This window comes from Clinocottus analis, unplaced genomic scaffold, assembly GCF_023055335.1.
Source record: "Clinocottus analis isolate CAN_PGR_092001 unplaced genomic scaffold, fCliAna1.0.p SCAF_8, whole genome shotgun sequence".
Classification (NCBI taxonomy): domain Eukaryota; kingdom Metazoa; phylum Chordata; class Actinopteri; order Perciformes; family Cottidae; genus Clinocottus; species Clinocottus analis.
Window position 1 is genome coordinate 8,539,296 of NW_027176240.1, and position 238,299 is coordinate 8,777,594.

The following is a 238,299-nucleotide window of genomic DNA, read 5'->3' on the forward strand; positions in this document are numbered from 1 at the left end:
TTTTACTGCACGGTTTAAGGCAAACATCAAATGTTTTTTTCTTCAGTTTTGCTTGTTTCTAGTTTTTTTTCTGGTTTTACTCTGATACTATATAATCTAATGTCATGTAAGGATCTTCAAGAGAAGCAAAGGCAATTGAAACACAAGTGGATCCTTCACAGTGTTCCTGCTGCTGACCCTGGCGGGCTGAAAAAAATATAAAGTAGATGATATGATGAAAGGCCTGCATAGGAACAACTTGTAAGAAGTGATTTAGTGCAAGCACTGTGTTCTTTAAAAAAATGATGTCTCGCTCATGACGTTCTTGTGGGCATTTATCATTTCTCTGGATGTCTCTGTGTGGGATTCACTGTTTCTGATGCTTCCAAAGGGTCATGCAGGGATTCCCAAAGTTGTTCCCGGTTGGCCTATCCCGCTATCTCTCCGATCAGAGTTTCGCCTCTGCTGCACTCCAGAGGAAATCTAATTAGCAGGCAGTGATGTGCTGAAATGTGGGTTGAATGTAATCGTAACAGGTGGCTGAGCTGCAGGGCAAAACTGAAAAAGTGAACGCCAAATAGATTACCAGTGAAATAAGTGGCTTCAGAATCCCCCGAAGAGAATTCACAGAATGTTTATGAATTGGACTTGAGTGCAGTTAATCAAGTGATAGCCGATGGGGAAGCTTTGATGCATTTAGCATTGATCAGTAAAGGCCAAAGCGCCGACAATACTATCACTTGTCAGCAGGATTAATAAACTATCAAGAGTTGCACAAACATCAAACTCAGCAGTGTAAGCACTAAGGCGCAACAATAACTTCATCTGACACTTGAGGAAAAGACCACACAGATCCACGTCTCTGCTCAGCTTGAAAGTAAGATAACGGATCAATCTTATTGCATCTTGTTTAAGGTATCCATAGAGTGTAGACCACCAGGTCAGGTGGCACTCAGGTTCTATCTATTTCACAACATATATATATATATATATATATATATATATATATATATATATATATATATATATATATATATATATATATATATATATATTAAAGATTAAAGAAAGCTTTTGACTTCAATTGTTAACTCTGTTTTTGTTGATGGATATTTTTTTTTAATCTAGGAGGGCAGAGAGCAGGTTAATATAATACCATAATAATGTATAAGAGATCATTTATATAACCCATCTGCAAACCATTATACTTACATTAATTATAAAACAAGGATATTAGATACAGCAAACATACTATTAGCTATATTACTTACTTGTCATGCCTAACTACTAAACTGCAAACACATATTTGGCCTCAATTGAGATTATGCAGTTGGAAGAAATGGTAAAGTTTCACACTTTCACTCACAGTGGACACACAGTTTTGTGCATTTTAATGTCATGAGAGATCCAGATAAAGCAACAGTAAACTATAGTCTTGACGATTACATTAACAGGCAGCGAAAGTAATCAGTTTTTGGCAGATGATCACTTTTGGCACAACACCTGTCCTTCATGAACTGTCCTTTTCATAAAGAGCATTTATTCATTTGATTGCCTTTTTGTGGTACATTTTTTTGTACACTAGGTGGCAGTCACATATAATAGGACTGTCCTTAAACAGGAAGGGTAATGCAGGTGTGTTGCATGCCGGGTAAAAGGTACATGTTTTGACCATGGCCATGGCGCCTACAGATAAATTAACATAGCAGTGGTTTAAACTTAGTTTTAAGCTAACGTTACCAAACTGTATGTCATAAATGATGCTCAACAACAAGACAAAGTACGTACAAATTCCTAACCAATGCATAAAGCAACAAAGTTTGTGTAAATGTTTGTACACTACAAAGCTAATGCTTACGGCGCAGTTAACCAACAGAGCATCGGCACAGTAACACACTGGGAACCCACGAACAACATGAGCAACGCAAACAGCACTAAAACATGGTCGCTGCTTCCGTTGCTAGCTAGCTAGCTCAAGGCAAATTTATGCTAACGTCTATGGCTGTTTGGTGCCAATAAACAAAGCAGGCAGAGGTTAAATTCACCAGAATTATACAATGCGAAAATGTAAGATTATTCTTAGAAAGAACATGGCTTTTAATATCTCTTTTGGTGTAAATTACGTTACCTTTCCTGCTGTTATCAGAGACAATTAACGCCACCTGTGAAGAAAGCAAAAAAAGATATTAAAAAAAAGTTGGTGACTGGCAGAATGGCAACAGCTGATAACAAACATAATACTTACAGTGTGACTGTAAAGTTTAAATAACAACTTTATTTAAGCTGATTGGAGTCAAATGACTGATGCGTGTTGCTAATGCTCCTGGCTTGTTTCCCTTGCTGTGTGATAATGTAAGTGACTGTACAGACTTCAAACAATATTCTGTTGATATATGTATTTTTGCTTGAAAAATGGTTTGTTGAGGAAATTCATCTCTGCTAAGTACATCTTCAGCATCAGTTATATTATTTTTGCCCGATATAATTATAACACATGATTCTCCTCATTTTGTCATTGGCTCCAACCAACTGCTTCAATAATGTACTTTACTAGAGATCATTTACTGCTTCTAAAAACACACTTTTATAAGCTTGATTGTTTTTATATGACCAAATAATTAATTACTAGAATATTTTAAATTAAGAATAAGGACGTTTGTTGTCGTCGTAAAAAGATGCAGACTGATCAGTCAGTTCAACAGCAAATGTAATGAATGTCATTTTATCGGTGGTAATATCCACTTTTTTCATGAACCAATGTTGCTTTAAACATCGTTCAACTTGAAATAAATGCAACTCAGTAAAATAAAGTATTGTTGAAGGATTTTTACTTTTAGCTGTCTGTTGTGGAGCAAGTTGAGAAAAGTGCTTTTATTTTTTTTACGCACTTGCACATATGGAGCCTCAATGGATGACATTTGGGAAGAAGAGGACAGTTATACATACAAACAGGATTTGTTTTTCATAGCTGCAGTGTTTAAGCTTTTTGAATATTGAGAGAACATATTTTACATTTGGCACCCTCTTTAGCTTTTCTATGAACTTCTTAAAAACATTGTAGGATATGGGCTAGACATGATGATTCAGACATCATTTAGTGTGATTGACACTTCCGAAGAATATCACAGTCTCGGATGTCCAGATCTTCAGAATATCCAAAGCTGACATTGCGACATGTGGCAGGGTCGACCTTCAATCAGAGAACGGCAGTTTGATCTCTGGGTCCTCTAGTGACGTCCATGTAGATGTGCCCTTGTGCGAGTCACTTCACCCCAAATTGCTCCCACAGGCTGTTCCAACAGTGTATGAATGGGTGAATGATGACAAGTAGTGTTAATGCACTTTGAGTGGTCAAAAGAACCGAAAAGTGTGATACAAGTACAGTCTATTTACATTGCAGCCCATTTTAGCAGCTCATTTGTCTTCAATGTTGGTTCTCAGAGAAAATACATATTTTGTTTGGGGTAGGAGCAGCTGACTGGATGGAGACGGGGACATCAAGGAGAGGTGGACCTAAAAAACACTACCGTCTGCACACAGCTGGAAACTGGAAGAGTCAAATGACATGATTTTTGTATTTGAATGCTTGTGTGTTTGAAATGTGTCTTTCTCTGCCCTCCAGTTTATCCTGGAGGAGCAGCTGGAGAAGCACAGGGAGGATCATCAGAAGCAGTTCAGCCACTTCCGACGCAAGATCAATGTTGGGCTAAACTCACAAAGTAAGAAAGAGGCAGTGAATCAAAATATTCTCTCAGTAATTTGCTTTTTTCAGATTATTCTATTACATTTTGTGTATTTTATAATAGTAGATGGTATAGATTGAAATCAGCGTCGAAACCACTTAAAACTACCTGTACATGTTGGTCCTAATACTTTTTTGATTGGCATTTGATTGCATTGTTTACCGTTTGGACTGGCTGACAGCAAATTAATCATTGAGAGTCATTTTGTGATTTAAAGAGCCTTACATTTACTTACATTTGAGTCACTTTTAAATCATCATTAAGCAGGGCACACTGTGATTAAATGTTTAGATTATCAATGTATGTCTAAAAATACCTACGAGGGAGTTTACTGCAACTCGGATATATAACTTCAAGGTTTCATCAGCGTAAGAATTGCAGAAGCTACAATATCGATGGTGGTCTGACTTTTTGTCATTGTAAACACGAGAGACACATTGAGAGAAGTAAATATTGACGGAAAAATTGTTGGAGGAAACAGAATTTCCAGCCTTATATCTGTAAAAAAAATTAACAATTACCTTTGATCACTATAGTGACGAGGCAACTTGCATATAGAAAATGAGCAGGGAGTGACTCGTAGATTATTTACACAGTTTTACCATCATGGTGTGAAAAAAAGTAAATTTAGTATACCAACACTGGATCACAACAGGAGGGTCACAGCATGAAATCATAGGAACCGGTACACTCAACAAAGACACATATTTCAGTCAGTTCTGTGGACAAAATAGGTTTATAGACATTAGGTGTCTGTAAAGACATTTTCAACACTTGGATGAATATAAAAACTTACAAAAAAAAGATCAGACATTTTGTGCATTAAAAAGTTGAATAAATGTAAGAGTCATCTGTGCTGAAAGAAACTATCCAAGCTTTACATATAAAGTAATGGTTTAATTATAATTTGAGTTTTGTTGAGCCTGCTCAATATTTTCACAAGTTTGACTCACTGAATCCGGTTTTGTTGCAGTGACAACTACAAACCGACATGCACCGGCCAACGCACTTGTGAATGAGAAGTACTTAATTCTCCTTCACCTTGATGTCAAGTGGTGTGAACCAGTAGCTCAGAGATGAGAAAGTTCAGAATCTCACCCTAAAAACATGACATGGATGAGAAACTAAGGGATCAAATCCTGCCATCCTACTCTTCAATAAATCTGACGTCTAATTTATGACCGGAAAAGTGTCTCAGCAAGACCTCAGAATTTCTACCGTAGAAGATTTTGGTGAAGCAACTTTGTCATACGCAATTGTGATCAAGACTTCTGCACTCATCTTGGAAGAAAAAAAAGGGTAGGACGATGAATAATTTTACCACATTCAAATTTATATGTGAATAATTATGACTAGTACAACAGTGGATATAAAAGATTCAATAACTGAGTGTAATAACATTTTTTTTAACTGTCATTTTACTTCCCTTTTTTTATTGCAGACTGTACTATGAAACCTATGTATTGCATTATATATACTATAATGGATTTAAGACAATTTAATGGCATACCACACAATATAATATACTTTGATTTCAGAGCATAGTACTCTAATATCAGAGGACCTTCAGGTCAGAGTAAAGAACCTTGAGGTCAAAGAATATAACCTTGAGATCAGAGCATAGAACCCTGAGGCCACAGCATAGTTTGCAGGTTGAAATGTCCTTGAGCAAGACACTGAACCCCCCCAGTTCCATCTCTATGTTTATTTTGTTATTTGTGTTGAGAGGAGCTGTTATGGTCGTTAGCTGGTTAGTCTAACCGTTAGCTGGTTAGTCTCCCATGATACATTGGTCTGGTTCTGTCCACCGTATGTAGGCCGCAAGGTGAACCCCGTTATCGTTTCATCCCGTCCACAGTCGCGCATCTAATGCTGTCAACAGGTCTTCTTCATCTACATTTTCGTTTTGGTTAATGGCGGGTGGCAACTATTGTTACAACTGCATTACTGCCACTTACCATGCTGGAGTGCAAGCCAGAGTTCCCTACTCCCTTAGAACTAGTAAAAAAAACAAACGAAAAGAAAACATCCTCTTTACTACCTTATCCTATAAAAATTGAAACAAGGCATTACATTTTCCTTTTTTTAAGCTAAATACATCCTTAATATCCAATACTCCCACACACCAATTATTTAATTATTCTTGAGCTTTTCTCTGTGACAGATAATGTTCAATCATTTTTTTCTTCTATGCCACATTCACTCAAGCCTTATGGATGTTTCCCCATTAATTGAATTTGTGCCATAACCTCAATCTTGAAATGATCATTTGCTCACTGCGTTTTTATCCCACCGATCGTTTGCTTTATTTTATTTAATCATGCCCTTTGTTTCCTTCATCCCACCACCGTCAATGAACAAGAGGATGTGTTGTTAAATGGCCAGGCACAATGGAATTACATGCTATTCACATCGTAAGTATCATGTCTGAGTCGTTTCAGAAAGCAGGTTTTGTAAAACTACATTTAAGTTTAAAATACCATCATCAGCTCATTGTTGTATACCGGTAAATTAATCTAGGCCACTGGGAACAGCCCAGAATTTAAAAGTTAATTTCAAAAGTAATCACAAAATCCTGTAGTGTACCTGGGTGCTGAAGAAAACCCCCAGAATCAAGAAAACTATCAACGTGCAACCTGTTTGAATTCAAAGATAATCATAAAAAATCCTGCTTGTTCAAAAAAAAAGAAGAGACTTTCACCTCACAGCTTCATGTATCAAAGAAATGACCCTTATTCGGATGGTGTGTTTGGAATAAACAGAATTGCACAGCACCCTCGTTGTGGCTCCATTGTAATAACCAACCTGTGACCAGCCTCAGTTTTCTCTGCAGAAACAAACTATTCCCATCAGTCCCTGTGCCGGCTGCAGGGCAGATCTGATCTAGTTTAATGAGTAAAAAGGCAGAGTTCAGTGCATAACGAAAATAATGACACACCCGGATGCATGAGCTGTAATTTTACCAGCAGCTGTGGCATGTGCTCACAAAACACACACAACTCTCTGCCTCTGTATTTGGGCTGAGGAATAGGAAATGTATATTTGTATTTTTTGCAGTTGCATTCCTTTCCTCAACTAATTTTGCAAACGTGAATACATGTGTGACCTCCAAGACAGAAGTAATGAAATGGATCATTTTATTTTGGAGGAATGGAAGAGTCCTGCCCTCCAGGTATGGGCATGCAATACGCAATGGGGAGGGATAGGTATTATGAGGAGATTCTCCTGCCTCCGTTGGGGATTTGTGATAATCTCCTTTAGAATGAGTCATGGGTAGATTATCATATTGCCGGTTGTAGGCCAGGATATCCTCCATAGGCTATGCTAATAGGTGAAACTCGGGAGGCTTGCCGGTGGACTTCCAATGAGAACCGCGCTTACCTGTATCTGGGAATCACATTCCTGAGCAAATGCAAAGGGCTTTAGTGTATTAGCCACTCTTCCTGTGTACACAGAACATCCAATCTGCATGCTTATGTTTTGGCTTCAGTTTAAGCATCTCTACACATTTATGACATGTAGTATTTACATGTGACCAAAGTGGTTCCTGTATTGGCTTTTTTCACACACACTCTGGGGAAAGATCAACAAATGTGGGCTACCAAATCAAACAGTAATCTAAATGCTGTGACTACGTGATAATGCAAACAACGTGGAGTCTTTATCAGGACGGTTGTTTCATTCTAGGCAATTATCAATGAAGCAGTTCTGTGAATGCAATGGTTGTGACATTTTCATAGCTTTCGAATCATCAAGTGTTTCAAAAGTGGTCAGTTTGCCAGTGTAGCTGCAGACAGTTATTCATAACCCTGAAAGCAAAGCGTTCCTGAAACGTGAATTGTGTTTTTAAACATGAATGATTATCATAAGAGTCATGATCTTTGCAATAGCATCAAAAGTAAGTAAGATAACTTTTTTATCCTTAGATCGGGCACACTCTTCGGAATACAATTATTGTTACATCAAATGCAAGACGTTGGCATGAAAAATATGCCATATATTGTCAGCTGTGAATCATTATTCCATAGAGGTGATACATAAGAGACTACCGACTCTTCTGTATCTAAAAAAAGAAAAAAAAGAAAAAGAAATCTGAAGTTTCTATTCAGCTTATGTTTCTATTTTACATTCACTATGAATTTTTGATTACAACTTGATTTAATATTGATATATTTCTGTGAAGTTGCTCCCACTTCTTCTTCCTGTCAAATTGAATGTTCACGTATCAGGAGCCATGTGGCTCCATCAGCTACAGTGATACTACATCCTCAGCAAGCCAATGAATGTATTCACTTGCTCAAGAGGCGTGAGGCAGATCTGAATGCATGCACGGGCTCGCTGCACTGATTAAACCAAAGGGCCGGGAACTGGGCCTCAAAAGACTATTTAGAATAAACAAACTGTCACAAACTGGCATAGAGGCAGAGCAAGCCTCTGCTCCATTGTTTGGTGCATGCATTGCATTACTTATGTTGCAGACTCCCCGGTGGATGAATAATAACCCTACATAAAACATTTCTAGATTTATGAATCTCTGTGAAGCACAACAGTATTTCTGTGTCATGATTTACATCCACAGGTCTATTACAGAATTACTGCTTCAGAAAATTGCTTCACCTAAACAAAAACTGTGGCAGAACCTCTTTTGCAGGACGTATAAATACATTTAAATGAACCCTGAGGTGACGATTATATGATACAGGGGGAGAGATATACTGCCTGCCACAACTGTGATCAGTTCATAAAACTGAATTTCTACACATCTGATTTTGAAACTCAGATTACTGTCATAACAGTAGACAAAGAAACTGAGATTATATAACAGCAGTCACCCATTCATACAGAGTGTCATGACCTCAACTATTCATGATGGGATTAACTAGAAGTACAGCTGGATATCTACATTAATGTTACATCCATACTTTCAAACAAGCCTAAAAGTGTACAGTCATATTTGCTTATGTAGGTATTTAGTCATACATTGTATAAAAGGTACTTGACACATTACAAATGTTGAACATTTTCCAAAGTTGTTACAATCCAGTGTGGGTCAAAGTCAGGGGATCGCCAGCCAATATTCATCCCTGAGAAAAGGTGCTGGACAGACAGATTGCCATTCACAGAGACACGCACGGCTAAAAACCTATGATGGACTTTTTGAAGTTATATTACAACTATTGCATATCTGTATTAATGTTCTATCTATTCCCAATGAAACATAATTTAAAGGAAGGTAATGAGAAGACATATAGACAATAAAGGATATACAGGACACCTTGCCGCTGCAAAGCTGAAATGTAATGCAACGAGTGAGGTCATAAATATTGATAACTTGACTAAAGATGCAGTGAGTGAGAGTTTTTGTCTTTATGTTGACACGATAAAGACAAACTGAGATATGGAAATTATATTTGAGCCTTATAAATGTCAACTATTAAATTAAGACTTGTTTATTAAAGCAATAAGCGTCAGTGGCCTACTTTCCACAGGAACTTACTTTTGCCATATTTATTCAAGGGGAGTAATGAAATGAAACTATTTTAAACATCAATTTTATTAAATGGTCTTGTCTTGCTCAGGGACTCGAACATTTTGTGTTTAAAAGTTTGTTTTTAATTTAAATGTATTGTCCATTATTTCCTCTAATTTTATCCAATTTTATTAGATTCTTTAATTTGATCTCATTTAACGTGAATGTAGCTCTTCAAGACTTTGTGATTACTGAGGTTTTCTGTGCATCAGAGCAAGTCATTATTTGCTAAAGATTATCAAAGTTTTTTCTTGTCTCTTACTTACACAAGCCAGCCTCTGCTATGACAGAAAACCAGTGTTGTGACAGTGAGCAGTAATGAAACTTCAGCTCTGCTAAGAAATATTCAGTAAATGTGCAACATTTCATCATCTTTTGACAGTCTTGTTTTATAAATAATTAAATGCAAATTACAAGAAAATCCTATTTGAAGAGACATTGGATTGTGGGTTCTCTCGAGCCAAAACATAATTAATGCAGGGATATTTCCATTCTTAATGCGGTAATTTAATCTACTAAGTGAAATGATCAGGGCGAAGAGTCAAAAAAAAAATACTTGGGACATAATCCCGTGACAGAAGGACCAGCTTTAATCCAATTCAAAGGAGAGATTGGTGAAGTGTGCCCTTGTGTTTACGAAGACGAAGGCACAGATGCAGTGTAATTCATTTAACCGTTTTGAAAACTAGAACATACAAGTTTTATCAGAAAACTGACAAGAAAATATTGAGCTCTATCTGCAGTGCTGCTCTCCTGTCAGGAGTGGCAGTTCCTGTGAGGGAGCATGCAGAGCGGAGCGGGTGGCTCTTGATCGACAGGGAACACTAGAGAGACTCCGTTCGTCTCTGTGCACATCCAAAAATGTATCCACACAAAGCTGGCACCCATTACACAGTTGCAAAAGACACAACTGACAATTAAAACGGACTGATCTTTACGCTTTTTTTTCTAGGTCTTGTTTCCATCCTTTGTTCTTCTTCTATCAGCATAGTGCAGAGGTTTCTTTTGATCCTGGAGGACAGCGGGCTTGTTGTGGTGGAACCAGCTTCCCTCCTGACCTATTTTTCTGAGCAGCTTTTCAAGCTACTTCACTCTGGCATTCAGCTCCTTCTCCTTTCTGAACTTCATCCTCCAAAGAACTCTGTGAACTTGATTGGCATTCTCACAGTTTGATTGACTGCAGGACACTTTTTGTAAATGTAATTCTAGATTTGTTAGATGTGTCAATCTCAAGAAACACATAAAGAGAATGTGCTTGAGATTTCCGTCATATTTTGCCTTTTTGGTTGCAATCACTGCCATCTTTTTTTTTTTTTTTTAAGTTTCTTTTGACAGGTGAGAGAGTGGGCTCAAGAAGGCTGTCAGTTTTCAGTGTTCCCTGCATACTTCCCACTGCTTTTCAGAAATATAGTAACTATCCATATCCCCATGCTTGGTGACCTGTCATTGCTCTTCTTTAGAAAGAAAGCCCACTGCACAGACAAGGCCTCATTCTGGCTCTCTCGGCAGAAATCATATTTTTTATGAGTTTACTGCTGAGTCGTACTGCTGTGTGCTACCTTATTTTCAACTTTCATCCCCATTATAAAATCCAAGGACTGTATTTATATAACCCCAAGCACTCTTCACATTGTTATAAAGGCACACGAGAATGCATTTCAATATTTAAAAAATGTGGGCTGCAATTTAAGAACCACAATGTCCTCATTGCTAAATCACCTTGACATTGAGGATAGGAGGAAGTAGAAGAAATAATCAAATCCTGCAGTTATAGGTCACAATACACAAAGAAATAGATTAGAACATTAATGTTGAATTTGGTAAATGTTTTGGTATACAGACTCCTGATGTGTCAGTTAAAAAAAGATCATGAGCAGAGTGAATCTGCAGTTAAAAATATCACCTTCTGTATTTACAAATGTCCTTTTAAAACACTACAATCACACGGTCACATCTCACTGTTCAAATACAGCGATAACAGTTATGTGGGTAGTTTGTCTTTAATGTCGTATGTTAGATTCTCCATTTCTGTTAGATACAAAATAGACAAAAATAATTTCATATAATTTCAGAAATTTCCAAAAACATTGTCAAGGGATCACAACATTAAGTAATCATGACAATCTTAAATATTTGCAAGTAAACTGCTATTAGCAAAATATGTTTCTTTTACTTTATCATAGACTATATAATCACATTTTTTTCATATGATTACCGTGATTCCTCTGTAAATATCTTTAGTGAAATGAATTACAATCTCTTTGTGATCTGTTTAATAAAAAATAAAGAAAATCAAACCGAGAAAACTTAATAAAAGAGGCCCATCTTCTGTCTTGAATAAAGACTGAAAATTACAGTCAACGGTTCACATACAATTTCATATTTCTTTGAGGCACTCATTGCCTTGCAGCTCAATGTTCCCATCTGTAATAGCCCTGTCTTTGATAAACGCTTGGTACAAGAACGCTTTAATGTATTATGGTTAAATTAAATTGATTTGACCTTAAGTGCAATCGCCTGTCGTAGACAGTGATCGGAGCTTATCCAGTTGAGGCACACAATCATTTTTTTATGATCATTTTCTTCACAAAGACAACATGGTAAAGATAGGAAAATAACAAACAGGAGATGCATTTTCTGCATGGTAAGTCAGAGTTTTGTCATTGGTATGTGCAGGCTGTTCCAGGGTCCCATCCATAACTCCTCCTCGTCTGATAACGTGTGGTCACTGTGAGACTCCAGTGTCTCCCTACTTGCCTTGTGGTTGTCAACAGAAGTCTCCTGCTCCTCGTTGACACAAGTGCCACTGCTGTTTCTGTCAATCAAGACCTTGGCAATACTGGTTTTGGACCCAAAACTTTTAAGATCTGTGATGGTGGATCCAAGGGAGACACGGGAGTGCCGACTGTTGAGGTTGATGTCCACGTGAGAGGGAACACATGTACCTGCTTCATTTTCTGTGTCGTTCTCTGTGCCATCCATGCCAGGAATGGGTGGAGGTTCTTCATGAGTCACCCCCAACTTCTCTAGTTTTTTAAAATGCTTACCGAGCCGGCACGGAGAGCCAAGCTTCAAGTTGTTTGGGTGGGGTGGCCGCCAAGTTCGGACAATAGTGCCGTTTTGTGCAAGGTAGACATTCCCATTGATGTTGCTGTGGCTGTTGGGGAGTCTGTTTCGCTGAGTCTCTGTGGTGCTCTCTTCTCCTGTGGAGCTGGTCTCATTCTCCCGATCCACCACCAGCTTAATCCTCTTCTTTTTCCCAGGCTGAGGAGGAGAGAAGTGGTCAAAGTCAATGGAGTTTACACATAATTTCTTTGGGGGAAAAAGCAAACATAAACGCCAGCTAGGTCGTATACTAGGTATCAAGATCACGGTAATTACAAGGGAATCTCGCCACAATTTTCTCCCTTGACCCAAAAAAAAATAATACCCATGTTTTAAGAAGAAGTTATGCTGCTATATATTTGAGGACTATCATATACTGAAACAAATATACCTTCCACAAACCAAATTAAAGCTACCAATCAAATACAGACATGCATGTGTTTTCACAGTGATATTACTGTCCATTTTTAAGATGAATTGTTCACCTGCAAAACAAATCATAGTTCAATAAATGTGAAAGAATATCCTCTGAAAAAGATCTGCAGTTCTGGGTCGGAACTGAATTTATGGCGAGAATACTGTGTAGTCCGAGAAAAGCAATAATTTAAAAATGACAGAAAACGACAGTAAAACCAGATAGAACAGCAACTTGAAAAATCTCACAGCAGAAACAAGAGTATAATGGTATACAAAAAAGTAGAAGCATTAAAAGACTCTCAGGAAACATCAAAGAGAGGACAAAGTGAGCGGTGCAAGAAAGAGAGCAAAACTCTGATGTTTTGCAGCAGGAAACCAAAGTTTTTTGCTTAAGGGAAATGAGGAAAAAGTGGACGTTTGAAACACTCCGTAGTGGCAAGCAAGATTTCTTCACTTCCATGCAAGGGTAATTGATTGTATTCACTCTTACTTCACAGTGGACAATATATCTCCTTAGAAGGCAGTTGAGTTTCCTTCAGACTCAGAATCATCATCCGACGTAGCTTCAGTTTCTTCCGAGTCCTTCGAAGCGCTGCCAGTCTCTGAGGTGGAGCCACTGGCTGAGGACTTATCAGAGGAGATGGCGTCCTCGTCCACCTCCGTGATAGGGGACAGTCCTCCGTATGTTTCTACAGAGGTGTCACCGACGCTCCGGATCTCGGAGCTGTATGGTGGACCAGTATAGGAACCAGAGGGCTCAGGGTCTCTGGATGCTACACTGGAAGTCGAGGGCGATGCGTCATCACTGAGCTCACTGGCTGACTCTTTGCTCTCGTCAGCAGTCTCAGCTTCCTCCTCTTGCTCTTCTTCACTCTCCTCTGTGATTGTGTCCTCAGATTTGTGGCTCCGAAGGGATTTTTGGGAACGACGGCTGCCACTGGTGGACCGGGATCCAGCTGAACTCTCCCCACTTACCCGACTGCCGGATGAGGAGCCTTCACCGGACTCTGACCCAGACATTTTCCTCTGGCTGGATCCTCTAGACATAGAGCCTTCACTTCCTGACCCTGACTCTGACTCTGCCTCACTGGCTGTCCCTGTCCCCGACTCGGCCTCACTGAGTTCTTCCCTGGACTTCTCTGAGGCCACTGCGCTTCTTGATGATCTGGTCCTTTGTGACGACCGAACACTTGAGCCAGATGAAGATGCTGCACCACTGCCGCTAGCACTGCCGCTAGCACTGCCGCTAGCACTGCCGCTACCACTGCCGCTACCACTGCCGCTACCACTGCCGCTACCACTTGTACCTTCACTTACCCCTGTACCAGTCCCGCTGCCACTACCACTCTCAGTTCCACTCCCACTGATACCTGAAGCACTGCTCCTCTTGCTGGCTTCAGTAGCTGATGATCTCATAGAAGAGCGGGCAGAAGACCCACTTTCTTTAGTGCTACCTGAAGCCTCTCCTTCTTCAGACTCTTCATCGGAGTCTTTTTCTGTCCCTGAATCCTTTTCTGTGCTTGTTTCCTTCTCTGTTGCTGTGCCTGTTCCTGATTCTGTTTCTTTATCAGAATCTGACTCTTTCTCAGACTCTGAGTCTTTCTCAGTTTCTGATTCTTTCTCTGTAGCTGATGACTTCTCTGACTCTGACTCTTTCTCAGACTCTGACTCTCTTTCAGTCCCAGACTCTTTCTCACTGACAGATTCCTTTTCCGTTTCTTCTCCTTCAGATTTGGACTTGCTTTCCTCATCGGAATCCCCCGGCTCCTCATCAGGCTCTTCCTCTGAGTCCACAGTGCTTTCATTGGCATCATCCCGGTCCAAATCTACTTTGAGATAATCTCTGTCAACACTGCTTTTCTCCGAGGATTCATCATCAGAGTCTTTCTCCCTACTGCCTCCACTTCCACTTGCACCTGCTTCTGGCTCACTTTCAGAAACACTGATGGACACTTTAGACTTCTTGTCATCTTCGCTGGTTACTTGTGATGCGTCCTCATCTTTCTCGCTGCCTGTGGCCGAGCCACGACTCACACTACTTTGAGACTTCCTCCGAAACTGCAACTTGTTGCCTAAGTTGATTTTCCTTAAAACTTTGCCAAGCCGGCTGCGGGTATCTGACTTGCTATCAATCGGTCCCAAAACGGCAGGTACGCCACTCAAACTCTCCTGGCTGTCAATGCGGCGGGCTGACATCAGTTTGGCGTAATCCTGATCCTTCTTTCCAGCACCAAGCATCTTGAGCATCTTGGCTTTCTTCCACGGAGATGTGCCAGAAGGACCAGCATTAGACGGCTGCTTGCTGGCTCCCAGGAATTTGCTGAGTTTCATGACAGATTTCAGTCTCTTGGCAGCCTTAGAAGGCTCTGCTGGCTCAGCTTGTTCGATTTCATCCCCTGGCGGCATGTCCCTAAATGCAACCCTCTTGGGTCCACCTCGACCACGTCCTCTGCCCCGGCCCTAAAACAGTCATGTTTAATTCAACAACTCTTTGGGATGATAAATCACGGTTGACTCTTTGCTTTCAATAATACATTGGACAAACAACCAATTAAGACAATTAACAATCTTGACATTATCAATGCAAGTATGGCATTCACATCTAAGGAAAGCTAATACCTCAGCGCCAGGAGGACCGTAGAAGTACCCATCATCTTCCATGATCACCTCTCCATATTCATCGTACATGGGAGATATCAGCTTCCTCCGACTGCCATACTGAGGAATGTCATACCTGAGAAAAAGAGTCACACAAAATATGAACACAGGGTTTTAAATTACTGCAGACTACCATGACACTTTACTTATGGTTTTAATACTTTCCTAAGATAAACAAGAAGACACAGCATAGGCAGTAATTGTTGTGGTGATTTGCTGTAAGTTTTGCGGGATATAATAGACAGAAAGAAAGTTGCAGAGGCTGACAGAGCGTTTCCCAAAATAAACATAGTGGAGTATATATTTGCTTATGTTTGTCAAAGGTGATTAAATAACTTGCAAGAATGCTTGGATGGGGACTTGTAAAGAAATAATTATTGCCCATTAAAACTTGAACTTGAATAATATCAGATTGCATAACTCTTCCCCAATGTGCTGTTTTTTTTTTTTATTCCAGAGCATGTGTTCATTAAAGATCCAATACTGCCCACCAAAGATAGCCGAATGCAGTTATATTTTTTTGCCAATTGATATAAAAATGGAAGACAAGAAAGACTACACATTTAATATGGTCTGCATTGGTGTGATTGATGACCTCAATAAGCTTGGATCATTGATCTTGAACATGTGAATTACTCCGCTTACTTCACAATACCAAATTACGGAAGACCCAAAAGAAAAGACACTGATGGTAATTTGTGCCATCGCCACCTTCTGAATATGTGAAGCATGGTCTGGTGATTGCCAGATTAAAAACTTTACTGCTATTATAGTGTGCTTAATGCATTGACAAACACCTCCAAGGCATCCAGTCACAGTGAAGACGGAACACTCACTGGTAATAGCAGCTTTTACAATGAACTCTGTGGCATACTATTCAAATATAATTGCAGCTTGTCGCAAACGAAAGCAAGAATGAACAGCTGAGGAAATTAGAGTTCGTAAAGATTACATACAGCAAGTTGTTCAGCAACTACAAAGGCAATTACACTTCTTAATTTCAATATGGCAGGTTTGAAGCATTTTAGCATTTTAAGCCTGTAAAGTGCAAAGTCTTCTCCCTGTTTGGATAAACTTGTGTGTTGCAAGTCACCTGCCACAGAGCGGGAGCGTTTAATGAATAACAATTTCCGAGCAGCTGTTACAGCTTTGAGTTCCATGTTTTCCCTTTTTAGACCATATGGGCTACGCAACAGGCAAGCCAAAACACCCTCTGTCTAATAAACCTTCGGAAAGCACTATCACACTCTCAGGTGCCCGACTCAAGGCAGTATAATTGATCTCATTTGATAGGAGTAGAAAGGTAAACGCTCGGCTGTTATGTACAGCTGAGGGGGACGCACAAGTTATGCTCATAATTTTATTCTGAAATTTAAAAAAAATACTTGCCTATCCCCAAGGACTGAACACATGGGAGGTGGAAGGCAAGGCCCCAACAAAGACGTCCCAATAAGTCCCAATGACGTTATATATATATTTGTAGCTGTAAATCAGGGGTGCACCACTCAATAGGCCGCACGACCTTCGCAATTGACTGTGAAGGTAGTGCGAGTAGATCGCATGCCATTATAAAATATATAATAAATATATATATATTTTTAAACTTTATTGACAAAACGCAGCTACCGGTGTGCAAACAAATTAACAGGCTCATTAGAAAGAGCTAGCGGCCGCACAGGCGGGGAAGGAGGGGGGATTCCCATCATGCACTGGGCCACGCTGTCGATGGAGAGCTGCTGCACCCGCGTTGACCATGTGTGCATGACATCAGAGCAAGTCGGGATCAAATCAAACCAGCATGCATTGCACACGGCGATCGATTCTGCACAGAACTGGCTCATCTCGAAGACTATTGTCAATCGGCTCATATATATATATATATATGTCACGACACCTGCTGAACTGCTCCAATCTGTAGCTGCCTATATATATATATCTCTCTCTCTCTCTCTCTCTCTATATATATATATAGATATATATATATATATATATATATATATATATATATATATATATATATATATATATATATATATATATATATATATATATATATATAGATATATATATATATTATTAGACCTTTTTGATGTGGTCATTTTAAAAGTAGCTTGCGAGCCACAAAAGTGTGGGCTCCCCTGCTTTAAATGAACCGAAAGAGATCAGTTCCATGGACCAGAGTATGAATGATGAGAGGTGAGGCGGTGGGTCAGTGGGCTGCATGCTCACCCTTGGTCGTAATTATAGTAGTCTTGTGTGTAGTAATCCTGGCCTGGGTCGATACCTGACTCCATGGAGAGTTCCTTTATTTCAGAGAGGCAGAGAAAAAAATGTATCAGCACTGCTTGGAAAAAGACAGAAGAAGAAGAGCAGCGGCAGCATACAAGGCGAGTATACAGCAGAATGACTACAATCCCTGTGAATTAGGAAAAGCAGGAGGGTTTCTACCTCAGGTCTCAGAAGAGATGGCCTCAGCAGTTGCTGTTGCTGCCAAAGATTAGTACAGAAGAAGGAAAGGGCAATGGAAGGAAGGGATGGTCAGGAGAGACACAAACATAAGGAAGAGTTCACTCGGCACATTTCAGATTTAAATCCAGTCACTGCAGGCATGTCTTATTTGTCTTGCTAGGTCTATGTTAGACATGATGGAGGAGCAAGATGAAAAGATTGATAACATATTGATGGAAATGAAGCAAGGAAAATTGGGAAGATGTTAATCAAGCAGGAGAGGAAGTAAGAAATTGCAACATCCTGCGTGTGTCAGATGCTGACAATTCATAGATTATTTGATGGTGACAAAAAAGAAAGAATTTAATGTCAAACAGAATCACTTTGTTTGGTCTCTGATTAGTTGTTTTCCAACACAGGAGAAAAAGTCCTCCAAATGCTTATCTGCTTTTTGACAGGAACATTGAGGAATACAACAGACTTTCAAATCAAACCTGAACTGTAATGTCAGAGTCAGAAGTCCTATCAGCGAGATCTTCTCGTAGTCTCATTCAGAGTCAGTTGTAGATAAGAATAATAGGATATAAGCTGCCTCAACCTGCTTTGAGAGTGACAAAATGTCCTGGCGCAACAATAAGATAAGAACACATCACAACAGGAATGCTTACCTGTCTGCCGTAGCCTCCTCGCCTGCTGTGTGTCGCAGAAAGAAGGAAACAAGACAAGTAATGAATATGGATTGACAGCAGCGATTCAAGTGCTTTTTGATAAATGAAATGTTAAGTCTACAGGACTACATTCTGCTGACCAGTGTGGAAATTGCAGATTTACTTACTGTGCATTTTCATATGTTAAATTACAGAGTTGCAGTATTGTTCAGTTTAAAAAAAAAAAAAAAAAGCATGCCTGAGGCAACAATGTTATCGTGCTGGTGTGGGCTGTTTTCCCCCACAGTTATCTCGTCCAAACAGGGAAAGAAAAAAGATACAATAAATGCAAATATCAAAGAGGCTGGAAAGATTGGAGTTTAAAAAAAGTCAGAATTCATACAGACGGCATCTCTTCACATATATGAAAAGGACATTGTGATTTAAGAATTACTAACTCTAAGTTAATAAAAAGGTTGTTTTTTTTCCTCCCAAAATTGAATAAGTAAATCTTTGGAATTCCACCGGATCAAAGACATAAACAACAACGGAGAGCGGCTCCTGAGGACAACAATGCATCTGCAGTGCATTCAGTACAAGTCAATGAGAAATGGCGAGTAATGGAGCAGCCCGACTGAACCCTCCAGTTTCACAAGCGTACAACTGTAACCTGTCTGGGCCCATAAATAATGACGACTATCGCACTCAGATATATGGCCAAGCAATGATGTGAGCTTCCTCAGGAGAGCTGTAATCTGTTATTATGGGCAGGGACCAGGGGACAGGACAGAGCCATATGGCCACGCCTCCGAGGCACAGTGGATGATGGGAGTGGGATCTGATGGATGACCTGTTGGCTTGGCTGCTGGCTATTGCTGATTCATGAAACATCAAGAAAAATGGCCCAGTGGAGAGCAGCCATAGGAGGTTTGCACAAGAGGGGAGTTGGGGGAATATGGGTGATAATGTAATGTTGTAGAAAATGAGGTGAGAGAGTTGAGCTCAGAATTACAGCAAGACTTGAATACTGAAGAACCCAGTGTATTATAACAACAATAGCAAGGAGAGCTTCACTAATGGACTAGCGTTACATTTTTTTCACTACACATTTCTATGTAGAAACAATACAATATCTATGTATATTACTATTATGTCACAAATACCTTAACCAATAACACAAATTTACCCAACCCATTGTAACAGAAATTAAAGTGAAATGACTAGTTCAACATTTTGGGAAATATGCGTATTCTTGCTGATAGTGAGACGAGAAGAAAATCTCTTTCAAGTGTGAGTATTAATCTTCTCATCAAACTCTCGGTACAAAAGTGACGTATTAAGCAAAATGTTGAACGACAATGACAATATGACACACGATAAGGTGTAAGAGCAGGTGGATGTTTTCATGCAACAATAACCCCTCTAAAATGTTTGTGTGTACATAGAAACTGATTAAAGCCAAATATGTTGTATACCATAAAGTCTTCTTTGGTTTGTATTTTCTTAAACATGCTATGAGGAGATCTGGTCGAGACAGTACCATTTCTACTCAAAACCTAATTTTATTGGTAAATTTGTCTTGATTTTTTATCTTTTATTTTCAAACATTTCCTGAGAAAAGTTATTTAAATTTTTCAAACTGGTAAAAACTTTGAATTCGGTCTTCCACGTGATCGTTTTTTTTTTTTTTTTTTTTTTACATTACTGCATTGAATTATTAAAAAGGGCACAGAAAGAAAGTTGTAAAATGGAATATAAAGAATACCATTGAACACCTGCTGCTCTTCGGGTGGAAAAAAACCCAGCATGTGAGCTGCTTGCCTTTTTACAAAAGAGATTACCCCATGTCGTGAACATGGAATACAGAATTAGAAGGCCTTCGATCTGCGCATCAGGGGAACGTTTGATGAATCAAACATTACATTGCTCTGGAAAGGAGGTATGCTAAGACCATTTGCCTTAGGGCACGGAGAGAGGGAAACAAACACATGAAGGGTATGTGGGAGAAAGACAGAGAGGAGTGGAAAAAAAGAGGGGGGGACAGAGGCCGCATTGCAATGAGTGTAAAGGAGGTAATAGAATCTCCTGAGAACCACAAGGAAAGATTAACAAGAAGAGGCCAAGGATCGGAGAGTATTAGAACCAACTACAGGGGGACAAGAAGTGAGAGAGAAACACAGACAAATGGGACAGGCAGAAGGTCAGAGAGATGGAAAAAAGAAGAGGGTAACAATAGTTGACAGTCCCACAGGCAGCGGCCCTAGTTAACGATTGATTGGTTCTCTAATTAGCCTTTTCCAGTGTGCTAACGAACATCACAGTGACTACTTTATCATGCTGGGAGGATCTCTGCAGACATGTGACTAGACAGGTCCCCCCGAGGTTGGCTTTCTTCATTCAACATGAGCCTGCCGGGGAACCAAGTCGATGTATTTTTGTAGCCGATTTAAGAAGATGTTTCCCCTAAGGAGTGCCTGGCCCTGTCTATCTGCATCCAATAGTATTACATTTAAATAACAGGATTTACTGTAGCCTGCCTTAGTGTAAAATCAAATTTAATTTAATGTTGTGTTCTATATATGTTTCTAGATTAGTTTTTTCTGTGTATATTGTTCCCTTGCTCAAGGGTGGATATGACAATTAGTTGCATCTATTTTCGCTGCATCATACATCTGAAACATGTATATCTCACATTCAATCAACAAGTAAGTAGTTTAGTAAAATGTAATATGATGTCATAGTATTTACCTTTGGAAAACTTAACATTTCTGGTATTTTTTTTTACCTTGTTTGAAAAAACAAACAAAAACATTTTACATTATTTTTTGCTTAATTAGAATTCTGCAGGAAGAAAAGACATTCTAAATGTTCTGGTCTTAGGTGAAGAAGTCAAACAACAATTAAAAATCAGCAATATGCAGCCAGAAAAAGCCTTTGAGATTTATAAATGTTGGTGTTTAGTATAATCGAATTACAGTAGCTTTGGTTACGACATGTTAAGTTTATCACCTGAAATATGACACTAACTACAATTTATAATATGAACTCTGGGGTATGCTTAACACTATCATACAATATATCTTATAGCAGTTCAGATAATTAAAACATGCAAAACTAGGCCAAACTGACTATGTACGCAAGCCTCTTTTATGTTCTACTGCAAGCCTGTGAGCATATTGTACAGTCAGTGTGGCAGAGTTGAGTACATTTCTTGGCAGCTGCCTCTAATATTTGATTTACACACAAAACGTCAAGTAAAAAAGCATTCTGTCTGAACGACCTCACAGACAAACTCCTCAGACTTGGCTAAAGTTTAAACAAAATACTACCAACTGTGCAGAAGATAAAACATGGTTAGAAACCAGAAAAAAACAGGCATGGATATGTAGGAATGGAAATAACAAGAGTGCGGAGACAGAGGAGAAAAAGTCATAACATTGTGGATTGAGAGAAAGAGTGCTCGGCAGTGTTTGGGCTGTTGGAGTTGAATTGATTTGTCTGCTGAACGTCTGTTGCCGTGTTCACATCACTCCTTCCTTTTTCAGCATGGTTCACACTTGTTGCAGAGTTGATTTGGACTGCAGAGCTGGAGTTGGTTGTTTTTGGCGTGCTCTGCTCATCCCAGGGATCAGAGCATTGCAGTTTGTGAGCACCTTCTGATTCTTCAGTCACTTGTGGTTTCTTGTTAAACTTGGGCGCCTTGCAAGTTTTGTCTACTTGGCTGTACAGATTGGCAACAGATCTCTCGATGTCGGCTAGATTCTGGATGTTTTTCAGGATCCCTTTGAGTTCTCTCTTCCCGACGTCAGTTTGTGACGTGTCAAGAGGAGACGGGTGCTTTCGTTCCGAAACGGGGCGTAGCGAGGAGACGGACGGCAGAAAGGTTGGGACAAACTGGACGACTGGGCGTGAATGATCACTGATAGCGGGAGAGGGTGGGGGAGGGGGAGGGGGAGGGAGAGGCGGGGCAGGGAGAAGCGGGGCAGGGAGAGGCGGAGGAGGAGGGGGAGGAGGAGGAGGAGGAGGCAGCGGAGGTGGGGGTGCAACATATTTATTGACAGGAGGAGGAGAGGAGGGAGGCGGAGGTTTATGAACACAGGGGGGTGAAGGCGGAGAAGAGGGTGGACTAGAAGAGGGGGGAGATGTAGGTGGGGAAGGGGGATGTTCCTGTGGAGGAGGAGGAGGAGGCGCAGGACTTGCTGGTGGGTCTGGTATCATCTCCACAGTGATCTGACATGGCTGAACTGCCACGTAGCTGGAGATGCTGGAGCTGAACCTCCTGAGGAGGGGTTGCGTCGGTCTCTGGCTAGCAAGGGGCCACGAGTCATCTCCCTGATTAATGATAATGCTGGGGGGCACATCCCTGCCCACAGCAGTGGTGCTGTAGGGGAAATCCATGATGGAGAGCAGAGCTTCTGAGGTCAGCTCCAGCATGTCATCGCCGTCTCTATCCCTGACAAGGATGGAGGAGAGGGAGCCTTGGGAGCCATTCCTCTGCTTGAGGGTCTGTTCCGGGTAGACCTGTTGCTCAAACTGCTTGGCCTGCTCACGGACTGACAACTTGGTCTCTGCACTGCTACTCAGGCGAAGCGTTTCCAAACTCTCCGGCCTTTGCCTGCCACTCATGGCTGCTTTGAGTATCTGGAGCTCCCAGTCGTCCGGGTCCATAAGAGCTTGTCTCTTTGGCACCTCGTAATCGTGCAGCCCTCCGTGAATGCGAACAGGCATTGACCAGACGCAGTCTGGCCCTGCTGAGTGGGGAGGAGAAAAGAAGAAGCGCTTCTCAGATGGACTCTCCCCCCGTGCAGAGACCTCAGGACTGCTGTCATCGTACACAGGGTTGTGAGTGGTGAGTGGGTTGCGGTCAGAGAGGAAGGTCACGTTGCTCTCTGACTTGGGCAGGTTGACGTGCAACGCTCCGTTGCCGCGGGCTGCAATGGCGCGACAGGCAAAGGTGCTAAGAATCCTCTGATGGTCGGCCTCCTCAATGACAGACTTTTTAACCCTGCCCCAGCAAAAAGTGAAGGTGAAGAAGAAAAAAACAGAAGGCTTGAAACAAGTGAGAATTGATGATTGATGGTCTAAGGGTGAGCGAAGCAAAGTAAAAAGAGTGAGGCAAAAGCAAGAGCTTAACTGATCATGACTCTAAGTATTGTGACTGTTACTGAGAACGTCTATATTTTAAGGCAACTCAAAACTTTCTAAGCTTATGCTAAAGAATTCAACAGATTTGTTGGGCTTTGGTCCAAAGATACAGTGGTAGTCTCAACCCTTATTGGATGCATTACTACAATCAGTCACAACACTAAGAGACGTGAAGTTCAAAGGGCAACAAAGCACACAAGGAGACAATGTTTAATTGGTTGGGAGAGAGGAGACAGATATAGTGACAACTACTGACATTCAGGGAATCTAAACAAGGGTGCTTCACGTTTCCTGACGACATGGAACTTAAAGTCTTTATCTAAGCCTAAAAAAAACGTTCAACCGTGACAACTTCACTGAGGTCAATTAACAAAAGATATTCATGCTCAAGGGGTGTTAATGGTGAAACATCTTCCCAAATGACTAAAGGTTAAGTACAAACCAAAATCTAATTCATACTGTATATAGTATATGCATATGCTCAGCAAAAGCTATAAGCAAGGGGGGAAACTTGGGTGCTTCTCCTGTGTGAGATCATACAAATTTATTGATCAAATGCCTCAGACGTCATATATTTTTGGATTACTTACTGCAGTCTGAATCCAGAGAGACAGGGGAATAGAAATGATGGAGAAGACAGATAGACATACAGATGGTAAGAAGACTAAAGCAGAACTGTCAGAGGTGTGGATGAAACGCAAGCTGAAGAGAAAGTCAATACTGAACTGATATATTTGCTGTGTCTATCTGCAGAGTATGCTAGACTGTTGTGTGACTGACACACACACACACACACACACACACACACACACACAGTTGGTCAACATCTGTTGTAAACATTACACAAGCTTTTTACAGCTTGCCGTTGAGATTTCATTTTCTTTTGTATAAAAGCCAATGTAATCTTAATATCAGTATTTCTTTAAATGCTGTTAATCAAAATGATTAAACACAGCGAGGCAGCAGTTTGAATTCAATTTAGTCTCATTTAAAATTAATTTATTCATGTATTTCACGTTCAAGGTATTATTTTAAATGAAAGGTGATAATAGATGGCAAAACATTGGACATAAAGGCACACATTTAATGTAGGTTTTAATAAATAAAGGAAGGTTTAATTTATGAAAAGCAATTATGAAGCACAGGCCAGACTGTATTTGTTTCTATTCCCAGTAAACTATACGTTATTATAAACACAACACACTCTTCTTACCTTAAAAGAGCATCTTGCAAAAATGCATACACAGTCAAAGTAGGAAGACATCTATTAGCTTAAGTCTCATCAGCAGCTGAGCTGCAGTGTACAATGTGGTCTGCGGATATTTAAAGTGGATAATGGCGAGGAAGAAAAATAGCAGGGAGATCCATTGATGCAAGTACAAATACATCTAAAGCAGTGGGTGGACGTCTGAGGTCAACATGCAGAGCTGCCAGTAGTAACTTTAGAAAAGCAGAGGGAAATGATTTTGAATACTAGACAACAGTCGGTGTCAAATGCGGGAGGAAACTAAGGCAGAGGTACTGACATTCAACATAAAGAAGAGAGAAGAAACTCAAAGAAGGGAACCTGCAGAGCAAGAGTACCTGCTTGTCAAGGGAACAGGTGCGATGAGAGGTAGATAAAGAAAGGGTCCGAGTTGACTCACATGCTGCTGTCGCCCAGCTCCTCGTACAGGTTGGCACTTGGAGCCCCCGCCGGAGCTGCTTTCCCTCCTGGTGGCAAAGCCATCTGAATCCTGGCAGTTTTGGCACACTCTGCCTGTCGCCTGTGCAAGGTGTCAACATGTACAGTCACCGAGATATGTTTCTAGTCCCCAGATACACAAGCCCGTGCACGAACACGCAAAGGAAAATCAACCCCAAATGCTTGTTTCACACTTAATGTAGGTAAGAAGGAACTCCTCCTTTCTAGAACCGTGTGGTTCAAAAGGGAGCAGAGGCCAGAGACGCATCACTTATGCATGAAGACTGCCAAAGATCAGCAAAGTGTTTTCACAAGTTTTCTTTTTCAAAAAGGAGGCACATGCAGTAACTTTAAACATAAATTTAAACATAAAAGTTTATCGTGGTAAATTAGTTTGTGAAGAAAGAACACTTGCCATTTGTTGTATTTATATTAATACCAATAATGGCCCATTTATGAAGTGGCCCCTTCTGATTTACCATCATTTGATTTAAGATTTTTTTTTTCATGACAAACATTCTTCGAGGAGATCATTTCCATCTGTGATGCAATACATATATTTTGTTCATGCTGAGATGAGGTTTAGGTAACATCTTTTCTTATCTTATTAAAACTGCAGTAAGTTTTTTTTATTTTTTATTTTATTGTTACGACCAGAAGAGATTCTAAAAGAAATTAGAAGCTATTTTTTTCTTGCAATAAGAGGTATTTTCTTATGGACTCTATGCTCTCTACTGGAAGTCACTGGCATGTTGGTCCTGGTTTGGATACAGCTCTCATTTGCATGTTCTGTTCTCTTCCTCAGCTACTTGTTTACTCTGAAAGCTGCACAGAGCTGCAACTGTTGATTCTAAAAGGGATGGACCGTACTAGCAATCGTTTCCCCGTCAGGGAGGTATTTCTTTTCTGTATTAATAGAACATAAATGTCTTAATGGAGCTATAGGAATGAGAACAACACACACAACACATGATTGTTTTAGATTGCACAGGAGCAGCACAGTGACGACAATATAGTGTTGTAAGTCCTGCAGGAGATTGAAGATTTCTATTGAGGATCGATACCTCAATGTCTTCAAGGCAGTCTTAGAAAATGACTGATTTATAGCTAACAATAACAAATGTATTGTGGATTTGAGCATTTTATGTGTTTTCATTGACACGTTTATGAGCTACACTCTGCAGCAATATACTTTTATTAACTGAAAGGTCTAACAATAATGCAGCCGCAGGACTGACGGGTAACAAGTTTTCAACAGAGCGACGAGTGCAATGTTAGAGATGAGTGAGGATGAGACGATTTTAGTACAGAACTATGTGTCTTGTTGGCATTGGGTTGATTTTCCTTTTGAATTTCATTAGATTTTTCACTCGAATCTAAACTGCCAAAATAAAACTTAGTTATGTATCCTACAAGATTCATCACTGTTGCTTTTATGTCTTAATACTTGCAGACATTTCCAAAGACTGGCATTACCGAGCATGCATTTCTTTACCTTTACCAATATCTTCAAAACATTTAACTTATCTTTCAAAAAAACAAATGAATATGAGAGAGAAACTGTAAAACTTAAAGAAAGAATGATTACTTACTCTTTGAACCTGTTTTTAGGGTTTGATTCCAAAGAAAGGAGAGGAGACAGGAGAGAGAGAGAGAGAGAGAGAGAGAGAGAGAGAGAGAAATAGGAGACAAAAAAAGATGAGTAACTGCATAATTTCTCAAGAGTGTAACCTCCATACAGTTTTCATGCAATGAGGTATTTAAAGTTGGGAGGTGACACAACACAGACATGTTGGAGAAAATAATGAACATTATTCATGGAATTATTTCACTGACAACCCCATATGTTTGTATAACATACATATCACATATACATCATCTATTCAACCGCAAAAACAGTAGAAAACTTTCTGTACTTTCTCTTCAATTTCTATCCAAAGTAGAAAGCACTCCAGCCTCCAGCAGTGACTGCAGGGCTACAAGCAAAAGTAGCCGTTGCTTTCTCTTTAAGTGAATCTCCTGTGCTTTATATCAACATGACTTATTCACAACAAAATTCAATTTTTCCACATGAATAATCAAAATCATGTTTTAAACATTACGCTCATTCTCAAATTGAGGCAACACAGAATTATGTTGACATACAGAAAGTGATTTTTTTTAAATCCTTTAATTTGACCAAAGTAATGACGCAAACAACATAGTGCCATCTGCTGTGACAGTTTGTGTGTTAGGTCTAATGTCACCATCAACAGCTTTCCGCTGTGTGTTTGTTCTGCGCATTTGCGTCGTAACAACCACTCCGTCCATCTGCCGTGAATAAACATTTCCCCAAATGTCACTGTTTAAGGAACATTTGCAGAATACTAACAATTAAAGGGGATAAGACCCGTCCTCCAGCCAGCCTTTTGTTCAAAGGTGAGTTCAACTACCTCAGCTTTAAACAAAAAAGCTTAAACTCCAGTGTGCATGTGTGAGAAGCAGAGTTTGAACAAGCCAGACACTGTTTATTGTGTGTGCGTCAGGCAGAGATGATTAAGTAGCGTGAAGACGCACTGTGACGGTCACAATTGGCTGTAGATATTTGTCACAAATGAGTGTTAATTAATCTGCTTTCACAGAGCATGAGCAAGGAGATTAGCCCAGTAGAGAGCGCAGTCAGCATGTCTGATGAGAGAGAGAGAGACAGAGAGGGAAAGGGAGAGAGACACACACACACACACAGGCAGCAAACAAGCAAGACCGGCCCTCAATTTATCTTAAAAACCTGACAAAACCCCTTTTCAACAATGCTGTTTGTGGTTTTGTGGGCCAGAGGGTACAGTGAACAATACAATTTGAACTAGAGGAAATTACATGTCTGATTAGTCTGTGAGGAGCAAACGTTTCCTCTAAAACCAAATGAAACGCAATATCTCCTAAGACAACGGTCTGCTTAATTAAAATGCATTTCCCTCTTAACTTCGTGACAACAGTTTAAACATGATTAATCGATTACAGAAGCCGGTGATGATTACCGATTGTTTTTCTTAATTGTTTTTAGATCTCGTCTTCTTCCGCATTATGTTTTGAGGCTGTTAACGCTTTTATGTGAAGCACTTTGAATCGTCTTGTTGTTGAAATGTGCTATGCAAGTATGCCAGCATGAGGCGAGGGTACTCACTGTTTGTAGGTGACCATGACGATGAGGATGGCAGGGATGCAGCACAGGATGATGATGATGGCCAGGGCCAGGAGAGCTCCCTCCGTGTAGCCCACAGCTTGGGCCGCCTTCTTCACACTTGCCACAATGTCTGGGGAGCGGATCTCCAGAACGCGGCCGCCCTCGCCCAGATATGGCTGGAACTCCTTGTTGATTTCCAGCACATTCCCATCGAGAAATCTGTGATGTGTGACACAAAACAACAACAGGAGAACAATCGTAATCTTAAAGCAGTCATAATCAATATTTTTGTAAAAACAATGTACCAAATGATGATTTAGTGAAGCCAATGCAGACATGCCTTAACCTTACAGTCTATCTGATAGCCAGCAGGAGTCGACACCTGTGGTTGCAAAAATAAGTCTGTTTCTATCAAAGTTGATAGTTTATTGTCTCAATCGCTAGTTTCAAATATTCTTCAATACAGAATGTTCATTAGTTAGTTATTTAATGTCCCATTTAGAACATAATAGACAATAAAGCAGTGTATGCTTTAGGGCGTGGCTACCTTGTGACTGACAGGCCGCTCCCCCAGTGTTGTCTGGTCTGGAAATTATGAACGTGTCAACTTTAACCCTTTCATATTGTGCTTTCAGTTTGTGAAAGTTAAGTTGAATACTTTTGGAGGCCTAATAAGTCTTATTTAGAGTTCTAAACGTAAGGCTTCAAAACAGCAGCTCACTTTGTATTTACTGTCTACGGTAGAGAACCAACTCCACCAAGATAGAGCTGACTGATTTATGGCGATCTATAACTGATGGTTTGTTAAATTCAGTAAGTAACTGTTTGATAAAAATAAACTCAAAAGATAATATGAGACTGTTGTGCTCTCAATTAGTTTCCTGCTGCCTCAAATGGCAAAAAAAACAAGAATGACTTTAAGTGTGTCATTCGCCGAGAGACAATTATTTCAAGGTCAGTAGCATCTGGTAAATTACATTATCACATTATTATTTTCTACATACCACTCACAGAACTTTAAGTGCAAATGATTTGTCAAAATAAGATAATGATAAAAATTGCGTGATCTTCACACCAAACATGTTTTCACTCTTGTGACAGAATTTGCATCAATATTGTAGTAAAATGAACATGAATAAAAGCATTGCTCCCATTGTTATATTGTTACATTGTTATACCTAGAGTGGTTTTCAAACAATCTGTTTCATAAAGGATTGAGCATCAAATCACTGTCATTTGTGTTCTCCATAGGTGAATAAATGAGCGGAGATGTCAAACGTTTTCTCTGGCAATCCATCCTCTCGAGAGGTTAAATGGTAGCGAGTGCTGTGCTCAAGGTGGCGTAAGGACACTTTATAATGCAAGAATTTGTCTCCCTATGTTGTCTCTCTCTTTCTCTCTCTGTGTAATCTGACAGGCAAGTCACATATTTATTACATGCAATTACCTCAGAACATTGTCAGCCATCCATTGCATACATAAAAAAACCTTTCCCCTCTCATTAAAATGATTTTCCAGAATCATATTGAAGCACGGATGTAGCCAGCCTCTTCTGAAAGGAGCTTGGCGCTCTTTATAGCTGCTACTTGTAATAATGGCGATGGTCACTAATTTGGGTTAAAAAAAGAGCTGTTTTTATGACACAAGTGCCACCCTTCCAATGGAACCGGTCTCAATCCTCCACTTAAAAAACAGTTGAGGCACGCTTCTGATCGTCAAGGACACGAAGATAATGTCTATAGATTAATTCAATACATACTGAAAGCACCTCTAAAGGTCATTTGAGTGGAGCATTTTAAAAGGAACTGAAATGGACTTTCAAACACAGGGAGCAAGGTTTCTCAGAAGCCACACACAACACAGAATAGGCAGCAAGCATATATAGAGAAAAAAAAGTGAAAATAGTATCATAAAGCTCAATGTGAGTCAAGCAGGGGAGCATAAAGGGATAACTCAGAGAGCGGGTGTTTCCTATTGATTGGCAACTCTCATGCTCTGATGGAGTTGCCTTTTTAAGATAGGTGTCTGATCGGTTTGACAGAGGGGCTGAAAAACCTAAGAAAGGTGAGCTTGCTCTCAGGTGCCAGCTCACTTTTTTTCTTCTTAAGGGATGAAATAGTATAATGTAAGCACTTTTCTAAGTTGCTTTAATAGCATGTGAACATGGTCTCTCAGTGGTCAAACAGTAACATACATCTCTCCATCTCCATGGCCCAGAACAAAAGGAAATAAATGTGTCCGTGGCATTTTTGCAGGCACTTTGAGGCTCTGGAATGACGGGTTAAATGGTTGAAATACTCCCAGCTTCACTCTCACTTTGTCCGTTCCTAACCTCCCCCTATCCTTTTTCCTCTGTTACATTTTTCCAAATTCTGTGACATATGGACGATTGCTGCAATTGCAGGATAAACAAGGTCTTATAAAGAGAGTAATGGCAGACTCTGTAGAGGAGGAAGCCATGGCAGCCTGCTAGACTGCAGAGAAGAAAGATATGCAGCAGGGACATAAACCAAATGGTGGAATATACTTCTTGTAATAAAATACACCCACTCACTTGAAAAGTTCCTTGGGGGAAATGGCCCTGTTGGTGAGCGGGTCAATGGCGTACACCATCAGGTCCGACTTACTGTAGTCCTCTAGTTCAAAGCCATCGCCATGACGACGTGGCCCAATTGACTCAACAATTACTTTGGCACCTGGAATCTGGTCCTGGACGTGGCGCTCCAAAATACTGAAATGAAAAGAGAAAAAAAACACCGGTCAAACTTTTATGAGGAAAGCAGTAACAGTGTATATACACACACACACACACACACAAAGGTTTGCATTACTTCAAATCATTTCAGGAACCTCTGTGTCTTGAAGCCACCGATCTTAAGCACTTCATTCTAGGAATGATTGTCCCGTTGGGCTGCTTTTTGCTTCACAATTGGACTCTTGGCAAAAGAAGGCTTTGATAATCCTGTTCAGGCAGGGGGAAATCCACACCTCAAATTACAGCCAATAGAGAAAAGCCTTGCCGTCTGCCTTTGCCAAGGTGGGTAAACAGTTTGAGCACTGAGGTAAAATGGCCCGGGATCATCAAAAGCACCGTGCAAAATCGTAGACCTCTCAAATGTCATCACTGCAAAGAGCTTAACATGACTAATGTGTGTGTTTTTCAGCCTAAAAAGCAGTGCCATTTATTTGGGAGAGACACAGGAAGCTCTTGAAAACAACTATTAACACCAATTTGCCTTTCAGATTGACTAATTAGATTAAACACGGTGCCCCAAGAGATGCTAAAAGCTGTTTCATGAATCTCTATCATTAATTCATTTGGACCAGGAAAATAGACTCGAGAGGATAGACTCGACCGTCTCATTGTCTAATCTATGATCCTAATTGATTGGTCAATGGTTATTGAAGAACAACAGACATCACAAATTGGACGTAACATTTTTTCTTCTTGGTTCCTGTTTATTTCTGTTGTTTAGGAGATCTGAATCATTAATGTCACTCCAGGCCTTATAAAATAATTGTATAGGCAAATTACGGTGCCACCTTGAATCAAGTTCACCCCTTGTCATAGTCCCGCACACAAAGATTCATCTTCCAGTGTCAATTAAAAAAAGAATATTAGATGGTGAGGAAATGTATTGAAAAAAATAAGTTGTATGGATGAGGTGACTGTCAAACGTGTACTCCTTCCATTATGCAACCACTGTTGGTTAGTTTTTTCTTTCATATGTCAATAACAGTAAATGCTGTCTTACCTAATGAGTTGCTCTTTATGCTCTTCCACTAAAGTGGGTGGGACAGTGGACACAACCACTTGCATGTCCAACGCGTTGACCACGGAAACCTGAGATAGTAGAATGGAAGGAAAGAGAGAAATAACAACCAAGCGGTAAAACAGACAGCAAAGAAAATAGAAATAAAGTGCCATTAAGCCAGTGTGTCACTGCGAGTTTGGTCGCCACATTCAAACGCTTCTGTCAAATGAAATGGGACCCTCTAGTTGGTTGCTTGCAATGCAGCAAACTTAACAGGCTTTAATTGTGATGCTGTATATGAGTGCATAGGCAACAGCTTATGTGCTCTGAAGCCAAATCTCCCATGTGACTCCTGTGAAATTAGGTTTCCCCTTGAAAATTAACGAGCACGCTCTCGCTGCTCTCCCATACCCAGGCAATGTCCCAGACCCTTCTTCTGTCTCGTTAGAAGCTTGTTAGCCAGACATATTTCACTGAAACGAAAAATAATCCTTCCCACAGTCAGGAAAGATAAGCATTGAATTGGGAACAAAGCTGAGCCCAATCACAGCGTGTGCGTGGGGGAAATTATTCGGAAAAAGAAAGGCACACAAAGGCGAGAGACACCCATTTAGTCAAACACACGCACAGACACACAAATGTACGTAATATGTACAAAGTTAATACACATTGATTGAAAGAAGCAGTCTAATGGGATCATCAGCCAGTGGCAGAGGCCACATGTTGTGTGTCCTGTACCTACTGTGAATAATTCAATGGACTGCAACCAAAACATTTGGCACTGAGCAAACACAAACAAAAAAGCCCCATCGAGGCTTATAATGAACACGTTAGTCTGAAAAGAAGAAAAAAAGAGAGCAGAGGTTTCAAAATTAATAAACCAAAAATAATTGGTGGTGGTACTTAATGGGAGACATCTTTGATATACGAACAGCAGATGCCATGCAGCGTTGTTGCTGGTAACATATTTAATAAATAATGAAATAAAGATGTATAACGATTTTAACTAATTTAATTATGACTTTTAAATACATTAGTATATCTCAATGGTGGCACTCAGCCTAAATCATAAGCCACCATTAGTTCAACTAACATAATTTAACAGGAGATTCAATTTTGGATGCCATCCAATTTTGGAAAAATAGGAAAAACTTCAAGATTTGATAATACCTAATTAAATCTTAATCTTGGGGTTGCTATGGAGTCCTTCTCCATGTGTACAGGGACCTGTTTTTTCATATGGACACAAATCAAATGATCAAGTTCTTTAAAAATGAATGATTCATTTGACAAACTACGTAACTAAACTATTAAACAGAAAAATGAATAAACAATAAAATAAACAAAGTGAATGGAATGAATAAAGGATGAAGAATACATTTGGTCGGGTTAGAATCGTTTTTCCTCGTCCTCATCTCTCTCAGCAGGATGTTGAGTCATTTTATCCCCCACCCCCTTTGTAGCAGCAGGGCTCATCATGGCACCTTTTGTCAGTTTAAAACATGTTTCATCTTCAGAGTCTTTTATTTTGTAGTCTCTTGTTCTCAATAGTTAGAATACATTTTCAGCTGGTTGGTGCATCACAGGTCAGAGCTGCATAGCACATTAGACGACACAGGTTTGCTAATGTGGACGCTTCAGAAACCCAAACCAGAGAAGAAACAGGTGAAGGAAGGTACTTCTTCTTCAGGTTCTTGTTTCTCAGGTCAGCTGGAGGAGCAAAATCACACCCATCTCAAATATCTTTATTATTTAATTAAACCTTATTTTCCTAAATTAATCGTAGTATCTAGTCTTTTTAATTTGTACAAATTTGAAATGTGTGCTGTCTCAGCTGCAAAAAGGTACCAACAAGTTGATATAAATCATCATACAACCTGATTAATTAAAGACAAGATGAAAATAACAATAGATAGACAGAGTTATCATGACAGACATACCTATCTATGTAAATAGCTATGTGTGGGTACCTATATGCAGAATAAATAATTAGAAGTACTATTCACAACATTACAGCACAACTACTGTATGTGTACAGTGGCGGGCCGTGGTTTTAGACCGAGGCCTTCAATGCCACATCACGGGAGGACTGGGAGAAAAAAGTGTTCGTGGAGTTACTGTCACAGACCGACACACTCAATACACGGCACGTTCATACAGTCCACCACCACCTGCTCCGCCACGAGCATCCAGGGCGAGGGGACTGATCTGCGGAGCCGCTACACATGACGAGAAAAAAAAACAAAAAACTGACGAGGTCCGGGCACGGGGCCGCTCTAAAGCACGCGACTGGAGCCGGCATGCCAAATTGGCCCGAGCATTTCCAAGCCAACCTAGAGCCGGTCGCGGCGCCCGACGAGGGCCAGCACAGCAAAAGGAGAGCCCAACCCCGTCGGGTCAACAAAACTGCATGTTGTGCAAATCTATCCAACGAAACCAAGACACTGACCCTGCACAGTGCAGACATGACTGTGCAGGGTCATGTCTGCGCCGGCGACAACCTCTCTGCAGGTAGAAGCACCAGCAGCCCCAGGTGCTGCAGCTAACTTATCAGGCTTTAACCAATCACAGCGCATGTTAATGGTCACACAGGCCCTCTGACCAATCACACGTCTATGTTCTCCAGAAGGCCCTTCCATGTATTTTAACCAGGTTGATCTTACATAGATGAAGAGAAGTGGAATGTGATTGGATAAAAATGCTGTTAAACAAGTCCCAAGAAGCCATACGAGAGGCCTGAAGGAGCAGAGGAACAGATGAAGGCAGCTGATGCAATGAGAAAATAAGCTAAAAATGATTTTAAAAAAAAGCTATAACTTTTAATTATAACAAATAAAAAAATAAAATACATATATATATTTTTTTTAAATGATGAAATAGCTATAACTTTGTGATTCTGTTCTGGCCATCAGAGAAGGCTTAGAAGGCCCTGACGGCCCAGCACAGATATGTAGATATATCTCTACATGTGCTGTATTTACAGTAGACAAGGTACTTACTACGACTAGGCCTAGAATAGTAAGTAAAAGATTATTTAGGTTGTTTAACAATTGGATGCTTCACTATGCCCTCACGAATGTGACATATTGCAAATATGGGGTCATAAAACATGGTAGGGTCAGTAGTAGTTTGAGTGTCGAGTTTTATCTGCTCTCTATGTCTAGAAGCATGGTAAATTGAGAGTCTGACCACTTATTGCCTTTGGGTCGAGAAAGCGGTTCCTGAAATAAGTTTATTAGTTCAGATTGTGTCATAGACATAGTTTTATAAACTCTCGGTGGACGTTCGATTACACCAAGTTACGCTGACTTTTATAAACTAAAGATAGAAAACACTGGAGCTTACACTTCGCATATTGCTATCTGAAATGTATTTCTTTAGACCCTACTAACCTGGTTAAACGCCATAGACTCATCTGTCTGTTTAATATAAGGTTAGCTCTTGGTTAGCTTAGCTTAATACAAAGATTGGGAAAAGATACCAGAAAGACATGACAAAACATGTACAATGCCGCCAGAGCTCCAGGAAACCTTACGCCACAGTTTCCCGATGACTATGACATTGACTTCGACGTGTAAAATTGCCGGGATGCCTCTTTTCATAAGGCTCCTCTATCAATGAATATAGACAGATGACATCGGAAACCAATTCCATATTTCAAAGGGATATTCTCTGCATTCATATCACGCTGTGGAAGCCACATGCAATCAAAATGCCACTGGTGTACAGATGACCAGTGTGCGCACAGCCCAATCCAAGTGGTGCAGTATATATATTGATCAGCATACATATGCGCTATTAAAGACACAACACTGGATACTCACCACCACTTCAGCACTGCTGCTGAGACCTTTTCCATAGTCGTCTGTGGCAATAACTTCAAACCTGAAGTAGGACCTGCGCATATTTCGAAACATGATGGCCGACTTGATGACACCTGTGTATGTCTCGATGACAAAGCTGTCCTGGCCCTCCGGTGCCGGTGGGATAATCAGGCGGTATGCCATCTCACTGTAATTCCCAGTGTCCTTATCATTGGCCTGTAACACAAATGTAGCATACACACACAGAAAGTTAGACAGGATAAAAACTGAGTTATACTCAAAACAATAAGAAAAAGAGAAAGCAATGTGTTATGGAAAGAAAAGTACTGATTTGAGATTGTAATACAGCCTGAGCTAGAATCCACCAATCATTGCTTGAGCTCTTGAAGATAAGATGGTGGCTGTTTGGTTCCAGTGCTATTGTCACCTCCCAACCAGTAATATCACAGGAGATATTTGGTCTATGACATCCCTTGGTAAACACCTGATGTGACATCAGTGGTTCGGGCCGGACGAACAATGGGCTTCAAGGTCTGAGAAGAAAACACCGAAGGTGGGATTTTCTTGTTCGACCCTCCTGTGATGCGTCAATCTTGCAGTAATTTATCACACAAACCTTTAGCAGCTATGTGACAAATGTAAATGATTCACTTATCTCGTGACAAGCTGTTTGGTTAAAGTGCTTCTTCTCTTAAAGAGCAGTGTTGCCTTTAGTGCATCCATGATTTTTGCCATTGTGTTAAGACGTGTTATCTATTAACGTCAGAGCCATTGAGAGATAACCATTAGAACATTGTGTTAAGATACAGCTGGCTGGATTGGGAACCACCGACACAGCACACTCAAACAAGAGGTGAAAGAGAAGCGCTTTAAGTGATGCCCTCCCACTATTAGAAATTTTTCTATAAAAATATAAATGATAGCAGTTTTACATTTGGTAAATCCATTAGAAGTTAGCCAAGACTTTTATATTATTAGAAAACAGCATTCTTCAGAACAAGAAAATGCCCAGGGTTAAATATAAATAAATAATGAAATCCACAAGAACAACATATCATTTATGAGCATCATAATATCCATGTCATTGATGGCAAAACCGCAGAATTCGCCCATCAACCTCCGAGGCACACATTATTCTGACTGGCCACCGAGCTCACATACAGGCATCAATTTTCAGAGTGCTTGTCTGTAGTAAGTGACACTGATAAATAGTAGCAATCTCTTTTGTTTCTTCAGCTATTGGAAGAGGAAGGGCAGGGGGGCGGTCCCACGACAAGGGCAGCATACATCAACAGAGTGAGACATCCTCATTGGGTGAAGACAAATTCACAAAATATATGTACCAGCATCATGTACGTGACGCAGACATTTTAAAAGTTGTTGTGAACACTGAGAGTGAGGTTGTTTTTTTTTACAAGCTGCCATAAAACAACAAAGTGAAAACCTCTCCATGTGGATGGTTTATGTTAAAATTATAAACATTAAGGCATTTGCTTGTTGTTCAAAAAGCCTTTTCCCTTTCTTTTTTTTTAAACAGCAAAGAGCCAGCGAGGGCAATGAAAACAAAAGTGACTGTCATTTGCCGACTCAAGCATCCAATTACTGACTGATTAAAGGGTCATGGAAGTGCCACAAGAACCAGGGTGTAATTATACAATCAAATAGTTTTTCTAAACAGCGCACTTTGACGTTGTTAATGAAATTTCTTCCACTTAACTTTCCCAATCCACTGAAACTTGTCGAGCACTGCAAAGAGCATTTGCTGACACACAAATGGCTGCCAGTTACTCCTTGTGACTGTATAATGTGACGATACTATTTTTGACTAAGTGTCAGAATATTCCAAATGTTGACGGCATTTCTCCAGAGAAAGCGGCGCTCAGCCTTATTACTAATGAAGTCAAGTACAAACACTTCACACTCGCCGTACTCCAAAGAAGCCTCGGCCCAGGGGAAATTATAGATAGCTCTTGACCCATAATTCTACATGTTGGAGTCTATTCCAAGTTAAAGGAAAGACAGGAAAAGGATTCTGAGCTGCTCGAGGGGCCGAGGCCACTGCACAGTGTTTAGTCGATGAGGATGTACTGTACATCTGAGCCTCCACGAGACGTGCTTTTACATATTAAGAGGTCTTGGCCATATTATTAAATCAACTTTATTAATATTCATCTTAAAGCTCTCATGACTTCAATTCATGTTTTTAAAGTTTCAGTTTATACATTATCATTTAAAAAATGTTCTCTCATACACAAAACATCTGACATCAAATTGCTATTGGAAAAAAAAAGACTTCATAAAAAGATTTTCAGTTAAAAAAATTCTAACAAATTACATTTAATGCAATACATGCCAAATTATTTATTATTGTCTACATTCCTTTTTTATTTGCCAGTCACAGGGTCCTAGGATGTCCTGATGTGAAGCATCCTGGGGCACTAACAGTAGACCTGATCCATTGCTAATGTTACTAGTTACACCTTTTGTTACTAGTTACAGCTTCTCCTGCGAGGGAAAGGAAAGATGTCAAACCCCTTGACATTTCCATTTCTAAAATAGTTGTATTGTCCAATAAATGGTGGACTTAATTAAATCAATCTCTAGTCTATTGGTAAGGAACAACGTCCTGATGAGATTATTAACCAGCAGATTCATGACAATGTAGGATAATGTGAGAAAACGTAATGATGAGGTATTGAGTTAATGTTCAGAAAATTCCTGGACCATTTGGACATTTTCTGCGTGTGTACATGTCGAAATAATTGTATGACTTTGGAAGGTATCTCATATAATGTCTGCCTTTCTTCACATGCAACTTTCTGTAGGTATATTCTAACCTCACGTTTGGCGTTGTCAAATGCAGTAAAGAACGAGTCACACAGCTTAAATAAACACTGTAGAAATGCTTCTGTCCTTTGAGAGCTTTTTTTCTTTTTAAAGTTATAACATAAAGATTAAGGATAAGCTTATTTCCTGCAGAAAAAGCAAACCATGACATTTATTTCAGACCATCAATAAAATGAATTTAATCCCTGGCTGCCCTGGCTACTTTAATACAGCAAAAACATTTTTTTTGTGCATTTAAAGGTTGAGTGACAGATCCCTTCACTGTATCCTTCGATGATTTGGGCTGATTTTCACAGCTGCTAGAAGGTCTTTAATACTTTGTATGAATCTCCCTTCATGACCATTGTATTACACCTTCTTCTTCCTTCCTTAACCATTCCATAACCGTGGCACTGCTTTTGTCATTTAGGTAGTTTATGTAATACCTATTCTATAACTGTATATACTTTATATACACTGTATATGCTTTGCATTGTTCTTTATTATTTAAATTAAATTTACATTTGTCTATGTTCTACTCTGCCATTTGTATTAAATATAGAAAATACTCATATAAATATTGAGTATTTTTTAATATTTGTATGCTTACTTTGTAAATTTGCCTGCTGCTGCTACAAATAGATCCATCGTTCTTTCCATCCATCCAGGTCCCAGTTTAATTTTAAATATGGTTACAGGCTACAGTTCCTTACAGTTCCATTCAGTTTCCTTTTAACTTCTTAATATTCAAAAAGGTGTTCCATAATGCACTGTAACTATGTTGTTGGTCTGTGCCGTGTTGACCACAACACAGTGACATGCAGTTCAAAAGATGTTGCAGCATTCTCATGCAGCGAAACCATCTCGAACCAAACAGGCAAAGGACCCAGAGTTTGTTTAAATTGTACCAATTGAAGAAACACCTATTTATATTTCTCCACTTTTTATTGTTAAGTGGATTACAATCAGCTGAAAGTCAGTTTTCAAGGAACCGTTTAGTTGTGGTCCATCAATTTCCCTCAGCTAAATTGCAACAACAAAGTCCTGATTATAGTCACTGATAGAGTAGCATCACATCAAAAACAATCCTTAGCCTTGGTCAGGCTACACTAAGTCGTGTTCTTTGAGTAAAAAATAGGGAAAAACACTGTGGCCATGAAACATTGAAAATCTACACATAACTGCACAACTGTTTTTCAGCTGTAGTGCTGACATTCAAGCTGACACCGGTATCTCAAAGATTTTGAACACAAATACAAGCCTGAGGACCCACCAACACACACACCCACACATTACAGAAAATAGACACGCAGTGTCGTGTACGGGATGACAAAGTGAAACCTCCTTGGCAGAGCAGGCTGATAATCAGACAGGATGTCCAGCCATGCTTCTGTGAACATAGTGGGATTACACCGTTCAACTCATTCTGATGAAGAGATGTAGCGCGTGATAGTGGGAGGAGATGAAACTTTGCTGCAGAGAGAGCAGATCGGATGAATTCTCCGACCGTGGCTGCCGGGTGTGTGTTGAAGATGTGGGATCAGAGCCAGGCACAAACCGTCACAAAGGAAGACGAGAGCTGATGTTTTCTTACCACTATCTTGAGCACAGAGCTGAAGATCTTGCTGTCCTCCGTCACGCCGCCTATGTAGAGCCTCCTGGAGAAGACGGGAGGGTGGTCATTCTCATCCTGCACCTCAATGAACACTTTGGCCGTGTTGGCTGCAAATAACAAATGGAAACAGCATGCATTCAAGTCCTTTGGGGTGATACAGATCTAGTATATAGCTAATTAAAAGCCATAACACCACTTCAATTCATGTGAAACAAATAACTCCAGTCTGTGTACTTCAATGTTAAAACAATGTAAGCATCCGATAACCCAAGTTTGCTGCATCCTCACAGAATACGAATTGGGACACACATGACCAGAAAGTGTATATCGTCTCGGCCGCTAGCTGTTGAACAAACACGTCTCTGAAGGCGGTGATCAAATGTTGCATAATTTAGCCTTAAAATTGTCATGTCAATATAATTTTTCATGGTCAACAGCTGGTCCACAACTTCAAAAGACAGCTTGAAATCACTTCCTAGAATATTTTGAAAGTTAATCTTCGCTTAAAACATCACAGTATGACTTCCAATAAGATCCTGTGGCGGGCCATTGGCATTTTGTCAGACCTATTTGGATGGCTGGTTTTCACCAATTTGGAAATAAATGTGATGTATTTTGAAATTGAGGAGACACCTAGATTCTTAAATTCGACTGAAAATGTGTGAATATTGATGCCATTTGCTTGGTTTTATTCTGACCAAAAAGGAACCGAGTGAATTTGGTAATACCTATCTACATTTACTAGCTAATTTCACTTGTATCAACTTTTTGAAGAAGTGTATTTGTAATTGCATGTTTTAAAGAGACACAAGTTCCCTTAGTCCTATCTCGACCCTTTCTAATGAAACAGTGTGAGCAGCTATGTTGGGGAAGCATACAACTTTGAGTCAATAATTACAAGGTTCATTTTGTTATGATTACAGCAAATATTTTGAATCGAGAGAAACAAGGTCTAAAGTGTGTTGATGACTGCACTCACATCCGCATGATAAGTGGATGAGAAAAAACACTGAGCAAGTTTGCATTTTGTTTACCAACTAATTACTGAAAACATTCAGACTTTGAGTAAAATATGGCTCTGTGAAATAATAGAAATGAGGAAACCTTGCCTTTCAAGCCATTCGTTTTAGGTGAGGTCTACCTGGCATCCTTTTGTGTCGAAGAGTTTGTTTCCCGGACAACTTGCTGCACTAAATAAAAGACTCTGAACGTTAAACTAGCGAGCAATTTGCACATGGGGGAATAATAATTTAAAAAGGCAGCCAATAATCAAGCAGGCAGAGGAGTTAGAGGAAAAAAAAATGGGAGAAGGAGGCAGAGAATTTGGGATCGTAGTAATACATTTCCTGGTTAAAGGGTCTCTTTGTGAGGCTTGTAAAACACAAAGCCCGCAACTATAAACGAAAAACACACATTCTGCAAATTGGGTATAAAAATGTGTGCCCCTTAATTTGTCAGAGTTACACCTGTGCAATGAACAGCAGAAATATATACGGCATCCTTCCAACAATGCAGCTTAGGTCAAAAATATGCAGTGTCAAGGACCATTTTCTTCTGGCGGCATACACACACGTAAAGCCATGTGACATTGGCGCTAAGGATGCGCCAGGGGAATTGGACAAACAAAAACACGGCACATCAAATTACAGGCACAGAAGCTGGAGTGTGAGGCACAGAGGGAGGACTCCAGGGGATGGAAAAGAGGTCTGAAGAGTTTCTCTCTCTTCCCTCCCCTTTGTAGAAAGTGGCTATATTTCATCCTCGGAGTATGAGGGTATGAAAACATAAATACAGCCTCCTCCTTCTTCTCTCACACACTTCTAAAGATGCATGAAAGAAACCAGTCCATTAAGAGGAGAGACTGTTGCTACGGCAGAGTGAGCATGACCGTGCCAAAGAGTTTATCATTTTGAAAATCTGTTTAATTAAACCAAGTTGTACTCTGGATTATGACATGTGTTCATGTACATATACTATCAGAGTATGCAGACTTGTGCGTACAAATACAGTTGACTAGTATCAACAGGGCTAACAGAAAAATAAATCTCTGACAAATCAGTCCAGTAATGCTCTGATAATTTAAACTCAATACAGAGAAGAGTCACGCAGTCCTGATCTTCGGTACAGGAGAATAAGTGAGAAAAGAAACACTCTGCCAAGAGAGGATGTCAAACGGTAGAAGCCAGGGAAGTTCAATCCCCTGTCAGAGAGAGAGAGAGAGAGAGAGAGAGAGAGAGAGAGAGAGAGAGAGAGAGAGAGAGAGAGAGAGAGAGTGTGTGCGCATGCATATTGTGTACTTCTGACTGCTGTCATTTTTTGTATGGGTCAGATGGTAAAGTAGGCCATTGATTATTCTGTTCAAATGGCTCGAGGATGAGGTATGAACCAAACTTGTTGTGAGCATTTTAGAAAACTTATGTGAGTTAAGTGTCCACAAACAAGCCGAATGGTATTCCAGCTGAAGCATGGCGAAAAAAAGAGCGTCGTCTGAGAGACTCACTATGCAGATTATCAACCAGGGTCTAAAACCTCCTTTCCCACTGCGTGTGCCTGACTATTAATGCTTGCTTCACACAGAAATCGGCCAGGTGTGATACAAAGTAAGTGTGAACTTGTCTCTCCAACTCTCCTCTAGTACTTCCATAGCTTTCTTGGGTTGTACAACCGAGTGCATCATCATAAATGGCTTTGAGGGGGAGAACATATGCGCCACTATCCCCCCTCGTGCTCAGAATACAAAGATACGCCAAAGACACTGCAGTCTTGGACAGAGATCGGGGAAGCAGTTGGACGCCGCCAGAAAGAGGCGGTGACAGCAGGCTTTTAGCTTCGCCTTTGGATGTGGTCCTTGTGTAGTTTGCCTTCAGAATGGGAACACATGGAGGGAGCACTAACTGAGAATTTGCAATGATTAATGTTTTGTCACACGCCCTCGTTTTGTGGGAGGTTTTTTTACTTAATTAAAATGAATGGGCTATTTCTGATCATTAGACCTTTGTAAGGAATTTGGACAGGTCTGTAGTGATTTATGATATACTGCTTTTTAAGCAGATAGAAATAAATCATATCGTAAGGTTATTTTTAACAATCACCATCACTGATGCATTTATCATATAGTACTCAACTTTTCACATCACTCGCTGTCTAGCTGTGACGGCTTGACACAGAGTTAGCGCTCTGCGGGTAGAACGGGGGGCGGTCAAATATTAACCACGTGCTTAAAGCGCTGAATAACAAAGGAATTATAAATAACTACTCTTACTGCAGCATAGCTACTCCAATAACATGACAATTCATCTTAGTCTGAACGTATGCAAATGCGGTCGTGGTCAAATAGAGTCTGACAAAGAAGCAGACTGAAGTGTGAAACTGAACTACCAATTACAGGCTGCAGTAAACGTGCCAACAAGTTTACAAATGGATCAGTGCAATGAAAAAAGGCAACAGTGCATAAAGCATAAAGTGCAGCTATACACACTGTAACACAATGTATTTACGGTTTTTGTCCAAATCTGAAGTTTCAATAGCAGACAGATTGAATGTGTAATGGGGCAGAATTAAGCATGTAATAACCGACCCGTATATGCAAACATATAATGCAGGTCTTAAGTAATACGAGGGTAAGAAAAGGGCTGTAATACCTATTTTAAAACGGCATTTAACTATAATCTGCCACAGTGAGGGATATTATGATTAAATATAAATGAAGCATCTGGAATTATAAGAAACAGAATTTCCTTCCTTATTTCCTACAATGCAACTCACCCTCCTTATTCACCCATTCATTGGATGCTATTTCTTACTTTTAGAAGGCACCCGCAGATTGGACATGACAACCAGCATAGAGTCTGCCTGGACCCGGAGGACATAGCTGGTCACATTTTCATAATCCAAAGGTTTAGCTGTGGAGATGACGCCGGTCCTGTTGTTCACCCGAAAATGACCTAAAAACAAACAAAATCAGAGCACACGAAGTGAGTGGACATCGGACAAAACTAGGAGATACGTAACATAATGGATGAACGCACTAGTTACTGGACATACAGTAGTGTTCGGCTTTGTTTGCACTCTTAGCACGACGCATCTCTGGGTCAATATTGTTAAAGCGTGACTCTCCATATATTACAAGTGAATGCATTTGTCCTCCCTCACTGGCTAATCTTGGTCTTTCAGTGTGGAGCTAAATGGAGACATTTTTTTATCAAGCTTCAAACAAGGAACCTACAACAATGTTGAGTTTAATAATCCAGATGCTAACAAAGTTGTACACCTTTACACAAGTGCTATAGGATAGCAGGAGTTTGCAGTGGCAGGCTTGATTAAACAGGCAGTTGTCGGACAATATAGAAATCACAAAAAAGGCGGCCTTAATGGTCTATGATCTTCTTCCACCGCTATGGGCTGATCCTTACTGCACTGTTGCGATGTAAAAAGACCTTGCTTCAAAATGTTTAGATTTTCCTGAGATTATTACTGCAAGCGGTCTCTCGTGAGGTCTGGAGACTGTGATTTCCAGGAGCATCTCAGAAAAAGTGATTCTAGGTCGTGGGTCCATGAGAGGTGCACGGTGGGAAGGGGTTACTGACTGACAGCTTCTTACTGCACTGTTCACGCTTTCCAGCTGAAAGACACGTCTCCTCCATGTTTCCTAAACACCTGAGATAACCTTACACCTGTCCGGTGTTCTCTCTCTCTTCCAGGGCGTAATTATGCTCTTCAGACTTCATTTCACTGTGAAAAGCAGTGGCAAGGATGTCAAAACATTTTACTACCAGACAAAGACAGGACAAACCCTATGGTTATGACGTGCATCTTGTAATTTTCTGAATTGGTATTTGAAAATAGTTTTTTGCACCTTTTGATTCACATATTATATTGCAATTTGTGTTACAAAATATGGTTTGGGGACATTTGAAGTTGTCAGATGAAATACTTAAAAGTTGAACTGCAAAAATGTGTTTGCTTTATGGAGAAAAATAAATGAAAAACAGGAACAAAAGGGCTTTGTTCCAGAAACTCATAGCCTGCTGTTCCATTTGAGTGAGTGTGTGTTTGTATGAGTGTTGTTAACAACCTTTAGTATCGTGAAAAAAGGCTGTATTGACTTCATGGTATATGATCGATACCACATACTGTACCTCGTTCATTTCCCGCCACAATGGAGTAGAATATGGTTTGATTGACAGCAGCAGCTAGAATAGTCCCCACCGGTGTGCCAAGAGGAGCCAGCTCACTAACCAAAGCAAACCTGGAAAACATACAACACAAATCATAAAGCAGTGATCAACTAAGATGTATATTTCACAGATACAGTATACAAATGGTTAAGATCAATAAAACGGGCAACTTTGGCTCAGTAGTTAGCGTGCCCGTCTTTCAATCAGAGGATTGGTGGTTCGATCCCCGGCTCTGCTAGTCCATGCCGTTGTGTCCTTGTGCAAGACATTTAACCCCAAATTGTTCCTCGTTGCTGTGTCTACGGTGTACAGTGCAAAAAAGTAATTGCTTTGGATAAAAGCGTCAGCTTAAGTGAAGTGTAATGTAAAAGGGCATGGCATTGAAGGTACTGTACATCTATGTGCATTATAATAAACAACACAATGTTTGGAATAAACTCAAACTAATTAATCAGGATTGACTTCAATTAATTCTCATTTTCTACGAAATCTTTTTCATTCACTGAGTACATAATAGGTATTAATAACTGTGATTGTGTAAATGATTGGCAATTAATTTAACTATCTTTAATAATAATTTGTAATATTTTGTAAAGAACTATTTTTCAAAAGCATTTGTTTTGCCTCAGAGTGTGTTTTGTGGCTTCTATATATATACACATATATATTTATTAGCAAATAAATGTCTTATTTAGATTTTTCCCATTTATTGTCCCTGTGTATTTTTCAAATCTGCCTGATATTTTTTTTTAAATCCCACTATAATATCTCAAGTGTTAAAAAAGAGCCAGTTATTGTTCCAATGATTTAGTTGTTTCTTTATTTTTCCATTTCTTTCAGTTGTTTTATTCTTCACTTTAACTTCCCTCAGGTCTCCTGATAACATTACGTCACACTATGTTTTTCCTTTTTGGTAGATGAATAAGTAAACTATTTTTCTCTAAGGGAGCACATTGTAGGTTCAGGAAGGAAAAAAAAAACTGACTCATAAATAAATAATTCACAACTGCTTTGACTGATGCCATATCTTCCCACATATTCATTTAAGAATAACTACATCGTGAGGCGGATAAGCACACTCAAAAGACAAATTCCGGCTTTGTGTCTGAGTGTGGAGGCAAGGAGAGCTGAGCTGTGAAGCACAGCTCTCATTTTTCAGCTCAGCCTTTGCCTCGATTGTCAATATGGTCAAGAGCTTTGGGTAGTGACCGCAAGAATGAGATTGAAGATTAAAGCAGCTGAGATGAGATGTCTCTGCAGGGTGGCTGGTCTCCCTCCACTTGATAATGCGAGTAGTTCAGCGGTTCAAAAAAACCTTTGTATTGAGCCGCTGCTCCATTGTGTCGAAGGGAACCAGCTGAGTTTGTTTGAGCTCTTAGTACGGCGCCCCCTGACAGCTTTCTTACGGCCGGGTTTTCGGAAACAACCCAGTGGGAAGTGACACCAGGACGGACCCTACATATCATGGAAGGATAAGATCTTTCAGCTCTCCCGGAGAGCGCTGTTTTACCAGGAGGGAGCTGGATGCTCATCAACTATTGGGAATAGGATGAGCAAAGATCTTCCGCATGGACTATTTTATAATCAAACTAATAACTAATATCCAAACAACAGATTTGATAGTGAATGCAGCACAAATTATTATGTGAAACGATTCCAGTGTTTTTTTTTTTTTTCACTGATAAGTGATACTTTGTATCAGCTAATGACTGTACTTGACTATTAGGCGTACAAGTGGGTAATCATCTCGGGCATGATTGTCACCACTCTCCACAGGAATAACTGCTGTCGTAAATGGCAGGGAACCCTGTCTTGGCGGTGTGTCAGCATGGGCTGATTTAAGATGATAATGTCATCTTGCTGTGACACCCCTCTTGTAATACTGTGACTGCTTTCTCGCTTACACTCTCGTCTCCGCACAGGAGGTGTGCACACGTTTTTGCATGCATGGTGGTACGGTTTCTTTTGCAGTTTTCATTTAAAGTTTGACTATTATTCATAGCAGCAGTCAGAAATCTGTGACAATGTTGTGGGAGTAACATTCAAAGCATAATCTGTGACAGTCACATTCTATTAAACAGTCAATGTCAGTGTTATGGGGTATTTTTGGGAGAAGACACTATCTTGGCAGTTTGTGTTAATAACACAGACCGGAAGGCGATTAGATGCATCCAGTCCATATTTATACTGTAACATGTTATTTAGTGCTTTGACTACTCTCATCTATGCTGACCCCACAGTTGTGACACATTTTACTTCTCTACAAAACACAGTCAGGCAAATTTTCTCCCTCAGGGTTAATGGTTATTTTAATATATATATATATATATATATATATATATATATATATATATATATATATATATATATATATATATATACATATATATACATATACATATATATACATATATACATACATATATATACATACATATATATACATACATATATATATATATATACATACATATATATACATATATACATATATATATATACATACATATATATACATATATATACATATATACATATATATATATACATACATATATATATATACATACATATATATACATACATATATATACATACATATATATACATACATATATATACATATATATACATATATATACATATATACACATATATACATATATATACATATATACATATATATATACACATATATATATACATATATATACATACATATATACATATATATACATACATATATACATATATACATATATATATATACATACATATATATACATATATACATATACATATATACATACATATATATACATACATATATATACATACATATATATACATATATATATATATACATACATATATACATATATACATATACACATATATACATATACACATATATACATATACACATATATATATATATATATATATATATATATATATATATATATATATATATACACACACATATAGAAACACACACACACACACACACACACACACACACACACACACACACACACACACACACACACACACACTTCTGGGAGGTTTCGCAACGGAGATTGAACCAATCCCCAAAGGGATGAGATGAGTGGGACGAGCTTAATTCACACAGAAGCAGAGCATTTGGAGAAAGAAATGCCACCGCAGACAATGCAGTAATTTTGTAGACAGTTGGTAGGTAAAATGTCACTATTGAATGTGTGTTTACCTCGCCTACAAGGGCGCCAACAGAAGTTCTTGAAGGACATTGGAGTGAAGAACAGATATGTCTATCCATTCAGAGAGAAACGCTTACTCTCTCTGGAGACAAACATTCCCCAAGGACATTTTGGGTTGAGAAAGATTTGAGCCATTCTCATCGACAGACCATAACATACCATCCTAGGAGGTATTATTGTTAAGTATGTGCTGCAGTCAACCTAACTTGATGTGCTCACAAAGCATTTCACGAAACATACAGGATAAAACTAAATTTCTTCTGATCAATTTCCCTCTAGGTCTACTGTTGGCCTGTAACCAAATAATTGCTCTCTGTGGCATCCAGGAACAATAATCTCAGCAGTGACGGAACCAATTCATTAAGGTTGCCTTACAGAAAGTAGACTAACTATACAGCATGGTATATAGGCCGAGCACAACAAAGTGCATCACAGCTCAACATGCAACTCTAAATCAGTCACATACTGATTTAGCACTGACCTAACCCTAACACACAACACAGACTGAACGAGTGTGTGACTATTCAAGTACCTGCTGTGATTGGATTTTACTTCAAGTGGTTGCTTGCAATACAATAAATAGAAATATCAGGGTGGATGATGTGAACAATGAGGAATCATTTTATTGAATTGCTTGTCTGTATTTAGTGAAGGTATGAAACGCAGTGTGAGTAAAACAGAGGTGGAGGCAATCAACAGCCACTCCAGCTGAGTTTTATCGGTTGAAAGACTCTCCAAACAAGGACAAAAATGCCCCCAACATACTTATTTTTCAGCCTTGTTGTTATATTAATAGACAGTATCGAAATCACCACCAGATATGACAAACCACATTTAGAATGTGACATCAAGTTCCTAAAAAACCCAAATGCATCGAATAAATCGGCCTCATATCAAAAGATATTGTGAATCGACACGTCTCCGATTGCTCGCAGCTCAATTCATCAAACTCAGAAATTCAAATTGCTCTTTTTAATCTGATTAACACCACCTGTTCATGTGGACGTTTGCATTCATGAGATTAGATTAGCATACTCAATCCCTCCAAATTGCTATATAGGGTGAGGGGAGCAGATTGAGGCGGCCATTCATAAAAGTGTCACTCCAAAAAGATTAAAACTTTACGTATGTGAAGTGAATAGATTGACACGAAGTTATATACTTCTGTGGCTCTCTAAGGCAAATCAGTACATGATGAAAGGAAGTCAATGGGATGTGACAATCATAGACAGAGAGATGACAGAATATTATACAATAGGTGATGTCACACTGTCAGGGGCAAAAGAGAGTTTGCTTTCCTCGCAGCTACTGACTGCTGTTGCCAAACTATGACAATAAAAGCATTGAATCCAAAAGCAAAGCAAAAAAGAGAACATCAAATACAAGTTGTGGTAAATGGGCAAGCCATGGAGCACATCACCAGGATTATCTGATTTCACATCATCTCAATTTTAAGTTATTTGCTTTTATCCAAGTTGATTTCCATTAATTTCCCAAGACTCTATTACGGTGTTATAAATCAAATCAGTGTTTTATTTTCCCTTGTGGAGAAAGGTAGACTGCACTGACTACTGCTACTTCTGACTCGTACGAAAGTAACGAGTCTGACTCACTCGTCACTTTCATAATTCCTTGAGAATATTCAATACACGAACATTGGTGAAATTGGTGAATGTTACAAATTCTCAGGTTTGGACAAGTCGCCCTCATGACTTACGACAGAGATTCTGGCCCTTTTCCAAAACATTTCAAAACATAACGTTTTCTTGGTCGTTTTGGTAAAACCAGTGTGTAGGAAGACTGTGCAACCTGTGCTGACCCATTCATAGGTTTGTTTTCATATTGTCCTCTGAGTGAGTCGGCGATGAACTTCTGTGTGACGCTGGGACTGGGCTGCACAATGTGATTGCCAGAAAGAGCCATAACTGACATGTTATCACTTCCCTACAAAGTAGCTCTGCCTGAGGGTTGTACGCTGCTGAGAAATGCCAAGGGAGGTGTAACAGTGTATGAAGAGTGCAGATTAGTATTACGGTCTATTCACATGTACACAGAAAGGATGACAGAAAAGTTACATACAGTAGATACTGATAGGTAAATAGACAGATAGAAGAGTAGACTATAGGGAACATAGACATATATGTAGTATATGTATGTTTGCAAATATCAAAGAGAAACAACAATCTACTTAAAACCTCTACTTGAGCAAAAGTACTCCAATAATATCTCATAATTAAATGGAGGGCAATGTGAGCTGGCTGATTTACAGAGACTTGCAGAAACCAAAGAAGATAAATAAGTTGTGTATTCAAGCGTCAAGTGGTGGGCGAATTCAAAGAGTGAATTATGCAAAATGCAATACTATGTACTAGTGAGCAGGGCCAACCCCACATTTCATTCCTTTAATATTCAGATGAGGAAAAAGCCCATTCAGAGCGAGAGAGAGAGGGGAGAGAGAGGGGAGAGAGAGAGAGAGAGAGAGAGAGAGAGAGAGAGAGAGAGAGAGAGAGAGAGAGAGAGAGAGAGCGAAGATGCTGACATGTCTACATGCGGCAGCAGAGAGTCCTGGTGTCAACATGAGAGAGGGTGAATGACACGCCACTGAGAAGCGCGGGCGGCACACAGGTGTCAGCGAGCACTCTGCCCCAGGGCCAATGGCTGAGTGATGCTTACGAGACAAGGCAGCGGCGTAGGAACCTTGTCGTGCGCCATGGGGGCCTCCGTTACCATGTTGACTTTCTTTCTACCTTGCCTTCCCTCTCTATGCATAGATTGCATCACAGAGTGAACAAGCGGCGATGGACACGCCGGGAGATACGGGGAGGGACCTCGCTCTGTGCAAGTCTCTGCTTCAGCCAGTGTTCTTCTGCTGCATGTGTGGATGCAGTGTTGAATAAAGGTCTTGAACAAACATCATAACCATTGTGCGGATGCATACCCATATAAAGTATATGACCTTGCAAATGTGTTGCAGCACATTTCTGCCTGACTACTGATGGTGGTGTTGCATGGCACAGTTCGTTCAGCAATTATGAATCAGCCTAATTCAATGACTGTTAAATTGGAATGTGTGCTTGAGAGTTGTTAGCTCATTGTTATGTCACCCTGGTGTTAACTTGTTTGTTCCTGCCTGCAAGCATATTGGGAGAGTGACAAACAGACTCCTCTGACTTGAAACTAATTACACATAGTAAATGCATTTCAGCTCCTTCTCGATCATAAGCGCACACAAATTAAAAACATTGCTTAGTCCAGAACTCATGTTCTCTATAAAATCACATTTCTAAATGATTTTGACAGCAAAGGCAAAGTCAGCTTAGTCACACTTACGATTTACATATGAAACAGCCTTTTAACCTGAATCTTATTATGGGTTTCCAAAAGCATTTGCTCATCTAATACACAATAAATAACTTAAATACTTAAGTATTGCGTTCAACACCCTAGTTCCAGATGTTGGAAACTGTAATGTATTGTGCAGTGGGCGGGCCGTGCGTTTCAGACCTAGGCCTTCTGTTAGTGCCGTAAAGTCCACATGACGGGCGGACTGGGGGAAATAAAGTCCTGGGAGTTACTGTCACAGACTGACCCACTCAATACGCGGCGCGTTCATACAGTCCACCACCCACTTTGCCACGAGCATACGGGGCGAGGGGACTGACCCGCGGAGCCGCACTTTGGCACAGGGAGAGGCCGCAGGGAAAGACCGCGAAAGAGGCACCAGCAGCCCCAGGTGCAGCAGCAACAACAGCACTGTGGCTTGTTAATGATCAAATCCAACCGCAAATGTAAAAAAACAGTAACATAATTAGCATTTTACTCACCAGACGCACATAATACTTTGTGGGAAAGGCTTCATCAGTAAGCTACTGACCAATCACAGTGCATGTTAATCACACGTCCAGACCTTCTAGAAGACTGTTTCATGTATTTTAACCTGGGTGCTCTTACATAGAGGAAGACAAGTGAAATGTGATTGGATAAAAATGCTGTTAACCAGGTCCAAAGAAGTCAAAAAGAGGCCTGAAGGAGCAGAGGAACAGATGAAGCCAGCTGTGCAATGAGAAAATAAACAATTATAATACATCTAGTGTATTTGTAAAAAAACAATCACATTATAAAATAAATATAAAATCAATTAAAAAAAAACATAACTGCTCTTTGACAAAATTACAAATATTGGTTTTATACCGTGCAACTAAGTCCTTAACATATGTACGTGCTAAATGTCAATCCTTGCACAATGCATTTCCTTTTTCCCCCGATGTTGCAGTCCATTGAAATCAAAGTTCATGCTGAGATAAAGAGTGCACCATCACTTATTTCATGTAATGTTATGGTCGTGTTTGAGCAGTGGAGTTTTATTGACTGAACAGTGAACTTTAAAGATTATAGGTTATGTTTGACAGGAGGAGAAAGGTAAACGGGAAACAGATAAAAATAGTTATTACAATATTCTGAAACCACTCAAGATATTCGAAAGGTTTTGGATGATAATGCAGAGTCTAACAGCCAGCTATTTCCTTTGTCAATCCTCGGACTAGAATATTCAATTCACTCTTGCCATAGTGGATGAAAAACACCCAACTGTGAAGGCAATGTCCCCAATGGCCCAGCGGGGTAAAGGTTACTGCATCAGTGTTGCCTGTTAGAGAGTACAGATTAAATTGCATTAATACTTCATAAAGGATGCATGAGCACACCTCCTCCTCAAGAGCTCTGGGCCCACTAAAATACAAAACTTCTATTGAATAAAAAAAAAACAACTAAATCCTTGTACAATATAATGTAGTATGTGGGATGGTGGATGGAGGTCCTACTGCGTTCTGACACGTTGTATAAGAAGCTCTTTACATGACGCATATGGGTTTGTATACATCATCATAGGGCATGGGCAAGGTTACACACAGTATATACTAATAGATGTGTGAGGCGGTTTTCAACCCAACAACAGATGTAGTCCGTGAAGGCAGATATCTCAACTCAAAACTGTGGCACATAAAACCAAACACACCTGCAGGAAAAGACACAAATAGGGTAGAGTGGAAATATTTGTGTTCTGCTTCAGGTAGACTTCACAAAAGAATACTCAAAAAGCAAAAACAAGGTTGGTGGTGAAGATTTTATGAATTATAATTTGTTTTGTTGTTTTCAACAACAATGAATGAGATTTTTTTTCCTGGATCCAATCCTTGATGGTAAATCTTTTTCAGTAGCTAACCTCGCTGCTGACTTCACTGCTCTTCTTTTGATTTTTGTCTAATTATATTTGACCTTCAGCATTGATTGTGGTTACCGTCTCTATTGTGTGGACTGATTAAGCAAACACAATAAATGTGTTGCTGTAGCTACCAGGGAGTCATTTGATTTAGTGTTAATATTCAAAGTATTGCTTTCCCTATCATTACCATGTCTTGTCCAGTGACATTGATATAGGTTTATCGCTAGATGTTTTATGTTTAGCTTCTGGTAAAAAATGATTGCACGCTGATTGCCTATTTAAAACATATTCTAAGGTAAATTTGCAGTACACTAGTAAAAGTCATTTCCTCAATGTCAGTTTCTGATGATCACACTGCCGTCTATGTCATTAACCTATTTCACAAATTCATTTTTGACATGAAAGCTATGTCTACATATCTTAATTCATAACTGTTGTAGCAATGTTTTCCTATTATACATAAATATAAATTGGCATGTTAGATTATTTATATCCGTTGTGACACAAATACAAGGCAATGGCCCTGTTAATAATGGATATGGGGGCAATTTTAAAATCATTCTGCATCAAATACTCATAAAAAAAATGTATGTTTTGTTATGCAATAAGTAGAAATGTGTCCTTCGAGCTCCGTAGCATTGAACAGCTTATGCTAAGTATAAAATCCCTGCAGCTTTCAAACACAACATTATCCCTCGCTACTTCAATTCCAAACTATTATTACACGTTTTATCAAGGCAATCGAGGCTCCTTCAAATTCTTAAAATTGAGTACAAATGAACAATTCATCACCTCCTCCAGCAAATGCTCTCTCAGTTGTAAATCAAAACCAACACTAGCAGATATTAGCACCTAATGTTTATGAGCTGCTGACTCACTTACTAAGAGGATTTTGCAAACAAAAAAACTGCTCTGGTGCTCACAAACATCTCAGAAATCCAACACCTCTGACATGAAGCAATGCAAGTCTTCACATTAAACCACTGTGTTCTATAAAACAAGAAAAAAAGGAATGTTTACAACCCTTCGTCTGATCATGTTCCTCCTTGAGCTATTCCTCAGATCACTTATCTTGCCACACCAGACCCACAGTTTCTTTTGTATTCACACTGAGCCATTTTTCTGAGTTTCAGGAGAAATAAAGGGGGCTTCAATCAAAAATATCTTCCGTAGGGCAAGATGGAACACATAAGCAAAGCTGGAGAAACAACATTCACGGTGCAGCCAGAAAGCGGTACCACCTGGTGCCAGCTTAGCAATGTAGGCCCACAGGACATTACTTCACATAACATCCACTGGGTCATTTAGTACACAAGAGGAAACCTGGCCGTCAAATGTCTGGACACTGGTGAATGATTGTGTCGTCCAAACTGGTCCGTCCATTGAGGCTTGCAAAGTGGCGGACACGGTGCCATAATAGGTACTGATGCCATCCTGCATGTTTTACTGTCAAATTACTGCTGCTGCACAGATTATCTATTCCACTCTACCAACACCAGGAGGCCTGGCCCACATAAAGACACAAGTACTTTTATCACAAAAGTATGAGGATCCAAAAATTGTGTGTTGGATTGGCTACCACAATTACCTACATTTTTTTTTTTTAAATTTTAACATGTTTTGTCTTCAAGATTACAGAGAAGTTTTTGTTACTCGATTAAAATACTGTGTATTGACAATACAATACCAAATCCATTACATGTAGGTGTACTTACATTAAGCTTCAAAATGATCAGATCCAAAGTCGGATAGAGCTTTCAGAAAATATTGAGCGCCCCTGTCGTAATTAGAACTGGTATGTTGGAAATTACATTATTCCAATACGTCATGTATGTGGCATGATGTGAATGGGTTGAGTTGTACTTTCCCAAATGGTTTCATTTTTTCTTTACTTGTTCATAAGTTGATGTCCATAGAGATAAAAAATATTTGTTATATAATTTCAAATATAAATTCTGTTCTTAAATCACTCAGAGCTGAAAAATATTCATGTTATCTATTTTCTTTGAAAGTAACTTCTCCCCCTTTTGTGTTCAGCCAGCCAGGTGTAAATGTTCTCTCAGTGTGTTCATTATTCATGCCTAAAGTTAAATTTGTTATTCGGATGTTAGTTCATACGAGGCGAGAAAGAGCTGCCTTATTTTGACATGTTAACTGTTAAATGTGTTTGAAGAAAGTGATACGTTTGTCAGGAGCATTGAAATTTGTGTAAATAAAACTATTCGATTGCATTCGTCTGTCATATTTTCTGTATTACTTTTATCCTTTGTTCTGTTTAAATAAGCACAAATAACTTGCGTTTTGCAAAAATGTAAGCACCAGTGATGAAAGGAAGGGCAGATTCAAGCGTAACACTTGCATTTATACCAAAGCTTACACAACATCTAATGCAGTAACAACTTCACCATTAGTCTCGGTCATATGTAGCTGCTGACCCTTCTGGCTGGACATAGCTATTTCAGACCAAATACCACAGAATTATTCAGCAGCATGCACTGGATTAGATAGTTTGCATCCACACATACTGTTTAAAGTTACTGATACTTACCTGCAAAGTTAGCCTTTAATAATAGGTCATACTGCTTTTCTTCCCTGGCATTCTGCACCGACCTTTAGCTGACATGTGGGATGTGCTCTATGAGTGTGACTTGGCGGCTGTTAGACAGCAAAGTGATGCTTGCCTACTTAGCAGAGACAAGTGAAAGGTCAGCGCGGCCCTGATGCTTAGAGGTTCAAGACTTAGGGCAGCAGATTCAAACCCGCGGCTGAAAATCAATCATGCCCTTCAGAAGTATGAGAGTACTTCACAACACATAGCTGTGATTCAGAGGAGGAAGGATGCAATGATAGATGGATGGATGAATAGAAAGAAATAGAGAGGGCTGAGGTTGCTTTTTTTAATGTATGTTTGCAGTGAGGCATGACGACAGTGTGTGGGAGAGCACACTGTAGGGTTTACAGCTAACCCTTTAAATGCCTAGCTATGAGCATAAGTGAGTAGGCTGTAAGCACCTCCATCACTTGTGTACACGTCTGGCAAGACAACAGTTGCAAGAAGGCAGCCAATAAAAGAGCTGTATGCTATGAAAGCATGTCATCTGCCTAATTACGTGCGAATTGTGGCCATGTCTGAATTAGAAATGAGATATGGATGGATTTGTTTTCGCTCAAAATGATAAATGCTATTTTCCTCCACATGTCGGGGAGAGTTGATGGAGGGGCCAGCGTTAAGTTCTTTTTTCTAACTTAAATTTGGCAATTAATTGCTTTTTGACGAGACGACGACGGTTGTGTATTCCAGTAAGGCTGGTATTTCAAGCGACAGGATGTGTCTACTTCAAGTACCTGAGGTACAGCCAGCCATTTGTGAGGCGGACCGCTGAGAACATTAAATCAATGGTCACACTGTGGTCATAAAATGTCCACTGGCAGTCTCCATGGTCTGTAAACATCAAGAAACTGCAGGAAAGAGACGTGTTGTATAATTTTCCACAGTTTGAGCTATTACCACTGATGTTCAGAATAATGGCCAGAGTAACAATTGCTAATGGAGAAATACAAAAAGTCATGGCTCAATACTGAGAAAAGTGTCTCTATTTCAGACAAAATGCACATTTAAGAGGGGAGGCTGCAACCAAGAACATTTTTGATGGATGTGCTTGCAGATGCATGTATGTATGAAGGAGCAAACTAAATGCCTACACAGTAGTATTAGCACACTGTCACTAATTGAGTCATTAGTGGGACTACGAGCATATAGTGACAGCGTGTTGTTGTTTGTATTAATACTCCCTGTTGACACTGTTTACCATGCAGTATAACTTAAGCGTCACTCAATAATGGGTTGTGGTGCCCTTCTCAGATATGACAGACTGCACACTAATGTGACAGGTATGGCATAACATCTGCTGTCTGCCACGACGCTGAGCTAAATAATGCCGTGACATTTCACTCCGAAATGGTATCCTCTTCAATCACTAAAAAGACCAGCTTTGGAATTTCTTTACGGAGGTAACGTACAAACAACTACACTAGTATATCATGTGTAACATATTATAAAAAACACAGATTTACTGTTAAAATATCAATATGGTCATACATGAAAAAACTGTTTACCCCAAAGCAGAGATTCCTTGTGTCCAAAATAGGTTAATCGACAGTAAAATACCAATCAAGTGAGGACTTTATATGAAGAAATGAACTCATCCACGTGTGAGCAAATCACACGATAGAAATTTACCCCCTTGCTGAGAGGAAAATGAAGGGCTACTGACGGTGCAGTGAGGAGAGAACAAAAGGAAAGACAAAGTGAAAAAGAAACTGACAGGGAGCGATATAAGCTAAGAGGAGGCTCTGGGAGGTGAAAAGAGGAGGTGAGCAAAATGACACACTCAGGAGCGGTGAAGCAGAAGTCTCATGTGATTTAAAGTAGATTTAGAAGGGGAAGTGCTGCGGGCGAGATAAGCAGCACGGAAAACTGCTCAGACCACAGGTTTGTAACATCGGGCCAGAGAAGTGGCCTCAGTACAAAAAAGGGGAATTCACATAGTGGGCTCATGTTAGATAGCAGCTTAGCCCTCCTCATCTCCAGCCACGCACACAGGGCAAAATACATATGCATTCCCTTCCCATGTGCCCAGTGCTAAATACTTCCCCAAAGGGTTGTGTCCGTGAGCTACACCACCTTAACGTTTTTGGAGGTGGTCGGGCTGATTAATACAAATTGATTCATACATCCATGCAGCTTATTCATGACCATAGTCCTGACTCCATAGTCACTTAAAGAGACAGTTTACCTGAAAATCAAGAGTACATATTTTTATGAGGTTAAAAATGGCGTTAAAGAAGTTGTAAAACTCAAAACATATCATTTGTATTTCCACAGAAACAACACACGGTGTTTTGCTCAAAACCTTTTGATAAGTGGCAACATGCTGCTACAGTAGCAACTACGGTCTCAGCCATTTATTTTAGCCAACAACGACGAGGAGCCCCTCATTTCCCTCTGACAGATGGACGGGACCGACCATAAAACAGGAGCAGAAATCATTAAGTCAGCCAAAGCCCTGCAGAGTTGTTTTAATTGTGTGCTCTGGAGCTGTAGGCATAGCTTACCTGATTGCTGCCATAACTAACTGCCTTTACAGAGACAGACGAGATCTTCTGTGGACGTTTAGAGAGTGATTTGTGCTCAGAAGGTTCCTCGGGGAGAGGACTATGGGGAGAGATAGAGAGGCGAGGAATGTGGAGACGGTTCATCGCAGAGCGAGCAGATTGGACGCTCACCGCTGGAGAGAAGCTTGTCCAGCAGGAGAGGCTCGAGCACCTGGTTAATGCTTTCAAGGCTCACAATTTACAGCAGGCCTGCCACTGCATGTGGTTGCCACTGTCAATGTGACACCTTGCAAAGGTCTGTGCCTATGGTCCCGACCCTCTGTGTGCGTGTCAGACAGAGCACTCATTCAAAGTGTTAATCAATGGCCTTTCAGCGGCTGTGCTGCTGCGCCTGTGTATCAATCACTGAATAAAGCTGAGCAACGGGAGAACGTGCGCACACACACAAAGTGCTGGATTACAAAAGGATGTATGCGTTGCACACACACTCATCCGTAGTAGGAAATACACAAGCACTGACACAAACAGGCACACAGTCGATGGGCAGGAAGGCATGCGAGTGCACAATCAAAGACCTACACACCTCGCTTGAAGTGTCGACAGGTTGGGCAGAACATCCCCTGTCTTATGCATAAAGGCATATCAAATTCTGTTAGAGAGTCTGCCAAGACTTTGACTGACATGCAAGTTAGTAAAACAATCCACTTAAAGCGAGCTTTACTTTAAGCTCCCGAGGACTGCATTGTGCCAGGCAACTTTGCCATCAGACCTTAAAGCTTCTCAGTCCGGCTAGAATCTCCTGAACACTGCTGACAGGTACCTTTACCGCAGCGATCCAAAATAGACAGCGCTGTTAATGCTTATATTCGCTAGTAATCATGGAGGAGTTTTCAAAGCAGCTTCAGCTGGGAAGTGTTAATAATCCATGTTTGTATTTAATTATGAATGACTTCTTGGCCTCTTCCTGAGTCACAATACCATCAGCACAGAAAAACTCCACCGAGCCCTCGCCCAGTTCAGCCGTATATCGCATGCGTAGCAGCCAGTCGTCTCAGAGCGCTGTAGATTATGTCCCCTCATCCTGCATCTCTCGCTGCCAGTTTAACAGTCTAAACACTTAATCTTGTCAAAAGAGACTCTTAATAAACTCAGAGGGAAACCCGGCTCTACCCTCGTAGAGAAACAAATGTGGTTTACAGCAGTGATGATCTGCAGCATCTACCCCGAAGCTCTTATGCATATTTATATATTCAAAAACTCATTAATCAGTCATGCACGGAAAAGACAGCGTGATAAAGACGGAGACACTGAATCAAAACCGGGGCCTCTTTATTGGGGAAGTGCAACAATGGCCAGATAGCTGTCGTTATCACAGCATAATAAATGTATGAAGAATTGTGACTTTACGGCAATTTGCGGCAGTTCAAGTGAAAATATGTAATTTACCTTGTGATAAAATTATAATCTCGAAGTATTAATTAAGTTAATTGAGTATATACCAGAAGCTTAATAGAAGATATGAAGTAAATGTGTGTTTAAAAAAAAAAGAGATTCTTTGTCCACAACTTACTTTGGCCATTTTCGCAATCTCTCCCTGTCTGGCGCTCCAGCCTTAGCTGCTCTTTGATGTGTGAATTTACAGGCAGAGGCAGCTGCATCAACAGCGTGTCAAGGTGACGTACCTGTACTCCTCCTGGGTGAAGATCGGGATGCGGGAAGGCTGAAGAACCGTGATCTCCACCAACGAGCTGTTTGACTTCACAGGCTCCCCATCATCATAGGCTATCACAAACAACTGCAGTGGGCAGGAGAGCACACATAAACAACACACACACGCACACAATTATCTTCTTTTTTTTTAACCATACTCACTACACAAATAATAAGCTTTTTTGAGGTTGCCAGGCATTTTTGCTAGACATGTTTGGAATCCTAATAAAAACAGACTGGCAAAATATGATCTGGCGAGCAGCCTGCGAAGCTCCCAGAGAGCGAGTGTGAATGTATTGATCTACATTCATAGACTGTGGAGAATGGAGCCTGGGGGAAGCAGAGGGAGCAAGGCGGCACAGAGGCAGAGATAGGCGGAAAGAAAATAAACACAGTTAAATGTTTAAAAGAAAAACAACAGGAGGAAAAAAAGAATATAGAGGTGGCCAGACAACATGGGAGTGTAAGCTGCACATCCGATAACATCCCAAAGCACCTGGTCCACAACTCACAACAACGTATGCCTGTGTACCCTGTATGTCAGCACTTTGGAGGGAGCTTGTTTAATCGATTCAATACTGTAATATTACTGGTCGCAGGCACACTAGAAGCAATCACATGACCACTGGGCCAATTCAGTAATAATGCCCTAAAACTGTACTTCGATTTTTACAAAGTCAATGTGCACATTTCTGACTCGCTGATCTCAGTGCGACTTATAATACACTAAAACAGAAGAACACGAAAGCAGTAAATAACTGCTTGTGAAATAATATTTATGATGATATTTTAATGATGACTATCATTATTATAGGGTTTCTCAATTATACTTCCCAGTGCCCGCATAAGAAAGCTCATACATACATTTTGTATAGACTCTTAAACAATTTTCTTGAAAAAAGTTGAACATTTTCCTTTCTTAAAATTCAAATTAGGAAGATGACTTCAGTGCAATAGGTGACTGTCTTTAGCTGATTCATTCATGCTTAATAATCACTGCAATTATTGTTGCTATAGTTGATTTAATTGTTAATTGATATTGAGGATTTCATGTTCATGCACATGCTTATTTAGGATAATTGGCTTGGATTCCCTGACACCTCTCTCAAAAAGCAGCTCCTTTTCTGCCAAATAACATTCACATCTTGGCAGCAACACACCGACGTCACAACGGACAGCAGATAATCGTCACTATTGCGAACATAATCACCGCCACTCACCTTAAAGGTGACACTGGGCTCTTCATTGAGGTTGACCTTCGTGATGACTCTTCCAGTTTCCTCTTCCACATCAAAGATGCTCCCACTGTACGGGGACCTGTCTAGGTCCACTGTGTAGCGGACAAAACTAGCCGGAGTACCCTAGAGGAAGGAGAAAGAAGAACATGAACCACTTATCAATCTTATCAATCCACTTATCTGGAGATTACCAATCACATTTTCAAATGAAGCTGTCAAGAGGGAAAGAAGGTGAGTCAAAGTAATTAGGTTCTGAAAAATGTATTAAAGCCAAACGGGTGTAGCAATACTCACATGCATAATCTCATCACACAAATTCCATTTATGTATGCATCTAGCTGACAATTTAAAACATAGTAATGATAAAGAGCTGAAATGGTTGCTCTTCTCTATGTGACCTGAAGAATGACCCGAACGTCTCACTCGTCTCTTTCCACATCAGACCGTCTAATGTATTCTCCCTGTTATTCATTGATTCAGACCTCTTCCCTTTCAGTTGGAATAAAAACTGTCTCTATTAAACCCACCCCTCTTGTCTCGGGAGTGACACACTTACATTCATTAGCCAGAGCCTGGACTTAAATATGACCCTTTGATTAAGAATAATTACAGTTCCTGATTAGTAATCACGTCTGTAACTTGTGTTATTCCAGTTCATGTCTCTGGACCCCTTCGTTTTGAAACTCTGCTCCCTTCCCTAAACTGATTTGGCTCCAGTGGGGCGGGGTAAGAACCTGGGGCAAGAGAGAGGAAGGTAAATCCTGGAGTAGAAGTGGGTCCCTCGGGAGGCTTACTCACACAAATGCGTCTCTAAGAGGTTAAAAAACTATCTGAGTGAATTCACTAAGGGGATTCTCTGAAAAAAAAGAGGCCTCGTCTCTAAAAGCTCTTCAACTTGTTTTCCAACATTTCATGGAAAGGATGTCAGGACAGGGCCATTAATACAAAAATACCTACCACAGAAGAGTTGAATACCGTAACCTCAGTAGCAAAGACTTTGCTCAAGGGTTTCACACATTATAGTAGCAACCTTTAATTTTTCTTCCTTCCATTTGTATTGTTAGTTTGCATCTCACTAAGCTTTAGAACAAAATGTAATCCGGTAAATAAACAAAAATGAGACAATTTCCTTCACTAAAAATACAACACCATCCACAACTGAATCTTGTTGTTGCACAGACATTTCCGTCCGTCTCTGTCGACAGACATTTCCTGCTGCACAACACCTTCCTTGTCTGCGTTTTGCTTTGCTTGCTATGAAAGTTTTATGTCCACCGCTGAGTGACCCCATTGCTTCATTAACAATACAGATGAGCAACAAAACATTTAGACATACTGTTCTTAGTACGTTGGCATCAAAAGGATTCTTCCTTGTTGCAACATAGAGCATTTTTTATTTGTTTTGTCTGTATTTCTTTTTTATAAGAACCCAATTCTCTTCAGTGTAGAATCGCGAGTTCATGAATTAAAGAACAAGCTCAGAAGCACGAAGACGCACCGAATGATGCGTCAGAGCTAAACAACGTAAAGACAAGTTTTGAGCATCTGAGTGTAAAACACAAAAGTCAACAAATTTATACAACTTAATATGGTAGGGTTGTGAAAAAGTTAATGCCAAGTGACAAATGAAAAGGGATAAAGCGATATATGAAACATGTTTGATATGCAATGTACTAGACCAGTGAAAAAATGTGAATCTCTTAAACAGTAAACATTCTCTGGTGTAATGTATAATGCCATAGAAAAACCTACAACTATACATTTCAGTCACAAATAAGAAATAATGTTGAAGAATCAAGCTTCTTTCTGGCACATTTGTCTCAATGGTGGTGCTCTCCTTCCTCATTCGGAGTGATATGTGGGATATTGTGGGTCTTTTTAAAAACCATTAGAAGAACTTCTACCAAGGCGCAGGAGGATATATATATTGTGCCCTCTTCCCAAAATGGGAGAAGCAATGGTCTACTACATCATTATAACCTCCAGACAAAACATGCATGGCTCATTTTTGTATCGTCAAGACTAAAAGCCAGAGTGAGTCACTTTCTCTCTTTCTTTGTGTGCAGGTTTTCATGAGCCTGTGTAATAGAGAGGATGTGTGTGTGAGTGTGTGTGTGTGTGTGTGTGTGTGTGTACTTAGCAAGCACTCAACTAAGCCCTGTTCAACCATGAGGTGTCTATGGCAGGCATCCTGTCAATAAAATGCTTTGAGCTCCCAAATCCAGGTCAATAAGAGACTGGGTTAGTCAGCTCCTGTTAGAAAATCTAATCCCTCTGTCTGTCAAGTCATTGTACAGAGTCATTCCTACGTCTCACTCGCTGCCACTGTGCTCATAATAACACGGTAATATTACTTTTTTTTATTTTCTCACATAGCTTTTATTTCCCACAAGCGTGCATATTGTACACTTGTCATAGGCTAGATTTTGAAAAATTGTGATTTTAATTGTGATTGTCACATGATCCCCAGATAAGTTTCTACATTTGAACACAGGTTCTTTTTGCACTTCATGGCTGGATGAAGACTTGAGTCAAAATGTATTCTCCATTTGTCAATGAAAACTGACAATCAGAGATCCTCATGTACTTTCAGATTACCTACCAATACCATTGACTTCATTTAAAGTGAGCTGGACAGCCATAGTTTTTTATTTCTAGTCGACCATTATCCTTGAAGAGAAACCCGACTTTTGCCTCAACATAACCAACACCAAGTTTCTTGATCCAATGCAGCACCACCTATTCTTTCTTCATTGTGAATCGGGGCTTTGTCTGGCGAGTTGCTCCGTTCTCCTGCTCCAGAACATATACTGGGCCTTTTTATACTCAGGATGTCACAGAAATTGAGTAATACATTTTTTCTTCACAAACGAACATGGCAATGATATCATTGTCAAATACCCTTTGTTCAACATGGATTAATTATAAACCACTGAGGCACAGGCCTCTCACCTAGATCTAAGAAAACTCCTGGAAAAGGACAAGAAATTGGAATGTCACGCTATCACACTTTTTGACTACTCGAGAGAGGAAATCATGCCCAGAGGTTTAATAATCAGTTTCCCTTCTTTGGCAGGGACAATCTGAACTTCAAAAACAGATGAGAGACAATCCTTAACCTCACTGGATTTTAAGTGTTTAATCAAGGTAGCTGAAAAGACTAAGGATGGAATGACATCATCACGGATAGGAAACGCCGCGAGGACATGGACAAACTTTCCAAATCTCTGGCAAAGACTACGACAAGCATTATCACAAGGAGAGGACAATATATTCCTGGTCACACACGTCTACTTGTTCATGTTATAGAAACAGTCAAGATCACTCTGTATCAGTATAGCCTACAATACTTGCGAGCATGAAGACGCACTTACATCCACCTCAGGTTCGTCTTTTTAAACAATACAACAGACACGGGCCACAGTAAAGGAACACATGAAAAGGCAAACTGAGAAAGAAGACACCCTCAGGACTATAACCTATGAGTTTCACTGGACCGAAACCAGGAGAAGGCAATAAATATTTCAATGACATTGCTTTCTAATGACTGAATATAAGTCCTTTCAAAATGTCTTTTCTTTGCCCCTACAATACAAACATCTTTCTACAGGTCATAATGTAATCTAAATTTGGAGCCATAGTACAACAATAGGTTTGCTAATGTTGTAGCCACACCATCTGGTAACTACATGAATGTGCCATATGGTTCATTCAGACACAAATCAAAGGTCTTCCCAATTAACAACCAGTGGACAAGGGATGAGGATCTCAGAAAACTCCGGGAGCCACAACATTATGTCCCTTTAACCTCCTTATTTTGTAATTTTTACGTCTTGTAAGAGGTCTATTTAAGTGGGCAGCAATGACATGCCATGCAACACACATCAAATGACCTCTTACTAAATTTAATTTTAAACATCTCTCCTCATTGCGATTTACACTCTGATGACGAGCCGCATCAATAAAGGATTTTGGACTGACAATCCTTGTGCCTTGGAATCTTTTGAGACTGACAACCAGACAACTGACTTCTCACAAAATGAACTAGACGATCATTTTCTTTCATTCTTACTTTTCCTTCATAATATTCGGGCCTCAGCACAGTTGAATATTTGATACTACACAAGATTTCTCTATAAGAATAGTTCAGTGAATGAAATGCAATGAAAGGGGAAGTTCACATTAAAAAGAATGATTTCCTAGCTGCATAGATGGCAACGTGGAGAGGAGGTGACTGGGAAAGTAGAAGGAGGGTCAGGCTCTCTCTGAGAGGAGGAGTGAGATGAACGCCGATCATTCTGGGATGCTTTACTACCCACAGCTAGGACTGACAGGCACCCATATTCTTCAGCGTTTAAGTGCTGCAGAGAGTACATAAGCTCACTCAGACTCTGGTGAGATTCCATCAGCAGGAGGGACACTCATAACAAGCATCGAGTCCCACCGTACAAGTCGTCATTATAAAAAACACATTGAGAGCAGGAGGCTATTATGGCAAGGCATGGAAGTCAATGGACTATTTATATTCCTTTTGTTGAGCTACGCTAAATACACACAGTATGCTAACAAAATATACGAAGCAACGCAACATTTTTTGGTAATTCTCAACACTCCAAAAAAGTTCTTCATTGCGCCCGTGTTACCTCCTGTTAGTCATATCATTTCTAGTCTCAACATTGTGGCATGCTTGCTCTCCTGCATTGTGTTGCTCGGTTTGCAGATTCCATAAAAAAAATAAAAAATACAAAAGGGCTCTTCATAGCTCCAGTCCTATGAGAACCTGCTTTAGATGAAGGAGTCTGAAGAAACATGAAGCTGTCTGAGGCAACCGACAGAAACCTCATACAAGTGAAGACCCCTTACAATATAGCACCAGCTCTAATGAGAGCATTGAAAACAACTTTAAAATGGCTGAGCACAACATGTCCTGTACTTTATTAACATTGCATGTTTTAAAAGTTGAAGTTGAAGTGTGACTTGTGTTTTTTTATACTCACTGGTGGGTCTTGGTCCTCAGCAAAAACCGTTGTGATGACAGTTCCTTTCTCTGCATTGGGCGCCACCAAGCCCTTATACAGATCTTGGGTAAAGATGGGGGAGAAGTCATTCATGTCCTAAAAAAAAAAAAAAAAGATTGCACAAAAAGTAGCTGTATCAGTGTTGGTGGTATTCATAACCTTGGCTACATTGCAGGTATATGCCATTATTGAGTCAGCAAAGAACTACATGTTCAGCGACACTACAGATTAACAAGTTGTAGAGAACGTGCAGGACATATATTCCTTCAGTGCCGAATCAGATTTGATATTTAAAAGGTACAAACATATTTATCAATGTATTTTTCTACTTCTTTTGCTGATGTTGTCTGCATGCGGAAAAAGTAATATTGTAGCAGTGCAGACTTTGCAGCAGTTTGATTTCAGCTAACATTTCAAGCAGGTTATTGTGGATTCAGGCAAAATGGCACTGCAGTAATTCACCATGCCCCAGGCTTTGTCCTTGCACTTTAAGAACTGTACATCTGAGCTGAATGTGATGATATACTATTGACTGTAATCACACCAATACAGATGAAATAAACCCATCCATATTCTACATTTAAATTAAATACAAAATATATAATACAAATATAATCCATTATGGTTGGCTGATTAAAACTAAAACATATATTGTGCAAATTGAACCAATCAGGCCTGTGCTAATTAAAGTATTGGTTTACTGATCTATAATTTCACGACACATTGCCTCAAGAGAAATAAAAGCTGTTAATTGTGTTTAACAGTGTGTAGGGTTTCTGAGGATGTATAAGCAGAAATGGAATATAGTATTCACAACCATTTTTATTGGTGTATAATCAACTGAAACTAAAACTATTTAAGTTTCTATTAGCATATCTACCTTTATATCGACCTAGAGAGCTGGTCCCTTTCACAGAGTCTTTAGTGTTGCGCCTCCATTTTTCTACAGCAGCCCAGAATGAAAAAAACAAACAAACACTGGCCCAAGGGAGAGCCTTTCATATTTTAATGTAACCAGAAGGCTACCAACAATCTCTGTGACAACTGCTTTTAATCACCTCCTCCACGTAAATAATGCTCAGCAGAAATCTACCACGGTATGAGCCTGCAAATAGATGCAATCTTCTTAACTGTGCAACCCTTTGCTGTGCTTTGTGAGAATTAAACCTAATTTGTCAGGAACAGATTAGTAACGTGGTGAAATGGCCGGAGCCTCATCATCGTTTGTGACCTTTCTCTTTACTTTCTACTGTTTAGAGTAATGGGCAACCAAAATAAACTCATTGATAGAGGACTCACTTTGATCTAGACACATGTTTAGTGTTTCCTTACAGAAAATCTATGATCCAGCCCTGACTTTGAACAACAAAGCTTGATCAGTGTGCTCCAAGTGTTCACAGGATGTAAGCGCAGAAACACTCGTCATGGATGTGCTCCATACAGTATCTCCATCCATGCATGCACACGCACACGGCGTCTATCTTCCATTCCAGTACAAGAATAGAAGAAAGAGTTTGGGAGACTCATTCGGAACAAAAAGACAGACAGGACACTCAATCCATCACTGCAAGGCATCCAACAAAAGAGACAACAACAAAACAATACAAGGGGAAATCAAACAGAAACAACTTCAAAAAAACCCTCTGGAGGTGTTATATGAGGAAGGAAATGGAATCAGTTGAATCAGCTCCAACTCCAGTCCCCGAGAAGCCTGTGTGAATCCATTAAGCTCATTCGGATTCATGTCTACCGTTTCAAATAGCAGACATGGATTTGATATCACTGGCTGCAATGCCTTATCCTATCAAACACAGCGCCTGGGTGACAGCACAAACACTGCAGCACAGCTTGTCCTTATCAGAGGACAAACTGAGTCTACAGGTTGGCAGTTCACGGAGCGAGAATGCTTAAACAAGCATACAATAAAGAAAGCTTATTCTGCAGACTTTGAGACGGTCACTAGGGCTGTATTTGTACACAGCGATGCATGTGAATTTACACGTTTTGAAGCGTGGAATTACTCACAGAGCAAAAACACACACCCATTAACACACACAAATGAGTATGAGTACACACATGAATAGTAGCACACCATAAGGCGTATAATCCCTTTGTTGGGATTCAGCTGTTAATCTCTTGAAAGGTTGTAAAAGGAATACAAGCTTCTGAACAACCCGACATAATTGCTGTCACAAAGCTAATGAGTCGTTCCAATCGGACTAGCAATGTGTGCGAGGCGGAAACACCTATCCAAAAAATTATCTTTGTCCCAGTGATGTTACCGGGGCAAGCAGGTTGGGAGGCCAAAATATGTTTGACAAAGGAAATGCATTCAGCGTTCACACTGAATGCAGTAAAACTGAATTTCAAATGGAGCACAGGTGCAGCTTTGTACAATATGTCTCCAATCCCCTTCCGGACTATGGCTACTATTACTGTAAAACTCTGCTAATGAGTCACCACATATTCACTGCCAGTTCTGCTGCGCCTCAGGGACAATGAGGATAGATGGAAGGAGAATAGATCACTGAGAGGTTGCGGTGGACTGACTATCCGGGGGCTCTTACCGTGATGCGGACCGTGACGGTGGCCTGCCCTGGGGGCACGACCCCGCCTTGGTCGACAGCTTCCACCTGGAAAGTGAAAGAGGCCCCCATGCCCATAGCAGCGAGGTCCTCGAAGTCCAGGGTCTGCAGAACCGCTAACTCCCCGGTGACAGGGTTCAGAGAAAACAGCTGCCTGGCCGACTCAGTCTTGATCCGATACGTGACATTGGAGAAGAGGTCTGAGTCAACCGCCTGCGAGAAGGAAGAAGAGATGGGGGAGACCAGTTATACTACACTGAAGAAAACTTGGTTGTGTGTGGAGAGAAACAGTGACGATAGAAAGAGGGAGCAGACATATACTTTCAAACTATATAGAAGTAATGTGGCTGAATGAATATCCAATAAATATTAATGTTTCAATTTTAATTCTGCATTTTTATGCCGCAGTGGTTACTTAGTGGTCCTCATTGCATAACATCATGACCCTCAAAGATCTCATTGTAAAGGCTACCGTAAGGTTAAAAGATGGATGCTGGAAAACAGGTTGTCGATTGGATACGCCCCCACACGCCCCCACACGCCCCCACACTCAAACTTTATTTATTGACACACAAAAACAGATTAAATGAATTCAGGTACAAGCAGGAGGTTTCAAGCTCCCGAACTTAACCACTTTCTTTTTGTATCTATCTCACTTTAGCTCTAGGCGTCTTGCCAGCCACCCCGTCCGTTTAGAGTTGAGGTGACGTTGCCTAGGAGATTAATGGTGTCACAGTGCCAGTGCATTCACACCCCTCGCCCTCACCCCCTGCTTCTTAACCTCCCCTCTTGCTTTAGCCCTCTCTGCGAAATGTCACTCACAATATGCCTGCAATTACTCGTAACTCTACTCTGCTTTCCTCATACTTCAGTGCGAACACATGAGCAAGTTTCTCCAAAATGGGTGTAGTATACAAAGACAAAGGGCAAAGGCTAGTTATGACTCGAAAATTGTCATGTTATTCTGTTTGAAATAGTCAAAACGCCGTAATGGCAGGAGAAACAAATTGTTTGTTTCTCTGCATATGTAAGGCCATGTACGGCATGTTTCTGGTAATGTTTGCGCCTGGAAACAATTTACCTCTCAAATGCCTAAAAGATGCTAAAAGCCACTTCAGCTGCAATTTGAAGCACTTTGGCTACATTATATAGAGGGAGAGACAGGACATTTAAGGATGAGAGAGAAAAACAACCTTTGAAATAAACAGATGCACAGAAGTACGTACGCTTAGCTTCAGGACCACAGTTCCCACTGGGCTGTTCTCAGGTACGTTAGCCACATACGTTTGCTGGGAGAAGACTGGGCTGTTGTCATCGATATCCGTGACCTGGATTGAGAGGGTCAAGGTGGTCCGCCGTGGATCCACTGCCCCATCTGAGGCCTCTACAACCAGGTCATACTGGCTACGAAGCTCTCGGTCAAGAGGTACTCCTGTGTAGATGCTACCATTAGCGCTGATTATAAATAAGTCTGGTAGATTCACGATCCGGTAGCGCACCATGCCATTAACCCCTGCATCTGGATCTGTGGCCTGGTGAGAAAGACAAATATTGAATCATATTAATTTAATTATTGTTGTTAACTCTTTGTAAGCCTATAGAAAGACATGCCAAGTGTGTTGTTCGACTTCAGTTTAGGTGATCTGGTAGCTGACATTTGTGTTTTTTTGCAAATAGATTTTTCAACCAATTGCCATTTAATTCTGCCAAGCGCCAAAAGCAGGTAAGTGAACTAGAATAAGTGTAATTCATTAGTCTGAGCCAAAGCAAACTGAACCAAGACACAGCCTGAAATATAGCTTGAGTAATTAGATGGAAGCATAATAGTCGGCTAATGTTGCAATGGCCACTATTTCACAGTGGATTTAGAGATTGTTTGTGTTGGAAGAAATGAGCTTGTGGGCTTGCTGAATGAAACGTCAATACAAAGTCATCAATAAACCCCTTTTATACCTCCAGACGCCGCGGAAGTAAACTCACATGTGGGAAACACTGAGAAACCATTTACATTCATCAATAATAGCTTTGTGTTATTCCCACAGGAAAAACACATTTCAAAAACTCAAATGAAGAGCTTTTTAATCAAATAGCTAGTGTGAGTTTGATGTGATCCATTAGAACCAGGCTTCATCTTTACACCTTATGTCTTTACATTAGCTTCAAGCACATAGCCATGTAAGCTAGAGTTCTGCAACACAGTGGAAAGACACTGCCATTCAGTTTCCCATTCATTGTTCTTTATATTGAGATTAGAGTCACAGATTAGTAAGAGTTTTTGATTTCATTTCTTTTATGATAAAACAAATGGTCAAAAAATGATCTTCGGAAAAGCTAAGAAAAGCGATCCTGTGTGTTCTGTGTGGATGTGACAAGCAATCATTATGTCTCGTGTTTACACGTGTGTGTGTGTGTGTGTGTGTGTGTGTGTGTGTGTGTTTATTATACAACTGTCCCCTGTGTGGTGGTAATTCTTTGTTGTAATTGAAGGGAGACAGAGGAGACAGAGAGAGGAAGGGGGAGGGAGAAAAAAAAGACAGTGAGATGAAGCCTCATTTCATCTCTCTGTTTGGCAATATTTTATCAACCTTAGTGCAAGTAAGGACAAGGCAGAACAAAGAGGGGAAAAAAGAGGAACAGTTGAGGAGGGGGGAGGATAGGCATGTGATTGCTGAAAGCTAACCCCAATTTGTTGTACATGGAGTGCCTGACAAAGATTCAAAGCCAAGGCTAAAAATTGAACCTCAGCATTAAGCCTTTGCAAAACAGACCAAAGCACATCGTGTCAATATGTGCACATGGAACCCTTCGTCGCTGAAGTGATTACATAACAAACATTCACACTTCTAGTTGCTTTGTAAGGGATGTAATCCAATTAATTTTACAGGAAATAAAATCCAAAAGCAAATCTTCATATTTTCAAAGCCTCCAAATGTACTGCATGTATTATAGAGGTCTGTGCAGGCCAGGTCGGGTCCTACACCACCCGCAGCAGGTGTTGGAAGACATTACCAACATGGGTGGTCGTGTTATAATACATGGCTTTAGTGGGGACCGTACAGCCTTTGTTTGTTTGCCCAAATTATTATCACAAAATGATTTGGAATTTTTCTGACTATTTGGCACTAATTATTTTGCTTATCATCTTCTTCACACTGTGAGAACACTTTAGTACCTGGTAAATACTTTGGATCGTGAGCTGGTTAGAGGACTCGCTAAATCTATTGTGGGAGTGGAGGCATCTCCTTCAGTTGCGGGCAATGCTGCACAAGAAGCAGCTTCAACAGTTGGCAGCAGTCTTTAAAAAAAAGAAGATAAAAAGACCAAGCAGCTCTCTAATATATAGTATAGTTTAGTTTGTCTTTTCACTCGTGGCATTTAGAAAACCACCATATTAATCTTGCTTTGGAAGATTGATGCTGAAACCTAATTTTTATTTTTCCCACTAATACTGGAGGCAGAACGATGTCTTGCTAAACCCCGGGCACAGTATTTTGGAACATAAAATTAAGCTGTCAGCCTCACGAAACCAAAGCAAAAGGCGTGACTGTATGTGCTTTAACCAGGTGAAATGCATCATATCAAAGCTTGCAAAAACTCACTCAATCAGGGAACCTGCTTGCATAATAAATAAATGGCATTATTTTTAACAAACTCTCCATTAGCAACAATTCCACGTGATGCTCCCATGTTGTGTCGGACACAAATGCTAATCGATTTGTCCTCCGGTCATCTGCATGGCCAGATTATGGCTCCCCGCTGTGAGCAAACAGAATGGGCTTGCGCGGTGTAGGATTTGTCAGTCACAGAACAAATGACTCTATTAGCACAAGCAGCAATGCTGTCAATTGTGATAACCTCGTTAATCGTCTCCAGTCACTGTGAGTGTGTGTAAAATAAGAACAGGTGGGATCCAGTTCCATTTACTGTAGCGATAATCCACAACGCTTCAGGGCTAGCATTAAGCTACTTAATGGCATTATGCATTTGCGCTGCAGTCATCTTCACTGTCGGCAAGAGCCTGAAGCTTCGTGGTTGACTGCATTTGTGTTATTATTATAAGGTGCTACAGGAATAAGTGAAGTGATTTTACAGTAACACATCTCATTTACATGTGGAATAACTGGCAAGACACATATACTATTTTAATTCAAGCAGTCGACATCTAATCCATTTTTTCATCCGCCACTTGACTTTTACCTGGCTTGCATATGACAGTCAGCCGCTGGCTACCGTCCTGATGGGGACAAATCTCCACAAGACAAATGCTATTCAGACACACAGAGCGCTCGCAGTTACAACGGTGTCAGCCTAACTGGCAGAATGATGAAACAGCAAAATACACAAGTGTTGTGCTTCAAGGGACGATCCTATGGCGCCACAAATGTTTGCTTTCCGCACTTTGTCTTTCATTATGACAAATCACAGTGTGCGAGTGTGTGTTTTCCAGTGTATGAACTTGACAGATCTGAAATTCAACAACTGGTCAACCGTAAATTGTAGAGTTTGTTAAAATAAAAAGACTGCCTTTCTAGATTGTATCCCTCTTGACTGCCTGTGCACCTCGTGGAATAGAGTGTGGATACCCGACTCAGACAATTTTTACAAATGATGTTCGGATCAGGTTCAGTCTACTTCAATATGGTGCTTGAAGTTCTTTTTAGTAAAAAATATAGTTTGAACATATATGATCTAGTTGTCCTATTGTGTGTGTGTGATCGTGTGAGTTCAGTTGTTCATCACACGTTTAGTGCGCAACCGGTCCCGTTTGTGCAGAGTGCGCTCCAGCACCCAGAGTCTCTATTTAAAAACGCATCCGGGTAAAACAAACTCAGTGCTTTAGCTTACATTAAGTGCGACTGGCTCTGTTCGGTCAAGTTAGCCTCGGCAACTTCTCTCTTGGACTCTTGTTGGGTCTGGACAGAAATATGTGAGGTGTGTTCTGTTGTGGGTGACTTAATAAGGCTAAATGAGAAAAAAAAATTGAAATTGTGATTTAGGGACATTTTTTGAAACATTATACAGGGCTTTTGGCACTTTGAATCTTAAGGCCACATGCTTTTGATGCTGATATGGGGTAATTTATTGAACCGAGAGCCTTTGTTTGGTAAATTAGCTTGCACCTTGCCTGCAACTACATATACACACATACACTAACACTTGCCAAGCTATTACAAAAACACCTAAAACGGTGTTACCTATTTTACAGCCAAATTGTCCTGAAAGGCATGGTCTCCTCAAATACTGCATAATGAGCATGATCTCTTAAAGTATGTCCTCCTGCCATGACAAATTAGGAAAATGTCTTTCCACATGGAAGGATTAAGTGAAGGGGACAAACCCCCAAAGGGGTATACAGGATCTACAAGAAACAGGCAAGAGCAGTAGGTTGTAATTATTTGGCACAGATTAATTTTGCCTTCAACCTTGATGATTGAGTTCAGCTTTGCGTGTGGAATGAAATCTAAAGTTTTTACATTTCAGCATTTCTCATGAAATTAAAGACATTTCCTTTTCTATTGCAAACTTTTGGACCAAGGCAACTCAACGTGGCATAAGAATCTTTTTCATCAACGAGAATGGGATATGAAAAAGAAAATAATTCAAAACAGAATAAAAGAAATAAAGATTAAATTAATCATAGACAAATGGATTGTATAGTTTTTGAAGAGTTTTAAAGTAGTGATAATAATTTTGAAGAAGAGGAAAGCAAACTTTACCAAGAGCTCAAGATTCTACTCGATTGTACTGGATCCAGGCAGAAGTCCGAAGTCATAAAGTGATTTTAAAATATACCAATAGGAGATGAAGGTATGAATAAGTTGGTGGGACCTCTAATTATTGATATGTGTTGGAGATAACAAAATGAATTTTTGGCTGTTGCATTAATATGCTGCAGAAATGTTTCTAAATTGGTGTTCTGTCTTCATTGCCCAAATAATTAAAGTGAGCAGTCCACAGTCAACAATTAGCAAAATGTCAAATGACAAAAAGTCCAACTTATGGTAGTGTTGTATTATCTAATCTAATGATTGATCATTATATTCACTGTTTGTCTACAATATGTTAGCTTTTGTTTGAGACATTGTGCTTGTTCCTTGAAATTTTATGAAAATGATGTGTCGCATCAAAAAAAAAAAAAGCCTAGATCCCTTCTTGATCATCTTCAACGGGCTAAATTGTAGCCTCTTTATGTGCATGCGCATGGAGAGTAGGATTGTGTTGCTCTAAGTACTTTAATGTACTTTTCGTTCAGTCAGAAAAGCACCGTCTCAGCTCAAGTTGGCCATGTAACAGCTGAGAAAACCTTCCAAAGCAGGAGAGGGGGAGGCGGGGGGGGGGGGGGGGGGGGAAGAGAGAGAGAGAGAGAGAGAGAGAGAGAGAGAGAGAGAGAGAGAGAGAGAGAGAGAGAGACTAAGCTCTAATCTCGCTGCTGGCTGCATTTGTGAGGAAAAGACTTGGGGGCTTTACCTCATTCAAACACCAAGCTTCCTTCACATTTCCTTTTGTCTTATTTCACAGTTCATGAACACGCAATGTTTTCTAGTTGTCTATTTTATTACCTCCTGAAAAATGTAATGGGAATGTTTAATGTTAAAAGTTAAAAACAAGTGTTTCTCATATGATAGTGCCTGTTTACCCTTGGCTGATGTATTGCTTGAATACCCAATTACAAGAAGATGACAAAGAATCGAAAGAGCATACAAATCTTATAAAAATGTGACTTTGTGAAGTGATCACACGCATACCTGAACTTTTCAAAGGCTAAACGTTTAAAACACTTTGTGTATCTCTCTATCTCCAAATGATCTACCAAAGTGCTGTGAAATGACATCAAATGTGCAGCGCTACCATCTTGTCCAAAATGTAATGACATGCAAACAGTGTAAATCACTCAATAAAAAGACATTTAACTGCACATTATCAAACACATTCCATCATTATTAAACTAATTCATTAATCTTGTTGTGGACAACAATTATTTTTGGTTTCTGATATTGTGAACTTACACCAAAAATAAAAGTGGTCAATACAACTTCCAAACTTCGAACAATCTCTTTAACAACATAAAGATTATTGAAAGCAACATGTCTCTTCGTTCACTGTTTTGAAACTTTACTCCGAGCTGCATTTAGTTAAAAAATAATGACTTGGGAAGAAAATTGGGTTAGGGTTAGGGTTAGGGTTAGGGTAGGGTTAGGGTTAGGGTTAGGGTTAGGGTTAGGGTTAGGGGTTAGGGTCGCTATTATCTTTGAAATAAAAGAGAAATACATGCAATAAAAAAACAAGACCCCTGGTCTCTACTGCGTTACCGGCCACTTTGTAAGCGTGTACTGCATGTTCAGATGATGTCGCCTGTCATCTTTTCATGATTAATCCACTCACAAACATCCGGCCAATTAATCTTCAACAGTAATTACAAGAGTCTGGCAGCTCAGTGGTGCTGAACCAAGCCAGTCAACAGGGATGCAGCTCTGGGTGACAAATCTGTCCAACAAAATTGGCCATGTTGGGAAGTGTCAGGTAATTTTTTAATGGACAACAACAATGAGAACTGTGGCACATTTGTGAAACAGTACAATTTGTGGACCTGTTGCACCTAGTGGGGATGGCAGAAAATAAATGGTATGTGGACATTGGAGAGACAGCAGCTAATGTGTTTTAAAACATCAAACTTACCGTGACTTGTCCAACAAACAAATTGGCCTTTTCTTCTTCCACTGTAAAATTAGTGGGTGTGGTCGGGTCAAAATCAGGGTCATTATCGTTGACATCAGTGACGACTATGTTCACCGTAGTCGTGGACGTCTAAAGAAAAAATAAAGAAAGAAAGAGCACAATAAAGACCAGGGTAATTCAGTGTTCCTTTGTAAAGTATTATTGTTGAATAGGGTATATACTGCTTATTTATCATTTACATTTACAGTATGGGCAGATTTACACAGCACTGGTTTATGCAATTATTTACTCAGATCCCCATCAGCTGTCACTATTGCGGCAGCTTTTCTCCACAGGAAGGAGCAATGACTAAATCAACAATAAGTTGTGGCAGCAACGGTATATTATAACGGTTCAAACACTAGCGACCACTATGCTATCAACAGGGATAAGGCCATTCATGCTGTTGACACTTTCTGGCAATGGCTTTGTCAGCCATGATAAAGCTTTCGTTGGCATTTCACCTGAAGGGTGACAATTATTAGAGGGATTGCCGTGACATTTTGTACAGACAATCCAAGTTCAAGAGGATGAGTACAACAACTTTGGTGATCCCCCGACTTTTTAATTACAGCAGCATCTTCTCAACATTTTGAATTTGCACAAAGCCCATCCAGTGCACAGAGCTGCTCAGAGGCTTGTGGTCTTCATGACAAATACAACACAAATTAAAGTTACTAACATCAACATAGACTGTGTCACAACCCCTGTAAAAGTAACCAATATAACTATGTAATGTGTTGAAGGATACACATACAAGCACTTAAATACTATCAGGGATATGGAGTGAAATTTGAACGCTGACACTAATGGTTTGTTTGCAGAAAGATGTGGTGTACTGATCATGGGTGCTTTGACCTTCTACATTCCTGTTGGAACATATGCTTTAGTTACAAAAACTGTAAAAGGTTGTACGATTGGTGGAACCAGAATCTGGGGCATAGAAACATCAAATTAGATCCATCACATCTTCCTTTCTCTCGAGAATGGAGACTGTTGCTTTCTTTTTTTTTTTTTTTTTTACAAGATTGGAGGATGTCACATAATATATTTTACTCATGTTTACAGGGAATTAAATCATGCTTGTGTTTGTCATGTATAATGCGCTGTGTTTGTTTGATCTCAAAGCTCTTTGGCTCTCAAAGCAAATTCCCCCCGGCATCTGCTGGTAACCTTCAAACACTGACACAGTACACACACACTGATAGCACTTTTATAAATCAACGTAGAAAAATGTCTAAATCTTTTAAATTTAGAAACGCTCAACGCACCGACAAGAAGCTGCATCCAAACAATGGAATAAATGGTGGTCTCCATTGGGGGGGGGAGGAAGGATGGAAGGAGGAGTCGGCCAGAGCAAGAGATAAACACTCCGTAAGACAGCTGTTTGAAGTTAGCCTTGCGGTTGAGACACTGCGCTGCAATGTCACAAATCAAATTACCTTGTTAATTTCACCTTCATCAAACTGTCTGTAGGGAATTCCTCCACCATTGTTGTTTTCTTTGTTCTAGCTTCTGAGGCGTACATAAATCGGTCCTTCCATGAACCACTTGACATGGCAACCCATGCTGAAAACCATCGCTCTGCATGCCTCAGATACCAGAGGACGCAGCTCACCATCAGCGTGGTGATGGGATCTACTTATTTTCAATTGCGCAGAGGACCCGAAGCCAATTAGCATCTCCTTCCTGGCGTGGGTGTTGTTATCAAAGCCCCCCAAAAAAAGACTACCTCTATGACCAGGAGTGTGATTAATGAGCTGCTATTATTTATTTAACATAAATTAGATGGCGCTCTGTGATGTCTCGTCTTCTGTCCTCACTGTCTGAAAGATCAAGAGGTGGCTGATGGTGTTTTTGCCTTTCAAGTGACAAACCTGGCCAGGAGCCATGTTGCAGGAACTGATACGATCAGGCTGTTACGTAGTCCCTTCTTTGAGGGTAAGAGAGACGGCTTCATCCATCTTCCCTTTTGGGATCTGAGTCTCCTTGATGGTAATGATTACATCTTGCACTGTTGAGAATACATGTTTTAAATTGGCCATGCAGATTAGTTTGTATAGGATATTTGAGGCTTTAGATTGACCTAACAAGGGGAACATTGAAACCTTCATGGAATAAGGCACTTTAATGCACTAAATGGGTTTAGTTTTGACAGATAACATCATTGCATCATTGCATGATTAAAATGATACCAATCAATAGTTCTGTCTTGTATTCTCTTTTATGTATTTGCTATTGCGCCCTAATGAAGCAAAAGTTGTATTATACGATTACTCAAATAATCAATGAAATAATGGGTAGCATAATCCATTACTACAACAATTGACAGCGGCAGCCTTTGTGCAGATTTGAAGATACTCAAAGAGGACTGGAGGAAAGACGCCTTGCCTCTCCCTTTTGTGTCAGGTTCCCGTGGTTACCAAAGTTCTGCGCTAATTACACAACCGAATCTCTGGTGTCTCTCTCCTTGTCTCTGTCGCGCCCTCCTCTTTGTGTGATCCTCCTGCGCTTATTTGGATAATTTTATTGTCTCCTGCCTTCCTTGCAGCACTTTGTCTTGCTGAATGAGCCCCTCACCTCCCACAGCCATTTACCCATCTCAGTCCCTCCACTTGCTTCCTGTTGTGACAGCATTACTCAGAGAAGTTTTGCACACACAGACTATACAGGTAAAGGGTGTTGCTTGTATAATCTGTCCATGAATATTAGGAGGAAGAGCAGCAGCTTAAGGTTCATTCTGCGAGGTGACTCCAGCAGCACAGAAGGCTTCTCATATCGCTCCATTTGACTGACAGATGTAGTCTGCCGACAGATGAAAAGAAGCTGCATTTCTGAGTGTTTGTGCATGCCCAGGTGAGGGGGTACGGGGGCAATCAACATCACTCCTGTGACAGCTCATCAGCTAATGTTCATTACCTATCACACTGCATCTTAAGAAGGAAACCACGCTTCACCTCTGCCTGGAAGAGAGCTGCGAAAACTGAGCCAACTGAGGTGAAGTCTAATTAAATTAGGAGTGTTTATATGATTATCTGCTCTCGGTGGGAGATGGAGCAGCCAGCATTGCATTCACTTTTAGTTATAGTGTCTGCTGTTTCCCCAGGCGAGGTGAAGTGACAGCTCTGTGAATGTAAACACTCAAAGCTACTCGTGATGACACTGTACGGGCAGCAGTTTAATCAAAGGAGTAAGTAGGAACTACGCTTTTAGAATTAAAGCTTAGTTCACGGTTATGGGTAATTGTACTAAAATACAATATATAGCCTTTATGTTAGTGCTACATTTCCACTAGTTTGCATTCATCCATTATTCTTAAACAATTTCAGTGAGCACTATCCACCATTTTGCTGAAAAAATTGTGATCTGATGTAGAAAAAATGCTAAAAAATAATTTATGTTACAATCCTTTGGCCGATCAATAAAACTGTTTAACATCTGTGGAACACAACTGCTTTGATTGCGCGACCGAGCTGCAGTTAAGAAACACACCAACCCATTTTTTGTGAGATGTAAACTTTTAACTGTAGATGTAAGAACAGATCAACCTTCTAATGTACAACATACGTTTAAGGTCCCAGTAGTTGTATCTTAGCCTTTGACAGTGAAAATCATTAACATTAGTCTTTCCCATTGCTTTAGTGACGGCAAAGCTGAATACTTAGGGAATGAGAATCACTGGAGTTTGAACGAAAAAGGAAAAAAAGGGAAATTAATAATAGGCTGTATGTCAGTCCTGATTAACACATCTGTGCTCAGGGAAAAACATAACTTGAACTCCTCCAAAATGATATTCAGCGGCGGCTTTTATCAATCAATGATGAAATTCCACAAAGGAACTCAACGGATTACCAAATCACAAAATTCAAATTTGAGCATGGACTTAAATTAACAGGCAGCCCTCATTATTCTGGTATTGCATTGGTTTTGCACCTGACCCTTTTTTTAATGAATCTGTGCCAAAATCCCAAGATATTATAATACGTTAGATCATACGCACTACTAGATTTTCCAAGCTAATGAAGCACTTGGGTTCGACAAGCCACATTTCAGTTATAGAGGGTTATTAAGAGGGTTGTGCCTCACCCCTCCAGGGTTCCCATCGGAGGCTGTGACAATCAGACGGTACTGATCTGTGGTCTCTCTGTCCAGAGGCTCTCCCAGAAGCAGGAGGCCAATCCTGTGAGGGGTCAGAGAGACACATGTATTATTAGTATTATTACACACTGGAGACATTAATACAATGACCTCACGAAAATAAACGCAATATAAGGCTCCGTGTCGACATGATCCTGCATCACATAGTGCCATAAGAAGAAGAAGCGTTAACTTAAAGAGATTTGTACAAATGTTAATTCTTTACTTCTGATCCAAAAGAGGGATGGAGGAGGCAGCACAGAGTTCATTTACTTCCAGATTAGACAGATTTATAAAACACGGTCGCTGAAAGAGAAGGGTACGTTTTTGGCTTTGAGCAGGTTGGCTTTTAAAAGCTCCCACTCTGTCTTTCTCTCTCTGTTGCCTGCCTCTTGCTCCCAAAGCACATGGACTACAGACAGAAAGATTCATGTTTCCTTTCCACAGACTGCAGCAGACACAGCAACCATCCTGCTCGTTCACAAGGTATAATTTGGCACACGCCGAACACAAAGTGTGGTTGCACTCCCAAGCAGAACGCTGAATTATCTTTGTTTGCACACACGGGCACACATACACACACACACACACACACAGACACACACACACGGCTCTGCCAGAACCACAAATAGAAGGAAAGACGAATGCATCTAAACACACTGCTAGATTAATGCCTGTTGCAATTCCCTGCCGTCCCCTTGCTCCTTCACAGTTTTAATTTAAAGCTTCTTTGGCTAAGCGGAACCTGACCGCTGCCCCCTTCTTACCTCTCCGGCTCATAACCATTAAACTGTAGAGCCTCATCTTAAAATACATTGATCAACACCGTCTATTTTTCAAAACACTCGTCCCAAGTTAAGGTGAACACTTTGGTTTAAATCAATTGCATATGATGATCGGTGGTTCAAGAGGGCAGATGCGGCTTTCTAAAAACACCTTAAATATGCAGCACACCATCCTTCACTGGCCGCTGTGCTCATGTTTATTTATACATAAAAGCATGCTGGTAGAAAATAGGCCACTGTGTGCTCAATGAAGCTAAAGGTATAGGGAGCATTGATGTGTGTAAAATAATGAACATATACAGAAATAACTGTCATAATTAGAGTGATAACGATGATGATCTCGATGCTGATGATATCAAAGACTATAATGATTAATGTCACTTAGTCAGCTTGGGGAGTTTGTTCTTTCCTGCAGCTGGAGTGCTGAACTACACTCGAGCGGCTGGGTTTGAGAGGTTCACTGATCATGTGTGATAGCGCCCTGCCTCCTCTCCACAGCCACCGCAAATGAAAAGATGTTGTCAGACTGACAGGGTGCTGTTAACAGCACTGTCTGGAGCGACAATGGTGCAGGTTACAGGCAATCTATTCGAGTCGCACCTGAATGGTAACTTGATGTTCAGGACGGTAGTGCCAGATGGTGTGACCTCAGACACCTCGGATACGTTAACAATCACTTAAAGGGATACTTTGCCAATTTTCAACCAGCTTTCTATCATAATGTGGGAGGTATATGTATTTTTGATGTTACCCCTCTCCCCAACCCCCCCCCCCCCCCCCTACACCCTGAGGCGCAATCTCCAGAGATGTTTGTTTGAACAACAGATTGCACATTTTATTTTCATGCCCGCTACCACTGAAAGACCATGGTAGAAGGGAAATGTTTTTGTTGATATGGGAGATTGCGATTTTAATATTGTAATGACCTTCTGAGCTACTTCGGCTGTATTTGGAGGAGGAAGTGTCCCCCACAGCAAAGAGTCTCGCACTTTCTTTGTCTTCTCAGTGGCAGCAACAAGCTCAGTGCATTTTGGATGTGACAGATTTTCTCCCTTTTCAGAGAAAGGGAATAACACAGATACTTTTCTCCAGTCTCTGTAGCGCCAATAAAAACAAAACAATTTGCACCTTCGATTTTATCCATGAAAAGACTATATTTCCAGCAGTGAAATACTTCTTTATGATAAGATACACTTCAGCTATTCCACTAGGGGAAATCAAAGACATATCTGTGACATACTGTATATTTGTACATAAATTGTGTACTTACATTCAAAACCCTTGTTTTGAGTCAATAGAATTAGAACTGTGCAGTGTTTGGTTTCACAGGACTGTAAAAGGTGGACCTTCTTCTGAAGTCTTTTTCAATTTCAGTTTCAATTTATCTGTGAAGCAAGAAAACCGGCTGCCAACTGAGCAATCAGCTGCCAACTGGATACCTGAGCACGGGAAATTTGAAGTTTCCGTGGCCTCTAGGTTTTTGTGACTTTGAGGTGTGACAAAAAAGGCTTTGGCTTCAAAGGGGATGCTTTCATCAACAATAAAGAATTGCAGCAACGTCTGCTGATTATAGCCCAACCGACATTGGGTTTTTGAAGTGTAAAAAATCAATGCATTCCCAGATAGCATTAAAAAAACAAAAACATCAACACATTGCGTTATCAACCTTGATACAGACCCCTTAGATGTATTAACTTACTTCAAGAATTGTGACAAATATATATATTTTTAGTGTTGATAAAGTTAATAAACTTTTAATGTGCTTTATGTAGTTATTTTACTGTTTCTAAATGATCTCAAACTAATACATTGGCATTTCAATATTGAACTATTTTCATAATGGATGCTGTTTAAAAAAATATAAAACATATAACAAAAAATTATTTTTTTTCGAATTTTTAATAAAATTCTTTATTAATCCCACAGTGGAGAAATTATGCTCCGCATTTTGCCCATTCTGGGGCAATGTGCTGCTGTGGGGCTTCAGTGTCTTGCTCAAGGACACTTGAAACTATGGGAGAACAGGGATGAACCGGCTACCTTGTGGGTTTCAGGACGAACACTCTCCCCATAAACACAATAACTCTATATAGTGAAAAAGCATAAAGTACACATCTCAGCTCAACATTTAACATGAATTGAGAGGCCGTAACAAATCTACAACCCCGTTTTAAAAATATTTGTAGAGGAAAGCAGCTCAGTGGAGCCACTAATACTGACACAACGTGGTAGCTCACATGTCTGCACTCATTTTGTTTTGCACAGGTTGAACGTTATTGGTTTAAACAAATATATATTCAGTGCAAAACAGGTTATTTGCAGCCACACTAAGTAATTTGTTTGCCACATATTAGTTATTTGTTGCACAGATATAACTTTATTTGCAAAGTTCTAACAAAGTGATCACACTAGTTATTAGTTTCTGTCTGATGGCGCAACCTGGTTTCCTTGAAAGGGATTGCAATTTTCTTTATTCTATTATTTGAAAAAGCACAGATGGTGGAGTCACAAAGAGTTGTTGAAACATTTTGTTACAATTGTGTTGGGGTGGTGGGGCCCAAACCTTTTTCTTCCTACAAAGTGGGGCATGACAGAAAATGTTTGAGAACCACTGATGCATAGACATTCTGTACTTATCAGCCGACAACAATGTCAATATATTTGCGAAAAGCTCCAATCAGGTCAGGTTATGTATTGATGCAGCTGATATATATATATATATATATATATAGTTTCAATGTTAGTGTAAGTGCTGTGTACTGAATATGTGACATGTCTGAAGGGGACCATCAGACTTGGGGCTTTATTATAAATACTTTAAACTTGTTTATGATGTGTGAACCAGATCTGGCCTCTGCCTGTTTGTCATTCCTGCATGTTCTCTGTATAGCGCCTGGTGGCTGACTGAAGGGTGAGCCCTGCTCTCTCCCATAATGGAGAGTGAATTAGAAGCCATCCCACCTCTTCCCTCAAAAGAACCTGCCACATTTTTAGGAAGTTATAGACTTGAGAGCTCATTATTCACGATAGCTGGATTGAGCCAGCACCAAATGTAGCCTGAACCAGAACATGCAGCAAATGCGAAAATCTCTTGACTGAATCATATTGGGAGTTCTGAAGGGTTGAAAAATGAAAGCAATGACAAAGGGCTCTGTATACTGCACACTCATCAAGTGCACCAGCTAATCATTCTTTGATTCATCATGTGTGAAATCAGCACCTGCTTGACGTTATTATATTGCTCGGTTGATCAGAGCTTGTGACGGGGTTTTCTAGCATTTCTGCCAGACAGAGCATGTACTGAAGGAGGTTTATCCACTCAACACGATTTCTGTTGTTTCTGGTTGAAGAGATTACAGTGATAATGGCATCATAGTTTCCCATTATTTGATCATATCACAGTTCCCACTTGCTGTTAAAAACTACAAAGCCGTAAAATAAACATGCCTCCAAAAAACAAACATTTTAACACTGGGGCAGATTAAGAGTAAGCAAAAGGCAGAGACACACTGCTGCAACACAGCTTGTCCTTGCACAGTTGGGAGACTGAGGAAGCAGAGAAAAGCAGCTTTAATCAATTAGTGAGAAACGTGGCTGGCAGGGTCCTGCTTTTCAGTCGCTCCATGTCCCTTCCCTCTATATTAGCTTGCTTATTTCAGAGTGAAAAGCACAGACCACTTCAATATTTCATGCATTATCTTGCTCCCGACTAATGGCTTAGTGGGGTGTTTTATTTTTTGGTATTATATATATATATATATATATATATATATATATATATATATATATATATATATATATATATATATGTGTGTGTGTGTATATATATATATATTAATTTTGATTACAACACGTGAGGTAAGATATTTGGCGTACATTTCCTTTCCAGACATATTTGGTGTTTCATGCCCCATCTTCTATGAGAGGAACCGAGCTGCTGAGAAAGAGGAAAGAAGACTTTGATAGAACTATTAAATCAAGTTTTATCCTGCCCCCCCCCCAGAGTTCTTCTGAGTTGCAAGTCAGCTCTGCTTTTTAGCTTCTGGTAGCTCTGACCTAATCGCCCACAGTTGGGACAAAAACAATTTCTCTTGTTTTTTCTCAGCTTACATACATAATAATTGCACTCAGATGACCCATGAAATAATCCTTTTCACCTCATCATTCCACTGAGCTGTATTTTGCAAATATTAACCAACAATAAACCTCTGATCTAAGATGCATACTTATGTAGTAAATGTGACACTTACTTAATAAAAAGAGAGATTGATTTTGTATAATTAGAATATTTCTTGATTTGTATTTTTCATTTGTCTGCTCCCTATTAACCTGATGTTATGTTTGTGTCCATATGTTATTGTTACTATTGTTTTTAATGTCTAGATTTTCTATTCCATGTCTCTCTATCTGTCCTGGGAGAGGTACTCCTCTGTTTGGTTTCTGATGTTTCTTTCATTTTCTCTTTCTGCAATACAGACTGTAAATCCCTTTGAGGCAAATTTGTGATTTGCTTTTCAACTTGGTTCATTGGTATTCTTGATGGTGCCAGCAGCCAGCGCCAGTGTTCATAAAACAAAGTCATGTATTGGCTAATAAATCAGCCAAAACCAATAATAGGCAAGTCAGCATCTACTCCCTACCATCACAATCCCTTATCCTCTCATTCCCACCACCATCACTCGCCCTGGCAGTCTATATCAGAGAGATGCTAATGATGATGGTCAGGCGCCGCCTCTCTTCTGTTTCAAGGGCCTCTTCTAGTGCCAACACAGTCAACATTGTGGGACAACATATCATTACGGTTTGTCACAAGTGTAGCTTTTGCACCTTATGAAACACAGAAGCTTATCAGAGACTTTCAGCTGAGTTGTCCTTGTCCGTGTGATAAAGCAGCCACTGTATACAATGGCTGTGATCTCAAAAACCTAGAAAGAACTCTCAAACTGATGTCAGCATTTGAAGTGTGCCCTTGCAGACGTTTTCTATAATAATAACACGTTTTCCAGGGGTTTGTTATGTGAGCTAAAGCATTTTGCAATCCATTCTCCGTACAACGATCCTATTCAACATGCATTGGGCGAGAGGTAGGGAATACCACAACACATTCACACAAACAATCTACACAGTCTCCAGTTCACATGCAGACTCCTTTTGTCTATCCTTATTTTCACGTTATTAATTTACAAGCCTTTCCATCCATCAATATAAATACTCAACCGCCTCTCCATTTTAAGTAGGCCTTGGTGAGAATACCTTCTGGGGCTCGTCTGTACTTGAAAAACATCTGGACTTACGTTTCAGAGAGGTTAAAGACCTTCTGGGAATCCCCACTCAAAATGCGGTATGTGATCGGGTCGTTTTCTCTGTCTGTGGCCTGGGGAAGGAAAGAGAAAGCAGGATCTTGAAGATATAATAGTGCCATTAAAGTTGAAGGCTACGAGATATGACAGCTGCGCAACAAAGATGCTCGACTGGGGTGAAGGTGAGCATTTTGTATGCTGGAGAATGAAACGTGAAATGTGTGAAAAATGTGTTGCTGCTTGAAACTACACTATACTTTAATCTATTAAATATGCCACTTAACTGTATCATTGTACTGAATGCCTTATTAAATTCCATATTTTCTTATCTGTGTGTGTGTGGGTGTTTGCCTGGGTGGGTGTTGGTTAGAGACTCACCTGCAGGTTTTGCAGAATAGCTCCTATCCTCATGGCCTCGCTGACTTCCAGGTTGTAGGCGAGCAGAGGGAAGCGTGGGGGGCTCTGGTTGTTGGGAGGCAAAACCTCAATGTACACTGTAGTGATGGAGCTCCTGGTGTAGAAAACAGCACACATCAGCCCACGGACTGCACCTTTACAAGTACTGAAGTACTTTGCCCACAAGGTAGTAAAAAAAAGTTAAATATATACTTATGCAGAAAAGAGAAAAAAACTCAACAGGTTTTGGCTGCATTCATTTTAAGTGAGATCAAACGCAAAACCGGCCTTTCATTCGGGACTGACTGTGTTCATTGTTGACTCAATTTGTTGTGCAAGACATCTTTTGTGAAACTGCTTTGAAGTTAAATTCATTGAAGATGATCAGACAAGTGGAGTAACCATTTTGTAAAGTACACATCACAAGTCAACAGTGAACAACGTATGAAACACCTTGAACCAGAATCAGTGTTAGATGGATCAAGACCATCTGTTTAGTTTGATTCACAACAGCTTGTCGGAATAATAACTCTTGATAATTTCTCCCAGAGAAAATCTACATGTCACCCAGAATCTTGGGCATTACTATAAACACATATTGAATTAAAAAATACTTGTAAAGAACACATGCTCGTCGCTCCTCTGCAACCCTGAGAATGTGAGTTCTGAAACACTAGAACAAATCAGATTTTTGTATTTTAAAAAGAAATAAACAGCACATCAAATAACTTCATTCAATTGATGGAGACATTTTGAGGGGTTTTCAAAGACATCACACAAAGCAGAGAAATGCTGTAAAATACCTTCTCTGGGTCTCTGGTGCATTGTCAGCGGCTTTGACAGTGAGTGCGTAAGACCGGCCCACTGTTAAAGTGACACCAGGCGCCACAGTGATGCGTCCAGTGCGATTACTAATGATGAAATCTCCCTGCGCACCAGCCAGTATCTCATAGGTCACCAGACCATTCAGTCCCTCATCAGCATCTTTTGCCGTTAACTGGAGAAATGGAGGGAGAGAAAGAGAGACATACACATTACAGTATGTTGGTACTTCTATCTGTACTGCGTAGTTTAGCAGGTGGAGTTCTGCACAGCTGACAGGAGCGTGCTTACTGATCCAGTCAAGCAGTAAATATTTCCCAGTAGGGGGTTGCGACTGACTTCCGTCAAGTTGCCAGCTCATAGTAGAAAACATGTTGGTGCTTTATTGTCCAGTAATACAGTGTTCTGCAACCACCGGTCCGTGGGTCCCTTGGTACTGGGCCGCACAGAGCAAATGAGTGAAAAAAAAAGTTGAATAATTATCAAGGTCGGAAAGATCTTTTTATTTTTCATTTTGAAATGACTGGATACATCCGTCTGTGTTTCTGAGCCTCTTGAAACAAGAGGTCACCTGATAAGTAAACACACAAATGTACCTTGAAATCCTGTTTTAAACAACAACTCTGTCGATGTTCTGGATTAAAATCAAGGCAGAATATCCTCAAGACCCTGCTTCCATTTTCAACATCCTGCCTTTGTTACGGAGTAGACGACATACAGGTTTAAATTACGGAGTAGACTGGACATAAAGGTTTACGTTACAGAGTAGACTGGACACAAAGGTTTATGTTACAGAGTAGACTGGACATAAAGGTTTATGTTATAGAGTAGACTGGACATAAAGGTTTATGTTACAGAGTAGACTGGACATAAAGGTTTATGTTACGGAGTAGACTGGACATAAAGGTTTACGTTACAGAGTAGACTGGACATAAAAGGTTTACATTACGAAGTAGACTGGACATAAAGGTTTAGGTTACAGAGTAGACTGGACATAAAGGTTTAGGTTACAGAGTAGACTGGACATAAAGGTTTATGTTACAGAGTAGACTGGACATAAAGGTTTACGTTACAGAGTAGACTGGACATAAAGGTTTATGTTACAGAGTAGACTGGACATAAAGGTTTACGTTACAGAGTAGACTGGACATAAAGGTTTATGTTACGGAGTAGACTGGACATAAAGGTTTACGTTACAGAGTAGACTGGACATAAAGGTTTATGTTACGGAGTAGACTGGACATAAAGGTTTACGTTACAGAGTAGACTGGACATAAAGGTTTATGTTACGGAGTAGACTGGACATAAAGGTTTATGTTACAGAGTAGACTGGACATAAAGGTTTATGTTACGGAGTAGACTGGACATAAAGGTTTACGTTACAGAGTAGACTTTACATAAAGGTTTAGGTTACAGAGTAGACTGGACATAAAGGTTTATGTTACGGAGTAGACTGGACATAAAGGTTTATGTTACGGAGTAGACTGGACATAAAGGTTTATGTTACGGAGTAGACTGGACATAAAGGTTTATGTTACGGAGTAGACTGGACATAAAGAACACACGTGGGGTGTCATTGTCTCCCATCCCCCTCCTGAGATGGAACCGGGTCAAAGCAGGGAAACAAGCGCAGGGCTTCCACTAATTCGGCGTAATGGTGAGTTGTATTTTTATGCACCTTATTTATTTTTATGGCGGTCATATCATTTTATTAGGTAATATTTATGACGCCAACACCGTGAAGGCCGGTACGTGAAAATATTGTCTTTCACGAAACCGGTCTGTGGCGGAAAAAAGGATGGGGACCGCAGAATTAATAGAAACATGACCTTTGTTCCATGTAAAGATAGGAACAATTGGTTGGCATTTAGCTGAAGGTATACACACTGCTGACAATTTATTTATGCTGGTTGCAATATCCTCATTCTTTGTAAATACAGTTTTGAAGTTTATATTGAATGTGAGTAATCTACCTTTCATATAAAATGGGTTATAAAGATTTAAAGATACATATTCTAAAAGATGAAAGCATAATATAAATACATGTCATTTTTTAATTAAATGAATTAAGCAGCCACCATTTCATTCAAACCGATTATATAGGGCATCCCGCTGCTTGTAATTATAAACTCTGGTGTTGTTGGCTTCTTATCTTTAAGGCCTTTAAACTTTAATCCAAGCTGCCCAGACCTCCTTTTTCCTGCTCCTGACATTGGAGTAAAAGCTTTCGCATCAAATAAGCAGCGGCATCCTCCAGGGCCCTACAGCTCTCATAAACTGCTTATAAACATCGGTTAAGCGGTCATACCAGACACTCGGAGACCCCTGGCCTTATTTCAGGGAGGGCAAGACGACTGATTTTGAAGACAGATCAAATTTGACCTTCTCAGGCTCTGACATTTTTTTTGGAGAGGCTGTGCTGAGAGGGCAGATCGACTGAACTAAGAAAAGATCATGCTCCAACTACTAAATGAGAGACAATGAAATTAAGGGAGCGCCACATTAAAAGATAAAGCAGAAGGGGGTTATGGATTTACATTTGGACGACTGTCTGTGTATATGCGTGCATATGTGCCTTCACACAGCCTTACACACATCCTGTGCATGTGCATGAAAGCTTGCTTTAGTTGGTTTTTAGAACGTGTATAAGCGCATTTATGAAAAAGGAAGGTCTGACCGTTAAAGCCGGTGAACTAATGAAATCAAGCGAACAACGTTACATGCATCACAACGTAGAAAATCCTGCTTTCATTTTAACGCAAAGGGAAATATTGATAGATGGTCCTTATTGATGCCTACCAAAATGACAAGTCAGTCATGACAGCAGCTGTTCCACAGGGTAAAAGGTGTCCCATGCCTGTGCATTGTGGATAGAGAGAAACACGCTCCCTGACTTGCCTGTCACGACTGCAGATGAGATGAAAGGAACTGTAATTGGACGCTGGATCGTTGTGGTTATTTACTTTGAGAGTGAATGAGAATAAGAGATTATATACCGGGACTGGGACAAAGACGGAGGCATGGAGCAGAAAGGCCGCGCAAGAGAAGAAAGGCGAGAGAACGATCGTTGGATTGATTACCTGTAGGACCGTTTCCCCCGGCTGCATGTCTGTGAAGACCTCAACGCTGTAGGAGACCTCGGCAAACGTGGGCGTATTGTCGTTGGCATCAATGACCAGGATGTTGACAGTTACCGGGATGCTCAGCTGGACGCCATCTGATGCCACCATCTGTATACACGAAGAAAGAGAGATACATGGTGTCGCTTCAGAAACTGGAGACAAGTAAACAAAGTCCGTCCCTTGAAATAAATCACAGAGCTGATTCTTTTAGGCAGGCTTACGCTTACAGGACTGTTCTGCTTTGATAAGACAACGAGTCAGACTGCAACTTGTTCCTGCCACCACCATTAAGTCCTTCACACTTTGCCTTTGCATGTGTTTATTTTTCATACCCTTAACTGGAAGTGCCTTTTCAAGAGATGAGAAGACAGAGCTTGTACAGTATAAAGCCTGCCTAAAGGACAGTTTGCAAACTGAACGTTCATCTGTCCTCGCCAGCTCTGATCTCCTGGACTTGGCAGAGAGAAAGAAAATGGAACCACAAAGAAATACTGTACATGTTTCTGTTGGGGAAAATTGCTTTACCAGAAACATTTGCACTCATCGGTGACATTGAAATGACGTAACGCTGTATATCAGGAGGGCGCCTTCAGTATAGCAGCCACACATTCAAAGTGAGGTTGTTGTACAGAAACACGCGATAACATACACGACAGCAGCTACTTTCTCTGCCATCAAACAGAGTCTCTGTTCTCCAGCCAGCCCCGGGAGAGAGATGCCAGACATTTTTTGGGAGCCAAGAGAGAAAACAGATTTGGATTCCCAGAGTCATCACAACTGTATGCATAGACACTCTGTGCTAACACACGTGCTGACGCATCTCTGCACAAGCACTCACACACAGAAGGAATGACAAATGTCAAGCCTGCCTCCTTACATAAACAGTACAACATGACACAAAACATAAACATAACAATCTTTGAAGGCTGATATTTATCTTAATTGGATCTGTGTGCTCTTTCTCCACATTCAGTACAGGATACACAGAGTAATTATACAATTGAGTTGATGCTAGCATTCATGCCGAATTTCTCTCAATGCCAATCTCGGAAATGACATCGCCTTCAGAAACCAAAGCGCAACTTTCAGCGCCTCTATGCCGGTATCTTATAAACACTGTATTATCAAGCTTTTAATAAGAACTGACAAAGCATTGCATTCACTGGTCATTATTATGATAATAATATAGCCAATTAAGATCCTTAACTCAAAATGCCATGCCATAATTCAGCTCCAACCCATGCTGAGTCGGCAACAAGTTAATGGTATTAGCCTGTGTAACATCTGCTCTATACAAATATGATTGATGAATCGAGCGTGGAAGCTGCATCAAACTCTGCCACAAGTATACGCTATGTATGGAACCATATAATATCTAAATGATTATTGTGAGCAAAGTTGAGTTGTCATAATTATAATCATCGAATTTTCCAGAAAAAAAACTGCCATTAGTGCAAAAATACAGAAACATGACTTCACACCAGGACTGCCTTAAGATTTGTTGGAATTGTATATTGCATATTTGTTGGACTTTGCAAAAGAACATCAAACAGTTACAGCACCATGAATCAACCCTGGTTGGTTGTTAAAAGTTCTTAAAAGACAATTTGACTGGGAATTACTTTGAATGCAGCACGTTTCAAAATTCATGAATTTTTGATTAAATTCAGTTCATGTTCCTTAAGACAATCTGTAAGTGTAAGGCCTTTGAAGTTTAGTGCGTAATAGTTCAAATCTTTTTTCTTCTAAAAAAAGCACCCAGAACATAACAGCGATAGACAGCGGCACAGCTGTAGTGGGCTCTAGCATCGACTACTCCCCTTCACACCATCTCTGTATTATTACTAACAGGTGGCAAAGCAGGTCAAGGCCTCAGCAGCTAGAGCCGGTTTTACTGATCAAAGGTGGAGAAACTGCTTTTTAAATCAGGAGGGTGTTGCTGTGTTCACAGTGCCCGATGAAACTAGAGGCACACTGTCAGCTGTTGTGTAGTAAAAATGTATCCTGAACGTAAAAGAAACAAAACCAGCATTTGAGATCCTCATACCTCAAATAGGAGAAAAGCACAATACAATAAACATGAACTTTCCACACAAATAGTAAACATACCACCTGCATAAGTGCTGATGTCCAAATCTACCCGTCCAAACTTAACATTACATCTGAATGTGCAGTGATCCGAATCCTCCCTGTTCAGACATTCCTGCACACTCCGGGGAACCATTCCCACAGTGCTGGCTGTTGGTTTGCTGATGCTCTCTAAACCAGAAGAAAACCCCTGGATGTAAGGAGCTCCTGTATTTCACAAGATGCTGAGCAGCAGCGCAGCAACACGTCACTTTGGTAAACCAGGCTGTTGACTTCAATGTAACAGCAGTGAAAAAGAAACTTAAACAAGCCCACTAAAAACACCATACAGCGAGAAGATTAATAAAACATTATAAAGATTAAGTATCCCACAACAGAATCCTAATGGAACATGAAGGTAGTTGCAGAGTTCAGTGAGATTGAACCATCTCACGTATCAAAGGATTAGAGAGTTCGCACAAAATACACTCTTGATATGTTGCTTTAAACAAATAGTTTGACATGTTGGGAAACCGCCTATTTGCCTTCTTGCCAAGAGTTAGTCGAGATGTTTTTTATGTCAGTGTTTGAAATATTTGTAACCGAGTTGTATTTTTACTGTAGAATGCATAGATACAGTGTGACTTACATTTGCAACACAAGCAAAAGCCAGTTTTCATTCACATTCATCACTTTGACAGGGCAAACAGGAATGTGCTGCAAATACAGAAGTCACAAGTAAATGGAGAATGAAGTTATAACAAAATGTAAGTTGTTCCTGGGGACATTAGAAAACTGATGAGAAAGCCAGTAATCATGTACCTCGCTAAAGAAGTTAGTATGTCCAGTGATATCTGAATTATAAAGTCAAAATGTTGGAACTAAAATGAACATGTTAGCTAATATGCTACATTTGCTGTCAAACTTGAGAATATGTTTCTTAACTTGCTTGAGATTTATTTGCAGTTTATTTTCTCTCTGCGATGTCAAACTGGTGAAGATGTGTTCATTTGCTTGCGCTATATTTGAAAAAAATACGTTTTCATAAACTACAGTATACAGCTCTACATGGTATAACCTAAGATTAACAAGATAAAAGGTTGCTTTTTTCAATAACGGAAAGTATAAAACTATAGGAGTCTGATGTGCCTTTGGTTTACCTTTTGATGGAAATTTGTAAATTCAAGTGAACAGACCGTTTAACTTCCCTGCTATTTGACTCCTGATAAAGGTCATATTGTTCTAAAAGTGTCAGGTCAGCTTTGTATCTGCAAGTGCCTCTTGGTATAGCGCTAACCTGTGCCTTCTATTAATATAGACAGAATGGGAGATGTAGGTCGAAGGGCTGTAGTGGCGTCCTGCAGATAACTTCCCCTGAGACCGAGGCCTACCGTGAAGGTATAGACCATCTGCTCCTCCCGGTCCACAGGCTTGATGAGCTTCAGGTAGCGGATTATCCCAGTCGGGGTCAGGCTGAAGATTGTGGTGTAGTCATCCAGGGTAATCTTCACCATAGGGTCTTTCGCCTTCCAACAGAAAGATATACAAAAAGAAAGACATTACCATAGTGACATGAGCGTTTCATCATTGTTCCAAGGACGCAGCTGTGGGGCTGAGAAAACCTATCAAACAGTACATTTTGATCTACCACAAAGGTGAAAAAGTAATCCTGCTGGCAGGTTTCTCATCAGTCTTCAGAAGACAAGGAGAAAGAGTTGAGGACGGAATCAGAAACCAGTGTATTTTTAACACGATAATTTCAATAAAGAAAAGACAGGAGGAAATTACTTCTGCTAAAACAAGCCAAACCCATCATGGCCTCTGCTCCTCTTTAGGGAATGTATTGTCCACATTAAGCAGTCGATAAAAGGTTGGATTTCTACAGCGTTAGTAACATTTTCATATAAGACTTTTTAAAAAGAGACATTTGCTTAAGGTGTGTCATAACTGCTGTGGTTATATTGTGTTAACAAATAAACCTTGGCTCCACTGTGGTCCATTGCTGCGAGTCGGCTTCGATTCACATCGATCACTGAGTCCTCTTAAGAGAGTTTGGTAAACATCAGGACTGGGTGGCTTATTGATTTTTGCTATCACTGTTTCCACTCCACTTTGATTCGTTAATCTTCTCCAAAGACAGAGTAAAGGGATATTTTGAAAGCTGTACTAGAGGTAGTAGTCATTTGTTTTGACTGTGTGTGTGTCAGAGAGACTGTTTGCTTCCACCCGTTCAAATATAAATATGTCAGTGCAGTCAGGGTGTTAGCTGCGACACACACAAACATGCACCCACACACACGTTTGATAAACATGTCAAACACTCACTTCATCCAACTACACTCTATTCATAAAATAAAAATATAATTCTTTTGAAAGAGCAAAGTTGGTATTTAAAGAGAATCATTGAATAACTTTTTACTGAGGAAACTGCAGAAACCACAGCAAAACATCTGGATATGAAAATCAACAACACAGCAAACCACTCCAAACACACACTCCCGTTAGGATGTAAAAGTCAGTGCATCAGCTTGATGAATCGACACACCCATCATTACCGGAGAGCTGTAGAGCATTTAATACATTGTTTATGAAATTTCGAAACAGCAGAAAGCATATAATTTCTGCTGTTGCGAACACACTGCAAAGCTCACAAATTGTGGATTAGAATGTCTCCAGCAGTGATGAGTGCTCTGTTTGTTTTTACTTTTTGCAAAGTGATGCATGAATTAAATGTAGTGATGTCCCAAGTCAATGTTCAAAGTGTGAATGAACCTGATCAAGGTTTTTTTTAATACTGGACCAGTATTGGAAAAGTAAAGCCTATCCACTTCTGATTCTTTGTTTAGCAACGTATTGTGCAGCCTTTTTCCAATGTTCCATTACTGCTGCTGACTTCAGTTTTATTATTACACTTTTTTTTTTGTATATCGCCACTTTTATCTCATTTGTTTTCTTTATTTAAGTAGTTTTGGACTTCGTAGAAAGAGAAATAATACAATAATAGTGGTATTTTTATCCATCCACTTCCATATCCACGCCCGCCTTTGCAGGTCAAGAGAACTCTGAGCTGTTCAGCTTTCTGCACGCTTGTTACCTCCCATGGCTCCAATCGGCTCCTCTCCCTACGTTTGAGGCAACCTGCTGCTCATCGCTAACATGTCTTATGGCTTTACAAAGTCCCGTCGTTCTCCTTAATGAACTGAAGCTTAACTTAGAAAAAATATTTGGGAAATCAAATCGTAGTAGTAATATCTTAACGGAAAATCTCAATAACATAATTTCCTAAAATCACTCAGCCCAAGTTTATCGGGGAAATGCAACAGGATACATCAGATTCAATTAATGATATGCACACTGACAGTTTGCCAAAGCGTGTAAAGAAAGTACTTTTCAGGTACATCAAACAAAACAAAAGCACTTGACCTTCAGTAAGTGGAGCTGAAGAGAACTTTGCTGAATCCTGTCCAAACCTTCCCCGCACTGACACTTCTTCCTTTCTGCAAAGATATTACTCAAAACATCGTAGGACGCTTTACATTAAAAATTGTAAAAAGCCAATCAACGCTGTGGTGCAGATTTAATGGAGAGCTATTAAGCAGTTACATTACTTAATTAAATTGCTTTTATGGTTTAAACCGAGGCCCACGTTAAGCTAGCAAGTACCGCTCTATTATGCAGGAAAACATAAATATTGGATTTATCACTCAAAAGGACTAACATTTTGAATTAGGAGCAAGATAAAATAATTTGATCGGGACAACCCTAAATTGCAATCTGTATATGTGTGTGTGTGTGTGTGTGTGTGTGTGTGTGTGTGTGTGTGTGTGTGTGTGTGTGTACATGCCATTGCACCTAAAAGCAACCCCTTTACCTACAGGTGTATCACCAGGAGCCAGCTACAACAAGGAGAAAAGTACAGCAGGAGAATGACTTGTGAATTTCTTGTTTGTTACTTTTTGTGAGTGCACAACAAAAAAAAAAAGAATAAATGCGGGTACATATTTAATCGATGCACTACAAGTGCTTTGCGTTTGTATGCACATATGCATGGGTGGACATGTGTAAAGTGTAGGCAACAGTGATCATAGCTGGATGAAGGCTCTTTCTTTCTACCTCCTCAATGTCATTATCCAGAGCGATGATTCCCAGTGGGGCAGTGAGGTTGGCACTGGCTGAGATAGTCGTACCCACTGGGGAGGACTCGCTCACATAGCCCTGATAGGTGGCAAACTGGAAATATGGTGCCTGGTTGTTCTCATCCAGGATTTCGATAATGAGGTCAGCATATGCTGGGAGCGGGTGACCGTTGTCCTGTTCAGCCTGAAATGAAAAGAGCAAAGACAGCATGAAAGTCAAATACCATCAAGCCAAGAGAGTCTTTATTTACTGCTGGAGATGTATTAGGAAGTACTAATAAGGAGTTGGATGATGAAAGTTATGCGGTCCCAACTGTTAAGTCGGGACATAAAGCCATAATTTCTCTGAGTGTCATATTAATTAAAAAAAGCTAAATTGACTAAATTTAAATCGGGCGTCCACTTTGGATTAGGCCTCAGTAATTACCAGAGCACTTAACGCAAATACCATCATTTGTTGGGCAGAGGCAGTAATTAGTAGCTCTTGTTACACCGTTGAGTGTGTGACCAGTGATGGAAGGAGGCTCGATGGAAATATTACTCACTAAGTCAGTGCCAGAATTGACTACCGTAATAAACGAGGGTACGAGCATTTCCAGGGCGGTCTGTCTCGGTTAACTCAACTGAGCTGAATCCGGTGTTTCCTTATAGAGTCTCTTCTTTGCCTGAAAGCTTGAGCGAACCATGGAGCAGTCTGATAGGACACAATCCCAACTGACACCTCTTCATCTCTTCGGCAAGGTAATATCTTTCTCCAAAAACTGACATGCGGCACCCAGCCGTGGAACACGTCATTTAAATGTCACATTGCAAGTTGATATAAATAGTAAGATTGAAATTACTCAATCTGTTCATGACAAAACCAGTAATGTTCTCCAAGATAAACTACATACAATCAAAATACTTTCTAAGAATGTATTACAAAATACTAGAACATGTCGGTTCACTGTAAATACTAAATGTTCCAAAACAGTTTCATACATTCCCAGAGCTGTACACTACCCAAAAAATGCATGAATGAAATGTTGACTCACCCGTATCCAGAACCCGTTTATATGCATGTCACGTTCAGTGGAACGCGAATCAAACTGTATTGCACAATCGCCAAAATGTAAACAGTCCTATCCCCTCTTTTTCCTGCACAGTTGGTGACATGACTGCTTAAGCAGCTCAGTATATTACCGCGGATAAAAGTGTGTCGTCCCAGCTTTTCAAACTGTAAAAAAAAAAACACCTGAAGATGCTGCACTTAAACCCGAGTCGTGTCTTAAACCAGCCCAGTGAGAGCAGAGCACATGAAGGTGGTCTGGCCAGACTGTCACTGCAATCTTTCCCCTCTGCACATATGTCACTATTGGCTTCCACACTGGGATGCTTCATAAACATTACGGCTTTGAAAATGCAGATGAAGAGGGGGAGTGAGGCGACATCAGTTTAAGCCATGACCTGGAACTGATTATGCACATTAGCTCGATTTTACTGGGCTTGTGTTGCAGAGAACTGATTGCAACAGGAGAATATAGTTCAACAGCTAAACAGTGAAGTCCTGGGGGGGAAAACAACCTCTGTATTTTCTTGTCTTGTGTGTTTATCATGTGATTGCAGAGCCCTGCTACACTTCTTTGCAGTTTTGGCACATCGAGTTGAGTTTCACTCCATTTCATATTTGGATTTGTATCGCCATGTTACGCCAGCCTCTCTTTTCCAAACATCTTCTCCCCTTTTCCCTTATCTGAGGGATAATAAAGAACACCCACACTGCACTGACCCAGAGATCCAATCTGCTCACACAAACACCGAAGGGAGAAGCGGTGTCATTGACAGACAAAGTGTGTGCACCTTGCTGTTCTTGGCTCATTTCCTCGACATTGACACACACACACATTTTTTCGTCCGAGAGAAAAAAGACGTGATGGAGGTTTACAGTGTTCCCTGGTGATTTGGCTCTTTAGCAGTGTCCCTATTTATGGAAGGCAGTGCTAAATGACCTGCGCTCCACCGATTCAACACAGGAACCTGCAGGAGAGTCGCTGCTCCCAAAAGTCATTGTTTATTAGTCTTGATTCCTGTCAGGACTCCACTGCCTTTGTTACTTCATTTCATCCCAGTCATTCAGACTCTATCAGGATCAATCATGGCTTTTCAACAACAACAGATGTGTTTGCTTAAATATTCTTGAGATGCTGCAGCTCATTCCATCACTGTTATATCTCCGAAAGCGTTAGCTATGTGCACCACACACTTGGCTGCGTCAGAGCACTCTCAAGATACTGAAGTCTAATTCTTGCCTGCCCCTTGGAGTCCTTGAGCAACGCTTCCTCCCCATCTTTACGACCGAGGTAGATAAGGCTCCTCCAATGCGTCCTCCATGCACATCTCTCCATCTATCTTGGTGTTCTTCTGCTGCCCCTTTGAACTGTCTCCATTCCTCTAGCGATGCACAATCCTCCCGAAGACATGCTAAATGCTTCTCATATGATCAATCGCCCTTCGCCTTCTTCCTCTTGTGGAAATCATCTCTCCCTCTCATCTCTTTGCTCTCCAGCTACTCTGGTAAACAGCAGGTTACACAGCGCTGAGAGGTGTCTAGAGGTTAGTGATGGCTGGATGGAAAGTTCATCTGCACCGCTGCTCTGCACCAGCGGTAACGAGGCAATCCCTGATTCTGCTCGAAATTAGGATTCAAGAAAGTGCGGCAGCCTATCCTCCTGCTGAGTCCATACATCATAACATCTTTTTCAAGCAGCTAAAGATAAGGCTGATGGCCTTCAGGACTGAGGCTATCTAGGTGGAGTGGGTGCATGCTTAGATTTTTGATCAGGTCATTCATATTTTGGACCAATGGATTTCCATTCCTTTAACCTTTTGAGTTTAGCTATTTCTATCTATGCTTGAAAAATAATACAACAAATGAAACACAATACATTCCCATGTAGATTTACACTTGATCTTTTGTGGTTGGTTCAGTCCCAATCAAAAGTCACACAATACACATTGACCCAGTAAAGGTGATGTCCTGTGACTTTTGACAAAATAAAACTAGCACAGATTCAGAATTGTATCAGTTACCTTGATGATGAGAGTGAACCTTTGATACAAATCCCTGCTGATAGGCTGCAGGACACGCAGCTCCGCAGTGCTTCTATTTAGTGAGAAATACTCTGGATATGCAACAGGATGACCTGCAATGAACAATATAATTATTCACAGATTTGGATTCACTGCACTTTCAACAAAAACAGCCAAATTAACATCCCAAAGTCAAGGCATGGCTCCCGACCAAGCCACATAGCATCAGATGGGTAAAATCAGTCAAGATACATGATGAACCTACCAACCAAGATGTAGTAAATTATTCTAGGTCTGTCTGATGGAGGTTGTATGTTTCTGTCCATGTCCACGGCCCGGATTGCAGGGGTCACATTCAGTGGGTTCAGCTTGCTCTGCAACAAGAGAAGGAGTCAGTCAACAACACAGCAAGACAATCAGATGCAAGCCTGTTTATTTTCTGCTGACTGGGGAAGTTGTAGCCCACAGTTGCATAGACAGCGTCTCCTATGAGAGCATGATTATGCAGAGACAAACATTTCCGTGTTTTATGAATCGGAAAATTCCACTTGGATGGGATATCATCAGCCCTGGAAAACAAATTGTGTGCCGTATATATATATCAATATTTTGGTGTTGAATATCGCTTGCAACTGATCTATGTGTAAAACAGCTCTTTATAGAAACTTCCCTGGATCCTCTTCCTGGACCATTAAACTGTTTCCTGCTTTTGAAGAGGACGAGAGGAGCTGCTGCAATTGGACATCTCTGAAGTCTGAATATTAAGACTTTTAAAAGAAACAAATACAATATTTCTGATAGAGACACACTGATACCGATATTGATTTCCTTATCAGTTGGATCAGGTTGTATATTCATTGAATAAATAACTTTCCAGCAAAATTTATACCAATGCATTTACTCGTTGTATTTTGTTTTACAAAGTTAGAAAAGCAATGTTTAATCAAACCTGATGTTGCCTTAAACATCACTTCTACCACAGTGTGGTATATACAGCTTATGAATTAAACGCTGGTATCCGATTGGTACTCATTACCGGCTGATACTCAAAACCCAGGCATTAGTATGAAATCAGTGCATCCCTTCTTTCTTATATTAAATTAATGAACACAATTCCTTCTGTCGGCCAGTAATAATCATTAGCACACTAGACAATTGTTAGGTGTTTTGATTATTAAGCCAGTGATACAAGATATATTTCTCATATGCACACTTTTAAAGTGCCTAATAGAGTTGCACATTGAGGATAATCTGTTGTGGTGCTGTAGGCTACTTCTCTTCTCATGCATACTCAGACGACATCAACACTAATTGCCCAGATCTGCCTCTACACTTTTGCACCAACATATGGCTAAGTGGGAATATGTTGAGCACATCACATCATGCCAAATGCCTCAATATGGCGGATACACAACGCGTGAGTATGCTAAGAGGCCTGCGCTAAACTTCCCTAGCATAGACAGGCACATGGCTAACAGCTCTTTGGCAGGAAGCAGCCATCCCTGAGGGGCACATTTATATCCCTCAGCTCTGGAGTAATCCTTACACCCCTCCCTAACCAGCCCTCTCGCTTTTACAATGTCTGGAGGTGCGCTAAATCAAATCCCTCTAGCTCTGCACAATGATGATTAGCTATAATACCCTCCTCCAGCAGTCATTATCAAGGGGACTCCAGAGCCCACATTATATCCCCCAGGGCAAAAAAATAAATACAGTTCAACTTAATAATGCCTGTCTAGCCATTGTGATTAATTACAATACACTCATCAATTATGAGAAGACAAATCTCCCGTGGACAGAAATGTTAGCATAATGGTTACACTGCAGAATGGCGAAAAATGAAAAACCAGCAAAAAAACTGACTGAAAACTGCAAAGTTATGAAATAAATCACTGTTTAAAGAAAGTAAATGTAGACTCATGATCTGAAACAGACTTAATACACAAAGAATACTTTGGAAACACTCTAAATGTAAGAATAATGTGAGAATAATTGAAATGTATACATAGATTAAAGGGATGTAATATCAACGTAACATCAGACTGTATTGGCATGATGCTTTGACAGGATGAAACCATGCAGTGTTTCCAGGGGAAAAGCAGGAAGACAGGAAAAAAGGGCAATATTTTCTCACACTAATGAAAAAGCTTTGGTTTGTGCACCCGGCGCTCCCAGGTCTTGCATACTTAGCAGTCTGCAAACCTTTTATCATAAATTATACATTACATGGGCAAACTCTGAATGGAAAGTCCGGACAAACAACTGTGACACACTACGGCAGCTCCCCTTCTCTCTCTGTAGGCCTCAATCTACAACCTTTGATTTTCCAGACTAATTCAAATAGCTCCCATTGTGTCATTATTGCAGGCTTCTGTGTTAGTTGATTTCGTTCTGTCTCAGTTAAATTCAATTTAGTTCTACATATTCAAATTATGTCAACTCATACATCTAGTCCATGCTCGATGCAGTGTTTTTCCAATAGATTCTGCTTCAGACAGAATTCTCAGCTATGTGTCTCCTATAGTTTCACAATTCAGTTTGTGGAGCTCCAAATAACAAAAAGGGAAAAAAATAATTTATAAATCAAGCATTTCTACATATTAGTAAAATGCTCTGACATCACAATGCTACTTTCACATTACCGGCATATACTTGTTTGTTATTATGTAAATGTATCATTTTATAAATGTAGTAAATATTTCTGTTTCAAGCACTATAATACTGCAACGACTGCAACCCTTCCTGCTTTGAAGACACTGCAATGCCAACCTCAATCCAGTCCAGTAAAGCCAATGAAATCCAATCCAGACTTCTCCAGTCCAATCCAATTCAATCCAGTCCACTTTAGCCTTGTGTAGTCGAGACTGCTGATGAGGAATGGTTTATACAGTTGAAACCCCCAGAACAAGCGAGTAAGTCGACTTTTAGTTGAGATTGTTTGTTAACTGCTGTTCCCAGATGTCAGCTGAGCGATATGGAGAAAATTAACTATCACATTATATTAAACCAAATAACTGTATTACAATATTGGGGTGATATTGTAGGGTTGACCATTGGTGCCTTCCCAAAATATCTACACAATGAGATCTCTGATGAATAATTATCAGTGACTGTAAATACACAATAGAGTACACAACACATATGCCATTGTACGAAATCCAAACTCTATGACGGTATCTTGAATAGTATATGTACAATATGGATGTATTGCCCAGCCTTATTTCAAGGTCATGAATAAATTGTCGAACTCTGAACTTATAAGAAGTCCCTTAGGTGCTCTGAATAATGGAAGGTTTACACATCTCCAGTCCCCTGGCAGCGGATCAGACTCAATCTTCTGATGAATACGATGTGATATGATAGAAACCTCCAGAACAGCTCTCGGATGACCTTGATGTGAGATTGTTTTAAGTCTGGTCAAGTCAAATACAATAATTAAGCAGTCAAGTTCAGTTAATATCAGTTCAGATATTGTCAAACATATAAATACAAAGTAAATCATTGATAAACTGTTTATAGATATATATATCATTCTATTGGTGCACCTCCTCAGACTCTTTATCTCATCTCCCTCTATTTTTTTCTTGCTTCTGTGAATTTCAGTAGTGTTTGGCTGTCATCCCAGGTCAACTCAGCCTTCAGCTCTAATTGCTGGTTCAACAGACCAGAAAATGCCTCTGGAAAAGCCATGCTGAGACACAACAGCAAAGCTTTCTCTGCCTACACGTGTGGAGGCAAAAACAAGGTGGAAGCGAACAATTAGGCTTTTTTTACATGCTGGAATTGTTTAAACATTTGTAGTACAAATGTGTAACAAATCTGAATGATGTGGCCCACGAGCTCACATGAGATGATTGGAGATGAAAAAAAGGGAACCTTCGTGCGTGAAATAACAAATATGCACATACTATTAACAGGAGGAACTCTGTTAAAATGACCTTGTGGAAGAGCAGCGTGCTCACAGTTGCCTGTCTGCCTGGTTCTTACCGGTTCAGTGAATTCAGGGATAGCAACACGGTAGGTGAGTGGGTTGCAGTCACGGGTGTTGTTCACCAAAATGCAAGGCAGGAACATGGGGCCCAGATCGTCTCCGTCCAGAACATCCACGGTCAGAGTTGTGGTGGCAGTTTGCCTGTTGGGGGGGTATGGAGCGCGGTCCTGGGAGATGAAGAAACATTTTCAATTTTAACCTTCAAAACTTTGTGCACAATAATACTACACACTACACACTGCTCAAGCTGAAGTCAGTATGACATTTTAGAACCGTGACAGATCTCTGCAGCTATTCTCGAGCATATATTGCAGTGTTTTGCCATTATGGAAGCGCACAGTCATGTATTTATTATTTTTAGTCCTCATTTTTCTGCTTCAGGAGAGAGTAGTTGAACATGTTTTCTTATCCTTTAAGTAGAACATGATTGAAATATTTTAATATAAGATAATAATCTGGTTTTTATGTGTCGTTATGACTGCAGACCATCATCACTTCTAAATAACCAATTTGTTATATCAATTCAATAAGGAATAAGGAAAAATATGGAATTTGAAAAACATGTTGTAAGAGTGTTTTGACATAAAACATCCAAAAAATGGCCTTTTACTACAGTATAATGTATGTACTAAAGGATCATGTTTTGCGACATAGTAAATTAGTATGTATTTAAAATGTAAGAGACGGTACGATGCAAACATTTAACTTCACACCAAACCGAACAGTATGACTATGTTCTACTTAAACATGAATTTGTATGGCATCAGTTTTTACGTTAAAACACATCTTTTCCGCAGTTGTCCTTAACTATCTCCCCCTGTGTTCTTGCTGCTCCCCAGAGTTGTACCCTGAGAAGTGAGCAGCTCAGCTCTTCAAAGATTTGCACTGCTAGTGTAATTGAACTCTTGACACAAGCAGCACAGAGTTCTAGTAAATACCATGTCTTTCTTTCTCTACTCTGACGTCCTCCCGCAAGAGAAAATAAAAATGTCCCTGGAGGACCTCTTGCCAGAGTAAAGGGTTGAGTCTTTTGCTCCCTCATGCAGGAAATGGAGAGAATAAGAGAGGGGTTAACTGTTAGATGCTCATCTGTTCTGCAGTGCTTTCTTTCTTAATATCTGACCACTGCTTCATAAGGTAAATTATTATGTTATCAGTGACTGGGAAGTGATTACAATGCTGTGAATTATGATAATCGTTGCTTTTGTCTTTTTGTGAAGAAAGGTTCTGCGTATTGACACTCACAGCTTTGATCCATAAGGTTCTGAAACAGTTTGTACACTATAATATAACACTGTTTATATAGGAACGGCGAACTCTTCCCTGCCTGGGTGTTTGTCTAACTGAAGTCAGATTCTTGGCCACAGGGCTTAGCGGTAGCTCTTGGTCAACAGACATTTACTGCCTAGTGGATTAGGGTAAGAACTGAAAAAGAGAATAAAAAATAAAAAACTCATACTGACAGGATTACTTGTTTTATATTATTTTAAACACATACTAATTTACTATGTAGCAAAACATGAAGCAAATCATGCAGCTGACGTCTAACATCTAACATGATGCTTTAATACATAATTTATACTATGTTTTATGTCAAAACACTCTTACATGTTTTTCAAATTGCATATTTTTCCTTATTCCTTATTGCATTGATATAACATATTCATTATTTATAAGTGATGATGGTCTTCAGTCATAACAGCACATAAAAACAGGAGTATTATTCTTATTATATATTATAATATTTCAATCAAGTTCTACTTAAAGGATAAAAAAACATGCTCAACTACTCTTTCATGAAGCAGAAAAATGAGGACTAAAAATAATAAATACATGACAAGTTACCCCGTCAGATTAAAATCCATAATTTTGCATCCGTAAATAATTCTGATTTGCTAAATTGCTCTCGTAAATTAAAGACTACAGACAGTTATCACAGAATGTCTCAAAGACATCCTCAAACACTTTTAATGAACAAAAAGAAATAAGTAGCAATGAAAGCCTGGAGGGTTCAATTACCTCTGCTTGATATTGCTGACCATGAGCGATCTCTGAATTAGTATGAGTTAAATGGGAGGTGAAACGCTTGTTTGTGTGATTTCCTCACACTGACTGTCAACGGAGGAATCTCTAATTACTTCTTGTTAATATGTGTAAAAGCAACATGAATCCAAGTCATGACAGGTAAAACTAATAGAAAACCAAAAGGATGATTTGCTAAATGATGACCACATTTCTGTAAAAAAAAAAAAAAGAAAATCTGTGTCAGGTCTGGCTTTAAAAGTAGATTTAGGAATAGAAATTATGCAGCGTATTGACTTGAATTCATTGAAGCAGCAAACTATTGACCTCATGGTAATAACATCCGCCCAGTAAAAGAACTGAAAGATCTAAAATATGCTAAAAAAAAAAAAGACCATAAGTGATTCAATTTCTTAATCGAACCAAAGATGTGTGAATTCAGCCTCTGCTGGTGATGAAAATGAAATCTTTAGATATCGGCTTATCAGCATTGTAATTTCTTTACATTATACAAAATGTATGAAATCAGAGTTTGCTTATAATTTGTTGGCACTAAGCTCATACTAGTATATCAAAAGTCACTTACATTGGCCTGGACCAAAACCAGGTAGCGCGTTCTCTCCTCGTAGTTTAGCCTCTCTGCCAGAATAATGTGTCCTGAAAGGGTGTTTGCAACACTCACTGTCCTGTTCGATGCCTGAACGAAAAAGAGAGTTGATATGATAAGACAACAGGAAAGGTGGATGTGAGCAATAAGTCATGACTCCTGAATAAATTTACAACGGTGTAGAGGGTGTTTATAACGGCGTGACTTGTCCATATACCGGATCATTGGGGTTGTAAAGGATGCCGTATTCTATATGTCCATTGGGCCCATCGTCAATGTCCGTAGCGCCATTATTTCCTGTGAAGCCAGTGAAAATGGTCGTTCCGACTGGTGTGAGCTACAGGGAAATATGAGAGTGTGGAGAAAGAAAAGTCAATGGCTCAAACAGCCCCCTGTGAGTACACCATTTACTTACAACAGAGAGCCTGCCATGCATTTAACTATTACTGTTGCCACACAAGCCCATTAGTACACAAAAAGAAGAAAAAAAATCTAAAAGAGGAAATGTTGCAGTCAGCAGCGGTCTGAAGACTTATGTGCTGACAGAATAACAAAAAAGTAAGTATGAGACCCACTGCTTTCCCCCAGAGCCTTCAGCTCTGGCCCACAGGACCAGGCAGAGCAAGGGGCTTGTTCGGGGGGGAAGCTGACAGAAATGTAGAATGACTCACTATACTGCTGGGGCAGCTGCTATGGCTAGGATAACACACTGTGACAGGAGCTTCAAACATGCAAATTACACAAAGTGTAAACAACAAAGACAAAGTCGTGGTTGTTGAGAACTCAGCAGGGAATTATCTCCTGACCCCCCCCCCCCCTCTTAACTCCCTCCCCCACGCCAAAAAAAAAAGAAAATGCAGAAGATTTGATGAATTGCAGGTTTATTCTGGAGGCAAACGATTGTCCCACCTGGTGCCAACAAAAAGTATGTAAATGAATGCAGAGCGGGCTGCAAGTAAATTATTTGAACGCTCTCCTGACCTGTCAGTTTGCATGAATACAAACTGGAAAAAGAACAACGACTGTTATGTCAGACAGAGAAGTAGCACTTGTTTTGCACAGACACATTGTCCATGATGAAAATATCATTTAAATTACCCGAAATGAAACATAATAATTTGCATAACTTAGAACTAATAGCTGTAGGCAGTCACATTCTTCAATAACTTCCTTTTACTCTTCAGGATCATGTTGACAATCAACGATTACAAGTGTGATTTAAATAATTTAGACTTTGGTGACCACATTGGTAGCGTAAATATATAGATTTGTATTAGTGTATTATATATATATTTTTTAAAGATTCTGTAGCAAACAGTAATGCATTCCACTTTGCCCTCATTTGTGCATCTGACTCTGGGACACTGAGATGAATGGGCTATAACTAATACATAGGCTGGACCAATATTTACTGGAATTAGCTCATTTTCCACAGTAAACTAAACTAGTCCAATCACCATGAAAAGTCTGCACACAGTGTCTGGATGTACAGGAGTCGCTCCCTTACCTCGTTGACGGCCACATAGTAGCGTGGCTGCTGAAAGTGCGGGGTGTTGTCATTCATGTCCCTCACAACAATCCGTACCTCGTGGAAAATGACAGTGCCGACCAGCTCATTGGTGCACTGGACCTGAACCACGATGGTGGTGATGTAGTTGGGTGGCTGAGAGAGCGACAGAGAGAGGGATGGAGATAGAGAGAAAGAGAGAGAGAGAATATTAACGTTGCATATGTTGGAATTCCCGCTGCATTGACCGTCACTGGCGCCCAATACTCCAAGTAAACAAGCTACATAACTAGTACAGCAAACAAACAGGACATGCACATGATGATCAAAGCAATAAGGCGGAGGGGAGAGAGGTTTTGGAAAAACAAATATTTTTTAATTGGTGTAGTAATATTGGTGTATACAAATCCCAGCCATTGTTTTGTTTTAAGCTGGATTGTGCGGCCTGATTTCGCTTTGTAAATATTTAATGCAATAGATTAATCAGACGTCTGATCAAACAGGGCGGCCGCCCTCGTGCCATCTTCTGTTTAAAATGTATTATGAACAGCAACAGCTGGTCTCGCTGCCGCCACTGCTTGTCAGACGTCAGCTGCATTTAGAAACAGTCACGGTGCGATGCGGCCTCCTCAGCTTCTCTCTGCTCGTCTCTCCTTCTCAGTAGCAAAGGTTTGATTCCCGTGTGCTCCTCCCCTGTTGTCATTTCTCCTGTTAATTGGCCGTATTTCGAAGTTATTCCCATTAGCAGCGTTAAATATAGCTCCTTCCCCATAGTCCATATAACCTAAGCACGCACTTCAAAAACAGCTTCTTTCCCACGGCAGTCACAGCACTTAACACCCAGTGAACTCTACACCTCACAGCCTATAATGTACCATTCAAACTGATCTGTATTCAGTGCAGCTTTACTGAGACCCTGGAGTCAAGTGAACATATTACATACAGACAGTGTCTGCATTTATACGTTCACTTACTATATTTAGCACTCTGGGTTACCGCAATTAACAATCTAGAAAGCAATGCCAATGTAGTGCTGCATTACATCAAAAATATGTTCTCTTTGTATGAAACAGTAAAAAAAAAAAAAAAAAACATCATGAACTATTACAATTAAAGTAATTGTAAATCAATTGTTCTTATTGTATTGATCACTGTCAAGATTGCCAATATCGGTCACATTAACAAAAAGTGTATTTAGGCCTTCTCACATGACATTTATGATGATGTATTACCTTTAATTATCTGTCAGCATGACAGATGACAAAGAACTACAAACAGGAAGCAACATAACAAAACAAAAGGATGTGGATGTGCGAGCTGGAGCACTCTGAGATTTTATGTAATGATAGAAAATGATAATAAAAATGACAGTAATGTTGACTCGTTAGTAGATTTAAATGGCCCTGACAAAAATGTGTGTGAAAAAAACGACTTACCTTTGATTAACATGAAAAGGACAGTGTGCATACAACACTTGATCATTACCATGAGACCAATGACCACAGGACATTATTAACCCCGAACACTATTCTCCATCCGCAAAACAAGCTCTCATGTATTCATACATTATGTTAATTAGATTTACTTAACAACACAGGTGTGACTTTCTTTTCTCTGATTTGCATCACCGTCCTCAGTCCTGTACTCACGTCTCTGTCCAGAATGCGCCCGGTGCTGTTGAGGAAGAGCCTCTGTCGTGCTGGTTCCAGTATCACCCAGTAGTCGTAGTTGTCAAGCAACGTCAGTGAGATGGTTCTGCCTGGGTCTTGGGCGCGGCCATTTATCTGCATGTTTTCCACCAAAACTGTACCTGTGAATACAACGTAGTCTTTAATTAATAAAAGGACCTCCGGACATCTGTTTTTAAAAAACCCATATAAAAAGGCACTGACGACATGTTTTACTGTTAAAAAGAGAATACTGCAAAGCAAATGCCCTGGATGATGACGGTCAATCAGCTGAAATTAAAATAAATTAAAAACAAGCAGCACAGCTTTGTTAAATAATGCCCCATGACGCAAACTTGAATAAAGGGTTTAAAATATTGAAAACAGTACAAGAGTGTTTTTCTTGTTGTGGTATTCATCTTGTGCAGCGTTTCTGGGAAGAAGAAAAAAAACAACATGACTATTTTGATTTACTCCTACGTTGACCATCAACAGCCCTGAAAGAAAAGAGGAAATAATGCCTCAGATATCTGGAGACTATTCCACACCTTATGACAGCAAATCTCTTAAATTGATAACTATCATCCTTGAGGGCACCGGCACTTTCTGGTTCATACTCCACAGCTTTCAATCAGTGACTGATTAAACTTTTTTTTTTTTTTTTGTTAAACAGCAGCCCTCTGGGATAAGTCTCCCAAAGCCTGTTAAATCAGAGGATTGTTTTATTCATTAGTGGCCAAATTGGTTGATCTACAAAATAACTGGAGGTTCATTAAAAAATGAAAAGCAGTAATGAGTAGCTTCAATTGAGATCAGCGACGCAAAAAAATAATTAAAATCCATACTTCAGTAAAAGTACACCAAGCTGGAAAAGTGAAAAGCAAAAAATACTAATCTTTCTTGTTCTTCCTCTCCAGATCCATTTAAAATTACCTCACAGTCATGAAGCACAGTCATATTCTGGCTTAAACAATTATCTGATGGCAACAACAGAAAAATAAATTCAGTAACCAGACAGAGTAACATGGTATTTCCAAACACAAGTATATTTGGATAAGACATGTTCAGCGCAGACATACTGTAAACGGAATAGGTTTTTATATTTCACTGTCTAATTGAATAAAAAGTTTATAGCCATTGAGAGTTATAGCACCATGAGAGGCTGAACCATGTGAGGAAATACCCACTGCGGTTAAAAACACGAGTTATACCAAGTTATTATTATTTTTTAATTTTCTAAATTCACTGCGTAGACACACTAATATATATATATATATATATATATATATATATATATATATATATATATATATATATATATATATATATATTTTAGTGGAAACCAACGCTCTTGATAGCCGTAAAACATAAGTGGGTGGTTGTGTTTTAATGTGATTTTTTAATTACTGTGATTTTTTAATTACTGCCCCCATAACATCTTGAATTTCATCCTTTCATAAAGCGGATTCAACCATTTTGCAGAGTCACTCAGCCTCTCTGGAAGGAGCACAGATGGAAGTGTGATAGAAGCTTTTGCCTTGTAATTATAATACCCACTGCATTTGTATGCAACTATTATTAATGAGCGTGCTCCACGTCTGCAGCAGTCAGGGTTTGATGCATTTGTGTGTTGTAATCACAAAGACCTATAATTATCTGTCTTACTTGTGCTAAACTCTGTCTGAAAAATGGATCTCCTAAGAATTTAATTTAAAAGTCAAAAGACCCCCCTGTTGCTTGTTCATTAATTTAAAACACAGCTTTTCATAAATATATTTGCCTCAGTACCTTGAGTGGTGAGCTACATCTTTTTGAAAAACTCGGGTCGTAAATTACATCATTAATAATATTATAAAGAAGGGCAGAGAAAGCTTCAAGTTAATTGAATTTCAGCTCTTTTTTTTTGCGTTGACAGTCGATACTCCCACTGTTTCCTCTCTCAATCTCACACAGCAAAGTTGTTGTCCTCATCAGTCAAAAGGATGTCGGAGTCCGACAGATTTAACAAACAAGTGCTACCCTGAGTTCCACCGTGCTGAATATGTACTTCATTTCTGAATAAATGAAACCCCTCTCTCTTTAGCAGCCTGTGATTCAGTCCGGCTCATCTCCAGTCAGAGGAGCCTCTGATCTGGCCTTCACAGTGGCCCAACCCCACAGAGACAACACAGAGGCCTTACTTTTATCCCAAATATCAATAAAGTTGGCATCCGGAGATGATGGCACCAGATAAGTGTGGAGGCCCGTTTCTGATAGGGCTCCAGGTTTAGTAGGAAAAAAATAAAAAGAATTGTTGCATTAAGCTGCATTGGTTTTAGCATGAAGTCCTGTTTGAAATATGCGTTGAGTTTAATCCAAGATCTTCATTTCTAAAAGGTTGACAGTGCCACAAGGAAGCAAACCAAAATAAATAATAGAGCGCCTTGTTAGCCAAATGTTAACGGCGCACATCATATACAACGTCCAGGTTTGATTCTGGCCATGAGCTTTGACTCATCCAATCTATACTGTTATTCATCTGACGAAGAAAAAAAATAAATAAGTGGGCAATAACAAACAGTTAACACATAACTACATAAGTAAAGGTTAATGGTACTATTATGGTTTTAAAAAGGCAAGATAACAGTGAGTAAAACTATCTTTCTCTAGCATCCTTAACCGGTGTTTGATAGTTCTCTGACTCTTCCCATCATCTTTTTTTAATTTTTTTAAATGCAGCACTTGAACCTCTCCTGCAAAGGTTTGCACTTGGTCCGACTGACTTGTGTACCCATCTCAGAGATCTGTTTGTGTGGGAAAAGGTTCTGGAGGAAAGTATAGATCAATGGGTGGCATTCACAAGTAATAACCATGTGTGAAAGTTTCAGTCTGGTTTTTAAAACTTATCACAGAGCTCTATCTGCCTTGATAGAATTAATGATTATAAAACAAGAAGAAAAACATCAGTTTCACGTGTTCTACTACTTAAAACTACTTGACTCAGTAGATATCGTTTAGCAGACTGTGCTAGCACGGTGTGGCCATAATCAACACAGCGCTTTCACTCCGTCAAACTTTAGTGAAGGTAATTTCAGAACATCTCTGAGGGGACCCTCATTTCTTTCTGGCACATTTTCAAACTGCCTTCACACTCATAATATCTATTAAGTGGATTCCTCCCCAAAACAAGTCTGGTGACTTTCTTTGTAATGTCCCATTAGGATTATTGTAATTCCCCTTCATCTGGATATGGTAAAAAGTTTCTTTCTGGCACCAACATGAGACTATTTCCCTATCCTGGCATCCCTTCACCGGCTACTTAATTTTAGAAGTGATTTTACCATCTTACTGATTACTTTTAAAGCACCGGGGAGGACTCCATATGCGACAGCTTGCTGACTGAGAGCCTGTGAAGTTCGTGTTTTGGATGTTCAAAAGTCTAAAGCCCAAACGAGATCAGCCTTTGCAATTCAGGTACATTGAGTCTGGAAAGAGATAAATTAGGAGCTCATGGCCCAGTTTCCTGATAATGAACAATCTTAAGAGTGCAATAACATTTCTACTGACGACCATAATGTTTATCAGGTGTTTGATCAAACAACACTAGCGAGTGCATCCACATTGAGAGCGTACAACTTTTTGCATTGCACGCATGTTAATGAAATACTTCTGTGTTCATTAGCATTCACATCGTAAGATAAAAGTTAATTGGATATGTAAATGGCAACAAAATGCAGCAATAAAGATTCTCAAGGGTTGAGAAAACAGTATGTGGGTTCTGCTCCCTCTACAACTTCAGGTGTGTAAAGTGTTCTTTAAATATGTGTATCCTACCACCTTCACACACAAAAAGTACAACATCTAGGGTGCATTACTCAATAAATATGAAAATAATATCAAGTATCCTACACCCCTTTCCATCAGTCTTGTGCTGCCGTGAATGTGGGGCCTCTGCAGTACATAATTGCTGCCTGAGCGATGATGTCTGACATGACTAAGAGGAGGAAGAGGAGGAGGAGCTAACTTCTACACCTGAGACATCTCACACCTGAACATGTCTGTGTGTTCACAACGTGGTGAACGAGCACCTATGGAGCAATTATGGAAATCCCACTTACTATGCATGGTATTGGTTTCAGAGAACTCGCACAGAAGTGTTTAACATTCTCACTCAGGCACAAACTCATGCAAATGCAATACAAACAGGAGCACAGCTGTCAAGGAGCCGCATGCACTGCGAAGACAAAAATAAGTGCATCACCAAATGAGGGGGGATGTAATATCAGTGCCATCTTAGCACTCCAAATGCTTAATTACTTTTGATATAATTTGACATGAAAAACATCTGTCTGTTTATGCATGTCTGCCAAAGTAAACTAGAGTCAAGAAGACAAAGGAGGAAAAAAAGCTGCAGCTGTTTTATTCAGTAATTGGGGATCCCAAATGGTGTTGCAGCAATCTCTTCCTCCGGGGAATTTTAAAGATGGATATGAATGCTTTTTAATTGCCTCCCATATTGGGTGAGTTGCATGTCATACGTACGTGCATACTGAGCTGATATTGGGCCTTGAGCATCATTTTGTCAATACAGGGCATAAAATTAACACTCTGCCATTCCTGAAAATTTTGTAAATTTCCGCCTGATTGAAACTATCAACTTTTTCTCATTACTTTGCCAGACAGCTAATTTGCCCATAACAGCCCAACTTTACTGAAGCAACTTTCTCCCCAAACTCAGTTTTAAACTACACAGAATATGCATTGTATACATGTATCTTAAACCGCTTCACAAATACAAGATAGAAAACCAGATGCTAATCATATAATGTGTACACATTTGCTCATGAGCACATAGGACAGATGAGGTTGGGTCCGTGAGGTATTTGGTCATAAACAACAGTATCGGACACATTGTAACTTTGACCTGATGATGGTGCTCCATGAAAAGTCAGGGAATCATAAATGTAACAAAAGGCCTTTATCCACAGCAGCTGTTTTGAGATGTCATCGCAGGGTAAAAACATGTGTAATTAACATGAAGTATTGCCCTGTTCCATTTAGGAAACATAGCTGCTGTGAAAAGGGTTTTTGACACATATAGTGCCACATAACTATATGGCCATGAATGGATGTTCAAACATTTCATACAAAAAACTAGTTAATCATCGTCAGACTTTGTATTCCAGGCTGGAGCATTTTATAGAGGCTGTAAACATGCGTCTCCTGCTACCTGTCCAACACACACCAACGTCCCTTTGCTTGCTTGATTAGGCTGGAATAGTTGGTTCTGCGATATGTTTAACCAGTAGGTACAGGTATGTTTGTTACAGCTCGTTAGTTTGTTTTAACAATGGCTGCCTACATCAACTGCTTAAATGAAGACTGATACATGGTTAAACAATTTCACACACCTGCTAATGAATAAATTATTCAATTTCAAAGCCTAAAATGAAATGCTTGACAATAATGAGGATGTTTTAATCACCAGCCTCAACTTTCATTAGACTCAAAATAGATCTTTTGCTGTGTGGTAACAGATGCCACACTGCAGTCAAAATAAACTAATGCGCAAACAAATGTGACACATTATTGTTTAATTCAGTCTGACCCACATGTGCCATATAGTCAGGATGATTTCATATCTCTTGCATAATCATGATATTCCTTTTGAACGGAAGCCAAAGAAGCAAACTGGTCCAGCAAATTAGTTTTGACAGCGCAACTTGCATACATTCATAATAATGAACGATTTTGTTTTGTTAGCCAGATTACAATGTGGTGAGGATGTCGAGGCAGCCAATCATATGAGTAAATGGATCAACAATTGATCTTTGTATTCATCGTTGTAAAATCTTATTGTAAGGTGATTATGTTTTATTTACATAAGAATCAAGTGATGTGGAAGGCTTTTCGAGAGATAAACATGGTTGCTTTTGTTGCTCTTGTTATTGTGTGGAGAAAGGTAAGATGGACCACACAGTCTTAATAATGATGATGCTGAAAAGTGCATTAAGCCATCAGCGCTGTTTCAAAATAGACAGCATTAAAATAAAAGGCTGTTGTTGCTGCAGAACAACATGAGATGTATAGCCTATTTTGCCTCCATTATTCTGAGGAAGGGAATTAGGCTTTTGGTGCGTTTTAGGACAACAACAATAAACATGTGTCATTTTGAGAATGCAGCCTTTTTATTGGACTGTTTTTTAAATGCTTACTGCACACTCGTCACTTTGCTGCGGCGGTGTTTTCCTAAGAAGCTTGTCTAATGAGGGTCTCCCCTGTCTGTGTTTTACTCATGAATTATTTTGCAACTATTTGCTGAACACTGAAGACAACATTCTACTCGGCAGGGAAACAACTTCTCGGCGAAGCGTGCGCTCACACACATCCTGAAAGAGCACGTGGGGGCGGGACGCACATCCTCTCTTATCATACTCGCGGTGTCTTGTGGCTGAGGCTAGTGGTCGTACAGTGTATAGTACATGCACAGCGAATGGCAACTTGTTTATCAACACTATTGCATTATTTATCAAAGATAATATAATAACGCTGCTGTCCGGACTGCTATAAGCAGTCAGCTGTTTGGCCGGCAGCCGGTGCTTATTGAATGCCGTGACTGTTGCAAAGCATTGTACTCAAAACCTTGAGCAAGTCATTAATATTGGGTGTTTTGTTGGCTGGAACAATCCATAAGCTCGCTGAAATGTTATATTACTAAATTAAATCACTTTTACATATTACATAATTTCTACAAACTGCTGTCTTGTGCTATTCCTAAAAACTCGCTTTCTGCGACTTTTGCACAAGACGGTTACATTTTCTGACTTGCAGCGGCTGCATTGGCACATGATGTCCCTTGATCAGGTCATTGGCATCACATGCAATCGTGTAAATGTTTATGGATTGTACATCATCGCTATCCAGGGTTAAGAACAGTGAGTATGCCAGGCATTGCAAGACCTTCATAAACCCTCCAAGCCCCCTAAAACAGACCAAACCCTTCAAACAAGAGCCCTGTGAACAGAGAATTCATTACGAGGAACATGAAGGGGTATGTGAGACAAGCTTTGATGAAAAGAGAATAGACCGCTTCATCTATGACGAAAGTCCCATCAATGCTTTAATATTAGAAAGTTTTGTGTCTGTGATTACATGGACATGAACATATTGTAGGGCACAAAAATAGAACGGCACGTCTTGAACAGTTGAGTTAAAGAGGGAGGGAGCTCAACTGATTTGAATAATGTTGTGATTGTTCAGGATTAGCAGATTCATATGACGGGTAATAATCGTTCAGATGTGCTATTTTACATAAAGAGTAATAGCTAGCAGGAGACAGTGCTGATAACATTTGGAGTTGATTTAATATTAAAATGTGCACCACACTAGTCATAATAGGACACTGGACAACCTATGAGTCATATACTGTTTACCAGTAGAGGTGTGTGCAAAGTAAAAAGATTGGGGTGTCGAATAAACCGCCACAGCATGACGCTGAAGTGCCAATAACAATCTCAGTTAGAATCTGAAGCTCACATAAATGTGAGCTGTCCAAAACTCTGATTTCAAGATCCAAGCTTTTCGTCTGTGATGTCATTCTGATTTACGGCTTGGAGCTGCTCCATTGATAGTGAATGGGAGACTGACTTTACGCATTCCAAGAACGTTAGCCTGAAAGATACTCTGGGTATTGGAACTGACTCTCGTCCAATGACTGCCATCATTTTTAAGCCGTTCTCCATGCAACTGTGCATTGAAATGACATCAGCGATGGGGGCAAACTCATCTTTCTTATTTCTAGCGTTGGGAGCGAGTGATGAATATCCCCCAATATACCCCCAAACTGTTACAGGGCATAGGAGAGACTGATTTATTTTTAGAGTGTGACAGCTAGATTTAACCGCAGCGGTATTTCCTCATCCCGTTAAACAACGTGTATCCATATTTGGCATTTGCGATGCAGACATTTATGATTCAAAAATGTCCACATTCTTTCTGAAAAGACATTTCACTCCCTAAAACAGATACACTACCTGAAAGATCGAGTTGTCCCATGTGAACAGAAATAGCTATGTGTGACACATTTTGCAAGAGCTCCAGTGTAGTAGGCTATGCAACAGCCACATTTAAAGCTAAGAACAAGGTTTGCTTCTCCACATGAGTGAATACTTTGCAGTCGCTTCATACTTTTTCCCAATGTCTCACTTGAGGTGAGTGAAAATATTCTAAATATCTTAAAGTTCCACCACAGTTTCTGTTTGTCAGATGCCAGGCAATGCAAGCCCATTAAAAATAAAACTATTTACTCCCAAGTAACAAATTAATTGTCAACTTTCTGCATTAAAATAAGTTCACAAACATGTGACTGAGAAACAAGGTTTCTGTAATTGGGATATGGTATTCAGAGGGACTTGCTACAGCTAGATGTCTGATTTCTTGGCCATTAGCTGTGTTCTGTGTGAAGACTGCTCTTGCACTACAAAGTGTGTCCTCCCACTGTGCTGGCTGACTCCAAATACTCCGAAATCCATGAGCTGAGGTGTCACATACGGTATCAACGCTGCACTTCAAATATTGCAGTCGTCACTCAAAAACATGGCAAAGCACCACGGGGGAGAAATCTCATTACTGACCAAACATGGGTTTTATACTAACCAAGTTTACTGCAGTGCATGTAAACTCCAAAGTGCCGCTTTAACCCTATTCCTCAGAAGGCATCACTATATTCGCCAGCCTGTCTTCTAATTTCACTTTAGTCTTTGACGCATATTTCATCCCTAGCCTCATTTGTAAATTACCAAGCAGACTATGATAACCTTTTTTTTGCACATTTGACAAAACGCTCTGGCTTTTATCTATGCAGATCTTAACCTCGGCTCCGTGTAGGCGCACGGTCCAGGAGAGCAGCCGCAGTCAGCAGTGTGTGTGCAATACAGCTGGTTTCCGTCTTTGACCTGCCGGTGCCTCCAGATGAAAAGCCAGGGGATCCCCATTTTTCCTCTTGGGACGAGAAATGCTTTCATGAAATGCTACGGCAATTCCGATGGTTGTTAAGATATAAGTTTGGAAAGAAGAAAACACTTTGTCATCCCTCGAACAAACAGCATGTCAACAGCAGTCAGCAAACTGCTACAGCCTTTCCACATTAACTTAAAGGTCAAGTAGGCGAGGCAGATGTGGATGCTGTGTTGTCGCCGAGCAAAAAATTGACCAAAAGGAGCCAGCTGTAGCTCAAGAGGTAAAGCGGCTTGTCGGATAAAAACAGGGTTTGTAGGTTAATCCCTGAATAACTGAAGGAACATCAAATTACTCCCAGTGTCAATGGATGAATCGGAAACAAACTGTAAAGCACTTCTTCCCACAAAGACGAAAAAAATAAGTGCAGTCCATTTTCCATCACCATTTTACAACCATGATGAACCAATCTTCACAGCAGCATATACAGCGTTGAACAGCACATATTTCAATTTGCTATGCTTGAAAATGAGATCCAAACATGAAATCTGAATGACCAATCATTTTAATGTCTGTTCAGCCTAATGTGAGGATTAAACTAATCCACGATCTCATTACAATATGTTGGGAATTAATTAAAGAATGCTCCATTTTTTTTTTTAACTGCAAATTACCAGCAGAACTAACACAAATAAATCCAACACAGAGAGCTTTCTGATGTTTTACTTTAAAAAGTGACACAAATAGTTCCAATTATTTGGTGTTTTGCTAGCACCCACTCAAACCTATGTACAGTGCACGGGCTTTCCGACAATGCAAAGTCAATAAATACTTTCCTTCAATACCGCAGAGGCAAATAGCCGCTGATAGGACCAACAAGCTGTGGAATAATGTAGAATATACTACTTTGGTGTAGCTTTTTGACGAGCTGTGTGCAACTCTTCAAGACTCGTGGAGGTTTTGATTCACCTTAATTACATTGCAATGTTAACAGGTATGAGCCCAAACATTAACAGTGTTATTGAAAATGCCCTTAACATTTTCATGGCGTACACAAACGTGGCATCATTGTTTTACGGGAGCAGCTCTACAGATGATACCATCAGTACAGTGTTGGCTCTGACTACCAGACTAACCGTGTGCTTTGAGGTTAACACAGTAGACTGTATGTACTGCAGTGATCTTTCTTGTCTGTGTCACAGTACAGTGTGGAAAACTAGCAACATCATTCTACTCAATAGTCTCTTCACGTACATACAGTAAGGGGATGAGGGTGGAGGATGCTGCAGAGTAAGAACACAGGGATTGCTTTAGGGATGTGAATAAAAAGAAATGATTTGATGACACTATTAATCTATGATGACAATCCTGCCATATTATGGGGGGAAATAATGCTGTGAGGGTTGTGTGCTCACACCAGGAGGCATTTTATTCTATCTGCTTAAAAAAGAAAAATCTGGTGGTAAGAAATAAATAATTTGGCTGATTTTAGAAATTATTTGCATCTCAGATACTGAGCATTTTACATTGATATTCAAACCAGCGAGTATGTTGATGCAAATAATATCACAGTGCAGCGAAACACATGAAAGCTCTGTTTTATAGCGTAATCAGGATAAGCACAAAGTGATTTACAACAGGAACAGAAGCAATTATGCTGACCGTTTATCTCCACAATATGCTATAATTGCTCTCTTTATTTGCACATCAAAATATGTTTTCCACTTCTAAAGAAAAACAATAGCATTAACACACTTGTGGTCTAATTAAGAGCAAGTAGATGAGAAAGTACAGGCTATTGCGACCCACTTTAAATCTGATTAACAAAGACCTTCAACATCTGTAAACCAGACAGAGTTTACCATAAATTAAGAGATAAAAAATTATAGCTTGTAAGGTGCATAAACCATACCAAAATAGTGACATGCTGGCAATCGCAATGTACTAAATTATGTTGTGTATAATTGAGCCTCTGTGCATGTCCCGCCCCTTCTCTGCTCTCTAATCCACAAGGAGCAGGTGTTGTGCACTAATCCCGCATTTCAGCTATGCTTTAATTACATATTGATGACCTAGCAATCATCACAACTGGACATGATCATATTGAGACCGGTGTGTGTGAGGGGGAAAAAAAGTAGATACATTGTGCACACACAAAGTAATTTGGCATGAACAGAAACAAGCACAAACACACACTTTTCATATACTTGATTGTGTGTGCACGCAAAACAGCAGTGCTCGCTTTGTGTAAGTAACAGATTCACAGCTCAACAACATCAAATCGGTAACTTGGTTCACTCCAGTCAGATGTACCCAGATGTTTCCGTTCCTGCTAAAGTGCAACCACCATGGAAGAGCAGGAATGTCCAAAGTCCAAATAGGGAACAAAAAGACAGCCTCGTAAGAAAAACAAGTGTTTTTTGCTTTTGTTTTATCCACTAGAAGTGATTTAAAATCTACCTGTTCACCAAACAGAAACACTTAATTCTGACTTAACACTGAAAACTATTTTGAGGTGAGGAAAAGCCCACGCAGCTCTGAGACACAACAACCCCAGACTCTGGAGTCAAGCGTAGAGGTCAAGTGCTACACGTGGGGTTAGAGCAGGAGTTAAGAGTTTGTACACAACTGTTTGCACACTGGCACTGGCAAGGGCACCAATTTGTTTAATTAGACGTTTTGTTTTGGCATAATGTGAAAAATTCCTGTATCATACAAATCAAGTGATTACCATGTGCACAAAAGGTTATTTTCCCTTAAAAAGATAGCTTGTATTTATTATAGCTCACACCACTGGCTGTCACAACAAAGGTGAAGTAAATAGTTACACGACATGAGAACCAGCTATTTTGTTTCCTCTATTCCCACTATGCAGCCAGATGACAATGCTAGCTAACCTGTCTGCAGTTTTTAAGCTAATGTCAAGAAAAAGTAAAAAGAACAGATTCATTGGTGACTTTTAATTGGGTATGGCCAGGCCTAAATTTAACACAGATCATGTACTGCAGAACGTGTTCATAACGTCTCATCATTTTGTCACCAATTATAACCAAAGTAGGATTGCACACAGCGTTAGAACAGAAACGTGCATATAGCCATTCATAATGAACAGACAGGAGTTATGTAAGGACTTTCACGCCACAAAATGAGTATGTAATATAATGTGCATCTACAAGTCTGCAGAAAATGACCTCAACAAGATGCTGCGCATAACATATACCAATAAAGCAGTTATTTGTATATTCATGATATCTTCACACCTGTCAATTATATTCCCTGGGCATCTTCTTAAAGGCAGCTATGTGGCCAGCAGGTTAACTGTGTTCACTTGAATTGTCACTTGAAGACGGAGCAATATGCCGTACAGGGACCAAGACTTTCTTCACCCAACTTGGCAAAGAGGTTACAAATTATTTCCTTGCTATCTGTACAGGGCCTCACTGAAAACACCATACATCAATTTGCTCCGCTGCTGACAACTACTATTGTTTGAAAAGCGTTGAATTCAGGAGTCAGGGTGTTACAAGATTCATCATCGTAAGGCCTCGCGCTACATGTTTAGTGGTGTCTAACAGCAGTGCGAGCCCACTGTTGGGCTTGAAGGAAATGTTACTTCCAGGTGAACTGCTGGAAGAACACTCGCAGACTTCTCATGCAGGTTCAGTTTTAATGAGGAAATCACTTTCTATATTTCAAGGGTTGTGGGTTTCTTATTTAACTTTCTGGTATGTGTATTCTTCCCTGGCCAATAAAGCTGATTCTACATGGTGTGCATGAACAGACAACCTTAAGCTCCAACTAAAAGATGGTGGACTATTGGACTGTGGCATCCACTGATCTGATATGATCTGAAAGCGTCTTCTGTGATCCGTTGCACTCCTAACAAGCCAAAAGTTGTGCCTGAGAATATAGAAAGAAGAAGAGAGAAGTAAGTAGACACAAAGAGAGAGAAATGCTACAAACAGAGACATTGAAATGTAAGGAATGAAGCAACAGAGAGTATGGTCGAGCTAATGACACGCTCTGTGCAGAGAAACAGCGTGAGGGATTGAATTAACTTTTAGGAGAGACGCTAATGAGTCCACGGTGTCTGAGAAAAACACTCACGCAGCCCGGCTCAGCTCATTAATTGTTTAAACCTGTTAACACATTTAACACTTTCTTGACCTGCCTCGAAGCCCTTCAATACTGGAGACAAACCAGTAGACACAGGACCTGTTATTGTGCTCAGGAAGAAAGCCCACACAACTCCATGAGAGCTGCAGAGGTGAGACCTTTACAGGCTGCATGGTATTTAGCATCCGCACTCTCCATTTTCTCAGTTTGCCCTCATTTCAACTCCATCACATCTTTTAATGCCGTGTCAAGGCTGTTCTGTGGCCAGTTGTCTTGGGTCTAAAAACAGAAGCACGGAGTCTCAACACAACATGCGAATAAGATAGAGGGAAAGTGAGGAGATGACAATAGACCAGAGAAAACAGCTGAAGCAGAAGATTTAAGCTGATCTCTTTGTTCGTCTTCATACAAACTCTGGCACAGTTGTCACTTCACTTTCTATCAGACGAGCTTTGTGCAGTTGACTTTGGTGCAAGTTCAGAGATGAGCGTGAAGAGGCAGAGACGAGACAAGGATATTGTTTTCTTCCAAAAAGAGTATACTTTTCATCACATGAGTGATTGGTCTGAGTACTTGTAACACAAAAAGGGTATAAAGTGATGGAAATGTAAGGAGAGCCGCCCTCAGATGAAGTTTTAGTTTTCATCACTATCTTATTTAAAGAAAGTTCATATTTACTTTATAGAACCTAACTTAACTGGACTTAAATAACCATTATATACTTTCCACACCTTTAATATGGAGACCTGCATGCAAGCTGATTACGAGCCTCATTCAGCTCATCAACGTGGCATAATATCAACAACCTGCCTCACTGTTATCTTTCTTTTGCACGGCTTAAAGACGGATGATGACTGTAGCCATAATGGGAGGCTTATAATTAATTACTCAAATCTCTTGACAGCACAATTACTGTAAGTCTACTGTAGTCACATTACAGAAGCTATAGGTGGAAGCTGGACCACTGGCATGTTCACCTTGTAATGGACTACCACTTCACCAGAAGAAGAAAAAAATACATTTTTACAAAATAATTTGATCCCCAAATGGATGAAAATATATAATATGAGGCTCATTTTAGGAGAACATAAACCTCACACAGCATTTAGAGTGGCAGATACATTACATAAAAGAATGCTAAACCGTCTTCTTTTTAATAACGCCCTTCAGCAACACTTGTTTCAGACTTCCTATAAGCTGTTGCTCTATATGCAGAAGGTTGAGAGGATCCTCACACGCTTCAGGCAACAGTTGATACAAATCATGAATTTGTAGAGACAGGATAAAAGCCAGGAGACGGCACGCTCATTTATGGACACACTGATTTCCCATTGCAGTTGTAGGAAGCTTCATGTCAATGAGAAAACACCCTGCTCTCTTTCCTCTCTCCTTATATCCAGCTGTCCCTATTCAAGAGATAGAAATCTCTTCAATCTGATTAACTGCTTTTGGATTTATCTCATAGGCTGAATAAGCAAAGGAGCCTATAGAAATAAAAGCTTTGCCTTCCCAATAGAGATCTACTCTGCAAGCGAGTTAGACTTTATGTGTTGTGTCTGGCACCTGTCAGTGGGTCTGCAGAAGCAGCAGCTTGGATAAATTAAACATGCACCGCTTCATTTGAGCAACTGGGTTGCTATCCCCTTGTGACTATCTCCTTCTCTAAAGTGAAAACCTCCAAGAATAAAACACAGCACGCTAACATAAAGAATAAAGAAAATGAAATGAAATGAAACTAGGACCAAGAAAATTGGCTTATTTCCCAATCTCTTAGCCATGGTCTATTGTCTTAACAGAGTCATATATGAATCCAACCTCGACAATCAATGAACAAACAACTGTTGATAAAATACAGAGCTTTGAAAATGTTACCAAGTTGTCTGAGCAACACACCCGCTCCATAGGGAACCCAATATCTTCTTTGCTCTTCTGACTGAATGTGTTCTTCTGAAGAGCCAAGGAAAGCAGGATTTTAAATGCATTTGTTTGTCTCTCTTTTTTGACCTAGACCAAACAAAGCCAGACAGACAAGTGATTATGGTGTTTGCGTTCCCATTCACTGACATGAATGCATATAAAAGACAAATGCGCAGAAAAGATGGAATCGTATTACGTATCATTTGTATGGTTTCTGTGTGACAGAAGAAAAGAGATGAAACACACTTAGGAGGATAATTGCTTTGGTCAATAACGGCCGGTTGCCTGTTTTACATTTCATTACGGGGAGGATGGGCCCTGGGCCGTTTCATCACGGTGAGATAAATAAAAAGGACGGTGGAGCCAGAAGAGACCCGTATCCCAGGTAAATGAGTGCTTTATGAGGAAGATTAGCGCAAATCCCTCACACACAGAGCATCGGCGCATGTGGGGCGAGGGAGGCTTTCGGATGCAGGCTTGGCTAGCTCCATCTCACACATTCCCCCGGCAATCGATCAAAGCCCCAAATCACAGCTGCACACACAGAGAGGAAGGAGTAGGTGAGACCGCATGACAGTCTGAATTGGAGGCTATTGCATTGACGAATGGCAGCCTCATCTGACACAGAGCCACCCAATCGTGCTCTTGGGATACAAATATGCACATAAGGTGCATGCATTATGTGCACGCAGAGCACATTTTCCTCACAACCATCTACAAAGCAAGTGCTCAGAGCACATATTGCTGGGAAGTTGGGTATCTCTGGAATAGTGTTCTGATTGCATACACAAGCCCTGGATTTTATCTTCAGTCAGTGCTGCTCATTAAACTCTATTAACCTGCAGTACTAATATCTGCTGGGAGAACTGACTGAGACAAACACACACCTGCTCCTTTTAGGGTAATGCATTTTTCATTCCCACAATGAACATATAGCTCCTCCCCAAGCAGCAGGCAGCACTTCCCATCACACACACACACACACACACACACACACACACACACACACACACACACACACACACACACACACACACAAGATCTTCAGCAATGACTACAGATGGCAAATGCTCGACACTTGTTATGAAGAGGAAGGTGAGAGAGAAAAGAGAAGAAAACTAGAATGAGATGAGAAGTGGGTGCAGATGATGAAGAGGCCAGAGGAAGATGAAGGAAGAAAGAGATAAGAGTAGAATAGTTTCACCTGATCAAGTGCTGCATGACAATGGAAAGCCCTTCTACACTTAATCAGTGCGGCTGATTGATAAAAATCTTCATTTCCACAACTAGAAATTACATTTTAACATGTAAAAATGGAATTTTGACTGATTCAAATTTCAATTGAAGATATCTGTAAAATGTTTTTTTTTTGTGTTTTTTATTTCAATTTGACAAATATGAATCAAATAATTTAATCATAGATATTGGTCAATCCTTTTCCATAAAAGGTACTGAATATCTAAAAATATCAACAATTGCATTTCATAAAGTTTGGACATATCAACAAATTATTTTGTATTTTGTGCATCATTAGGGCTGGTGAAGTTGCATAACAGGATATGCAATATGTTGTAATGTTAGGACATTTTTAGGCATATTGCTGCTTTTTAAATGAAAAAAATGTAAATATAAAATAGTTTAAACCATCTTCAATATGGTTTGTTGTTCAAGGGCGAAGATACGATATTTGGAGCATTTCGTTTTGCCTCTTAACGGATGACAACATGTCGACGGCGAGCCGGCGGCTCATAGCTAACTGTGCTAACCGCTCTCACAGTGCAAACAACTGCGATAGTGCTGACAGAGCAGTATCTGCCAGAGGGGGAACCAGAAGGAGGGTGCTACGCTTCCACAGCGATGCTGTCGGTTGGGACGACGTTATCAGCTGTAACTGCCGTTGAGAGCAGTGCAGAGCAGCAGCTGTGAGCTAGCCAGTGGGACGAGCTCACATGCACTAACAAGCACTAACAAACACTAAAAGCACACACAGCCGGCCCAGTTCATCAGGCTGCTGGTTTTTCTCCCGTAGCATAAATAAAGAAATAATAATAAACAATAAAAAATACACAGCGCTCAATCGCAAAGAATTATATCTACAACGAACATTTCCATTCATGTTGAATGCATAGTTAATGTCAATAACTGACAATTTGAAGTGTGTGTGTGTGTGTGTGTGTGTGTGTGTGTGTGTGTGTGTGTGTGTGTGTGTGTGTGTGTGCTGTATGCATAAACAATCCCTGTACTGCTGTAGCACAGGTATACCCAAGTAAAGAGAACCTGAGAGAACTCATTAATGGAGCCGCACATCTGTATGCCAAACACCATCTGTATTCATTCAATCAGACACGCACACAGACGCACACCACTGGGATAGCAGAACAAATGCACAAACCCAGAACAACTAAAATGTATTTATATTTAATTCCAAAATACGACCAGACTGACATCCCAAAATGTCTGACAAAACATCTCCCATAACCAACCTGCCCCGAGAGATCATCCGCTGTGTGACTGTACAACACCGAGCGGTCCCGACAGGGGAAGCATTAATATGCATCGCATTACCAAAGCAGCAGAAACAATCCCAACAGTGTAATCCAAGCCACTTGAGTGAATACGCTTCCACCATACAGGAGCACAGGAGGGAGTGGAGCAAACATAAGTGAGGAGCGTAGGTGGGCGACTGATACATACCGTTGGGGCTCTCCTCATCAATGGTCACGATGGTTGCCGGGGGGCCTGGCCGGGACAGCTTACATTCTGCATATGAATAAAGGAAAAGCAAATTGACATCAAAAGAAGCTCAACTCCTCTGTGCTTGATTTAAATAATTTACTTTGCTATCCCAACAGTGCTTCATGGCAGCTTATGAAAATGATGGCATATTGTGTAGCGCAAGGGCTTTAAAAGTCTGAGACTGAGCAAAGCTTGGTTTATCCCTAGTTTACTTGCTTGGTTTCACTCCTTGATGCCTATGGGATCATGGTTATGCTATTTGATCCCACAGACACTCAACAATAGAGCCATGATAGCCTCATTTTGCTGTGTGACATAAAGTCATACTATACCAAAAGAGAGGTCTGCCTAGGGGCGTTTAGTTATGTTTCTGATGAAGATTGGCATTTAAAATTTCAAACAAAGCAAATAAATATTTTCTAAATAAAAGCTTGTTAGGATGATATTGGAAGAATAACTAAGAATGTAATCACTGACATTGTAAATATTTAATTGGTCTGAGGAAAACAAACTTCAAATATTGTCTCAGTGACTTCCCGTCATGCCAAACATAAACTGTCACGTTAAAACATGTTTTTATAGCAGGTGGCATCTACAACTCCGACAGCAGCAACATCAACAGGAACGGACTGCACGATGCTGACAGCAGACAAACAGAGTGGTCAAGGCATGTGGCAACATCAGAAGCAATGCACTGACGAGAGCGGCGTCACAGATAGAGGTCACAGCAGCTAGATGGTGCAAGCACATGGGACACAGGTAATTGCAGCTTGACAGACAGCAACAGCACCAGATGGGGCAGCAGAAGAGGTGGAGAGGAGCAGACAGGAGGAAGGGAGGTGTCTAGTGTACGATGTAGGCGCTGCGAGGTGAGGCGCTCTGCAGCTGATGTGAGGAAGGTTCAGGATTAAATGTCTCTCAACATAGATGAGAGATGTGGAGACAGACAAAAGGAAAACAGACAACGGATAGTTGCCCTCTTACCCTCATACTGCCAGTCTGAAGAGGTTCAAGGGTTAGTGGAGCCAGAGAGAAGCAGAGCAGAAGCATGGAAGAAAAGAAAAGTATGAAACCGTTGGTTGAGTAACAGCTCTTATGTTAGGAGAGGAGAAAGAAAGGATCATTAAAAGACCACGTATTAGAAAATAGGAGGAAAGAGAGACAGTTTAAGGGAAGCATCTGCTAGAGAAATGGTTTATGTGAGTGAACCACACAGTCTTCACAGACGTGGCCAGCTGATCTCTTTTCGCTGCCAGCTGACATTATTCCACAAGAGTCAGTGGGGTGCATTATAAATATGAATCAACTCAAAACCTAAAACACTTTATCTGTGTAAGTGAAGTAGTACCATGTGTTCTGAAAAAAGGAACAACTAAATGTGCATGAAAGAGCACAGACCTCTTTCTCAAAACGCTGCCTGCATCTTGACAGATATTGGATCTCAAGCAGCTTGCTGTTAGTCGGTGTTCACTTACGTTAGATGTAATCAGAGATGGACTGAAAAGAAGACACATGGTCAATGACACCACGCCAACAGTCAGCGCTCTAAGGTTTCACACCTGCCTTCTGTTGCCCGACGTCACTTGTGCAACAGGTGCATAACAATGGATAGTTTTCTTATTATATATGCATGACCATGAGCCTTCACTAATGTGGGGGTTTTAAACAGCATTTTAATCAGAGATAAAACCTTAGGTTGTGATGTTGCTGCTTTTTTAAAACAAGGCTGCTCCTAAAGTGTAGATATACACAATGATTAGCAACGGAATGACCCAGAAAACCTGCGTCAACAGCGTGGAACATTTCATGCAAATCATAAACATTTTCCTCCTCTTGTTTGAAATGCAAGTCAGTGTCACGATCTGGAAATTGTTTTATTAAGAGTTTTAAAGAGCAAAGATTCATATCCATGCACGGAATCTCATCTTGCTCCGTATGAGATTGGCTCATCTCGGTGCGCACAAACAACCTTCTCTAATCTAAAATCCCTGGGGAATAATTATCAACACATACTCGCCCTGCACCGCGTATTCCTAAAGTGTACTCATTGTTCGTTTTAGGACTTCTATGATTCCATAGCAATTAGTAAACCTGTAACCCTCATCTGCTGAAGAAACAGCAGAATGAGAGTTTCCTTTAAGAGCGTCAAAACAGAACAGAGCAAGTGGGTCACATCTCGCAATTGGAGACATAAACAACAAACAACATCAAAATAAGTAGGCAAACCTGCTCTGAGAGAATATACTCTTTGTGAAGTAGAAAGAGTGCGCACATGTGCGTGCGTGTGAGCGTGTGGAATAAAAGTTACTTGCACTCATTTTGAGAAGCTTTTTTAAAGGGATCACAGTCTGTTTTGTTAGTTTTGCATATGTGTGTTCAGGCCCGGATATATGGGTGTGTTTGTGCGGGTGCACAGGTGTGTGCGTGTGTGTAGCTTAAAGTGGAAGTCGTGGCACTAGAGGAGAAAGATGTGAAGAGTCTGCTTTGAAGACAAAAGGCAGAACCAAGCAGAGAAAAATAATAGTGCCTCCTTTCGCAGCGCTAACAGGCCTATATTGCGATCAGAGCACAAGCATGTAGCACTGATGAAGTGAAGTATACACATGCATGTGGATACAAAGACGAACTGGAAACATCAAGTTCCAATGATCCCAACCCCTTGCCAAAGCTACATCTTTAAGCAGCGGGTGATATTTCCCAACAACATTCGACATCAAGCTGTCCTCCATTACGAAGCCTTCTTGAATAATACTTCCCCATGGCTCTCAGGTTACACAAGGGTACACAGAAAATAAGCCAAATAGTCCTACAAAATCTGCTGTCGCCCCCTTCTGCAGCACTCAAGATAATAATGTTGGATGAAACCTGCAGATCCCATACATATACTGAAACATACATGATTGGAAAACTACTTAGATTAATCCACTTATCTAGAAGACCATGGCCAATTCCTAAAAAGCTACATCCTTGCTTTAGGAATAAAGAAAAGCAGCAGCAAGGTCAAACTGCAAAGCAGAACCATGGAAATATTAAGTATGTACACATGGAGTGCAGAGAATTATTGAAAGAAGGCATAACAAGCAAAGTGTAAATATTAAATGAGTTGTGCAGTTCTCAATCTGCATCAGTGAATGCTGTGTTTATCTCAGGAAATGTTATGCAGTTGTTTAGTCAAAAACAATACAGAGCAGAAGGGTGGGAGCTAGATGAAAGACACAGTCGATCACACAGCTCAGGGAGAGGGGTATGAAACAGCATGGGGAGCTCAGTTACTTAAACAACAACAAAAGAAATCTGCTCATCAGGCTTTGGGTTGTTTGTGCTTTTAAGCAGATATATAGTAAATAGATTCATATGCCTCTTATCAACTTCATTTTGTGGGGGAAATGTAATGGTGGTAGGGAATTATTGAGGTATTATGTCAGTATTGTATTGGAGAGATGTTAGAATATGCAGTTTGCCTGGTTGCAAAACACTGTATGAGTATTGTTACCAACAGAGGCTGAAAGAGTGGAGATGGGCATGTGAACTACTTTAGATGGACCCTTCAAAACAGGACCAGCCACTTATATTATAATGGGCATGTTTGTAAGGCAAGCAGAAGCCACCAGTGACTGGACAAAGTTGGGTTTAGCTAACTGCCACACAAACTATGAGGGAAAAAAAGGTTATTCATGGCCATGATACTTATTCACCTGTAAGATTTCATCAGGTGTTCAGAACATTCACAAGCCAAATAGTTGAGACAAAAGTAATAAGAAAGCCTCTATAATTAAGTCTTGATAGATAAGTGTAAGGCGCACTGTTTGATGTTCATTCTATATCATTTCTTAATTTTCAAGGGAACATAACTTCAAAGCCAATCATCCGATTCAACTTTGTTGTTTTATCTCACACAGCTGGATCATTGCAGACTAACTTTGGTTTGTTGCCATACTGCATCAAGTTATCTTCAAATGGAGCCACTAAGAGTCGATGTCCTTTGCTTATTCTCAACAAAGAAAGCAGCCTCAATATTACATTGTGTACTTCTATTTCTGGCTTTTATGGATGTACTGGCTCCCTCCTAGTCTTCAACAGATGCTCAAAAGGCTTCGGTTCAATAAATCTCAGGAAACATTTCTTTTAACGACCTGATCTCTTCGTTCCAAATTAAATAAGCATTGGTTGGGGTCAGGGTCGAGTCAGGGATCTAAAAAGACGAGAATCTTAGAAAAGGCAACAAGCAGCCTTCAATCACTAATCAGGGCACTGTACCTAATCCAAAGACAATCACAATCTTCTAATTTAGACCTCGGGGTAATTTACTCTCACCTAAAGAGGTCTTCTTAATCAACCGAATGATGTTGACTGGAAGCCGTGAAGCTTCAATTACAAAATGATTATTGCTTTGTGATTGAACAAATCTGCATTTTTCCTGGCAAAACCATGACATTTCTCTCAGACTGCAAATGAAACAACAAAATATGGCTTGTGTAACATGTTCCCTTTTTAAATAAGCAACTATTTAACAATAGGGGACTATTAACGTCTTGGATCAACTCCTTATATACAATATTACGAGGAAATAGTGATGATTCAGTTTAATGTTGAGAAAAAATGTTTTGGGCTATAAGCAGTGACAGGGACAATAATATAGTCAGAGAAAACTAAAGCTTTGATATCCATTTCTAACGCATATATGTTTCTGTTCGACACCCTACTTGGTAAATAACGCGGTCTGAGATGCAGACAACCTCCTCAGAAATTCAGGTCTTTACAAAGCAGCTCATCGACCGCTGTATTACTGAAGCAACAAGGCAATGGCGAGATGAATTCTGCTCACTGACATTTACTTTCAAAAGACATTTTTACCTGACACTCAATTCAATAGCCTGTGCTTTCCTGTGGCTTCATCTGCAAAAGGCACCTTTTTAACAACCGATAAATCAAACTGCTTTAAAGGACAAGCAACCTAACAAGCAACATAGTCCATGAGGCAGCACTGTCTCAATCAATCTGGGACACCTTCACAATACACCTCAAAAAGGATCTGAGGCTTCGCATTTAGATAACTAAAGGGTATGTCATTTAGAAACACCAAAACATGCTTGCCCTCTGGATGTGGGCAGATCCTAATCAGTTGTCCACAATTGTCAAAGAGGGAGATGGACAGAAAAAAGACAGAGACACAGAGGGATTCTTGAGAAAGTGCAGAAGGAACAAAGAGGAAAGTAGAAGCTAATGTATCATACTTTAGATGGATGGCAAACTGCCAACTCAACACAAGGTTCCTTTTATCATAAAATGGCTCATACTAAATGTCCATATGCACCATGAACGCTTATGCCCTTTCATATAAATATCACGCCCTATGTAATGATAAGGACATGTCTACCGCAGGCTATGGAAGCCTCGTCTAGCAAGGACAGGAATATCTGCATGAGGCGTTTTTCTTCTTTTAGCTTTTAACACCAGTGGTCCACCCGATGGTGCGACGCCTGCTGACTGGGGATGCACTGATCCAACGTTTATAGTTCTGATAACAATACTTATACCTTTGGATATCGACCGATACTGAGTACCAATACCAGTGTTTACTCAATAGGCTGTGTGCCTCACTGTGTGGATGGGATTGGGATCATCCTCAAATTTGTGAGACTTGACCTAATCCAGTGGCTTTTAAACTGTGGGGCACGACCCTCTAGTGGGGCACGGAGGTATTACAGGTGGGGCGTGGGGAGATGCATATTTTTATTTTTTTTTAAGAATCCTTTATTAATCCCACAGTGGGGAAATTATGATCTGCATTTTACACATCCTTAGTAATTAAGGAGCTTTGTGCTGCTGTGAAGCACTGGGGCTTCAGTGTCTTGCTCAAGGACACATCAACATGAAACTATGGGGAGAAAACAGGGATCCAATCGGCTTCCTTGGTGATCTTTTTGCCAAATACTAGTTATCTTTTTGCACATATATAACTTGATTTGCACTGTTTTAGTTTTTAGTACAAAGTAATGCATAAATTATACCAATTAGTAACCACTTTTAATTGTAAGTAAAGTGCTAAGTAATGTGTTTCAAGCAGCAGCAATGCTGCGGATGATCGATACCTGATCCAGCGATTCAAGTAAAATCTCTGACCCGGTATCGGTCATCTCTACTGCCGACTTCTGGTTTGACAAGCATCTACTTTAAAAACGTGAAGGTTGGAGGTTAGAATTATCACTAATCCAAGCAGTGGCAGGCAGCCCAGGACAGGGATGAGTGAAAACAGAGCAAACAGGGACACTGTTTTAATTTCCCAGTCAGATTGATAGTTTATTTTGCATGGATTCATGTCCAGAGGGAAGTTCTGGGACAGGTCCAGGAGGCCATGGCAAAGGAAAGAGAGCCCCACAAAAGGGGGCTGTCCAGTCATACACATTGCCAGCTAATGGTTGCTCATGGGCAGACAGAAGGTCAAAACAGATGAGCAGTCTTTGTCATAGAGAGTGGAGCTGGGGCCAGTTGTCCACTGGGGTTGGCTGTGAAAGCTGTGCATACAGTTCACATCCTAAAGGTCTCTTCTTGTTCCAAGTTGTTGGAAGAAAAACTTATTTACTCTTAATCAGTTACTGTTCTACTGTTAGATTTAGAATTGGATCTTAAGTTTTATTATTAGAAGGCCAATGACTTTTCATTGAACTCTCTCTCCCATGTTAATATCTACACACCAACTCGGTGTTGGCAGTGAGTGCCAATATGTCTCTGTTTTCGGAACACAGACTGTTCCCTTATGATTTTGGCCATGGCAGGCCAGACTACCAGATGATGGGGAAGAGCTAGTGATACAGCTATAAAAATGCCATGTGTGCCTTTGTGTATTGAAAAACATATGTATTTAAGATGGGAGTGTTTTGCTCATTCTTTGAGCAGACTTGGATATGCACTTAGTAAAGTAACACGTATCTCTGTCTCTGCTCCTTCCTTGCAACAAATAAATGTCCTGATGATTTTACCACCAGGTGTCGAGTGAATGTTTCTATCACCAGTATACTGCACTGGTTATTTATTTGCCAGGTCAAAAAGCCAATAAATGTTTATATGAGTGATTTTTGGACAGTTCATATTGTAGATCTGTATTTGTTAAAAACTTTATAAAGTTTCTGTAATATGATAGCCATATTTATTCTATATGTGACATTCTTATGAAACGCTATAATATAATGTAAAAGAAACAGTCTCAACAACTTCACAAAGTATTTGACTGCATTAACATAAGTGTTTATTTCAGTTTAGCTACTTTTTAATACATTTAAATATTAACGATTGTACTCTCTCTACAATTGTATAAATTTATATACACACACACACACACACACACACACACACAGACACACACGCACACACACAGTGGTCCCTCGTTTATCGCGGGGGATACGTTCCAAAAACAACTCGCCATAGACGAAATCTGCGAAGTAGTGAGCTTTATTTTTTGTACCATTATTATACATGTTTTAAGGCCGTAAAACCCCTAATCACACACTTGTATACACTTCTCGGACAGGCATGAACATTTTCTCACATTTCTTTCTTATTTAAACACTCTCAAAGTTTCGCGGATTTAAAAAATAAGTCCGAACATGTTTAACAAATTTTATTTTAATGATCAATCTACGAGGTCCTCTGACCGTGCCTCTTTGTCCGGGAGCCGCTCCGCTGACTTTTTATCCGGACGTATTCTGTACTGTACAGGAGACCCTGCACGGAGGAGACTGATTGACGATGTGTGCAGTACAGTCCCTTAGCTTAATGAGGGCGCAGAACACAACGCGCGTTCATACTGTAGCTGTAAAAAATAAAATAAAAAAGCAACAAAAACAAATCTGCGAAACAGCGAGTCCGTGAAAGGTGAACCGCGACATAGCGAGGGACGACTGTATATATATTTTATATTTATATTTTATTCTTTTTTTTTGCTTTATAATTAAAAGTTATAGCTTTTTATAATGTATTTGTCGTTCACAAATATACTACATGTATGATAATTATTTGTACCTGTTAGCTTATTCTCTCACAGCTGCCTTCATCAAGCTTCTCGTATGACTTCTTGGGACCTGTTTAACACCGTTTTTTATCCAATCATATTTCACCTGTCATCCTCATTGAAGCGCAGCCTGGTCAATACATGGAAGTGCCTTCTGGAGTGGTGGATTTACTGGCAATGCCTTTCTAATGGAGGACGTTTCAGGAAAGGTTAGAAACTTCTAGCTGGTAGATTATGACTTTATCGTGTAGTGATGGTGCCTTTCACATAGAGGATTATGTTAATGTGGTCAGTGAAATGCTGGCTTTGTAACTTATTTTTTACATGTGCAGTCGTATTTAATCATATACAGCGCTGCTGTGTATATTATTTGGCGCATAATGCGATTAATCCTGCGATTAATCAGTTGATTTTTTTCAACTTTGCCCAGCCATATATATATATATATATATATATATATATATATATATATATATATATATATATATATATATATATACAGACACACATATTATTTATATTAAATTTGCCATATTATATTTAATTCCCCGAGACACCAGAAGTGTGGAGTTTGACAGAGCTCCAATGAGGATGACAGCAGCGAACAATCCGAGAACTCCAACCCAACTTAATGCAAAACAATATTTGTGGATGTGAGAGAAAGTTCTGTTTCGAGAACAACCAAAACTCTTGCAGCACAAGCCCTTTGCATGTAGACATTACACCAGTCACCACTTCCTCCTTAGAGGAAAGAAACCAGCTGATTCAATGTGCAGACAGACAGTGGTTTCTTCTGTCTATGTTTGGCACAAGAAATGCAATCACTGCCTCTGTCTCTCGCCATCTCTTTCTCTCAAAATCTCTCTCTCTCTCCGAGCAAATCACTGGAAGTGTGGGTCTCTCTGCGGGGCGCCTCGCTGTAATTGTGTGTATGTACTTTGATGTGGGGTAGAAAATGTCGCGGCAAAATGGGAGGAAAAAAAAGAGAAAACAGACAGTAAAGAAAGAAAAAGTGTGTTAGTGAAGAAGCATGTCAGAGACAGAGGTGGGAATGAATTCCTGCAGCATCATGTAAATCATTAGTGGCTGATAATGGAGGCGAGAGAGAAGGGGATTACTTTACTGATGTATAATCCAGAGAGCAGAGCTCACATTCCTTCTCTCATCCAGACTTCCTCCGCCAGGTTAACCACACAGGCAGGAGGGCAAAGGTTGCAATCACATTCCCTCACTACAACCGCTCAGCACACACATGCTGACGTGCCGAGCCTGTTGGTACACACTGCAGGCAGCACGGGGCCCAGTCTTACCAAGAGTGACCCCCGGCTCCCATCCCTTATTGTGCTGCTCAGGGCCTGATTACAGCCTGCTGGCGGGCAGATTAAACCCCCTTCCCCCTGTCACTCCGCGACTCCCCCACTCCACAGGCTTCTGCTACAGCCAGACACAGTCTGCACATCTGGCCCCTAATCAGACAATCCCAAAAATAGACAAACAATTGTGGGTCAGAATGGATGTGCAGATGGGAAGACAGGGAGACCGCCAGAGAGATGGAAGTAGTGTGAGAGGGAAAGGTAGGCTGATGTCACATGGCAGAAGCATCCGCAGGCATATTAACTAATCCTTACCTCACAACACACACACACACATACACAAATACAAGTGAGCATGTTTGTGCGTGGGTGTGTGTACATGCATTTGTCCTAGATCTGGATTTAGCGATGGAGGGATTTAGAGGTATGGATAGCGTGCATCTGTCAGCACTGCTTTGGATTTAAGTTTGTCTTTACTATATGTTGAACTGTACTAGTCTCCACCCACACAAGGATCTATGGACATGCACACACTGCATGGGTTGACATGCAAATGTCCAATCAAAGATGAATCTCTGCTGAGAGAAACTACAGTATAGTGGAGTCGCAGTCAGATGATTTAATGTAAGGAGGAGAAGAACAAAGGATGGCAAATGGAAGGGATGATTATTCATAAAAAATGTAAACTGCAAATATGTTAAGAAAAAGTATTAAGATGCAGAATGTTGAGGAAAGTGGAAAGTGATATATACCACAAGGCAACAGGAAGAGGACGGTGCTTGAATGTTCCTAATGGCTTTCCCCTATTATTAGAGACAATTATGTCATTATTGTAGAGTTTAATACTTATTTTTAGATCTTCTTTTTCATTCATTCCTGGAAACTGACACACAGTGGTATTCATAAAAACACTTTTGTCTGTAATAGAGAATCTATTTCAGATCCCTGCATGAATGCATTCATTAGATGAGGAACAATAACACATTTTCCGCATTTTTTTCAATAAAGTTCACTAATTGATGAGTTGAAGAAACCCTCAGTATCAACGTCGGCCCTTTTCTCTCTCAGTGTCTACATTCATGTTAATTAGAAGCCTGGCATTCATATCGTCTCGCTGCTAATTAATTAAGGGCTTTGAAGACACTGTGACGTCCAGTGGAAATTGATGGATTCATCCCTAGTCAGATGAGTGGCATCAAAAAAAAAATATTCTCGTTGCTATTTTCATTTGATAGACAGAGAACAAACAAGTTGTCACAAGCTAAACTCCAAGAGCACCTTGAGGAGGGCAAAGTCGGGAGATTTATGGATGGGAAGAGGCAGGTTGTGTTGAAGGAGGAAATGATCCTCGCTGAAACCAAGTTTATCCCTGACACTGACCCGCGCAGGGACTCGCCGTCCACATTCGCCCACACCACTCACTCCGATGTACTCCGTCTAACCCTCTGCTCCCTCATTACAACCACGACACTGTGGGTCATTCGTTGGCAGACTCTGAGCCCAGCAGAGCTCATTTGCATGCAAGCATCACTAATACTTAGCTGCCCACCTTCTAATTATTTCTGTCTGCAACCTGTTAAATTACAGGCTGCAGCCACATCTTCAATCAGCAGAAGGAAACCAACGCTTTACAGTCGCAGACAATATCAGACAGTTTGGGATTATATATCAATACGGGAACCATTTGCTGATTGCAGATGCAAATTAAAGCCTTATCCTTCCTACATTTGCATAATTTAAGCATGCACTTTTAGAAAAAAAGGAAACCAAAAATCTGTGAATAGCAGTTGTAGAATGGATGCGAATGAGTTTATTGTTTCTTAGATTTTGCCAAACAGCCTGAGGTTGAGGTTAAAAAGCCAAACTGGTCCCAAATATTTACAGTGATTCCCTACGAACAAATATATTTTGTAAGAAGTGTAATGCCATCCAGATTAAATGTCCTATAAACACAGCGGGAGACACATTGCCAGAAAACAGAATCCAGGCAGCGATTATATTTCCCCTTAAAATGCAATTGGCAAAGCAAATTAGCTTGAGTTGGATTTATTTATAAGTAAGAAGGCAATGTGGCAAAAAGAGTTTTTGTTAAACTGATCTAGTATTAAAGCATAAGTGACAAATTAAACATATGGTATTAGTTTCCCTATATGTCAAGCAACACCATATGAAGCGTTGATGAATAAAATAAATAATACTATACATATATATGTATTATGTAGTATGTATATTAACGCCCTCACAAGTTGTAAAATAAATTACCCATAAAGCCATATTCCACAGGGCCGATCTTGAGTTCCACAGCTGCCATGCTTTGGGGAAATGGCTTCCTCACTTCTCACAAGAACACACGTCTATTAACGCGGTCAGAGCCTGGGAGGGTTACTTCATTAAAGGAAACCGCAAGGCACTCATTCACCTTCAAAAGATCAGTCAGTCAGGAAGTCATGTCTCTACTCAAATGATATCAAACCCATGAAGCAAACCTCTCAGAATAAAATCTGGATTCAAAAAACAGAAAACAGATTATCTAAAAATGCCTTTACATTGGTGGGCTTGTCAAGGAAGGCTGGGAAGCGGGAACGGGATGGGAAAAAGAAGGAATCAGGGTTGAGAACTTAAATTTGACCTGAATCATGTGCAATATTTCCACACGGGAGAATTGAGCATGTCTCTGTGCATGTGCAGCCTCCTCTCAGCACCGTCTTTAAAGACCTGCCAATCTCATGCAGCTGAAATTCACTTTTAACTGGCATCTGCTGCAAAGTCAGTGAGATGAGACAATAAATGCTAAGATCCCCTCAGTAATGTGAGCTCTTATTCTGGAAAGTACAACAAAAATCCCTTCAGCATTATCAGTGAACTGTGTAGGAAGTAAGCTGGATTCATGCCCTCTATTTAACTAATTCCTTTTGAAAAACATTATGTAAATTTGAAAGGGAAAATATTAAGAATATTGTGAGAGCAAACGAGTAGTTGCACTGAGGCATCACTGTATGGACGTCATTGAAAGCGGCTCTGTGGTCGTCCTCCACTTCAATGAAGTCAAACTTGTGAAAACTATATGGTGACTTTTAGAAAAGCCACATATTGGATTTGGCATGAGAAACAAGAATCCTTATTATTCATAACATGGCATTATTTGTAAGATCGATGAAGCTAAGTGGGTGGCAGGGTTACATATTCATATGTATGACTTTTCAGATGGCATTCATGTCAAACTCTTCAACAGATGGAAACTCTTGACAGACCTTCGACATACAATGTGCTGTGGAAAGAAATACAAAATGTACAACCATATTTTGCAGGTAGTGCTAGAAAACCTTTTTCAAATATTTCAAAATGAGCTTCACTTTCGGTCCATTTACCAAGAGTTCTTAAAATTGTTCAAGTGGGCAACACCTCAGTTTGGCACATTAATCAGTTACAATTTATCAGATGTGCTGTTGTTCACCACACTGCTGCTCTGACAGTGAAAAGAAACATGGACTTTTCTATATTACAACTTTGCTCTCGTGGCAGTGCAGCTACAGTTAACTGAAAATGGGAGGAGGGTGTTGGTTGCTCATACCTTCTGTGTCCTGGCCCCAGCTGTGGGTTAGCAAAGAGAGGATTGCCATTCCTGTCCCCAGCCATCTGACGAGCCACCACCCCCGTCGCATCTTCTGTCAAGCCTTATTGCCTGCCCACCTGGACGAAAAAAAACGAGAGGAGATTTTTTTCACTCATGTCTCTAGAAGCCCTGCAGCCCTAACGCACACACAGTAACCGACACACAGTGACCAGCACACAGTGACCTACAGTGACCAGCACACAGTGACCTACAGTGACCAGCACACAGTGACCTACACACAGTGACCAGCACACAGTGACTTACACACAGTGACTAGCACAGTGACCTACACACAGTGACCAGCACACAGTGACTTACACACAGTGACCTACACATAGTGACCAACACACAGTGACCTACACACAGTGACCAGCACACAGTGACTTACACACAGTGACCTACACATAGTGACCAACACACAGTGACCAGCACACAGTGACCTACACACAATGACCTACACACAATGACCTACACACAGTGACCTACACACAGTGACCACACAAGCAGAGACAAACATTATCTTCAGGAGAACATTTTGAAAGAACATCATAATCTGACAATCCAATTTTGTTTACAGAAAATAAAATAATGCACTGTACTATCTAGATCAATCCAAATATGCACATGTTACTTCTGGATTACTCAAAAACAACTGGAATATTTTGATTTATCATACATGCAGATTTAATCGGAATAACTGACATTATTGCATTTGTATTGAGCCACGTGGCTGAGCGGTATACAGTGTAGGATGGATAAAAAATGTATAAAATTTCTGTCATTTAATTTGCTTAATCATTTATTTCAGGCGATACCTTTTCATTGCTTTTGTTTAGCGGATTCAGAACAAGTAGCATTTATTTCTACCTTCCCTGACAGGCAATGGATGGATCAGTGTGTCACCAGTGAGAGCATGAAGGCATGAGAGCACTGAGCACTTTTCACAGTCAGACTGTCTTGTTCGTCACTACAGACATGAACCCATCCAACGGTTTAGTTTTGCAATTCCAGACAGACTGCTAATTAATAAATCAGCCAATAGACGCATCGGCTGGCAAGCTCGACTGGAACGGACGAATAAAGACTGAAACGAAACCAGTGTGCTCAAGTGAAAGCCCCATGGGGTCCATTGTGATTTGCAATATTGGACTATATCAATAACACTTTGGTGGAATATAACTAAATATGAACATGTTTTAGAATTGTGTTGAAAGTAATGCTTGAGAAGCTTCTTCTGACTAATATAATCCAAACACAGCCTCCATTCTCAAATTTCAGCATCACTAACTTAAAAAAAAAAAAAAAAAAAAAAAAAAGAGTACTATATGACTTTAGAGGGGGAACTTTTTACACATGAAGAAATAGATTTCTTGTGTAATTTAATGGCATACCACAGAATGTCCTCGTCAGAAGTTATAACCTTGTATTAAAAAAGATTGCAAGCAGCCAGCGCCTCAGAATCAAAGCAAACTCCATCAACTCCAAACATTAGGATGGCGCCTGAATCAAACTGGCTCTAATGAAACGAGCAAAGCAGCGTTAGTTTGTATATTGAGCCTTGCCGTGCACCGCGCACGCACACACGCACACACACACACACACACACACACACACACACGCGCACAGCCTCCACTCTGAGCTTGAGGAAACCAAGGTGTCAGGAGGAGGAATAGAGGGGGGTTCTGTCTGTCTGAGCTATTGATGTCACACCTTCCTCACAAAGCTTATGCTCAGAGCAGGCGATAAGCTGTGAAATCAGCTTTCATAGCATATGCTAAAGGGACGGGAGAAGACTCACAAGTATCAACACTATCATATCAGAGCATGTTGAACAAAATCTAAATCTCTGACTCACATCAGCACTTGGTGATTCCTCTCTCTCTCTTCCCCCCTCTCACTTTCTCTTTACCACACATTGTAAAGTATGTATTTACTTGCTTTCTTACAAATCTGTGCAGATGTCCACCCAAACAAATGTTACCCCGCTGCACCCGGAGCTCCCAAACTACAGACATCTTGCGTGAACAGTCTGTGGACGACAGGAGACAGCTGTGTTCTCTTCTCTGACAGTGCAACAAGAGCGATTTCACACTGGTTTCCTATTTTCTCACTGCCTTCTCATCTCTTTGGCTCCCAGTGGTGTTCCCTTTTGAAGCAGATTTGATTCCCCACGTTCGTACATCTATCTTTCTTAACAGGGCTGAATAAGATTGCTTTGATCCTTTTCACATGAGAAAACGCAGACCTGCACAGACAGCCACCCTGAAGAGGGACGTCGTTTCCTTCCACAGCTCCCTCCAAGTCTTCTCTTGGTTGACATGGGAACGCTGCGTGTAATTTACATAGGCTAACACCGATGTTCCTTCAAACTTAATGAACAGGGGACACTGGAGAGATTGTTGACTGGGTGCTGAAAGAAAAATGGCTGGACTGACCCTGTGTCTGACGCAGGGCTCTCATGCCTATATCTTCCATCATATCTCTTTGGTGAAGAGTGATTAAACTTATGATGCAAGAGGTAAACAAAAGCAGACGGTGTTTAGGGTTGGGTATGAAGCAATCACAGTTATGGATTACTCGAAAAATCAAGATGCTGTTCTTTTTTCCTAAATTGCAGGACTTTTGCGCTCTCCGGAAGTAAAAAAAAAGAAGCAGTTTGTCTCTTTCTTTCTTGCGCTGTCTGTGTTCCTTTGATCGCCTCTCCCCTGGCATTAAATTCTGTTTCCACCTTTTCTTGTTCGGGCGCTCTGGTGGTGACAGCCTGCCAGAGAGGTCTCGAGTAACAGAAATCACCAACTTTTAACTCTTAAAAATCAACAGCAGGATACATAATATTAATAATATATTAATGCAATATAACAAATGCTTAAGATAAAAAAGTAGAGGTGCTTACGCACTTTTATTTAATAGAACGGTCACAATGAAGACTAAACAGATGCACTGGAACATCACTGAAGGTTTGTTTATAAGTTTGGTGAAAAGTGACAAAAAAAGTAACTGTAGTTGACATTAATTGCTAAAAGCAACTTTGTGATTTTGCAATCACATAAATATCTAATCCAGAAGTGAATTTTGTTCTCTCTGTTGTTTTCTTAAAATATTAAATTTTTTGCTGTTTATTGTAAATTCAGTGTTTGGAGCCATTGGGATAAGTCAAGCACTGAGCCCTAACATTATATACATTGAGAATTAAAATAGTAAATCAAATACTTTCTGAATGTATTAAATAGCAATTCATCAAACAAGTGTTGAATGAACAGAACATGAAGGTCTTTGAATTCCAGAAGTCGTACTCCGCTCATCCACAGCCTGGTGCTGGATAAGCCAGCTAAACTGAATTGTTTGTACTGGGCCTGAAGCTCGCACTTATGGGATCTCGGTTTTAGTGTCCAGAGTGAGGCTGCACCAGACACGCCCAGTGGTTTTAATGGTAGAATGTAATCTTTAATCTTCTGGCTGTTAAGCCGCCTCACCCTCCAGCATCTCCACATATTTTCATGCACCTTCAATGTTGATTTGTAGTCTTGCTCCGAGACAACCTCTGCATTTTTTTAAATTGTTTACCAGTTTTGTTAATTGACGTTTCATTTCCTCAAGCATAGGTATAGGTAATAATAGTTTGTTATAAAATCATCAGAAATAACCAAAAAATGCATACATGTCTGTCGTATAAGGACAAACCGATACTATACTGTACAATAGGGGCGGACTGGGGAAAAAGAAAAGTGTCACAGACCGACACACTTATACAGTCCGCTCCACCACACGGCTCCACCACAAGCATACCGGGCGAGGGGACTGACCGACGGAGCCACTCCACATGACGAGAAAAAGAAGCAAAAAAGAGACCCTCTGACTCGCACATTAGTTAGACTCGTTGGTTCGTGTTACGAGACGGGTCGGGTGGGTTGACGACATTGCCGCAGACCCATGACGCCCTTTACGTGGGCCGATCCCCGCCCTGGCGACGAGGCACTGAGAACAGTGCACACCGGTGGACAGTCGTGCCGGGAGCAGGGGGCACGTCCCTCCCCGGCGGGGAGAGAAGTCACAGCAAGCACATAATCCACGGCCCCGGGAAGCTGCGAGGTCCGGGCACGAGCGCTCTTAAGCACGCGACCCCAGCTGGCGTGCCACCTTCGGCCCGAGTCTTTCCAAGACGATCTAGATATTGTGGCGCACTACAGTGGAGGAAATGCGCCCGGTGAGGGCCAGCACAGGATGGGGAGAGCACAACCCGTTGCGTCAACAAAAATGCATGTTGTCCAAATCTATCAACAAAACCGCCACACTGACCCTGCACAGTGCACAGACATGACATTGCAGCACAGCTGCGCCGGTGACAACCTTTCCCAACGGCAAGGAGAGGCCTTGGCTAGAAGCACCAGCAGCCCCAGGTGCAGCAGCAACAACAGCGCTGTGACCAATCACACGTCTAGGGTCTCCAGAAGGCCTTTTTATGTATTTTAACCAGGCTAATCTTACATAGATAAAGAGAAGTGAAATGTGATTGGATAAAAAATGTTGTTAAACAAGTCCCAAGAAGCCATGCAAGAGGCCTGAAGGAGCAGAGGAACAGATGAAGGCAGCTGTGACATGAGAAAGTAAGTAGTGTATTTGTGAAAAACAATTATATTATTAACAAAAGCTACAACTTTTAATTATAAAAAATAAAAATATATACTTTTTAATTTATTTATTTTTTTACATTTTAAAATAGCTATAACTTTGTGATTCTGTTTGGGCCTTCAGAGAAGGCTTAGAAGGCCCTGACGACCGGCCACTGCTGTACACAGACTGATCCTGCTTACTGTCGTGTGTAGTCGTCCTCTAAAGGCTCATTATGAGCCAGAAAAACTTAAGAGTGGAAACTTGTCATCCAATTCACAAGTCAGTGAATGAGTCTGTAGATTAATAAGAGGAAGTGTTGTTAGTTCTGGTGCTGCTGAGGTGCCTCACCATGTGTCATCGCACCTGTGGATGCCATATGAACAGCACACCCACATAACAAGTTCAATTACATCCCCTTTCCCACTTCCCTGTCATTATAGTCTCAGGTATAAAAATAAATTGGCTTTGACCCAACTCGCTGACCAAAAAAAGAGTGAAGCAATTATGCTCGCCTTCAAAAATCTTTTTTTTTCTTTTACTGGTTTCTAATTTTGAAGTCAATTTCAAGTAGTTTTTCAATTTACAAAGCTTTTGAATTAATATTGACAACTTCATTAAGTGAAACCTAGTTTGCACCAAAAAATAAAACAGGAAAATGTTTGAATATGATAAAGACTAAAGGCGGCAAAATCATCCTTTTGCGTTACTGTATGGCTCCTATTGCTGCTTTGTCCTCATCAATCGTATTGTCTGTTTTATGGCAAAATGAACCCATTCAGTTCCAGGAAATGTGAAACCCATCTGGTGACAGTGGAGTAATGACACCTCGCTGTTGTTTTCTAGCTGTTAAGGTGGAGGTGTGGAAGCTGCTCGTCTTTGATAACTGACTGTGGAGGATTTTTGAATGGATCACAACATGGTCTCTTAAATCTAGAACAGTGCAGTTAACCACTGTAACAGAAGAAAAATGGCAGAAAACAAAATTCACTGACATAATCAGACAACTGTACCACTCAGACAATCTCTTATCTAAACCGTATTTCACGACAGTCTACATGAGAGTGTTGGGCAAAATTATGCCACAAATGTTTAAATAAAATAGCCTTTAATAATCAAACTGATTATTAAAGCAAATAACTGTATTCCATTGTTGTGCATTACATTAGAAAAAACTCTTCCAACAACTTTACTTACTTTTGTAATCAGTGTGCTCTAATTCACTGCTTTGAAAATCACTAATTTGTAGATTAATATCAGGATCAGATTGCAACAACACAATATGAATCTGCTGAAAGTCGATAAAAGATCATACTGAATTACTGTCTAATCTTATGATACCCAATAACAGGATTTGATGAATTACATTTTGAAGGTTACGGTGCATACCACAAATGCAACATCAACACGTCACCGTGTTGCTAGTGGTACCCGTCTGTCTCCTTCTCCTCGTTTCCTGTATAACTCTGTTATGTTGTTCATTCTGTACACATGATATATCTGGGGAGAGGGATCCTCTGTTGCTCACCCCCAGGTTCCTTTCCTCCTCCCCGTTTAAATAGGATTTATGGGGGGAGTTTTTCTTGTGCTGATGTGAGGTCCTGGGACAGAGGATGTCAAAGATATGTCAATTGTGGCTGTACAAAAAAAAATGAACTATATGCTTCTATACTGGGCATCCAATAAATCTGAAACATCCAAGTCAAGCTTCTGCAATGTGAGAATTTTGGCGTTTTGGATTGTTGGTGTTGGACAAACAGGACATTTAAGTGATCGTGGACTTTGTAAAACACCGGGTGCAATGGGCACGTATCACTGTTTTCTGGACAAATTGTGGACACACAAGTCATGAAAATAACTAATTTCAAATAAATAATTGACATATGTTCTTCCAAATAAATACTTTCTTAACAAAGGGGCTATAGTTATGGTATAATATGCTTGTCTAGGTTGTGGAAAGCAGTTGAATTCCTTGGAATCTATAACTGAGCTGAACATTCAGGAACAAAGTGCTTTATGCATTAAAGAAAACAGTAATTTCTCAAGAGATTCGACATCCTCATCAATCTCATATTAGCAGCGTCCCCTTAGTGCAGGTAATGACCATTTCAGACTCATCAGCGGCAGATTGCATCCTAAGTGGCTCCGCCCCCTTCCCCATTGAAAGTGCAAAGCCGTGTCATCCGATTGATCAAGTGACCAAATGAAAAACAAAGCACTATAAATTATGAGAAGATCCAAGTCATAAAACCCTTGAGATGCCAGCAGCACATGGGCTCATACATTAGTTATCAGTGGACACTATACTACCCATAATGCCAGAGTGCTCACACAAACTGCAACACAAGGACACTTTTGTTTAATCACCATGTTTACAACTTTATTACATCCCAATTACAATCATAACAGCAGCAGACTGTCCTGTAATATTCATATTTAAAACACCCGCAGGAAACGGCACTCTGTCTTTTTGCAGAAATACAGTAAACAATAAGCTAAGAATGGATTGTTTAAATATAAATTGTGATTTATATTCCAAATTTAAATCAATTAAAAATGGTTTTAATCCAACTAACGAAACAAGCAGACAAGACAATAATTTGAAACCAAATAATGAAGAATGAATAAGAGAAAGGGGTTGGCAGCTCAGCGCTCCTTCAACACAGCAAGAGGACTCCTTTCTTCGTAGAGGTTCTGACTTTTGAAAAATGCATGCTGGCTCCAGCTCGGCACTGCTAACGCGGCAAATTCACTCTTTGCTAAGTTACGCCCCCGCTGCTACACTGTCAAGCTGCTAGTCACACTGTGGGCTCCTTGTTAACTCTAACTGCACTCTCTGAAGAAATATCATATACTTTTTGGGAAAAAGTTAAATGTGTGTAGATGTATAAATGAATATAATAATAATAATAATATATCAATTATAATACATAATAGAATATATCAATACATAGAGAATATATAGAATATATTCAAACACACAATGGTACTCTACTAAATCTGAAATTGTGTGTTATGATCTAATAAAGTAGAGCCAAATACTGCATTAGTCATCACAGTTAATTACCAAAAGGTCCCAATAGATGACATCACAGGTGTGTAATGTCCAACCTGGGCCTGTAAGTTGATCTTTACTTGGCAATAGCCAGCAAAATCAAGCACGTAATATACCCGTCACAGTAATGTAACACCAGCAGCTCAACTCTAGTGTGTAACTCAAAACTAGCTAAAGTAAGCGAACCTGCTGCCTCTTTAAGCGAGGTCATACACAGAAACAACCGCACATGTATGTGAAGAAACTCCTGCAAAAGCAACACAAAAAAAGATGAAGAAATAAAGCCAATGTTAAATCAGTTTGGTTGGTTGTGCTGGACCAGTGCAGCGCTATTTATTGTCTACTGTATGATGTGATCAGTGGAGGCGAGGGAGACCTTGTGCTCTAATGATGGGAGTGATTAGCCCTTACAGACCTTCCTGCACATGGCTCACACCCAACTAGAGATAGCGTTCAAATACAGAAAAGAAAGCAGGCTCCACATCCAGCCAAGTAGCTGGAGCTAAAGGCTTATCTCTCCAGTTCACAGATACCAAGAAAATTAATTAACTGACAAACGTAAGGTATTCGATCACTGAGACAAGGAGACTTTTGAGAGATCAGAGTAACTCATGCTGTGCCAGACTCGTTCTTCACGCTCCCTTCACGCATTTCTGCTGCACCGCGCAGGCACCCGTAACTTTAATGTGAGAACTAAATGTTGGAAACTGGACTTCTTGTCAGTGAACTCCAAACGTCATGTTTTTTTTTTCACTCATCCAGTTGGTCAGTGATGTTTTAAAAAGGAAAGGAAATTAAAGGAATGACAGAGAGTAAATATCCAGTTGCCTTAAAAATGCAGCACTCACATGCTGCTGTTGAGGAAAGATATTTTTGAGCCCGTCTTGCCGTAAGGCGACAGTGCTAGCTCCGACACACCGTGCAGCCCTTTCTCCAAATTAGTAAATGTTTAATGGTTTCTTTAATGGCAAAATGGGGTGCCCAAATAACTTGAATCAATAGATATTTTTAAACAAGACAACAAACAACTCAATGAGCATTTGTATGACCTGTTGCAATGTTTGGGAATGCAGTATCTGACCGCTCACGAACAGAACGACCAGTGCACACACTGCTGTACCTCTCCACAACTCAGCCACATTTCTTTTGGCTTTTGGCAAGATTATAGGACATGTTTTGTACGACTTTGAGAAGTTTGCCTGCAAACATTGCACCTTTTGTTTTATTTTAATTTAAGTGTTTAACGATGCCTTACAGGCCAGTTGTGTCTTGACGAAGGGTTGGCCAATTGTGGGTTGTATTCATTCAATCACACAATACAGCAGTGGTTCTTCCAGACACACCTTGTGGCAATCTGCACTCTGTTGAGTGTACCATTCTAGTTCTTTACATGACAAGCATAAAAAAAGAATACAGCCTCATCAGCATTGCTGACCTTCTGAATCCGGTGCACCAATATACACCAAAGAAGAGCTATAAACACAAAGTGTAAATATCACAATCAAGGCAACCAAGCTTTAGTAATTGCACAAGACACAACTCTGTGTGAACATGCTGTGCAGCCCAATCTTACCCTGATACAATTTCACAAATATTATTGGATCCTTATTTGAGGATGTGTGCATTTGTCACTTCTTTAAGCACCAAAAGTAATCAGGATTCACAGGATCAATAACAATAGTATTTGTATCTGCGGGGTCTGGTAATGGGTTGTAATGAACCCCCATTTCATTGAACTTAAATTCAATTTACTTTTTTGGTCTTCAATCACTAACACTGCAGGTGCTTCCCTCTATATGATGATGACTTTATGACGAGTGATTCTTAACTGAGTGCTCATTGTATGCATGCGGCCGTGGCAGAGAGTAGCCCTCCGAGAGTGCCAACAGCAGCCTCAATGTGCACTTGACACAGAAATGATAAGCTATTATGCAGTTGGTGTTCGTTCAGTTTCCCAATTATTTAACTACTTTTTTCAGCCCACCTCTGACAAGCAGCGCATTTTCTCATGTTCCCAATGGGGATGCGTGCTGAGCGGACTGGTGCCGATTCCAAACACAGGCATGAAAAGGTGGGGGTGGTGTTGAGTCTGTGTATTTCGGCTGGAAACACTGACCCTAATGGGAAAATGTATAAACACCATTATGTGCTTTTGCAGTGCTGCTAGCAGTAAATGAAAGATTTTCTGTGGGCCTCAAGTGCTCTCATGGTTATAGTGATGGGCTGAGATGGTTTGTAAATGATAAACCCTGTGCACCTGTTTATGCAATGTACTTTCACAGACAAAAATATGCTTGTTAGTAGGAGAACAAAGAGGAAATTAGCGCTCCATTGTTTGTTATGATTGTTCAATGTCTGGATGATAAAGTGTTGTTCTAGATAACTGACAATGATGTATTAATTAAGTAAAGATGTGATGTTAATGAACAGTATTCCAGAATATACTTTAGAAAGTTGCCTATAGTGGTTAGCCTCACAGACAAATCATCTCAGCCTACCCATTGTGCTCGGTCAGTTTAGTCTTTTACTATTCCTCCCTGCTTAAAACACTTTAAACTGCACACCAAATAGCCTCAAATATGTTCACGTCTTGCAGTGCAGAATATTTTATTGAAAAATAGCTCTATGGCTGCTTCACAAAGAAAATATCCCACTAATGGAAAGCTTTTAATGTGAAGTAGCACAAGTCACACACTCACTCCTACAACGTAGGAGTGAAAATATCCTCCAAACCACAGAGAGTGGTCAGTTAGAACATAAAATACTGAAAAGTGAATATAAAGACTTCAATAAACAGCACTTTTTCTCTGGCCATCACCAAAACCACTTATATTGAGCCAGTTTAGGAGAAGACAAAGCTTTGGTCTGAAGGCCATGCTGCCTAATGGGACCACAGTAGCGTGGGGTCGCCCTTCTACCATTGTGTGGCTGCAGTGGGAACGCATGTATTCACCGCTTGTGGGACTATGACAAGCTACACCGGGCCTGTGGAAATACAGCCAGTGTAACAAGTGTGTATCCTGTGGTACAGACAAGGTCAGTTTTAATTATGAGAAATATGAAGGAAAAAAAGGGTTACGGTAAAGCTACAATCGGCAAGGGGATTTAATCATACATTATTGCACATTTTGATAAAGGCTATTGCGTATCATTAAGGAAAGCAGAATAACATAATTCTAAGCAGCAATGAGCGGTTGGCTTTCATGCCGCTGAATTATATGTTCAGAAAAAAAGTGAAAGCTGCAGGACATAAAGGAACCTAAATGAGGAGCGGGCAAGGGAACGTCAGGATGACGTGGATAAAAAAAAGTGTGTATGAGGTGCACTAACATCAGTCAATAATGTATAATATATCTTTTTTTTATTTCAGTTTTGTTGATTACGTTACGAATGAGCACTAGTGCATACATCATTACAATGTTTCAAAATAATATAATTGCACAACATAGTATTTCTGTGATTTTTCCTCTATTTGAAGAAACCGTCGTAGGAAGCTGAAAAGTAAACCCGCATGCAGTGCAGTAAGTAGATAATGTCAACAGAGCCCGGTGGTCCACTAAACCTCTCATTTTCTCTAATTCAGAGCGAACTAGGCACAGATCTCAGAGGGTCTAATCCCTCCGCCTTAGTCATCTCATGACCACATTTTATATCTCTAAACCCTCGCTGAGCTCAGTCCATGTGGGTGCCACCACCACTCTGCGCTGTCTGCTTAGCATCAACAATGCCCTATCCGTGTCACAAGGCGCACAGCTCTGCACAATAGGAACCACTTAGCCACATGGACTTAAACACATGCAGCTGACGCCAGACAAAAGGATTTTTTTTGACTTTTTGTAAATCTTTCACTTCACTGGGTGACTTTTAACACCGGCTAAAATGGCCGTGATGGTCATAAGGTTGCTGTCTGGAATGATAAATCCTTTCACATTAAAAAATAATCCAAAAGGGAATGGTTAGAATTATGAAGCAGGTGGTGATGTTTTCGATCATTTATCTAGATGGGAAATATTGTAGATAATATATTGTTCACTGTCACGATTCAGCAGCCAGGCTGGTCGATATGAGCTTAGTGCAGATATATTGGTGTCCGTGAATATGTGGGCCAATAAGTAACAATAAACGGCAGCACAAAAATACTAAACAAGGTTTTATATAATTTAGAAACAATGACACAATCAAATATACTGTCTACCAAAGAGCACTGACAAGTTTATTTTTCAACTTTAAATTCCCCAGCTCTGTATGCATCTTGGTCAAAATAATAAAACTTAAAAACAAACCTCTACTATATTCTGTTTATGTTGCGTCTTTGAAAAAAATAAATAAAAAATAAGACTGTTGGCCAATATATTGTAAAGGGATTGTTTTGGTCTTGTTATAATTCCCCGCAAAGGAATGTCTCGGTGAGTTCACTGGCTGCAGTTTGTGTTGCAAAAACATCCCTAATGCATGATACACGTCAGGAGAAGATTTCACAGGACTGAGCATTACGTTTATTACTATACTGTGCATTGCCATCTGCCACTTGCCTGCAATGCAGACATTCGATAAACTGATGAATTTATCATATTGTTCTATCTGGTCATCCAAGGTCAGGACAATCACTTAATCCATTTAAAAAAATCTATATCTGGCAAATGCAATATGCCGAATGGATTTGTATGGAGATCTTTTTTCAGATCAGACATCTCAATTGTATTTTTTATTGCTCACTTTTGGGAAGAAGTTCCACATGTGTTGTGGGCCCAACCAAGACATGAAATATAAAACTTACATTTCTCTTTTTAAGAATCCGCTTTAGTGGCATGTGAGCCACCATCCAACGCAATACCCTTACCCACTTAACTTCCTCTGGATGCATCAAATGCTTCAAAGGATTCTGTGATGACTGGTATAAAAGACAGAGTGCACTCAATTGTATTGAAATGGATTTTTTATGTGCCAACAAAGCCCTGTGAGTAACATTCAGATGAATATGTTACAGTGATCCTTTCGAAAATCCAGTAAAAGCACAGTATGGCAGTACTGGTAAACTTCAATGCAGAAGATCTCTGACCTTAGCCCCATGCTGAAGACAAAATGTCTGGTGAGCAACCTTTCAAATGTTTACAAAGAAATAGTTTTTGTTTGTCGCATCAAGTGTAGCAATGGTTCTAGACACTGAACATAAGGAACATTACAGATTGTATGAGGTAAAGGATGGATAATTTGGGGTAAAATGTTAGTATGATAAAATGGCAATACGATGTTTGACGAGAGCAGTTTACATTTCAGCAGGGGTTCAGTGTGTTAAGTGACGAGTAAGAATCTGTCAATCATTAAATGACATCTGTGCTTGGAAAAGACAGCATGGTTTTGCTTGGAGCCTAGTTGTAAATTCAACTAGGCCTTGGCACTCTTGCAATTTTATTTTCTCGTGCACTCCACCACAGTTGACAGGCAGTCCTTGCCTTCTGCAAGACACATTTAGATGCGGAACAGTGTTTTCAGATGGTTTCTAAGGTAATGTCTATGGGGATGCTCCAGTTAACGCTCTGTAAAATCAACCGCTGTCCTAAAGATATACAAAAACACAATAAAAGGCTGGTGTATGTATTGGATGCTTATATGTGTGTTCTAATGAAATACTGCGGCGTTGCAGGAATGAGTACTAAAACAGATTAATCAGTTTTAAAGTATATGAAAAGAATTCCTCCTAGTATGACTGTGCAATGAAATCGTTAGCTAGTATTTCTCTCATCTTAAAGTAAACGTGTTTCTTAAATGTGTTTTTGGTTCGATAGCTAAAATGATGTACTGTGTGTAGTTAACAGCAGCTTGAGATGTCTTTACAGTTTGTTCTCCGACATAAACCACTGAGAATACTATGGATTTTTTTAAAGCTTTCACATGTCTAAGAAAAGGTGGTTGCCAACAGCCTCTATGTATACTATCACTCATTTACAGCGTGATCTTAGTTTTACTTCTGTCGATTGCATCATTATAATTGAGTTCCTTTATCTTGCTGAAGAAAACTTGCGACATAAACTGTTGTTTGCCACAAAGCTTTTTTTCTGCAGTAATCCAATGTAAATCCCATGACTTTTGTTGAGGGAACTAGAATGATGCTAACATCTAGGTTGGCCTACAAAAATACGTCATCCCTGCAGCACTCTGTTATGCAATGCAATCACATTTGAGCAATCTGCGGGTGGAAAACACACTAATATTATGGTGTTTTTTTGTTTTTTTTACTCTTAACAGAAATTGTTGTTTGAATCATGGTTTCAGAAGTTTCAGAAAGTTCGGCACAGTGGTGTCTCAAAAGCAAAGAACCACAGGGTTTAAAGCATGGCTCAGGGGAATTTCTGCAGTTATGACAGCCACCACAGATGTAATGCCAGCCACCCTCTAGTCACAGCTGGAACCCACCCGGTCTAACTTAAGTCACAATCAACAAATAAATAATGCAAATGCCCCAAATTAAACTTTAAAATAAAAAATGGTTGCCTCTTCTCAGCATGGAGAAAAGGGGCGGATCAAACCTTCTTTTGTTCTTTGTCAATACACTTGTAATTACAAAGTAAACAAATAAATGGGTCAAAAGCCAAGACACATTAATATATTATCCAAATCAGAGCATCTAGCATTTCCACTAAATATCTTTCAAGGGAGGAAACAACTCAAACAGATATTGACTAGCTAGTTACAATATATGATGTGTGGCCTACAGTTAATTAAAGAAGAATATGAAATCCTACGCTTCACTATTTACTACTTGACTTCTGTACAATACCTCCTGTAAGCTTAAGGGTTGCTTAATTTCCCCCAAAACAGATTGTGCCGAGTTCCTAAGAGAACATACTGCAGCTGCATTGTAGTCTTGAGATATTACCTCTGTTTAAACTCTCACTCTGGAACTGCAAAGATGAGATGACCGCTTGAACAAAGAAATGACACACAATGACACTGGCACTGATGGACTGAATGTAGAGAGATTATATTGCATGATATATTTGAACATTAAATTTGTTTTCTCACATATAATAGGTAGACTGACTAAACTTCCATAGTAAGAATCCATAATTGACGGTAATAAGAACAGCCGTAGATGCTGGTTAAATGTGAGCGCGATACGAAGGCAGCGATGCAGACAATCTGAGACTAGTAGGGGAGGAAGAAAAGATCCTCCACTCAAGAAATGTATGATTATGAAAATAGAATCATTCAAACTGCATACACCATTCCCCTGGTTCAGAGATCAGATCATCCTTCAGACTCCTGTAACACCCCGGTGTCTTTGACTCATTTCCATGCTGCCTGCAGCCTGTTATACTGGTTTGGTACTAATGTTTCCGATTCGTACATTTCATTCCACTACAGCTGGCAGAGTTTACTACTTCTGATATCTGACACTGAGCTACTGATCTGATAATGGTGTTCTTGCTGTGCAATACGTGCCCTTCCCCACATGGAAACAGGCAGGGAGAAGGTGCTAAATCATTACACAGGCTTTGCAACCCACAGCATCTCCTCTGAATATGTGAAAGAAGATCACTGGAAATTAAAACACAAGGAAGAAGGTGAAAAGAAAGAAAACACATTTCACAATTGCTCTCATTTCCTCTTCCTCTCACTATACACTTGGGCTCAAATCATTTCAGGCATCGCTACCCACAAGTCTCTTATCAAATAATATTGAAATTGTTACCCTGAGGTGTCCATTGTGCAAATGAATAAAGACATATTTGCTGAATGATAAGTAAGTTATGATAGTAACGCACTGTAGGGAAAATATTTTTAATCCAATGATGAAATCCCATTTTCCTAACTCATCCCGTTTCTTCACTTGGAAAACATGAGCAAAAATTCTGAATCGAGAACTAAGCACTTTGAAATATCAAACTCAGCCAACTCTACAGTGCTAACGTGTAACCATTTGCCTAATAACTTCCTGGATCTAGTAGTCACTTGCCTTTTAATGGGGTTGAAATTCTGGTGTTTGATGTGTTTTACAGGTTTAGACAATATGAAGCCAAATTTAAAGCAACTCGAAGAAATATTTGGTTTATGAAACATTAAAATGGACGCGTGTATGTGATGTGATCCATTTTTTCCTACTTTAATCAGCGTCTAACACATTCACTATAACATTAAAATGTGATAATATGTCAATGTTGCGGTTACAGCTCGTTACGATGACACCAAGTGGACAAAAAAAAATCAGTTAATACAAGTTTACACAACTCAGCAGAAGTATTCAAAACATTCAAAACATAAACCCAACTTCTAAAAACAACATGATTGTAGTGATTGAAACAAGATTTTTCTTGAAGCAAATGCCCTGAAATGACCAAAACCAACAATAAACGGATTAAACTCCAAGTGTTGCCTGTGTAGCCAAAGACTGATACATTCTAGTACTGTCCTCTGTGCCATATACAAACACCTCTATTAAATGTTCCAAAAATATTTTTTTTAAAAAGGCATCAATGTGGCACACCATTCCACTAGGTGGCATTTTTTGTCCCTACAATAAACTAAATGTTTGCTTGCACACCAGATCTGTGGCTGAGTGGAGTCAACAAACTCTGCACAAAGTGTGTTATAATTGACCACAGATTACTGCCAACCAGAGTGGGAGTAACTCAACCAACTAGTGACAAGTGACGCCTAAATTCTGACTATTTTTTTGGGGACTAAAGATTGTGTTCTGCCTTCAAGGCTTAAGGGCTCCAAATTAGTGCAGTCATATTTGTTTCAGCACCAAAATGCATTGTGTGTGAAGCGCTGATGCAACAGGCAAGATTAGATCATTAGTCAGCCCTGGGATTGTTGCAGCCCTTGTTAATTACCGTTTTATCTCACTTTCACACACACACATACACACACACACACACACACACACACACACATCCGTCTAGTTTGAGCGTGAGTAATACAGAGGTGACGACTAAATGAATGCAAACTGCTCACCCCGAGCGATGAGAGCATGAGGTGCCTTGAGCTGTGTAGCTGAGGATTGCTGAGCATTGTATTTTAATATGGAAAGATAATGCTGAGGTGGAAGAACATGGAAAGCCATCCTGTTCTGTAACATGCTGCTCCATCAAAAAAACAACCTGCTACATCTAGTGGGAGCCAACCACCCAGTGGAATGATTAGTCTCTTTTTGACTTCCACCTGTGTGAGCCACACCCCAAAGGCATTCCTGTCCAGCCTCTGGTATGAACACAACCCTCCATTTCTTCTTAGGATAATTCACCACTGCCTAATGTATCCCCCCTGGCGGTTCACTTCAGTTACCAGAATATTTTATAACCTCTTTACAGTACTTCACCCCATTGAAACTTAAAGGGAAGATCCCCTTGAGCTTCCTGTCTTCCATTATGACAATAAAAATGGTATACACCTTTTTGTCAGTCCTGAAGCTCTAGCAGAGTTTAAAACCTCCCATAAATCAAGCAACAGTCACCAAAGTTGAAATGCAGAAGCACCTTAATATGACTTTCAACTGATGGCAACTGAACACGGGCTCCAAATAAAACCCAAAGAAAGATAAGGGTCTTTACGCTCATTTTTCGCCTTTTTTCTGCCCATCAAAACGAGCATTTTGGAGAATAAATAAATAAATAAATAAATAAAGATAGATAGATAGATAGATAGATAGATAGATAGATAGATAGATAGATAGATAGATAGATAGATAGATAGATAGATAGATAGATAGATAGATAGATAGATAGACTTTACAAAAAAAGGGGGCCAGCTATAAAAATTACATTTTATTTTTAAAAAGCTGCACGGAGGACCTTTTTGTTCATGTGAATAGTTGTTCAAGTGGATTTGATAAATTAATTATGATTAAAATAAAGTAGTGTTCAATTTAAAAACAGAATTTGTGTGTATTGGTTTGTATTGTTCTTATGAACAAAATATTGATCAGAATCCTGTCAAGAATGTAGTTTGTAAAACAAAATAAAACTAGGTATTTTCTTTTTATAGCACCTATATCTATACTCAGTACCTAACATTTTCTGACCGATACAATAATTACTTAAGTGTACACCAGTTTCCCTCACGAGAAGGGCTCTTTGTATAATTTGATCACCTATAGGCACTGCCCACTGAAAATAACATGACATACAAGTGCTTCTAAAGAAAGGAAATTCCAGGAAATGAAGTTCAGCCTTAGAGACAGAGTATTTCAAAGTTTAGAGGCTACTCCTTCACGTCGAACGGAGTCAGCTGAGGTGGTTCAGACATCTAATCAGGATGCCTTCTGGGCGCCTCCCACTGGTAGGAGACTCCGGGGAAGACCCAGAACACATTGGAGGGATTACGTCGCCCAGCTGGCCTGGGAACGCCTCGGATCTCCCAGAATGAGTTAGAAAATGTTGCGGGGGAGAAGGAAATCTGAGTCAGCTTGCTTCCGATCTCGGATAAGCGGAAGACAATGGATGAATGGATGGCTGGATGAACGTCTAAGAGGATATGCGAGAAGGATCTAAACAACCTGTGAATTGTAATGTAAATGTAAAAGCTTCAGCTACTCTAAATTTCAGACAAATCCTTACTTATTACTGAGGGTTTTATTTTCTACAATGTTATTTTTAGCCAAACGGCCACCTGGAAAGCAAAGCTCGGGCGTAATAAGACGTTTGACAGTAAAAGCTTTTCCCCTTTTTTGTGTGAAGGAAGATAATAGAACTCTATACCACTTTACCTTAGGACCTAGAACTGGATAACACTGCCTCCTCATAGCAAACATTTAACTCACATAGCAAGCATAGGTACAGCTAACAGCATTAATTAGGTCCATTCTATTAAAGTGTTACATCAGGACAAGCCTCTACGCACACCTAAATGGAAAGCGGCCATCAGTAATTGAGCCTCTACCTTTGCTGCTATGACATGTCAAAATGTCTGCAGAGGAAAACGCATATTCTGGGACTCTAGTTAGACCTAAGCAGTAACAAGATCACAACATGAATTTAGCTTTAATCCCAAAATGACGCAAACCTTATCATCAAAGGGCTATAATGAATCATTTATTGAGGTTGGCTGAATAGCCACAATGTACGGTTAATAGCCTTTTGGCTGGCAGGTGTTTCGTCAATGGAAACATGAGGGATCAAGAGGAACTATCACATAGTCGTGTCGAGTTAGACTGCTTTGTACACGACGACTCAAAATGCTCTGCTACTGTTTTTAGGCATGTTGGAAATGTGAAAGTGTGTATGCAAGTTATTGCAACTCCGACCTTTCAAAGCTGTATGTTTGAAGCTTAACGTGTCATTTAGTAAGGTGCTTTGTTTGAGCTCAACCCATGGAGCAAGAAATTAGAAGACACACACAATAAATTGAAGGCTATACTGTTGGTGGCTTCATCATTATTGCTGTATTCTGCATGCAAAATAAAATACACCATGCCTCCAATGTACCCAAGACCCAAAACTCCTCCAGTGCAGGACTTTACTGCTGTGAGGTTAGTTGGTGGCGTCGTATAACCTTTTACTTGGGCTTTTACTTCTGAAGTAAATAGCCCACAGTATGCAATCATTTAAGGTTTTAAAACGGTGTCGAATGCCAACAATAGTGGGCGATTGAGTGAGCTATGGCCAACTTAATGACCAAATCACACATGGTATATTTAATTAGTGCTAATGTGAGCCCGCCTGTCAAAAGACCGTGTGGATGCATTTAGTTTTGAAGCGGCACGCGCCTCCTGCAGCGCAACACTGTCCACAGACGCAGGGGAAGTTAGTGCATGACGGTCGTGTTCTCGACCAAATGCTCTTATCAATATGCATATGAAGCGAGGTACAAAAGCCAGTAGAACACATTTCTTTAATGCAGCCGTCGATGCTCAGTCGGTGAATTGACCCACTCGTCGAGGTTTTCCCTCACTTAAAACGCGCGGAATCACTCCACGTTATAGCTGATTGAACACATCTCAAGAGCTTTTCTGCATGATGTGTCAACTGCATTTTACAGTCGACCACGGGCATCGATGGGATATCACCCTTCGAACAACCCAAAGTGAACCCCGGTGCGCTAAATCAGCGTTGGAGAAACTTCACCCTCCAGAGATTAGCGACGCAGATCAGAGTTGAGGTGCAGGAGCTGCGCCTCGCCAACGGATTACTCATTTCACGGCCGGGAATCGACACAACACAGGGGAGGGGGGGGGGGGGGAGAATATTGTCAACGCATCGCCCCGGACAAGCCCTTATTTCACGGTCAAACAGACAATTACGCAGCGAGCAATAGGGGGGACATTTGGGCTATATGTGCGCGTGCGTCTCGCAACGCCCATGTGGCGCCTAAAACACAACGCTCCTCGTCCGCGAAAGCAGAAAACTTCTTACCATTTTCGGGCTCCAGAAGTGCAAACCCCAAATCCCTTTCGGAAGATGAAAGAAGCCGCAAACCCCGGCTGGCAGAGCAGCTACAGCCTCGTCACGCGGGCACATCAGCGCTCTGCTGCCCCGCTGTCTTTAGCTCGACACAGCAGGAGACAGTGGCGACTTCACCGTTGGGATGTATCCTGGCTCTAATGCGAGCGGAGTGCACGCAGGCAACAGCCCGCTTCAAGTCTCTCTCTCTCTCTCTCTTTCTCTCTACCCTCCCTCTCTCCCGTCATGACGCGTGAAGCAGGTAGGCTAATCTTATTACACCGGTCAGCAAAGGTGATCCCGGCTAAAGCTCCGTTCACCCTCCTCCCGCTTCGGAGCTATCTGCTCGATATGCGCCGAGCCAACTCATGTACACACCACCCCAGACAAAGGCATCATATTTAACAAGATGTCTTTCCGATGTGATGAACAATAGGGGAAAGATAAGCCACCAAATCCCCCCTCCTCCTACCTTTCACAAACTCCCCCCCACGAAGGTCAAACTAATCCATAACTTATTACAGAGTGTGTGTGGACTGCAATGCCATTCTCACTCCAAAGAGGACCTGTAGTTTCTGACTGAAGGTCGATTGGAGTGCAGCTGAGAAATAATACCACTGGGAGGCAGCGAGCTATGATTCACCTGTCACTTTGCAACAATCACTGGCCTTTTCTTCCCTTCAGCCTAACCAGGAACAAAAAGCCTCCCATCAATAGACTCTAATTAGATGTTGTGCTGAATAAGTCCAGAATAAAGGTAGCAAGGAATATTCAATAATATCAGTACACTGATTATTGAATATTCCCTGCTACCTTTATTTTATTCAGAAAAGATACAAAGTGGGGTCTTGTCAGGAGTGAAATTTCAGAGAAATCTTCTGAAAATATGAAATTACTTTTCTTAAACGGTACATGTAAATGGTGTGATATGAACAATTTGCCCATATCTATCAAGACTTAAAATGAAATTGCATGCAAAAAAGGGATTTCCCCAACCGTACGAACAAATGGAAATAAAATAGACACTTTTGAATCTATGCTGCAATATGTACATGACAGCTGAACAGATTGTCCCCACACAAACATGATCCTATAAATAAAGGATTCGTAATCTTTCTCTACGTCTGCAGTTGCACAGAGAAATATAGACCGATTGTGGTGTAAGTAAACTTATTTTAGAAATGACGAACAAAATAGAATCACATGTAGGCAGCAACATGCTGAAGTTGTACAGGACAGGGAATCACTAAAGTGTGGCAAAAAAAGAATGCCCAGATGGAAACCTCAACAATATTCTAACAACATCCGTTTTAATATAATCCCACGTTAAATAACCCAGTTTAAAATGTGACACGGAGTGTCGATGAAAGGGCATTTCAAGCCTGCCTGTATACTTTGGACAAAAAAAGGTCGGGAAACCACTGCTCTAAATATTACTACTGACATGCATAATTCAGAGCAGAATGGATGTTCATTCTTGACCTTTGAAAGCAGTAAGAATCTTAACACAAAAGCTCGACTATCATGTGGAGCTTTACTGCATCTCACTGTACCCATTACATGGATGTTCTTAGATTCTCTTCTTCACCATGTATAATTCAAGACCGATGGCTCATTAACTAGGGCATCATGCCAGTTTGTGTTTGATAGTTTGATATCTTTACATTTATTATTATTATTGGGTGATTTGTAATGTAAAAGTCAAGGTTCAAGTTGACTTGGGAAAAAAGAAGAAATCTTCAAGCCCCTGAGGCACCATCCTGCAAAAACCGTATAGAAACAACAATACTCTACGCATTTATTTGTACAACACCAAGTCCATCTCCAGTGTTGACTGTGATTCCCACGCTTATGTATCAATGACTAACTTGCATTTACAAAGAAACAGGTGGCTTCCGATACACATGGTTGCGACACACAGCGGCTTAAACATGGCAGTCAAAAACTGCTCTGCGATTGCCGACTCTCCTATTTATATCTTCCGCCAAAAGGGAAATACCACACATGAGCACATATTAATTTATATGCACACGCGATGAACACGACATGAAAAGCGGCTCCAACAGACATGCGGCAAATGTATAAATGATACATAAGAACCATTAGAATACAGACAGTGCAAGATCGTTGCATATTTAGTCTATCGTTCAAGCTAAAAATGTCAAGCTGAAACTTGTATAGAAATAGCCCTCTAACGGGCATGCAGAGGCCCTGGATGAGTATGCCGAGCTAATCCGGGTTAAGTCATCACTACCTCCACTTGGCCGGGCTTGTTTTGGGTATGAAGAAGGCTTGGAGCAGAAGCTCTCTAATAATCAGGCCCTGCCATGGCACTAATTCTCCCTCTCATCTCGTCTCTGTTGCTGCAGAGAAAACGAGGGGCCGTGGGTTCAGGCAGGAGGGAAGACACTCCACAGAGGAGGGTGATTAAGGGATATGCTGCACTTGATAATATGTCTCTTCTCAGCGCTCCGATGAAGTCTTATTAGTGAGAAACCGCCAAGGAGACATTGTACGTATCCAGGTGTGTGTGTGTGTGTGTGTTTCTTTGTATTAAAGCAGTATGTGTGAATGCACCATTTCTGTGGTTAAATGTCAGTGAATCAGTAAAAAAAAAAACGAGAAAGGAATAATAGGGAGGAAAAAAAAGTGCAATAACTGCAGGCACTTATATCAAAAGCTTAAACAGGCCTACAACTCCTCAATATTCTATTATTCTTAATTCATTGTTCTTCAAATAACTGCTGTGTCTTTGCCCGGACTAATAATGTTTATGTAAAAAGGAGTATGAAAAAAAAAAAGTCCAAGCTTTCTCGCTTTAAAACTAATTATACAGGCAGAAAATATTTTTGACCAGAAGCGGTTCAGTTGGCTTTGAGGTACTGTTGATCCTCTAATAATGCTCAACGTTGTATCAATGTTTGTGCCTTTTTTCCTGTCCAACCAGGGAAGCCGAGGGTTCCTTTATGAATGGTGCACACTGCTTATTTGTCTTCGGTTGAGGGTTCAATCACCAAGTAGGCATGCCGTCTTTAGGGAAAATCATTCCTATTAGCGATGTTGCATTAATACAGCACCTTCAATTATTTCTTTAAAACTCAGAGAACTGAATTTGCTTCGTAGATGTAATCTCTGTGCAGTGACAGATAGCAATGGTTTAATTATTCCCAATGAATGCTTCTCTTCTCACATCTGGGGACTAAAGAAAGTGGTTATTCAATCATTTTTTTTCTTTTTAAATGGAAGGTGCATTGTTTGTCCATACAATTTTGCCAACCCATTAAATTGGTTTTGGGACCATTAAAATGTTTGAATACGACTCGTTTCTAAGAGCAGGGATGTTTTTGAGTTGGTTTTGGTAAGTGGTTGCACACCATCTGCAGCATTACTTTACTTTATTAATTCATTGCACTAAAAACTCAAACAACCAGCCAGTCAACATGGATCTGGAAAAAGAAAAAGGCAAATGAACGAATGCTTTTCTCTTATTTGAGAAAGCGTCAACCGATGCAGGCTCTTTGAATCGAGGGCAAAAAAAAATCCTCCACAGGTCTGTTTTTAGGAGAGCGTGGTCACACTTGAATGCGCAGAAAATGAACACAATTCCTTGGGTGCCTTCTTTCTAAAATGCTTTTTTATATATTGCTTTGCCCCTTTAGGGTGAGCGCTTAAAGCATATTGTCAACAAACTCACCAAAGCAGCGCCAGTGATGACACAAGCCTTGTGAGAGAGAGAAATCAGGAGCAAGAAGACTCCACAAAAAGGCGTGCTTCATCTTGAAGACGTTTCTTTCACTGGGGACACATCGAGCCATTCTTCTTGTTGAAGCGTCATTTCCCTGGACTGTGTCTATGCACTCAGCTGTTCAGTCCCCAGTTCCTCTGCCCGTGAGCTCCCTCTAGGCAATCCCGTGGGACTTTGTACACGCGCATAGAACTGCATGTACACCTGCATGCACAGACACACACAAATCTAAAGCTGAAAGACTCAAATCTCAGGCCTGCAATTGAACTGGTTGCATCTTTCAAGAATACGTGCTCAGCGTTTACTAAGCTAATGCCGCTAAACGAGGAAAGGACTTTGCCTTTTTCCCTAGGTGTGTTCTCCATCCTTTCTCTTCAAAGTTATTGTGGTACTAATACTATGGCTGGAAGATATGGCAAACATTTTATCCTGACAATCTTGGTAACAATAGGCAGATGCATCATGATACAACTCAATAAATAGTTGTCAAATACTTAAGTGAAAATTGTTCAGTATTTTCTCATTTATTTAGCATAATAATCAGATTTTTTGAGACATTTGAGTTAGTTTGTGTTTGTTTTTATCAATTGAAGAGACATGTATCTCAATAGACTATTTTATTGCAATATGATTCCATTGAAAGACAATAAATTACATTGAATTATCACACAGCCATAAGTAATAGTGCTACTTTGGAGAGACACAATGACCACAATTAGGACCAAGCCCCAGAACCAAATCTGCTAAAATACTCACACATTTCTTGTTTCACACTTTCTAAATTCCAAACCACATTTTGGCCTTGACTATACAAATAATTATCTAGCATTGGCACAACCTTTAATAAAACTGCTTGTGTTGACGCACCAAGCAGAATATCAAACTTTCGGACTGCCCTTGACTATTCACACCCCTCCTCACATGGGCAAACACATGTTTCACAATTTGTTTAATTATAAATCAGATCATTAGCAATAAAAAGGAGGAGGAGGAGAGCTGGAACAGTCTTCTTCAGACAGTCTGGTACACTGATTGAGCAAGTTCCTCATAAATGCTTTGGGATGGGTATTGATGACGAATCTATTTTTACAACTCATATAGATAACTTATGTTGCAAATTAAGGAAGCAACTTGTTTTATTGTTTATTAAAAAGGAACAGCGCCTGTTTCCCATTGCTTATAGGAAAAGCATTGTGAAAGCAAACTGTCTCTCTGTATTGATTCATGGGGATGTTATTTATTGACATGCTTCTATCTCTAACCTGAAAACATGGTGTCCATCACTCTTTTGTTTTACTATTACAGACGACCCACTGGCCCTCCCTCTCTGTCAGGCGAGATCAGAAACTTGACACACTTATACAAAAAAGGGAATTCAAACCAGTTGGTTAGAGGTAACTTCATTTATTTCCTTCTTATTTCTATGCCAAGGATATTTCAGAAAGCATTCATTTGTAATTTCATGCTGTTGTTTATAGTATATGTACTTAGGCTATGTCTTTTTTGTTTTAAGGAAAGTCAAGTTAAGATTAGTTATTCAACTTTCTTTAAGTTTCAAATGACTTCACTTCCTGCCTTGTGTGCCCTCGACTCACTTCTGTTATCTGCTTGTTTTGGGATTCTCGGCTGAAAGTCTCTTATTTTTTCATTAAATCATTGAAGCTCTACCTGCTGTCTCCTTATCACTTTATGTGTTTAGGTCTAACCCTTTTCTAAACCTTATTCCCGGAACTGCGATAACTATATTCATGTGTTATTTCTCTTATCATTACTATTTATTTTAGAATTTTTTCTGCACTTAGATCTTTCTTTTAAATAAGATCGCAAACTCAATGTGACGTTTGAAACAATCTGTATAATTTTTTGACTATTCTGTATTCTGTCTATTTATGTTGGTAATATAATATTAACAAAAAAGAACAAAATATTCTCACTCCTTGTACTGTCTGTACCGCACCAAGTACCATAGGTTGAAAGATGAGTAGACAGCTAACAGACTTGCTGATGCGTGACACCATATGTGAGGAAAATCTCGGATGGGATACGGATTTCTTGCTTTTCGAGCACAGCACGGTGCAATGACACATTCTCTTTCTCTCCCGGTACATTTTCTGGAGGTATGTGAGCTGGACTTCATAATGCATTCCCCAAAAGCCACCACCCTCTACATTTACTTAAAAGGCATGCACACGTGTAGACACATTCTGTGCACAGAGAAATACCTGTTTTTCTACAATTGTCAAACTTTATCTTGATAAATCTGCACAAGGACACATCTGAGATCAAAGAAAAACCAGAACTCCAACCGACTTTTCTCCAAAAAAAAAAAACAGGTACTTCTGTACACTTGAATGGTGAGTGTGTGATGTCATTAGCTATTTATGTATACACCAAAGTGGGCAGAAGGCAGCCTCCCACACAGTGAAGTAGTTGATGCTGTCCATGGTGCTGAATAAGAGCCATCTCTGTGAAGCACAAAAGCACCATGCACTCCCAACGGCTAGCTATCTGTTGTGAGTCTTCATTAGCATGCCAATTATCTCTCGAACAGATTGTTATTAATTAAGCAGATTTATCCTTAAAGTAGTACATGTCCATGTAATGCACTTGACAAGTCAATATCTGTACTTGTCAAGCTATACAAAAGGATGGTGGGTAGTTAGTTCATATGAAAGAATTGCCCGAAAGTTGGTTCAAATAGCCTCTATGGTTCGGTGAGCCACAGTTTCATGAAACCCACACAAAAACACACAGCTCTGCTCAGGGTGCTTGTTTCTGTGTTCAACGTTGGCTTATTCTGACTGTAGGCTTCACACTCGGCCCCCACCGGACCCACTATAAAAATTGAAATTGGCTCTGTGCAAATGGAAATGCCGAAGGGAGTCTTGAGTCGAATAAGTGTTAAGGGACATTCATAGTTTGGCACTGACAGCCTGTGTGTTATTGAGAGGTCAGAGCAACTGAGACGGCGGGCAAGTAAGAGGGAGAGGGAGGGAGGTCAGAGAAAGCCAACACGACAGTGTGAGTGTGAGAGAGTGTGCGTGTGTGTGTGTGTGTGTGTGAGAGTGTGTGTGTGTGTGTCAAAGAAAAGAAGTGAACAAGACAGTAAGAAATAAAGACACATAGTTGCCAGAGATAATAGGGGCGCTTAAACAAACAACTCTGTCCCATTGTAACCAGTCAAAATTGAGTCTGTAATTAAGTTATTGTAACCAAAAGAAAAGAAAAGGGGTTCAGGCCGAATACATGCAGCCGACTCAACAGTTTAGCATATGATATCCATGGGCTTAAGTCTCCACAGGGGTTGGATTTAAAAATAACTGCTACTAGTTTGTTCAAAATGCCATGTTGTGGTGTTTCCCTGCTCCTTTTGATGCAGGATACATGCAATGCAAGAATGTGAATTTAAATCCACCAACTAATCGGAAAATGGCCTACGCAATCGTGTTGAAATTGCATAATTATGCAAAATAGCTTACTGCTTCCAGATTAAAGCCACTTTGCAAATATTTATATTGCAGATCTCAAGACAATCTAAAAGTTATAGATGTTTTTGCTGCCTGAGTTTTCTGCGTGGGATATTATCCATGGTGTGAAAAGGCTTTTAGTGTGGTAAATCCTTCATTAATGTGCAACTGTACAGTTTGGATTGTGATGCGAAGGTACATCAGAATCATCACAAAATAAGGGACATGAGGGAAGCTACAATTCACATGCAACAGTTTGTATACATGTATCTTGCGATTTTAAACCCAATGTTTTTTGGTCAAATCGGGAGCAGCTGAATCAAGCTGTGTGAACATAGCGCTAAAGTATTGTCACCCTTTAGCTGCAAAATGTTCATTTGTGCAGGAAACCAAAACAATGCTCTGAAGTGTGCTGAAATGCTCTAAAGAACTTCTTGGAAATCTGAAGGGAATATTTCCCTCTGAGATCATTACACAAATACAAGTAATTATGTGATCCATTGGTGATGGAATAATGTCTACTAGCAATAATAACTGGAACAAAAATAATTGCAGGCTTATTTCTGTAATACTCTTCGGTCGTCTCGTTACCACAAGGTAGCCGGTTCGATCCGCAGTCCCCCCATAGTTCACATGTCGAAGTGTTTCTGAGCATGACACTTAACACCTTAACTGCTCCCCGGGCGCTTCACAGGGCAGCCCTCCGCTTCTTAACCAAGGATTGGTCAAATGCGGAGAAGAATTTCGCCATGGGGATTAATAAAAGATCATTTGTTTCATTTTTTCTTTCACAATTATGTATTTCTTTCAGTTGCCTACAGCTGTGCGACGGCTGATGAGATTTGATTTCTTTGGGTTGCTCACATGGGCAGCTGAAGTGGTTTGATAATTGGAACACATGGGGACCAGAGTACCAGCCCCAGAGTTGTTATAGGAATCCCAGCGGCTATAGAAACCAACACTAAGGGCTGTAATGAAAATGTTCCCTCTTACTTTTACCCCTCCTGCCTTTTCTCCTCCTCCTGCACCGCGGCAACCTTGAGGGAGGGAGCTCTTTGACAGCAACCACAGGTTATTACTTTTGTGACCAGGGGCAACCAGACCTCGAGAGAGTTCATTAGCACCTAAAAGAGCAGTTGACTTCTATAACTGGCTCGCAGAGACTTTCAACTTTAAAAGTGGACAGAATTCAATCAAGTGCTTATCATCCATCAAAACATCAGTTGGTGCAAACTAGGATCAATTTAGTGCCATAGCGAGAGCTTTGTGAGGACACTGATTGGTGTCACAGTGTGTTTGTGCGTGGAGCTGGGATGATCACCAAGCGCAAATCAATACATACTCAAATCAAGACTGTAAAGATGCGTTGCATTATATCCCAACAGATGAAGACGATAAAGGTCTGGTAAGAATGCTGCCCAAAAAAGAAAGAAAGAACGTAAATAACGATGTTGCCTGAATTCATGATGTGAAATAACATTTTCCAGAATGAAATAAAATATATTGAAACGATTAAAATTACAAATTTACAAGATGCAGTCATTCTGTTCTGCAGTGAAGAGGGTGGCTGAAAAACAGAGCAACTTCCTAAATTTGGAGCTTAACGGCACCTACAGAAAGCCTTTGAATCCTTCTTTTTCTCACTGTCTCTTACGCCATCTATCCTCCATCTCTCCCTGATTCCGTGAGTCATTTTCTCCCTTTATCTCTCTTTCTCTTGTACTGCATTTCCTTGTGTCTGGCACTACAGATAAGATGCAGGAGATAGGGCGCGTAGATGCTATCAGGAGATTAGTTTGATATGGGGTAAGATAAAGGAGTAATAGCTGCTACAAAAAAAGGGGGGGGACAAAAGCTGAGAAATTCCCTTCCCTGAAAAATGCCCTTGACCTGTGAGCAAAGTAAGCAGATTGCTAAATCTCCCTCGATATTAGTGTTCATACGAGAAAAAAAGGCCCTGACCAGTCAAAAGAAAACTCCAGATGAACTAATTCAGCCTCCCCAAGTGGCTGCTGCAACATTATTTTTGTGCTCACTTCCTGAGTGTTAGCGTGTGTGTGTGTGTGTGTGTGTGTGTGTGTGTGTGTGTGTGTGTGGATCATGGATGTTCAAAGAGAACTGGATTCCCGTCTATTAAGAAAAGCTGCTCAGTGACACATGAAGCAAATAAAGTTTGACTTCAGAGTAAAGCATAGAGATGAAAATATGCGGTTCTTCCGGCAATCTTCCACTCTAGCGTTTCCTTTGACCCCCGCATCCCGGCCCTCTCCCTACTCACTCACAGAGTTATAGACATCTCCTTCCCGGTGTATGTCTATGTGAAAATGTATCGTTTGGGCCATATGGCATCATGTGAAAGACCTCACCTCTTTCTGGGGGACGTGGTGTGTACATGCATGTGTGTGATGTATGTGTGTGATGAATAAAATGTAATTTCAGACATTTATGAATGCCTTTCACACAGGCAATCAGACAGAGCCGGCGTGACAGAGATTGGATCTGAAGGTGGTGAAGTGGGCTGAGTTTCAAGAACTCCATTGTCGCAACATCAAGATATTCCAATATACTGGAGGCAAAACACGACCAAGACAGACAGACAGCTGTCAGACAAAAAGCTAATTATGTAAATTTGAATTTGGCCCTAATTATAGCTTTGGGCTCAGCAGCAGACTCATGCATTGTATTACTTGTCCAATACTGTGTCTCCTGAATAAGTCCTTTCACCACAGCCAGTGTCACCGGTAAAAGTTGCTGACACACCAGGGAATATATAAATATATTGTTTTAGAGTCTTTAACTCAACAGACAATTATAATATTTTAAACAATACATATTGCTAAAGTTACATAATTTTAAATTATATTGAACTTTTGATAAAAACATGTATTTCTGCAGTTTTGTATTTTTCTTTTTGCACACCTGTATGTAGAGTGACGCATATTTAATAATGGTGAATCAAATCAACCTGCCAATGCATTGGTAAAACTCTGTATTACAAAGTCGCATTAGATGATGTTCTACATGAGTAGTGGACCATGAACTGATGGCCAAATGAAAATGTACTTGTCTTTGTGTTCCATTTCATTTTAGTTTGTTATCTATGGTTCGAGCTCCAGTAAGAATTGAGGTCATATTTATTGGTGAAGCCATAAGTGTATGGTGAGTTTTATCCAATGCCAGTTGGTTTGAGGAATATATTTGTATTTATCTGCAGGGCCATTAAAGCTATGTTTTGTTCCTGTTATTCACAAACACAAGGATTTAACTGCTTGTTTCTTTCCAATATCTCTCAATTGTTTTCTTATTTCAGATTTAGTATGGAAAGTCCTTCAGACATTGTCAACCTGACAATCAACCTCAACAAATCTTAACAAGGAGCTCTGTAAGACCATCTGCTTTACTACACTGTGCGATGGGTACAACGACTTGCTAATAAAGAAAACATCTTACACAAAAACAGCACATGACAATTGACACAAAAAGTAATTTTTTTCACAGCACAACATTTAACTGATATTCATCGGGTTTTTTTTTCTCTTTCAGATGCTCCTATTGCTCCACACTGATAATAAATACTCCAAGCACAGCCATTTTCTGAATACACGGGAATGTCGAGGCAATCTTTACTGTAAAATAGCAAAAAAAAACACAAAGACAGCAATTTCATCCTGCTGTGTGCTCTGCACCCACAGACCATGTGGGCTCCATGTTTCCTTAACCCTTTCAAACCCATTTCCAGGTGCACTGCAGATCAGTATAGCACAGCTCACAGAAGGCCAAGTTGGGCTAAACACTTCAAATGAACAAAAACAACTACTGTAATTGCAATTATTGTTGACTGATATTGTGTTTTGAATATTTCAGGGAATGATTTTGTCATAACTATTCTTATTTTTATTAGAAAAACACTGAAATGATTGTGGTAGTATTTTTGCAGCAAGTGTGATGGCTAGGCCAGGGCATTTCTGCAGCATGACAATAGTTCATTTGAAAATGGTATTTAAACACACATTTTGCCTTGACCAAATATTGCGTCTTCTGCAAATTGAAAATATTAGTAGGCCTTATGGAGATTTTGATAATTAATTGTTCAGCCCTCATGCCACACACACACACACACACACACACACACACACACACACACACACACACACACACACACACACACACACACACACACACACACACACACACACACACACACACACACACACACACACACACACACACACACACACACACACACACACACACACACCTCCCTGAATTGCAGTTTGTGTTCTGCCTGCTGGAAACATCCAAATGAAATTGGAGATGAATGAAACAGCCGTAATAAACATGCCGCAGTTTTTAACATCCCATTATGGGATGCTAGGCAGAGCACTGATTACTGTTTTGTCAGGGAGATGCATTCAGAGCTTGAGTGAAGAGGGAGATTATTTTAGTGTTACAGCAAAACCGTAGAAGAAGAGCAGTGAATTGGCTTGCCTCAAAGACACGCTTTTCTCACCATGAAGAGGCAGACTGTTTCAAAAGAGACAATCCAAATGAAGCTCTCGCGTACATTTTGTCAAGAACACTACACTTTTGCATGCTAAGGCCTGTAGTATAATCCTCATACAGCCTGCCATTCACTCCTCTCATGCACATTCAGTCATAATCTCCTTGCTTTCACTGTTTGAAGCTTTCAATCACGATATCCACTGTTCTCACCAGCTGGTCACATCCATCCAATAACAGAGCAACAAACCTACATGTTAGCCAATCATCTTGCTGCTGCCTTAAGTGTGTTTATGCTGCTGTTACATCATTGCCCAGACTTTGCAGATTTATACGATTTAACATTTCATCAGCCTCTAAGTCTCACCAGAATCACCAACCAACACCAGTGTCTGGACTCTCTGGAGTGATTCATCGTGCTGCTGGTCAGATGCCCCCAGATTACAAATATCTCTTTAGAGTCTTAGTGCCATGACCTTCTCTTAAGACACTGTTATCACAGAGTCTGTTATAATATACAATTATATTTTCCTCATTTACTTGTGATTAGTAAGAGGCACCTTCACTGGTTCCTCAATAATGAATACAGGGATACCATATTCCTTTGATAAAGACCAATTCGCATTAGACACTAATGACACTTCAGCTGGGATTACCCGCTCCCACACATATACGGTTGAATTTTATGTCCAATGTCTGATCTTGACCCCAAGTGCCATGTGAGCTTGAGGTCTGTGCCTGTGCGTGACCGAACACACCATGTATGAGTATAACCATCTGAACCTCATCAGCACTCCTTCTGCTCCAACCACTTTGGCTACATTGCTTATATGCTGCTGTACAGTCTCAACTTCCAGCACTGCTGCCTCTTCATTCAGCGTATCTCATCTCTTTTCTCACTCCTCCTTGTTCTTCACCTTACACACAAACTCCAAACCTGTCACATGTACAGGGCTGGTTACCTTCAGAAGTGTGGGACCAAAAGCCAATAGTCAAACCGATTCTAGTTCCACAACAGGGAAATGGAAGAAACTGAGAGAGTGCATGAGACACTTAGAGAAAGAGCCACACAAAGAGAGAGACATTTAAATGATCAACATATGAGTCCTAATTTGCATTAGCCCAAAATATGAATGCTTGCATCTGGCATCTATGAAATCCTGCATTAATTATCGGTAGTGCAAAGATTTTACAAAACACAAACCTTATCTAAAACTCATCATAACCAGGTGTGAAAAGCTATTTTTACACTAATTCTGTCAGTAATTACAACAATGTCAGTTTGAGTGTGGCACCTTCCAGCACAGAGATTTGTGCTCAACTTCACTTCCATTACTAAGCAGAAGATCAATTCAAATGACTTTGAACACGTTTGTGGGTAACTTTGAGGTGTCACTTACATAATTCTGGTTTATGAAAAAAAGCTAATTTTTAAAACTGTTTAACTGTTTAATTAACTTCTAAGTGTGTTTCGCTGAGGCAGCAGTTCCCAATCCATCAACTGCTTTGTCTTCTAAATGCCTCCCTCGCCCAATCAGGATACAGATATTGATCAAGATGTGCTGCTTGTTTCATCACTTTCACAACAAAAGAAAGCAAATTATTGAGACAATAATGAAGGCTGGGTTCAATCCCAGGTTCGGGGCTTGTCGAGTCAAGTGTCTCGGAGACCTCTAAACAGCAAAATGTGATTAAAAATGTGCTTAATCACTCAGGCTATATTCACACTTGCATCCCCATTACTCCGGCATTTCAGAATCCCTTAACTGGGGATGTTTAAAATGCTGCTGATGTCGTTTTAGTTTGAAAAGGCCAGGGTCAAGTTTTTGTCTCGACGGGCGGAAACAGAGACCTTTGAAAATGATGACGCAGAAACCCAAGTTTGCTTTTGATTGGGTCTTAGCAGTATTGATGTTTTCTTCCCTGATTCGCCATGCCGCCGGAAGAAAACAAACATCAGCCTTAATTACCGGGGAACTGACAGTGGTTAATTCAACATGGATATCAAATTACAGTCGTTGGGGACCTTGTTGTTTATACTAACAGCTGTTTTCTACTACTGCCTACATGCAGAGAAGGCTAGCTATTGTTTGCGAGCAGCATGTCCAGATGCTTTATCAGCCTTAAAGCAGGGGTTTGAAGGCACGGTTGGCAGTTTTAAAGAGGTCATTGGACCAAAAACGGAGGACTCTCCTTTTCTTATCTATGCTTATGCTCATTTCCATACTATTGTGGAGTTCACAAAGACACTGTTAACAAAAAAAGCATAAATGCTGCTCTCCAGAATAGAATAGAAAAAAAGGAAGAGTAGGGTTTGGTCTAATAACAGTTACAATCATATTCTAAAGACACACAATCTGGGCCTTAGACACTGATCAATGCTCATAAGGGGGTACCTTTCAATATTTACCAAGTGGACCCTGGACAAGCTGTATTGCTGTATGTTTTACAATGGCAAGTGATTTGCTTGAGACAGAGAGCATCAGCAAATGTCAGGGAGATTCATCTGAGGGGCATCAATAAAACATAGCAAAGCAATGCTTTAAAAACCTCTATGGTCCTTCCTGTCTGATTCAGTATGTCTCTGAGATATCCCACTCTAAATCCACCAATGCACACACACACATGCACAAAACGCAAACATTAAAATCTGAAAGATAAATACCTGATTTAAGTTCCTATCATCACATCGTACATACCTATACAGGAAAAGAAAGGAGGAAATTGTAAGATCAATAATGCACATTACTGTATGATAGACAATTCTTAGCATCTATTGTACGTAGACACAAATATAGAGGCAAACCACGCGTGATCTTCTCACTTATATTTTTGAATATGGGTAACATTCATCATCTCATTCTCAGATAATATCCCTTCAGTCTTCCACATTTCCTGTCAGTCTCCATTATACTGTTCAGTGATGCATATAGTAGCTGCTCCACAAACAGCCACTGAGTGTCTCTTGCAAAGATGGAGCGTAGCCTCGTACTGTAGGAGGTTGTATACTCTAATCTGGTAGATTCTGAGTAATAATGTACTGATACCTCCATGATAACTATCAGCTTTGCCGTACAACTGGCATAATTAGCCTTGCAGTTAAGTCTTTCATCTGATTCAAATCATAATTGTTGATGAACACATCTGAACCTATATACTGGACATGAGTGTACGATTGTGCCCTTGTGCAAGTAAACTGCACCACATTCATAACTGTTGCAATAGATTGTTCATAAAGGCCTAACCTGCATTATCACCCTTTTCTGAATAGACACAAAGAGAGGCGTCATTCTGTTTATGCCGTTTAGTTTGTAACTTGAATTAAGTGTATTTAAGACTGTTTCGTGTTTGGGTGCAATACATTCAACCTTGATGTTGACCCTGGTCTTTGAGTAACAGCATGAACAGAATTAAAATCACTAGTATGCCAGTTGTCAACATGCTGGTATTTGGCTTTGTTCGCACCTAGACCGGAAATAAGGCAAAGCTTACCTACATCAACAGTGAAACAATACACCTTTCGACAAACTTAATTTCCTTTTAAACACACACTAACAAACACAGATATAAACAATCCTACAATAGAAAATGCAACAATTTCCACCAGGGGCAGTTGAATGAGGAGCTACTTTTTGATCAACAACAGTGCAGCACCTCAGAAATCCTGTCCTCTACAGTCACTAAACTTGCTGGCTAGCATTTATAAAGCCAAATAAGGAAAGTTTTGGGGATATTGTCAGACAAATGTGTTTAATATAAAAGACTATAACTGCTTTACCCAGCAAACAACCTTAAACATAAGCTAGTCAGTCCACAGAAATACTAGTATTGCATTTACCATCAAATTTGGATTATAAACAAGTACTTTTTTTCCTCGACTTTGACCTGTGTGGCTAAATTTGTACATGTGAAATATTCTCAAATTCCTTTTGCGAGTGATCTCACTGTAAAACAGGGTCTTCTCAGCAGCAGCAGCAGCAGCAGCAGCAGCCAAACTCCTTGCTGTCCTCCCCGCGCCGCGGCACTTTTCACCCTGCCACCTCGCTTGGCTGTACGCTGGGACCCACCGACAATGCCACCACGCTCACCCGACGAGGTGCAATTGAAAACAGCTCTGATGGCGAGGGAACCCATGCCTCCCTCACCATCTCCACAGCGCTAGCTCGCTGTGCGCTAGCTCGCTGTGCGCTAGCTCGCTGTGCGCTAGCTCGCTGTGCGCTAGCTCGCTGTGCGCTAGCTCGCTGTGCGCTAGCTCGCTGCCATCCACTGTTTGAGCTCAAGTAAACAACACTGAGTTAGCTGGTCCCGCTACATTTGGTGGTTGTTAGGGACCGACAGCCACCATAGTTACAATCTAAGTCTACTTTAGATAAATAGCTGCAGCAGCTAGCTCCCCAACAACCACTGAAGGTAGCGAGACAAGCCCCGAGTCGACGGCCAACGTGGGCAGTAGCAGCAGCGGCTTATAAATCGATGTGGCTTGTTTATGATTAAATACAACTTTTTTGTTTCATTTAGTAGATGTGGCTTGTAAAAAGGTGCATCTTTTTACTGTACAGGCATGTACATGTGCTATTAGCACACAGAATCGTATCCGCGAGCGGAAAAGCATTCTGTAAGGGAGCATCTTTGCTCCTCCTGCATAAATACTGCGACTAAGAAGCTGACCATAGTCGTTTATGTGATGTGGAGCGAAAGCTCGACCTTCCCAACGCGCTGGCAGCTGCTCAGTGCTCGCCCATTAAGATGTCTTTTGAGACTTTTATTTGGCTGCTGAGTCCTGTCCTCTGGTCACTTTGAACACCTACAGCCTCCGGCCTGACCTGTCATGTCTGTCTCGTGATAACACACCGCAAAAGGTTCAAAGGTTTTCAATCCCCAAAAAATTTTTAAATGTCAATGTGAGCTTGTTAGCATGCTAACATTAGCATTTAACTAAAAAATAACCACTGCGCATTGAAGACTTCTATACATCCTGGATAAGTTGAGTCTCTCGTACAAAGTCCCTCATACTAAACAAGGTGCACATAAATTTCACTGCCAATTATGATTAATGAGAAAAAGTATTATGAGATGAAATATCACATGAATGAATATCTCTTTTGAATATCACCATCATGTTGATGCAGTTATCAGTGATCACTGTGACATCAGCCTTCTGTAGATCATTGTCAGTAGCTTATAGGTTCAGCAATTATACAATTGTGTTTCTAATGGAGTGAAATAACCTACAGATAACTATGAATTCATGCAATGCTATCAGCATGGAGAGACCTTAAGACTTATAGACCTCAGAGTAATCAAACCAATTAAACTGCCATTAGATGAAACTGATTGAGGATGACGCAATCTTCTACCCACATGCTTCACAAACACCACTGCAGGTTTTTATTGGCAGAGAAAAGGCAAATGTGCTACATATGCTTTTCCTACAAAGACATGAGCTCAATAATATTCTTGACTCATGAAATTAATGTGAAATGTCAAGTTGTCATCATAAATCCCTATGTGGAATCAGTCATCTCAATATGAAGAGGATGAAAGGCATTTTCTTGCATTAAGGGTGGTTGATGGAGGGTGAATTATAAAGCTTGCTCTTTAAGACAGCCTGACTTAAGAAATTCATCAAGGGCCACATAAAAGAATATTATGCACTGTTGAAATGTGTGTGTATGAATAGGAGAGAAAGAGACAAACAGCAGAGGAAATTGTAGAGGGGAGAGGCTGTATCAGATTTCAAAAGGAGGTGCATACAGCAAAACGTGAGGAAATGTGAGATATAGTTTCAAGAAAACATGTGGGAGTGGATAAACACACGTCTCAGATACTTCAGCAGACTAAAGTAAATGCCCAAGTCACAGATTGCTTCCCAAAGCACTCATTTTGCTTCATTTCCCGTTCCATCCTTTTGTAATGAATAGCATTCATCACTGTATGGATGTGTCTGCATACAAGGACGAAAGACAGGAGGGGGAAGACAAAGACAATGAAAGGACAAGTGATTGTCTTTCTCCACCACACTGACATGCTGTACTAATGAAACTCAATAATTACAGTCAATAGGGCCCTGACATACAAATCTTCTGATCTTCATAATCACACCCTGATAGTCTTGTACATATCCTGTCAAGAAATGGAGAGTTGTCAAGATTCAACAATCAGCCATATGCACGGATAGGCATGTTCTCTGGAAATGAGTCAGTGTTAATCATGCTGTGCTGATGTCGTCTGGTGACGGCTTGGAGGATCAAGGCTCTGTGCAGCCATTGTCACTGTCACCGCATGCTGACTATACTTTTGATGCTGCCTCCACCCCTTCTATACCCCTGTGGTCCCCAGGACAAGATTCTGCTTCGCTGCACTGTGCCATGCAGTTTCAGCTTGGATTTCTCTGAAAGCTTAACAGGGAGTGAAGCCCTCTCATTGTTTAGCACTTCAAAGGAAACGAGAGAAAAGAGAAAAGAGAAGAGAGCAAGAGAGAGGAGGAGAGAAAAAGGAAATGATAGGCACAGGTTGAGAGTGGGAACATGAAAAAGGGAAAGGGAGAAGGGAAGCAGCAAAGGAAAATAGTAGGGGAGCGGGAGGGGAAATATGAGAGAAATAAGAGGGACAGAGTTTGAATGCAAGGAGTTGCTTTGACAGCCGGCCCTGTCTCCTAAAAATTACATACCCATACAAAGAAATTGCACAGTGAAGTACATTACAAACTTATTTTGAAGTAGATTACGTTAGCTTTTGACGCTTCACAAATACGTTTTGTTTGAAGCCAAACCATGATGCTTTTTTGCTAAATATAACAAACGTTTTTATATTTTTCTTTTTTAATCAAAACTGCAACCATTCAGACGGGAAAAATATGTTTCTATCAAAAGATAGTTGAGAGAGCAGTTTAGTTGTATGAAAACATAATTCCATAGGCTAAGCTGGCAGCTAAACTACCTGATGTACCCAGTAGACTTGTCTGTCTTTAAAAAAAAAAGAGATTAAAGAGACACAGAGCAGGTGTTTTACATTATACTGCATTTATGATTTATGAAAGTGCCGGTCAAAATGAAAACTACTTCATATACTACTATCATATTTTTAACATTTTGCCACATGCCACATTATAATGACGTAGGTATCCCATTTTGTCCATCTTGCACATAAACTTGCATTATATAAAGTGCACAGTTGAGGCCATCTAATAGAATCATCTACCACTGCAACCGCCATAGACATCCAGCATGAGACACATTTATACCTCAGTAGTTCCCAAAATGTCAAACAATTGTTTAAAGACCCTGTATGTTAAGGTTAGGCAACCAAAACATATGGTTCTTGAAATAATGTTGTTGTGATTAAGGTAATGACATGTGAACATTCTGGGCAAGGAAATAAACACTGCGTTAATCCACCAGACCAACATATGAAATGGAATAATGCTAAAGTTATGTGCGCATGTGTAAATTGAATTGAAGCAGAAAGAACATCACTTTAGAGAAATGGAGATAATGAAGAATTATGAGGTGCATGAGCGTTGTCCCCACCGCTCCAGCACACTCTTAATAACCTGTCTCAGAGTCTGGCTGTTATGATAATGAGAGGACATTAGTAAATCCATGTAGCATTAACAAAGAAATGCACATCTGCATTTAATCACAATTCAAGAAGGACTTTCACATTTATCCAACCTGAGGTTGTTAGATTTCTAGTGGGTGTGTTTTAATTTCCCTAATGCATTTTCATAAACTCCATTTAAAAAAAAAAATTAGGAACAATTATTAACATTAATTTATTTTTAGCCAATATTTAAAACCATGTATGTATGTTTATGTTGCATTCAGAAAGATTTTTTAATGTATTGTATTATTTTCAAAAGCTAATATTAAAGAACTCTGCCTTCTAAGTCTAAGTCTTGTAAACTATTGACTAAAATAGGACCTAAAATAGCACCTCATATTCATAAAAAAAAGCATGCATGTGTATCATTGCACATCTGTCCTCAGAGACAAGAGCTTGTGTGAACTCAAGCGCGAGAGATAAAGAAGCAGCAAAGAACAATGAAACAGTCGATGTCAACAGGATGAAGACATGCAGCTGGAAAAAACATCCCCAGCAACAACAAGGTGTGTTTCTTGTCAACACCGTAATTAAAGTATCTACTGTACTGCTTGAGAGCCTTGCATGAGATTAACAGTGTAGATTCAAAGTTATATGAATCAACATGCTGGTAGCTGGTGTGCTGCATTTCCATGTACCGAGCAATTTTCTCAAATGTAATGGCTCAGTCAACGCATTAATGAAATATTTCATCTTTGTGTTACAAAAGCAATTCACTTCCAGCAATCTGGTGTTGGACAACATTTTACTCAACCCAACCATGCATATCTCAGTAACAGCACAGCTTGAAAGTTGTAGACTTTGGGTACAAACACAGGCAACATGATGAATGAATGAAGGAAATGCATCAAGCAGTGCCTCATCTCTCAGCTCTTAGTCCTAGAAATGTCCATTGTAGCCTCATAGGGAGGAGGTCTGTGAAAGAAGACCTGTTACCTTAGTAGTACCTTTCTAAAGCTTTAAAAACATTTGCTTTGCTTGACAATTAAGGATTTATTAAGTCTGGGTGATTAATTAAATATGTGAGACAGCCAAGCTAGTTGAGCATAGACATTCAGTAGTGAGCATCTGTTCATCTTGAAAATACAATGACAAAACTTGTACAAGACCATAACATCTTCAATTATAGAACAAGCTTATGCTGCATACCTCGCTCAGCACTGGGGTTGAACAACATCATGACTGTGTGTGTACTTGTTTACAAAAAAAAAGGAAAAAAAGAAAATTTACTGCAATTATCCTCCAAGAAACATTTGGCCTACTGTTCCAAAAAAGGGGTAGTCAGTGAGGGATTATTTCCTTGACACAGCACTAGCAACTCCTACTGGTTGGTTGCAGCACCTTTGTAAAGATGGATGAGTTGGGATATAATAAGAAAATCTGCACGATGCATAGTGTGAAATTAGAAATGCAGCATTTTTTTACTTATATATAATACAGTATGATAGCTGTTATCACACTGTCATAAAAAAAAAAACTTTAACAACTGGACACAAATGCAGTCAGCCTGCACATAGCATGCCATCTGACTTAATGAGATAATTTATCAGCACCGTCAGCACATGGTGCGAAAAGCAGCACACCTTTATAAATTCATTCAGCATGTGACACTTGTACTGACAGGCCTGGACCTTTGGTGGTAGCCATTAAACTGAGCTATTCCTTATTATTAACAAGTGGCTCTGCTGATGTGCTTTAATGGACAGTAAAAGCCATTGAGACGCTCTCTCGTGAAAAAACAGCCACATTCAAACTGCCGCTTTGGAACAGGATGATGGACAGACTCAGTAAATGAGAGGCGGCCTGATGAGAGATAGAAAGGGGACGAGGTATTTCCATTTAATCCAGGAAATTACACAAAATGCCATTAAACCTCCCACAGTCAGTCAGTTAGTACAAAAGACTAATGCAAAGTATTGAGTTTTATCTTATCTATCTCAGCACAGCGATGATCAATGATGGCTGCTGTCCAAAGTCTCGGAAACACATTTTAAGGGCTCTGGTTTGAGCCGAAGGTCTCCACCACAGTGCACTCTGAGCTTTCTATTTAAAGGCCAGTAACAGCTCTGAAATGCCTACAACCTAGAAAAGTTCACATGGGTTGTCTAATAATTCACTTACTGTGTAGCCAAAGCTTAGAAGGAAAAAGAGGAGTGGGAAGAGGTACTTCATTGGTGTTAATTGCTTTTTACAGGAAAGTGCGGCTCTTTTACTTGAGATCTTGCTTTTTTCCTTTCCTTTATCCAGAACACAGATGACCTTTGTGAAACGTGGGCAGAAATAAAACACTGAAAGAAATGTGACTAAGTTGTAAACAAAGAGTTATTTGAAAGAATAATAAGTGCTATGTGGTTCACCTGTTGGTCCTTTGTGGTGTTTATCTTATCTTCCTTTTCCCACTTAGACGCAGCTTGTCAATTCTGATTATTGAAGAGGTTGGGAACACTAAGGGCTCGTTGCGATCTCCCTCTCTACCCCAGCAACACCTTTTGTTTATTCTGATACTTTGTGTTGTGAAGATGGTACAGATAGTGTTGTTGTTTTGGCTTTGGTTTAATTTATCTTTTAGTACAAATTAATTATTTTAAGTTGTGTCAACAGCATGGCTTGGTCAGCCAACTACTATTGGATGGATTGCCATTAAATATTAAAGAGACATGGTCCCCAGAGGATACAACTTACTGACCTTAATGATCTTCTGACCTTTTCTACAGCATCACCATGAGGTTGACATTTGTGGTGGAGTTTGGAGTGAAATGTCTCAACTATTGGAGGGATTTCGATGAATTTGTAACAACCTTTGACAATCCATCATCTCTACATCTAACGCCATTATCAGGTGAACATTTCACTTATTCTCATACTTTGGTGTCTGACCAAAGAATTGCAAAACAATGTTTCCACCTGTTTTGGCTGTACTTTGTGTGTAATGCTGATTAGTAAATGTGAGACGCCATGATTGTGAGCATGGATAATGTAATACCTGCCTAACATATTAGCAAGATAGAATTTCTGTTGACACTTTACCATCTTAAATACCACCAACGTAGGAATTTATATAGTTTACTTACTTTCTGGGTAAGAAATAACCAACTCATGTTATCCAACTCACCTCCATTATGCGATTCATTTCAAATGAGATCACAAGATTAGCCATTATTAACATGACAGCTGCCATAATTAGTTCGGACATTGCAATCTAAGAATATTATTAAATTATGGGAGTGCATTGAAAGACCCTTTCAGATGGAATTCAGATGACCGGTAATTTGATTTTGCATGTGGACCTATCTGAAATCCATAAGGAATTTTCACCATTTTAACCAGAGGACAAAGATTATTACTCATAGACAATGATTATGTTAGTAGTATATATCATTGACCTTTCTTTGCAGGTAATTATAGACCACCACCGTGGTGAAAAAACGTAACTTACCATTACAAAGCCAACGGCAGTGCAAGAAGTCCATATGCAAGTGTCGCGATTTTCTGATGTTTTCTGAGGTTAATGCCAAAATAAGACCTTGGTTTTACCTGCTATTAAATAAAACAGAAAAGGATGTTCATGCGGTGCTGTGCCCTCCTTTGGTAAAGTTCAAAATAAAACATGGGTTTGATGTGCTTGCGCACGACATTGTGTAAAATACAAGTGCTCAATGTAAAATGTCTGGTGTGTCTACAAAAGCCCTTTCAGTAAAAGAGGAATGCTGGCAATTGATTGCTCATTGAAGCATTGCTGGCCTTTCCAAACGTGGCCTAGATTTTTCTCTGCGTTCTGCAAATGAAAATCGATCACAGGAAACTATAAACATAAATAGACTACGGTGATTTCTCTTGCACTGGACTGAGTTTCACCACATGAACTTAAGGTCACAAAGTAAAACATTCATGAGCTTGGGTGACATGTCCAATTTTGCTGGATTACCTATCATACTGCACAATACGGTAAGAAACAAAAGCTGCGAAATGGGAAAACATGGAGGGGCACAGGAGCACAGAGAAGGGACTATGTGCCGGATACAAACTAATTTCTATTGTACAATTGTAATAGTGTGGACTGGCAATACATTCTGGAGCAGGACTCCAGCTTCCAACAACCCCCGAAAAAGAGCTGACATGGGCAGACAAAGTGAATGAATGTGTTGTCATTTTCACACAAAAGAAATGACGAGCATGATCAATGATTTACTTTATGTTCTGGGGCTTTGACATGCTCTTTGGTTACATAAAGAAAAGAAACATTTAAGAAACTCACCTTGAGCGTGAGAACGAGAAGGTTACAATTAAACTTCACATTTCACAGCTAATTTACTTACATTACAAGGTAGTATGGCTACTACAAAATCCTGCTGAGTGCCAATAAAAACCGTGGCCCTTTTTTTCCACATTCAGAAAACCATGAAGCCTCGAGCTGAGCAAAAGCCTCTTTTCCGTTAGCTTCACAAGTGCAAACAAGTGCAACGTAGCACTTTCCTAAATGTCACTGTCTGTTACTTTGATAAAGGCTACGCTCACTGTACATGCTTTTTATTTGGGAGGAGGTGGAGGGGGGGGAACTGGCATCCCTCAGATGAGTGGTCACATAAAAGTGTGTTATCTCATCTGTCTGAGACCCCTTGATCTGGCAAACCAGGTTGAAGACAAAGAGGCAAGTTAATTGTTCTAGTTGTTTGAAGAAAACGGTTTAGCAAAGCATTGTGAGTTTAACTGCATAACACAACAAATTGTCGGATTAATGAATTAAGACTTCAATAAATCACGCTGGCTTCAAACTGCATACAGCCTCCTGCAGTTAATACCAGCATTCAATTATGATTGATTCCATCTGCAGTGCACTGTATGTACACTAGCATGAGGCCTGTGTGGTCCTCGTGTGACCGTGCTGAAGTCTGTTTGCAATCACTTAAGGTTTCGGTTGAGCACCGACAGGTTGACAGCCTGTAAGCACGAGGACTGCACTGGCTCCAGAATACCTTTATTCACCTTGAGTCGCTTATGCCGAGCAGTTTCCCTCTGAATATGTTGTACAGCACAAACAAGATGCCTCATTTATAACTATTTGTTTCAGAAGCATTCACTGATATAATAATATGTTTATGAAACAGAAGGTAAAGCTTTATTTGTATGAATGAAAAAGTAAGAAGGATGAGGACAGGAAAGTTCAGTTCTAAAAGGAGTAAAAATCTTCATCTTCATCTAGAGGCGACAATGTCAAGTGGTGATGAGCAAAAGAGAGCGTAATTGGTCGTGAAACCTGCACCTGCAAGATATTCTTACACTGCTCGGGAAAGAGATAACCTTCAGGATGGGATGCAAGGTGGCCTGCCCGCTGCATAAATGTCGTCGAACTTGAGAAAATACTTAAAAAGGACCCTTGTTGTGGCTGTTATTAAAATAGTGATTGTGTTTGCCAAGTGGCTTTCAGATTCAAATGGGAGGTTTGATGTGTAAGTAAGCCTCCAGCACCTGATCTTATCGGCGTTGTCAGGAGAATTCAGAAAGGCGGTACCCAGGGGGGAGTTTAAACAAGAGAAGAGCAAATCCTGGCAAAAGGTTTGATTTGGCCTCTCTGGTAGACGTCCTTCTCAGAGCAGAAACTAGGAAAAGACCAGGACCAGAACATAGAGCCAATGTAACGTGTATATGTCCCTTTTAGAACTTTTCAGAAGAACTAGAGTGATTAAGCTGTAAATAACTACTGCAATGAAAGAGATATAAATCGTCTTGCTCATTGTAGTCCGCTGCCATGAGCTTGGTAGTGTTCAAAATGACTCATTCACTGACGCATAACTGCAAGAAACAACTCAATTTAAACCATAACCAAACTTGACAGAGGTCTTCCTGGTTACACATTTTATTAGTTGTACTGCCTCTTGTGAAAACCCTCTGAAAAATGTGTACAGCTTCTACACATTTTGGTGTTATTGGTGCTTTATACAGTTTACAGTTAATTTTACTGACTATGTTTTCTTTAATTCCACTGAATAAAATACATCTGAAGTAATTGGAAAACGATCCTGTCTTGATTTGCCTTTTTTGTCTCCCGTCATCCAACATTTTCATTTTCAAAAATGTTTCACTAGTAATTCAGACTGAGTCTGTTACATACTCCCGCTGCCTGAGGTAGGATCTCATCAGATATACACAATATGCAGTTTGAGGGTTATTCAGATGGAAAGAGAGCTGATGTTTAACTAAACCCCTTCTTATTGTAATATGCATTTCTTTCTGTGCCTTGGCTTGAGAATCTCAAGTTATTCTGTAGAATCTATTGAATTGCCGACCGGGAGCCCACAAGTTAATTTTAAATGCATATTTTATTCCTGATGTCATCTACAATGTCCGGTCTATGCAAATAATGTGTTTCCCTCAGAAGATGTGCATATCACATGTTGCAAAGCAACAGCGCACATTTGCGTTACAGTAAGTAATGTGTATTTTGCAACAACATTTTTTTTTTTTTTTTTATGATTTTGACTTGTGTGAAACTGATTGTTCTGGTAAAATACAATTGCGATCCCTGTAGCAAGAAAAGTGTGTATCCTTTCATATGGAGACAAATTCACTTACGTCATTGAACTAAAACATAATTTGTGTCTATTGAATGTGCTGCCACTCAATGGTAAAGTAATGGGCCTTGACCATATGCATTTATATAGCGATGTCAACCACAAGTGACACAAGAAAAGCAATCAGCATAGAACATGACCACAGCCAACCCTTGAACAGAGCCATGACATGTAGAATAGAATGGAATAGTAAGAGCTTTTTCAATATATACCTTTCTCTCCGTCAAATCCCAAATACAGCAAAAGCATCAAATTACTCATATTGCAGTGGGAAAAGCAAGATGAAAAAAGCATTGACATCCAAGGCACGTGGGTAAAAGGTACGCAAAAGGTTAAGGATTTCTGCTAAGCAGAGCGAAGTGCAGAAGAATAGGACTCTTTTTTTCAATTTAATTGAGGCTCTCACATTAACTTCAAAGCGACAGACAAGTAATTCCCACTCTTAGCCAGTGTTCATTTTCCCAAGCTAAAACCTTGTCCTCTTCATTAAAAGCCCATTCCTCCTCATCCCCTTGAGCCTGTCATGTTCAAACAGTGTTTTCAGCTCCTTGCTAGGCTGGATTAAAAAAATATTTGACATAAAATGTCAAAATAAGGGAAAAGCAGTGTGGACCAGGGACCACAGTGATTATTGCTCGGAGAGAGAAAAACATAATGAGGTTAGAAAAAAAGAAAGTCTTCTATTCCCTTAAATACAATGGTACTGTGGTGCTCACAAGTAGAAATAGATTTGTTCTAGAGGAAAGCTTGCAGCCTGCCTTTACATACTATGTTGTCTTCAACATTACTATTGTGTTTCTAAAGATTCCTAATAGTTTCCAAGAAATGCCTCAGTGGCCGAGGATTGAACAGTAAATTGTTGTCCTTTCCTTGTTGTTCCTTAGTCGATGTGGTGATGGTAAATAAAAGTCACTCGCATAGTTGCAAACAGCAGGCGCTCTAAATAGGCCACTTTGTTGACAGAGATAGCGCCAACATACCTCAAATAATGTGCTCCTATAATTAAGATGGCGATGAATAAAAATAACTGTGGAATAGACATATTTTAAACATTAAGAAGCTGATGTAATTCATGATAAATTGTAATTCAAATGCAACAAAAAGGCTAGGCTGTTTACTGGACAAGCAAAACATTGCTGCATTGCTATATGTTTAAAAACTAATCAGATGAGATATGACAGAAACTTTGCACCTGCACACAACCACCACAGTCGACCATCACCTGTCAGAAATTGCAACCCACTGACCGAGTGTCTTGTATAAGTGCAGGGCAACAGTCAGAAACAGCAGTGTTCTTTTTCTTATATGGATTATTTCAGTCTTCCTCCCCTGGCAATACGTATCTAATTATATGTTCCCTTTTGAGAAGCCATCTGATAGCCGTTTAAAGCTGAAAAAAAAGCCTATCTTGGACTCTCATTTATCAGTTCCAAGACATGTACTGGTATTTCTATCTACTAGCTCTTTAGTAAGCGTCTCCAATTCCAGAGAGAGAGAGGTTAATCAGGTGAAGTTGCCCCTACTTGACCGGTTGCACCACTTGTTACTCTCTCCAATCAACACTCCACGAGCGGGTTCCCAGGCACAAACCTTCAATTCAACAATTGAAGATTCTCTGTAAAGGAATGAAAAATCTAGAAGAATTTCCCACGGTTCAGATACAATTAAATATACAGCTCCCCAAATACAATCTTGGGTGCAGAATTTGTAGGACTATTTTCAATTTAAAAAATAATCTATCATTTATATGCAGATAGAAACTGAAATAAAATAGCAAAGTTGTATGGTTGAAGTCAGTTAATTGCAGGAATCTGATGCAATCACACAGATATAGATGCACATTGCTAAACACACAAATAATAATGAATGAATTAAATATGGATCACGCAATTATCTTGAAACTTTAAAGTTTATAACTTGAAAAGTCTTAAACACGTGTTTACAAGACTGAACCGCTTCTCAAAATCACAGCAGTAAACTGTAGCGTCTGCTCATTGTTGGGCGACTAATGGATTACGTGTTACAGATGAGGATCTACATTGGTTTTGATGAAGTCAAGCTCTACTTGTTCTGACCTGATTATAAGTAGACATCGAAACAATGATGTCCCCTTCTTATGATGAATAGGGAATTATTATGTTTCAGGCCACATCAGTCAAAAATGTGCTTTGATTAATATTCAATCCAAGACATTACCTATAGAAGAAGGCCCTGTTGGAAAAAAGGTGGCAGAACGAGAACAGGACACATTCTTTTAAGTTACGGCACTTCATAGAACAATGTGCCCTTTAAACATCCAATCAATAATCAATATCTCAAGGACCTATGGTGTGAGAGTGAATATGAATGTAGGAGGCGTTATTCATTCACACCTGAAAGCAACAGACTAAAGGCTCATAATCACAATAAGTTATTACAGCACTGTTAGCACCATTAGGTGTTAGCCACAGGCTCCGACGTCGCCATGTTGAGAGCCGAGTGGAAGCACAGTTATGCTCTGAAATTCCTATTGAGCAGATTTAAATCGCTGTCTTGCAGTGGCGGCCGTAGTTTTAGACCTCGGCCTTCAATGAGTGCTGTGTAGTTCACATCACGGGCGGACTGGGGGGAAAAGTGTCCCTGGAGTTACTGTCACAGACCAAAACCACTCAATACACGCCGCGTTAATACAGTCCACCACGTGTGGACCCACTCCGCAGCAGACACCCGACCCGCGGAGTCGCTCGCCGCCGGAGTCCCCGCGGAATCCCCGGCACAGCGCGGCGCAGCGCGGCACAGCGCGGCGCACCCTCCGTTAAACAGGTCCCAAGAAGCCATACAAGAGGCCTGAAGGAGAAACAGATGAAGCCCAGCTGTGCAATGAGAAAATAAGCTAAAAGGCAACTTTTAATTATTATTTTTTTACTTATAAAATAGCTATAACTTTGTGACTTAGGCCTTCAGAGGAGGCTAGAAGGCCCTGACGGCTCGCCACTGCTGTCTTGTACATTTAGATCTTTTTTGTTGCTCTTTGTAAAAGGACAGAACACAATAGAAACTGACTGCTGTATGAAACCTTTCTTCTACCTTCAACACATGCTGTTAATCTGCTAGTATATACTCATTTGGACAAAAGTGCGATGTTCAGTGTCTTGATGTTAATAATTGAGCTGTGTTTTTGTGGATCTAAATAAAAAGTAATAATTCTGTGATACTGTTGAATGAATTATAAAGTCCTTCTCTGCATGCAGCTAGCAGTTGGATATTGTTTTCACGCAGAGAAATACACTGAGCCTCTCCCGCTGGACGATCTTTTGAGACTATTTCTATCGCAGTGTGTTCAAACAACTAAAAACAATATACATTCAGTGCGAAAGCAGTACAGAATATGTTCTATAATATGTTCTTTGTTGTTGTTTTTTTACCAAGAAAGGTCTGATAGGCATTTTATCGAATATCCTTCAGTGGAGTATATACTTCAGCTACTGTATGCATATTCCTTCACTGTTTGAAGTTAAAAGCCATTATCAATTCAGAAATCCAAGGCTTTCTAAATCAACAAAGAAAAAGTGCAACAATGAAAAACGGCTGATGCTGGAATAGATGGACCGGATGGACGCTCACTCCATCCTGCGCTGTATATCGCTTGATTAATTTGCCGCCCTAACCATTTGCCCCTGTGCACCATATATTTGAGCATCTAGCCAGTTCAAAACATGATGGAAATACAGCATTTATACATGTTTAATGTATAAATGTGAAGAGTGTCACAGTCTCATCAGTCTCTTCAGAGGTGGTTCATCGGATGTTTAAGTCACATGCTTCATGAACATCATAATCATTTGCTGTTTCCATATCACATTTATGTCATGTCACAATTAGTTTTTATTGATAAACCAACTTTGACCAAAGTTGTAAGAACTGGAAATATTGAAATGTCAATGTTGCCTCCTATTGGCAAATAAACTAATAACTGTTGCAGTTTTGCTGCTGGCAATGAATGTGACAGTGGCATTTATTTTATTTTCATGAACAGTGTAAGGCTGTGTTTACTACCGGTCACTTGAGCACTTCGAGCACTGACTTTCAGTGCTAGGGGCGCCACACTGACAAAAACATCCGGTGCACTGAAAGTACCAGGATGGCGCACTGCAAACGGTAAAAAAAATCAAAAAATCCAGTGTTAATCAGCCTTAAAACGATGAGCACTACTCGCCCTAAACGGGCGCCATATTGGCTACGTAGCGGAAGAGGAGGAGCCCTTTCCGCCAGCTTTTCATTTATTTATTTATTTATTTATATGCTCCTGCTGCGATTGTGGAGGTGTCACGTGTGCCCTAATTAATTGGAGTATACAGTAGAGGTCAGAGACACATTGTATTGTGTTTGCATTGCTGAAATAATTATTGTTGTAAAAGTGCAAAGGTTTGCCAGCCCAGAGCAAACTGACATACGTTTTTGTTATTAACATAAAAACATATGTTAATGACGTCGCCCACATTTTTACTTAGATATTCATTAATAAAGATTACATTTATTCAGCCTACATAGCCTATTTTCTTGTAATGTTTCCTTTTAGTTTCTATATCCCAATGTTGCTGATTCTTCTTTGAATCCCAACCCTTTTTTTTTTTAATTAACCAGGAGGACATTTTGAAGGTAAACATTCTCAGGGTGACACAGATGATGAATAAATGCATGAAAATGTAAACATTTATTGTTGTCTTTAAATGGCTTGTATAAGTATCACCGAACCAGCCAAAAAGATGAAATAATTAATTTTTACATTCCCCAAAAGTCAGCTGTCTTTGATGTGTTATGATCCTACTTATGTGGACACACATTAGATAATATTTAATGTTAAGAATGAAATTGACTTGCCTCATGTTTGGCATTAGTGACCCTTGAAGACAAGTTTTAACAGAAGATTGGACATGTCAGCCTGGTTTCTCAATGAACAGACTATTTTTCGGGCACAATGAAAAGTAACAAAGATGTTTAAACTGATAAGCATTATAGAGTCAAACGGCAGAAATGCTTATGAACATTAATGGCTAGTGTGTGAACTTCAAGTTTGTAGATAGACTTTATAGATTGACCTGTCCTAGGCTCCTAGTCAGGATAGAGCCCCACTCCATCCATTATCCAAACCGCTTATTTTCTTTCGGGTCGCGGGGCGCTGGAGCTGATCACAGCTGTCAATGGGCGAAGGCAGGTTCATCCTGGACAAGTCGCCAGTCCATCGCAGGGCAGACATAGAGACAGACAACCATTCAAGTAACCATTCACACCAACGGGCAATTTAGAGTCCAATTAACCTAAGCTGCATGTCTTTGGACTGTACAAGGAAGCCGGAGAACCCGGAAGGAACCCACGCTGACAACGTGCAACCGCCACACAGATGCCAGACCAGGATCCGAACCCCGGCCCCTCTTGCTGTGAGGTGTCAGTGCTAGCCACTTCACTACCGTGCAGCCCCCCACCGTGCAGCCCCAATAGAGCCCCAATAATCACTAATTATTGTCTCTTATTTGCTTATCAGGTAAGCCGCTTTTAGCCTAAAACATGTATTGATTTTGCTATAGCCTGAGCTATATCCAGCTGACGGACTCCCGCACATAACTAATGTATGCAAATCCATTTCAGTATGCTGCACAGTCCATGACCGTGCAGGATTCACCTGACATGCTACCTCGGTCGATACTGTGTGATGAAAAACTGAGTGGGTCTTCCTGACAATTCCTTGCATGTATTTAACTATCACATTTGGTGGCTTTGACTCCTGCAAATATGACTTCCCTTGGACCTCTCCTACTAAAACCTGATGCTGAAAACTTGGTGACAATATCAAACATGAATTGTCAAAGCTTCGCTGACAAATTTGAACTTTTGAGATTGAATTCAGTATTCATACACCTAAAGAATGGAACAGTATGTCCCTGCGCTGACTGTAGTCTTGCATCAACAATACGTTGACTTAAAAACAATCTAAAAGATCACTCCTAATATTTTTTTTGTATTTTATCTGTTGGTGTACTGCATAAATGTTTCTCCTCAGCTACGTTTGAGACAACCTGAAGCGTCAAGGCTTCACATCTGATTGTTTTCAGCAAACTGTACACACTGTAAACTTCGGTTATCCAGGACTTACCGCATAATCAAATACATGTTTCCCTAAAAGTCCATATTGTGCTCCCAGAATCTGTGATTGCCTCAGAGCTCCATGGTATTATTATTTTTAATCTTGAAATAGCTATTGAAGGAGAGCTGCGTACGCGATACTCTGTGTGTTTGACTGTGTGTTCAAGAGGGAGAGATAGAGAGCATGAGAATTTGCAGATGTTGTATTGGTGAGGTTGGGGTGGGGATCTTATATGCTTTTAGGGTTCATCCCTCTGAGACTAAAATCCTTCACAGGCCTCAACAGGTTGCCTTGGGTCTTGATGTTATTCTAATTTGTGTGATATTGCCAACAACGTAACCTAGAGGTTTGGAATTATTGGAAATTCTGAGTTTAAAAAAAAACGATAAGATTCCAGCTTCAGCACCATTGCTGGATCCTTCTCTTGGAGCATTGATTGAGTGTATCCTTGAGTTTACAAGCAACAGATGCAGCAGCGTTATATGTAATCTTTTCATTGTATATTGCAACTGAAGGGTTAACTACACATGATGGATTTCATTGAAAATGACAATCTATGTGTTTGTATTGAGTAAATATAAAAACGACTGTTGTGGACATTTATCATATGGCTCTTTATAGATAGTAACTGGTATTGCTTAACCCTGAACAGACATAAGAAACAGCTTATCCTTTTTTGTCCCAGACTCTTTCACAGACGCCATCACAAGGGCCAAGTGTACGTTATTAAATGTTTTATGTGTGACGTGCTGTATGGTCATCCACTTCTCTCCCTCCCCTCAGGGTCTTGTAGACCACAACACCTCGCAGTCTGCACCAAGACTGAGATACTAGCCTTGATGATGCCTGTGATGGTGGGGAGGACGTTTGCTTCTCTAAAAGGAAATTAAAAAAGGTTAATTTCCACCTTGACTATTTTCAAAGTGAAAGGCGGTGGTTTTACAGAAAACCACACACAGAATTATCTCCCAACACGGATGTTCTAGTTGGCTTTAGTGTGTTTTTCCACCCATTTATATTTGTGACGTTTAGATTCACTCTATTAGCGTTTCTTTCAGCAAAAAAAAACCAAGAAATTCATTGTAAACTACCTGCCCAACATCTAACGGTACAACGAGTTACAAAAGTTAACTAACAACTATCTCGTGAACATAAAAGAGTGTTAAGGAGGCAAATATTTTCCTCAGTTAGTGCAGACCAAAAAAGAGCAAAGAATAGACAAAAATATACTTTTTAACTAAATGTCATCAAGTTATTATAAAGTATGTCAATTTGTGTTTACAGCGGTGGCCACAACTAAAATAAGGTGCATTATAATCATTGTCAATTAAAATGATTTCCAACATGTTTAAATGTGTCTCACTGTATCATCGTAGTAGGATTCAACATTGGTAAACCTTTTCTTTAACTCCAATACTAGATAGTAAAGACAGATTAAGATGTAGCAAAACAAACTTTGTACAGTGCTGACTGTTTTTAATCTTTATTAGTTTTTCATTTTGTTCTGAAATATTTTTACAATATTCTCATCATTAAATAATCTTGAAGTGCATAAAGATGTAAGGGCACAGAGGGTCCATGCAATCGCCTTGCATAGAAAAGATTCAGAATATAATACCATATTCTGCCACACCAGCCACGGATAAATACTCTTGCTCAAGTGTGAAATTAAAACATGGCCACTATTTTATCAGTCCACACTTTCAAATGGTGCAGCCAATGTTAAGTCAAGCTATTATCGTAGTATGATAATTCACATCCTTGCTCTATTTGCTTTTTGTACAGCAATATATATATATATATATATATATATATATATATATATATATATATATATATATATATATATATATATATACACACTTACAAACTTCCTTACAAATTATAGAAGTAAATAGTCTCTCACACAGTTTCCGCTTCCAAACTTGAGACGTCAGTGTAGTTTCTTCGGCAATTATAAAAAATAATGAATTCCTTCCACGAGCAGGTGCTAAAGGGGGATGACATTCGATGTTAAGTTACTGTGCATTGGTTCATTAGATGGACTTTAACTGAAGGCCAAGTATACAACAAACAGCTTTCCGCCTCCATCTAGTAGTCGAGTCGAATGGCAAATGGTCCAAACATCAACTGCATGATGAATGCTCATTGTTAGCTTTTGCAGCTGGTGTAATTGGCAAATAAGTATTGTAGTTTGACACTTATCAAAATGTGCAATTTAATTAAGAGGAAGCGTTATTATGCAGCCTCTTTATTACTCACAGACACATCTGTTGAGTTTCATAAGGAGGAAATGTATTGGCTTACACAGATATAGCGTACATGCATGCAACTGATGAGCACTCTTGTTCCACTGTTGACTACAATTAGAAGACCGGCATTTCCAGACATCACATAATCACTCTTTAAAACTTCCTTCTCTCCCCAAGACGCTGCTGCCCAGTCAGCAGTAGTTACTGACGTCCACATTCAGCGACAAGAAAGTTTAAGCAAGAAAAATCAAGCGGATAGGAAAACATTGAATAGGTATGCAGTGCCTCCCCATGTATGGTTTTCATATTCAAATCCAGAGACTATTGGTGTTGCCACACTGAGATAACTTATACAAAATAATCTTCTCCCTTCAAGCTTCAGTGAGAGTGGGAACTTGGGCAGAGATTTATGCTACAGCTGCCAGCCGCGACGGTTAGTCAGGCCCTGAGACCTAATGCGGAGGCTTTTGGCTATAAATTAACACCTCGGGATCAAGGAGATGAAATGTTGTATTCTCTGTTGTATTCTCGATCTATAGGTCATAGCAGCACATGCAACTAAACTACCGGCCGTTTTGGCAGTTTTATGTCATTTTCATATTCATTTAAATTTGGCTGATCATTTGTGGCATTGGGTTTTTAAAACATGAGTCAAACATGCATATAAATGTATAAATATGCCACATTCAGAGATAAACCAGGATCCAAATTAATCTGTTTTCAATGCGGTGTAATCCTTTCAACAGAAGTAAAAGTCAATCAATTCATAAGCATAATAGATTTACTTTTTATAGGCTGTTTAAGTGCTAAAGTGGCAGCAAATTTTGAAGGTGCAAATAACTAAACCGTGAGGAAAAATAATGAATGCTTAGGTGAGTGCAATAGATGTACTGCAGCCACTTTCAAACAATGGCAAGTCAGTGTGTCAACTTCCATGGAAGTCTTTAAAAGTCTATTTCTTTGACTCTGAGACATGTCTTTGTTTTACCTGGTTGTCGATTACTATGCCCATTTCCTTACTCTCTTTCCTTCCTTAACAAAGCGACTATGGCCTTGTCACTTCAGCTTGACACATAGCACATAAGTGCTAACTACTTTTTATGTGCACAGTTCCTCTTTGTTACTTCTATATTTTCCAAAGCAGTGGAGGATCACTCTCTCATCAGCCCTGTAGACGGCATACTGCAGAGCATCGCAATTTCACGCACTCATGAAGGATAAATCTCTCTACTTGGCTGGCCATGAATCTTCCAGAGCTAAGTGAACACCCAGTGTGGCGTCTGACGTTAAGTAAGCTGAACGCTTTGATACTCTGCATCCACCTGCACTGCTTGTAAATGCCAGCTAATTAGAGGAAGAAACAATAAGACGGGTTTGATCGTGTGATGTATACTTCAGATTGCAATTCCACTTTTTTTTCAAAGGTGAAGTAAACAAAAAAAAACATTTGTATGGGTATGTCGTAAAATTCAAATCAAACTCATTAAATTACAACAAAATGATCATTCAATTACTTTTATTTTGTTTCACCGCTATGCAACTCTTGCACAGACAAGCTATCAGCCGTTCCTGTATAGGGGCATATCTTCAACCTTCGTCAAATTAACCTTTAGTTTCTTTCCGAGCTGGCTTTCAACCCTCTTGCATACCCCTCAATCATCAGATGCTATCCCACTGAGCGAGCCATGACAATGGGCTGCCTATGGAGCAGGACACAAGCAGAATATCAATGCACTCTGGCTGGCTTGAGCAACACTACTCTTCATCTCTCATTTCCCAAATGTGAGCCTCTGGAAAGAAGTGGTCCAAACCTCGACTGATGAAGACATCCCCGAGCAATGCTTTTAAAGCATTCCCTGCAGAGTTCCAGTGCACTATACCAAACATGTGGCAGCAGGGAACTGTAGTACACTGAATAAAATAATGTCATAGTAGACAAGAGAGAAACAAGTACCTGGAAAAGTCCTTTAAGTTTTCTTGATGTTTACCATAAGCAGCATTATGCACATACTAGCATATCAATATATGTAATTCCACTGCATGAATCCACTAAAATGAATGACATGCATCTGTTACTCATCCATCTGCAGCGACATACAATCAAAAAAAATACAGTTAAATTAGGAAATAAGTGTGTGCTATTGTCCACCACCAACTTAAACGTGACATATTGTGATCCGATTGATGCACAGGAAGTCAGTACTCAACACATTACAATGACTTTTGTGCTTGTACATTTGTCCTTCAGTTGCTTGTTATTGCACAGTGTAGATCGATTGAAGTTCAAGGCATGAGACAATGCATTAATATGCTGTATAATAAAATGATCATGTTTTCTCTGCCCTCAGTTTGGTGAGGATCAAGATCACCGGGAGTTCAACAACTCAAGTGTTTTCGAAGGACTCACTGCATCATTAATTCACCTAATCGTTAAATATGTAAAGCTCTATCGGTGAGACATTATTTGCCATGCTCTTCAATGTTTCATTATCAACTCCACGCTTCTGGCGCGGGGAGAGCTAAACAAAAAAAATGACGATCCGAATCAAATGTGTTCCTTAAAATAGTGACACTCCGAGGGAAGGGAGTTCACTCCGAAATCATTGTCGATGCCCCGTTTAAAGTAGGTCTAGACATTTTATGGTAGCTTTTGACCCGATTACCGAACAGACAGTACCGCGGACTAGAACACGAGTCTCTTCAGTATTGATCAGCCCTGAATTGGTGCACATCCTGCAGATCGCCTCCATGCGTATGGAGCGGCGTTGCGACAGAGCAGGCTGACGTGTTAAGCGTGTAAAATACTAATGCATGGTCCCTGAAGGCATACAACGTGAGGGATAACACTCCACTGACACCACGCCTGTCTAATGAATGTACATTTCAACGCTATTATTCAAGGAGATTGCCATGGCACCTGTGTGCGTAACAGACTCTGATAAAGGATTTATTTTAGTAAACGCCAACTGTTATATATATTTATATATACACACTCGGAATGAATGTAGCCCACTGCCTCAATTTGACAATCGCAACAGCCGACAAAAAAAACAAACCTCAGTATTAAAAAATGTTACCTTACCTCACGGACGCTCTCGCTGTATTCCAAGTGCACCAAAGGTCATTGCGCAAATATTCAGAGGACAAGATATAGGAGTGATGAGAAGTAGGTTACACTGCACAATACCTAATCCAGTTCTTAGTGTCCTTCAGACGTCGACAACCCTCTAATCTTCAAAGCGCGAGGGGAGCTCAGAGACTCCGTTTATAATCTCACCACTGTCACTTCACTTCTCTTGCGCAGCCGGGCAGATAAAGTTTTCCGCGGTGATTTCTCTAATGCAGGGCGACCCTGCACGAAACAATGTGGACGTTTTCCGGTGACAAAAAGTGGGAGAGGTCGCGACTCGGTCTTCAGCGAGGAAGCCCGTTCACCCTTTCGGACAGGTGGAAAATCCACCTGCGGAAAAAGATTCACACATCATACAGCGGGGACGTGGAGACGGCCGGAGCCATACAGCGATACTCCGGGCAGATTAAGCCGGTCGCTGAGTCGATTTCCCCCCTCTCTCTCTCTTTTCTTGCGCTCTGGCGCCACCCGAAGTTGTTCTCAAGGAGTTTTATCCGCACTCAAGGATTCCCAAATGTCATGTCCAGTCCGAATTGTAACCGGATTTAGCCTCATTGATGAAATGTTGATTTAGGGACACACTCTCTGAGATTATATTTTGTTGAGTAGGTCTATGTCATTCGAGTCATAAATGGGATTCCTTTCTCACATTGTTATTGTACTCAAATCAATTTAATATCAGTGAAATAGAACTAAACCAAATCTCTCTGGAGCCTCACTGAACTGAGGGTATGTGCCGAATAATAAACATATCGGAATGTGTGTTATGGCTACTAAAAAGCTCTTCATATCGCCTAGAATCAGTTTTCCTGCTGTCAGACAGCTAATCACTAAATCTTCCATCTCAGCAGCACGTGCTCCAGACCTCCAGGCGCCACAGTATTTCCTGCCCTCAGCCGTCACGTGACTGTCACGCCCACTTGCGCACCTGTTCTCAATTCCGTAATCTGCTCCCAAGCCCTTAATGTGCACTCTCCCTCATGTCCAAGCAGGTCACTGCTCTTTCTCCCAGCCTCTTGATGCCACTTGTTTGTCTTGTCTGTTTGAGTAACCAACACAGTCAAATTGTAAATGTTCTGTGAGTTCCAATACAATACTACCATACAATTTAGTATGCAAGAAAAATATAAATTACATGTTTAGTATTGCCCAAAACAGAGTTTGTCAACTGCAGGATATCAGGCTATTCTTCTACTACTTCTACTAAACTATTCTGACCTACACACATCAGTGAGGCAAATGCATTAGTAAGAGGGTCAAAGTTCAAAGTATGAGGAAGTATGCATAGTACATGCAGCAGTACATACTTCGTAAGGGCAGCTGTACTATGTACTAAAAAAAAAAAAAGAAAAAGTATGCGGTTTCAGAACGCAGCTATTTGTTTTAACTTTATCTGCCTGCCATCTTGTCCTGCATTTAATCCCAATCTTCTGACCCTCTTAAAACATCTTAAAAACATCTTTAACTCCATTTTGTCACTATCAAACCTCATTACTCCGTAATCAGCAAACGCTTCTAAACATGATTTTAAAAACACATTTTTGAAGTCAGTCAGATAAAGTTATGTAAAGCTTTGTTTGCGTTAATTAGATATCTAAACATTGCTAAATACAATGGACTCATTATTCTCCTTTACATTTTAGTGGTCTACAATCCTTTTAGTTCTAATTGACCACATACAGGACGTCATGTCACTCTTTAGGATAACATATTGTATATTTATCTGTTTGTTAACATGTCTTTGGCAAACAAAGGAAATATACAAAATAATTGTCTGTATACAGTATAACATATAAGACCGGCCATTTTTCTTCCTTTCTGGTACAATACAAAATGTCAATTTCTGTATATTGCCACCTTCATATCTTGTGCAGGCCCACTTTGTGGCAAACGAAAGGGCGACCACTTTAATACTTTTCAAAATGTTGGGTTTTTAATAAGGTCAGAAGGATAGTGGAAGAAAAAGGTTGAAGAATATCATTATTTTTATATATAGGCTACAGTATTAAGGTCAAAATCCAATACCTGCACTGTTGAGTCTTTACAATGTAGTTGTCAATTTGATGAGGCAAACTAGACATTTTCTGCTCTGCCTGTCGCTCTTTAATGACTGTTTGTCGAGAATGAGGATTAAATCAGACCCTTTTTAACAAAGAACTATAGCTGCATATGAATAATATAACATTACCACTGAGCTCCTGTTTGAGTGGGAAAGACTTTGAAGCAACTTTAGTGTGCTGTGTTTGCAAGTGTTGAGACTCTGCATCATATCTATTCATCAGGCAGGATTGGATAGATCATTTGCAATTTGTCTATTACTTACTGTAAATCTTGCTCAGTAGAGTGAAAACAACCTCAGTGTCAAGCACATTAGATGTAAGTGCTGCCTCTGCACGTACGATCGTATAGTGTACGTACCTTATTGTATCCCACATGGATCCAATGTAAGCTTTTATCTGCACATTGCAAACCCCCAACTTGCTGAATGCAAATAGATCAGCAATTTGTTGAGCAACTCTTCCTTTTCTTACTGCGAAAGAGAGGAAAAGCATGATTCTAAATTCTTAGATTTGAGATACGACTGGGGTCGAAGCTCATGGACAAAAGGACAGTCAGGAATAGGATAAACGTGGATCATTTTAAAATGAAAGCAAATGATTTATGTTCAATGCAATTTTGAGGTTACATTCTTCATTCTTCCCATTAAACTCTCTTGATTTACACTCTTCGGATTTCATGCAAGACTGATCTAATTATTCTACAGTCCTGAGCACTGATCCTGTTGATAATTGTATGACATTACAAGTGTTGAGAGGGCAATGACCAAATGGCCTCTCCACATTTGATCGGACCATTCGTTCCTGTCTTGTTTTAAATAGCCATGTAATGAATAGTACTGGGAAGATTGACATGATAAGAAGCTGTATTGTGAACCATGTCGCAGCAAAGATGACAAAACTTACAGAATAAACATCAAACAAAAGTCATTATAGAACATAAAATACTTCATTGAGGCGTATAGAGACACCACAGAAGCATGGAACATGAATTGTTCGCATGAATTGTCAAAACTATTACCAGCATAATGGGACTCAAACAGAGAATATTATTTCATTTATCATCTCCAATACAATATTACCATAGAATTTAGTATGCAAGACACATATTAAGTACATGTTTAGCATGTACTAAAACTATTAAATACGTATTTAGTATGACCCAATACATACTATGTCATTTGCAGCATCAATCATGTTCACAGAGCAGACTACGAGAAGAACAATCATGCTGTGAGTATTTATTTGAGCAAAAACAGGTAATGTCAATTTACTCAGCTTTCATATAAGTCAAATAAAATAAGATGAGTTGTGAGGTCAAAAGCAAATGCAGGAAGACACATATACAATGCCAGGAAAAAAGACTTCTGATTGCCAAAAACAAAAACCTCTGATATGGAATTATTGTGAAAATACAAGAAGCAGTGCATCACTGTCATATACAATGATGAATAATGATCTTTTATCCGAACAAATGTGCTGTGTGAGGTGTTTTATGAACCTTTATGGGGTACAAACGCTACTCGCTTTGAGGAACCCTTCAACAATAGCAACTGTAGGCTGTGTGCCTGAATGTCGCCAGCAAAGACGTGCTTCACGTTATACTACCTCCAAAAGATCTTTGAAGTTCAAGGTAGGAAAGTTATTAGGGTTTAAAAGCCATATTTGAATCTGAGATGGGCATTAAAGCAGCTTATGCTTCTTTACACAAAATAAATGACTCAGCTCAACACCAGTATTGAATGTAATTACTTTATTATGCAACGCAGGCTACTTCTCATGAAAAGGGTCCTTGAGGTGTCCTTTATTGATTTTCAGGTAGGGTGGAATCATTTGTCCATAAACACTGAGCTTAATCATAATAACTCAATCCGTCTGGTCCATTCAGGAGTTCGACCAATGACTGCGGAGAGATGTTTAATCTAATTAAAATCCATTTGTGGTGGTTGGACAGATCCATTACCCAACAGATTTAAAGGATTTTGTATTATTGTTAAAGCAGAAACAATAACATCTTTTTTAGGTGGAATTAGAGCTAAATGGCTCAACACGCAGCACTTGGCCAAAACACAAATCTCCCAGTAAGCTCTCGATGAATAAAAGATGTGGATTATATTCAAGGAATGTTGCAGTATTCGTCTGTAAGAAGTCACCAACCTGCCTTGTTATGCAGATAAAGATTTCAGCAGCATTTATTGACAGTTTGAATGATTAATAATACAGCTGTACATCTGACTTTGAATGCAGAGCTAACACTGCTCAATTTATATGAAAGATAACACTTTCTCTCATGAAAAAATTGAGACATGTTTAGCTTTCACAGTCACACCTCATCTTTTGTAGACTGTTCCCTGTTGGTCCTGTTCTTGTTAAAAAAGTGAATACATGTTTAATTTTTCCTTTTTAAACCAGCTTCGATATCGGCTTACCTGCAATCAAAATGTATTGGCTCCAAGTTTGATTAAAGGTCAAAACTGATATGATTATGCCACCGCAATTTAGTAGTTTATTAATATTCATGATAGCGCATCATTTTTCATGTAGACGCCTAGTTGTTGCTATTAGAAATTGAAATGTGATTCCACAAAAACTGCTATTTGTTCAAATGTGATTAAATATTTCTCAAATCCACATGATATGCATTTGACCTACTATTCCACATGTTTAATACAAAGAAGGACAACTTTAATGTTTTTGTTGAAGTATAAAAAAAAAGCCATCCCTCTATAAGTTTCTCAAAAAAACTCAGGCGCAAGTTATCATGGACGGCTTGTAATCTTTCATAATTAATGCACATCTTGGACCGCGTGAACATGACACAGTTATTGCAGCACAGAACAAAACGTGCATTTTAGTGAGTGCTCACTGTGTTACTAATGCCTGTGATCAAAACATATCCACTGGGTTTTGCCTCTGCCACTAAGTGTGCTTTGCCTCAATGTCTTCTATCACTATTGCTGGCGTGATACCGCAATTTGTCTCCTATAATCAGATAATGAACAATTTAACCTCCCAGGCAGACCTCTCTCTGCTTGGTATGCACAAGGCAGCACACATGTTCGGGTGGATTTTGGAATGAGGATTAAATCAAACAAGAGCCTTTCCAATGACAGGTGGTTGCCAGTCACTGTGTGTCAATAGCAGGTGGTCGTCAGTCATGACCGTGCCAACTGATTTGGCTGCCCACCGCACATTGTTTGCTGTCAGGACAGAGAGGGAGGGCTGACAGCAAAAGCATGGAAGAAGTCATGTGGACAGCCATTATTTTCATTCATTATTTGTGTCCCCTAACCAGCAAAAACAACATCACAGTGAAACAAATGTGTTCATCAAGGGCAAATTAAAATTGACGTAGTAGAAGCGATATGCAATGGCCAGTGAATTATAGGACGATAACAAAATATAATCGATCTGTATAATAAAACTGGAGGGAGGAAATGCCCTCTTAAGTGACAGCCAGCTTAGGAGAGACACTCTTGGGTTTATAAACTCAACATATCCTAGAAGCAGTCAATAAGAAGTAAATTTAAAAAATCAATATATTACTTGGAAAGTGTTGTGAGTCATCTCTCTGAAGCAGAGGAGATGGAGGGTGGGAGGGGGGCATGGTAGATAAAACATGGCAGTCCCCTCTAAGAGGCCCTTCCAGTGGAGAAAACATGACATATCATAAAAAAGTCATATACTTTGTAGTAATTGTACATATATAAAAAGCTGTTGTCACACCGTGTGAAATGGCAAGCAGTCTATATGTTAATAATAAATGTCCAAAAATGTAAAACCCATTAGCCGATGTGCAGCACAGTGTAGTAGAGTGTCTTTATGAATATGATCATTTCAATTAATTATATAATAACTGCTTGGTCCTGTTTTATAGTGTAATAAACACTTATTTATATTTAATTTGCACATGAGCAAAGCCTGTCAAGGTTACTGTTAAGAATAGTGTATTATGTCTGTATATGTTGTTTTTCTTAAATTGTTATGATATTATTATAGGGGCTACTACAAATTTGACAGTGTGGGTAACCCATATTTATTAATACATCTGTACATCTGTTTAAAACTTTCTATGAGTGTGTTTAAAATGACTGATTGTCTATATAAAGTGTGTTTAAAATGACTGAATGTCGTTTAATGTGTCATTAAATGGTTACAACGTGTTTGGATGATGTTTAATTGTTGTCAAATACATTAATACACGCCATTACTATATATCTGCTTATAACTATACATATTTAGTGAATAAGGGGTGAACATATTGGGCTATGGCGTTTTATAATATTGTGATTAAGACTGAGATTAAGGCAGCAGCACACTAATCTTTTTTTACTGGGTGAACTGGAGTATCTATCGTACAAGTTGTCCGAGAAGAAAGAGTGGAATGTTTTGTCAAGAAAAGTGAGCTCATCCCTAATCAGAGTGTTCATGTTATCCATTTTGTGACTATGTTAAATTATGCAGAGCAGGACATATGAGTCAAATACATGTAATCCATAATTAAACACTGATTAATAATGAATGAAATGCAAATGTGATTATATTACATGAACTGTAAAATTGTTGGTTCGCATGTTTGGAGCGTTGTAAGTGGTTTGATTTCTGTTTGTTTAATACATCCTCAAGGGTAATAATTGGGAGGTTACAATTTCCCACATCATGGTGCATGGTATAACACTACATAACTCCTGATTATTCTTTAATTAAAGCCGATATGCAGACTTTGTTTTGTGAAACCGGAATTTTCCAAGAGAAAATGTAATTTGCAAAGTCAAAGGAGGAAAATTCTTTCATTTTGAACATAATTTATATGAGCATTTTTGACAGAGACTGGAAATGAGAATATGACATGCAACAAAGGTTTCAAGGCTGGAATCAAACCCTGATTACAAGGACATTGAACAAGTTGCATGTGCCATAATCACTCAGCTATGAAGGCACTCCAGAGGAGCAACCTTCTGCTGACTTTTATATCTGGGAAATCTTAATGGAGCCAAAAATGCCTGTGACTGACATCCCAGGCTTTGGAGCCAATGATGGCGTCGGGGATTTTAATCACTAATATTGTGGCCCCTAAAACATCTGAGGACTCTGACTGTGTGCCCGTCTGGGCTGAAATACATACGAATCAGTGTGACTACACTGTTTTACCAGTTATCAACTCCAAATACGGGGGTGAAACAATTACAAACAAACAAACATGGCTGCATCCAGCCTGGACCTGTCCTCCAAAATGTGTTGCAGACTGGTCTAGAATGTATAAACAAACAAACATAAATTACACATTAGAGATTAAAAAACGACAAAACCTTATCCCCAAACTAGACGGTGGAGCTCCAGTAGAAAAGACCGATTAGAAATTTAAGCCACTTCAATAGAGCCACCCCTCTAAGGTGTAGACTGATTACTAATGTCCTTCCGTACTCAGCCTCTTGACTTCTGAACTAAATCACACACTTAAGCACAGCAGGAACAGAGGAAGTGAAGTCACGGTACTAAATCACTAAATCTGGACACGGCTTTAATCTGTGGAGACCTCGCTTTCACCTGTGATTAAAATGTTCAACCGCTGTCTTTAAAATAAAAAAAAAATATATATACATATATATATGTATAGTTTTTTTTAAAGACAGCGACAAAACATAATGCACACTATATCACCTAACCGTATAATCTAGAGCAAACTTAACTGACAATGCCTACAAATGTCTTTCAGGTCTCTACTGCTTTCCATTCCAATTACTATTCTTCTGTTGTAATCACCTCTGCATGCTTTTGTTCCCCACAAGTTAAGAAGTCATTAACCTGGTGGCTGGGACGCTGGCGCACGAGCAGACCCCAGAACACACTGCATGTGTGAGTGAGTGTGTGTGTGTGTGTGTGCGTGTGTGTGTGTGTGCCGTGAGCCACATTGTCTCCAGAGAGATTTGATTTATATCCTGCCTCAGTCTGTTGTTTGGCATCTTCTCACTCCCTGCTTCTCTCTGTCGCCCAGAGCAGCAGCGAGCCAGCCCTTCCCTTCAACACACATTATTTCTACGGCGGTGCTCTCATGCAGCCACCTATACCCATTCATATTTTTTATAAAAGCGCGATCATCAACAACAGTAGGAGGTTATACAGCATCTAAACACTGATTTTATTTCAGTATTTTTTTAGTTTGTACAGAACAAGGGTTGGATTTGTATTATAAAATGTGTAAAGTGGGAAAAAAAACAACAAAGTAGTCATATCTGACTGGGTAAAGAGGCTGTGGTCTTTTTTTGTGTGTGTCTCAAACAAAATGAAATCAAGGCCTGCGGCAAATTAATGTGCAGTTCGAACACGCATCTATTCCAGCGATAAGACAAAAACGATAAGACAATTTGACATTTGTACTGTTAGTGATGTGGGCACGATGGCCCAGCATGTAGCCACCAGGATGAATGTCAGCATCACTTTTAAGGAGCTAACGGGGCATAACACGACAACATCATCCACAGGTGTTGCCGAAGTGCTACAGATCAAATAGAACTCATGTAAAAGCCGGAGAAATCCAAATAGTCTTCAGGGCACTGAGATTGAACAGACATATGGATAGACCACATCAGTGCTTTGGTCCAACGATGAGAACAAATCACCTCGGTGGCTCTGGGCTGTTACTCAAATCAATCCTTTTTAAACAGACAAGGCTCATGAAGGCACTTCCAATCTCTTCGCCTCTGCATTTGATGTTGACACTATGTGGCTGTCTCAATAGTTACAGGTACCATGTAATCACATGAAAATCCACGTAAAGTTTTTGAAGTGTGTGCACTCGATCGTCCAATCCCAAAATAATGCGCAGAAATGGCCAGCAGCGAAGCAGGTGTGTGGCAAGGGATAAGAAGACTTATCTGGATAAGAGCAACTATACTGAAAAAGATCACATTAGCATAGTTTTGCCCGAGCACTAAACTCACAGAGGGAGTCGCGAGCAACGGCACAGAGAGATTAGAAATAAATATGAAAATAAATAAGCGTGCTTGTTCCTTGAGGCTGTTAGCGTGGTGGTGCCGGCGATGCGGTTTAGTCCCCTGCAAGGCTCGCGGCACTATTCGTCTTTTCTGATCCCCCAGTGAAACCGCTTATCCATTCATTTCCTCTTCATTTAATTGGCAGGATGGAGGAGCCGCCTCCTCTTTCCGAACTGGCCCACAGGTTTATTAGTCCCACCACAGTGGGCCATCTTCTCCAGAATCTTATTAATTTCACTTTGTTGTCAATTCAGGCTGTGAACTTGATTTCTTTGCCCTTTATCTCTCGTTTTATTTTACACCCTAACAGATGATTACATCTTTAAAAAAAAAAAACGCCATAGGGGGATTTGATATAAAGTTATAGATCAGAGACGCATGGACTTGTTTGCACAATGGAAATCCTGTCTAAATAAGTCTTTATTTTCTTTTTCTAAGAAACAATAACATTATTTTATAAAGGTGAATGATAAAGGGACATTAGTACAATATATTGTGTATTTTTGTTAATATTACTTTGGACATCCAATTAGTGCTGGATTGTAATGTATGGTGTGTTATCTGGTTAGACGTAATTGCCCATTTTACAGTTATTTATTTCCCTAATGGTTTGTGTAATTACTTACAGAATTAAAATATGTTAAAAATGTTCTTCATTCTGTACACATTCTTGAATAAATATATGCTATGATGTAAAGTGCTCTGAATGTCATCTATGTTAAAAGGCTGACAGCTTCTCAATATACTGAATGTGTTTCGAGCACTAATTAAATTCCATCCATAATACCTGCTATCTTTTACTTACAATAACTCAGTATCCCCCCAACATTTGTACCGATTCATAATGACCGCTGCTCATGACTACATAACAGCCCTCTTGAGAAGCTGCTTTATGTGAGGACTAAAGGCTGTGTGCCTGCTGTGCGTGCGCCTGTGTCCATGGAGCACACAATGATAAACAACATAGCAGAAGGTCATGTTAGGAAGTGTGGGGGCACAATGGGAATGGAAGGGGGTAGAGAGATTGAGTGTGCCGTGGAAAAGCCATCAACTGCCCCCCCCCACACACACACACACACACACCCACAACCCCTCCAAACAACCTCCACTCCCATTTTCAGCTCAGTGCACTCTTTAGCAGAATTATTGATGGCGCTTGTGAGGTACAGAGGACTGGGATGAAGACGTCTCAGTGCCGGCGCTGCAAAACAAGAGCTATGGCAAAGGGTGGGACAGCAGCAGGAACAACACATACAGTATTTATTGCCACGTTCAATAAGGGAAAAGAGAGGAAGAAAAATGGAAGTGATCTCAAAGGTGGAGCAACATAGAACTCATCCTGTACTGCTGTTACAGTATTAGGTGTGGGTGAAACAATGTGGCAATAGCAAATATGGAATTTGAAGAAAAAAAGGTAGTTCTACTCTAAACATTTTACTAAAAGAGACATCCCAGCAAGAATGTACATCAATACCTGCGAGGCAGAATTACATATGTTATATTACTTTACATTTTGAAACTATTAATACTAATGTATTGTGGAATTAAATCGTTATAGTGGGGCTAATTTCTATATAAATAGCGACATCTGTCAAATGAATGCCAAATATGGACATGTATCAAAAGATAATTGTTTGTTATTAACAGATGATATGGGATAAAGTCTCAGAGTCTTTGGTGGTGGGACTCTACTGAGAGATTTTGTTATTGAGGACCGTCTGCCCTGATCAGCGACCAGATAAATCCTCCCGTGGAGTCCAGTCACCGGTCTGGTGGTGGCTGATGAGGCTGATAGAATGATGAGTTGATGAAGCTGATGGATCTGCGAGGGCTTGGCGGAGATGGTGGCGCTGGAGGGCAAAATGAATGAACTGAAGGTATGGCGAGATGGTCATATTTAAAAGACAGCAGCAAGATGACAGGCGAACAATGTCAATGTTTTGTTGTGCTTATTTGAGAGAGGAAGACCAGCTGCTCGACACAGCTGATATCATGATTGACAGCCCCAAACAATGACAGCACGGAAATAATGAGTGAGCATGTGTGAGGAGTGATTGACAGAAGTATGAGAAATAAATGACGGGCTTCGTCAGGTGGTCTTCCTGTTACGCTGGAGCTTCATGAGTAAAAAGTATTTGCTCTTGGGTTCCAGTGGACTACACATATAAAGCACCGTGGAAAATACATGCTCATGGGAAGGACAATTACTTGTCAAAACAGGAGTACTTAAAGTTGATGCATTCAGCAGTGGAAATAAACCGTAAACACAACATGGTAATATCATCACACTTTAACGGTACACTTGTTGGCAAGTAGTTGCTTACTCACACACCCAGCAGGTAATGAGCACAACACGAATGATTCCTGGCCACCTCGTAAACGTCAGTCCAATATCTATATCTGTTTTGGACTCTACCAGCTCCTAAAGGAAATGTTTGTCTCTTTCTCTCTGTTGCTATTGTTGTCTGCTCGTACACAATAGATTCATCAAAGCTTTCTACAGCTGAAAATTACACTAACTTCATGTATTCAAAACACTAAACTCGACAAACTAAAAAGAATTCACTGTACGATATTAAATAACTCAGGTGAGATGTGGGGAAACTACAGAAGGGGATACTTATCTGTGGAGTATACTTCAACACGCAAGTAGTTATATAATCCATTGATTATTTAGAAACAGGGATAATAGCAGCTTAGGTTCTTGAGTAAATTCCCATACTGCTAATTTAGTATACCATAGTTATGAATATATAGAAATCGGAAACAAGTCAATAAGTCAAAAGGAAGGTTTTGATTAAAAACAAGTAAAAGTTTGAGTGTTTATTGTGAATAAAAAATTAACTCTCGAGTAGAATTTTCATCTTTCCCTTCAAAGTTTTTCAGAAAAGAACAGAAGAAATGTGCGGGTGCGAAGCAAAACATTGTCTGCTCTGCAAGATATTTACCTGTACATTGTGCTAACACTCCTCAGGAAGCTGGGAAGAGTAGAGGAGAACCTTTTGGTGTCTTATAACAATGGTTCTTATACATCATAAGTACTCCTACAGGTGTTTCACAACGGATGTTTGTCGGTTATTTCACCTTGCGAAAAGGGTTCATGAGATTGGAAGAGAGCGGTTTTCCTTTTTTAATATGTCTTGTTTCTTCAGTTTCATCATGCTTACAGTACTTTCCTTGTCTCCTGTTCGAGCCCGGTGCTAACTAATCTGTTTCTTCTCTCTCCCAGGATGTACAGTTTATCATCATAAACCTACTTTATGTAAGATTTAAAACAAGGCAGCATGATGAAGAGATACAAAGACATACTTTAAGTGCACCAAACCAAGTGACATTATGACTGTGATTGCCTTCCTCGGAGCTTTTGTTATTGCACCGTGTGTCTCATGCAAAGAAGACCATGCAGTTGTTGTTTTCTTCTTTCTAAAAAATGTCCTTGATGACAACTGCTCTTTATTAGAATGAGAGATGTGTCCTCTTCGCTTCAGTCTTTGTTTTGTCTGTGAAATTATCATTCCATACCTCGAGCCCTGCAGGGAGATGACTCTTATGATGACAGTTAATGAAACTCAGTGCTCCGAGAGTCATTAATAAAGTCATAAACGACAGCCCCCCTTCCCCTTTGATGTGTATTCACGGCATGGGAAAGAGAAAAGCATAATTCGAGGCCAACACGAACCCAGTAGCCAGCGTCCTTTTATGATGAATGCCACGTCCACAGAGAACATCCATGTGATCCACGTTCATGGGAATGAGATCATCATCAGAAAGAGACTTTTCACTGCACCGTTGATTCAAACCTTCTTCCCATGAGGAGGATTAATGAACACATCAGATATATTACAATAATTCTCACCTGTTTTTTGTGCTCCAGTTGCCTCTATGCTAATCCACATAACATATGTGTTAATTCTGATAAAGTATTCACTTATTTTTATCTTCACTTTTATGTTTCTGTTTGATCATTCCCATCTGGAGCCTTTTGTTTTTTCTCTCATCCTCTTTTGCCCTTTCATGCTTTACAATCTGTCTTTTGTTCAGCTTATTTTGCTTCTCATGTGTTTCTGACACCCTCTAGAGGAACAGTAACAACATCACAGGAATAACCAGTTGTTGCTGGTGTTTTAGTATTAGTACGTGCCATCCAAAAAATTAAAAAAAGTAATTATCAAATTCATATTTAGAGATTGGGATTTGGGATTTGCATTAGCACAAACTGTAACTTTCAGAATCACAATTGTGTTGAACAGAAAGTCAGTAAACGTCAATGTCTCCACAATTGTGCCATATTTTACTGCTATTGTGTTATTGCTACACTTCATACAGATATATAAGGATATTACAGATACACTTGAAGATTAGCATGTATAACATGTGTTGTCTTATTTTTTGTGTGTAATTAAATTATTAAGTGAGGGAAATAAAGGTAATCCGAAGTCTTATGTTCCCATTGTTCTTTACTTTCACATACCTTTTTAAGTTAAATAAATTAATATGACTTTTTTTTAAAGCTGTTTTCCATTTGTTGTTCTTCAGTCTGTCTTTTTCTTTTGCTACAGCAATCCGGAAAAGAAGAATCTTTGTTTTCCTAGAAATAGGCCCACTGCAGTCTGACTCAGGTCAGCCGCTGTGTTGAACCCACTCACAGTTAAGTCATGCACTCTAGTTATTCATACTCAGGCTAAATATAGAGATATGATGCACACAGCTGGTCAGCAGGTTTATTGTAAATACAGAAGTGCAATACTTAGGGTGACAAATATTTATTTCTTGTGCCGTTCAAAAATACTTAAGTAAGGAAGTACAGAACCGTTACACAACATGTGAAACTACAGAACAAACATTTCAAGGCAACTGCAGGAAACTAAAGAAGAAAAACTAAAAACACAAGCAGATCATAAAGGCTTGAGAGTATACGGGCAAGGGGAATTTATTAATATAGCAGCTTGAATAATAACAAGGAAGAAGAAGTTATATATATATATATATATATATATATATATATATATATATATATATATATATATATATATATATATATATATATATATATATCTACATATATATATATAACTACATAAAAACAAAAGTTGAGTAAAGGAAAATGTTTAATTAAAGGCACAGCAGAGACAAATATTTACTTTGAAGGTGACCAGATGTGGGGCACATTTACTGTCATCCAGCCGTTCCATCTGTGCTTTGCTTTGTTTCTTCTGCAGTTTTAATTTGAAGAGTTAAAGTTTGCTACACTGAGTCCAAGATAATTGATAACTTTGAATTTTTTATCAGAGCTATCAAACTACGTCTTTATATTCTTTGCTATGAAGGTTAGACACATCAGCCGAGCACAGTTTGTTGTATCTAAATATAACACGCAGAAGAGGAAGCTGGTCCATCCCACACACCCAATCGCACAACTTCCTGCTTGTATGTGTGTGTGTGAGAGAGAGAGAGAGAGAGAGAGAGAGAGAACGAGAGAGAGAGAGAGAGAGAGAGAGAGAGAGAGAGAGAGAGAGAGAGAGAGAGAGAGAGAGAGAGAGAGAGAGAGAGAGAAAGAGAGAGAATTGAGAAACTTTTTTTATCAGTCACTGAACAAGTGACGAAAGTTGGAGTACTAAAGATCATGGAGCCACAACAGATCAGAGAGGGATACTTGGTGAAAAAGGTAAGAATAATTACAAGTCAACACGATCCACTGTTGGGACATGTTGAACACAAATCTAACATATATGTGACATGAATTGCAGAATGTAGGTGATTTCTACGAGGTTTCACAAGGACCACATTTGAGTTTTTGTATTGAGAGATGCTGCGGAGGCAAAGAACATTGTCTCAGTAAATGTCATTTGATGGTTAGCACAGAAGCAGCCGTTAACTCTAACTGTGACGGACATGAATAACTAAACATTTAAAAAATATCTCGACAACCAGTGCTGGTAAAGAGGAATGTTGTTCTGAGGCAAACCAGCACTGAGAGGAACGGACGTGCGATTCACTCGAAAGTTGCTGCACAACTACACATTTCTGTGTATAGATGCCGCCAAAACTCAAGTTCCTACTTCTGTCCACAACCCAGAGATTAAACATGTAATGTGTGTTGTAGGTTGTGTATGACCATTTATAAATCATGAAAAAGTGTGAACTTTGAGTGAAAACCTATATGCAATGACTGGAAATAAACTGTCTTTGTAATCACTCACTACTAATACTTTAAAATCCACAAACACGAGACAAAATTAACTCCAACTGCTTTCAATACCAATGGCAGCTAGATATATAAACATCGTGGTAATACATAAACCATTTCCCTCGTAAAACCAGGAACTAATTCACAAAAATAAAGGTCTATAGAGTATGTGTTAGCTTCACACTTGCATTTTTTTTTTTTTGAGATTGAGCCGGTGTGACTTTTTGTCTTCAACATGCCGTTGAGAGGAACATTTATAAACAATATTTGAATGAATTGTTTAGGTTGTTCAGTGCTATTGTTCTTTTTATTTAGTTTACAATTGGTGTTATGTGACTTTATTATTCTGGAAGTTATTTATACTTTGTCTTATGATGTGAGGCACTTTCAAAACTCTTGTTCCACTTTCCAACATCATATTTGCAACCAGTTTTTCAGGTTTGTCGAGTGGTTGGACAAGTTTAAGAGACATAATACATCATTGTGGGTTTAATTTTTTTTTACTGAGATTTGTGAACTGGAATAAAAGTCCCAATTAGTGTTGATACCTGTGGGACCGGAAATTAGGTCTATGCATGCGTGTCCATTTTAATGACATACACATGGCTTAATAAATCTGTGTTTTGCAGCAACAGAGTGTTAGTATTAAAACCATACACAGTGCTACGTGAAAGAAAGTGCAATACGAATGATTCAGTATCCTGACACAATTGAGGATATGTTTCACAGCAGGCATATTTGGAAATACTTTGTTACAAACATAAGTTGTGTTACTTTAAAATGAACTTATCATCATTGCTGAGAAAAGGTCAAACACTGAGTGAAGAGAGCAGAGAAGTGTCGCTAAAGCCAGTAATATATTTTCTATTTACGTATTACCAGAACTTCCAACTGTAGATTCATTTCTGCATTTTCATGTGTTCCTTCACACTTTCACTTTTTAAAGCTTGTATGTTCATCTTTCACTTCATGTCACCAAACTTACTGGAGGAAACAAAACACAAAGCAAAATGTATATTTACAAAGGGGAATTCCTGTCAAAATAAAAATGTACTTTTCATGTTACATTCTCTGAATAAAATGTTTAGTCTTCTGGCAATCTCAAACTGACAGACACTCGTACTTTAATGTTAAAAAAGAATGAATATTCGGATGCTTTCGGTAACAACTCCATCCTCGAATACTTTCACCATTCTGGTTGAGGCTGCCTGCCATCAACAGTCTCATTGATCCTCAGGGCACAGTGCTAAACTCCTGGAAGGCCGTGTGGGCAGTGCTCTCAGAAGATGGGGTGGAATTCTATAAAAAGAAAACCGATCGTTCTCCGAAAGGAATGATTCCTCTAAAAGGAGCCACGCTCATCAGTCCTTGCCAGGATTTCAGCAAGAGGACGGTAAGAAAATGTCAAGTAAAGCTGTTAAAAAAATCTAAACTATAGCCCTGAAAGATTAGGGATGTGAAACTTAGTAAATAGGATTTTATATATATATATATGCAGTGTGACTGACTAATAATAATGCTCCATTTAGCTGGTTTTCAAGATTACCACGGACAGGAAGCAGGATCACTTCTTCCAGGCCTCACATGTGGAGGAGAGAGAGTTTTGGGTCAAGGACATCAAGAGAGCGATTACCTGCCTCGAGGGGGGAAGAAAGTTTGCGAGGAAGTCCACAAGACGCTCCATTCGCCTGCCAGACAAAATCAACCTGACGTATGTGTTCTGTGATATCTTCTTGGTGGTGGAAACAATCATTTGAAAAGATAAATGAATAAAAGATCAATTGTATTATTGTTGAAGGACCAAACACCTTGGTTAGGCTACTCTTGTTTCACCTGTTGAGCTCTTGAAATGGTCTTCAAAAGGCACTTACTGTAAAGACTGAAGCAAACATCCAGAGTATTTGTTCAGCACCGATCAGTCTCGCAAGCAGCGGATGTGGAGAAAATGTGACAATGTGAGATAAAAGCATGTGCTTAGTGATAGATATAATAGAGCAAGACATGTTGCCAATGTCTACATTGTGTTTTCTCAGAGAACTGTACACACTGATGAAAGACCAAGACGATGGCGTAAAAGAGTTAAAAGTGGAGCAGGAGAAACGAGTCTTCAACCACTGCTTTACTGGTACTGCCGTCTTGGTTCCTTTAATATAACACGTGGACATTTGCGTTTTGGTTTATAACTTTCCAATGGCATTTCCATTTTTCGCTCCTTTCTTATTTTTCCCCCCAGGTGCAACGGTGGTAGAGTGGCTGATTTCAAAGGAGAAAGCGAGAAACAGGCCTGAGGCCCTCATGCTAGCAACAGGGCTCCTGAATGAAGGTTTTCTGCAGCCTGCGGGAGACCTGTCAAAGGAGGGAGCAGACACTGGAGAGCAAACAGCCTTCTTAGATGAGACACTTGCTCTTTATTACTTTGTCAGTTGGAAAAGTTACTTTTGAACATTTGACATATTTAATTGAAACGTTTGGGGATGACTGAACATGATGTCTGTGTGTATGATTGTGGCAGGCAGACAGTGGTTTCTTCTGCGAGGGCTACTCCAGCGATGAAGATGTGCTTCTGAAGGAAGAATTCAGAGGCAACATCATGAAACAGGGCTGTTTACTGAAACAGGTGAATCACAATGCGAGCGAAAGCATCACAGTGATTTTGTTCCGCGGCATGCATTCACGATTCTAATTTACACTGCATTACTACTAATAAGAATATCTTCATAAGGAGCCAAGTTCTGTGTTGTACAGCTACAAAACACACTTTTTAAATGAGCTTTCACATTCATGCACACATGCAGATGGAATAACCTGCTGTAGAAAGTAGAGAAAAAATGTGTTAGTATGATTAGACAGCTCATTTGTCACTTCCACTGGAAAAGGAAGTCTCCTTTTCACACATTGCTAGGTTTGCTGTAAAGTAATGTTCAAAATCAGATAAAGCATGTTGCTTCATTTCATCACAGGGACATAAGAGAAGAAACTGGAAGGTGCGAAAGTTTGTACTGAGAGACGACCCTGCTTATGTGCATTACTATGATCCTACAAAGGTAAATATACTAACTCGTACAAGCTGAAATATGAAAGCACAAACAATATGAAGGACATTCTCTTACTTTCTGGCTTTATTTTGCCTCTTTTCTTTGTTTCAGGGTGATGATCCTCTGGGCTCAATCCATCTCCGCGGGTCTGTAGTTACAGCTGTGGAGTATGTGCCTGATGGTGAGTGCACTTTCACATGAAAACACCTGCCCTGTATCTTCCCCACTGTGGCCAGGACATTTAATAGGCGTTTACTGTCAGTAGTTTCTCATCGACTCATCCCTGTTAACTCCTTTTTCTCATCTTTTCTGTGTTTCAGCAAAAAAGTATGACATTGACGGTAACCTCTTTGAAATCATCACTTCAGATGAGACGCATTACTTCCTCCAAGCTGCCACAGTGGAAGAAAGAAAGGAGTGGATCAATGCAATACAGGCAGTGTCAAAAAGTGGGAAATAATAGGAGCAGTGAGGCAGCCACAGTTGAACCTATTGATTGTAAAATGCCACGTTTGAAATGTCTATAATTGCATAAAAGTGTCAAAAAAGTTTTCATGTGTCAGCAAGTTGAAGTAGTGCCATCTTAGAGTAACTGGCAAGTTGCACGAGTCTATACACTATCAAAATAATGTTGTGATGTTTTTGTGCACGTATGAAAATAAATAAAGGTTACAACAGTCAAATTTAACAGTGTAGTTTTATTACATGTTTGTATGCAAATGATGTCAAGGTATTGTAATGTGTAGCAATGTCTTTAAATCACTAGCTATTTACTTTCCAGCACATGAAAAACATGGTAATAAGTAGTAATACACTACTTATTAGAATTATAATACTTATTATAATACTTTTTTATAATAGTAATTGTGGTGTAATTATGTGCCATCTCAACATGTATTCATTATAGTCCTATTGTTGTTAAAAGCTACTTCCGGTGTATTACTCCTTATTACCTTATGAGGGCTACTGTTATATATTTTTAAGTCCCTAAAAAGACAACTCATTGTGTTACCTGAAAACACACACACAACTGCATAACCCTTGCGTCTGTCAATTGATGGTATATAATAGGCTGTATGCTGTGGTTTATTTGATAAGTAAGCTAATGTTACTATATTTTTTATAGAAGACACTAAAGCAGCTATTTTAGGAGAAAGCTGCAAGTCAGAAACATAAACACGCTGTTTGAATATAATATCTGCTGAGACAGGAATGAATGGTTGTAAGGAAAAAGTAACTCTGTGGTTAAAAGGCTTACTATTCTGCCTAATGTGGTTTCCTTCTTGTTCTCTTGTCTTTCAAAAGTTTCAGATAGTTTCAGCTATCATACAAACACACTTGTTTCCTGAGTCATATACCGCCTTCACACTTCAGTGTCACTTTGTGGTTTACAGGCCTGCTGCATTTGTAAGAGAACGTATCAGTGGCAAAAATGACTGGGTTCAGCTGCAGTATGACTACATAAAGTCTAAGGTATTTAAAGAATAATGTCCCACTTGTTACAACTTTGACCCCCTTGATGATCAATTAGGTAGTAATATCATTATATTAGATCTGAGGGACTTAAGTCCGACAGGGCAAGAAAGAAACACATGCGCTCATGCAACCCCAGGCTAGTCAAACAGTTGGTGGAAAAAACAATGCTTAATGGTGGAATTATCTCATGAATCATCACAGTTTCCAGACCAATCCCCTCATTCAACGTAGGTGTTCTTTCTGTAATAGTTAGAAGCTTTTTTTGTGGAATTAGTCATATTTATAAAATCAGATTAGACAAGCTGTTTACCTCCATCAATACATATTGTATCTTGTTACATATTTACGTGGAATCACTTTTGGTGAGGTGATACATTATACTCATTGCTGTTATTTCATCTTGACACTAATTTAGTGTTTTTAGACTGCGCAAGCATCCTGGTTACATTTCTGTCTTTCTGTACAGTTGTGTTAATATTCATGGGAAGACCAAAAAGAAGATCAGTTTACCACAGTGCCAATGCAATGCTTGGCATTGGCATTCCAAAAACAGATATCATTGTGGCTGCCTGCATGTGAGCGTGTGTGTGTTTTACCGTTTTAACACACGAGGGCACTATACATCAACCTTAACTTCCTGTGACTCATTGCATATGATTTCAATGATTAATGGTAAATTCATCTGGCAAAACATGAGTGACACACACACACACACACACACACACACACACACACACACACACACACACACACACACACACACACACACACACGTGTGTGCCAATAATCTATATTTGAAAAATGGAGGAATGAAAATTCAATAAAGCTTGATTAAAATTGTAGCTGTGGATCAATACGTTAATATCAATTACAATATAGTGCATGCTATTGTTCCCTGAGTGGCAATCCCATTACATTTATTTTAATCAAGTAAAGGGTCAAAAGTTCACACAAATCAATCAATCGCTTTCCAGTGAAATCCATGAAAGAGCTGTAAACAAATAAGAAACACAATAAGAAGATGTAACGTCGAGCAATTCCTGTCCAAAACCTCAAAACCTCCCTTTCTGATCAAGTAGAAAGGGATGTGGCTCCCACCAAACTTGGAAGATAACAAACAAATAATTCAATGGAGACGTCATCCAAGAGTAGTCACCAGCAGTGGCGGCAGATCAAAGAAACAGTCGCTCTTTCATGTGTGAAACACTGATCCTGGAGCTGGAAAAAAAAAGCATCCCGAAGAGTACGAGACAGGGAGTTTGTATTCTAACGCACAGACACAAATGTTCTACAACAGATATTACACTGAATTAAATGAAAAGTGATGAATGATTTCTGAAACAAAGAAGAATTCCGATTGCATCTTGTTTATAGAAAGAAGAACGCAGTGCTCTTCATTGTAATGTTTAACCTGATCACTGTTGAGGAACCTTTGCAATTTATGTTGATAAAACCTCAATGAGGGCACAATAGAGTTAAATATGTCTAAAATAAAGTAAATATGTACCAAATACACCAATATGTATATGTAAGCAGGGAAATGTGATGTTGCAAAGTGGTGAAAATGTGCCTTTCAAACATATTTGTCCAAACTGGCCAAGTTGCCTACTTTCATGTTTGTATGGTCTCCAATTATTACCATTTGTCATCTTGTGAATAATGACACCGTATCATATTCGTGTAGTTCTAAGTGATCACAGCATCGAAGGTTTACTCCTGCTGACACAAAGCAGAGTTACCGCTCGTCTTTTTTAAAACGGTTCATCCTCGACAAGACTTAGTGGAAAATAGTTGCGCGGCTCTATTTTTTTATTTTTTCCAACTATCATTAAACTAAATTGGAGGAAGCTGATACTCCTTAAAGTCAGACAAACAACTTAAAGTGTATCTCCCATGGATATGGCCTCAGTATCATCAGGCATCCTCTGATTTGGCCAAATTGTTATTTTGAGAGACCTTTGTTGACCAGCATGAAGGAAAGCTTATCTCATCTTTAAGTGGAGACTCCCCAAGAAGAGTCTTTTATACGTGGCTGCTCTGAAAAAAACATGCGTTTCAAGATTAAATCAGTGGCCAGCTGTCAGATTGCAGTTTAGTTTTTGCCTAGACAGAGTCCTTCAAAGCTCCACAGACTAAAAGCCATATCTTCCATCAACTGTTCAACACACACACACACACAGACCATGTCTGCAGATTGTCACTGATGAACAGCATTTAAAATCAGTACTGAATGTTCAAACGTTTGTTCTTGCTTCAAAGGTTCTGATGTCTTCAGCCAACACATTAAGATAATGTTTTTCCCTAATGCGAAGATATATTCCATAGGATTTATAAAGTAACACAAATGATCATGTATATACACAAAGACAACTCATTTTGATGAAACCTAATCGACAAAAGGTCTTTTGCTCTAAGGTCTAACCCTTCGAGCACCCTGCTGAAGAGGGGATACTGAATAATTTGATAAGTATGAAAAGGATGTTAATTACATTTAAACTTAAGCTTCATAGTCTGTGATTAAAAGTGTCCTGAATCCGCATTGAGCTACGGAATAGTGTGTTCTTGCTGTGGGTTGGGCATCGTGAGCTACATTTTTTTCCTTTTGATAATAACAGGGAGAGACAAGGCTGGGCGGTTAAATCAGTGAGAGATGCGAGGAAGGGAGCATCTGGAGCAGTTCCTAAAAGGAATCCAGATAAGCCTGTAAAGGTCTGGTTGTGACGCAGGCTGGGTCCATATTACAAATTCAAGACTGACAAGTGCTAATGCTCTGCTAGTCTTAGCTACATTGCAGCTGATGCACACATGTGCATCTATTGAATGTTGGATTAAAGTACAATTGACAGGGACAACTCATCCAAATCCATGGACTGGGCAGGGATATTTTAGGAATTATAGGGATGCCAGGCCAGCATGATTGGAGAAATAATTTTCTCCAAAATCAGAACCTACTTTTATGCAGCAACAGCTGTCTACAACAGAAGAATAACAGAATAATTGCTCATGATGAATGATGGAATTTCCTAATGGTTGACACTGAGTATGATACTGTCCACACAATTCACTCCCTCGTGTCCTTAAATGCGTGAAATTCTTTGTCCCGTTCTAAATAATGATCATTTGGTGTGCAATACTATTTGCGTATTGTTGATGCGTCAACAAGTTTAGGCTTTTGCTTAAATTTCCTCCACCGGCACCAAAATGGATTAATTCACAAATACATTAGTAGTCATCTCTTGAATCTCTCCGACAGCACTCTATGGAATAACATTTTGAAACAAGATGCTGTAATTTGTGAAACAAGTGAAGGTTAGAAAACCTTTTTCCCAAAAGACCAAAAACTAAACAAAATAGCTTGTTTGTCAGTTTATTTCAAAATGATTGCTATGAAGAAAAAATAAGTAATGAGTTGAGAGTTTCATAATCTGCCGGCCATATAGTTTATTTAAGATAACTTAAACTTCTTAGTTAAGCTTAAAAAAAAAAGACTTTAATGCTACTTGTGAGTGATAGTCATTATTGCAAGAAATTGCTTGCTAGGACCATTTTTTATGAGTAGTGTAAGTCTCCCTCTGCTGTAATCCACTTTGAGCTGCCATGTTTCCGTGTACAACAGACAAGAAGATAGACAAAAGGTCAAGGATGATTGAAATGATTCTCCTAATTTGTCACTATGAAGGTCATGCTGGGAAGCGTTTCGTTCTGGAGTATGAACTTTCCACACGGGATGAAATCCCCTCATTTTTACCTCCAAGTTTATGCGTAGTGGAATTGATTTTTGTCTTGTATTTATATACAATATTTGATTCTGAATATAAACTAAAAATTCCAGTTCAAAGGATAGTGTAACAAAAAAAATCAGGAAAGGACTTATCATCCCTGGGGTGGAGGAGAAGAGATTTCTGAAGCCAGCAAACCAGAACCCTTAATTCTCTTACTCTCCTCACACCGGAGAGGCTCATTGGATTTATGTCTAGGTCACAATAAATGACCAGTGCAATGCAGTGTAAATAAAGAAGTTTTGAAAAGGAACAAGAGTTCAACGCGACAGTTCAATTACATATTTTAAAATCACACGACAAGTTATTATTTAATAGTAAATATGTCTCAAAATATTTGTTTTGGTTTAATTAATACATAATGTGTTACATTTCTATCTAAATATCACAATGTAGGTCAAAGGAAAGTGTTAGGATCTATATTAATAGGACTAGTAGAATATCATTGTCAACAGCAAAGTAAAATGGCTCGTCTTTTCTAAGCACAAGAGCAAAACTACCCTGTTATTTTATTTAATGAATGCCATAAATTTGGTCTGTTGTTCTGCTCAAAGAAATCCAACTCGTCACAGCGCCTTCATGTTTCACAATGAGGATATATTGAGCAACACCAAAAGCAACTGAAATGTGTGATTGCCAAAAATCTCAAGTCCACTGGTACGTGAGCTGGTGAGTCTGTTATTGACAGGAGGTCTTGGCAGGGAGTTGATAGCTGATGGGAGCTTCTACACATGGCCAGTTTTGCTTACTTGTCCTCCCTGTACTCTCTGATGTTTCGAGTGGGTAAAGTATTGAGCTTGCCAGCCTGACGTCACTCCACCAGCCCAGTGATGAGAGGGTTGAGCCACATTAACAACTAATGACACAACTTGCTTCCTGTTTAATGTCATGCCTGGCGGTGACGCTGCGTCCAATGTAACGCTGTCTAAAGATTAGAATGACACAGATGCGTCCTACTTAATTATGTCTTGAATCAAGTTTTCTATGTGGCATACGGATTGTATTGTTACAGTAGAGCCACATAACTGAAAACTTTATAACAAAATATATTGTATATTCAAAGTTACCCAATGGTTCATTATGGTTTAATTATGTTTTTTAATCGCATTCAGTTTAATCAAAAGCATGGACTTACTTGAAGGATGTCAAATTGATTATGCAGTGAAAACAGCTAAAAAGGTCACCTGGCGTCACCCGGCAATCAAGACAGAAGGCAATTCAATTGTGTGTGTGCATGTGTATGCTGGTGGGCGTAGTAGCCCCCCCCCCTCCTCCTCTTCCTGGTTCATGACTGATTGAGCACACCTGCATCACATCACTCATCAGGCTCTGTATATCTACCCCGGTTCCCCAGTCACTCGTTGTCATATTGTTCAGTCTGCTACACTAGCAGTTATCCTTTTTTTGTGTTGTTACTCCTGAGCATTTGTGTTTCCCTGCGTTCTCTGCCAGCCTGTTTTCATCAGCCACACCTGGCATGCCATCTTCTCCAGTCATTCTGCCAGCTACGGTCTCCGCCAGGTTCGCTCTACAACGTTCCCCAAACCCAACCTCATTCCTCCCTCATGCCCCCAAATTTGCAAAACAGTCCCCTAAAAATGCTACTGTGCATCTGAGTCTCCTTTTGGGTCCAGCTAATTATTCTAAAACTCAACAGAAAGAAAAAAGAGGAAAATCTGCATCAGTTTACCTTCAGCGGCTTACATAGAGATGTGCTAACGCTAGTTAAAGGTGTGCTAACATACTCTGCTGATGTTGGCTCCACAGGGTTTTACTTGTAACTGAACTTTTTAGTCACAGATTTCTCCGATTGATGGGTGGGACTTATTGAAGGGTCAATTTAAATTAATTCTAACATTTTTATTAGTCTGTGTGTGACTGCATTAATGTTTAATTTAGATTTTCAGACAATTGTGAACAAAATAGGAGAGGATTGTTCTTTAAAATAAAAAACATCTCAGGAGGCAAAGGAACAGCGCTCTGTTTAAGCTGTTAAAGGAACAGTATTGATCAAATTGTTTTCAAGTGAATCATTATTCATGACCAGCAATGATTTTCTGTCACAGGATGTCTCTCGCCTGCAAAGCTGTAGGCAATGTAACTAAGGAAAGTGCACAAACATTGCATTAAACTGCAATCTGAGGGACATGGTGGTATTAACAGCCCTGGATAAGATGTCCAAAATATATTAGTCCTTGAACATGCTAGCTCCTGGCAAGACACCTGTTGATCAGAAGAGGTAATTCTGCCTCTGTTTATTTGTCAAATGGAGGAGTGATAAACAAATCCAGGGTCACACTGAGTGTTTTCTGTCTCCACTTTATAGGCCAATGGTGCAGGAATGATGCACACATATTAATGCATTTGTACATATTTAGTGAGTCGATTTTTCCCTCTATGTAGACAAAGATGGTGCATTTGGATGAGTTCCACTGAGCTGTGACGCACATTATGACGTCTGAATAATGAAGACATTATTTAATAGCATATCAATAGTTGAGCTAGTTGGGACGATTGTCTTTCCCCCCAAGGTTAGTGTCCTCACCCTGTTGGTTTCCCCTCTATGTTGATGTAAAACCAAATATGCTACTATGATAAGGCAATGAATGTATCACTGAACTTTATTTAACCATGTTGTGGAGAACCTTGGTGTTTTGAACATACTGAACACACAGATAAAGGGCATGGAAGTGGAATTCATCACAGTAATTTATATCGTGGTGCTGTGTATTTAAGTGTTTCCCACCAAATTGACAAGGACTGAAATCCAGCCTGGGATTTTGGCATGGAGAGGCCTTTTCATTCAAGTCCCTCAAGACACTTTCGGATGTCTCGCTGACACCTGCTTTCTCAGTTTGTATAAGCACGTCACCACCGCTGGCTAGGCAAGCCTATGTGAGTTGGCTAGTCGATAGCCCTGCAAATGGATATAACATGGGTGCCGATAGATGAAGTGAGTTTTGCAATTTTTAAGAAAAGTTAAATTCAATTCCCATTTAAGAAAAAGAACAGTCTCTGTGTTTTGCGAAATATATCAATATAAAGTCCTTACCAGAATGAGCCAATCATCATCTCATGCTCGTCAGCGGAGAAAAGAAACACTCTTTCTCTGATCTTATTTGCTATTGCAAGAGTACATCATGAATTTGCCGTTCGATTGCTCTCCCTTTTGAAGAGGAGCGTGCACACGCAGTTATCCTGAGGACTGACGTCTGGTTAGAATGAACGAGACCATTTGAAGTCGCTTCCACCTTCGAAGAACCGACATCGCCTGACGTCAATCATCTCGGTAATTTAAGCTGAATAATGGGACATTTGATCGACTTTGTTACACCATGTATGAAAACTAGGGCCTCGGAAGAGAAATGGTGATGTATAAACGCACTGAGAAACAGCCCATTAGAGCCAAACAATAAGAAGCCGAGCTGTCTGTTGACAGCAACATATGTGTTTTGAAAATGTTGGTTCTTCTAGAAATTGAAAAATACACCTGCACTGACTGACACTTCACCCCTATGGGCCAGAGCACAGAGACTAATGTTGACCATCACAAGGACCCTGATAATGACAAGATTTCCAAGCGTTAGACAACGGCCTGAAAGACAATTTGCATCTTATGCAAATCGTTACAAAACTGTTGACATTCTAGACAAAAACATATTTGCCAAATGAGGAGAAGCATGGCTATGCAAAGCAATAAGACTAACGCACACTGTGGACCGAGGTTGATCAGAAAAACAGCCAGCTGCTTCTTCTACTTTACGCTAAATGGTTAGCTTGTTAAAAGGTGTACGAGAATCAGAATCAGACAGTGAATGACCTTTTTAACCCACTGCTGTGTAAATTTACATAATGCTGTGACACGTATTTATGGAAATATAATGATGCACTCTGCGGCATCCACAAAAGCAAGAGTGTACATTTTCAGCTTCCTGCTTTATGGCGGAGTTTCTAAGAATACTTATCACATTTACTTTAAAGCTTTACAGAAAGATATGTTGTTGCTTCTCAGTACTCAACATGACACTACAGTTCTTAAAGACATTTGAGGGCTGCTATTTTACATTCAATAAGAAAAAATGCTACAAGAAAAAAACAGTGATACAGTGCAAAGCTCTAATGAGCCCTTATGCTCAGGTCAAATGTATCATTATGAGCCGAGGATTATTGAAACCATTATTTTGATTATTCTGTATCTCTCATGCAGAACATCCAATTGACATGTTTATGTTAATTACATGGGTAGAAATAAATTAAACAGACCGCTTCACTTTTTCCTGAATTCAACTGTTTCAAATGCTTTTAAAACGACCACATTAAATTGCTGTGTATAATTCATAAACATTATGATACAAAACATGATTGTGTTGTACTGCAGTGACATCAATAGTACAAATAGACTACTGAGCCACAGCTGGACCCTCATTTCAGTCCTTTTGAACTAAAAATCAACTGTAGGCTGTCTATGCCAATATAAAAATAAAATATATAATTTTTTCCACATGTCTTGTATGAAAAGACTCAAAAGGATCACGATAAGCCGCTCGCTTGATTACTATTTACATAGGAATTTTTCTGACCCACTATTTTTTGATGCACTATTAATCCTTATTACTAATTTGAACTTTAATGGTATTTATAGGATCAATATCTCATTGTTTTGTATATTACAACAAACAATTGTACACACTACTTTTAATGTTGTTCAAAGCGTGGAAAGAAGAGTGCCAAAACCACAAATCCAATACTCGGCAGGACATGAATACATGTCAATTATCATCTCTCTTACCCTCTTTTGCTTTTTGTGTATGTCTCACAAATACAGCTAGGTCTCTCTCTTTCTCTCTCTCTCTCTCTCTCTCTCTCTCTCTCTCTCTCTCTCTCTCTCTCTCTCTCTCTCTCTCTCTCTCTCTCTCTGCCTCCCCCTGTGAGTGTGTTTTGTCCCACCTGTGAGAAGGGTTTGCGAGCGCTTCGCCTCTTGAGAAGAGAGTGAAAATGAGAGATGACGTGTAGCCAGTTTACAAGCTGATTCTAAACCAATAAACAACAAAAACATCGTTGGATGACACCAGGTGTGTTCCTCGATTAAAATGTAGCTAGCGTGGTCAACCTCTTCTTCTGCCTAATAAATCTACGTGTAAACAAATCATTTAGTTATAGAGATTAGGGTTGCAGGATGTTCTCAATGCCCTTTCACTACCACTACGTTTGTCTATGACAGAGTGTCCATTGCATGTCTTTCTGCTCTAGGAGAGGGATCGCTCCTCACTTGCTCTTCCTGAGATTCTTTGGATGTTTAATGTATTTTTGAAGCAACTCTTATAAGATATTCTCAAAGTGTCTTATAACTAAAATAAACGGGCATGACTTTGCTACTTTAATTCAGCAGCAGACGCATACTGATACGTAATATTCATGAGCCGGTCAGATTAGTTTCAGGATTTAAAATTGAACAGATACTTGACTGTCAGTGCACGTATCAAATCTGTAAAGTAACCCTTGCTTGTTGATATCAGAGAATGACATGAAAACCTGAGGCTTTCTGTTGTTGTTTAAAAGGTGACATTTTTCAACATTTTGTATTATCCACTGTGCATCTCAAAGGAAATAAAATAATGAATCTATAATGTTAATCTAGGGACCCAAGAATCCCATCTCTCAAAGCTGCAGGAATGACGCTTATGCTAAAAGGATTTTATAGAGCGGTAAAAGTACATAATGTTTCACTAATGACAAAAAGCATTTTATGCACCTCACGTTTACAAGTCACAATGACAACGTTCACAATGGAAAAAAAGCAAATAAAAGTATAGCTCAATAAATAAAAGCAGCTTCTCTTTCAGATGTTTCATTGTTTATTACAATACAATACTCATAGTTTATTCATTTGCAAAGAAAGCATGCAGTGTATCAATTCAAAGACTAATTAAGAAAATACATGTTCTTTTCAAGACATTTAGAACATTTGTATTATGTATGTATTTGTTGTTTTACCATTTCTTTATATGATTCTTCCCAATGTTTCACATTTCCTTAAATGAGAAATTAAGAATATATTTTTTAAAAGAAGGAACATTTAAAACAAACACAATTTAAAATACAAAATCAATGCTGAGATCAGCCAGTTCTCATTCTGACACCAAATACCAATTATTGGTCACGCATCTTTGTCACAAGTTTTTTTAAAATTACATTTGTAATGTTTGTGACATGTTTTATGTATTTACATTATGTGTTTACATTTTACCGATGTGTATATACTTATCTTATGCACATCAATTATGTTTTTCCTAAATCTTAGGGGGTTTTGTTGCGGAAACAAGTGTTTTGTCGTCGTTATTTCTTGTTTTTTCTGCGAATGTGCGCTGTTACCCTATGTGATAAGTGGCACCAAGGGCTCTGACAAAGCGTCAATATGTGGCAAGTTGGGATGACAACATGTTGTTCAGGGCAGTAGTAGCTTCATGTACAAATCTTACATGTAATATATATTATACACATGCTACAACATTTAAAAATACCACAGTGTATAGTCACAGTGTGCACAACAATTCTGTTCCCATATGTTTTTCTGGCTAACAAAGTTTGGGCCATGTTGTCCCGTTAATCTCCCCTGTTGGGGTTTGACCTTTCTAAAATGTAATCCGAATGCAAGATACATGTTCCATGTTAAAATCATCACTGTCAACATTCTTTACATCAACAGCTCACATCTACATGACTGCTACGTTAAAGACGTTCCTCTCTTCACCTCAAGTGAATGCATTCAATCTCCTCTGTTACAGGCATGGAGGAGGTCCTAATATCCATCTCATCCACAGTCTTACTGGGGGCATACGTTGACCTCCAGCGCATCAGTACAATCTTCTTCAGGTACATCACTGTGTTGTTCTTGACACTGACGAAACAGAAGGTATTGATTATGCTGTTGCTCATGGCAATGCACTCGATGATGTAGAAGGCCACCAGTGAGTTCTTCTGGCGGGAGATGAGCGTCGGGTGGAAATCTCGTAGGATGGTGAAGCCGTAGTACGGCGCCCAGCACAGGATGTACGCCGTCAAGATCCCAATCAGGACCATCACTGTCTTGCGGCGACAACGCAACCGCTTTCTAATCTGCTCCGTCTGGAAACCGGGGACGCTCTTGAACCAGAGCTCGCGGGAAATTCGGGTGTAACACAGTGCCATGATGATGACAGGCCCAACAAACTCAACAGCAAAGATGAACAGGAAGTATGACCGGTAGTAGACCTGCTGGTCCACAGGCCAGATCTGGGCACAGAAGACTTTGTGTGTGGTTGGGGTGGTGCCGCCATGAGGGTACATGGTCTCGGAGGCAAAGTAGGCAGAGGGAATTGATATCAGAATGGGAACAATCCAGACTCCTGTAATCAGGCAGTAGGCGGTTTGGTACTTCATGCGAGGCCGCAGAGGATGGACGATAGCCATGTACCTGGAAGAACAAAGACATATTGTTGCATTATAGGGGCAGAGAACAAACAAAAAGTACAATGCAATCAAACCCCCCTTTTGGGCAGTCTGAGTGCTGTGTGAAGTCAATAGATTCAGCAAATGGCTCTTAGTCACTTGTGGAAGATTGAAGTTCAATATACGACACTCCATTATTTAGTGAACTGGATTTCTCATATTAATATAAGTGTATATTTCAAAGGTCCTGAGGCTTTCTGCTACTTATATTTCCCTCTCTTATCTATATGTTAAAGCAAAATGTAATTGCATGAACTAACGTACAAATGTCATGTTTCTTTGAAGCGTTTACACCTATATTTTTTGAAAACTAATGTATGTTAAGTCACATCTTGCTTTAAAAAAATAAATAATTCAATGTTATTATTTGGTTTAACCTTTTTAATGTGGATACACTTGTTGTAATATATAGTATAACTCAGTCGAACATCACATCTACAGATGTATTTAATAAATCAAGCTGAAAATGATGTGCAAGATATCTAGAATATTTAAAAACATTTGACGTGACATTTGTCACACAGTGTGGAATTTAAAAAACTGACGTTAAAGCAACATCTTAAGGGAAACAACTTTTTGAGGGTTGTAATTGTAAAATATATGGTTCAATAAAGAACCAGTCACTCCAATGTTGTTTAATTTACATGCTGCATCTAGTTTATTTACCCTGCAATAATATAGAAGTCGCAAAACAGCTACTTTTAATACTCAGCGTCTCCGTTTCTCTGTGTATTGATCATGTTGCTCCACCACTTGTTACTAAATGTTAATCAGCAACAGCAAAGCATCCTCTTAGTTAGATTACCATCGATATACTGTCGTAATAATAGGCAATCTTGAGTTAATTATAAAAGGTGTTAGTTAAGTGGTTAATTTTATGACAAAGCAATAACTGATTGGTACATTATTGTATTATTCTTTATATTTATTTTCTAACACTGCTGTCTTATTCAATTAATGCTTCTGCTGCAGCATATCCATTCACACTTCTTTAGAATAAACCTACAATTGTATGCAGCCTCTGTGCCACATTCAAATACAGAGCACTATACCTTCACAGCGGTAAATTAACAACCACTAACTTGACTAGAGTCCTGTGGATTTATGTGGAACAGGCTGCGCTCAGTAATCTGCTGTTTGTAGCAAACACAAGCTCACACAAAGTCAGGAGGAGTATTGACTGAACAAAACATCATAATGAACACTTTGGAACATTCAGCACTCGTTATCCAGCCTTAAGGTTTCTTTTGTGAATCTGTGGGAGTTGTGTGCATTACAAGGCGATGTAGTAATGTTACATGCATGTCGCACAAGGAAGAACACTGCAGTGGAAACACTGCAGGTGGAACTCTGAAAACCTAGGTTGTCGAGAAATCGATGCCGCCATTTGTAAAGATAAAAAACTGAACTTTTTACACACTAAACAGTGAAAGCCTAAAATAAGAACCAGTAGCAACCATTTGTGTTGCTAAGACTTTCATCATACAGAACTTGGGATTAAAGGTGTTTAATATCCAAGGCACAGGTGCAGCAATGAACCAGTTAGTTCAATCAATTAGAGAGATAAGTGCAATGTTCATAGTACTAATGATCTGTGCCTCTGCCGAAGCAATCATGGTCTTGTGGTTTCAGGGCGTGATGGCTGTGCACCCGAGATAAGAATTGTTCAACTTTTAGAGGGCTGCAAATTACAGCTGGCAGATATCATTATTTTGTTTTTCTTAAATATCTGTCAACGGTAAATTTCCAAAGAGGACGTCATTCAAGTTAGTGCGAGCATACCCAGAGCTTTACCATCTGCTTCCTCTCCACAGACTAATTTACCTTGTATACCCACGCCGGCCAGCGGCGTCACCACATCCGATTGGTAGGTCAGCACAATTGGAGATGTCAAATCAAAAAGGTAAAGCTACTTTGAGGAATTTGCTGTGCCGGAAATCCATTTATCGTTGAGTAGTTTAATCATTGAAGCTTACTGCTAACTTCATCAACATTGTCATTGCAGCACGCAGGCTTTGATAGCTCAGTAGCAGCATGGACGACTGTAGCGCAACCCCTGAAGCCCCTTTGATGAAAAAATATAAATAACGCATGATTCATGCTTTCCAAGCTAGATGTGACTTGTGAATGGCACGTGAGGCCTTGTCAATGTATGTGAATATAGGCATATTTCCTTTTTGTCGGAGAAGGAAAAACACAGGTGTTGCTGACCTCATAAACGAGGGCTCTGTCACATTGACGTGTCCATTAGGCTGTGACAGCACAGCGAGCAGGCCTGCACGATTCCAGGACTCTGACATTGAAGCAGCGAAATAAAGTCCAGCCATAATTAATCGGATAATTTACACCTGTGCTTTTCCTGCAGGCCCATGTCGGATGTTTTCTGTGAAAAAATATATTTCAGTGTGAATGTCTCAAGGAGCAATGAACCATCAGGCTACTACTGCAATTAAAGTTGTAGTATAGTTTGCCACAACTTAGTTGTCATATTTATTTTTCCAATAGTCATTTTTGTTCAAAAGAGCAAGACTGGTAACATCTGTTTCATGGACCTGCTTATTAAAATCCGGGGAGAAGCACCTATGTCTCTCAATCTCTCAAAATCTTTCGGGAATGGCAAGAAAATAAAAGACTGGAATGTTATAACCTGATTTATACGTTTTTTGTTGTTCGAATTGAGGAGAGAAAATAAGATTGCAGGACACAAACATAGTAGCTTTATTGAAACCTATATAGACTAAGCAGGAAGGATGAAGCATTGGCTTGCTGGATTGAACAATAAACCCACAGAAATATGAAAGAAATACCACACTCACCTATCAACTGCAATGGCAAGCAATGCATTAGTGGACACATAGAGTGACACCGTCCGGAGATAGTTGACAGAGGCACACAGCACTAATCCGTGACCCCAGGAAAGCTGTTTCACCACATAGTAGTCCACCAGGAACGGGCAGCAAACTACAGCCACAATAAAATCGGAGATGGCCAGGTTGGCAATGAGCAGGTTGGTGAGGTTGCGTAGCTTTTTGTAGCGCGTCAGTGTGGCAATGAATATGAAGTTTCCAAACCCACAGACGAGCATGATGCAGACGAGCACCATGCCGATGACAATGGTGGCGACGAAGAAGGCTTGACCCTGCGTCGTGTCTGGGATCTCATCAGGAGGGATACCATAGTCCAAATCATAGCTGTCCATGTAATGATCCAACTTGCCTGCTGGGAGACTTTCTAGCACCTCTGTATAGCTGATGTTGGAGTCCGCCATGTGTTCGCACACACTCTTATTTTGGTTTAGAAAGACTTGTATATGACCGCGATTTAATTAAACAAATTAGGTGCAATTTGATGATGCTTTTTGGTCAATGACTCCTTGAAACCAGCTTAAATAGGTTGTTTGTATTGAACAGGCTTTTTTCTTTGGAAATGGCAGCACATCTTCACCTGGAAAGGAAAGTTCCCATCTCAGTATTACTCATGCAGCATCAGGATCCATGGAGACAAGATATGATCAAAACAACTAACATGATCTCAGTGCTTCAGGCGTATCATGCTGGCACTGGCACGTGTGACATTTCTATATTTTTTTTTGATGAAAATGTAAGTTGATGTGTTCTAGCAAATACCTCTATGTAATGTATTAGTACTATGTCACTTTACAGCAAGCTAAGATTACAGATCAGCGTGATGACGGGGCGTTAGGTTTGCAAGAAGTGGTCACCTAAATGGTGACCCCTTGGTTTTACAATCATGATTTATGTGATCTCCACGAAATCAGTACTTCAAATCAGAGCAGTAATAGCATATGGAGATCATTAGTGTTTTTTTTTTTTTTAATGCAAAGACATGAAAAAAAATAGCATCAAATATATCAATAAATGCAGAGCTAGAAGGAAGATGTACTTTGAATTCAGGCTCTGGGGTAGTTTATAAAACCAAACTTGGCTCGAAGAAACAGAGCGTCTCAATGATGGAGCACTGTTATAGAGATCATCACATCCTGGAGGGAGATCACAGGCTGTGCATCTCAACCAATAGAGCAAAAGAAACAAACACACTCAAATGTAGAATACGAGAGACACTCCATCTCTTCATTTAAAGTAAAAAAAAATATGATTCTCTAATGAGTTTCCAGGGATACAATTCAGGTGATTAAAACATGTTAAAAGACACCTTACCAGCAAACGTTGTAGGAAGAAGGTCCCGCGACTTGTCCCAGGACAGTAGTTACAAAGAGTGTGATTGCTTGCTTTGTGCCAGGTGTGGAACCGAGACCGAGGGTCGCTCCATCAGCCGCCACGGACGGTCATTCTTTCGCTCTCCTGCGGAGGAACGTGCAAAGTTACGTGTGTCACTCTGCCGCCTGAAATGCAAAAAAATCAAACGACGAAGCAAGGCTGAGAAAGCGCACCGTCTTGCTTTCAGGGGGAGAGAGAGAGAGAGAGAGAGAGAGAGAGAGAGAGAGAGAGAGAGAGAGAGGGGGGGGGGGGGGGGGGGGTACGTGCGTGAGGGGGTGCACACGGGAACGCGCGTTCACGAGGTCCGAAACAGTTCAGAGATCAGCAGATAAATGTATGTCCATAAATACCGTGTAGGAAACGTAAGATTTTCTCTACATAACAAAATTTATGGACGAAGGAGAGATTAAAAAAACAAACAAAAAAAGACAGAACTCCGTGATGATGTCACACATTTACAGATACATTCTCAGCTCGCATGATTTGATTGTGCTTTATGTCCAAACGAAGCTTAGACAACTGGTTTGAAAACGCAAACTCTGGTTGGTTTGAAACAATCTGTAACACAACCCTGATGTATTATCATCGTTTAAGTTTAGGCAATCAGCAAACATGGGCGTTCACGTGGCCACCTGGTGGATGCTACTACAACTACAGACCCTTTCCATTGGTGCAAAAACAATGTGGACATTGCCTCCTGAATGGGATTTGCTCCAACATGTAATGTGTTCTTCCTTTGGAAATCCAAGTACATTCTATCATTAAAATAAAGCCAACAGTTTTGCTGACAAATAAACCAACAAACAAGCCAAGCTGAAAACAGCCTCCGTGTGAGTCATGGCTGGGGGTGCTGAGAGAAAGTCAGTCTATAATGATGTCAAATTGAATGCCGAGCCAGATTCATTTGTTTTGGCATTCATTTAAATTCTCAGGATCATTTATATTTATTAGTTATAAACAAGGTTTGACACTGATTATTTTTTAAAGTTTCACATTACAACAGACAGCACACTTGAACACCAACATGAAGGTTGAAGCAGCGCGTCAACAAGAGAACTAATGATTGAGAACAAAAAAGAAAGCAAGAGTGGGTGAGGTGGTGATGACACCCATAACCAGGCTGTTATCAAATATAATAATGGTGTGGATCCATTGATGAGGATTTCAGACTCCAGTCTGCATTATGTTGTTCATGAACATCACTGATGAATTGTGGATTATACAAAGTTACAACCATATGATGGTTTATATACATATAGTTACATAACACATTATTATTATTAAACATGTAAATAAAACATGAAAATAAAAACTCTGCCCTTCCTTCTCAACCCCAAATATCATAGTGTAAAAACAGATGTATTACAAATATAATATTTCATTTAGATTTGTATTATTATGTTTATTCCACATGCAGTTAAACAATAGGCCTGAAGCAAAAGCAGTGAGTGCTGCTACAACCTCAGGACCAACACTTCCCACACAATAACTCTTCTGTTAGCTCTTGTTGTGGTCTGTAACTGCTGAGGGGAAAATCTGGCTATTTGGCTGCTAAATGCTCCACTTTGTTCAACAGCTTGTCGCTAACTGTCCGTCTGTCTGTTTGGAGCTGGGCCGGTAGCTCAGAGCAGGTTTGTCAGAGCTGGCTGATGGGACTCATCGCTTGGGACAAGACCATCCTTTCCACTGCAGAGAGGGGCTGTGCTGTCTTTGGCTGCGTTTCCCAGATTCGTTAAGAAGCTCTTAAGCGCTAAGAGCTTCTTAGGAGCGCTCTGAAGAGCGCTGTGAAAGATGGACGTGTTTCCCAGAGTCGTTCTTAACATAAGAAGATCTTTCACTAAGAAGGAAATGTAAGATCAGCCTGACCCACTCTTAACAGCAGAAGACAGTTAAGAACGCGTCTGGGAAACACCCCCATCTGAGCGCTCCTTCTTAGCCGAACCCTTCTTAAGAGCCTTCTTGAGCCTTTAAGAACGATCGAATGTGGGAAACGCGGCCCTTGTTGGTGGTTTTCAAAATATTTAGAAATTTGAAGAATTTTGGTTGAAAAAAATGCCGACCCGCTGTAGACACACGTTCATTGGCATTCCAGTATGAGGTTGCGTTGCTGTGGGCCAGTAAATGCTTGTAAGGGAACTGCTTGCTCCTTAGGTAATGTGTAAGCAACCTGTGCTTTCTTCACAGCAGGAAATGACTCAAATGGCTGTCTCTCCACTGCTTTTTTTCTTGTTGTATTAGCTGCGAGGTAAATGTTGCCCTCATTTGCCAAAGGTTGAAAATGTCCAACTTACGACGCCTACCTTTTCTTCTATCCAGCATTGTAATCCCACAATGCCTTGTGAATGTCTTGTTTGGAACAGACACAAACATCTTTTAAACTCTTATGAAGCCTTTAAAATCTACAGGCCTCAAGCGTTTTTAACGCAACTTTCTTTGCATCGGTGGCTGAGTGTCATCCTCCATGCTGCTTTCAACCGGCCTGGTCGGTAAATTGCAGTTTTACCGGTTCATTAGTTTTATAGTCCTGCATGTGTGGCCCGTATGTGTGGCGGTTACACAAGGTTTGGTGTTGTGTTGAAATGCAGCATACTATTAACTTACTATTTATAATGTTGCAAGTCGTATTATAAAAGCAATAAGGTACTTGAAGCAGTACTGTATTTACAATAATGTACAGTTCAACTCCGCGTGGAGCCTAATAAAACCCTTGAATAGTACAATATCGATAATACAGTACTATCTCTCGTACCTTAAATATGGAACATATTTATTCATGATAAACAAGAAACCATGTCTCATTTTCAGCTGTAAAAAAAAAGATCTGTTTTAGAACCTTTAGATCCTATCTTCTATCTATCTATCTTCTCCCATCTTTGTTTAGTGGTTTGATGATCAACTGCGTTGTTCTTTGAAGACATAAGACTTCCACCCTCTCTCCCAGAGCAGAAAGCTGTCACCACCAGATCTCTGTGGTTAACCATCCTGAACAGCAGATGATCAGGCGCGCAGACAGCAGCCCTGATGACTTTTTCAGATCAATTCCTTATTGTGATGGAAAGCTATAGCACGACTGGGTTTTATACCGCCTCTGACAATCATCTGTCAGTAGCGGGGGTGATGGCTTTGTGTATCCTCTCACATTGAATGCAGCGGGCTGGCAGATACTGTATAACCGGAGCAGTTTAAACATCATTACAGATAACAAGACACACAAGTGAACTCGTAGACAACTCCTCCTGTCATTTACAATAGACAAAGGATGATAAAAACAATTCTTTTCTTTTCTAGAACTTGAACTGCTCATAAGAAATGAGAGAACCGCCTCTGTGTGTCCCTATTAACTTTTTATCACCCTTTAAATATTAGGCGCTATACGCTCAGCTCTGCTAGTGTAGCTCTGGAGGCCGGACCAGCAGGATAAACACCAGGCTCTCATTTCCAATTCTGGATAGCTCTCTAATCTCAACCTGGCCTCAGATTTACTGCCACTCATAACCAATAAATATCAATGGAAAATGGCCTGAGTGTGATTCAGGCGTTCTCTACTCAGCCATGGAAAATATGCACAAGACCTAAATTGAATCATTGATTATTTTATTTATTTTGTTTACGTCTCATAAATTTAAGTCCTTTGGTGCAAAACCCCGTTTTTAGTTTGGGCAGTTGAGGTTAGACCAATAGTGACATAGTTTATAGGTGAAAATAGAAAATGTTAAGGGATAAGAATATCTATCTATCTATCTATCTATCTATCTATCTATCTATCTATCTATCTATCTATCTATCTATCTA

General features: G+C 39.8%; 3 protein-coding genes across 3 annotated transcripts; 1 reads left to right on the top strand and 2 right to left on the bottom strand.

Annotated features, from left to right (window-relative positions):
• Positions 1-12,391: 12,391 nt before the first annotated feature.
• On the bottom strand, positions 12,392-177,653 carry LOC137779551 (protocadherin-15-like). The gene is made up of 39 exons (XM_068567458.1): positions 177,524-177,653; positions 176,244-176,277; positions 141,782-141,900; positions 129,874-129,888; positions 128,848-128,913; positions 111,169-111,329; positions 109,520-109,675; positions 108,230-108,349; positions 107,992-108,102; positions 105,380-105,550; positions 101,658-101,766; positions 101,393-101,505; positions 98,301-98,507; positions 95,579-95,713; positions 92,079-92,228; positions 88,980-89,173; positions 88,159-88,291; positions 87,775-87,854; positions 81,645-81,738; positions 77,520-77,648; positions 71,069-71,374; positions 69,825-70,055; positions 67,237-67,353; positions 62,222-62,362; positions 60,974-61,086; positions 45,678-45,787; positions 44,343-44,483; positions 40,519-40,646; positions 36,099-36,314; positions 32,275-32,363; positions 31,074-31,250; positions 28,520-28,738; positions 25,319-25,438; positions 18,549-18,573; positions 17,881-17,919; positions 17,662-17,735; positions 15,394-15,508; positions 13,265-15,234; positions 12,392-12,516 (listed from the first exon to the last, which is right to left on the bottom strand). The coding sequence occupies exons 3-38, from the start codon at positions 141,870-141,872 to the stop codon at positions 13,288-13,290; spliced, it is 6,543 nt and encodes a 2,180-aa protein (XP_068423559.1). The 5' UTR covers positions 141,873-141,900; positions 176,244-176,277; positions 177,524-177,653; the 3' UTR covers positions 12,392-12,516; positions 13,265-13,287.
• Positions 177,654-213,868: 36,215 nt separating this feature from the next.
• Positions 213,869-218,175, top strand: plek (pleckstrin). The gene is made up of 9 exons (XM_068568409.1): positions 213,869-213,969; positions 215,729-215,884; positions 216,021-216,202; positions 216,525-216,616; positions 216,725-216,909; positions 217,004-217,108; positions 217,452-217,535; positions 217,638-217,707; positions 217,847-218,175. The coding sequence occupies exons 1-9, from the start codon at positions 213,928-213,930 to the stop codon at positions 217,984-217,986; spliced, it is 1,056 nt and encodes a 351-aa protein (XP_068424510.1). The 5' UTR covers positions 213,869-213,927; the 3' UTR covers positions 217,987-218,175.
• A 10,884-nt stretch (positions 218,176-229,059) lies between these two features.
• Positions 229,060-234,530, bottom strand: prokr1b (prokineticin receptor 1b). The gene is made up of 3 exons (XM_068568465.1): positions 234,448-234,530; positions 233,086-233,713; positions 229,060-230,234 (listed from the first exon to the last, which is right to left on the bottom strand). Exons 2-3 carry the CDS (start codon positions 233,535-233,537, stop codon positions 229,529-229,531), a joined length of 1,158 nt encoding a protein of 385 aa, XP_068424566.1. The 5' UTR covers positions 233,538-233,713; positions 234,448-234,530; the 3' UTR covers positions 229,060-229,528.
• Positions 234,531-238,299: the final 3,769 nt, after the last annotated feature.

Excerpts from the sequence above, each read along its gene's own strand:
- LOC137779551 (XM_068567458.1), bottom strand. The coding sequence starts at position 141,872 with ATGCGACGGGGGTGGTGGCTCGTCAGATGGCTGGGGACAGGAATGGCA. Across the intron at positions 77,649-81,644 it reads CCGATGGGAACCCTGGAGGG|ACGTCCACGACTACGGTGAA; the intron begins GTGAGGCACAAC and ends TTTTTTCTTTAG. Across the intron at positions 62,363-67,236 it reads CTGAGGACCAAGACCCACCA|GGTACTCCGGCTAGTTTTGT; the intron begins GTGAGTATAAAA and ends TCCTTCCTCTAG.
- plek (XM_068568409.1), top strand. The coding sequence starts at position 213,928 with ATGGAGCCACAACAGATCAGAGAGGGATACTTGGTGAAAAAG. Across the intron at positions 215,885-216,020 it reads AGGATTTCAGCAAGAGGACG|CTGGTTTTCAAGATTACCAC; the intron begins GTAAGAAAATGT and ends TGCTCCATTTAG. Across the intron at positions 216,617-216,724 it reads CTTCAACCACTGCTTTACTG|GTGCAACGGTGGTAGAGTGG; the intron begins GTACTGCCGTCT and ends TTTTCCCCCCAG.
- prokr1b (XM_068568465.1), bottom strand. The coding sequence starts at position 233,537 with ATGGCGGACTCCAACATCAGCTATACAGAGGTGCTAGAAAGTCTCCCA. Across the intron at positions 230,235-233,085 it reads CTTGCCATTGCAGTTGATAG|GTACATGGCTATCGTCCATC; the intron begins GTGAGTGTGGTA and ends TTGTTCTTCCAG.